The sequence below is a fragment of the Mesoplodon mirus genome (genome assembly GCF_964341445.2).
Source record: "Mesoplodon mirus genome assembly, chromosome: 4".
Lineage (NCBI taxonomy): Eukaryota > Metazoa > Chordata > Mammalia > Artiodactyla > Ziphiidae > Mesoplodon > Mesoplodon mirus.
The window spans coordinates 145,788,653-146,077,010 of record NC_138979.1 but is presented as its reverse complement, the minus strand read 5'-3'; the positions used below and the strand labels follow the sequence as shown (position 1 = coordinate 146,077,010).

General features: G+C 39.2%; 4 protein-coding genes and 1 long non-coding RNA gene across 17 annotated transcripts; 2 read left to right on the top strand and 3 right to left on the bottom strand.

Moving 5' to 3' along the window:
* Positions 1-54,575: 54,575 nt before the first annotated feature.
* DACT1 (dishevelled binding antagonist of beta catenin 1) lies at positions 54,576-65,124 on the bottom strand. Of its 2 annotated transcripts, none has more exons than XM_082617424.1 (4): positions 64,526-65,124; positions 62,186-62,318; positions 60,952-61,107; positions 54,576-57,638 (listed from the first exon to the last, which is right to left on the bottom strand). In XM_082617424.1, exons 1-4 carry the CDS (start codon positions 64,868-64,870, stop codon positions 55,732-55,734), a joined length of 2,541 nt encoding a protein of 846 aa, XP_082473550.1. In that variant the 5' UTR covers positions 64,871-65,124; the 3' UTR covers positions 54,576-55,731. The 2 variants fall into 2 exon arrangements, with proteins under 2 accessions (XP_082473550.1, XP_082473551.1); XM_082617425.1 differs by having other exon boundaries at positions 54,577-57,527; positions 64,526-65,122.
* A 455-nt stretch (positions 65,125-65,579) lies between these two features.
* Positions 65,580-83,415, top strand: LOC309802140. The gene is made up of 3 exons (XR_014293723.1): positions 65,580-65,941; positions 70,894-71,000; positions 81,720-83,415. It is a non-coding gene; the product is annotated as an uncharacterized lncRNA (long non-coding RNA).
* A 46,903-nt stretch (positions 83,416-130,318) lies between these two features.
* On the bottom strand, positions 130,319-251,370 carry KIAA0586. 12 transcript variants are annotated; one of them, XM_082616755.1, is made up of 32 exons: positions 250,514-251,349; positions 249,542-249,612; positions 246,589-246,658; positions 245,586-245,655; positions 239,776-239,950; positions 238,823-239,044; positions 236,346-236,499; positions 234,928-235,095; positions 233,795-233,918; positions 228,907-229,039; positions 228,081-228,298; positions 227,604-227,676; positions 225,933-226,160; positions 224,792-224,966; positions 213,426-213,620; positions 211,786-211,973; positions 209,416-209,529; positions 207,799-207,879; positions 200,311-200,504; positions 198,885-199,003; positions 194,392-194,591; positions 190,456-190,615; positions 189,821-190,040; positions 188,984-189,237; positions 187,795-187,871; positions 182,661-182,795; positions 177,447-177,624; positions 169,116-169,270; positions 165,446-165,554; positions 142,980-143,045; positions 136,258-136,416; positions 130,319-130,399 (listed from the first exon to the last, which is right to left on the bottom strand). In XM_082616755.1, exons 1-31 carry the CDS (start codon positions 250,767-250,769, stop codon positions 136,265-136,267), a joined length of 4,734 nt encoding a protein of 1,577 aa, XP_082472881.1. In that variant the 5' UTR covers positions 250,770-251,349; the 3' UTR covers positions 130,319-130,399; positions 136,258-136,264. The 12 variants fall into 12 exon arrangements, with proteins under 12 accessions (XP_082472881.1, XP_082472883.1, XP_082472877.1 ...); XM_082616757.1 differs by lacking the exon at positions 130,319-130,399 and having other exon boundaries at positions 136,075-136,416; positions 250,514-250,795; positions 251,338-251,370; XM_082616751.1 differs by lacking the exon at positions 130,319-130,399 and having other exon boundaries at positions 136,075-136,416; positions 250,514-250,795; positions 251,254-251,349.
* A 382-nt stretch (positions 251,371-251,752) lies between these two features.
* Positions 251,753-266,868, top strand: TIMM9 (translocase of inner mitochondrial membrane 9). Its single transcript, XM_082618651.1, has 5 exons — positions 251,753-252,032; positions 254,344-254,432; positions 264,682-264,746; positions 265,100-265,195; positions 266,194-266,868. Exons 3-5 carry the CDS (start codon positions 264,702-264,704, stop codon positions 266,326-266,328), a joined length of 276 nt encoding a protein of 91 aa, XP_082474777.1. The 5' UTR covers positions 251,753-252,032; positions 254,344-254,432; positions 264,682-264,701; the 3' UTR covers positions 266,329-266,868.
* TOMM20L (translocase of outer mitochondrial membrane 20 like) lies at positions 266,775-287,255 on the bottom strand (the record flags this gene model as incomplete). The annotated part of the gene is given in 7 exon segments (XM_082618782.1): positions 266,775-266,828; positions 267,816-267,947; positions 267,951-267,958; positions 271,114-271,195; positions 277,361-277,404; positions 277,612-278,056; positions 287,190-287,255. Coding segments are annotated over 7 exon segments (831 nt in total).
* Between the last annotated feature and the right edge of the window lie 1,103 nt (positions 287,256-288,358).

Here is a 288,358-nt window from a genome sequence, read left to right as displayed (position 1 = left end):
AAAAATTATCTTTCTTATATTGAGTCTTTCCAGATTTCAAAAGCTACCTGATAACCTCGTCTACACTGTTAATGTGGACGCTTTGTAAAAATGTGGGGTTTTTTTTTAGCTACAAAGTGCACAGTCCAACCATGTTATAACATCAGAGCAGAGGGGGAAAGGCAGCATGCAATACATGATAGGATTTCTGTTTCTACAGAGGGGCACCATGCATCCTGGAGTACTTGAAAAACAGAACTTCCTTCAGTCAGATTCATGACTCCATTGGGATTAATCAAATCCCTGGTTTGTGAAGGAGTTTATTGTACATTCCTTTGTTCCTAGCTTCTTTGATTTTTGCTTTTCAGCTTCCCCCCGGAGAGCATGATGCGTGCCATTTGGGATCAGGTGACAATTCCAAAGTGTGGCTCCAGACCATCCAATCACTCGTTATAAGTCCTTCCTTAAGCCCCTGCAATTTTGCCATTTACCAGGTGTGAAAGGAGGCCTCGTCCGCTTCAGCATGTACAGATAAGGCGGGGGGGGGGGGGGGGGGGAAGCAATTATCGGAGGAGTCAGGCTCTGAGCTGGGTTTTGAACTTCTCAAGCCTCAGCCAATACAGGAGTCAGAGGTTGAGCTCTGAATCCCTGGGCTTCCCACTCAGAATTCAGACTGCCAGTGATGGAGAGAAGAAGCATGAAACTGAAGTCAAGGGGCTACACGCACTGCAAACCGTCTGCACAGAAAAGGCCTAGTGCCAAGGAGACGCTGATCTGAATCACATTAAAGGTCAAAGAAAAGGATTGTTTTATTTCCTAGAAACCAATCACCAGAACCACACCCACCTCAAATCCCTTCCAAATCCCCTAAACTCAGCTAGAATCCAGCCCCTGATGGGGGGAGGGGACGGTGAGATTCCTCTGGCTTTAGAAGTGTGCTGTGACACTTAACCGCTTCCCTGCTGAGAACCTTTGCAGTCTCCAGAGCCCAACCAGTGTGTGCTGCTCAAGGCCCCCAAATGAACATCCGAACGTTTGCTTCCCGATGTGTGCTGGGATTGTTCCTCTGCCAGGCCTCCCCGCCCATCAGGGACCCGCAAACCTACAGCAGAGAAACCACCACACCCACTGACGTTTCCAGCATTGGCACACGTTGAGAGAACTGGAGGCCGCCTTCCGTGGGGCTACACGAAGGCTCCTCCTCCGGGTGTCTGGTTTCTTTTTAGAGGGCATGGAGGGGCTTAACTGGCTTTGGTCTCCCCAGGCCGCCTAAGCACGCTTAGAAAATGCTGCCAGAGAAACAAAGCTCCATTCCTTTCCTAGTTATGTTGGGCTCTGCGTTGAGGCTCTTTCAGCTCTAAAATTGGACAAATTTATCTATCAAAACCCTTTTCAGAAGCCAACAAATGCCATCTTGGCATTTCTTCCTACTCTGAATCCCCATAGCATGTCATACCTATATCATCTATATGGTCTTTTGTGGAGGCTTCCTGGCTTGGTCTCTAGGCTTATATGTCTTATCTCCCCCTCTGTTCTAAGTTCCTAGAAGGCACGTGGTATGATCTTAAACACAGTTAATGACTCATACAACTCAGTAACAAAAGAATAAACAACCCGATCAAAACATGGGCAGAAGACCTAAACAGACATTTCTCCAAACAAGATATACAGACGGCCAAGAGGCACGTGAAAAGATGCTCAACAGGGATACACCAGAAATACAGCTACACGTGGAACAACTCCTACAGAACACCTACTGAACGTTGGCAGAAGACCCCAGACCTCCCAAAAGGCAAGAAACTCCCCACATACCTGGGTAGGGCAAAGCGGAGAGATTCCCGCACAGAGGATCGGTGCCGAGCTGCACTCACCAGCCCGAGAGGCTTGTCTGCTCGCCCGCCGGGGCGGGCGGCGCTGGAAGCTGAGGCTCGGGCTTCGGTCAGAGCGCAGGGAGAGGACTGGGGCAGGCGGCGAGAACTCAGCCTGAAGGGGGCTAATGTGCCACAGCTAGCCGGGAGGGAGTCCGGGAAAACTCTGGAGCTGCCGAAGAGGCAAGAGATTTTTTCTTCCCTCTTGGTTTCCTGGTTCGCGAGGAGAGGGGATTAAGAGCGCTGCTTAAAGGGGCTCCACAGACGGGCGCAAGTCGCGGCTGAAAGCGCGGAGCCCAGTGACGGGCGTGGGACGCTGCGGCTGCTGCTGCCGCCGCCAAGAAGCCTGTGTGCGAGCGCAGGTCACTGTCCACACCGCCCTTCCGGGAGTCTGTGCAGCCTGCCACTGCCAGGGTCCCGGGATCCAGGGGCAGCTTCCCTGGGAGAACGCACGGCGCGCCTCGGGCTGGTGCAACGTCACGCCGGCCTCTGCCGCTGCAGGCTCGCCCCGCACTCCGTGCCCCTCCCCCCCCCCGGCCTGAGTGAGCCAGAGTCCCCGAAGAGGCTGCTCCTTTAACCCTGTCCAGTCTGAGCGAAGAACAGACGCCCTCCGGCGACCTACACGCAGAGGCGGGGCCAAATCCAAAGCTGAGACCCAGGAGCTGTGAGAACAAAGAAGAGAAAGGGAAACCTCTCCCAGCAGCCTCAGAAGCAGCGGATTAAAGCTCCACAATCAACTTGATGTACCCTGCATCTGTGGAATACATGAATAGACAACAAATCATCCCAAATTGAGGAGCCAGGAGTCAGTGCTGTGCCTCTGAGGTGGGAGAGCCAACTTCAGGACACTGGTCCACAAGAGACCTCCCAGCTCCACATAATATCAAAGGGCGAAAATCTTCCAGAGATCTCCATCTCAACACCAGCACCCAGCTTCACTCAACGACCAGCAAGCTACAGTGCTGGACACCCTATGCCAAACAACTAGCAAGACAGGAAAACAACGCCACCCATTAGCAGAGAGGTGGCCTAAAATCATAAAAAGTCCGCAGACACCCCAAAACACACCACCAGACGTGGACCTGCCCACCAGAAAGACAAGATCCAGCCTCATCCACCAGAACACAGGCACTAGTCCCCTCCACCAGGAAGCCTACACAACCCACTAAACCAACCTTAGCCACTGGGGACAGACACCAAAAACAACGGGAACTACGAACCTGCAGCCTGCAAAAAGGAGACCCCAAACACAGTAACATAAGCAAAATGAGAAGACAGAAAAACACACAGCAGGAGAAGGAGCAAGATAAAAACCCACCAGACCTAACAAATGAAGAGGTAATAGGCAGTCTACCTGAAAAAGAATTCAGAATAATGATGGTAAAGATGATCCAAGATTCTATTTCCAAGATCCAAAATCTTGGAAATAGAATAGACAAAATGCAAGAAACAGTTAACAAGGACCTAGAAGAACTAAAGATGAATCAAGCATCGATTAAAAACACAATAAATGAAATAAAAAATACTCTAGATGGGATCAATAGCAGAATAACTGAGGCAGAGGAACGGATAAGTGAGGTGGAAGATAAAATAGTGGAAATAACTGATGCAGAGCAAAATAAAGAAAAAAGAATGAAAAGAACAGAGGACAGTCTCAGAGACCTCTGGGACAACATTAAACGCACCAACATTCGAATTATAGGGGTTCCAGAAGAAGAAGAGAAAAAGAAAGGGACTGAGAAAATATTTGAAGAGATTATAGTTGAAAACTTCCCTAATATGGGAAAGGAAATAGTTAATCAAGTCCAGGAGGCACAGAGAGTCCCATACAGAATAAATCCAAGGAGAAATACGCCAAGACACATATTAATCAAACTGTCAAAAATTAAACACAAAGAAATCATATTAAAAGCAGCAAAGCAAAAACAACAAATAACACACAAGGGAATCCCCATCAGGATAACAGCTGATCTCTCAGCAGAAACTCTACAAGCCAGAAAGGAGTGGCAGGACATAATTAAAGTGATGAAGGAGAAAAACCTACAACCAAGATTACTCTACCCAGCAAGGATCTCATTCAGATTTGATGGAGAAATTAAAACGTTTACAGACAAGCAAAAGCTGAGAGAGTTCAGCACCACCAAACCAGCTTTACAATAAATGCTAAAGGAACTTCTCTAGGCAAGAAACACAACAGAAGGAAAAGACCTACAATAACGAACCCAAAACAATTAAGAAAACGGGAATAGGAACATACATATCGATAATTACTTTAAATGTAAATGGACTAAATGCTCCCACCAAAAGACACAGATTGGCTGAATGGATACAAAAACAAGACCCATATATATGCTGTCTACAAGAGACCCACTTCAGACCTAGAGACACATACAGACTGAAAGTAAGGGGATGGAAAAAGATATTCCATGCAAATGGAAACCAAAAGAAAGCTGGAGTAGCAATTCTCATATCAGACAAAATAGACTTTAAAATAAAGACTACTAGAAGAGACAAAGAAGGACACTACATAATGATCAAGGGATCGATCCAAGAAGAAAATATAACAATTGTAAATATTTATGCACCAAACATAGGAGCACCTCAATACATAAGGCAAATACTAACAGCCATAAAAGGAGAAATCGACAGTAACACACTCATAGTAGGGGACTTTAACACCCCACTTTCACCAATGGACAGATCATCCAAAATGAAAATAAATAAGGAAACACAAGCTTTAAATGATACATTAAACAAGATGGACTTAATTGATATTTATAGGACATTCCATCCAAAAACAACAGAATACACATTTTTCTCAAGTGCGCATGGAACATTCTCCAGGATAGATCATATCTTGGGTCACAAATCAAGCCTTGGTAAATTTAAGAAAATTGAAATTGTATCAAGTATCTTTTCCGACCACAATGCTATGAGACTAGATATCAATTACAGGAAAAGAGCTGTAAAAAATACAAACACATGGAGGCTAAACAATACACTACTTAATAACGAAGTGATCACTGAAGAAATCAAAGAAGAAATTTAAAAATACCTAGAAACAAATGAAAATGGAGACACGACGACCCAAAACCTATGGGATGCAGCAAAAGCAGTTCTAAGACAGAAGTTTTTAGCAATACAATCCCACCTTAAGAAACAGGAAACATCTCGAATAAACAACCTAACCTTGCACCTAAAGCAATTAGAGAAAGAAGAACAAAAACATCCCAAAGTTAGCAGAAAGAAAGAAATCATAAAGATCAGATCAGAAATAAATGAAAAAGAAATGAAGGAAACGATAGCAAAGATCAATAAAACTAAAAGCTGGTTCTTTGAGAAGATAAACAAAATTGATAAACCATTAGCCAGACTCATCAAGAAAAAAAGGGAGAAGACTCAAATCAATAGAATTAGAAACGAAAAAGGAGAAGTAACAACTGACACTGCAGAAATACAAAAGATCATGAGAGATTACTACAAGCAACTCTAGGCCAATAAAATGGACAACCTGGAAGAAATGGACAAATTCTTAGAAATGCACAACCTGCCAAGACTGAATCAGGAAGAAATAGAAAATATGAACAGACCAATCACAACACTGAAATTGAAACTGTGATAAAAAATCTTCCAACAAACAAAAGCCCAGGACCAGATGGCTTCACAGGCGAATTCTATCAAGCATTTAGAGAAGAGCTAACACCTATCCTTCTCAAACTCCTCCAAAATATAGCAGAGGGAGGAACACTCCCAAACTCATTCTACGAGGCCACCATCACCTTGATACCAAAACCAGACAAGGATGTCACAAAGAAAGAAAACTACAGGCCAATATCACTGATGAACATAGATGCAAAAATCCTCAACAAAATACTAGCAAACAGAATCCAACAGCACATTAAAAGGATCATACACCATGATCAAGTGGGGTTTATTCCAGGAATGCAAGGATTCTTCAATATACACAAATCAATCAACATGATACACCATATTAACAAACTGAAGGAGAAAAACCATATGATCATCTCAATAGATGCAGAGAAAGCTTTTGACAAAATTCAACACCGATTTATGATCAAAACCCTGCAGAAAGTAGGCATAGAGGGAACTTTCCTCAACATAATAAAGGCCATATATGACAAACCCACAGCCAGCATCGTCCTCAATGGTGAAAAACTGAAACCATTTCCACTAAGATCAGGAACAAGACAAGGTTGCCCACTCTCACCACTCTTATTCAACCTAGTTTTGGAAGTTTTAGCCACAGCAATCAGAGAAGAAAAGGAAATAAAAGAATCCAAATCGGAAAAGAAGAAGTAAAGCTGTCACTGTTTGCAGATGACATGATACTATACATAGAGAATCCTAAAGATGCTACCAGAAAACTACTAGAGCTAATCAATGAATTTGGTAACGTTGCAGGATACAAAATTAATGCACAGAAATCTCTGGCATTCCTATATACTAATGATGAAAAATCTGAAAGTGAAATCAAGAAAACACTCCCATTTACCATTGCAACAAAAAGAATAAAATATCTAGGAATAAACCTACCTAAGGAGACAAAAGACCTGTATGCAGAAAATTATAAGACACTGATGAAAGAAATTAAAGATGATACAAATAGATGGAGAGATGTACCATGTTCTTGGATTGGAAGAATCAACATTGTGAAAATGACTCTACTACCCAAAGCAATCTACAGATTCAACGCAATCCCTATCAAACTACCACTGGCATTTTTCACAGAACTAGAACAAAAAATTTCACAATTTGTATGGAAACACAAAAGACCCCGAATAGCCAAAGCAATCTTGAGAACGAAAAACGGAGCTGGAGGAATCAGGCTCCCTGACTTCAGACTATACTACAAAGCTACAGTAATCAAGACAGTATGGTACTGGCACAAAAACAGAAAGATAGATCAATGGAACAGGATAGAAAGCCCAGAGATAAACCCACGGACATATGGTCACCTTATCTTTGATAAAGGAGGCAGGAATGTACAGTGGAGAAAGGACAGCCTCTTCAATAAGTGGTGCTGGGAAAACTGGACAGGGACATGTAAAAGTACGAGATTAGATCACTCCCTAACACCATACACAAAAATAAGCTCAAAATGGATTAAAGACCTAAATGTAAGGCCAGACACTATCAAACTCTTAGAGGAATACATAGGCAGAACACTCTATGACATAAATCACAGCAAGATCCTTTTGGACCCACCTCCTAGAGAAATGGAAATAAAGACAAAAATAAACACATGGGACCTAATGAAACTTAAAAGCTTTTGCACAGCAAAGGAAACCATAAACAAGACCAAAAGACAACCCTCAGAATGGGAGAAAATATTTGCAAATGAAGCAACTGACAAAGGCTTAATCTCCAAAATTTATAAGCAGCTCATGCAGCTCAATAACAAAAAAACAAACAACCCAATCCAAAAATGGGCAGAAGACCTAAATAGACATTTCTCCACAGAAGATATACAGATTGCCAACAAACACATGAAAGGATGCTCAACATCTTTACTCATTAGAGAAATGCAAATCAAAACTACAATGAGATATCATCTCACACCAGTCAGAATGGCCATCATCAAAAAATCTAGAAACAATAAATGCTGGAGAGGGTGTGGAGAAAAGGGAACACTCTTGCACTGCTGGTGGGAATGTGAATTGGTACAGCCACTATGGAGAACGGTATGGAGGTTCCTTAAAAAACTACAAATAGAACTACCATATGACCCAGCTATCCCACTACTGGGCATATACCCTGAGAAAACCATAATTCAAAAAGAGACATGTACCAAAATGTTCATAGCAGCCCTATTTACAATAGCCCGGAGATGGAAACAACCTAAGTGTCCATCATCGGATGAATGGGTAAAGAAGTTGTGGCACATATATACAATGGAATATTACTCAGCCATAAAAAGAAATGAAATTGAGCTATTTGTAATGAGGTGGATAGACCTAGAGTCTGTCATACAGAGTGAAGTAAGTCAGAAAGAGAAAGACAAATACTGTATGCAGACACATATATATGGAATTTAAGAAAAAAAGGTGTCATGAAGAACATAGGGGTAAGACAGGAATAAAGACACAGACCTACTAGAGAATGGACTTGAGGATATGGGGAGGAGGAAGGGTAAGCTGTGACAAAGTGAAAGAGCGGCATGGACATATATACACTACCAAGCATAAGGTAGATAGCTAGTGGGAAGCAGCCGCATAGCACAGGGAGATCAGCTCGGTGCTTTGTGACCGCCTGGAGGGGTGGGATAGGGAGGGTGGGAGGGAGACGCAAAAGGGAGGGGATATGGGAACATATGTATATGTATAACTGATTAAATTTGTTATAAAGCAAAAAAAAAAGAAACTACTTCATACATATGAAGATGACTATTAAACAAAACAAAACAAAAAAGATGCTCAACATCACTAATTATTAGAGAAATGCATATCAAAACTACAATGAGATACCAACTCATACAGGAATGGCCATCATCAAAAACTCTACAAATAATAAATGCAGGAGAGGGTGTGGAGAAAAGGGAACCCTCCTACACTGTTGGTGGAAATGTAAATTGGTTCAGCCACTATGGAACACAGTACAGAGGTTCCTTTAAAAACTATAAATAGAGTTGCCATATGATCTAGCAATCCCACTCCTGGGCATATTTCTGGGGAAAACTCTAATTCAAAAAGATACATGTACCCCAATATTCATAGCAGCACTATTTACAATGGCTAAGACATGGAAGCAAGCTAAATGTTCATTGACAGAGGAAGATGTGAGTGTACATATATATATATATATATATATATATATATATATATATATATATATATATATATATAAAATATACAACGGACTACTACTCAGCCCTAAAAAAGAAGGAAAGAATGCCATGTGCAGCAACATGAATGGACCTAGAGATCATCATACTAAGTGAAGTAAGTCAGAAAGAGAAAGACAAATACAGGATGTGATATCACTCATATGTGGAATCTAAAATATGATACAAATGAACTTATTCACAAAACAGACTCACAGACATAGAAAACAAACTTATAGTTACCAAAAGGGAAAAGGGTGGGGGAGGGATAAATTAGGAGTTTGGGATTAGCAGATACAAGCTACTATATATAAAATAGATAAACAACAAGGTCTTCCTGTATAGCACAGAGAACTATATTCAATATCCTGTAATAAACCATAATGGAAAAGAATATGAAATACATATATGTAGTATAATACATATATATGTGTGTATGTATAACTGAATCACTTTGCTGTACACCAGAAGCTCACACACATTGTAAATCAACTATACTTCAGTAGAAATAAATAAGTAAATAAATAACATAGTTAATAAATCATCTTTAAATAATTAATGAAATCTTAAAGCAACACGTGTTTTCTATTTGGAGAACAGAAGAAGGAGTTGTTATTGTCTAAGAGATGAGCGGATCAATTTTATATTATACTTTAGGCCAAAGAAGATGACCAAAAATATTCCTGAGTCAGTCAGAGACACAATGGCTGCCCCTGTCTGCTACCCATATTCAGAAACAAACCTTGGTATCTAGGTCTCATGAGAACATGGACTGTCACTGTAACCAACACCAAACTTCTAATATTAGGAAAGAATATTCAACAGCACTGAAGTAACTTTATAATGTTTAGCAACAGCATACGTGATGGGAGATCTGGCATCCATGCAATTGCCTCCTTATTCAGAGGTAGAAAATGAGGAATAATAGGAAAATATTGGTTAAATAACTAAGGATAATAGAAGCTTGGAATAAAATATCCAGTTGTCAGTAGGATATGATTACACCCATAAGTGAATTTCTTTGAGGTTACTTGGTCTTCCGAGATTAGACTGCAGCTATGTCAAAGTCTCATTTTTCATGGCTCACTCCCTGGGCCCAACCCATCAGAAAGAAAATTAAAGTCAAATGGCTTTTTCACTGAACAATTTATCTCCCATTTCTAGGTTGTTCATTTAATAAGAGTTCATTGAATGCTAACTATGGATGTAACACAATCAACACTAGGCACCTGGGGTAGCTTGTCTCCAAAGACACCCCTCCAACCATGCCTCCTGGTGTTTACTCCCCTATGTAGCTCCTCCCCTTTAAGCAGGGCTCTCACTTTTGAGACTCTATGACTCCTTTTGATCAGCAGAATGTGGTTGAAGCGATGCTGCATGATTTCTAAGTCTACATCATAAGAAGCCTCGCAGCTTCCACCTTGATCTCTTTGCAGTATTTGCTCTGGGAGAAGCTAGCCAGACATCCAGCCCATCCTTCAGTCAAGCCTTCAGATGAGTCTAGTTTCTTCCATCTTCTGACTACAAGTGCAAGAGACCTCAACCAAGAACAGCCCAGCTAACACAACACACCAAAAATACAATACATGAGTGACAGTAATAAATTGATGTTGTAAACCTCAGAGTTTTGGGGTGGTTTGTTATATAGCAATAGATAATCAAACCAGTTCCAAAGAAATGTTTTGTATTTATTAAAAAGCAAAGGTCTTGCCTTTCGAGAACTTAGATTATAGATGAAGCAGCAACACACCCACAGAAAGCAACATATATACCCTACAACATAACTCATCCACAAATATAAAACCAATCTCCTCCAACTAGGGAACAGCTTTAGGAGGCCTGGAAGTGGGTTTGCAAAGGAAGAAAGTGGCACCAGCCTTGCAAAGGAGAGTAGCCAAACTAACCCTGGCAATCAGTGAGGGGACAGCTGTTATATCTACAAAAAGAGTCAAGACAGAGCCTAGAAGCACTGAGGAAATGTAGGGCAGAAAAGTGAGCAGAGAAAAATGGCAAACCACATTGTAAAAAAAATGTTCAAATGTTCACATTAAAAATATAACCAAAAGAAATACAAATTAAAGCAAGACACAGTGTTTCAACTATCAGATTGACAAAGATCTTTTTAAAATGATAATATTCAGGCTTTCAGAGTTCAGTGAAGCCTATGTGCCCTTCTGGCAGGAGTATACCATAAATGAATCTAATCTTTCTGCAGGGCAATAGGTAGAGAGTTCTTTAAAATAATCATGTCTTTGCACTGTTATTGAATTTCTAGAAATTTAACCAGAGGAAATTATCAGCCATTTATTCAAAAAATATATATTGTGTAAGGTTTTTAAAAATAGAGTTACTTATAATAGCATGAGTTAAATGCAACCTAAATGTCCAATGATAGGGAAAGTTAATTCTGTGATGGTATAACTATAGGTGGTATTCATAATATCTAATAACTGTTATGGCACAGGCACCAATCAATTATAATTATAACCAACACACCAACCAATCAAAACCAATAGACCAACCAATCATAACAGATTCACCAGCCACTTAGACTGAAGTTGTAAATAACCCTACCTCTAGCCACCATGTTACAGAACAGCTGGATATCAGCCTAGGGTCCCTCCATGTAACTGAAAGCCATACAATTGTTAAAAGTCATGTTTGTAAGTGATGTTTAATGATATCACAGTGGAAAGTTAGGTGGGAAAAAAAGAGAAAAGACCTTATATAATTTATAATCTCTACACATTTACAAACATATGCATGGAAAAAAGGGAAGGAAATATATCAAAAAACAGTGGTTGTCTGGACTGGTGGAATTATCAGTGACATTCATTTTCTTTCTTTGTACTTTTCTGTGTTTTCCAAATCTTCTATGATAAATATGCATTATTTTCATAAGTTATCAGAAAAAGTCACATTATATATAAGGAAGAAAATATAAGTAATCAGAGAGCTAGGGTCGGTTGAAGTGTATGAAGTTAGAGTTGGAGTGATAGCAGAGATGAAGGGAAGTTCTGTTTGGGGATGGAGTTAGGAAACTATAGGAACATGAAGATGAGAAAGGATGAAAGATGAACAGGAGGAATTCTAAGTGCTTGAATAAGGACAGTACGAGAGGAAAACAATGCTGGTTGAAGGTAATTCTAACTGCTAGGAGGAAACTGGTGGAGAGATAAGAGAAGGGGTGAATAGAGAAAGGCCTTCTACAGTATTCCTGGCAGCTAAAACAACATGCACAAGCATGCACATCCATGATTTACGTTTCTTTCTCCCTGTTAGCGTTTTGACTTTAGCAAAGTACATCTGCTCTTGTCATGCATCCTGAGTAATTCAACATCTATGTCATCACGAATGAGGCTTTGGCACCTTCTCCCAGTTAAGTGTCTGGGAAGAAAGAGGAAAACAGGAAAGAAGTAGCACACTAATATTTGTTCAAAGACACCAAAAAAGCAAGGTCAGAATTTTTACTTACCCCATGGCAAAAGAGCTTTGGATTAGAAAAATTTTTGGATCAGACATTTAAAGGCATCCCTTCCACTTTTTTGACTTTTTATTTGGAAATAATTTCAAACTTACAGAAAAATTGCAAGAATAAGAATAGAAAAAAGAACACTCCTATACCCTTTACCGAGATCCACCTACTATTAACATATCACCCACTGACTTTTTTTTCCATTTACTTTTTTATCATTTGTTCTCTTTCTCTCTCTTTCCCTTACTCCCTCTTTCTTTCATATATATACATCATCTATACAATATATACATAGAATTTTTAATCACTTAAGAGTAAATTGTGTGCATCATGTATATTTCCTAAAACTGTGATATTCTCTATGTAATCACACCACTGTTGTCAACTTCAGCAATTTTAATTTTGATGCAATAATTGTGTCTAATCTATTGTTCATATTCCAATTTTGTCAGTTGACCTAATAACGTCCTTTGTAGCATTTTTCTCCTCTAATAAAGGATCAGCCTAGGATCAGGTATTACATTTAATTGTCATGTCTCTTTGGTCTCCTTTTATTTGGAACACAGAAAAAAAAAGCAAAAAAGGGCATCTATTTTAATTCAGACAGCAGTTTCATTTAAATTACACATTTTCCAAATTAATTTTGCCAAGGAATCCCTGACAACCCATAGCCCCCAGATTTGCCCTCAATGGCACTCATCCTGTCTGATCCATTTTTCCAGGCAACACGATGTCTGTTTGAATGGTAGGTATAGTTATGTCCTCACAAGGCATTTCTTTTTCTTAGCCCTAAAAGGATTCATGGCTGCAAATTTCATTCTAAACAAATATGAACTGGTGATCATTTCTTTTTTTTTTTTTTTTTTTTTTTTTCTTTTTGCGGTATGCGGGCCTCTCACTGTTGTGGCCTCTCCCGTTGCGGAGCACAGGCTCCGGATGCGCAGGCCCAGCGGCCATGGCTCACGGGCCCAGCCGCTCCGCGGCATATGGGATCCTCCCAGACCGGGGCACGAACCCGTATCCCCTGCATCGGCAGGCGGACTCTCAACCACTGCGCCACCAGGGAGGCCCTGATCATTTCTTTTAAGAGATCATATGCTTCAATGCCTGACTGGCGAATGTAGAATAGACTCTTTTGTGGTGGTCAATTACCAAATCACTCCATTGTCTTAAATATTTTCTCAATCCCCTCCTCCACCTGTCTCCTTCTGAAGTACCATGACCTTTTGACAGCCAGCCTGACTGAGAGACCCCATTCCTCTTCAATTTCTCTGATAAATGTAAGAGCAGAGATGGCTGTGGTTGATAGGCACAAGCTAAACAAAGGCTCCAGATGAGAACTTCTGATGGCTATACTTTCCATCTGAGCCTAGTAGACAGGTATTACTCCATATAAATGCTGTAGTCAAACCATATGGGTGGGGGAAACTTGACTATTAGACTGAAATCACAGACACACTGCAAACTGAAAAGCTACACCTCTCCCGATGTCACAGTTTATTTGCACGCACTCCCCGCCAAATCAATATCGCCATCTTAATCAAGAGGGAATTACAGGCTTCAGCAGAGAGGTAACATTGTTAGTAATTACAGCCCAGCCATTTTCAGACACATTGCACGCTGAGCTGAAAGGTTTAAACAGAGATGGGAAGAAAAAGAAGAAAAAAATGAGAGAGCTGAGCACTGTTCGTGCTCAGAGTGGCATCACTGTGTTCACGTCCAAACCTTAGAATAGCAGTGCCGGCCAGGAACCTACGGGTCATGGAAAGAAAACACCGGTGGCGTTGTGGATGTGCACACCATGAGTGGAGGGGGTCTTAATCTATCCAGGTTCTCCTTTTTCTGTTAATCAAATTTTCACCATCTCTTGCATCTTTTAGGGGAAAATTCCCCGTGCAGTTGCCACGTGAGACATAGTGGGTCTGCAGCTTGCCAGAGATACAGTTTGGGAAGAGGAGTGCTCGGGCTGGCTGTGAACGGGGTCGAGGAAGCCCAGGGCACTGCGCCCAGCTCAGGTCTTCCAGCAGCAAATAGAAATTAAGGGAAGTGGGGACCGAGGGAGAACACATCAAATGATATTCATCTGTACTTAAATTTTGTAAATTCTTTTCATCCTTTTTTTTCTTCTCCTGCTTCCTAATTTGTATTCCAGTATTTGAGAAAGAGAATCTGCTTAAATTGAGAGAGTATGAAATGGTGTTCATGAATGAGGAAAAGTGATTTTCTTAATTTCAAGTGCAGGCAGCATCCAAGCAAGAAAGGTGTAGTGGAAGAGACATGGCTTTAGTTAAAGAAGAAAAATGACTTATGATTAACTCTGGGACAGCAGCTTGAGCCATGCTGGCCTCAGCCAGAAGGGGCTTTGTTTATGTGCAAATGATTTTTTCTAAAGCACTAGAAAACACTTCCTTTCCTGGAAGAAGTAAACATCTTCTTGATATTTTTGTCTGTTCTATTCACTGGCTTGTTGTTTTCCTCTTTTTTTCCCTAATATTTCTAAAGAAAACGTCAACTTTAGCTCCTACTAGGGATAATCACAGATTCCAAATTAATCTATTTTCCCTGGTCAAATATTGCCCCACACCTATGGTTTTACCATCATAACAATTTTGCGGTGGTGTCTTATTAACGAACTCAGCCAGGGTATTGACAGGATGGCAATGCTGGGATCCTCAGAGCTGGCTTGGCTGGCAGCAGCAGCGAGGCAGAGGAGATTCCATCTCTGTCCCTGGTCCTGGACATGTCTGTGGGGACAGAGCCCAGCCCAGATGGTCACAGAGCCACCCTCAGGATGGTTGGTGCATCCTGGGCATGGTGAAGGTGTGCTCAGGGTCCCCTTGACAGAGGGTTATCTGGAAAAGGAGAGAATGCCCTCTGCCAATCACCCTCCACCCCACGAAATAGAGCCTTAGCCCACCTAGCCTAGAAGGAGGAAGGTGAAATAAGGGGCTCTGATTTCTGAGGCACACCCATATGCATTTTGTATTATTTGTGTCATTATCAATTTCTGTCAGTGAAAGATGCTATTGGAATGTTGGCAACCAAACTCCCCCTCCATAGGACAATTATAATCCATCTGGCATTCACTGGCCTTTCCCTCTAGGGAAGCCTCCACCACTACCTCAAATATCCAGTCACCAAATACTGCCAATTTTACATCTTAAAGTTGTACATCTGCTTTGTCTGGTCCTCACATTCCCAATATACTTGTTAATTACCTGCCCAGTCATCTGACTACTGAAAGAACTGCTTATCTGGACTTCTGGCCTCTGACCACTAACCTTCAGCACAACAGTCATGCTGTCCAGAGAGAGAGAGGGAGAGATGGAGTCACACTACCCTGTGACCCAAAACCCTTCAGTGGTGTGTTAGTCCACTCGGGCAGCTATAACGAAGTACCAAAGACTGGGTGGCTTAAACAACAGAAACTTATTTTCTCATAGTTCTGGAGGCTGGAAGCCTAAGATCAAGGTGTGGGCAGGTTTGGTTTCTTCTGAGGCCTCTCTCCTTGGCTTGCAGACGGCCACCTTCTTGTGTCCTCTCATGGTTGCCCCTGTCTATGTGTGCACATGTTTGATGTCCCTCTCTGTGCTCTAACCTCTTCTTCTTATAAGGACACTAGTCATATTGGAATAAGACCCACCAAAATGACACAGTTTTCACTTAATTACCTCTTTAAAGACTCTGTCTCCAAATACACTTATTCTGAGGTACTAGGGATTAGGGCTTCAACATATGAATTTGGGGGGTAAGCAATTTGGTCCATAACACTGCTTGACCATTAGAATATGGTGGAAGTGATGCTGTGTCCATTTCTAGGCCCAAGCTTTAAGAAACTGGGAGCCTCCACTTCCTGTCTCTGTGACACTTGCCCTTGGAACCCAACAGTCATGCTGGGAAGAAGCCCAGACCACGTGGAGAGGCCATGTGTAGATGTTTGGCTGACCGCCCTGCTAAAGTCCCCTCAACACACCACATACATGGGTGAGAAACTTTCAAGATGACTACAATCCCAGCCACCCTCAGGCTACAAGTGCACGAAAGACCTGCCTGGAGAACCTCTCACTGAGCACAGTCAATTCCCAGAAGAATGCAAATTACTAAAATTATAGTTAAATTTTAAAACACTAAGATCCCCTGGTGGCTCAGTGGTTAGGAATCCACCTGCCAATGCAGGGGATACGGGTTCGAGCCCTGGTCCGGGAAGATCCCACATGCCGTGAAGCAGTTAAGCCTGTGCACCACAACTACTGACTGAGCCTGTGCTCTAGAGCCCGTGAGCCACAACTACTGAAGCCCACACGCCTAGAGCCCATGCTCCACAACAAGAGAAGCGACCACAATGAGAAGCCCACACACAGCAACAAAGAGTAGCCCCCGCTAGCTGCAACTAGAGAAAACCCATGTGCAGCAACGAAGACCCAACGCAGCCAAAAATAAATAAATAAATAAATAAATTTATTTATAAAAATAAATAAATCTTTTAAAAGTAAATAAATAAATAAATAAATAAAATAAACACTAAGTTTGGGGACAATTTCTCACACAGTAATAGACAAACAGAACAGGTATTTCTGTGTGAAATCCACCAACTATAGTACTGAAAATTAATATAAATTTAAGCCACAAAACAAAACACTGTTTCAGCCAAATACTACACTTCTGTAGGCTGCTGGTTTGTAACATCTGTTTGCTCTAGCAATTCCCTAATACTTTGAATATCTACTATCACCTGCTTTTTCATATCTTCATGGCTTTGCAAATGCTGCCTCAATCCAAACATCCCAACTGCTTAGTTTTCCTCAGAGTAAGAGCTGGTTAACTTTTGTTGAATAAATTGCCAGGTGACCAGAAAATTGAGGACTAACTATACTGAAGTCACCACCTGTCTTCCTTGATTCTCCTTGGAATCCTAATCATAACCCTGCTTTCACTTGTAGGCAGATCTGGCTCTGACCTCGCCACTTGCAACACAGTGGGTGTTGACAACTTATATACATTGTATTCTCCAGCTTCTCCCATTTGGGGGATCCCTAGTGACCTCTTTCCTGTTTCTCTAGATTGCCTTCTTATTCTCTTCTTTTATCTTTCCTCTGGCAATTCTGTTGTTTATCCACTCTTATCTTTTTTTTTTCTTTTTTTTTTTTTCCATTCTTATCTTTAACGGCTTTCAATTATTCAAGGAAGCGTGTCAAGTACCAGAGTCGACCCGGCACTGCACTCTGCAGTACAGAGGGTGCAGAGATGGACAAGTATACACTGTCCCTGAACAACTTGCCATGGCCTCCCAGCACCTTCCAGTGCATGGGAACCTCTCGCATTTCATACTAAAACCCACTTGCAATCCAAGATGATCTGTGGATATGTGGGTCTATCATGGTCCAGATCTAATCCTTTATTTTTCACAAGTAGTCAATCAAAGCGAAAACTTCATACTGGTAAATTCTTGGCTACCTGACTTTTCCTTCATCCCAACTGCTCAGTGACATTTAACTTGTTTCTTTGTCCTTAGATTTAAAAAAGAAAAAAAAATGTAATATTGTAACTAAAACTGTAACTAAATGTGTCCTAAATATTTTCCCTGGCTCTGGTCTCTCCACCACCGTGGTTCCTCCCACACAACAGTGAGAGATTAATCTTTGTAAAATGCCATCTAAACGCAATCGGCAGATGCTGTCCACGCACCAGGAAAAGCTCCAAATGACACAGCCTAGAACTCAAATGCATCTGAGGCCTGGCCCCAGGCCTGATGTCCCAAGTCCTCTCCTGTAACACGCTATGTGAACCCTGGCTCCAGGCAAACCCACTGCCTCCTTACGTTGTCCTTCAGAATGCTGGAACGCCTCCCCCAGCTCTAGCTTTCTCCCACTCTCCTAGTGCCACCTCACAACTTACCCCTCCTAGGTCCCTCCCTTGCTTGAGAGGCCCCTCAATCTCTCCCTTTCATGATGCCTTCTCTTAAGGCCCAGGGTCTCAGAAGCAGACCCTTCTCTGAATCCAGGTGACACAGCCTTCTACAGACTCAGATACACTCCCCCAGGTTGTTATCCCTCTGCAAGTAGGTTCCTCTTCTCCAGAGAGACAGTGAGACTTTCAAAGGCAGAAGTCACAAAGGCTTTGCACAACTTTATATCCCCAGGACCCAGCATGATGCTCAGCAAACGTCTGACAATCACACTCGATTGTATGTGTATCAGTTGTTTGCTTTGGTTATTGATTAGATACAACCCAAGTGACAGTTAAACATCTCACTTTGGTTACTGACCTTGACCTTCCTTCTGACCCTGTGATAATGTGCAAAACTTAGCAGGATTTACTGGCCACTCACTAGTGACTAGAAGTTATACACAGTAAACACCACCTAAAGAGATGTGAAATTCTGTTTCTAAGACAAACCATGCTTACCTTTAAAGCATGACACTTGATATCCCTGGGAAGTTACCAAAACAGTATCTGAGGAATGGACTAAAGGCACCAAAAAGGAAATCAAAATTATTTTGTTTCCTTTATCCCACAGGACCCTGGAATGAGCATCCACACTGAAACCATGTGAAAGTAGCAGATCAGCAAGTGTCGGGCTTTAAATATTCCAAAGCAAAATTAAAAAACAAGTCAATGGGTATAACTGAGAAAGCATTCATCTTGGGGGAGCTGAGCTCACGTCTCCCTTCTTCAGTGTAGAATGACTGGAGTCTAAAGACACTTGGCTGAATGCCAGTGAAGGGAAAAGGGGTGTAAACTTTAAGCAAATAGAGCCAGGTTGTCAAATCTATATGCAGTTAATGTAAGGATTAAGAGATAATAAGAGCCCTGGATTCTGGTTAGATCCTAGGTGGTGCTTAACAAGACTATTAAGACAGAAAAACCTGACCAAGAATAGGCAAGTTGGGACAAAGCTTTCCAAATCATTTTTAAAAAGCTAAATATAGTGTTTTATAGTTGTTTGTGACACAAAAAATACAGACAACACATTATGACTTTTACATAAATGTCACTGCTCAGACACATTTAATTGTTTCCAATGAAAACTCCCCATCTTACAGATGATTAAGAGCGAGGTCAGGAAGCATTAAGGGACTGACTCACAGTCATGCAGCCGTTCTAACCTAGAGGACAACAGCTTTCCATTGCACGCACTACCCCTTATTCACAATGGATAAAACCTCTGATGAGGTAGGGTCCAAAGATAAAGTGTCTGCATTAAGTGACTCTTAAATAGACAACATTAAAAGCATTTTACATTTATGGTTATGAAAAATTGGACTTCTTAAGTTGACCTCCTGGACCAAGGATGGCACATTGGATTTTCCTCATGAGCTAAACTGATCAATTATCTGGAGCCCCTTTTGGACAAATGTTCCAAGGCTACCTTTGGGTTTGGTAGGAAAAAAGCAATGCAGTAGATTAGTGATGTCTGCCATGGCAAGGAAAGGTGTGTGCTAGTAGCATGCATGTCACATGTTTACCATTCCTGACTTAGACACTTAGATGTTGAACTTACTGTGGATTTTCCCTGGCTCTGACTGGTACTTGGATTCAGTCCTCCCAATGCAAAAATAATTGCTTGGGTAGGTCAGCCACCTCAGAGAGGACTGATAGGGGAGCTGTGAACACCTTGCTTCAGGTAGAACCATCCCATCAGAAAGCTGAATCAGTGTGTCTGAATTATTTGCTTTATAGTAAATATATCTCAGAGAAAATGCACAGAATATGAAGATTCCATTCTCCCTTGAAGAAAAGCACATTGTTCATCTTGTTGGTGACTGGCAACTTACAGTGAAAAGACTGAGCATACGCTTTATAAATTGCCATATATGGGATAATATATTTTAAAATATTAACTGATTTTTTTTCTCCCATTATTTATCCCTTTTCCTTTTTCTTTTTTTTTTTTTTTGGAGGGGTTGTGGGGTTTTTTGGGTTTTTTTGGGGGGAGGGCATGTTTGGCCACACTATGCCGCTTGTGGGATCTTAGTTCCCTGACCAGGAATGTAACGCGTACCCTCGGCAGTGAAATCACCAAGTCCTAACCACTGGACCACCAGGGAATTCCCCCTTTTCCTTTTTCTACCTCTCTCCCCCACTCCCACTTCAAACTGAGAATCTATTTTCAGTGGAGGGATTTGACAAGACAATAAAACTTAAATCCCCTGTCACACACTTGGACATATTTTGTTTATCCATTTTGTTGAATATTTATTTTATTTCTATTATGAATAATGTCACTATGAACACTTGTATACAAATTTTTGTGTAAATATATGTTTTCATTTCTCTTAATGAAGCAACTCCTCTCTTGCTTCTGTTCCTTTGATCAGGGAATCCAAAGATTCACCAATATGCTTCCCCTTCGTTTCATTGGTCAGAGTTTAGTAACATGGTCACCTCTGTCTGTGAGACTGGGAAAAAGAATGTTTCTGGGGGCTTCCCTGGTAGCGCAGTGGTTGAGAGTCCGCCTGCCGATGCAGGGGATACTGGTTCGAGCCCTGGTCTGGGAGGATCCCACATGCCGCGGAGCAACTGGGCCCATGAGCCACAACTACTGAGCCTGCGCGTCTGGAGCTTGTGCTCTGCAACAAGAGAGGCTGTGATAGTGAGAGGCCCGCGCACCGCGATGAAGAGTGGCCCCCGCTTGCCGCAACTAGAGAAAGCCCTCGCACAGAAATGAAGACCCAAGACAGCAAAAATAAATTAATAAACTCCTACCCCCAACATCTTCTTAAAAAAAAAAAAAGAATGTTTCTGGTTTATTCTATCATAGGAGTTGAGAAAGGGAAGAGGGAGTTGGGAATGGCTATTGGGTTATCCAACTAACTGTTCTTCCAACGGACCTGTGCCTGCTGAATATCTCCACTTGTGTCAAAGGCACCTCAAAATCATCATGTCCAGCTCTCAACCCCGCATCTCCTTCTTGCCACCAAACCTGGTCCTTCTCCACCACAGCCTGGCTTCCTGGTCTCCTTTCTTTCCCTTACCCCTGGAGCTAATCAATCCCCAAGTCCTATTTTACCTCCTAAGCACGTCTCAAATCTGTTCATTTCCTTCCATCTCCTCCACACTATTTCAGGAACCTTCATCTCCTCCCTGCACTGACACAATCGCCTCCACTCTCTCCTCCCTCCAACCCATTCTCTACACCCTGCCCAGAACCACAGCTTCCAAATGCAAATTAGTTCATGTTCCTGTGAAACTTAAAATATTTCGAAGGCTCCTCATCGTAAAAGCGATGGTAAAGACTAACATCCATCAAGCCCCTTCATGACCTCTCCTGCTGCAGGCCTTTCCACAGGCTGCTCTTTCTGGCTTAAATGTTTCCCCCTATTCCTTTGTCTAATTTTATTTCCTACTCATCTTTCAAAGCTCAGCTCAAACATCCTTCACTCTAAAAATCTTCCTTGATTCCTCAAACCAGGGCAAGTCCTCTGCTCTTATAACATGCATTTTGCCTTTACGCATTTAACACATCCAATTAACTCAATATGTGATTACGTGCTTAACATCTGTCTCTCCAGCATGAAAGTAAGCTCCATGGGTCAAGAAGCGCAGCCTTGCTCTCTGCTGCTTCTCCCGTGCCTAGCACAGTACGTCACACATGGGAGGCGCTCGGATAGTTGTAGAACATAAACAAGAATAAATGAATTAGAAATAGATGGAAAGGGGCTTCCCTGGTGGCGCAGTGGTTGAGAGTCCACCTGCCGATGGAGGGGACACGGGTTCATGCCCCGGTCCGGGAAGATCCCACATGCCGCGGAGCAGCTAGGCCCGTGAGCCATGGCCGCTGAGCCTGTGCATCCGGAGCCTGTGCTCCGCAACAGGAGAGGCCACAACAGTGAGAGGCCCACGTACTGCAAAAAAAAAAAAAAAAAAAAAGAAATAGATGGAAAGTATTCAGAGCCAATTACTACCACAAAGAAAGCCACTGAAGCAACTCTGTAGCTGGGGCAAAGGGAGGAAGGGAAGTTTGAAGAGACTTGATTTCCTCCATGAAGTACAATATTGCTTTCTTTGCAGACAAAATCTTCAGGCAGTAGCAGCCTTTGGGCGCCTGATTACCAAAGCTTTCAATGGTATTTGCCCAGATATTATTTTCTGATCCTTTCTTGTCTCAAGTTCAAGTCTGTTGAAAGCTAGGATAGTTTCTGATAAAGTCCCTGAAGAGTACTAGCATGACATTTGGTACAAGACACAGATATCCAATAAATACTTTGAGTTTAATTGAATCCTGATATCACTGAATTTTAGTGTCAGTGGCTTCTGGTCTCCAGAAACATTGTAAGGGGAGAGAGAAAAGTTCTAAGTACCTTGAGGGCAAGGACAGTATATTATTATATAATCATCCCCTTGCCTGACACATAGAGGACCTAGAAATGCCCACTGCTTTTGTACCACGTATGGACCCCTCCATAGGTGCTGGCAATGAACAGCCTGTCTCACCAGCCCCACTCTCATTTTACCTCTTAAAACTCTCATGAAATCTCCACTTTACAGGGGAGAAAGTGCCCCATACACTTGTCTGAGGGAGTGATCTGCTTTAGAAGAACTCTTGCTTAAAAGTCAGATACAACCTAGAGGCAGGACAGGAATAAAGACGCAGACAAAGAGAATGGAATAGAGGACATGGGGAGGGGGAAGGGTAAGCTGGGACAAAGTGAGAGGGTGGCATGGACATATATACACTACCAAACGTAAAATAGACAGCTAGTGGGAAGCAGCCGCATAGCACAGGGAGATCAGCTCGGTGCTTTGTGACCACCTAGAGGGGTGGGATAGGGAGGGTGGGAGGGAGATGCAAGAGGGAGGGGATATGGGGATATATGTATATGTATAGCTGATTCACTTTGTTATAAAGCAGAAACAAACACAGCATTGTAAAGCAATTATACTCCAATAAAGATGTTAAAAAAAAAAAATCAGGGGCTTCCCTGGTGGCGCAGTGGTTGAGAGTCCGCCTGCCGATGCAGGGGACACAGGTTCATGCCCTGGTCTGGGAAGATCCCACATGACGTGGAGCAACTAGGCTCGTGAGCCACAACTACTGAGCCTGCGCGTCTGGAGCCTGTGCTCCTCAACAAGAGAGGCCGCAATAGTGAGAGGCCCGCGCACCGCTATGAAGAGTGGCCCCCAGTTGCCACGACTAGAGAAAGCCCTCGCACAGAAACGAAGACCCAACACAGCAAAAATAAATAAATTAATTAATAAACTCTCTTTAAAAAAAAAATCAGGGAGATCAGCTCAGTGCTTTGTGACCACCCAGAGGGGTGGGATAGGGAGGGTGGGAGGGAGGGAGACGCAAGAGGGAAGAGATATGGGAACATATGTATATGTATAACTGATTCACTTTGTTATAAAGCAGAAACTAACACACCATTGTAAAGCAATTATACTCCAATAAAGATGTAAAAAAAATAAAATTAAATTAAATTAAAAAACAAAAAGTCAGATACAGTGCCTCTAGGCCACCTCAAAAGGGATCACAACTTTCCTTCTCAATTTAAGGAAACAAAAGAAGGAGCTTTGGGGCTCAAGCCTACTGTCTTCGAAGTGACAAAAAAGCGATTTTCCCCTCAGTTGTTCAGAGCTTACCTGGTGATTTCCTTTTCGCCGGCACAGTATGCAATTGCATAATTCAGCCCAGTTCCATTGTCCCTAAGCCCTAATACTTTGGCTTTCTCTTAGAGCTAATGATCTCAGGGAAAAGAGCATTAGTGCTTAAAACGTACAAGCCTCTCCTTGAGTCCTATTCTTATTCTGCTCTGCTGCTCAGCACCAAATCATAAAGCAGGGCACCATTTCCTTCTGGGTATCTCCATCACACCTACTTAACGCTGAGCACTTAAATCACCCTGCCAAGTAGGAATATGCTCATTGTGCTGTGTCAGGAATCGGCGCCAGGCGACACCAACCAACTCCCCACAAATGCTCGCTGAAGAATTTCAAGGCCAGCAGAAACCTTTCCAAGAGAAACCTGGCAGCCTTTGAATCAAATTTCAAATAAACGTCTGCAAAGACAGCAATCTTATAAAGGATTTTTATTCCTTGACCTCTATCTTATGGTCTTTTGGTTTTAAAAAATATATTAAAAATTTACTCATCCAATCCTTTGCACCCAGGTATTCAAATCACTTGGCACAGGATAAAATGTCTAACCATACTTTATATTATTTTATAAACAACTTTAAAACTGGAGAAACTTGGACTTCCCTGGTGATGCAGTGGTTAAGAATCTGCCCGCCAATGCAGGGGACAGAGGTTCGAGCCTGTGAGCCACAGCTACTGAGCCAGTCTTCAAGACATGGTGATTTCTTCCTCCTCATCAGACCCCCTCCTCAAAGACCTGAGCCCTGGGTGTTACCCTCTTAGTGATCAGTTCTTTTAGTTCACATAAATAGCCACTTCCAAGTGAGCCAGCTGACCCCAGGAAGGCTGAGTGAGGAGGGGCTCCAGCATCTCTCTCCATATCACAATACCTAATCATTCATGCATGCGACTCAGGGGGGCCACACAAGTGATTCTGTTAAAGTATAAGGAAACCGTGTTTCAGAATTAGTTTCTGTCCTTGCCTGCATATGAAGCAGCTGGCAACTTCCTCTTCCTGAAGGAAGAGGAGGGGCGGGAACACAGAACTGTAATCTCTGGCTGCAAGCTCCTCTGGAAGAGCAAGCCCACCACACTCAGCAGAGCAGCTCTCCCCTCCCAGACCTTGTTGACAGGGAGCCATGCATTGAACATACCATTTCTTGAAAGCGCCATCGTTGTTGGTGACAGTTCACTGAGTCCTGAACAATCTTCATAGTGGCGTTGCGGTCCATAACGCTAAAACTGTTCTCCACGTTCTTTGGCAAGTTAACACAGCTCACGTCTCACAAAAGGAGAGTGAAGCACACTTCCATTCTATGCTTTGTATTTTTTCTGTAATTGAGAGGAAAGATCTTCAACTACAGGACCTTAGCTGTTCTTCTCTTGCAGAGTGAGTTCCTTTATTTAAAGAGAGATATCTGTCCTCTGAGTCCCAGGGCTTTTTCCCTCCAGATCAGCTGGACAAGTGCTGAGAGTACGCACAACTTAAAGAAGATGGAGAGCATTGTAACTGCCTCTCTTACATTACCCTTTGCTTCTGAAACTTCGGAATCAATTGCAACTTGTACAGTCGTATTTGAATCAGAATTCTTATTCCCGTTGGTAATTTTTCCACCCCCAAAGTTTAAAAGAGAAAATCAAAGACATACATATCTTTTTAAAACATCACTCTGTGTTCTCCTCCTAACTCTATTTTTTTCCCTCTGGCCTTAAGACTGTGCATTCCCTTTGGGCGACCTCGTTAATGAAGCCTCTGATATGAAATCTGCCCTTAGGCCACTTTATCAGGATGGAACTCACCCACCATCCCTGGCCTCAATTATTTTCATAAAGAACCAAAGATTCCTTATGCCAGTTTTTCTACTCCAGAACTATCACACGGTGCCCCAGGATTTTTCTACTATGTAAAATAGAAACTAAGTTGAAAACAATAATAGCAAAATATTTTATCCTGGTGATGAGTGATTCTTGAAGTAATTGGTAATTGCTTATAAAATTTGATTCTGTATTCAGCTCAATTTATGTGATCTCCCCTGAAATTGAAAATTAAAAGGGAGCAGTTTAACCTGTAACAACTTTCAACTTACAGATCAATTATAATCCAATTATTGTAGAATAATTCAACAAGAGAATACAACTGCAAGAAAGCCTATATAATCGGAAGGAAATCAGTAGATTTTTGCTCAACCTAAAAAGTGAAGATCGATATATGATTAATGATGGAGGGGAAGATGAGTCCAACAGCTTGGAATCCTTTCTGAATTGTTAGGCACTTATAAGTAAATAAATAATGAAATCAACATGGTACTGTTGGTTCTTTTGCCATCAGGACAAACATTAACAAACATTAGTGGTATGTGAACCTGTTCAGTGATTTACTGAACCAATCACTGCCTCTTAGATGCATTATCTTATACATTCCAGTTATATGCTAGTCACTGTGTGCTGTAGTGCCTCCTCAATCTACAAGGCACTATACGACACAGTGGTTAGGAATATGGACTTTGGAGTTAGACTACCTGGGTTCAAGTCCTAGCTCTGCTACTTACTGTGTGGTTTGTGCCAGATGGACCCTGCATCTCTGCTGTGTTGCTGGGCTGTATGGATGACATCAACAGGCTTCAGTAAACTTGAACTTCTGATGAAGTCTGCCTAAGTCTACCACTAAAGACTCCTGGCAGGAGCCCAGAGGGATGGAAAAGGGGTTAGGGTGTTTCTTCCCATGGCTCCTTCTCTGCAAGGCTGCCATGGGCTAACATTGCCCCTATCCCAGAGATCACTGCTCCCTGCAAGGTGCTGTTGGCTTCATGTACCTCTCTCCTCCAGAGTTTTACTGACTGTTCACTACCCTCATCCATTCAGACCTGGGGTAGTAACAGCCTGCTTGCTCCTAGTTCCATCAATTCCTCCCCAAAACCCACATTTATTTTATTTTATTTTATTTTATTTTTGTGGTACGCGGGCCTCTCACTGTTGTGGCCTCTCCCGTTGTGGAGCACAGGCTCCGGATGCGCAGGCTCAGCGGCCATGGCTCACGGGCCCAGCCGCTCCGCGGCATGTGGGATCCTCCCGGACCGGGGCACGAACCCGTGTCCCCTGCATCGGCAGGCGGACTCTCAACCACTGCGCCACCAGGGAAGCCCCCACATTTATAATTAGCCCATTTTGTAAATAAACCCTCCCAAGTTGACTATTTTTATGTATCATCTATGCTCTTTTTGGATGCTGACTGATAAACATTGTGATTCTGGATAAATTACATAACCTCTCCATGCCTCCATCTATAAAATGTAGAAAATAGCAATAACTTACTTCCTAGGCTTGTGAGGATTAAATGAGTTATTAATACATACGAAATACTTGGAGCATTGTCTGGCATATAGTAAGCATAACTAGTTTATTTTTCTTGGACCACCATTTTCATCATTGTTATCATTAGGCAACACTAATAAACAAAGGTGACATGTCCTCGAGGAGCTAACCATCTGGTTTCTAGCATGCTAAGTTGTTTGTGGAGAGCTATAATTTAAAGAAAGGACCCAGAGAAGTCTGACAATTACTACAGAAAGTAGCTTAAGGGAAAGCCAGTGGTGATTTAACAACACTGGGCAGTTAAGATCGATAGTAATTACTAGTGATCCCAAAGGATTTCTACATTCAGTTGCTTGCTCTGCTTTTTCTCAAAGCCCTTTTGATGTATCTTATCCTAGATTCATAGATGTTTAGCACCATAAAGGACTCTAACTAGAAACATAACCCCTCATTTAGCACTTTATTTAGAAAAGAAAACTGATTTAACCAAAATAAACTGTGGGCCATTTAGATGCAGACCCTACATAAGAAAAATAAGTGGGGAAAAAAATATTGGGGCCTTTTAGTCTTGCTCAAGGGACTCTCTGCTAACCATTTGGAGAGATTTATTTCTAACCAAAGTTTCCTAAATCCAAGAAAGAATATTATTGTATTCTCTCCCTAGAGAAGGGAAATGGATCTTAATAAAGGAAAAAGAAGAAGAAGAAGGAGGAGGAGGAGGAGAAGGGGGAGGAGGGGGAGAGGAGAAAGAAGAAAGAAAACAAAGAGAAAACGGAAGTCCCCCATCCATTCTGCAGACTGATTTATAATACCCATTAGGTTCAGCAGAATATGAATTGCTTTGTGTCCAAAGCATTTCACCAGGACTTATATTCAATTCCAAGAGTGATAGTAAATGGCAGGGGGTAGGAGATGGTTATTCCTCAAAAGAAGAGTGAAATTTACAGGATATTATGTGTGTCAAGTCAGGTTGTGAGGGTCTCATTCCCTTGAGATAATGTAGGGCTAGACCCATCGTTTCAAAAATCAGAATCTTTGCGGGAAAAGAAACTAGATCCCAACCCTAAATATTTCATTTCATCTCTCTGAGCCTCTATTTCCTGTAAAATGAGACGGCTGAACCAGATGGTCCCTGTGATTCCTTCTAGTCCTTTATATCTAAAATTCAGTGAATTTTAAATTGGATATTACGGATATCAAAGAACCCCGTTCCCAGCCTCAGATTCTATTACAAAGAAACAGATGAAGGCTACACTTCACTTGTGAAAGGATCAAAGTTGCTTTTTTCTTTCTTTCTTTCTTTTTCTTCCTTCTTTCCTTCCTTCCTTTCTTTCTTTCTTTCTTTTTTTTGACATCTCTGAGTGGATTTCTGATCCTTGAGTCCAAAAATTCATTTTAAACTCATCTAGTTGTTTCAAACTCCTGGTGACAAAAATTTAGTTAAAAGAAATGGATTTACAAGTAGCATGCCAAAAGCCACTTCATTAATATGTCCAATTAGGAAACCCACTTGGAAGAGTGAATTGAAATGAGAAGGATGAAAAGATACTTTGAGCAAGGTTAGAAAACAAGCCATCAACTGAGAGAAGATACTTGCATCACAGATAACCAGCAAAGTGCCAGTAGGTGAAGCTTGTAAAAACCTGCAAATTAATAAGAGAACAACAATCCAACAGAATAATGGGCAAAAGATTACAAACAGGAGAGAAATGGCCAATAAACATGAAAAGCCGCTCAGCCTCACTAATAATCAGGGAAATGCAGATAAAAACAACAAAGACCATTTCGCTCCTATCACTTAGGCAAAAATGTAAATGACTGATATTACCAAGGTTTGGTGAAGATGTGTAGACATAGGGACACACAAGGCTGGTAGTAGTATAAATAAAAATAAACATTTTAGAGAAAAGAACTAATGAAGTTAAAGACATGCATACACTGAGGCCTAGTATTCTTCCAAGTATATAATCCAGTGAAACTCTAACATAATAGTTCAAGCAGATAGCTTACAAGAACATGTTTATAACAGCAAAAATTGGGTACAGTCAAATGTCTATCAAGTAATAAAAAAATAAATAAATTTGGTGCAATCCTACAACAGGATATTATACAGCAGTTAAAATGAATGAGGTGTCAAGCCAAATGCACCAATAGGAACTTGTAAATGTCTAGTTATATATAGTCGCAACATTATTTCATTCATCTAGTATTATAAAATATGCCCCAAACTACATAATTTATGGATACACATACATGTAGTCAAAATATAAAGTCATGAATGGGAACATATACAGGGTTGATATGTCTGGCATCAGGAGAGTAAAAACATCTGATGAGGGAAACAAGGAAATGTGATTGAGAAAGTGTTCACAGGGCACAGGGGATTTCCATGATGTTTTGCTTATTTAGAAGAAGAAAAAAGAAAGATCTAGGGATGGAGTAGGGAAATGACAAGATGAGTCTGGAACACCTTGTGGTACCAGGAAGGAAGGAGGAACTCAAAAAGGATGGAGCGTGTAGAAAGTATGTAGGAGTCATCTTGAAAGAGCTATCAGTGGCTAAATCTAGGATATTTTGAATGACAAAATAATGATAGTAATGAATTATAGCTTATAAAACAAAGCAAACTCCATGAGTCCACTTTGATATAATAAAATATTAACTAAATAAATAAATGAGAGAAGTCATGATGGAAATAGAAAAAAATCACCATTTGGCAAACACCAAAGTAATCATTGTGGCAGACAAGAGCCTCCAATGGATGCTAAAGATATGATGAAAAACAGGATATTTGCATAGTCTCTGTGTATTTCTGCATAAGATACTCATTAATACTTACTAATTACAAAGGGGAAAAGAGTAAATTCTCTTCAGCCAAATGATCAAAGTGAACATCACCAGTAATGGAACATATCCACATTGAGAACACCCTGATGTGATGCACTGAAAAGGGCACAAAGTCACTTCTGTGGTGTTCTTGCTAAAAATGCATAACATGAATTCAAACATTAGAAAACACCAGACAAATCTAAATTGAGACACATTCCACCAAACAACTGGCCAGTATTTTTCACATGTCCAATCATAAAAGACAAAAGAATACAAGGAACTATCCTAGTGGCAACATAGGACGTTAGTGGGGAAAGTTGGTGACATCTGAATAAGGTCGGTAGGTTAGTTAAGAGTACTGTATCAATGTTATTTTCCCAGTTTCAGTCATTGTGCTATGGTTTTGTAAAGGGTTAACATTTGAGGACGCTAGATGAAGGGTATATGCAGACTATTATTTTTGCAATTTTTTAAGTCTAAAATTATTTCAAGATAAAATGTTTTACAAATAGCTGCAGCAAATATGACAAAATGGCAAAGTGACTAATGGTAGTGAAGGATCTGTTATCTATACTTCTCTGTATGTTTAAAATATTTCATAGTAGGAGGAAAGAAAAAAATGAAGGATGTGTAAATTTAAAATGTGAGTATAAGGAGTTATTCTAAAGAGATATTTTTATCACATAGCAGTTTTAAAACAATGAGTTACTGTGGTGTGGGCCCAGGCTTTGTATCTGCCAGTCAGGAGCCTTGATTGAAAACTAGAAAAACAAACACTGGCATATTGAGAAGTCCTGATCTTCTGACTCTATTCTAAGCAAAATACATGATGTTAATTTCCTGTCCCCCTGCCTGGTTTTCTCTTGAGGTTCATGCTGATTTCCCTTGGCCTACTACTACTCTAATATTCTTCCTGATTTGCTTTCCATGTAATTCCTCACTAGCCTAGCAGTCTAGGTCCAGTTCATTTTGCAGCTTTAGAAGTAATTGTCAATTTATAGGAAAAGCTATCTGAATGGAAATAGGGAAATCAAGTGTACAAACTAGCTTTGAGGAGATGATGAGTTTGACTTTGAAATGTAGAGTTTGATTGGCTTCATCACGACCTCCACGTGGAGATGCCTTGCCAATTGTTGGAAATGCGAGTCTGGAATTTGGGACTACAATGAGGATATGACCTAGTTTTGGGGGACAGAAGATGTGTGACTTGATAAAACCACCAAGGTTTGGGAACAGAACCTTGAAGAACAATTAAATGTAAGGAGCAGAAAGAAGAGAAACCAGCCTTTATCGGGAATGTAATAAACAATATTACCAGTAGTGTTAAATGATGTAATAAATTCAAGAAAGATGAGAACTGAGTTAAAACTAGTGAGTTTGGTTATTAGAATGTGGTCTTCAAGGCATCAGATGCTTCAGGATTGTATGGAGGAGGGGTGGACTGCAAGAAGCTAAGGCCAAAAGGAGGGGGAAGGGAATGGGGAGGCACAGACATGTGGTGGTGAGATGAGGAGGAAGAGAGAATGAGTGTTAGCCTTGAGGGAATAGCTGCACCAAGGGAAGGATTTTAGAAAACAAAGTGCAAGCTCACTGAGGGAAAGGAGAAGGGGCCAATAGAGAAGGAGAAAAATTATGCGTTAGAAGGGTAGAGCAAAGTCAGGGAGGGGAGAGAACACAGGTCACAGGCTGAGGGGTGCACCAGCATCAAGGGCTGAGCCTACCATCTTCAGTGCAGTCATGAAAGAAACACTGAAAGTGAGGATTTCGGAGTCAGAGAAGAGAGACACTGAGGAAGCCTCTGCCTAGAGCCTCAGGTCAAATTCACCTGTTGTATGAGGAGTATTAGGGGAGAGACTGAAGGAAAGTAAGGAGGTTCAGGGGGAAATTACAATTTTAAAATAGCATTAAGTGTAAATCCACTGCTATCTTATTTTCTCAACTGACTGTGGAGCAGCCCTAGAGTGGAAAAGTATCAATGCATACAGCATTTAATAAGGCTGCTTTTGCGTTTGATTTGTAACTTTATTCCAATAATCCTATGACATAACTGGAATGGATATTATTAACCCTGTTTTTATCAACAAGGAAATCAAGGCTCAGTAGTTAAATGCCTACCAAGATCGTACATCAATCAAATCAAGATTAGAACTCAGTTCTATTCACTTTGTTCCCTCGAAGCACTTTGGAAGAAAGGGCTATTTTATACAAACTATATTCAGCCAAGCAATTTTTTAAAAAGCTCCCAAGAAAAGCTGCCAATGCATGCACTGTCAACAGAATCATGCCTAATAATCTTATTAGTGGAAAAAGAGTCTTCATTAAACTTGTTACATGGTTAGATGAGGGTTGGTAACAGATGGTAGATATTGAAAGCAGCTCCTTACAGCTAAAAGCTGTTGGCAAGAGCATTTAGAATATACAATGATGGATGACATAGTATTCAATTTAGGGAAGGTGGTTGAGTCTAATACAGTGACCCAAGGGTCAAGCTCAGACTTACCGCTATTTAACATCTCTTAGGATTCTTGCAGCATGCATAACAACATGCTAATAGAGTCTGAAGACAGTCATAACTGATGGGTGATGGAAATACTAATAAGGCCGGGGAAAGAAAATAAAAAGGAACTTGATACAGTTTAAGGTTTAAAGTGAAGACATTTTTCACTAAAAAAGAAATGCAAATATACTGTAGTAGGGTTGAACCCCTACACTCTCGGAAGAGGATCAAGAAAAACCTAGAAGGTGATCAGAAGAGAAGTAACAGGTGATAATACAGACAGGATGATAGTGCAGCCAAAAGGTTCAACTTGAGTCTCGAGTTAAAATTGCAACTGACATGCTGTCACTTGCTTAACACAAAAGGGGGGGAAGGAATGGATTTATGTGTTTGTGAACCTATAAAAGGCACACACGCACACATACATACCCACGCAGAATATCTCTGAAAGGAAACAGAAGAAAATAATAACCTTGGTGGCCTCCTGTGAAACAAACCAGTGCCCCTCAAGCTAAATCCCACCTGCAAACTGTTATATTTGGCAGCACATTTTTAAAGCCCTGAGTATCTTTAGGCTTGGTGTAAATTCTCCAGTTTAGCATAAGCCTCATCATTCTCTCATTTCACATGTTTATGTTATCTGCCTGGCCCTTAGAGGGAATTGAGTTGGCATCACCACACATGTCCAGACACACAGACACAGTCACATATGGAAATAGATAAACATAGAAAAGGGCCTATACAGATATATTTTGAAAGGTTAACAACAATGATCTCAGAGCAGTTAGATTATGGGTGACTTCTTTTATCAACATTTCTAAATGTCCTCCTAAAGACAGCACATATATAACATAAATAGTAAATGCTGGCTGGTCTTAAATTCATGTTTAAATTAACATCAATTAGCAGTCTCTAGCCAAGTACAGGAAGATGTGGTGGGACAATTGTTCTGATAGATTTTGCTTTCTGTTCCTCCTTTTATTCCTGTGCCTACGTCTTTGTATGTGTCTTCAACTCAAGCCAAGGCAGGTGAATGGTTCAACCACGTGTAGTAACTGCATGGTATCCACATTTCAATAAAGGAAAATATTTAAAAGAATTTTTTTGTTTTTATTTTAATAGGTAATATTTTAATGGGTAGTGTTTAAATGATTAAATAATAACCCACTCTCCCAATCATCCAGTTCTCTTTCACAGAGGCAACCAAAGTTACCAGTTTGTTGCGTATTATTTCAGAGGTGGTCTATGCATATAAGTAATTACAAATATATCATCTTTGGGAAAATTTTGCCCAGAGCAAGTCTATTGTTTTTATCTGGGCATTATGAAGATGACTTGGAAATGTATTTTGTCTGGTGATGTGAACAGAGGTCACTTTCAAGTATTTGTGGAACATCACGGCATTTGCTATGAGAGGTACGTGTGTCATTGCAACGGTGGCCATGGAGCCCAACCGTTTTCTCACACTTCCAGCTGTAGGGAAAGCAAGAACGGCAGCCTAACCAAATATTTCAACCAAGCAAATTGACTTTGTCAGTACTTTTAATGGTATTCCTCTCATCTGATAATTATTATCCCACTTCTTCCCTGTTGCTGACAAAAAGCCTATAGAGAATAGCTAGTTTCAAAAGTGAAATGGGCCTGACTGTGAAAATATGCAACCTTATGATTTTCGTGACAATTTATCTTAGTCAGAGCTAAGCGAATTCAAATCCAGTCCATCATATCTCTACCTCCAAATCTCCTACACAATGCTGAAAAGACACAGTTGTGTCTGCTTCTCCTTAAGTCATTTATCATTTTTAAAGGGAGGGAGGAGAGAAAGTGGTTTCCTGCATAATTAAAAATCAAGAGTTCCCCACTGTGAAGGTTGGATTCTAACTGAGGCGGGTGTCTTAGCTGAGGGAGATAGAAGAGGGGCTGGGATGTGTGTGTGTGGATGACAGCCCAGGTGAGATAAACACCCCTTCTTTAATAACCCATGCAAACGCCACACTCAAGGGATTAGGGAGAGGCCTCCACTTATCGTCAGGATGTTTCCACATGACAGGTGACCTCTGTGACCTGGTCCTGATGGAGAGAAGAGAGTGTTTAGGAAACAGGGGCCAGCTCTCTTCTCTCTCCTGCCTCTTCCCTCCTGCAATCTAAATGGTGTGATTGAGGCGTGCTGAAAGGTGAGCCTGTCACACAAATCTCCTCTCCAACGGCCTGCCAGAATGTGGAGATGTGACAGGAAAGGTCATGACACCCAAACAGAAGGCTCCCTTGTGATTTTCAGCTGTCACTATACAGGGTAGCAAGGCTGTCTTCTCCTTATTCCAGAGCCTGGGGTAGAGACTTTCCTTGGATCCTCTTCTGGCAAATGCTTTCTCCCCAGCTCCAAATCAGGAGCACATGCTGTCAGCTACTTAGAACAAGAGGCCCTGCGGTTCTAAGAATCGGTCAGGCAGCAGGGGTCAATCCTCACAACCCTCGGTAATTCATTTTGCTTTGCCCTGGGCTGGCTGGTTCAGTCCTCACTTGCCCACACGTGGCCCCAAGTCCACTGCCCTTACCTTTAGGAACAAATCTTTAGCCTTCCTGAAGCCGTCTGACCCCATCCCCCTAACACCTTTTAACAAGACACTCTCTCCACCACTGTTCCCTCTCTCAAAGCTCAGCCATCTATCTTTAGCAAATCTAAAAACAGACGTCAGGAAGAGATTAAAGTTAAGCGTATCTACTTCAGGATTTTGCCAATCATCTTCCACTCACCCACCCCCATTCCTATCCCACTCTGTGCCCAAAGGGCTTAAAGCCCCCAGAGCTGACAAGAGACAGGAATAGCCCAGCACAGTTCCGTGGTGGGACTTGGGCACTGCCTACTCTCTGAGGAAAAGTGCTATTTCTATTTGTTGCAAAAATGTCTACAAAGTAGATTAATTGTCTTAGGGAGTTCTACTTTTAAATAGGGGAATAAATGCCATCTACAGTGTCATGTGGTGAGCCAGCTTTGTCTAAGTGAGACTGTATGCTTTTCCCTCACTGGATGTGGACTCATAACCCAATCAGTGTTGCTTTGAAAAGACCCTTATGCTTAGATGTGGGATGCCCATGCAACTGAAAGCAGAGTCTAAGCACGATTAGGGGGAGGGAGAGTATCTAGGCTGGCCTTGCACCCAAGGGCTGCAGGGCTGGACAAACACTGGAGGAGGGGCACTCAGTCTTTGCCTTGGGCTATTTACTGAAATAACATCTCTCTGGGATAAAGAATGTTATCATAAAGAAAAAGAAAAAAAAAAGAGAAACCTAATGGTTTCAAGACTAGTACCTGGGAGAATTAGGATGAAACACCCTGTCTAATGAGAATAGCAACATTTCTAAAAGGCCTTCAGGGAAAACTGGGGTGAAGGCCTTCGGGTGGACATTGCTTCTGCAGTAGCCAGGTCTCCAACACCCATATTAGTCATTCATCAAAAAAATGTCTGGGGCTTCCCTGGTGGCGCAGTGGTTGAGAGTCCGCCTGCCAAGATGCAGGGGACACGGGTTCGTGCCCTGGTCCGGGAGGATCCCACATGCCGCGGAGCGGCTGGACCCGTGAGCCATGGCCGCTGAGCCTGCACGTCCGGAGCCTGTGCTCCGCAACGGGAGAGGCCACAACAGTGAGAGGCCCGCGTACCGGAAAAAAAAAAAAAAAAAAAAAAAGTCTGAATTCCACTCTGCTGGCCTCACCAGGCCCTTGGCTCTTTCTCTGGCCTCTCACTGCCTGCCCCACCCCAAAGAGAAGCCACCTCTCAACACCCTGGGTTCCCACTGCACCCACAAGCCCTCTGCAGCAGCCCCTGCCTGTAAGCCTCCCCTGCCCCCTGTCATCTGGCCTTGGCAGCTATGGCTCAGGCCGCACTCTCTTCAAAGATACCTCACACCTGAGTGATGGGGGCTGTGGAAGGCTAGCACATCCCTCAACCCAGTTCTTTGTAATTTCACCCAAACTTGACAGAGAAATAAAACAAAACCACACTAAATATAACATTTGGGGCCGTAATAACTTAAGATTGATATGAAATTTCTATCATTAGGGACTATAATCTTGGGGAAGTTGGTAATATATGGGAGAAGGCATTATAGGGTGACTGAAACTGACATCCATCTGGAAGCAAAACACTCTATTACTGTCAAAATGTGTGCTGCATACAAATTCTGTGTGGAATTATCAAATACAGAAATAGTTTATTGTTATTCCAAGGCCTTATTTTTTGTGATAGCTTCGTATTATTAGAAAAGAGTGCTGTTCACCACTAAAACCACTTCCAGCTGGTCAGAGATACCACCAACCTAGAGCGGGACTTGCAGTTGAGGGCTGAATGCACCCGGGAAAGGAATCAAAATGTGAGGGTGAGTTTTATTCTAATGATTTTCTAGGCACTAAAAACCCCATAACAACACTCTTCCTGTTGTTATAATTTTTCTGTGCATTTAGCTGGGAAACGTCTGAAGCCATTTTCCTGATAAACGAAAGTTTCAACTGACTTTTTGCCATCATGTGGAGGTTTTTGTTTAGCATGTAAAACAGCCAACGTTTACAGCTGGTTTTAAGGATTTCATTACAAAATGTTACCCCACCTCTTCTCTCACACTGTGAGCCGAGCAGCTTTCAATTACTTGGATCACGTGTACCTGAATGAGATAACGGTTGAGTTTAAAGCAGTTAAGTGGAAAAAATAGTAATTATTTTTCTTTTGCATTTGAAGGGCACACATTATTTTTATTTGAAAAATCAAATCATGTGATTGAAAACAAAATAAATAAGCAGTTCAGGCTCATATCTGTGAAATAGCCTCTGGATGCTTTGAAGGCAAAAAGCAGCTTAGACACCATATTATTTAATCATTTTCTAAATAACCAGCGATACATATGTCCCCAAACTGCAAATCTAACATAAATGCACTTTGTCAGCTAGACAAACCTGCAAATCTAACATAAATGCATTTTTCTAAACAACCAGCAACAAATATGTCCCAAACTTGCACATCTAACATAAATGCACTTTGTCAACTTGAGACTAATGAACACAAGGGAGAAGATTATCTAATGGCACAATATGATTGTAAACCTGAGACAATACCAACGTGCATAAGAAGTCCCTTCAGACACTGATTTGCCGGGAAAAAATCGGTGCTTCTCTGACCCGACCAAATATCTGCCCCCCGGATTAAGAATGGCTGGCCAACCCATCCAGGTCATCACACAGCCTGAAGCCAGAACAAACATCATTCCAGAGAGACAAGAATCACCTGTTTCTCAAAGCAGCTACAGGAGAGGTTTCAGCTTTCCCCTGAAAGCCGTCAAGATGCCTCCAGTCTCCACTGCCATCACCCCCTATCATTCATCCAGCCTGAGTCCTCTTGGCTGTGATTGGAGTCTATCCCCTCTTGGTTTATCCTTAGTGAAGACAAAGAACATCGGTCACCACCTTCTTCCTAATAATCTGTCATATCCTTACGACTGCATTATGCCCAATAGCAGACTTTTTCTTGATGAATTATCCCTAGTCCTTCAGCATCTCCCCTCAGGGCTACATTTTTCTAGCTCTTTAATCTTTCCTATGTCTCTCCTTTGAACAGTCTTCATGTCCGTCCCCGCCCCCGCCAGGATGTGAAGTCCAGGCCAGGATGCCGTGTTCCAGCTGTGCACTGACAGTACTGATGAGAATGAGGTTACGCCTAACAGACCGAGCAGAGACACAGAGAGGAACCACGGCTAGAGACGCAAAGTCCCAACAGCCTTCCAGTCTTTGCTTTGAGTCTCTTACTAACGTTCCAAGCACCCCTGTCTCCTAATAATCACTTCCTTTTGTTTGCTTAGTTGGCTCCACTGTTTTCTGCTACTTACAAACTTTTTCTTACAAATACAACATCTGTGTTGAACAGTTGCTCCCAAATATAGCTGCTTTAAGATTGACAAGGCTCAGGTACAGAGCAAGACAGAAAGAAGCCCTTAACAGCAAAATGCCAAAGCTTGGCCATTTGACCCTGTCTGGAGACTGTGTCCTAGAAACTCGCTCTTCCACATTTGACCCACCACCACTTAAGCCTCATGACTCCGGCTTAGAAGACCAATTCACTATAATCTTAGGTAACAACCCTCAACTCAACCTGTGCAACTGCACAGCCCTAGCCCCCTTTCCAACACTCACTAGGGTCACAACCATCTATTCCAACACCATCATGTCACAGACGTGGAAACGGAGGCTGAGACAGACATAAAGTGACGGCATCTAAATGTACAGCGCTGAAACGTCCTTTCACCTGACTCCTGCCAATCAATCCATGACTTGCCCCAGAGGCACTGAACTCCTTAGCATTGTCTAAATGATGAGGGAATTTGCTATGTCAACTTTCAGCAATGTGATGTCCAGCAAAGTGTTTAATGGTTCTCTGGCTCTGTTTCCCCATCTGTTTCTCAGGGTATTTTGTTTCTCTGAACACCAGCTCCCATGGACACACAGCCCAATGCCAAGGGCCTTGACTACCAAATCACAAGGTTCCTTTTGTCTCTGACCTCAGTTTCCCTTTAAAAAAAAAAAAAAAAAAGCTACTTATTTTAACTCTATGACTATTACCAGGAAGAATAGTTTCCGGGCAACGTACCTCAAAAAGATTATCCCCTAGCAACATGAGGCATCTTTCTCACTATCTTTCCATTTCCCCTTATCAAAAAGGGTAAAAATGATCTTTTTAATATGCAGAATCCTACTTATTAATATGTGAATTCTTTTCAAACTCCTGCTCTCCTAGCTGAAAACCCCTTGTTTAGCCTTATGAAGTATTTTTATTTCCAGATAGAGATTGTATTTGTCATTATTTCCCTTCCTTCCTTTCTTGCCTTTTTCTTTCCTTCCTTCCTTCCTTCCTCTCCCATCCTCCTTCCCTCCTTTCTCTCTCCCTTCCTCTTTCTTTCTTTCTTTCTCTTCCTCAGGTTCACATCTCTGCATTCAACCCTTCTGAATTCTTCTGTTTTAATCTCTACTTACTTCCCCAGTTTCCTGCTTGTTATCTAGTCTGAGTCTCTGCTATTCTGGCTACTTTTACCCTTTCCAAATTCTAGATTTAAGGTCCTCTAAGAACTTAGTTAGATTTTATTTTCATTTAATTTCCCATCAATCATTAACACTGCTCCTGAGCATTTACCCTGTATTTTGTATTTTAATAATTGGTCATATCAGAGGAGAGCTAACTGGACTTTCTTGTGCAATTTTGTTGTACATATATTGAGTCCTATTCCATTTCTTGTCTCCTCTCTGGAGTCTACTCACATTTGCTGGGACATTATACATAATCCATTATCCAGAAAATGGAAATATAATACTAAGTGGCTTACTATAGCCCCCATTCCTTTCATAATGTCATAAAAATTTATAACACTTAAAAGCCAGTGATCCCCAAGGTCATTTATCCTCAAAAAAGAACAAGTTTAGGGCTTCCCTAGTGGCGCAGTGGTTGAGAGTCCGCCTGCCGACGCAGGGGACACGGGTCTGTGCCCCGGTCCGGGAAGATCCCACATGCCGCGGAGCGGCTGGGCCCGTGAGCCATGGCCGCTGAGCCTGCGCGTCCGGAGCCTGTGCTCCGCAGCGGGAGAGGCCACAACAGTGAGAGGCCCGCGTACTGAAAAAAAAAAAAAAAAAAAAAAAAGTTTATTCTTACGGAGCAGAATCTATATCAGATGTAGTTCTCACATTATAAGAAATGTGCCTTTAATGCACAACATCAGGGCAGCCTGTAAGTGCCTAGCATCCATTCAGTGTCCTGATGGTGCAAAGCTAATTAGACGGAGGCAGGTGGGCTCTTACCATTCAGAGGTAAGGACCGGTATCTCAGAAATTCACTTCAGCCTCCATATCAGATGTGGCTTCACAGAGAGATAATGATCCCCTTCAAACAATAGGAAATAACTGAGAAAGGTCATTATGTCACTGTTAAAAAATGTACGCGATAATCCTGCCCTAGCAGTTACCTAATCTGAGTTTTATTTCAAAAGGCTCCTGAGCGGGAAGGCTTATGCGCACATACCTACCTCATGAAGTAATTGCTTTCCATGGCCATCAGATAGTGGTAGCGGAATCTGAGCAACTGCCGAGTGAGGGGTGAGGTAACAGGAATGAGGTAGCAGCTAAAGAAGTTCTAAAAGGACACCCAGTTACACAGAGCTCTTGCTAACACCAGTTGAAGATAAGGCAAGGTCCTCATCCGGCAGATGAGCACTTTCCGAACACCAGCTGGCCTGAGGTGACTTCTCCAGAGCCATCTGCCTCCAAAGAGGCCCTCACCTGGGCTCCAGGCCGCTTCCTGGGGGAGCCCCAGGCTACAGGCGATACTGATCCCTGCCGACAGCCACCTCTCCAGACAGCGTCCTTCGGGAGACACCAGTTGTCCAGGTATTAGGTTCAGCCTCTCAGCCCTGGGCAACTGTGCAACTAACCTTTCCTGGTGACCTTCTTTCAAGCCTTCTGCTCCCCGTCAGGTCCTGTGAGTTAGCAGTTCTCCTACATTCCTGATGAAAAGAAGCACAGCGCACAGGCTTTTCAGATCACCGAAAATTGGTCCTTCCACATCCTCCCAATAAAATATTAGGCAGCCATTTGAAATGATGATGCAGTTACATCTACTGACCAAAAAAAGTCCACGCTAGATTATTAAATTTTCAGTTTAATAATAAAGATTAAAAAACATTAATCTGACAAGTTTTTTTTAAATAAATGTTTATGTGAATATATTTTTTAAAGGGGTTAAAATGTCTGTTAGGGCTTAACATCAAAATATGAACTGTGCAGAGAAAGACAAATATTAAAAGATATCACGTATAAATGGAATCTAAAAAATAATAAAAATGAATTTATTTATAAAAGAGAGACCCACAGACATAGAAAACAAACATATGACTACCAAAAAGGAAAGGGGTGGGGAGGGATAAATTAGGAGTATGGGATTAACAGATACACACTACTATATATAAAATAGATAAACAACAAGGACCTACTATATAGCACAGGGAACTATATTCAGTATCTTGTAATAATCTACAATGGAAAAGAATCTGAAAAAAAATATATATATATACATATAACTGAATCAATTTGTGGTACACCTGAAACTAACACAATACTGTAAATCAACTATCCTTCAGTTTTTTTTAAAAAATGAACTGTGGCCAACTCTGAAGAGTGGAAATTACAGATTATTTTTTTCTTTTTGCTCACCCCTGTTTTCTAATTCTTTGGTGAATGTGCACTATATGTGTGATTTAAAAAAAAAAAATAAGTTAAGAGAAGGAAATTCAGCCTGTAAATACATGGGGGAATTTTTTGTTCCGTTTTTTATATTGGGGACTTAGGAGACAGCAGTTATTGAACTGGGCCTGGTTGGGGGGTTGGGGGCAAAGGATTACGGTGCCTGACTCTGGGAGAAATCTCCACTGGCCACAAGGATTCCTTGAGCGCTCTGTGCCCCATAAAGGCACAGAAGAGCCTTATAAAGAAAATTGAGGCCTTGGAGAACCACTGATTAAACACAGAAGAACCACAGGAGGCTTGAAGGGGGAAGTCCAAGTAACATGGCTTTAAAGATTTGCTTAAAGGAAGTAAAAGTACCCCTTAAATAAAATATTGATTTTGAAACTGTATTACTACGACCTTTTCTTGATGATCAAAAGTAGATAGAATTTTATTCATCACCATCATGATTTTATTTTTATATTTTTACCACCTCTACCTAATATAAAACATCTGCTGCCCTTGAACTAGCTTCCAATTCTCCCTACCACCCTCTGTGTATCCAGTCCCACCCCTCAGCTATGATGCCATTCTTAACTATATTCTTTCAGTTGGTCTCTCTGTGCTTCATGTCATTTGTACCACTTGTTTGGTTTCAATAATATAAAAGCTTTATGTGGTAAATTAAAATTTAATGTGTGTATAGCTTCACCTCTTTAGAAGATTTAAGTTCACTACCAGAGATCCTGCTAGTTGTCCCCCAAATACATTCTTTCCCTCTTCCAGAGTAATAGAGCCCCTGATTTTACCTGGGGCACATAGCAACCCAAAACAAAGCCCACATTCCCTAGCTTCCTCGCCCTAGAATTGACAATGTGACTAAGTTCTGGCCAGTGTGACATAAGTAAAAGGGCTGTGTGAAATTTACAGGAAGGGCCTTTAAAGAGAGGGAGCGTGCTCTTCTTTTCTCCTTTTTCTTGGAAATGTTGATGTGATGGCTGGAGCTCAAGCAGTGAGTTGGGACCCTGAAGTAAAGCTCAGATGCCAAGGAATACAGAGCAATAAGACACAAGTAAACTGGGCCCTGATATTATGAACCTTCCTTAAACAGCCTGGACTGCTTTTCTCTAGATTTATTTTATGTAAGAAATAAACTTCTGTCTGGTTTAAGCCACTGTTGTTTTGGGGTTTCTGTCACTCACTGATGAACCAAATCCTAACTGATAAAAACAGTGACTGTATTTTCATTCATTCTGTAAACATTTCCTGAGCACCTACTGTGTGTCAGGCACTGAACATCCTGGCTCTGGAAATACAGCAGTGACCAAAGCAGGCAGAGTCCCTCTCCTGTCCTCCCCTCATGGAGCCTACATTCTAGCTCAGCCTCCACACAGCAAGGCATCTAGTAGGTGCTGAAATATTTGGTGAACAAGTCAACAAAGAGCCCTCCTGTTTATCTTTTGGTTTAAAACAGATTTTGTGTTCATGTCTGAGGATATTTGCACAAATAATGCTCAAGAAAAAAATCACAGCTGTTTTTTAAAAGAAATAAAATTACTTAATGAACCTTTTCTGTTGCCATACCTACCCCCCCAAATTAGGTAAAAACATTAACAAAGCCTATGGTTGCCTTTTAAATTATAGTAAACAAGGATGATGCCACAATGATAGCTCAAAATAATGCACTGTGGTGCTACACATACCCCTCTATGCCTCCATAATGGGGATTTGTATAAGACTGGTGTGAGAATTAAATGAGAATAACTCAGAAACAGTTATTAAATATTAGCTATATTCAGTTGACAATAAATATTAACAGCTTTAAAAATAGTCATAATTTTAAATTCAGTAAATCCATTTCTGGGATTCTATCCTAAGAAAATAATACTAAGTATGAGGGGAAATTTTATGAAAAAAATGCTCTCCCAGAGTCATTTATAATAGGCACAAACTAGAGATTCAGTGACCTTACCCTGCCACCCTGACTCGCATCCAATGGTGAGCTGAGGCCGAGCACTCTAGCCCAGGCCGAGAGCTATAAACCCGGGACTGGCTGGGAAGATGCAGACGGGGTTGGGAAGAAGCAGAGAAGAACGCAGAAGTTGAGTCCAACTTCCTGGCAAGGCAGACTTACAAGAAAGAAGAGTTCAAAAGATCAAGTCCATCAGGGTAGAGCAGAGGGAGAAAGCCAAAATGAGGCTTGACCCCTGAGATCAGGCTCCTTGAGGGAACATTCTAGAATGTGGATCTTGGAGAGATGCCCTGAGATCGGGAGGGGAACGGGAGGAAGAACCCTCCACAGAGCATCTCAGGCGCAGTTGGTGGGTGGGCCAGGAAACGCTGGGTCCTGAATAGGAACAAAATATATTTCCATCATGAGTGGAAGGGCTAAATAAATTATTGAATACCAGAATAAGATATTATGTAACCACTACCAAATCTGATTAGAAAGACTGTAGTAATCAGAGAAAAATGCTCAACTATTGCTAAGTATATACGTTTATGTACATATAGTATATATCATGTATATGTATATATTTATATACATATATTAAAAATATATCTAAGTACTATATGTATATGAAACTATATATATATACTTACACATATATATTCATGGTATGTACTTATATATAAGTATATATGTATATGTGTATATACATATGTATACATGTATATGATAGCAGCTATGGCATATGCATAGGAAAAATATTTGGAGGAACCATATCAAAATGCTAATAATTGAGTAGGAAGGTAATGATGATTTGCCTTTTTTCTCTATTTGTTAAATTTTATTTAATGTGCAGGTTTTAAACTTTTATGTTTAAAAACTTGGATGTGAGGACAAAAAGAAAATTAGGCACATTTATCTAAATGTTATAGTGCTACTCTTCCAGAAATTTGTTTCTTAAGAATAAAATATGTGTGTCTTAGGCAGCAAGCCATATTTTCAGCCTCCTAAATCCTTTCCTCTAAATATCAACTGATGAGATTCCAGAGGAAGAATGTTCCTTCCTTGAACTACTTTTGGCTCTTTGGGAATAATTGTAACTCTTTCCTGACATGGGATATCATTTAGGGGACAAAACTCAAAAACCTTGTTTATGGAATACACTCTAATGGTCAGCAATTACCTGGGTCCTTTCCAAAGGTTCTCACTTGTTCCCAAGGTAAACCTTACACACACATCATATAAAGCAATACAAAAGAAAGGGAAATGCTACAAATGTAAGTACTATTATACTTCTCCCATTATATATTTTCTCATTTTTATTAGGAACTTCTTGATGGAATGGGAGTCATTTTAGTTCCTCAATTCACCAGAGCACAAGTTGATCTTTGGTTTTGGAAATTCTAGAGCTATGATCAGAATCAATTAATATATATGCCAAATTGACCACATGATTATCAATACCAACTATCAGGCCAGCCAAAGACCTCCCATGAATTCTCTGAATCCAATCAATTCAGGCAAATATTTAGAATAACATCCTTAGTAATCAAAGATTGATTTTGAATTTAATTAAAAAATATTTTTTTAAGTTCCTCTAAACAGTTGGGGAAATATGAATGTGAACTAGATATTAGATAAGATGAAAATGCATTTACTGTACATGGAAAGGTGGAGATCCTTGACTTTAAAAATCAAGTGGCAAAATAGCAAGTAAGGTATAATCTCATTATAGGGACAAAAATATATATAAGCATAATTAGAAGGGAATCCAAAAGGATATACAATGATGGGTTGGCAGGAATCATCTCTGGATAATAAAAATAGTGTTTTATATTCTTATTTTTTGCTTCTTTGTATTTTTTATTTTTTAGGCCATGCCGCACAGCATGTGGAATCTTAGTTCCCAGACCAAGGATCCATCCCTTGCCCCCTGCATTGCGAGTGCAGAGTGGACTGGACTGCCAGGGAAGTTCCCTTATTTGTATTTAAAATTTTTTCTATAATACACATACACTGTGTTTGTAATAATAAAAGAATATTTTCAATTAAAAAAAAGCTCCCTTCTGTTTTAAAAATAGACCTCTGCATTTCCTGGTTTTGGCTACGTACAATATTCAGAATAAAATGTCAGACCCATAGAAAGCCAGAAATGTGGGAAGCATCCTCTTAAGTAAAGAACATAGGGCTTCCCTGGTGGTACAGTGGTTGAGAGTCCGCCTGCCAATGCAGGGGACACGGGTTCGTGCCCCGGTCCGGGAAGACCCCACATGCCGCGGAGCGACTGGGCCCGTGAGCCATGGTCGCTGAGCCTGTGCGTCCGGAGCCTGTGCTCCGCAATGGGAGAGGCCACAACAGTGAGAGGCCCGCGTACCGCAAAAACAAAACAAAACAAAACAAAACATAATTTTAAAAAGAAAATCTCATGGGAAAAAGTTGCTTTTGTAAGATTACCTGCCCAAGTTTGCCAGTTCAAAGCTTTAACACGTTTTGCATAATTTTTTGATAAATAAATAGGTTTTAGGGTTATTTACCAAAACCAGGTTGATACTCTGATCATTTTGATGTTACCCATCATTAGTCACACTTTCCCAACAAAATTCTCCAGGCTGCACCTCTACATCCTAGTATCTGTGTATAGCATTCCCTTTAAAATATAACAGCTAGATGAACTAGTGATAAGTTAAGACTTTTTTTTTTATATTTTGGTAACCTTGAAATATTCATCTGTTATAGTTAAAAATAAAGGTAAATTATTCATTGACCACTTCAGCTGTAATGATTCCAAAGCAGCTGTTATTTATCTGGGCAATGGTCCTCAAATTAAAATATTCTATGAATCAGCTCTGGGCTTCATGCTGCTACTCCTTATATTTCACAGATAGGTTGTAGCAGCTCCAAAAAACCACTGTGGGCCAAAGAGTAAATAACCATTTTCAAAAGTGTAATTATATACTGTATTTATATTATAGTCAGAGATATGATGATCAGGTAAATAATTAAAAGTGACAGGTCTGAAACTAAACAAAATGACTCTCAAGGAAACAAAAGGCACTTTTATACTACATTTCAAGCAGTATACCTATGTATAGAGAATGTTATCCTTTTTTCTTAGCCCCAAAAGAAAGAATCAAAGAAATAATTATATAGCTCCCCTCTATCCTCCAAATTAAAGGTCTACACCTAGAAAAAATTAAAATAAAATTGACTGTACCAATCCTAAATACCCCTTCTTGCACATTGATAAAGGATTTCCTTGCTTTTAATGACTCTTACTGTTTTATGAGATTTAAAAACCAGAACACAGAAAGCCTTGTGTGTTTTTCAGAGTTGGGTGGGGAATTTTGGGGAAGCACATGATCGGCTTTTCCTTCAGGACTCTTCTGCATCTTTGAATTCTACCCATATAAAAAATAAATGGGTCAGTGGATTCTGGATCTGCCATGGCAGCCTATTCCTCCTACTAATTACAGCTAAAAACTCTGACAAAAATATGTGGAGAAAAAACTACCTGAGGACTGTGAAAGTAAACAAAAGCAGATGGATTTGGGGGGATGGGTGTGTTTTCCATTTTTTTCTTTTCTCATGCATCTTTATCCTAAGAACAGATCCCAGTTTCAAAGCAGTGTGTGCCATAGGCAGGTAAACTTCCAATAGAAAACATGTCTTTCTAGACAGAGGAACAAGGAAATGATCACTCTGTAGGGTGGAGTGAGTGGGAGAAATCCCAGAGGGGAAAAAACTAGAGAAAGGGGTCCCCTAATTCTGTGTATGAATCCTTGTTTCAATCTAACATCTGAGCCAAGCATGCAAGGTACAGACTCAAACCAACACAGCAAAGGCGTTGAGAGTTTAAATGAGATATGAACCACCTACCTAAGTGTCAGACTAACCCCTGAACTATGCAGGTACAGGACAGACCCAAAGCAGTACAACAAAGGCTTATATGATTGAACTCAGAGTTAAACCACTGCCCACAAAGGTGAGAAGAACTTAGGGTCAGAGCCTAACCGGATTGATAGCCTGCTAAAGCAAAAACATCAACATTCTCCTGAGGATTATGAAAGGACTCAGAACATATGCAGTATTACATTGATATGTTCAGGATACAATCTGAAATTACCTGACAACCAAAGAAACAGGAAAATGTGACCCGTTCTCAAGGGAAAAACAATCAACAGATGCCAACCTCAAGATGACCTACATGTTGGACTTCCCTGGTGGTGCAGTGGTTGAGAGTCTGCCTGCTAATGCAGGGGACACGGGTTCGAGCCCTGGTCCGGGAAGATCCCACATGCCACGGAGCAACTAGGCCCGTGAGCCACAACTACTGAGCCTGTGCGTCTGGAGCCTGTGCTCTGAAACAAGAGAGGCCGCGATAATGAGAGGCCCGCACGCCGCGATGAAGAGTGGCCCCCGCTGCCCGCAACTAGAGAAAGCCCTCGCAAAGAAACAAAGACGCAACACAGCCAAAATTAATTAATTAATTAATTAATTAATTTTTAAAAAAAGAATAGCATAAAAAAAAAGATGACCTACATGTTGAAACTATCAAACAAAGACTTAAAGCAGCTACTATAACTATGCTCCATGAGGAAAACACATTTGAAGTGAATGAACAGATAGAAATTCTCAGTAGAGAAACAGAAAGTATACACACACACACACCAAAACAAAAACAAGCAAACAAAAAAAATCCAGCTAGAAATTTTAAGACTGGAAAATATAATATCTGAAATTTTTTTAAAAACTCACTAGATGGGCTCAATAGTAGAACATAGATAGCAAAGGAAAACGAAGATAGAGCAATAGAAGTTATCTAAACTGAATAGAAGAGAGAAAATATTGGAAAAAAGGTTTCCAGATCTTTAGGACAATATCAAAAACTCTAGGATTGGAATTCTACAAATCAATTACTAAAACTAATAAATGAATTTAGCAGAGTTTAATGTTAATATACAAAATCAACTGTATTCTTATATACCACTAGCAGACAACTAGAAAGTAAGATTTTCAAAACTTCTACTTAGAGTATCACCAAAAATCAAAAAATACATAGAATAAATCTAACAAAAAAATGACCAAGACCTTTCCACTAAAAACTATAAAACATTGCTGAAGAAAATTAAAGAATACCTAAATAAATGGAAAGATATGGCATACTCATGGATTGAAAGACTCACTATTTTTAAGATGGTAGTATCTCTATAGTGAACTATACTCCACGTGATACAAATAAAAGCTTCAGCAGGGTTTTGTTTTGTTTTGTTGTTTTGTAGAAATTGATAAGCTGATTCTAAAATTTACATAATAATGCAAAGGATCAAGAATAATCAAAGGAGTTAAGAAGAAGGAGAATGAGAAAGCAAAGTTGGAGGACTTGCCCTGCCCGATTTCAATAATTACTGTAAAGCTACAAAAATCAAGGCAGTTGGTATTGGTGAAAAAATAGGCAAATAGATAAATGAAAAAGAACAGAATCCAGAGGGGCTTCCCTGGTGGTGCAGTGCTGGGGCTTCCCTGGTGGCGCAGTGGTTAAGAATCCGCCTGCCAGTGCAGGGCACATGGGTTCAAGCCCTGGTCCGGGAAGATCCCACATGCCGCAGAGCAACTAAGCCAGTGCACCACAACTACTGAGCCTGTGCTCTACAGCCTGCGAGCCACAACTACTGAGCCTGAGTGCCACAACTACTGAAGCCCATGCTCCTAGAGCCCATGCTCCGCAACAAGAGAAGCCACTGCAATGAGAAGCTCACGCACTGCAACGAAGAGTAGCTCCCACTCGCCACAACTAGAGAAAGCCTGTGCACAGCAACGAAGACCCAATACAGCCAATAAATAAATAAATAAATAAATAAATTTATTAAAGAAGAGGAATAGAATCCAGAAATATATATATATTTCAATTTTTTTCTTTTTTTTTTACAAAGGTGCCAATTCAGAAGTGAAAGTCATTTCGGTGAATAGTGCTAGACCAAATGAATATCTGTTTGGAAAAATTGAACATCTGTCCTTACTTCTCATCATATCCCAAAATTAACTCAAAATAGGTCATTGACCTACATGTAAACCTAAAACCGTAATACTTCTAGAAGCAAGCATAGGAGAAGATCTCTGCAACCTTGGATTAGGCAAAGGTTTCTTAGATGGGACACCAAAATCACAAACTGTAAATGAAAAAATAGAAAACTGGACTTGATCAAAATAAAAGATGCTCGTTCTTCACAAGGCACCATTAAGAAAGTGAAAAGGCAAGCTACAGACTAGGAGAAAATACTCACAATATATACCAGAGGATTTTTACATGAAATTTAAAAAAAAACAAAAAACTCTTACAACGTAATAACAAGAAGCCCAACAACCCATGGACAAACTATGTGAACAGATACTTCACCAAAGAAGATAGACAGATGGCCAATAAGCACATGAAAAGATGTTCAACATCATTAGTCATCAAGGAAATTCAAATTAAAAACACAACAGGATACCATTATACATCCATTAAATTGGCTAAAACTAAAAAGACTGAGCATGCCAAATGATAGGGAGGATATGGAGCAACCAAAACTCTCATATGTTACTTGTAAAAATGTAAAATAGTACCACCCATTTGGAATATATCTTTGCTGTTAAACATACGCCTACCATAAGACCAACGTATTCCATTTACCCAAGGGAAACAAAGACATCTGTCCACACAAAGACCTGTGCGTGAATGTTCTTCACTGTTTTATTTGTAATAGCCCCAAACTGGAAATAACCCAAATGTCCATCAACAAGTAAATGGGATAAACAAATCATTATTTATCTGTACAGAAGAATACAACTCAGCAATAAAAAAGGAATGAACTATTGAGACATGAAGCAACACAGACAAACCTAAAAATCATTATGCAGAATGAAAATTCAGGCAAAAAAGAGTACACACTGTTTACTTCCATTTATATAGAATTCTATAAAATACATAGTAATCTATAGTGACAGAAAGCAGATCAGTGGTTTTCTGGGGAAAGGGGTGGAGGCAGAGATGGAGTATAAAGATCTCAAGGAAAGTTTTGAGAATGATGGAAATGTTCGTTATTATTGATTGTGGTGATTACACAGGTATATAAGTATATCAAAACTGATCCAATTGTGAAGTTCAAGTATGTGCATTTTATCATACTTCAGTTGTACCTCAATAATATTGTACCAAAAATAAGAGGGGGAAAGGAGAATCCAACTTACTGGCAAAGGCAATGGGTAGTGCTATGGTTTCTGTTTCCAGCCTTTTAATGGATAGACAACCTAATCATTTCACTGTAAAACACTTGGAAATGATGGGTAAACTATGAACAAACATCCTCGTTAAGTGTATATTGACTTCACTAGAAATGAACCCAAGTTTGGTCTACCTTTTTGGAGAGTAGAGGGAGAAGTTTCTGGTCCCTAAAGCAAGGCACACAAGGACAAGGACTTGGCTCTCCGAGGGTAGGATTTGGGACTGAGACTTCCCCATATTCCTACAGGCACAGAAGCACTATACCCTCAGTGAAGGGTTGGTCCAAGAAAAAAAAAATCCACTTCTTGGCCCAGGATGAAATTAAGGAAGCTCTTCCACCTTGGGAAAGGTCTCCTCTGAGAACATGTAACTTCCATGTGGATTTAGGATTTGAATTTATACTACCTCTGTAGTCAGGTAACCTCAAAGCAGAGAAATGAACTTAAAAGTGGTCCAGCCTGGAAATGTCCCTGAGGCATCTGACAGAAAAAAAGACAAAGCTCCTTGGTATGGCAAAAGCCTTAATCAAGCCTCACAGGATTCCCACGATAATACCCCACTGAAGTGGTCTCACAATACAAAATAACAAAATACACGAGAAAAACTAGAAAGGCAATATGTGTGCAAAAGTATAGCACTCAGGTAACACTTTTGTTGCTAAATATTAGAATTTTTCTAAGCAGAGCAAAAAAGTAGCCCCATAAAATCTGGTGCCTTTTTCCTCTGGTGCCTATTTTCCAAGGACATACTTGGAACCCCATTACAAAGAGAGAATTATATTCACAAAATGAAGGAAGCAAGTTACAGAATGATACATATAAACTGAGACTTGGTTTTGAAGAAAAAATATAAAGGTTATATATTTGTGCATATAACAGAGTATGGAAATATATACACCAACGTTACTGAAGAGTAGAATTTGAGGAGGATTGACAGAGAAGAGTGTAAACACCTGTGTATATATCTGATATCTTTTTCTTTTCTGACAAGAGTATTTGTAATTTATTTAAATAAAGGAAAATATTTTAAAGAGCCATTTTGTTTGAAACAACAATAGCAGGTATTTTGTCATTGAAAATAATGGACAAAACCCAATTTTCCAAGTGCAGTACAACTGCTAGCTACAGGGAAGTCAAGCAATAGACAGAGGTGGACAAACCCGAAGTTCTTTGAAAAATCCTGTTTTTCATGCTTCTCTTCCTTTGGCATTCTGTCACCTAACATGTAATTATTCAGAAGCTGTTTTTCAGGAAGCATCCCCTTCTGAGAATAATGCTTATTGAGAACAACTTGGACATGATTCAAGAACTGACTGCAGGTCCCAGTTGCCTTACACAATAAACTTTATAACTTGCCGCCAAAGAGATTGGATCACACCATTAGAAAACATGGAGAGATCATCCCCTTGTTTGTGCCTGGCTTAGATTTAATCAGGTAACCAAAGAAATTCTAGTCAAAGAAGAATGACTGCATATAAAAACATATGAATACGAAAAGACTAGCAACTCTACATTTTCAAAAATTGTCTGAGATGTCTTGTTAAAAAAAAGATGTCTTGTTGAAAAAAAAGTCTTATCTTTAAAAGATAAAGATGATACAGTTTTATAGAAGAAATAATTTGCTATAGTTTCAAAGTTAAAAGCCTTCTTAGAGATAAGAGGGATATAAAATATAGGAAAAGAGATCATTTCCAAGACAGAATAAAAAAATGGATAGTTAAGGGATTTTTGTTGCATTGCAGTTTAGCATGTAAAAAAATCATTTTAATGGAGTACATCTCATAATAAATATATGAATTATGAGACTGAGCTGATTCCAGAGTATCCTTTTAATGAAATGTATCCTCCCACTGGCCAAATTTGGGACATGTTGAGCATCAAAAAGAACAATAACCGTAAGTGATTGTAAAGAATCAAATGAATAAAAATCCATGAATCCATCATGATATTTTAAAAAGAGAAAGGGAAAAAAAAAACAAGGAAAGCTCTTTTTTGTAGAATGTCAGCTAGTAAAAGAAGAAAAGATACTTAGAAAACCATTTTGCATCCCCAAGGCAATAACTGATTCAGGCAAGGATCAGCAAAGTAAACTAAAACCAGTAAGTGGAAGGTTATGAAGAACAGGATATCCACACACACTACCAAAGAGTCACCCACAAACACTAACCATTTGCAAAGAGGTAAAACAAAACCTTTATAGTGGAGAAAATTCTGCTCACCGACTTGACTCTTAAGGGATCACTCTTAAATTCAGTAATAGTAGGGCAACCTGATATTCTGTTTCTTGATGTGAAGCAATAAAATACAATACACAAGATCACTAGTGAAACCTTCTTGCCAAGAAGGTTTAACCTGAATCCAATCAAGCCTTCACAGTTTACAGGAAATAGAGGGACTAGAAGATGTTAGAAGACAACATAAAGAAGCAACCAAATTCAGAATGTGGGCCCTTCTACAAGACAACTGCTCTGACTTTAAAAACCTAATGTCATTTGAAAAAAATATGGAGAGGCTATTCCAGACTTAAAAGACTAGGGATCTATAACCAAATGCAACGTATAACATTGACTGAATCCTGGTTGGGAGGAGCAGGGAAGCTGCTACTAAAAAATTCTTGAAACAAATTGGGAAATTTGAATAGAGATTAAATTTTTGATAATAAGAATTATTGTCAATTTTCCTTAAGTGTGATCATGGTGTTGTGATTATATAGGAGAATCTCCTTGTTTTTCGGAAATACATAAATTTTTAGAGATGAAATATCATGATGACTGAAATTTACTTTAAAATAATGTAGTAGGGCTTCCCTGGTGGCGCAGTGGTTGAGAGTCCGCCTGCCGATGCAGGGAACATGGGTTCGTGCCCCGGTCCGGGAAGATCCCACATGCCGCGAAGCGGCTGGGCCCGTGAGCCATGGCCGCTGAGCCTGCGCGTCCGGAGCCTGTGCTCCGCAACGGGAGAGGCCACAACAGTGAGAGGGCCGTGTACCGCAAAAAAAAAAAATAAATAAAAAATAAAAATAATAATAATAATGTAGTAGCGTGGTGGGGAGAGGGAGGATTGCCAAAATCTGTCCTTGACCCACAAAACCAGCAATATGGTTTAATCTAATATATATCAATACATAAAGAGTGTTAAAGCAAGCATGGCAAAATGTTAACTGTTGAATCTAGGTGGTGGCTGTACAGGTGTTTATTGTACTACCCTTTCAACTTTTCCATGTTGAAAAGTTTTCATACTTAGAAGTTGAGGGAGAGAGGGGAAGTCTTCTCAGAAATATTTTCCTTAGCAGAGATCAAATGTACCTTAGGGCTTCCCTGGTGGCGCAGTGGTTGAGAGTCCGCCTGCCGATGCAGGGGACACGGGTTTGTGCCCCGGTCCGGGAAGATCCCACATGCCGCGAAGCAGCTGGGCCCGTGAGCCATGGCCGCTGAGCCTGCGCGTCTGGAGCCTGTGCTCCGCAACGGGAGAGGCCACAGCAGTGAGAGGCCCGCGTACCGCAAAAAAAAAAAAAAAAAAAAAATGCACCTTAAATTTTAAAGAAGCACCTTAACCATTCTAAAGAAGTAGCTTGCTTTTCCTCATTTGTTTATTCATCATCCATTCCAATACTCCTAAAATCTGCCTTAATTATTATTGCAAATAATATTCTAATGCTAGAATAGGCCTAATATAAATCCCACAATAATCAGCACAAGATTTATAGGTGTAAACATCTGGTTTTATACCCAAATAACAAACTTAACAGCAGTAAAACAAATCGTTTATTACAGCATATAATGCGTTATATTAAATTTACACAAAGATATATAAAAACACATACTGTTTATATCATAGTCATTTAACATCAACAGGAATATCAAAACAAATACTACTCATGCACAAAACATGCATATACTGATATAAAAAAAGGAATTTTACACAATACTGTTTACCAAAAAAAAAATTTTTTTTTTTTTAAAAAGCCCTTCCAAACAGGGTCAGTGGTCCAATCTGGACTGGATTGCACTAATATGTTTGGGCTAATGCTTAGGTGGCACAGTGCTCCGGGAGAAGTTCTGAGCTTGGAGTCGTACCCAAGGGTTATTTCACTAGGAGTGAATTTCTCTGTACCCGATGACCAAAATGTTATCCCAAAGGCAAGACTCCAAGGGAGGAATGGTTGGATCTGCTGCAAATTACGGAGGAGAAAGGCATCAATGTTGGGTAAATGGCCCTAGAAGGGGTTACTGTAACCAGGGCCTAGGCACCAAGTGCGGCAAAGGTTTTAGTGAATCCTTTTAAGGTATTACCAGCCTCCCTATCCAGGTCACCTCTCTGGATGTAGAGTCTGGTCTTCAAGTTCTGGGTCCAGTAAACCAAAGAGTTCTGAGGAGAATACAGAATGGGAATACATCCGAGAAAAGAAGAGTATATAAAAAACTACAGAAAACCATGACTGCCCCTTGTATCTACCTCACACAATTGTATGTGATACCCCCAACAGGAAAACCCTCATGGAGACGCTGCCCTAAAGAACCAAAGAAGCAAATGTATGTCCTAAAATTCCATCCACCTGACCTCCAGATCAAAAGGCCTCATCCCATTAACACTTGAACATCAAAACCTGTGCCTTCACAGATGCTCACAAAACGTCAAATAAAAACCATCTGATACCACAAAAGTCACTATCACCACCATTAGAAACTCAATATTCACTTCTAACCAACAAAGACATTCTTTACCTTCCACTAAAGGCACTAGTGTCCATACTTGACGAAGATGAGACATAATTCACCTCGGTTTTATCTAAACCAAAGGAAAGCATTTCATGGGATTATTACACACAAAACAGTAAGACGCCGCCGTTTCTTCGGGAACTAGAAAAACCCCACTTTCTACACCAAGGACGTTACTCAAACGGTCGTCATCAGTTTCAAAGAGCCAGACCGAAAGCGCAGGATTTTCTTCTTGAGGTTGTGTGAAGCCTTGATTTTGACGAAGGTTTTGGTGGGGTTGTGGCGAAGGTCCGGGGCCGGGACCGGCTGCAGTGGGAGAGTCTGGACAAATTGGGACCAAATCAAGCCTCCGCTCTCCTCGGAGTCGCTGGTGCTGGTGCTGTCGCCCACGAACTCGCCCTCGCTCACACTGGACTCGCTGTCGCCGAAGCAGTTCGTGGTGTAGTTGCTGCGCTCGTCCTCGCTGGTGTCCAGCACGGTGGAGTGGAACAGGGACTCGCACTCGGCCGAGTACTCGGAGTCGCTGGCCGCGTAGGCGTAGGGGCTGGCGTAGGGCAGCGGCCCGGCCGCGAACAGCCCCGCGGGCTCCCGGCGGCCCCGCCGCGCGCGTCGCAGGGCCTCCTCGTAGGACACCTCGGCGGCCGACCTCCACCGCCGCGAGTCCGTGCGCTTGTGCTTGGGCTTGGCCACCACCGCCTCCCGGCCGTGGCCGTGGCCATGGCCATGCCCGCGGCTCCCGGCCCGGTGGCCCGCCCCCAGCGGCCGGCTGGGCGGTCCGGCGTCGGGCTGGCCGCCCCCGCCCCGCCGACCCTTGGCCGGGGCTCTCCGGAGTTTCTTATTTGTATCCGCGTCATCGGGGAACCGACACTTCTTGCCGGCCGCCCGGCCTTTCTCCCTCACGGCGGGCAGCGCGCTCTCCGGCCCGTGGACGGCCGGGGCCCGGGGCTTCAGGGCGGAGCCCCTCGGGGCGGCCGCAGGCCGCGTACCCCGGGGCGGCCTGACGCTGGGCGGCTGCGCCAGGGCCAGCGGCGCCTTCCCCAGAGGCCCTTCCTCCAGGCTCTGAGAAGAAGAGCCCTCGCTTCTGAAATCCAGGGCAGGCCGCTCTTCCACCGGGAAAGCGGGAGACAGCAGAGCCGAAGCGGCGGGAGGGGGCGCCGCCGTAGGGAGAGCCGGTGGGCTGTTTTTCTGTGGCACCTTTTTCAGTGGCTGGACCACCTTGTTCTCTTGCAGCGAGGCGGGGACCCTCCCAGGGCTGTCTTTTGGGGAGGCAGCTGGGATCTGCCCGCTTTCCTTAGGAGACTCCCCTGCCTCAGCAGGGGGACATCTAGCAAGTTCCTGGGAGGCTGGCTTGGCATTTTTGGGCAGATGCTTACCTGGAAGTTCAGTGGCAGCGCCTGGGGAGATGCCCTCAGGCGCGGGCAACCTCTTGCTTTCCAGTGGTTCTGGCTTTGATTCTTTTGACCACTGTTTCAGTGGGGACAACGTCCCATTGTCCAAAGAGGGGATCCCGCCAGAGGGCAGAGGCACCTGTTTAGAATTCTTAAGGTTCCCACCATTGCCCTGTGAGACGGCCGCAGTCACTCTGACACAAACGCTCCCATTCCTCAGAAGCCCCTTGGTGGGGTCAGCGTTCACACTGGTTCTCGGCTTGTTGGTCCTTACAGGGTGCGTTTTTTTCTGGACCAGGCTCAGAATGTAACCATCCATTTTCTTACTCGATGAAGGATGGGGAGCAGACCACAAACTGCTTGGAGAGGGTAAGGAAGTGTCCGTCTTGACGGCATCCAGCTCAGATCCAACACAAATGTCGTTGGCATGGCTACCGAGCCTCTCGTCTTCCCTCAGGGGATTGCCAGTCAGGCAGAGGAGAAACATTGGGCTCTGCACGGCCACAGCATGAAGCGGACTGGGGTAGCGATACACATCATTCCCGTTTTTAGACACCAGATCACACTGGTACTTGGGATTCACATCTGCAATGACACCAAGGGAATTAGACTGTGATGTGGAGGGGGAATGGCCAACTGCCCCTGAGGCCTGGTCTTCACAGTGGCCTTCTTTATATTCCAACCATCCTATGAGATCTGAAAAACATTTAAAGGTACACTCTGGAGAAATGAATTGGTCAGCACCATCTCGACTCTGGCCAGTTTCTACGAAGACAAATTCATGGCTAGAGGGAGAATGCCAAAGAATCAACAAATATTCCACAAGCTATTCTGCTATTTCACATACAGTTCACACTACTGGGTGACGGAAAAAATAATTAACAAAGGAATTTTTAACAAGCTATAACTGTGAAGGAAAAATATTCAGTCATTAAAAATGCTTTCAGGGGCTTCCCCAGTGGCACAGTGGTTGAGAATCCACCTGCCAATGCAGGGGACATGGGTTCGATCCCTGGTCCGGGAAGATCCCACATGCCGCGGAGCAGCTAAGCTCGTGTGCCACAACTACTGAGCCTGTGCTCCAGAGCCCATGAGCCACAGCTACTGAGCCAGCGTGCCGCAACTACTGAAGCCTGCGCGCCTAGAGCCCATGCTCCACAATGAGGGAAGCCACTGCAATGAGAAGCCCGCACACCACAACGAAGAGTAGCCCCTGCTCGCCACAACTAGAGAAAGCCCGCGTGCAGCAACGAAGACCTAACACAGCCAAAAAAAAAAAAAAAAAAAAAATGCTTTCAGGGCTTCCCTGGTGGTGCAGTGGTTGAGAGTGCACCTGCTGATGCAGGGGACACGGGTTCGTGCCCCGGTCCGGGAAGATCCCACATGCCGCGGAGCGGCTGGGCCCGTGAGCCATGGCTGCTGAGCCTGCGCTCCGCAGCAGGACAGGCCACAACAGTGAGAGGCCCGCATACCGAAAAAAAAAAAAAAAATGCTTTCAAACTATTGAATAATATGGGGAAAACACCTTAAAGCAGAGAGAAAATCATAATAACAGACTATTGATTACAGTTTTATTAAGACTGGATATATTCGAAGAAAAAAGTCTGAAATGAAGCACGCCAAGATGCTAATAGAGCACTAGCATCTCAATATGGTGGGAAAGCAAGTAATGTTTGCTTTCTTCTTTATTTTCTATTTTCTAAATTTTCAGTAAATACGTACTGCATTATTACTGGAAAAATAAATGTTTTTTGAGTCGTTCTTTCTCTAGGCCACTCTCCCTTCTGTGTTCTATTCCTGGTTTCCCTTTAAAATACTTCAGATAAACTATACTCTCTATGTGCTTCCTCCTCATTTTTAATTTTTTTTTTAGACCTAATTATTAATGACATGTGTTCTAGTATAACTGTCAATTGAAAGGTCAGGGTAGCTAATCAAATTTCAATAGACACTAATTAAATTTAAATAATAATCACCCTATGTTTTCAATAGTGACACTAAAAAATAAAGTACAATATTTTAGGAGGGAATTCTTGATGATGTTTTAAAAGACTGAGTAGTAGTATTAATGAATAAATTTCCCACATCTCAAAAATGTAGATGCCAAAATACAATGACATCAAGCTTTCTTGCTTAATTAAATGATTTTGCTCTCGTCTTGGCATACATTATAAATATCAAATCCCCTGAACGACCTTTAGTTAGAGAAAATCAAAGTTTTTGTCACTATTTAATTTGTTGTCCATTATAATTATATTTATTCACTCAAATATTGAAAACCCACTACATGCTAGGTTCTATGTTAATTGTTAATTTAAGGGAAAGCTCCATGAATTCCAATGATAATTAGCAGTTGGGTGGGGGCGGGGAAGGGGGGGAATACAGTCTAGACCCAGAAATGATATGATTCATTTGTAAACAAAAGGTTATTGTAAAATAAAAGTGCCATGTCCCCAATCCCACCTCCACTGCCAATAAATAGTTTGTTGTAAGAAGGGGAAACCTCTCTAGCTAATATCCTTGCCCACCCCTCCTCACTACCCCAAGGCCTATCCTTGTCTTACTTTAAGCCACATTTACCTACACATCTTTCATCTCTTTTTCCTCCATAAAGTTAAGGAACAAGACAGGCATCCCAGCCGGCAAGGGCCAGCCCAACTGTCTCAATTATGTGAAGATGTGGCATTTGGGATAGCAGGAGCCTGTCTTTAAGGAAAACCTATACCAAAGTACCTTTAATAGGTTTATAAAATTTCCCTCTGAAGCCAGATCTGCAGAGTGAAAGGGAGCAATTACCAATGAACTTGAGGCCCAGTTACTCTAGATAACACAGATTTGTGCTTCGCCAAACATTTGCTGCTAACAACACACACTGTACAAAGACATCAGCCAATTAGCAGCCTCAGTTGTTTAGTGTTATGTTTGCATTGCCTGGACCTCAGAAATTCAACCTTTTACCCAAGTGGACAACACATACAAACCAAGGGTGCAGTGACTTGTGCCAGGACCCACAGCTCCTCTAACTTCCATATTTTCTCTGATCTTCTGAGGAATCGTACTAAAGCATAACTAAGGAAGGTGTCCCGAGTTTCAGCAACAACTCTGCCATTCAGCAAATGAGAAGCCTCTGACAAAGGCATATAAAACCAAATTCCTCCTCTGTTCGTCGAGAAGGTTGAACACAACAATTTCTGGATTCCCTCGGTGTGGTGGAAAAACATGGACCTGGCAGATAGTCCTAAGCTTGAACCCTGCCTCTGTCACTTACTCTCTATATAACCTTGAGCAACTTACCTAACCTAACCTCAGCAGGCCCCATTTTTCTGATACATAAAATGGAGCTAACAACACATGCCCTGCAGAACTCTCGGGAGGATTCAAAGCACATAAACGTATGCAGAGCACACAGCAGTGTGTGACACATAGTGGAAATGCAGAAACTCTTCCTGTATCAACAATGGCATGATTCTCTCTAGAGGTCACTGCAAGAATAGCCCAAAATGGGCAACATGGTCTAGGGGATCTCGCCCTATCCACCTGCTAAAAGAAGAGCGCTGCCATCATGCAAGGCATTCTGGAGAACAAGGAGGGGCCACTGCTACCAGAAGTGCCAAGCAGCTCTTAGCCAGGCTGACAGATATATTTAACTTAATGTAAGCTTTAGCTTTAAATGATTAATAGAAGAAGAAAACAGATCCAAAGTAATTTTGAAAAGAAAATGCAAACAACTGGACAGCAAAAGCTCAAAAAACAGAGCTCAAGAACTATAATATTGGGACAGGATTTCTAAAAATAAGTTATCTTGCTATCATCAGAATATAAAGCCAGGTGATACCCAAAGAGGACTGGAATTGTGGTGATCTTGATTCTAGATGCAACTATGGCACTAAATGCAGAAAGCTGATGAAGTTCTCTGAGCCTTTGTTTTTCATCAGTAGAAGCTAGACAACCTTTAAAGACCTTTGACCCCTTCCAATTAAAAACGTCTATCAATTGTAAAAAGTCTTACCTGCAGATTTGGGGCAACCATCTGAGATAGTCAAGGTTGCCTCCAAGGGGCTGCAGAAACAGGTGCTGGAATGACAGCTGGATAAACACTCACTAAAGACGGAGTTCGAGGAATTGGAAAGGGATCCCGAAGCCCCATCACTCAGTTCATAAAACCCTACAAATAAAAAACACCATTTGGGATTAAGATCATACCAAGCAATAACACACATTTGTGCCTAAAAGGAAATGGGGTAATCATGTAGAAAAGGTAGGAAAGGGAGAATATGAGAGGGAGGGGCACCAATTTTGGTTCACGAGATTTAGTGTCCTGACTTTATGGTTTCATTTCCAGCAATCTTTGGAAAAAGGCAAAAAGCTCATAACTATGGGTATGTTTCAAAGCTAAGAGTACCCTCACTCTCAAACTGACCTAGACCCCACCTTTAAAGATGTGCAAGGAAAGAGACTTAGATCTGTCAAACTTCAACTTTTGCACGGACATTTCAGAAAGAATAACTTGAAGAGAAAAACAAATCTATTTAAGTAGCCAAATGGTTTAAAAGAAAAAAAGAACAAACTTTTGAAGTGGTCTCAGGAAGCTGAAGTGTGACTAATTTTCTAGCCCAGTTCTGACTTTCTCAAGTTTCAAAGGAGGAGCACTCTTCCAGAAATCTGAATAGAAGCTTTTATTTTTAAACTCAGGAGACTTCAGTCAGATCAATCTCATTATTATAAATTTTTGTTGTCTAACAAACTTATCTACAAAACAGAAACAGCCTCACAGACATAGAGAACAGACTTGTGGTTGCCAAGGGGGAGGGGAGTGGAGGAGGGATGGATTGGGAATTTGGGATTAGCAAATGCTAATTATATAGAGAATGGATAAACAATAAGGTCCTACTGGGAACTATAGCACAGGGAACTATATTCAATATCCTGTGATAAACCATAATGGAAAAGAATATGAAAAAGAATGTATATATACATATAACTGAATCACTTTGCTGTACAGTAGAAATTAACACGACATTGTAAATCAACTATACTTCAACAAAACAAATTTTTTTTTAAAATTTGTTTTCTGATTTTGTTTCCCTCTTATGCAACGGAATGGCAGACTTCTCTTGTTTTGTTTTATTCTCTCCACACTGGAAACGAACTCCACTGCCATTTGCAGGTCTGGGAACGCTAAGCACAGGGGGCCAAAGCAGAACTCATGACCGCAGAATTCCTCCTTGTGCTCCCACACTCACCTGAGCTGGGGCGGCTGTCTGTCTCCAGGTGCTCCTCAGATGTCTTTTCCACATCCAGTCTCAGGTCACTTATCTGCTTGTCGAGTTCCTGCAACTGGTTCAACAAACCAGCATCTCTTCTCCTCAAACAATTCTGATTAGGAAGAAAGGGAGAAAGGAAAAACAAACAAATTTTGGTGACAGAGAACCAGAAAGTCTGGCTCTAAGTATTCAAATTACCATCTGAAGAGTTCCCTACATCTTCCAAAACCAAAATTTTTACTGGATGACCTGAAATAAAGAAAAACTTCAAGAATATGTCCTACGTTGAATTCCACTTTCTCACATTTTGTGGTGATATAGTTTCTTCATAAAAACAAGACTTGCTTTTAGTTTCAACTAATATATATATATATATATATATATATATATATATATAAACTTACTTTTTATAGGTAGTATGAGAAAAACCCACTGAGATTTTTCAAAAACCCTCTGTGTACAGCCAGTTTTTTACAGAACAGTACTTCACTGTAGACTCTTTAATTTGTCAGAGTATAACAGATTTCCTACAATACACTATAATCTTACTTAGGTGAGATTTTCTGGCCAAATGTCCTGCAGAGTTTTGTTTTCTATTAGTTGCTTTGTGGGGTTTAATCAGTCTTAGGGTCTTTGAAAGTGAGAAACTAATACTAATAGCCAGTGCCAAGTATAATGTGAGCTGGCAGAATCCAAAACCCTCAAGGGAAGGTCCATCAAGATTTGAACTCAGCTCGGGTTTCCAAAGGTGACAGACCGTAGTGCTAACTCACACCGCCACCTAGTGCTTCCTATTGCTGGGGAAGCAAAAAAAACAAAACTCAAAAGGCATCTGGTTCAAATCACAAATGCCAAGTCTACAAATGAAAACAGTACCACAAACACTGAGTGGACGGGAATTCTCCTGACATGCTGCCTTGCTCCCCTCCAGGGGTCAACAGGAATGCGCCACTCACAGTTGTGAGATTCAGGAAGACAAGAAGGTGCTATTGTATAAGACAATGCACACAATGTCAATGACAGGCATAACCAGCAAGAATTGGCTCAAATCAGCGTCTGCTACTAAAAAACACAGCAAAATGCCAAAACAGAGGTATTGCACAAACCACCATACACATATTGTACATCCTTACAAAACAGATGCTTATGAATCTACCCCTCCTGTCTGTTCTTTGACTTAAAACGCTTGGAGACATAACATGCTTGTTTGTTAGAATGAGTTCAGAAAAAAATGAACCAAACAAGTCAAATCACTTTGATGCTCAAAAAAGAGACAAATTATCTGAAAAGAGATAATACAAGAAAACACTTGACAAATAACCACACAGCATCACTGTTGGTAATCGTAGTAGGGACATTATCTAGCGTGCGTCTAGTTTCAGATAGTATCACATGGTCAGATAAGGATTTTTTTTTCTCCTCTTTTCAAAACTACATTTTTGAGGTCACCGAAACAAAGCTGCCGCCATTACTCTGAGGCTGGGTCAAAAGCTGTTCATCAATACATTAAGCGCCGAAGTTCTTTTTCTTCCCCATTAATGAAGACGGCAGAGACTGTCTGAGACGCTGACACAAATCCAATGATAAATGCTCCCTGAGAGCAGGTTTTTCTCTTCGCCCACCTCCACCTCAAGTCACAGCGAGCAGTACATATAAAATATGAGGGAAGGGGGCACTTTCTCCAGCCAAATTTCCATCATTTGCATCGGTTTTAGCCGCCTTATACAACAGGGCTTCTATCTTAAATTAAGCAGCAGCCCCGGCAAAAGCTGGCAGGCTGGGGAAAGCCTTGGGAGGGGCAGGTTCCCCGCGGCCGCTTCCGAGTAATCGTAAAATTCGGCATTGGACAGTCAACCGCGCCACAAGCCCCCTCCTCGGCTTTTGTCCCCTCTCGGCGCGAGGACGTGAAGCCAAGAAGCTCCCCCAAAGAAATGCTATTTTAAATGAGGCTTTGCAAACCTTCGGGGAGAGGGCACGCTTTCGTCTAACTGGAGAGTTTGAAGGTAACAACCAGGAGACTCCAAGAATTCCAAAGGCAAAGCAGGAGGGGAGAGCGGCCACCCCCGCCCGGCCGTCCGCGCGGGGTTGCCAGCCCCTTACCTGACACAAAGCGGGCACACGCCGGGATCGCGTGGGCGTCGGCAGCCCACGCGCCGCGGGCGCCCTCGGGAACCCAGGTCGGGGGGGCACCGGGCGGCGGTCCCGGGAAGCCAAAGGATTTCCCCAGTCAGAGGCACCCCAGCGCCCACCGCAGGCCACCTGCCCGACCCCCGGCCCGTCTGCAGGGACAGCCGTGCCCCACCTCCGGGCACGACCTACCAATTGCTTCCTCAGCAGCAAGATGTTCTCCTCCAAGAACTTCTCCTCCAGGCGGCTGCGCTGCGCCGCCTCCCCCGGCAGCTCTCCGGCGCGGGCTGCAGCTGCCCCCGCGCCCCCAGAGCTGCGCAGGGCGCCCCGGACCAGCAGCTCCTGGCGCTGGCGCAGGTACTCCAGCTCCGCCAGCCCGGCCAGCGTGGCCTCCTGCCGCTCGCGGGTGCGCTGCCGCTCCGTGTCCGCCTCGCCCTTCTCCCGCCAGCGCCCCTCGGGCTCCGCCGTGCGCTGCTCGCCCCGGACCGGCGCCGGCGGCTCCAGCTCCCTCGCCGTCCCGGCCGGACTCGGTTTCATGGCCCCCAACCCTACAGCGCGCACCCGTCCCCGCAGCCGGGCCGCCCGGGCGGAGGAGCGGGCGCTAGGGCTGCGGCCGCGGACTCATGCCTCCCGGCGGCCGGGACGGAGACCCGGAGCGCTCGGAACCCGCGCGCGCGGCCGCTGCCTGCGGCCGTCCGGGACCGGGCGGCGCCGTCCGCTGTCGCCACGCGTCCCTCGCCGCGGCCCCGCAGCTGATAACGCCCTGCCCGGCGCTACGTCACGCGCGGCGGCCCGGCGAACCCCCCGCCCGGCGCCCGCCTCCCCGCGCCGGCCCCTCGGCTGCGAGGCCCGCTCCCCCCCGGCTTCCCCCTCTAGTGTCAGGGGCGCCGCTCGCGCTCGGCGCCGGCCTCCTCCTCGCCGGGCCCTCCCCGCTCCTCCCTCTCTCCTCCCCCGCTCTTCCCGCGGGCCTCCTCGCCCCCTTTTCGGGTTTACAGCACCCAGTTTTTGCCTCGCTCCTTATTGGTTCTTTTCCCTCGCACAAAGCAAGGGGCGAGCACCTCGAGCCCCAGCATCCTGTTACAGTCGGCCTCGCAGGCAGGGTCCGCGAAGGGACGCGGCAGTTGGGCTCCCCAGAGAACTTTCTGAAACTCGACCGAGTTGAAGCACACAACGTTAACCCTTTCCCCACCCGTCCACTGTTCGTACCCACTCAGGCTGATTTAGGTTTCTTTCACCTTACCCAGCAAGGTACTGCGAATGTATTCAAAGACCATTTCTTGGGTTTGGCTTTTTGGACTCCAAGTTGTAAAGGCAGGCACTACAAGGCACAGTGCAACGTTGTCCTAAAACAGTTTCACTCTTAGTTTTGTTGCTGTTGTTTTAATCTTTTCACGGAAGGCATTTATCAATAAAATTAGGCAGGAGGATGTCGCTCTATAGCAAGCGATTGCATCAGTTCTTTTGCAAGCGCCGGGTTGAGTCCGCGCGCCTGCGCCCTTTGATTTTTGAGTTTTTTATTGTTATTTAGTCTGCGAGCACAAGAACTCTGACTCTGAAACCAGACTGCCTGAATCTGAATCCCCTTTCCAGCCAAGACTAGCTGTGCAGGCAAGTAACTTCACCTCTCTGTGCCTCCGTTTCCCCAACGGCAAAATGGAGCTAACAGAAGGAGTCTGTTGTTAAGAATTATAATAATATACAGTATATAATATATATGGGAGTAGGGGTGTTTACAACGTGGCAGGCACATAGATAGTAAAGGTTATATGAGTTGTATCTTTTTTTTTCCTCCAGAGGGACTAATAAACTTTTCCCCTGCAGTAGCATTTGTGGTATGGTCATCTCTGCTTGGGACACTGGTCGCAGGGAATTTCAGTGGGATAGGGGTCTGGAAATGCCACTAGCTGGCTTGTCTAGGGAAAAGTACCATATCTCTTTTAAACAGCAGTACATCCAAGAGCCTCAGAAATCGAACCCAGCAAGTCGCAATTTGCTGAAGTTCAGGCAAAGTGTTGTGTGAAGGAGTGCATCCTATATCATTATTTCAGACTCTTACACCTTTACCCAGCTGCTTAGCCCTGCTAAGAATTCTCCATTTCTCCCCTCTGCCTAGTCCAACCTTCTTCCCTCCAAGATCAGTTCAGTTCTCTCCTCTGAACTCCTGTTAACTGCATGAATATTTGATTCTTACCAAATGCTATTTGTATGGTTATTTATATAGGTACGTACACTTACATCTATGTACGTAGGTGTTTATGTGTATCCCTTCTCTCCAATTACATTATTAAAGTTCCCTGAAGGCAGTGATTGTTTTAATATCCTCTTAGTATTACTGTACTCAGGACAATGCCTTTGCAAGCATTCAAGAAACTGCAGGTTGGTTGTAAATTGTTTTCTCATTAACATACTTTCCAGCTAACTTAATAGTACCCATTTAATCTCTGCAACAAATAGAGTCAAGTTGACCTGACTTGAGTCATGTCATAGAGTTTTGTTGACAATAGAGTCAACAAAACAAAAACCAGAGTTCTCTTGCCACCCTCCATTGACTTCCCCATTGCTGCCCCTCACAGACTAACTGGAACTATATCTACAACCATGATTCATAATTAACCAGATTGTATATCAGATCTAAAAACAGAGTTATGCTGAGGTGCTCATCAACATACAAAATTAATTCCATTCAGTTCACCTATGCTTTATGCCTACTGTGTGCCAGACACCATACTTGATAATACAGGAATGAAATTTCCCTCCCTAATTTTAGTAAGGCACTAAAGAATAATGATTAATCCTGTCTACCAAATGCCACTCACCCATGTCCTCTGTCATTGTCTCATGCTATTCATTTCTAGGCAAGCTTCTTGCTTTCTAGTTCTGAATTAGATTCCTTCTGGCCGGGTGGAATCTATTATTGTGGCCTGTGTTATGTCACACATAGACAACTATATTTATATAGTTGAGGGGGGGAAAAAGCTGAAACATGTTTTTACACACTACTAATAAATCTTGTTAAAGCAGACAAGTCGCTGTGTCTCCAAACCTCCCCACCTCCCAAGCCCCCTACCCACCAAATGCCACTTTGAGCTGGCTCATTAGTCCAAAGCAACCATTTGCCCTAACAGCTTGTACATCTCCATGAAAAAGCGTTCCCAGCAAGTTTCAATATTAAAAGTAATGTATTCAAATGGTTCCGCCAATAAAATGGTCGCAAATAGGAAAAAAGGTCATGCTTTCTAAAGTGTCCATTACACATTAATAAATAATGCTGCTCATTCACGCGCCAATTAAAACAAACTCAGGCTGTCAAGTGAAGTTAGAAGCAAGGAGCTCAATGCTGTAATTGTTTTTCCAGGAAAACTCCCAATGTTGTCAGATTAAGTGTGCCTGGTTGGGTTGCCCCTCTTCTCTTCTTAACCCAACAGCCAATTTTTCTCCTCTCCAATTTAGTCCTCTGGCTTTCTTTCCTCTTTGGTTCTTTGTTTTGGTTGCAGGTATTGGGGACGCAGTTGAAGGTAATCATCCACTGTTCACTGCTCCCTCCTATCAGAGACAGGATCTCACTTCCCCCTATTGTTGTTTTTTTTTTAATTTTTAATTTTTATTTATTTTTAAATTTATTTTTGGCTGCGTTGGCTCTTCACTGCTGCACGCAGGCTTTCTCTACTTGTAGCGAGCGGGGGCTACTCTTCGTTGCAGCGCGTGGGCTTCTCATTGCGGTGGCTACTCTTGTTGCGGAGCATGGGCTCTAGGTGCGCAGGCTTCAGTAGTTGTGGCACGCGGGTTCAGTAGTTGTGGCTTGTGGGCTCTAGAGCTCAGGCTCAGTAGTTGTGGCCCAGGGGCTTAGTTGCTCCGCGGCATGTGGGATCTTCCTGGACCAGGGATTGAACCCGTGTCCCCTGCATTGGCAGGCGGATTCTTAACCACTGCGCCACCAGGGAAGTGTCCCCCACCCCCACCCCCCGATTTGATTTTTCTTTCCCTTTCTTTTTAAAGCAAGTGCTGGTGCTTCTTCCTCCTCTAAAGCCACTTCATCTTCTTTGTAGTATCGCGCAGCTCTCCTTAGTTCTTTTGCTTTCCCTGGAGGCCTCTGTCTTCTCAGACAAGCTGCTAATCGACGCTCAGAAAGTGTGACATTAAAGACGGGGACGGGGTGGATCTGCTGCCCAGAAGATCTGGAGAGTAAGATAAAGTTGCCAGCATGAAAAAGAGTCTCGACTGAATATATCACAGTCGTGTAGCTTATGCTTAAAGATATTTCCTGGGCAGGGTCAGAAAGGGTCCCTCAGATCACACAGTCTGACGCTTTGCCCTTGGGCAGAACAACTCCCAACAGCACCCTCACAAAGTCTGAGCACCACTGTACAAATGCCTTATCCAGCAGTGAACATTCTTTTACAGCCAAGCAAAGTAAGAAGCATCAATTGCACGTTTTGCTATAGAGTAAAGCAACAAAATGATGCCTTGCAGCTTTTATGGCCAAACACAAATGATGTAATTGGGAAAAGCTGTCTCCAAATAGGAGGGAAAAAAATAAAGGGCAATCCTTTGAGTTGGGGGTGATGACCACCATTCGAGGGACTGGGATCAAAGCTCCAGCCAGACATCAAAGCCCATCTGAGTCTAATGCCAGAAGAGCCACAGTGAATTAAACTTCATATATAAACTAATTATAGCCTGACCCCACAATCAGGCTTCAGTGAGCACGTAGGGGAAAGAAAGCAGACATTGAAACAAAAGATCAAGAGAAAAGAAGGTTGGTAGCAAAACTGGGCAACATCATGGCCCTGACCACTTTACAAATCTTTTGAGGGCAGAGGGGAATCAGGGAATGGCAGCGGAAACAGCAAACTTTTGACAATGCTGGTCTTGTCTGCAAGGCTATGAAACAGCTTCTTCCACCCTCACTGACTCGTGCACAACCAGAGGCATCCTTATTCCTGGAAGAAAAGGTTTTCTTTTAGCTCTTTTTTAGCACTGTGAAAGAAGTTCCCCGGCACCAGATTTCTGTTGAAGGAGCGAGCACAAGGTGATTCCATGAAGTTTAGGTGTGGATTCCCAGCACATCTGTCTGGCAGTGCCTGGCGCTGCCCACACTCTCAATCACTGATGTCTCCACCAGCTTTGGACTTTAGTCCCTTAGCTCTGCCGTTTCAGCTGGTTATCTTTACAGATGGAAAGCGCAGCATAGCAACCGTGCAAATACCCTAGAACTACTTGCTCTGGTAACAACACCACGAAATAAGACTACTTCATCCCTAGGCAAAATTTAAAAGTGTTTCAATTACAAGTGGCCTCTTTAAACAATTATATTCAGTGGATTTTGCCCTTACTCTGATTTATTGGGACCAGTCACCAATTATTTGAAAGTCTCAACCCCATGAACTGGCAAACCATTGCACATCTGATTTGACAATCCAAAGAACATTTTCAGTCATTTTTTTTGTAGATAAGCGTTAGTGATTTCTTCAAATCACAAAGTCCAAGTGTATAACCTGAGTCTCTTAATTAAGAGAAAAAAATTTAAAGCAGGCATTCTTATAAGATAAAATCAAATATATACCATCATCATTACATTGCACCTCTTTGAGCGATTATTCATGTATTCAACAGATATTTGAGTACCTAATACATGTCTGGCGCTGGGGACAAAATGGTAAACAAATCAGACATAGTCCCTACCTTCATGGAGCTTAAGGTCTAGGAGGTAAACCGACACTAATTAAATAATTACACACATCTGTGATATATATATATATACACATATATATATACATATATATATATATATATTTCCAAATTGTGAAACTACCACAATTTGCAAAATAATATAGTGGGATGTGTAAATAATTTCATACTTTAAGAACAGAGAGGGGCTTCCCTGGTGGCGCAGTGGTTGAGAGTCCGCCTGCCGATGCAGGGGACATGGGTTCGTGCCCCGGTCCGGGAAGATCCCACATGCCGCGGAGCACTGGGCCCATGAGCCATGGCCGCTGAGCCTGTGCGTCTGGAGCCTGTGCTCCGCAACGGGAGAGGCCACAGCAGTGAGAGGCCCGCGTACCGCAAAAAAAAAAAAAAAAAAAAAAAGAACAGAGAGAAAGGCATCAATATAAATTATCCTTGGAGGCTAATATTTCTTTTAATCCTGTCTAATTGTGTCATCTTAACAAGTAAATATAATTATTGATATTGTATTAAAAAACGGCACCCACACTTCATTTTTCTTTTTTAAAATAATATTTTCAAAGCAGATATATTCTATGATTCTATCCAAAAAGTAATACTCAAGTGAAATCACACACACCCCTCAAAATTATTGACCTTTATAAAGGTTTTTTACAGAGAAGGGGATCTTATATTTAACTTTTTATTATCTTTTTAAAAAATATTTACTCTCCTTAGAGCTACATTTGAAAGGTCTATAGGGAGATACTTGATCTATAGCAAACTAACAAAATTTTCATCTAAATATCGTTTATTAAAAGGTAGTAACTAATATATGTAAGTAAACTTGAAGATAACTAATTTCCTTACAGATCTGTTTATTACCTTTTCCTCAGAATAATCTCAGAAAGGAGAAAGCTTCGCACCAGTGCATGGTACTCTGAGCGATTTCCAGTGTGGTTTCCCGATCAACATTTCTACACCAGCAAAGGGAAATGACCAGGTGATGCTTTGCTGAAGAGCTCTGGTTATTCAGGTGAAAGCAGAGGTTTCTGCTTTAGGATTTAGACAGTAGGTCCAGTTCTTTGATTTCCTTTGCTCCTATGAACCTAGACTCTCTGAGGCCAGGGAGAAACCGAACCAGAGCTCATAACGAGCTCCCACCCTGAGTTCTGGGCAGGTGTTTGCCTCCAAGACCCACTAAGCCACTTTAATTAAGATCCCTCGGGGGCCTCAGGACCCCTGTGGAAAAGTCCAGAATGCCATTATCGCCCCGAGAGCGCCTGAAAGCGCTGGCTGCCGCCTGAGGCTTAGGTGGCCTCGCCCCACAGGGAGCCGCTTCCTCTAATCCCGCTGCACCTCCGCGGCAGCGCCCGCCGTGTGAAGAGTAGCACGTCCACTTCAAACAGAAATCGGGCCTTGGGTCTGTTTGGGCGGAGGGGAAGGCAGGGGGTGGTGAAGAGCCGCAGATTCAAAGAGAAGTCAGCTGGGATGACAGGCAGCGGTTCCAGCCCCCAGAGACTGAAGCGGCTGACAGGAGGCCGAGGGGCTCCGCTTCCATCTCCCTCTGAGCCCCGGGGGTCTCTCCCTCCGGGGCCGGGACTCTTTGAAGTCAGGGAGGATGGTTTTGACAACAGATGGGACAATTCGCTTCTGTTCAGTTTGGTCCGTGAAGACTAAATCCAAACAGAGTGGGGGGAGTTTTGCCTCGTGATAAAGGAACGCTGCCATTTTGTCACACCCAACTCTTCCCCCTCCCAGGCCCCATGGAGGAATTTGCTTGACCCTCTCTAACCTTTAGTACATGCTGTTTCCACAGAAGAAAGAATCCGATTCTAACATTAGCACTCACTGTTGTGGTGAGAGGCTGTACACTGAGGGTCAGGCCAGGATGGATTTGAACCCCAGCTGCACCCCACTCCATGGCTCGGTAATGCCCACCATACACTGGTGTTGCCAACTTGGACCTCTCTCAGCCTCGTTTTACTCATCTGTGAAATGGGCCTTATACCTAACCTTAAAGAGAGGTTTTGAAATGTCTGGAAATAAATGTTGGTTACCCCAAAGTCCCCAATGTTACACGTGCTTGCACCCTCCCACACACAGAATGGACATTTAAGGACGTTCCTCTCAGATACAAATTATCATTAACCATTGCTTTGCCAGTTTTCATATATTGCTTCGAAATTTTTCCTAAAGCATACATGTCATATTGTTTTCAAAACATTTTATCTGGTTTTGAACTGTGATTTCACCCACTGGCACTTGAGGCTGCCAAGATGAAACACAGGGGTCCTGCCCTTAGAAACTATATGGACCCATAGAGCAATATGGTGTATTGGAAAGAGCATACATAAGCTTTGGCCAGCGTTCAACTCCTTAAAAAAGTCTTTTAATCTCTCTGAGCCTCAGTTGCCTTATTTGTAAAATGGGATCACAGTTAAGTCACAGACAGTATATGAAGGATCTGGCACATTATAAATGCTGAAGAACGGTTGACTTCCTTCTTTCTTCGCTTTCATCGTTTATCTGAGGTATTACTTAGGTTAATGAAGTTTATTTGGCCCCTTCCTTTTTTTTTGCATGGCCTTTGATTATGGAAAATTTCAAAACACAAAAGTAGAGAGAATGGTATGATGACTTCCCATGAAACCATCACCCAGGTTAACAATTAAAAACAGATTATGAACAGGGCACATTTAGAAATAAATATTTTGATAATTTGGGGCTCAACGGATATAGAGTTACAGATTAAAGCCGTATTCCCGTCTTTAGTTTAACGCCAGGCGTATAATAAGCATTCAATAAATGCTAGATATTACTATCATTGTTATCACTTATTTTTTTCTAAACATATCCAAAAACCTTTTACAGAGCTTATATAATACACCTTTCATCCAAAGGCGGCAAAGCGTTTCCCACAGTCCTTACAGTACATCATGAATGTGGGGAGATGAAGTTACCCTGAAGAAAAAGCTGTGGAGTGATTCTCACCACCTCTCAGGACAAGACCCCGGTTACTGGTCCCGTGGTTCTTGTTCTTGTGCACCAATGCCTTTTCCCCTCGTGCTCTGGCTCACCTGCTGAGCTTGGCAGTGAGCTCCTTGAGAACTGGATTCATGCCTGATGCAGCTTTACCTCTCCAGGGAAAGTGGCTGGGTGAGTGCTTAATGTTCAAAGTCATAGAGTCTGGAACAAAGTACTATTAGGAAAAGAACTAATGAAGCCAAATTAGCTTGAAAATTAGTTAAAGCATCCCCAGTGTCTAGACTGAGTTTCCTTCATTTGGGTTAGAGAGGTCTTTTTTCACGAACAACTAAATCTACTATGATACATAGATTAAAACTACTGGACCCTTTTGGCCATTATATATAGAAACACTGAAGCCAAGAATGTGAATTCAAAAACTCATAAGTAAATTCTTGGCTTAATCAGTGTTGCCTCTTATTCAATTTGACTTTAAACTCCTCAAGGGCAGGGACAAATCCTACTTTCTCTCTAACTCCCTCAGAACAAAGCCCGATACAAAGCAGATACTCACCAAATGCTTGTTTAATTCAATCACCTTTCAAGGTAGATTGAGATGGAATCCCGTCTCTGATGGACTGGCTTTGGAAAATTCTACAAATAGATCTTTAGAAACAAAATTGGGTACTTTTCCAGTCAGCTCCACTTTCAGAAACAACTTCTGTAAGTTTGTGTCTTTTAGGAAAATATTGAGGAAACAGGAAAAAGAGGAACCATTCCATTTCTGAATAGATAAGAATAAAGTCTGATAAAGACAAAAGGCATTTGGGGTCAGTAGAGTTAAAACAAACTCAGACTGCCCAGCCTGTTTGAAGTTGACAAGAAACAGAGAATGACCCACTGGTCCATTATGGAGCACAAAGCAACTTAATCAGCATTTCATCAATGAGACGACACCATGGGGTAGCCCAGCCAGGCCAACTGGCACTGTGTAAAAAGCCGTGGGTATTTTTACCCAAAGAGCATTTCTACCTGAGCACATCTGTGTGTGTTTGTGTGTGTGCTGAGTATAAGGATGAGGAATGGCAGGGGGTATCACTAATGTGGGATCCATGCTTTCTCATTGCTTCCCATAATGGAATTCCTATGAAGATTCTTAAAAAATGGTTTCATTTTCTTTTGTCATTAATTCAGGTTTACTCCTTCATGATAGTTTGTAGCACCTCACAGAGTCCTAAGCACCTACTAGGAGTTTAATAAAACGCTTGTTGTATTGGGTAGGTACAAGGGGTAGAAATCACTAATGTAATATTAAACAGATGCATTTCCACTGAAGACATACTTTGGTGAGGGCTCTTCTAACTGAAAATGTTTCCTTTCCTATGCTATCACTTATATGTGGAATCTAAAAAAATGATACAAATGAATTTATTTACAAAACAGAAATAGACTCCCAGACAAAGAAAACAAACTTATGGTGGTTACCAAAGGGCAGCGGGGTGGGGAGATGGGTGATAAATTAGGAGTTTGGGATTAAAATGTACACACTACTATACATAAAATAGATAACCACAAGGACCTACTATAGAGAACATGGAACTATACTCAATATCTTGTAATAACCGTTAATGTACGAGAATGTAAAAAAAGAATATATATAACTGAATCACTTTGATGTACACCTGAAACTAACACAACATTGTAAATCAAATATATTTCAATAAAATTTTTTTAAAGAATGGTTCATTTCCAAAGATGGATGCATGTGAGCCCACTTCTCTGAGCACAGAAAGTTTTACGTTAAAAACTGTTCCAACCTCAAGCCCTTCTTCCTAGTCAACCTGCACCTGGGAAAGACCCAAATATACTCTGACTGACACTGGGTTCTTCTCAGGATTTTTCCAGGAAGCCAGGATCTTACCTTGCCAACTGCTGTAGCTGCAGCTGCTTCAGTCAACTACAAAGGGAGGGAAATCTGGGGCTGCTGCATGACCGGTGTCCCTTCAAGCATCAGGCTGCCCTTTGCACCTGGGGGATTTCACTGGCTTAGGAAAAGCAACACAGAAAAAAAAGCCCAGAGCTTACAAATATACCTTTTCCTTCCCCTTTTAGCTCATTTCCACATCAAAGAATTAAGTTTCTCTATTTTCAAGAGAGCTGAGGCCATTTTAGAATTACAACGCATACCACTCTCTTAATCTGGACCAACTGTGTCTCCTGACACTGTCCAAACCACATCACCCTCTCTTTCCTCCCTCCTTTCTTTTTAAATATCCCCTCTCCTCTGAGGACCCTAAATAAGCATCTTGGCAATGGAAGGCAGTAGAAATTAAAGTGGATCTTTGGCATATCATATACTGTTGAAGAAACACAGAAAACTGAGAGCTGTTTAGCATGTGACCTAAGCGGGGACTTTGACCCTTAATAATCCAAGAAGGGAAGCATGCAGATATGTTGCTATGCATCACTAGGTAATTGCTTGAATTCTCGGTCTTTACAAAAAGTTTGTCATCCTGTCCAACTTGTCTTCTGAGAAAGAATGAAATTAGCTCTTTACCTTTCCCCCATCATCACAAAGAACAAAACCCCAAAGCTAGGTGATTATGTTTCAGGTCCCTGTATATCCCTCCCTTCTGCCCCATATGTTCTGACTGGGAGCCTATCAGAAGAATGTGAATAATGAGGCTACGTTTTCTTTTGACCCAGCTGTTTACAAACAAAGCTCTGCCTTCTAGGAAAGGCAACGAGATTTAAATTGCTGAAAATTATCAGCCTCAACTCATCAAAATTTCATTGCAGTGCTACTCATTCAGGAAATGGGAACCATGAGAAATTTCCCTTTTTTTAAATTGCCACCAGATGTGGCATACAAAGAATCTTTATTAAAATATCACACAGTAGCCAATGCCCTCCAATTTTTTCTTCTGACACTTTGGTCAGAAAATGAATAACAAACCACTGATCAGAGAAAAAGAGCTCTAGATGTTATCTGGGAAATTGCAAAGGCCTTCACCTGCCCCCAGAGCCTCCAGCCACCTTGCCCTGCCTTACCTTGTCTTTTTTCCATAGCACTTAACACATTATTACACTATATACTTATTATGTTCATTATTTATTGCCTGTCTCTCTTGCTAGAATGCATGTTCCATAAAAGTAGGGATCTTTGTTTTGTTCACTGATATATCCCAAGGGCCTAGAACGGTGCCTGGCACACTATACCTGCTCAAATATTTGTTGAGTGAATGAATCAATGAGTCAGTTTGTCCATTCTTATTTTTTTTTATTTTTGAAGTTTTTATTGGAGTATAGTTGATTTACAATGTTGTGTTTGTCAATTCTTATGGGGTCAAAATCTCTAGGCCTCACCTCGGAAGTGGCACTAATGCCACATATCCTATTCCACACAGGTATCATCAGAAGGATAATCCCAATCTTAATTCCAGATACACTTTGTCTCGCTCCCTTTACCCTGCTTCTCTCCCGAGAGTATCTATTTTTGTCAATGACAACACAATCTACTAGTCCTAACACTAAAATTCTTATTCTGTTACACTTCCCTCTTCCTCAGATCACTAAGTCATCAAATTCTTGAAGATGCACCCTTTCAAATGTCTCTCCGATTTGTCCCTTCCTCTCTATTCTCATTGCCCTTGTCTACACAATTATCACCTCAAATAGATTCCTAATTGATCCCTTAGCCTCTAGTCTCTCCCCCCTACAGGTTCTTTTGCATATCATAAGCATCGTTTTGAACACATCAATCCTCTTCCAAAGCCAGCTGTGATCTGGCCCACCTAGCAAACCTGACCTTCCTGAGTGGTCAAATGGTCAGGAGTTAAGTCTTGAAAAAATAGAAAGTGTTGCATAGGCAAATGAGTTATGATACGTAGGGGGAGGGGACAGGATCGCAACTGTTAGGCTAAGGAGCTTGAACTCCATCCTGGAGGCTGACTGGAGACAGAATTCATGGTCTATTGAAAGATATTTCTGACTATTAATTCAACAATTATCTACTGTGTATCCACTATATCTCTGGCAGTGTTGAAGGTGCTGGGGATACAGGAGGGAATCGTTTTTCTTGGGATTCTGGGACAGGTAGAGAGAAAACAGCAAAGACCAATAACAAGCCACCCACAGCCTCTGTCCTTGTGCTCACTTGTTCCCTTCTACTGGCCCCAGACACCCTCAGATTTAAAATAAGCACAGTTAGCCAGGCTAGTCATCACTTCACCTATTCTCTGGCTCAAAGCTGCTGCTGCTGAAGACTTGGGCCACAGGTTAGTTAGGAAAAAGAAAAGAAACGTTTCGTATAAGTCATGAGTCAACAAACTTTTTCTGTGAACAGCCAGACAGGAAATATTTTAGGCTGTGGACCTTACACTGACTATCACATTGACTCAACTGTAACACAAAAGCAGCCACAGATAACACTTAGACAAGTGGGCATGGCTGCATTCCAATAAAACTTTATTTACAAAATCAGGTAGTGGGCAGATTTGGTCAGTTAGTTCACTGACCTCTGCTCTAATATATTAGGATATTTCAAATCTAATGCTTTGCTTTAATTAGGGAAGGTAGCATGGAGGAATGTAAAGATAATGAGCTTTGGAGCTCGGAAAACTGGAAAAGAATTCCAACTTAACAACAAAACCTGGGGCATTAGGAAAATAAACTACAGCTTCCTAATATATAAAATGAGACGCAGCATAGCATGGTGGCCTGTAGAGTCAGTCTGCCTGGGTTCAAATCCCAGCTCTTCCACTTTCTACTTTTGTGATTTGGGGCAAGTTTCTTAATCACTCTGAGCTTCAGTCTCTTCAGCTATTTTCAGGGGGATGAAAAATTAAACCCTCTTCATTTTGAGGATTAAGTGAGCTCATGCATATTAAGCGCCTGGAACAGAGTGAGCACTTGATAGCTGTTAGATATTATTATTGTTATTATTACTGTAATATTACTGTGACTTTCCTAAGGAGTGGCTATTGAGCCATTACCAATACAAGTATTTGTTTTCTTCTTTCAGAGACTAAAAACAGACAGGAGTTGTTCTGTTCTTACACTTTGAATATTTTTCACACAATTACAGGAAGCTGAAGCCACCTTGTAAAGCAGCCCCTGCTTTTTTCAAATATTTGCCTATAAGTGGATTTCAAAGTCTGAAGATTATCATGCATAATATATTATGCTTATGTCAGCATTAAAATTTTTCCGTTGATTTTTCTCTTGCCCCCATCAAGGGTTTTGTTGGACATGACTTTGTCTCAAGAGGAGGCTGCTTTTGCTTATTCCGAATTGTGAGCACAAAGAATTTCTTTCAGGCTTAGTGTCTTTAAATCAACTTATGTGGTTTTTGTCTCCAATTACAACCAAGTTAAAATTCTCCAATACGCACTAAACGTCCCTTCCCAGGTTAGACAGACATAAGATTGTCCCAGTCCATTCAACACCATCAGGAGAAAACAGGACTGGATTTTGGGTGTCTCCACCCAGAGCACCCTGTCCTCCTGGCAACTGGTACCAAAACTGAGGAAAGAAAGTAGATTCATGAGTCTAAGGAAATCTTTTACTCCAGGGTGCTGTATCCAGAGTTTAATCATAATGGACGAGTAACCTTTCAAAGCACACACAGAAAAAGAGATATTATCTTTCACACTCTATAGCACACATCAAGAATAATACTGCTCCAAAGTACATTAAAGCAAAGATGGTCTTATTTGAGTGAGAATCTGTAGGATCACTTTTGTTGTCTGTTATGCTTTATAGAATGCATCTCAGAAATCTTAATGGCTCTTCACATAAAGATCCCTTGAGCCAGGAGTGTGGACTGTTCCCTTCTGGTCATGTCACCACTAGTAAGCACAGCAGCCTTCTCCTAGCCTGCTCAGAGAGTGGCAGGCTGCATTTCAGGTCGTCTCAGACAATCCAAGCCACTGTATACGTCTGCTCTTTGTTAGAAGTAATCAGCCCCAGGAGCAGAGGTGGTAAACAGTAATTAATATGCAAATTTGCAAGTAACTTGCCTCAGGGTGCTGAGCCTTCTTTGTTTGTTTGCACAGTCGTGGACAAACTGGGATTTGTCTTTGCCGTAATTAGCAGGATAAATATAAAATTATGACATTAATTGTTAGCTGGTTTTTTCAAAATGGTAGTATACCCCTGCTGTGCCTGAGATGCTGCAGCTCCGTAGGGGGTTCCTTCAAAAATGAATTTTAAAATGCCGAAGTACCCATTTTAATTAAAAGGCAAACACTGAAATGAGTTTGTCACTTCAAAAATCATAGTTACCGGGCAACAAATCATCAATGCATATATTAACAATTAGTATTTGTACATCAGTTGACCTTATCTCAATGCAAAAAAAAAAATCACTCTTTTATAATAATAATGAAGAGTAATATTTATTAAGTACTCTGCACCAGGCACTGTGTTAAGCACTTTTCTTGCATTATTTCAATGACTCCTAGTAGCAGACAGACTGGGTGGTGCTATTAATATCCGCATACGTGGAAGCCAATGCTTTAAGATAGGTTTTTCTGGGTCTGCTCTCTAACTGTTGTGTCTTCAAGATTATATGTGCAGCTCTCGTTTCTTTTCTTTTCGGGTTCTCTCTTCACTGAGAAGTTTTTACCATCTGGCTGCTTTCAATTAATGTTTCGCAGCATACTGATGATGGCCTAAACCTTATCTCTAGCTCCAACTTGTCTCCACTACATTTTAGTCCTCATCAGATTCTTGCTTCTGCTACCAGGTAAAGCCCATATTCCTTAGCCTGATATTGAAGGCTCTCCCCAGTCTGGCTGGCTAATTTCCATCTTTTATTTCCCATTTTATTCTTTCATGGTTCAACTCAGCTCCCATTATTTAGCGCTAATTGGCGAAGTCATTATATTTGTTCCTGGGGGTGGGATGGGAAATGGGAAAGTGAAATTTTAAAAAGCACCAGTTCTCAAGGAGGTTCTGGCGAGAATTCAAAGGAAGCAACGATCAACTTCTAAACTAAGACTTCTGATTGTCCTGATTATAGAGAAGTAGGAATAGGAACCCAGTGCCTCTCTCTTTTGGTAACACAGCCCAGTGCCTTAGGTAGGGCATGCGGCGTGATGCCACAAAGCCCTTGGCAGTGGTTTTCTTCCAACTTGATGTACATATCTCTGAAGTTCTTCCTTTCCTTCCAAGTCTCAGCTCTAGGTCGCCTCGCTCGGAAAGCCTTCCCTGCTTCTCCCTAGCACATGAGGCATCCTCTGTCCCGTTCCCACTGCAGCCTTCCTTTGACAATTACAATACGATATCACACCACGGTGTGATTTCGTGTTTACCTGGCTGTCTCCCCACTAAACTGTGAGCACCTTGAGGTTAGAAAAAGGATTTTCTCCCCTTTATGTCTCTCATGCCTAGAAGAGTGCTGGCACCTTATTGGCACTAGTTGCTCCTTGCAAGCAGCCAGACAGTGTCAGACCTGCTAACAAAGTCAGACAGTGCCTTCAGAGAGGAAATTAACAATTCAAAGCAGGGGCCAGTGAAAAGGAACCTGGAGGAGTAGCTGGGGAAAAGCTACCTCCAGGCTGGCCAGGGCAAGTGATCTCCAAACCTCCAGCTGATTACTGAGGGCTGGGAATGGGAGTGGCTGCAAAAGAAAGGCTTAGCAAAATGACTTTATAAACTGCTCCATTCCAGGACTTTCTGAAACAAAATACCCCAGGAACTGCCCTTTGAATCTCTGAATATGGCAACTTTGGGCAGGTTCCTTGGGAAGAGTAGGTGTAATATTTATTCTACTCTTTTAAGAGATGGTGAAATAATGGTGCCACTAGAAGGCAATTGCCTCGATACTGCCACAGTAGCCATTAGAAGTCTGTAAAACTTGACCTCAGTGGATGTTCAAAGGGATACACACCATCAGCCCAAGAGCTGTGAGGCCTCTTTCTGGCACCGTCTGTGGCTCCATCATGCAGGGCCAGAGATAGTCAAGGCAGGAGGCAAAAGAAGGAATGATGAGAAGAAGAAAAGCATCCCCGGGTTTTCAATGTACCTTCAACCTCCCACTCTTCCCCTTATAAGACCCTCTGCCATCAGTCACAGAAGAGCACCACAGCATCAGTTATTCTCAAAGGATGGGAGAGAGTCCCCCAAACACACACCATCGGGGTATAGACTGAAAATTCCTGAGTTATTCTGCTGGCACTAATACTACAACGTCTCTAACCTCCCAGGGCTGACCCAGACATGTCTGTTGTCCCATTTTCCGTACATCCACTCCAGCTCTTTCTAAAGCCTTGGTGCAGGGTGCCAGGTCTAACAGGGCGGGAACCGAGGAGGAGCACAGGCTCTTTGGAAGCAGGCATCTATGGATCAGCTCCTGCCATCCAGCGAGAACAATGGGAATTCCCCACCCTCCCCATTCTCTTCATCCTGAACAGGGCCACTTTTATTATTTTATTTTTTGGTACTCCACATGGAAGGTTCTAAAAAGAGGGAGGCTTGGGCTTCCCTGGTGGCGCAGTGATTGAGAGTCCGCCTGCCGATGCAGGGGACACGGGTTCGTACCTCGGTCCGGGAAGATCCCACATACCGCGGAGCGGCTGGGCCCGTGAGCCATGGCCGCTGAGCCTGCGCGTCCGGAGCCTGTGCTCCGCAGCGGGAGAGGCCACAACAGTGAGAGGCCCGCGTACTGCAAAAAAAAAAAAAAAAAAAAAAAAGTTCCAAAGCACCATCAAATATTATTCTAAAAATCTGTCATTCTTCTCTCAAATTACAGTATGCTGTTTCTCCATTACAACCCGTTGTATGTTTTATTACGAGTTTCACTCGAAGTTGATGAAGAAAAGGGGTGCTGACATGAAAACTGAAGTGCTCTTCTGAAGACTTTGAAAACCCGTGGACTTTGTGGGGCCACAGAAGGGATGCTCATCACTGCCGCCCCTCACCTGGGAAAGAAGCCAGTCTGTGGAACAGCACACTCAAGATTCATTACTGTCAGTTCAGTGAAATTACATGTATTAGCATTCAGATTAGATTGTTTACATAATGACAATTACTACAAGAGGGAAGATGGCACTGAAATGTGCCTGTGTGGTTGACACACGTGACTGGTGAAGAGCCCACACCACACACGGGGCACAGGCTGAGCCTCTCACCTGGCATCCACGAAGATGCTGAGGCAAGGTGCAAACCATGGCTGGTGGTGTGGCAAGCTTTAATGAACACGGGGCTAATGGAAGTCCCCGTCAGACAATCTCAGGTTACTTAGGCCCAGCAAAGAACCCAATCTCCAGTCTTCTCTTGTCACGAGCTAACTTGACCTGTGGGATTAAGGTAATGACTTACTCCAAGAAACCCTCAGATCATTTTTGAAACTCACACAGTTCTGCTCTGAGAGACGTGGGATGTTGGTCTTTCCTCTAAGGTATGGAACCTATGCCTAGCAGGACTTCAACGTATCGTAGACCCACTTAGCTCTTTAGAACAAAAAGCTACCTTCCTACCTGACACAATGTTGGCTTACCAGCTCCAAGGAAGGATTAGTGGTCCAAGTGGTTTATTCTCTGAACTCAGTGAGACGTTGTTTAGCATTTAAGCCTGGTCTAAACAGTTCTGACCTAGATTTCTTCCACATTTAGAGATTATCAGCCCTTTTTTAAAAAACAGATTCCAGTTATGTGCCCTGGAAGCCATTCTATTTGCTACCTGATGGCTTTCCAGCCTCTCTCTGAACCTCTTTCCATCTGCTCTGACTTGTGTCTAACACCTTTTGAACATTCATTCTTTCATTCAGTAAACTATCATTGTGCACCTATTGGGGGGCGTCCATTATGCATGCATTATGCCCTGCGTTGAAAAATACAGCCCCTGGGGCTTCCCTGGTGGTGCAGTGGTTGGGAGTCCGCCTGCCAATGCAGGGGACACGGGTTCGTGCCCCGGTCCAGAAGGATCCCACATGCCGCAGAGCGGCTGGGCCCGTGAGCCATGGCCGCTGAGCCTGCGCGTCCGGAGCCTGTGCTCCGCAATGGGAGGGGCCACAACAGTGAGAGGCCCGCGTACCAGGAAAAAATAAAAAATAAAAATAAAAAATACAGGGCCTCCCTGGTGGCGCAGTGGTTGGGAGTCCGCCTGCCGATGCAGGGGATGCGGGTTCGTGCCCCGGTCTGGGAGGATCCCATGTGCCGCGGAGCGGCTGGGCCCGTGAGCCATGGCCGCTGGGCCTGCGCGTCCGGAGCCTGTGCTCCGCAACGGGGGAGGCCGCAGCAGTGAAAGGCCCGCATACCGCAAAAAAAAAAAAATAAAAAATAAAAATAAAAATAAAAATAAAAATAAAAATAAAAAATACAGCCCCTGATGTCTCTCTGGTGGCCACTATCTCTGCTGCTGCTTCTTCCCTCACCTCAATCCATCTTGACATTAGTAGTCCAACCTTTACTTTATCTCCTCATTATTTTTATTATGTTAATAATATGTATTCACCACAAAACATATAAGAAATACAGATAAGAAGAAGGAAAAAAAGATAATTGAAACTTGAATTCATTTGATCATTACTTTTCCTTTCCAGGTAAGCAGATATCATAATACCAGATACAACATAAAAGGGGCAAATGTATTTTTGTTTCTTCATTTAACTTTTTATTTGAAAATAATTATAAACTCACAGGAAGTTGCAAAAATAGTACCCTTCACCTAGTTTCCCCCAGTCATCATCTTACATAGCTATAGTGTAATGAAACACACGTAAACAATTTACCAAAGAGTTCAGAACACTGGTAACTACAGTGTGATATCAAAACCAGGAAGTTGCACTGTGTGTGTGTGTGTGTGTGTGTGTGTGTGTGTAGTTCTATGAAATTTTATCACCTGTGTAGATTCATATAATCTCTACCACAAGACACAAGATACAAAACTGTTCCATCACCATCAAGGAACTCCCTCATGCTACTTCTTTTTAGTTGCACTCACCCCTGTCTCTAACCCTTGACTACCGTCAATATGTTCTACATAACTATAATTTTGTCCTTTTGAGAATATTACGGAAATAGAATCATGCTGTATGTGACCTATTGAGATTAGCTTTTTAAACTCAACATAATGCTCTTGAGATCCATCCAAGTTGTTACATGGATCAATATTTCATTCCTTTCTCTTGTGAGTACTATTCCATGGTAAGGATGTACCACAGCTTGTTTAACCATTGAAGGACACTGGGGTTGTTTCTGATTTTTATCTTTTGCAAATAAGGCTTCTATAAACATCCATGCACATGTCTTTGTTTGACCATAAGTTTTTATTTCTCTGGGATAAATGCCCAAGTACAATTGCTTTTATGGTAAATGCATTTTTAGTTTGATAAGAAACTGCTAAACTATTTTCCAGAATGGCTGTATCAGAAATCTAGTTTCTCCACATCCTCACCAGCACTTGGTACTGTCACTATTTTTATTTTAGCAGTTCTAAGTACAAGGCATTTTTAATAGTAACAGTATCTCAGAAAGCATGGAGATAAACACAATGAAACTTAACTTCCTAACTACTTTATAAAAAAAAACTAATAATTTTCACTTCTAATATGCAAGTTTTACTTGATGTTTATAACAGATTCTACCTCATTAAATATTACTTTAGCTTTTTTTAACATAAAAAAATAATAATAAAGGTCAGCCTGGCATGGAAAGTTAATTCATAAGGTCTCACATTATAATAACACTAATTGAGGATATTTTGACAAGTGTACAGGGTTTATGGGTAAATCCTAGAATACTGAAGAGCAGAGCTTACATTCTTCATCAGCGGGATGTCTCTATGTCTCATTTTGTTTGGGACAATCCTGGTTTATGCCTGTTGTCCAGTATCTCATGTGGTTTAGAATTTTTTCTCGATTTTTCATTTTTAAACAAAGTATAATTAGCAACTGTTGCATTAAGATAAGCTGGAGTATATTTAAGAGAACTCCATCAGAGCCAGAGAGATGCTGGGATCAATGAGAAACATGAGACATAGAGACACGCTACTGTAACATATGTGAGAGTCTAGAGATTAAGTTCTTACATGGTAGTTTAGCCATTTATTGTAAATCTACAACTGTTTATTTTGTTGATAACATGTTTATACTGCAATAAATCCTTTTGACCACAATGAATTCAATAAAAATGAAGGAGTATATTTAGTGGAAAATTAAGTACTAAACATCCAAGAAAGTTGATGATGAACATGTTTCTTGGACAAAACGTTTGTTGACGTTTATCATTCTCTATATGGGGGTCACAGTGATATCACTGACCACATGAGAGCCAGAAGACTAAATCTACTAAGGAAGCACCAATATCGATGCTTAATAGTTATTTTAAGAAGAATGCACTGGGAAAAATATTAACCACTAAAGCTTCGGAAGGTGCATTTATACTCACTGTGTGAAGCATGTGTTTAGATCGTGTTTAAATCAAATGACTGTTCTCCTAAACACATTCCAATATATTTTCAATTTCAAGTTTTCTTGTGTACATAGAAAAAGTAAAACAAGAAATGTTATGTGTTATCTCCATTAATATTAGAATCACAATTAAATGCCACCAGTTTTATGTTAGTGTCATCATTTACTTCAAAGAGAAAAATCTTTTAATTGCAATATTGGTTCATTGTTTTTCATCCAGTTCATGGAATCAAAGTAGAGGTTTTAGACGTTGATTCTTCCACATCTGATATTATTGTGAATGCTACTGAAAATTCCATTTAAAAGTTTGACACTTAAAATAAAAATTTTTTGTGATAATAATTCAAGTTTTGGTAGAGCAGACCGTCATGGTAAAGACAGTTTTCTCCAGTTATGTAACAGAAGTGTATAACAATTAGTGTAGTGCTCATATAATTTATACAGTAGTTATATCCACAGAAGATTCAAAATTAGGAAAATGGATAAATATAATTACCTACACATAGCATTACTGAATTACAAACCTGATATTAAAGACTTTAAATTATACCAGCATGGCACTACATGCTTTCTCTCCTTCCTGTCTGATATAAGATTTTAGAAATGCTTGAGTCTTGAAGAACTATTTACTATTTCAACTTAAGTGCCCGTCAATGGCACTGAACATTTTTATAAACAAGTTTTCTAAATTTGGCTCCATTTCATTCAAAATTAGCTGGAAATACTTAAAGTATTTATTGAATGGAATGCCAAACAGTTCAGCTTCTGAAGTTTAATGAAATCACAATTACTAAAAACAAAGCTTACAAATAAAAAGATATTGAAATGTATCCCTATACAAGCAAGAGAGAAAGTGAACCCAGAAAGGAGAGTTCGAATAATCCCCAAGTATGATTTGAAATTCTATGATTGTACCTGGGAATATCTCATCTTGTAGGAAGTATCTTTTGATAAAATTCCTGTATTTAACTGGATAAATTTATATTTTGTTTCAGAAAGAAATCTGAGAAGGTCTACAGTTTGGGGGCATTTAAATTTGGCAAAACAGTCAAAAGATTCATAAATGGTGAAAACTTTATTTAATGAGCTTTTGCTTATAAAAGTATTTGTTGAAATAGTTATCAAAAATAGAGACAAAAAGACAGTCTTTGTGAAATTATTTGGCTGAAATATTCAATTTGAAAATTCAAATTAAAAATTTAAATTGAAAATATATTTTACTTAGCAGAATTTGCTTGCTCTGAGCTTAACAAGTATCTCAGCATCTATAGAGAGTATTTTCTCAGACAAGAACCAATTTAAGGTGTTAACAATTTTAAAATTTACAGACCTTAAAATGTAATCTTTAAGATGATTGTGAGCATTTATATGTGAACATTTAACTTAATAACAACATATTGAAAAAATATCAGAAAAATACAATCGGCTTGATTATCAGACAGAACACTGTGCAACTGATTAAAGCACATTAATATATACTGAGACTAATTATTCAGATGATATCATTTCAAAGTTCAGATAATAGATATAAATAACTTAAAATTTTTTCTTCATGTACACTGTTCTATTATTTTTATTCTTGAAAAATAATTTCTTTTTTGAAAATAGTTTTTGAACAGAATTTATAGGTCCACCATTCTAATAAAACTAATTTGTTGGTTAATAAATGTACATTTTTTAAAACTATATAATTAAGTTTTTAGTACCCTTTCATTCTTAAAACCATCCAGATTTGGATGATAAGTTATATAATCACTCTGTTCATAAGGAGGCATTTTCATATTGAAATTTGGTCCAAAAAGTGGACTGCAGCATGTTCACATGTACCCAGCTTAAATACATAGATGGTTTGATGGCTCGGGTGGTTTTGAATTAGGTTATCCTAAGACTGAATAATGGACTGACCACAGTACATGGACCACACCAACAATACACAAAATATCTCCAAGGATGTCTGCCAAATATTGGAGGATTCTTCCTCCCTTGTGGAGACAGAGAAATTCAGTAACAGGAGTGGCTCTGACAGTCCCAAGAGGATAGCTATGTTTTTCACTGTACATAGAGCATAAAGGTAATAATGATGGTCTCCAATTCCATAAAGAGTTGAAGAAAGGGATCTTAACCAGTCCTTAAATCCCATATTGCCTAGGAAAGGAAGAGGGACATAGTCTAACCTTCCTCCATGACAGCCCTCTGGCTAACCTTGCTTCACATGATAATCCGACACCAATAGTCCAAACTGTTGGGTTCTAGTGGAACCACTGAAAGATTTATACCAGGCTGCACCTCCATAGAGATAGTCTTGGCACATTTGGGGGCTAATTTGTGATTTCTCAAAAACCTTTCCAGATTTAGAGAGCAGCAAGCTTAGTGGAAAGAATATAAAAGTTGAAGCTAGATATCATTTCTCCAGCTATGTTCTCTTGAGCATCAGAACACCTTACCTGTAAAATGAGAATGATAATAATAATATCTTGCACAAAAGAGAATAATATGAGCAGTGAGAATAAGAATAATTTGCTATTTAAAATACAACTATTCCTACTTCCATCCCTAGGGAAGGAGACAGTTTCTCTTAGGAGTAGGTCAAGTTTTTGCCCAGTAGAATGCTTTGATGAGCACCCACACTCAAACCCTGGGCATGGGCCATAGTTTAGAAAGATATTAGGAGAAAAAAGAGGAAGTTATAGGTAAACTAAATTTCAGTAGATATGGACAGAAATTTGAGGGAACCATTTAATCTGAAGTTCTCTGCTGTGAGCTGCTGTGATCCCTAGACCCAGTGCTCTCTACTATTACCCTAGGCACTTTAATAAATATGTAGTCCATCTGATTGCCTTGTAAGGAGTGGTATTTGGGGAAATTCTAGGACAGGGCTACCTTTGTGGGCACGTGACCTGTGCAGTCACACCCCCAAGCTTAGAAAGGCCACATTCTTGGTTTAATGTTCTCCTGTCACCATCTTGAAATTTTTAATTATTTTTGACAGAGGGTCTCCTTATTTTCCTCTTGCACTGGGCTCTACAAATTATGTAGCCAGTCCTGTTCCAGGAGCACAACCTGTATTCTTTTATGGGGTCCATGGGTCTGTGGGACAGACAAGGGAAAAGCTCCAAAGGCCAGATATTAATGAGAGTGAGAATGCAGTAGGAACATGAAATCAGAGCTAGCAGTGACCACCAGAATCTATCCCAATCTTGGTGAGAAACTTGGATTTCCACAGAAAGTTAGGACATTCAAACCAATTTTGTGTAAATTTCAAAGGTAGGGCAAGTCCAACATTATCTGTATTACATTAGCAATGTTGATAGATAGATGATAGATATATAGATAGACAGATAAGCAATATTATATGTAACACGGCTGAAACATGGTTATCCTCAATAAATGATTAGTATTGTTGTTATTTTAGGGTCATACCTGAGTAGCAATGAGAAAGTGTGAGAGGTGTGACTATACATGCATACATGTGCACACGTGTGATGTGGGTGTTCCTCTAATTCTCTCTTCCAAATAGTACATCTCCAAATGTACAAATTTTAGAATCTTAAATTCTACAAAATCTACTTACACACGTCACTTGTGCTGTGAATGATACTTTTTAGTCTGCTTGTAGCTTTACCAGGATTTCCAGGGCTAGACCTACAATGAAAAGAAGGTGTTAATGGGAAAGCAGAAGGGTACAGGTAATGAAAATTATACTACTTTAAAGTGTTTATGGAGAAACATTTTTAACACTAATAGAGCCATGGCCCAACCTTACTACGAATGTCATGACTGGAGCCATTTTCCCTTTGAGGACACTAGGGAACAGGAAGAACTCACTTTATTCCAAACACAGGAGAGGCTGAATACTTCCCTTGGACCTGTGGCCCTTACTGATCTTATCCTGAAACACCTTTGCTTTTCCACCTGAGGCAGAAGAAAATTTCTATAATAGATTCAGCTTTCTTTGTTCCTTGATATCCTCTGGAAAAGAACAATTAAACATCCAAAATGACCACACACACTTTTCACCTCCACTGGATCTATAGTCCTGTTAATGTCAAAGTTGCCCAATAAAGGAAAACCCTTAAACTCTCGAAACAGGGGTCTTTGACTTTAGGATATGATTCAATGATGTAAATAGGTGACATAAGACATTTTCTTGAGCATTAATCTACATTAAAGTGTGAATGCATGAGGGAGTGGCTACTGGGTGCTCACTAGCCTCATTTCTGTTCTTATTCAGAAAGAGAATGTGGTAGGAAGAATTTAAGATGATCCCCCCCAGTGACACCCCTGAGTGTCAGTGGGACCTGTAACTTGCTTCTAACCAGTGGAATATGGCAAAGGCAATGGGACATCACTCCCATGATTGTTATGTTACATGGCAAAAATGAAGAGATTTTTCAGATGTGATTAAGGTCTATAATCAGTTGACTTCGAATTAAAAGGAAATTATCCTGGGTGGGCCTGACCAAACCAGGTGAGCCCTTTAAAAGAGAGTCTAGAGTCCAGAGATGCTGGCTTTGAAGAAGCAAGCTGTCATGAATTCTACAGCTGCAAGAAAATGAACTGCCAACAACTATGTGAATTTGGAAGAGGACCCCAAGCCTCAGATGAGACCTTAACCCCAGATGGCACCTTAGTCTCAGCTTTGTGTGACTCTGAGCGGAGAAGCCAGCTAAGCAGTGCCCGTAAAATCCTAAATGTATGCTGTTTTAAGGCACTGAGTTTCTGGTAATTTGCTACACAACAATAGAAAACTTAATAGAGAGGGGTAGAAAATTAGGGGTGAGGGCCAAATAGGGAACCCAGCCTACCAAGGAAGTCATGAGCTAGATGATAATTAAAGCTAACTGAAGATGCTCAGCTGCTAAGAGCCCAGCATGGGACTGCCTACTTGACAGGGAAACGTAAGTGAGAAAGGCAGTAATAAATTGCTTTTTAGATCTGAAATAAAAGCCACCACTCACTTGATTATCATCTGAAGCACATCCATAATCATAGCTGGTTTAAACAAAACAAAAAAACCCAAAAAACAACAACAAAAAACCCAGAAACATACTCTTGAGGTTACTGATTATCCTCCAAAGTGCTTGTGTGAATTAGTCAGCGACTCTGGCTCTTTGCTATGTCTTTGAAAGAAAATAGTATTTAGACCCTACTGTGCTCTCATCCAGCTCTCCAATCAGCTAGAAAATCTGAAGGTATTTTTTCAAAGAGTAATAAAAGAAAGCAGTGTGTGATTTCTAGAATCACTAAAAAGTATTATCTGATGACTGATTTTCTATCATTCTGATACTCAATTTAGAAATGGAATGAAAGAGAACGGGAAGAGAATTGGGCTCCACTGATGTGTGAAAGCCTTGAAAAACCTTTAGTCATGTTTAGCACTGGAGCTTCTAGGTTAAAGGAAGCATATGAATATATATGAAAGAATTTACTTAAAGAGTGTTGCTTTCTTTATGCCTTCTTTCTTAAATGAATCAATTTTGTCATCAAATCTCACTTTAAATGCTCCAGGGAGCTCAGTATTTGAAGGGTTTCTATAGTAAGTCAAAGTAAAGCTTTTAGCGGTGTATATAATTAGGCAACCTAAGACTTCTGTTCTACTGATACATACTTTTGTATATCAAGACTTTTCATAGTGAAGAACTGATTTTACAAAACTACATTCAATTAACGTCCGTGAAGTGCAGTGCCCACTGAAACTGCAAACTAAAGAATGTTGCTCTCCATTTGGTCCTAAAAGGATGAGGTCACTAGCCACTGCAGTCCAGCCGCTGACTTTTAACACACTTTGAAAGGAGATCAGGAATGAGGCACTCTGTGCTTTGGGAAAAACTGACAGAACAGGCCTTCAGATAGGTATTTTCAGGAGGAAATTTTATGAACCCAATTTCTTGTACCTTCTTATGCCTAGAAAAGCACTAAAATCCTTAACGGAAACATCTGCTCCTCGTGACTAGCAGCAGCCTTCTACCAAGACGTGTGCTTGACTGCACTTTCCCCTTCACCAAAATCATACATAATACTGACCTTACCCCCTACCTCTGTGAAGCAGTCCCTCAGAGTTATCTGAGGGGTTGTCTCCTGGGCTATAGTCCTCAGTGACCCCAAATAAAACTGAACTCACAGCTCTTGGTTTGGGCGGGGTTTTTTTGTTTTTGTTTTGCCAGTTAACAAAACCTTGGCTGATGTGATGTGGTCCCAGATGGGCCTTGTTAAAAGATAGTAGAATGGGGCTTCCCTGGTGGCGCAGTGGTTGAGAGTCCGCCTGCTGATGCAGGGGAAACGGGTTCGTGCCCCAGTCCGGGAAGACCCCACATACCGCGGAGCGGCTGGGCCCGTGGGCCATGGCCGCTGAGCCTGTGCATCTGGAGTCTGTGCTCCGCGATGGGAGAGGCCGCAACAGTGAGAGGCCCGCGTACCGCAAAAAAAAAAAAAAAAGATAGTAGAATGAACACATTGACCTGGAACACTGACAAAGAGAAGGCTGATGGGGCCATTTAAAAGTGATGTCCAGGGCTTCCCTGGTGGCGCAGTGGTTGAGAGTCCGCCTGCCGATTCAGAGGACATGGGTTCATGCCCCGGTCCGGGAGGATACCACATGCCGCAGAGCAGCTGGGCCCGTGAGCCATGGCCGCTGAGCCTGTGCGTCTGGAGCCTGTGCGCGGCAACGGGAGAGGTCACGACGGTGAGAGGCCCGCGTACCGCAAAAAAAAAAAAAAAAAAAAAAAAAAAAGTGATGTCCATCAGGAAGGCTATAGACCTCAGAGGCTTCTAGATGAGACATGGCCAGACCTCCAAGCCAGGTGTTAAGGGAAGAAAGCTCAAGGTCTTAGGAGACAATGTCTTATATTTTGCAGTCTGACTCCGTGGATTCAAGTCCTGAAACCTCGGCATACTAGCTGTGTCACCAGTGGAAGCACTTAGCCACTCTGTGCCATCCCTTACCTATACAACGGAAATAATAAAATCCCAATCGCACAGGGCTACTGTGAGGTTTAAGTACAACACAATAAAGTACCCGGTGCTTAGTCAGTTTTTAGTCGTTGTTAACTCTTTCTATTTGGCACGAGAGAGTTGTGGAGGCTCCAATTACTTAAAAGACCAACTAAACCTGGGATGAAGAAAAAAAAAAAGATAGTGCCAAAGGAATTAACACGCCATAGGAAAAAATGCTAGTTTCTCCAGCAAGAGAATGCCTTGGGCATTTACAGTTCAATGACTAGGTACTATTTCTAATCATTATCTCATTTAGAATTATAATGAAGAATGTTGGGAATAATTAACCCCATGCTATAGTCCCAGGAGCCTGTCATTGCAGGTAGGAAGGATTAGGTACCAGCTCTGCCAGTCCTGGCATGTGAGCACATTTATTTCCCCCAGTGATACCAAGTCATCCTGCCCCTCTTTTCGGGGGCTCAGTAAATCCTCCCCACCTCCCCCCGCATAGTGGCAAGGAGCATTCGTCTCATGCTTGATAACACTTTTCTAGTCATAGAATAGCAGCAGCTCCTGAAACCTCCAGCCCCTTTAAAAGCTTAGGAATGACACTAGCCACAAGTGAGCATCTCTTTAGAGCCCGATGTGGTAAATCCTCTTTAGGCTGAGCTGCCAGCCTGGAAGCCCACTCCCTCCTTTGTCAGAAATTCTAGTCACAAAAACCTACAATAAAATGCTGCAGGCACATCAATAAAGCATATAATGAAATCAAATGAGTCTTGTTCCTTACATTTACATGCAAAGCATACCAAAGGAGCATCCAGTTTGTCCCTGAGACCAACACAATGGATTCTTTTGTGTGGGAGGAGAGGAGATATATGAAGCTGAATTAGGAAGCAATTCCAATTAAAAGGGCTGTGTTTAAGGCTCCAAAGACAATGCAGCCTTTGCTAGACACTTAGCTATTAGACGTGTCTGGCTACCCAGGTGGTTTTGTGGCAATTGAATGAGAGCTGGGTGGAGAGGAACACGGCAATACCACCACAGGGTCCCAGGCTCCAGGTCACACTGCCTCCCTTCCAACTCACTCCTGTGTGACCTCAGGGCCCAATAGGGTTGCTATGAGGATAAAATGATATAAACCATCTTGGGCAGTGCCAGGTGCATGCTAAGCCCATGTTTGCTATTATTTTTATGATTTCCCACTAGGCCCCACACAAGAGCTGGCAGGGGGGCTTCCCTGGTGGCACAGTGGTTAAGAATCCTCCTGCCAATGCAGGGGACACGGGTTCGAGCTCTGGTCCGGGAAGATCCCACATGCCGCGGAGCATCTGGGCCTGTGTGCCACAACTACTGAGCCTGCACTCTAGAGCCCGCAAGCCACAACTACTGAGCCCATGTGCCACAACTACTGAGCCCACGTGCCTAGAGCTGGTGCTCCACAACAAGAGAAGTCACTGCAATGAGAAGCCCGCGCACCGGAGCGAAGAGTGGCCCCCGCTCGCCGCACCTAGTGAAAGCCCGTGCAGCAACGAAGACCCAGCACAGCCAAAAAAAAAAAAAAAAAAGAGAGCTGGCAGGGGCCGGAATCACCCAGATGACAATGAATGGGACCTTGGAAGGGCCTGCCCTTGAAGGCCACCTGCTATGTGGTAAAGGGATAGTTGTCTGCTGGTACAAAGGCCTCTTAAACTCAGTACAATTTTCTTTCCTAGAGAAAGAGAGTCCGTTTTACAAATATTTGATAGCTCAGACATATGCTATTTGAATTAGCTCGACTGTTTTCCCACACACTTTTCATATATTGTAGCTTTAGAATCAGATACTTGGGAGTTGGCAACTTGGAGATAGATTATTCCCTGTGGCAGGTTGTCTGCAATTTTTCTCCAGAATCTCCATTCGTCTTAAATGGAAGTCACCTTCTTGAAAGCGAGTATGCAGGCTGCCTTGTGCAGCTCATATCTGAGGCTGAAACATTACAACCTATTCGTGTATGTGGAGGATCACACACGTAAGGGAATCAGGGGATTTAGCCTTTGGCTGTTTCCCCCTTGCTTGTTCACCAAAGTGCCTCTGGAGTTTCCTTTAGCGCAGAGGTCCCAGACATTCTTGGTTTTGTAACTTTAAGTGCCATTCTTCATCGACCTTATAAAAAGGGTAACGATTTTCAATGGGGAACGTGGGTTGGGGGAACTTTGAAGCATAAACAGAAAACTGGTGAAACTATGGAATATAAGAGAAATTAAAAACTGAAAGAAACCATGGGAGGTTCTGACAGACATGAGGTGCCTGAAGACCCTCATGTGCCCTGGAAACAAGAGACTAGCACAGCCCCCACTACAATGAGTCACACTACAAAGTGTAGATGCAGTTGTCACATACAAAGCACAGAATATGTATCTGGATGCTCATTTCAAATATGGGCTTTATTATTTTGAAGATATAAATGGGCTTAAATCACAGTGCCTCTCACATGAGAAAGCCCCGAGGAATAACACATGAAGCTGTCACTCTTGTAATGACATTTTTAAACCAGTCATGAGGAAGGGAGAGGCATTGGAAAGAGGAGGCTACAAAAGGAGCTTTCTTTCCATTTGTAATATTGAATTTCTGTAAGAAAAAGGACCTAAAGCAATTATGGCAACATGTAAATATTTGTTAAATCCATGTGGTGAGGCAGGTATTTGTTATGTCACTCTCTATACTTGGTTGTGTGTTTGGGGGAGGTGGGATGAACTGGGAGACTGGGATTGATGTGTGTGCGCTGCCATGTGTAAAACAGACAGCTAGTGGGAACCTGCTGTATAGCACAGGGAGCTCAGCTCGGTGCTCTGTGGTGACCTAGATGGATGGGATGGAGGGGGAGAGGTACAAGAGGGGGGGATATATGTATATGTACAGCTGATTCACTGCGTTGTACAACAGAAACTAACACAACATTGTAAAGCAACTATACCCCAATTAAAACAAAAGTACTGGGCATCCCTGGTGGCGCAGTGGTTGGGAATCCGCCTGCCAATGCAGGCGACACGGGTTCAATCCCTGGTCTGGGAAGATCTTACATGCTGCAGAGCAACTAAGCCTTGCGCTACAACTACTGAGCCTGAGTGCCAAAACTACTGAGCCTGAGTGCCAAAACTACTGAGCCTGTGTGCCACAACTACTGAGCCTGAGTGCCACAACTACTGAAGCCCGCGTACCTAGAGCCCATGTTCCACAACAAGAGAAGCCACCGCAACGAGAAACCTGTGCACCGCAACTAAGAGCAGCCCCCACTCATCACAAATAGAGAAACCCGCGTGCAGCAACAAAGACCCAATGCAGCCAAAAAATAAATTAATTAATTTTAAAAAAGGGCTTCCCTGGTGGCGCAGTGGTTGAGAGTCCGCCTGCCGATGCAGGGGACACGGGTTCGTGCCCCGGTCTGGGAAGATGCCACATGCCACAGAGCGGCTAGGCCCGTGAGCCATGGCCGCTGAGACTGCACGTCCGGAGCCTGTGCTCCGCAACGGGAGAGGCCACAACAGTGAGAGGCCCGCATACCACAAAAAAAAAAAAGTATTTTGAAATATTTTTAAATAATTGTGTAGATTTCGAAGGAAAAGCAGCAGAGTTTTTGGCAACTAAAAAGAGAGGAGTCTTGACTCATTAACAGCACAAGGAAAAGAAAATAAAGAAAGTGAGGAGTAGCTCAAAGCTTCCTTCCAGGTGGGTTTCAGAATGATGCTGGAAGGTGCAGCTTGTGCGAAGAAAAATCCACTCCCTTTGTTGCAGCCAAATCTGTTTTAAGTCAAAGGAGAAAAAAAGGGCTGGGCAGGTGGCCTGGGCAAAGGGGTGCTGCCCCTGAACTCACCAGCAGCGGCTCAACTCAAAGTGCTCTTCTTGTTTCTCTGACTTCAGTGAGGTATGAAATATAAATTTAAATAATCTAACAAAGAGGCAACAACAACAAGACAATAGTTTGGATACTAGTCAGTTTAGACAAAATGGTGATGAAATGCGAAGTAGTTTTGAAAACCCTCCTATCGAAAACATAGGCTGGCATAACCAAGAAAAGGTATCACCAGAATACAAATTCAGAATTGATCTGTTTTGTTTCCTCATGAAGAAAAAAAAAAAACCATCAAAACAAAGAGGAAAAACCCAGATAGGGTGAGTGAATTCAGTATTCAACCTAATCATGAAAGTGTCTCCCAAAGTGGGCTTACTTGCAAACGTCGAGACTAACCACTCTCTATGGTCAAGTGGAAGGCCCGATTGCAAATGCGTTCCCTGCACAGAAGAAGGTTGTTGTGAGGAAAATGAAATCTGAAAAGCCATAACGTGTTGATTGTGGGGAATATGAGTCATAGAAGATCTTTAGTTCATTTACCTGTGATAAAAATTTCAGGGTAAGTGTCAAGATAAACATCATGAATCCTCTTTGTTCATGAAAGAGTCCTTTGACCAGGATTTCTCTGACATAGTAAGAGAGACTGTCTCAAATCAGACTTTCCTTCTCCCCAAAACTGACCATATAATAAGAAATAGTTAAGTGAAACTCCCTCTAGTGTGGACCTGCACACGCATCAATTCCTAGTGTCTTTTCCACAGTCATGGCCCTAAGACACATTGTAAGCTGATGAAACATGTTGCTATTTCAACCCACAATTATATTTTAACCTAATTTTCAACATATTGTGACTCTGAGAAGACGAGACAAATTGCTGGGAGCCAAACCTCACATGCGTGTTTTCAGATTGTATAGACTAAACATGACTCATCCTTCCAAAATGACCAAAGGGAACCACAGAGGCCCGCTGCTGTTTTCTTTTTTTCCCCCCGATGATAAGTATTTTAAAAGATTATATTAAAACAAACATGGAGGTTGTGTTTGTTAGGACATTTGGGGTTACAAGTAACAGAAATCAAGGATACAGGGAGACTCCAAGGTCGAGAATACGTGAGGCCTCAGGAGTGGCTGACACTCATAACTGGATCACTCTGAGAAATGGCTTCATCTTCTTGGAAGAAGAGCTTTCTTTGCTACTCAGTCCCCATGATGAACAGGAAGTGGACACCAACAGCTTGCAAGCTTGCAAGTTTCAAAGTACCAGCCACTCCAGTTGCTGGCTTGTGCTGTCACTCCCTCCTCGTCACACACCCACTGTCATCTTGGGTTCCCTCACTTAACTCCAAATGTGTAGTTTAGGGATGCTTACTGGTTCAGCTTGAACCATGTATCTGTGGCCAGCACGGCAAAGTCTCACAGCTGCTGAGGGTGAAGCCAGTAGTCCAGAGAAGAGGATGTGGCAAATGACCTATGAATTTCACTACACATATGTTACAGAGCAGAATGCTTTCATGCAAAAATATTTCTTGCACACCTCCTCTGTGCTTGATACTTTCCTAGGTTCTGGGGAGACGACAGTGAACAAAAAAGACAAAGCTCCTCCTCTCAGGATGCTTACATTCCACTGACGGGGAAAACGATAAGGAAATACTCAATAAATACCTAATGTATCAGCTGGTTATAAGTGCAGTGACCAGTGGTAATGGTGTGTGGTAACATATTTAATGACCAGCTTTCCGGAAGGCATTCGATGATTTCCATAGTGTAAGTATCTTCACCACAGTCACTTTCAAGCTCCCAGTGTGATATCCCTGACCACGAAGCTGGGAGGAGATGAGCTGTAATGCACTCTTGCAGAGTAGCCCCACCACCTACAGACACAAGGGACATAAACAACCGCAAAGCACAGATGAGAGTAACACATAGTAAAAGAACTAGGAAGTTATGAGTTTTGAGGATATATTACTCTTGTTTTTAATATAATTCATTTCATTGTAAGTTGAATTATTTAATTTTTAATGATGGCTTTGTTCAATAACTGGCTCACAGAATTCCTGAAAATTTAACCACCTGCTCTCACGAGCCAGTATGAGCCAGATCCAGGACACCACTGGCGGTGAAGAAAATAAAGCCAGTTGAGGGTTGGTGTTCCAGTTATCTATTGCTGTGTAACAAACCACCTCAAGATTTAGTGGTTTGGGGGACTTCCCTGGTGGTCCAGTGGTAAAGAATCTGCCTTACAATGCAGGAGACATGGGTTCAATCCCCAGTCAGGGAACTAAGATCCCACATGCCACGGGGCAACTAGGCCAGCGGTGCCTCAACTACCGAGCTCACATGCCTCAATGAGAGAGCCCACGTGCCGCAAACTACAGAGCTCATGTGCCCTGGAGCCCCTGCACTACAACTACAGAGCCCACACGCCCTGGAGCCCGTGCGCCACAACTAGAGAGAGAAAACCCACAAGCCACAACGCAGAGAAACATCCCACATGCCTCAACAAAGATCCCGCGTGCCGCAGCTAAGACCTGACTCAGCCAAAAATAAATAATAAATATATCTTTTTTTAAAGAAAGACTTAGTGGTTTGGAATAAGAACTGTTCTATAATATTGCGTAATTCTGTGGGCCCGACATTCCCACAGGGCTCAGATAGGGAGTCCTTCTAGTCAGTGACAGCGACTGGCAGATGGACTAGTCTTGAGGGTCCAAGATGGCCTCGCTCATGTGTCTGGGGCCTCCAGGGGCATGACCAGAAGCCTGGGCTCAGCTGGAACTGTTGATTGAAGTGCCTATACATCACCACTGCAGCAGGGCGGTCTCAGGTAATCAAATCCAGGACTCCCAGAGAAACTGTTCTAAGAGGTAGGAAGTGGAAACTGCCAGTCTCCTAAGGCCTGGGCCTGGAAACTGTCCCAGCACCACATCTGCCATATTCTGTTGCTCAAAGCAACCGCTGAACCCGCCTACATGTAAGTGGACAGAGACCCTGTCTCTCCACAGGAGGAGGATCAAAGAACTTGTGGCCATCTCTAATCCACTACAGAGAGAGAATGGCAGGGGTGAAGGAGCTGTGTTATTTTAAATATGGTGGTTGGGGAAGACTTTTCTACTCAGGTGACTTTTTTTTCTCCCTGAAAACTGAGGCTTACGAATAAATAAAATGTGCATACAGTTTTTGAGTCCAGCTTTTGGCAGCCAATTCTGACTGCCACACCCTCAGACCCCACGCTGCCATAAGGATATCTCAGTGGGAATGTTTGACCTTCACCAATTAGAGCAACTTCTTACTCTCCAGGTGGAAGACACCAGAGTTCAAAGAACCCAGGCACCAAGCAAGGCCATGCCAGTAGGCAGCAGAACATGGCTCGCACCCAGCTCTTCTACCCAGAGCTCCTATTTAAAAGTTCAGTGCTTTTTCTACAACTCCATGTTTTTTCTTATTTTTACAAAACTCTTTCTAAAATCAGTGTTAGCACATGATTTAGCATTTGACACTTTCCTATTATAAAGTACACATATTTTGCATCAATAAGAATGTAAATTCCTTAAGGAGAGACTTACTTTTACACTTCTCCAGGGCTGCTGTGTACAACTGTGCAGTTTGTAAGCTGCCGAAGATATCTGACCAGGTTCAGGAAGGGGATGAAAGGAGCCTGCACTTCGCCTGCGAGGCTGTGTGCTGTGGGGCAGGATTGCACTGTCCCAGAGGAATGGGCATCTTTCTCCAGTACCTACAAAGGAGGGGCAAGTGGTAGCCCTGTACTTCTCTTACAAAGTGCACATTGTATAATACAGTGCTGGGCACACCTAGAAGGATCCTGGGGTGGGGTGGGGGATGGAAGTAGAGAGAATGGGATGTGCTGATTAACAGCATTCAGATTCCTCCAAAAGTGTCTCTTACGGACATGCTTTGATTATCTTTGCTGTGTAACAAACCACCCCAAACCTAGCAGACTAAAACAGCCATTTTAATGTGCTCACAGACGCTGTGGGTCAGGAATCCGGGTGGGGCAGAGCAGGGATGACTTGTCTCCGTTTCGTGATGCCTGGGGCCTCAGCTACAAAACCTGTGTGGGAGCTGGACTCATCTGGAGGCTTCATTACTCACAGGTCTGGTACCAAGCCTGAAATGACTCAAAGGCCAGCCTCCACTGGGACTGTCAACAGGAGCACACGTGTGCGGCCTTTCCATGTGACTTGGGTTTCCCACAGCATGGCGGCCAGCTCTGAGATAGAGCACCTCAGGAGGGATGTCCAGAAAGTAAGTCTTGTGAGAAAACCTGGAGGAAGCTGCATGGCCTTCCTGGCCTAACCTTGGAAGTCACCACCTCCATGCCACATTATTGGATGCAAGCGTGTCACTGTGGCCGGTTACGTTCAACGGCAGGGACAGAAGCCTCTGCCTCTTGACAGGAGCACTGCAGACGAGCATGTGGGATGAGGGATGTCGTCACAACCATCTTTGGAAAATGCAACCTGCCACAGGGCACATCTCTTCAACAACCCAGTACCACAAAAGAAAGAGAGCAGTAATTGAGGGGTTAAGCCTCCTAGACGCCCCCCAAGATGCTCATGGTGAAGGGCCCTCTGGGGCAGGGTGCAGATGTACTGCTTTCTGAGGCCAGCACCTGAGTCTTCAAAAGCCCCTCTCTTTTAAATCCACGGTCAGGAAGTAAGCTCAGCACAGGAAATGTGGGCAGCTGCACAAATGCCCCAGCTGCTTTTCACCCTTGAGCTTAGTAGTAATGCCACCAGGAAATTCCACAGACGAGGCTGACAGGTTGAGGGTTTGCCTTTTTTTCAATTTGTGGGCCACCAACTAACTGTCAAAGTTACCAGGGCTCAGGCCAGAGCCAGATGTTCTTAACAGATGTGCAAAGTAGGCAGTTCCCTTATTACATCTTTTTAAGCTGTCTGATGCTGTAAGATGCCTTTTTAGTCTAATGCAGGGTTGGACATCCCTGGCAAAGCAATTGTAGCCATTTCCTCTATTTTAGTCCACATGAAGTAACCCAGCCATGATCTCAAACCTTTTTTCTTTTTAACTAATTGGGTGGCCTTCTGCAGCTGGGCTATGGTAACCAAGGGAAGTTTCAAATTGAAGACATATATATATATATATATATACACACACACACACATATATACATATACATATATATATATATATATATATATATATATATATATATATATATATATAAAGTTGTGAAATGCATTCCTCCATCCCACCCCTTGCCACTATCCCTCTCCATTAATAAAGAAGAACTTATCTGGCTTATGTAAGAATGCAAGGAGAAGTCACCAGACATAATTGCAAGTACATCATAGTGATCTCTTTCTACCTCTATCCCATCGACTCTACCTGGACTTCATACCTGGAGGATTTGGGGGAAAGCATAGTAAAGCTACCATTTAGCTACAGAGTATCACCAAATAATAAATACCAAGTCCCCCCTCCCCCCTCCTTTCCTCTGACCTGGCTTTTCTCCAGTCGTGTTGTCTGCAAAATGAGCTGTCACCAGATCGGCCTCATTGGATCAGAAGTGGGGGGAGCTGCACACCCACAAAAGAAATGCCCCCGTGAACACAGGATTTCTTTCCTCTATCAAGAGTTATTTAAGTGCATATAAGCAAACTGCTTTTATTATTCAACTTAAACATAAAATGCCACTGTTTAAAGTCTGCATTTAGCTACATTGTGCAACAACATCTGTTACAATGAGAAAATGCGCTAATCCATCCCATTTCCCATGCCCCCAGCACCACCACCCCGCACCTGCCAACACGACAATGTACATTTAGGGTTACAAAGTGCTAAGACTGAAACCAGGTATGTGTAGGAGAAGAAATACTTATGAGAAGACATGAGAGTGACAATCAAATATTTGTAAGGAATGAGAATGAGGTCTTTGTAGAGCTTTGTTGAGCCCTGGCCTGTGCTGAGCCCCATGCTGGGAGAGTTCTGGGTGAGAGAGCTGACAGAACCCACTCGTGGGCCCCGACTAGGCCTATAGTGCTGAAAGTGAGCTTAGGCCTTAGGACTCAGTAAGAAATAAAACATGGAAGTAACTACGTTTTGTGACTAACACAGAGGCTCCAATCCCTGGTGACAAGGTGACCCCAGAGTGTCAAAGCATTCTTCCTACCCCTGAGCCTGAAAAGATGCAAAAGGCAACGAGCCAAGGCTCTGGGCTCTTCTGACCTGGCAAGTTCCTCCAGGGCTGGCAAATCCACTGAACTTCACATCCACTTCAATCCATTAGAAACAGAGGCACAGAGCAGCCATATCTGCTTGTATCTGTGATCATGTGTAATGGCTGACTTTGTGTATCAATCTTGCTGGGTCATGGTGCTCAGTCACACACCAGTCTAGAGGTTGCTGTCAAGGCATTTTTTAGATGTGATTAACATTTAACCCAGTAGACCTTGAGTAAAGCAGACTAGCCTCCATAATGTGGGTGGGTCCCATCCAATTAGATGAAGCCTTAGGAGAAGAGACTGAGGTCCCCCAAGAAAAAAGGATTCTTTCAGCAAACCAAAGAAATCCCTACATGATGATTTTTATTAGAGAGAAGTTAAGGAGGCAACTTTGGGTGTTGTACCCAAAGGGAGCAACAGCCAGTGCCCATTCACTATTCTCCCTTCTCTGGGGCGAGGTTGGAGACTTTGTGGTCTGGGCACTCCTCCTTCTGGGAGGGCGTGATGAAAGCATATCATTTAGGGCTCCCGGACCATGACTAACTGAGCTGGCCACCGGCCTCTCACCTGTTCCTGGGCAGTTTGGAGCAGTAGAGCTGGGTCTCAGGGCACTACCTGAAGAATATGAACGTGATGGTAACAGAGGCAGCCTGGGTCTGTGTCCAGAGTTCATATCTTTTTAGCGTCCCTATCTTCTCTCCACCCCTGTTATAGCCCCCTCTTCTAACTTTTCACTCATTCTTCTTCTCTGAGACTTCACCTTTAAAGCAGAAAGCTTATTTCTCATTGACTTCTTTTTTTTTAAGTTTTTTTTTTCTGGTTTGGTTTTTTATAAATTTATTTTATTTTTGGCTGCGTTGGGTCTTTGTTGCTGCACGCGGGCTTTCTCTATTGTGGTGAGCGAGGGCTACTCTTCATTGCAGTGCGCAGGCTTCGCAGTGGCTTCTCTTGTTGTGGAGCTTGGCTCTAGGTGCACAGGCTTCAGTAGTTGTGGCATGTTGGCTCAGTAGTTGTGGCTCACGGGCTCTAGAGCACAGGCTTAGTAGTTGTGGTGCATGGGCTTAGTTGCTCCATGGCACGTGGGATCTTCCCGGACCAGGGATTGAACCCGTGTCCCCTCATTGGCAGGCGGATTCTTAACCACTGCACCACCAGGGAAGCCCAACTTATTTCTTTTTAAAATTCAGTCAGAGTTGTGAGGGAGTCTGAACTGATGTTCGATTGCTGCATCTTATTCTGGGAACATGGGAAAAATTAATAAAGCAAGACACTCTTCTGGCCAGATGGATTTGACCAAAACAAGGTTTTTTGAGTTTTTTTTTTTTACATTCTGAGACAAAATATACTTTATACTTGAACACCAAAAATGTCAGAATGGCTTCTCTTTTAATTTTCCAAGGTGAGGAAAACTCAACAACACTAAATGGAAAAAATTCCTACAGACAGGCTGATACCTTCAGAGACTTTGCATTCCAGTCCTTTGGTTAGATAACACAAAAAGAATATTAGGAAAGGTCCTATAAAAAGACAGATTGCTGAGTTGGGAAGGAAGCTGCACATATGATCTTCTCTCACTGATATCCCAAGAAGGTTTTTCTGTTGAATTAGTGAGAGTTCTTGATTACGAACTATAGAAACTGACCTCAGAAAAGGAACTTATTGGAAAGGTATCTGGTGACTCACAGGATAATTTATAAGGCTGGAGAATCAGCCTAGGAAAATGGCCAGAACTCAAGGTGGCCAGTAGGACCCAAAGTCAAAGCCACATCATCACTGGAACAGATTCTGAGGATACCCCTGCTGGCTCTGCAGCCCCAGTCACCAGCCTCTAGACTCTGGATGCCACCAGCATGAACTTTAAATGGTTCTGTATGTTCACATCACCAGTTCAGGATTTAACGACTTGAGAAGGTGCATCTGATTGCTAAGTGACCAAGTGTCTGCACTCTAGTCTCAAGGCGCTTGGCAGAGAGAAATTTGACCCTTTGTCTTATTATCATTGAGTTATAAGAATTTTTTATATATACTGAGTATAAGTACTTTGTATACGTATTAGAATATCCAAGATGTCTGTTCACCATGTCATGTCTGCTAATGCTGGAATATCTAAGATGGCTTCTTCATTCACATGTCTGGAACCCAAGCTGGGAAGGCTGGAACAGCTGGGACTGGACAGGCGTCTCTCTCTTCATGCCCTCTCCATTGTGGCTAATAGCTTAGGCTTCCTCACAGCATGGTGATTTCAGATTACTTGGTTCTTCTTTTACATGCTGGTTGGATTCACCTAGAGTAAATGTTCCAGGAGACCAAGGTATAAGCTATAAGGCTTCTTATGATCTAGCCTTGGAAGTCAAAGAACACTACTTCTGCTGCATTCTATGGGTCAAAATTCAAGGTGAAGAGAATTAGACATCACCTCTCAATAGAAGATATAGCAAAGAATTTGTGGCCATCAAATCTCCCAGACCTGGTATAATTAGAGATCTCTACATTAGTGTAAGCTACTAACTTATTCTCAATTGCTCAAACTCACCGAAATCATTACATAGCACTTATTAGCAAAAATGATAGATTTTAAAGTGCTTGCATATATTTTCTCTTATGAACCCTCACAAGAACCTTTTGAGTTAAGCAGGTAGATATTAATATCCTCATCTTAATGACACTGCTGAAGCCCAGTGACACTGGTGCTTTGTTCAACAGAAAAAAGTCAGAACTAAAACCAAAGATCTTTGGCTTGTAGCGCAGTGTTTTCTCTTCTATGTCATGCTGTTTCTGCTTAGGTATACAAATCCTCCTAATTCAATAAGCCCCCTCTTTCCTAGGAAATCTAGGTTTGTGGTAGTCCCCAGTTACTAATGAATTATTTATTCATAAGTTATCAGGGAGGAAAAGCTGTCTATTTAAATAATTAGGTACTATTCAGTTAAATCTTAGAAGAACCAGAAGTTCTGTGGTTGTAAGGAATGTGAATGATGAGTTGACTTAAAACTGTACCTCTGTTTAATAGCATTATTATACATATGATTAAAAAATGAAGAAGCCAAAATTTTATTTACAGACACAGAAAGAAATAACAGTCCATTGTAAGTGAGAAAAGCAGGTTGCAAAGCATTATGTGAATACACACACACACAAGCACGTATACATACACATACACATATATTTTTTCACAAATACATTTGTTAGTACACATACAAAAAGTCATCTAAAAGCTTATGCTAATAGTGTTATATCTTAAGGATTCTAGACTGAATTTGAGTATATATTATTCTTCAAATAATAATTTAAAAGATTTTTAATCTTTTCAATCTTTTCAGAAATACATGATAATTATCTGATTTAAGCATCTTCACAATTTTCTAGTCCTAAGTAGGGTACAAGTATAAACAAATGTACAAACAAGCAAAACTACAGATGATATCATATTTAGGGCAGAAATTCTATATTTGTAAATTCATCCCCCAAACAGAAGTTACTGAGAAAGTGTCTTTTCAGTACTCAGCATTGGGAAATGTGTTTTTAAACAAAACAATACAAAAATATTCTTTGAGCTAAACGTAATTAGCTTTCAGAAACTCACTGGTTTGGAGCTCAAAAGAGATAGGTATTTCTTTCCAAACCAAGAAGTGATCGTCTTTCACAGATCTCAAAGGACAAATAAACAATCAAAGAAACAGCCAGCCAACTTGGACAAATATAGACCTGCACACATATTAAACCTCACCTAAAAAGCATTCCAGTTTACATTAAATTATTTAGAAATTCCAAACCAAAATGTGGCCCAACTATGTCATAAACCAGGCAAAGGAGAACCTAGGAAATTGGCAAAGCTAGCTGGGCTAAAATAGAGTGAAAACTTCTTTCCTATATGTCTTCAATTTGGGAATAAAGTAGAGGTCAAAGAGACAAAGGCCAGGGTCTGGATAGGAATGCCATCTGTGGGACAGGTGCTCCAGATAGAAGCAAAGTGGATCAAGCCAGGAGGAGTGTTATCCAAATTGGTTGGGATGTGAGTGGCCAGGATTGAGAGAGTCTGTGGGGAAACACCAAACACAAACCTGGTTAGAAGGACAGTGATAATGACCTGTCATTTGTTGAGGGACAGCCATGCTAGACCCTTTTCATACGTTATTCACAGCTCACAGTCTCCTTACCAACGGGGTCTTAGCTTTTTCAGATAACAACACAGACTTAGAAGGGTTACAGAGCATGCCCAAAGCCACAGTGCTAGTAAGTGACAGAACCAGAATTCAAGTCCAGATCTTTCTCATCTCAAAGTCTATATTCTTTCCAACAGGCTAAACTGTGGAAATCTAAAGGACTCAAGAGAAGTATATGAGAATAGTAAAGTCAGGGATCATAAGACTCAGAGGGGTGGGTCAAGGGGCCATTTCCATCAGGTCTCCCTGTTCTGGATTTCTCCTAGAAACACAGGCTATTCTGGTGTATTCCTTTCATATACCATCTGGATACATGCTGTCTAGTGGGTGCATCATCTTCACAGAGTCATGGGGCAGATAAAGTGAAATAAATGTGATGGTTCCACAGGCAGCCAGGTAGCTCTGCCAAGTGTCAGGTTTGATGTAAACAGTAGAGAGAAATGGAAGAGAGAGGATGCCAGAGTCAATGACTGAATAATCAAGCATTAGCCCCAGGCTCTGTCCAGATGCTCATGAGGCTCCCTTTCCCAAGAGGAGGATCACTCAGAAAGATGTAATGAGAAACCGTGGAGCCTGACAAAGCAGGAAAACCAAGTGAGAAATGCATTTTGAGAATATTGTTAGAGTATCAAGTGCAAAACAAGGATAAACTAGAGAACAACTGAGATAAAGCGGGGACTTGACCTTGAGAGGGGAGATTTGGGTACTTTGGGGGTGCAAGTCAAATGACAGTGACCTAAGGCAGGAGTGGAAGTGCTGAAATAAGTCTGACTTTGTCAAGAAGCATGATCATCAGGGACTTCCCTGGTAGCACAGTGGTTAAGAATCTGCCTGCCAATGCAGGGGACACGAGTTCGAGCCCTGGTCTGGGAAGATCCCACATGCTGCGGAGCAATTAAGCCTGTGTGCCACAACTACTGAGCCTGTGCTCTAGAGCCCAGGAGCCACAACTACTGAGCCTACGCACCACAACTGCTGAGGCCTGCGCACCTGGAGCCCGTGCTCCGCAAGAGGAGAAGCCACCGCAGTGAGAAGCCCTTGCACCACAAAGAAGAGTAGCCCCCGCTCAACACAACTAGAGAAAGCTCGCATGCAGCAACGAAGACCCAATGCAGCCAAAAATAAATAAATGAATTTATTTTAAAAAAAAAAGAAGCATGATCATCAGAAGTAGATGGTGAGCAAGTCAGAGGCAGGGCATCAGTCTTGGTTTAGAGAAATTGCAAAAGGAGTTATAGGTGAGGGAAGAAGAGGGAGGAAGAGATGATTCAAAGATGTAAGACAGAGGAATCAGTTGGTGGAGTGTGGTTCCAGATGAGTGGGGAGGGGTAGGATTCTGTACACTGAGAGAATTTTTCCTTAAAGGGGGTGGTGAGGGAGGGAAGTAAGACTGATGATAAAGCAGACATTTGAAGGGATTTTTAAGTATTTCTCACAGGTGGTAAATAGACTCAGTTTTTTACTATTCCAACACCATGAAGGACAGACTTGATTCAGCAAGAAAAAGGAACAGAATAGCAGACGTGAGTTCAAGTTCCTAGCTTTGCTTCTTACTATCTCTGTGACCCTGGACAAAATTTCTGAGCTTTGCTTTGCTCACCTTTAAATTAGGGTGATTATATGTGTCTTGACTCCAGTGGTGTCCTGGAACCAGACTGCATCAACTCTCCCAAGCTGATTGTTAAATATCCAAAAACTCAGACTTGTTAAGTCACTGGTAGTTTGGAACTGGCCATGGTGTCAGCATTTACACCATGGAAATAGGTAAATGTTACAAAGCAAGTCTTCCCTCTTCCTTCCCAGGGCTTGCCACTGCCTGCTTCCCTTATAATATTGTCAGGCTGAAATGAGACACTGGCTGTGGAAACCCTTTGCAAATAACCAAGCCCTATATAATGGAAAGAGCTTTTATTATTAATATTAACAGGTGTGGTAGCATGACTTTTTCACATATTAGAGTTTTATTTTCCATCACCTGCCCACCATTCCTAACAGGTGGCCTTTTGTATTTCCTTTTCTTAGCAATATTTGCAGGGCAGAAGGCAAAGATGATTGAAAGCAATGGCTCTTCCAATCTTACTTAAAGGACTATACTTGCCAAAGAGATAGCGTTAAGAGTAGGAAGGAAAATGGGAATATCAAAAAGGCTTCAAGAGGATATTCAGAATAAGAGGTTCCCAATGGTCTGAGAAGGGGAGAGGTCAGTGGATTTTACAGGAAGTTGAAGTGGCCCTGGCCTGGATGCCTAACAGCCCCCTGAGAGGCATGAGACCTCAGGAAATGGCTGCAGAGTGGATCTGAAAAACCTACCCGGGCAGGCAGCTTCTTAGACTCAACTCAGTATCCACATGCATAAGACCACAGTCAGCCACACTTGGATTCCGGATATAAGACAGGAAATCCTGCCAGCAGGGCAGCAGCAGTGTTCCTTTTCCCTGGGAGTGATCCATACAGCAATCCACATAGCCATCACGGGCTCTTTTCTTTGGCTTCCCAGGGTTCCAGTACAAGAAAATGAGACCACATGAGGTAGGTGTGGGATCCCCGCCCCCGTCTAGACCCTCGTGCTGTACAGGAGCCAATATCTTCAACAGGCATAGCTGCCCAGTGCCCTCAAGGGACTTGCCCAGTTTCAAGAGTCACTGCTTTCAGGTAAGCCCAAAGCTATGCTTCCCCTCAGGTTCTTAGTTCTGCCAGGGCAGATACAATTCACCACGAAGGGTCATTTTTGCCATAAGTTACTATACCTAGAAATAACACAGCTGCCACAGTACCTTTCTCAGGTTTTCAGAGGAAACAGAGAAAGTTAACAGAAAGTAAAAATCTCAAGTTGAAAGGGAAAGGGTGTTTTAAAACACTTTACCAATGGTGGGCCCAAGAAGGCAGGACCCCAGGCACAGGGACTCCCAGCCTCACCAGCGACGCCTGTGTCCCAAGTGTGGCCCAGAGGCAGAGACCCTGGACATAAAACATAAAGGTCATCCTGCTGGTGATTAAACAGAAGTCTTGTCTCCCAGACCATGACTATTCCATCCACTGTTAAATCAACCCCCATAAAAATTATAGTGAAAAAATCCCCTTGACCTCTCCCTATACCTCAGGTTACAACTGCAGTAAGAATTTATTCATATCACTCCTGAGAGTGAACCAGTTAACATTTGCAGAGTGCACAAAAGATGAAAGATACATTAATAACAGTACCAAGCATGCACTGGGGACTGCTCATCCTCTGGGCACTTAGCAATCACAAATCATTCAACCGCTGTTTGCAAAGTATTATCCGTCCATTCCCAGGGCAAACAACCTCCACTTTATAAGGGAATTCTAATCCTAAACTATCTTGTCATTTAAAAACATTACTTTTCAAGACCTGGCATTATGCTGAGTTGTTCTTTTAAAGGATTAATGAGAATCCTCGTAGTTTGAAATAACTAAATGCAAGAACCACTCTTAATAAGTATTATGTAAAGAATTTTTTCTTTTTAGAAAAAAATATTTTAATTTTAGAAGTAACACATTAGTACAGACTCATTATAAGAAAAATCCAAACAATACATTTAAAGTAAAAGTCTTCCTGGCCCTCTCCCCACCAAGCTTCCCTCGTTGGAGATGACCAGGATATCAGTTTGTGGTACATCCTTCCTTCCCTTTTGCTCTACATTTATAGTTAAGTTTTTGAATTATAAATGGCTCTCAGTAAAACTATTACAGTGTATGGTTTAGTCAGAGATTCCTTGTCTCCTCCTCTTTCTATAAGGGCTCTAATCCCATCACAAGGGCCCCACTTCATGCCCTGATCTAACCCTAATCATCTCCCCCAAACCCCACCATTTCCTAATACCATCCCCAGGGGGGTTAGGATTCAACATATGAATTATGCAGTCCATAACAGTATGGAACAGTATGGAACAGTAGGTTCCATATTTCCCTGGAAGACATTAGATATACAGAGAGCCCTTCAGAAAGTTTATCATCCCTTTCCACCATGTGAGGATACGAGAACTCTGCAACCAGGAGAGGGACCTCACTTGACTATGCTAGCACCCTGATCTTAGACTTCCAGCCTCCAAAACTAGAAGAAATAAATTTCTGCCGGCTATTAAAAAAAAAAAAAGCTTATCAACAGGAAATGTTAATAGTTTCAAAATTAGCTACACGCATGTTAGGGGAACCAAGAACTTGTTACTTTTCCCTTAAGAAACAAAAGATGTCTACAGAATAGGAAAGGAACGTGATCCAGCAGCTTCACTCTATAAACATTCCTAGCATCCAGCATCCCTGAGCAGTTCCAGCGCCCCAGAACCCTCCTGTGACAAGTCTGAAGAGAGCTAGCATTTCCAAGCCATGCAGTTCAAGCTCCAGAGCGTACAGAATGATGCACTCAGCTAAGTAGAAGCTGCGGGCACTGCTCCTGGGGCCCACCCTTTCCCCCTCTGAAGTTTCCATTACCCACGGGCTTTGATCTGGTAAACAGATCCGAGTCCAATCACATGGCAAAGGTTGCCTTTCTCTCACTCTCCTCTCTGTGCTTGGGAGAAATGAACAATTAACAAATAGAAAGTGTTCTGTGAAAGTTCATTATTTTGTACCTGATTTGAGAAGACTGAAAAACGGCCCTTTCAAACAGTCTCTTTTGCCAATTTCCTCCCTTCCTTTCCCCCAGAACCTAAGCCCTGGGATTCTCCCTAGGGATTTTATAGAAACCAGCCCATCTGGAATATTCTGCTGACAGAAAGTCAGTAATTGATGCCAGCCGGAGAAAGCACAACTTCTGCAACTGCTTTAATTCCAGAAAAGTCTTGCCTCCCTTGCAGTGTTCACTTCAGCCAGGCTTTGCCTCATCTGGCTGTGTAGCCTCAAGCACCTGAGAAAGTCTCCAGAACCCAGTGCCCAGTGGATGCTTGTCAAACTGAATTAATTGCATTGAAGTCATTTGATCTCTCTGAATCTCGTTTGAAAATGGGAATAACCGGGTTGCCCTGGTGGCGCAGTGGTTGAAAGTCCGCCTGTCAATGCAGGGGACACGGGTTCGTGCCCTGGTCTGGGAAGATCCCACATGACACGGAGCGGCTGGGCCCATGAGCCATGGCCGCTGAGCCTGTGCATCCGGAGCCTGTGCTCCGCAACGGGAGAGGCCACAACAGTTAGAGGCCTGCGTACCACAAAAAAAAAAAAAAGAAAAAAAGAAAAAAAAGAAAATGGGAATAACCATACATATTTCACAGTGTAAAGATTTATTTAATCATATTGTTTGGCTTCTCAAAAAATTCTGTGGGGTCCCTATTCCCTAAAGGATAAATGGGGTGCAGTTTCTTGCAGTTAAATGTCAGAGAGGCTTGGAGCTTACTAGATGAGTGCTGTTGAGTGGGTTATTTCATCTCTCTGAGTTTGTTTCTTCATTTGTAAAAATAGCAAAATAATATCTACTTTAGAGTGTTATTGTGAATACTAAATGAGAAGACACGTGAAGGTCATGACACAAGCATTGTCCATAGTAAGTGTTCTGTAAATGCTAACTGTTATTCTTATGTGCATAATCTGTACATTGTGGACACATGACCAGAAATCAATAAATGGTAAGTGAGTAAACAAATGAGAGAACACAGCTGTATCAGTTAGGAAAGTGTTGGGCTACACGTGATAGAAACCCTGCTATAGCGACTAAACCAAGTAGCTGGTTATTTCTCTCATGTAATACGAAGTCCAGAGGTAGGCACCCCAGAGCTGACAGAACTGCTCAAAGAAGTCATAAGGGACACAGGCCCTTTCTTAGCACATGGTCCTCATCCTCAGATTTGCTGTGTTCCATTCAGGAAAAAGTGGGGAAGGGTTTCAGTTGCCTCATCTGTAAAATGGGAATACGCTCACTGTCTTCCCAGTGAGCCATTCTATGATCCACCAACCAACTCAGTATCAAATAAACACTGCTCATCTGGGATAAAGGCTTTTGTGGCTAGATTGTTTCATGACCCAGAAATAAGCCATGTAGATCTCAATTCCACTCGCACTCATTGTTCATAATGATAATTCTGAAAATATTTGGCAATGTGAAGAAAAGTTTATAAAAATGTTAAATACAAGAGGGCTGTAACAGTTGGTCTAGGTACCAACAAGGAAAATTCTAAGCTATATTAAGTGAATAAAAGGAAGTCACAGACAACACTTGTAGATGATGTCATTTTTGAAAAAAAAACCCAAATTATAACAAAACAAAAACTGGTTGGAGAGAGGTAATAAAGACTTTCCCTGCTAGCTCTATAGAATTCTAGTTTTACATTTTTACAGCACATATATATTTATATATTATTTATCTAATAAAATTAATCTAAATTAATGATTGTAATTATGCAATAATGTAATTATATAAAATTATGTATGCATAGGGTAAAGCTTGGAGAGGATTCTAGGAAAATGAAAGTGGTAGCTGTGTCAGGCAGGTGAAATTATAGAAAAATTCCTTATTTGTGTTATTACTGATATGTTTCATGTACAATGAGTATGATTTCCCCCCACAAGTTGTTCACATGAGGCATAGGTAGATTTCTATAACAACCCAAGTGGGGCATTTTTTAAAAGGTAACTGTGGGTTTTGCTGATTGTGAGATCAGACCAGTGCAGCCTCAGCTGGGAGCAAAGTTTAGCAGAGATTATCTGAGATGCTTGAAGCCAAATTATTTTACCTGAACTTGGTGAAAAAAGCTGTCTCTCCAGTTTCATTTTTTTCTTTTACCTCTAGCACCAAAAGCCAAAACACAGGACAAGAACTAGGATGGCCACTACTTCCTCTCTTCCTGAGATCCTGTCCACGCCATGCTCAGATCGCAGAGCTAAGCTGGTCACTACTGCCTGGCAAGGAGGGTAGTCTGGGGAGGATGGAGCCTGCTGGACAGGGTGCTCAGCACCGCCCTGCAACTCGGCCATACCATTCCCAAATGGAAGGCCATCACCTGGATCATTAACCTTGACTCCTATACAAACCTAGTCACTCAAAGCAGCTCAAAATAAAGCAGTTGTTGTGGGAAGGCTCCAAGTAGGGTGTAGAAATGCTGGTCAGGAGGTCCCTGCTAGAACATTCAAAACTAGCTACCGCTCAATGACTAGGTGCCCAGCACTGGACTGTCCACTTACACTCAGGATCTCAGCTCATCCTCTTGATGACATTGCAAGGTAGACAGCACACACACACACACACGCACACGCACACGCACACACACTCCCCATTTCATAGAAAGTCTAAATGACTTACTCACTCAAGACCACGTAGCCCATCGAATGAAACAGCTGTAATTCAAACCCACCAATTTTGAGGACTACAGAATCCATACTTTTAACTGGTTCAACATTTTTCACATGCATCTGCACTTGAGCAGAGTTTTGGTCCTTTGAAACAAAGAACCAATGCAAATTTGAGGAGCGTGTCTTCAATGTCGGGCATGGGGGGCAGGAAACAAAAGTTCTCTGAACACACTCAACGCTGCAAACAGATTCCATGAAAAGGTAGCCGGGCTTAATTCTACCCAAGTGTGTACAACACAGCCTTTAGGCAGTTGGGTGTGTTTTCCCCCCAAGCAATATATCACCTGAGCCACAGTAGCCTGTAATGTATGGCTTTAATATATTACCAAAGGAAAATGTTCCAATGATTTACTGGGGTACAATATTATTGGAATTATGAGGCAGCATTAATCAAAGCTATGGAGTTGGCTTCTGAAAACCATTAGGTAAATCCCAAGCTCTAAACTTAATGTATTCATCTTGGACCACATTCTGGAAGGAATGAGAAGATCTCACTACTTTTGCTTTAAATCTGCCTTCCCATTGGTAAAATTAATGTGTGTATGTGTATGTGTGTGTGTGTGTGTGTGTGTGTGTGTGTGTGTGTGTACAAGTTACTCGAAATTTTTAAGGTGGATTTTAAGATGAACAACTGTTAAAAGGTCTCTCTACCATGAGTCTCCCTGAAGGAAGAAAGCCCAGTCCCCTAGTTATACATTCTGAGGAGGGAGGCCTGCCCTGAATTTCCCGTTTAGTTGCCAAACACAACAACCAAAATATAAAACCAGAAGTCATTCACTTTTTAAAAACAGTTTAACATCGCTTGTTGGAGGGATAGTTTATAAATACAAAGATCCTAAAAAGCAAACTCTGATGAAGGAAGTTATAGAATGGGGACCCACGGACACCAGATGAAGAACAGGGTTAAGGGTACATGCTCTGTTTCTCCTCTGTGAACAATATCCCCTACTATCTCCTTATGGACTATACCCTGCTTAACACACACACACACACACACACACACACACACACACACACACACACACACACACACACACTCCACAGTCTGTTTACTATTCTTGAAATGGAGAGTAGCCTGACAGAGTTGTCAGTGCTGACACGAAGAAGGGGCCCCAGGATAAGGAGTAAACCCTGGCGCTTTTCTGCATTTTATTTTCTCACTGTACCAAGCCGCCCTGATACAGTGTAAGAAGGCTTACATTTCTCTGCAACTTGAAGTATATTCTACCAGAAAAACTGACCAACCAAAATAAAAGGGATATTCACTAGAGGTCAGTTACCACTTCTGGATTTGCCACAAAGGGCCAGTGTCTCCTGAGTGTGTCCAAGCTGCCGCAGGCCTGTGTGTGCAGGAGCCCCTCGCCTGCACACCCCTCCACTACCCCCACCTGCAAGCCCTGAGAGAGACACGCGAAGGTGGGCAGCGTGTGTGGCCTAGTAGAGGGAGTTGTTGATGAGAGAGACAGTAGATGATGTCCTTCCCAGGAAAATACCCTTGACAATGAAAGAAAAAGAAAGTAAAGAGGCCAAATGATTGTAGGCCTGGGCAGCATTTTAAATCTGAGAGACATGGAGTTCTTGCTCTCAGGAAGCTAAGTGGATGAGCAGACATTCATCAAATAAGAACCTAAATAAAACGTTAATTATCAGACACTCTGCAGCCTTTGTACTAGTCACCATTTCCTTCCAAAGACTCCATAGACTGCATTGAGAAATGATGCTTTTCAAGAGTTTAGCAGTTTTGTTAGTCTCCTTCCTCCTCCTGCATGAACAAGTTTATCTTTATCTACAATTTATTTCACCAGTTTACATTCTTCAAGAGCCGATGTTGCACCTGACCTCAGAGAGCTGCGCTAGCCAGCAGAGTTTTGCTATTCTGAACTGATTACCTTGTCGTGCTCTGAAGAGCCCTACTTCAGAAACAGATTACCAACTGGATGTTTTAGAACTTAACACACCATTAAAAAAAACCTACAAGTGATCTCATCAAGTGTTGGTGGATGTTTAAAGTGAGACTTTATTAAAGTGGCCATGTGCCTGCCATCAATAGCTCTACACACAGTGTCTCTCCTACTGCATAAAAATGGTCCTATTAATTTTTATTTCCGGATTCTTACCCACTGGGAGGATGATCGCTATGAAACATGCCTGCATCCTGGACAAAGTAACATTTAACATAGTCTGTGAACCTTGAAGAGGCTGTGTATTCCCCTTCATTTTCATGGACACTAAATTCTTTAATGATGTTTTTAGCTGCTCCAGAAACCATTTATTTGATTGTCTATTTACCCAAAATGTACTTCAGGAGCATAAAATATCTATGTCAGGGTGAGGAAGAGGGTTGTGAAACATCTTCTTTTATAAAGTAATTTCTTTTTTTTTTTTGGCGGTATGCGGGCCTCTCACTGTTGTGGCCCCTCCCGCTGCGGAGCACAGGCTCTGGACCATGGCTCACGGGCCCAGCCGCTCCGCGGCATGTGGGATCTTCCCGGACCGGGGCACAAACCTGTGTCCCCTGCATCGGCAGGCGGACTCTCAACCACTGTGCCATCAGGGAAGCCCCATATAAAGTAATTTCCTAATTCTGCCTGGCATGCTGATTGAGCAGAACTGACTCATGCGCTGGTCAACCAGAACACACCTCTTTTCCTGTTCAAGTCCCATTCAAGTCCACTGTCTGAGGCTCATTGTTCCTTGACCCCCAGATGACACCTCATGTGGGTCCACAGCTTATCCACTCACTCTTATATGATAATAGCATAAAAGCATGATTAATTATTATATTACTATTAATTCTTAGATAATAAGTAAAATCACAAGTAATATAAGCAGGACTCACAGTTATCCACTCATTCCTAGTTAACAAAAAATCCTCTGATCACTGATAATGACAAAAAAAATACAAAAATCGAAATGCCCAGTGTTACTGTGAGAATTCTGAACTGCATTTAAAATCGAACCTTCTCCCCTCTCACAGACCAGGGCTCTGCAGCAGGAAGACCTGAGGTGGGGAAGATTCCTCTCTATTTGTTTTTCTGTTTCTCACACTTCTGCTCTCCCCAACTCACTAGGCTGCCCAGCCTCCTGAAAGGTTGTAGAATGGGGGAGGGGGAAGGGACATCGGCATAAAAGATCTTACTTGACTGACACCAGTATCACGTGGGGTGGATCTCCTCTTGCTGTATAGCTATCTTAAGCTGATGCTCCCTAAATTGGGTGAATGGTTCAAGCTGAACACCTTTCTCGTGGTGCATTTCTGAGTTCTTCAGAGATCACAGTGGGAACATTAGATTATAATTCTCTTCACGTGTGTAATGCATTTCCCTCTGGCTGTTTTTTTTATTTCTTCCTCTCAGCCCCAGGGAATTTCATTGTCCAATCCTGGTTGGGGTCACATCACCCCTCTAGTTTGTCCTTCTGGGAAGATGCAAAATGTCTCCAGCAGGGCTCTCTCCCTCATTGCCCACTTCTGGTCCAAGAAAAAACCACTCACATATCCCTGGACTTTCCCCCTCCCCCTTGGTGGGAAGTGTAGCTAGTTCCTGATACATCACAGTTGCTCTTGCTCTCTCTCCTCTGCTGCATCAGGGTAATAGCCACAGCATCTCACTTTTACATACCTGAGACGATAGTCCAGGGGGTTCCTCAAACTCCCAGGACACAATAAGGTCTCCTTGAAGCTTCCTGTGCTGGGCCCCATCAAACTCACCCCCACCCCCACTGGAACATTTTCACTTGCTAATATATTAAAGCCATACATTACAGGCTACTGTGGCTCAGGTGATATATTGCTTGGGGGGAAAACACACCCAACTGCCTAAGTTCTCTCTAATATCTAGCATCAGCCTTTTCTATCTCTGAGGTGGGTGTTGGGGTCAGGTTATCACCACTCCCTTTGCCGGTCCTCCATGAGGGTCTAGTACCTCACTGTAGAATGGAGGCATACTTACCACCCATTATCTAGCCTTGGATTGGGAAAAAGAGTTCATTTTATCTGCTTGTTACAGGGGATTCATTTATTCCACACAAAGCACCTTGGCTCTCCTAGATGCTATCAGTGCAGCTACCACACCAAACCTGAGTCCCAGAATGCCTTGCTCCACTGCCTGCTCCCTATTGGTTGAAAGTTGGGAATCACTTGGACCAAAGCAAACAAGATAAAAGGCATAACCTCCCAGCCTTCAGACAATACTACAAAGCTACAGTAACCAAAACAGTGTGGTATTGGCACAAAATCAGACATATGAATCAATGGAACAGAATACAGAGGCCAGAAATAAACCCACACACCTACAGTCAATTGATCTTCGACAAACAAGGCAAGAATATACAACGGAGAAAAGACAATCTCTTCAGCAAGTGGTGTTGGGAAAGTTAGACAGCCACATGTAAACCAATGAAGTTAAAATACACCCTCACACCAAACACAAAAATAAACTCAAAGTGGCTTAAAGACAAATATAAGACATGACACCATAAAACTCCTAGAAGAGAACAAAGGCAAAACATTCTCTGACATAAATCGTACCAATGTTTTCTTAGGTCAGTCTCCCAAGGCAATAGAAATAAAAGCAAAATTAAACAAATGGTACCTAGTCAAACTTATAAGCTTTTGCACAGCAAAGGAAACCATAAACAAAATGAAAAGACAACTTACAGATTGGGAGAAAATATTTACAAATGATGCAACCAACAAGGGCTTAATTTCCAAAATATACAAACAGCTCATACAACTCAATAACAAAAAAACAAGCAGCCCAATCAAAAAATGGGCAGAAGACCTAAACAGACATTTCTCTAAAGAAGACATACAGATGGCCAAGAGGCACATGAAAAGATGCTCAACATCACTAATTATTAGAGAAATGTAAATCAAAACTACAATGAGGTATTACCTCACATGAGTCAGAACGACCATCATTAAAAAGTCCACAAACAATAGATATTGGAGAGGGTGTGGAGAAAAGGGAACCCTCCTACACTGTTGGTGGCAATGTAAAGTGGTGCAGCCACTATGGAAAACATTACGGAGGTTCCTCAAAAAACTATAAATAGAGTTGCCATATGATCCAGCAATCCCACTCCTGGGCTTATATCCAGATAAAACTATAATTCAAAAAGATACATGCACCCCCATGTTCATAGTAGCACTATTTACAATAGCCAAGACATGGAACCAACCTAAATGTCGATTGACAGATGAATGGATAAGGAAGATGTGGTAGATATATACAATGGAATACTACTCAGCCTTAAAAAAGAATGAAATAATGCCCATTTGCAGCAACATGGATGGACCTAGAGATTATCATACTAAGTGAAGTAAGTCAGAAACAGAAAGACAAATACCATATGATATCTCTTATATGTGGAATCTAAAATATGACACAAATGAACTTATCTATGAAACAGAAACAGACTCATAGACATAGGGAACAGACTTATGGTTGCCAAGGGGGAGGGGTGGGGGAGGGGAGATGGGGAGTTGGGGATTAGCAGATGCAAACTATTATATATAGGATGGATAAACAACAAGGCCCTACTGTATAGCACAGGGAACAATATTTAATATCCTGTAATAAACCATAATGGAAAAGAATGTATAGAAGAACATATATGTATAACTGAGTCACTTTGCTGTACACCAGAAACTAACACAACATTGTAAATCAACTATACTTCAATAAAATAAATTTTTAAAAAATCACAGCACAACCCATTTTCTTTGGGAACAAGATTCACGTTGTTGATCTTTCTAAAGCAGCCTCCTAAAGATACCCCTGGATTGCCTTGAGAGGCTCACAAACCAAACATTCACACCAGCAGACCCCATCCACAGGGCTCACCCCTAAAAAAAACATGTAAAGAGGATCTCCCTGCTGTTCCTCTCTTAGGCTTCCTCCAGTTGGTTTAATGACTTTTATTTTGGTAGAACTGCTCTGTATCAATTAAATATGCCGCCAATATCCTGAGCCAATCTTGGCCACTGAGTGCCAATCATTAAGAGTTTAACTTTTATGGAAAGAAGACCTCTGAGGCCAGGTGAGTTTTAACTGCACTCTTTTGTTAGTTCAGAGCTTCATGTTATGCCAAGAAAGCATTAGCCTCATAACTTGTTTATACTAGAGAAGAATGAATGGGGGAAAATTGTTCCTTTCCCCCATTTCTAAATCACCCTTTTCTTAATAGGTTAAAGCTAACTTCTTATAAAACCTTAACAATGAAACATCATGCTTGAAAGAAAGTCTCAGGTTCTTGGCGCTGAGCATTGCCAGCCCTTCACGGTTAGATTTTCTTAGCTAGCTGTTCTTTTCCTTTCTGCAGGAATGCTTTCTGGTTTTTATAGCCAAATGGGATGAGAGAAGCAAAACAGCAAGAGGTATTCGTGTAGTCATGTTACATTAAATTTCTCTAACATACTGTTCCATTAGAGTTTCCTTTCTTACTTACAGAATACCATTGTGTATACATTAGGATTTCAGTCCTCCAAAGTAGGCCTGCTCACAAGAAATAGGAGATTAAAGAGCTGATGTCTCTATAGAAAGAGAAATAACATGTCAGTTGTGTTTATTTGTTGGGTTACATGATTTATGCTTTCTCATGTGAAGATGGAGCAGAGAAAAGAGGACACGTGACATTGTTTAGATAATCCCCAAAGAAAGTTGGAGTTCCTCCTTCAGGAAAAGGGTTGCCTTTCATTTAAAATATAAATGGTACTGACAGCTTATGGGGAAGAGAAAGACTTCTTATGTTCTAAGAAATGAATTCAAGATGCACCTAATTTAGTCTCCATAGAAGGAGGATATTTAGCATTCTAAGGGAGAAAGGAAAAAAGGGGAGAAGATTAAGGAAGAATCCCATAAAAACAAGGAATTTAGGGGCCCCTTCATAAACTTTATGTCCAAATAGATATGAAAAGGATCAATGCAATTTGAGTTTAAAGTATACATTTTAAATTCTTTGGTTGCCCAAAACACATTTTAATTCTTTTCCACTTCTCTTCCTCCTAATTAATTCTCTATTCCATGTGGATGATTAAATCAAATAAAACAATAATGTTGGGCAAAAACTTTAGAAAACTCTAACATGAGAAAGAAAATATGTTATATAAAATAAACAACAAGAACCTACTGTACAGCACATGGAACTATACTTAATATCTTGTAATAATTTATAATGGAAAAGAATCTGGAAAAGAATATATATATATATATATAACTGAATCACTTTGCTGTACACCTGAAACACTGTAAATCAATTATACTTCAATTAAAAAAAAAGAAAATATGTTGATAAAGTTTCTAAATAGATACTCTTTTACCTAGTTGTTTTTTCTATTGGAAAAATAGGTGGCAAAGAAGTACAATTTGAGCTCTGCTTACATAGTCCATGATTTCACAAGGCCCCAAATGGTGCATAAGATTATCATTAATAAGTATCAAAAAACTTTTGTATATTAAAGGACTACGGCTTTATGCTAGGTGTTATATTCATTTTTTCTTTAAAATCATCATTGCTGCTTCACAGGAAGTTACACTCCAAAAGAGAAAATCCAGATGTGAATGTGTAGCAAGAAAAAAGAGAACCAACTAAAAACAAAACTGGTTTATTGATTGTGTTTCAGAAGAGAAAAATCACAACACAAATACACACACACATTGATTAGTGTTACTGCAATAAACTTGCAGTAAAAGTGAAGATATAACAATGTACCTTCTAGGAATCTATTAGGGGACAACTTATACCATCTTTAGCACTTGGAGAATGGGAACCACATCTTTTTACCCCCAAGTAAGCCCTTTGGTGGATGGTCTCCCTGCCCTAAACCAAAGTCCTCCAATGTGGTCACAGAATGAGGCTATTAATTCATTGCAAATTGTCCCTTTTCTTATTGGGAAGCTTAAAGTCCCTGAAACTTGACGTATGTTCATCTTACAAGCAAGAGCTTTGTTTACAACAATTAATAGCAAGAGGGTCTTAGGTTGATGCCAAGAACCAGATTATTACCTCTCAAAAAATTATCCTCCCGAAGGAGAAAGATTCGTATTAAAAGGGGAGGATTTCAAAGTCGCTTTAGAGCTGTGCCTCTGGGTGTTATTTTTCAGGCATCATCAAGCATTTGTATTCAGCTGCTTTTTGATCCAAGTAAAACACTCCTAAAGATAAGTGAGGTTTGTTTCCTGAGTTAAGGATATCTTTAAGTGACAGACGCAGGACAATAAAAGGCCTTTTTCAGGAGCATATAAACTGGGACAAGGACAAACAAATTTCAAGACTGTTGAGAGACTGAGAAACCTAACAGGACACCTCACATTTAACACATTCTCAGTGGACTTCAGACTTCCTGGCTGTTCCTGAACTATTTCCCGTGAAGCGAGGCATCATATATCACTGTCAAAACACACTCTGGCTGCTACTTTCCACAGCACTCGGACAAACCCTCAAAAACTCAGTATACTGGAGACCAGGGCTTGGAAGAGCAGGCAGTTTTAACTTGTGGGAATGACCTCACCATCGCCCGTTGTGCATATGCATTCATTCACTCGTTCATTCAAGACACATCTGAGTCGTGCCTCTTCTAGTACTGGTTCCCAATCCTGACTAACCATCAGAATCACCTGGCCCTTCCACCCGCTGTTGATTTGGTGGGTGTGGAGTGGGGCCTGTGCATCTTGGTTTTTAAACTGTGCAGAGCCAGATTTGGAACCACTCTAGTGTTTTCAGGATAGCATTGATGAGAGGAGACTTACATGCAGAGGGAGATCATCTTTCTTCCCCAAATTCTTGAGCCACCCCTTCATGCCAATAGCCTATTCTGTTCTTTTCTTCTTACTGAGGTCCAGGGCCTTTCTAGGTGAGGGCCAGTGGTGGAAAGGCTGATGGCAGAGCGGGGAGACAGAAGGAAGGAGAAGGTGAAAACATGAAGGTCTGGCTACCTCTCACTCACCATTTTACTGCTGCTCCTATTCCAGTTTCTAGTAATGGTAAAGTATTTATAACAGACTAAGCCTCCTGTCAGTAACAATTACAAACTCTGGACAAAGTATAAAAACCAGTCATTTGAAGGCACTGGGGTGGAACCAAAAACAGGCAGGAACAAGGGAACATTCATACCTTGAAAGAAGGGAAACACACTTGTTGAGATCCACATTTATCCGGGGTACTTCCCAACGCGTGGAGGATACACTCAAGCAAAGGGGCAGTTTTGCTGGGCTTGGAAGTCAGGACCAGTGTTCAGGGCTCTCAGAAAGGCTGAATATTGGTCAGGGCAAGTCCATAAAGAAGAGAGCCACAGATGGGGGTTGTAATATTTTCATACAAACTCTCAAATCCTTAGCTGACTCCTGACATGTGCTGGGTGAAAATCCAAGGATCCAGTGGAGAGCAACAGCTGGAAGCATGAAAGAGCTGAGTAGAGACGTCAACAGTTGCCTAACACTGGAAAGACAGATTCCCTCCAATTGAGAGGAGCCCGGTAAACAATTTGAACATTCCACTGAAATCCTAGAAGGGCCATAGCTTAGGAATAAGAACCATATCCAAAGGCTAAGGGCTATGCTTATTAATACTGACCCTATTAAGATTCAGATCTATCCTTATAAACACCTGCCTAAATTACCCAAGACTTACTCAAACCTGAAGGATCTCGTATTCAAAGCCATTTTTTAAGAACATGGGCTAATTCTGCTGTACCAGTCCTTGCAATGCTCACATTGCTAATTGATAAACCTAATGGGAAATGCTACTGATTTAAGACCTCAGAGAAATCAAAAGAATTATGATTCTTAGATTCATCATATTCCTACCCAAATACTACCTTTTTCTCCATTCCCTCCACAAGTAATTATTTTATGGCAGTGGATATATGTGCAGCATTCTTTAGCAACCAGTAGTTAAGAAGAATTGGTTGCTTTCTTGCTTGAGGACTTGAGGGGCTTGAGGACTTGTGCAAATATCATGGGGCTTGAGGACTTATGGAATCACCCTCATATTTTTCTCAGTGTCCAAGTAAATTACCTTAATGATTCCATTTTCCCATGAGAATCCACTCTAATACAACAGGTAGATAATTTATTGCTGTATTCTCCTGATCCGAGTTGTTCACAGGAAGGTTTCAAATATCTCTTAATAAAATTGACTGAACAAAGACATAAAGCATCTAGAATAAAGTTAAAACTCTATGTAATTTTGGTCTACATAATTGAAAACTTGTAACTACATGATTACAAACTATAAAATATGAAACTACTTAATTTTGGTCATGATCTGTCTATAGGCAGACACTCTCTGTCCTCCTCCAAAATAAAAACTATTCCATTATATCCAAGCCCCTAAACTCAAAAACAACTGAGAGGATATTCAGGATTGCCCAAACAAGAGTATTAAAACATGAATCCAGAACCCTTCCCAAGGTAGAAGCTCCCCACAGCAACTCTATACTTTGCATGTCCCTAACTGTGCCAAACACTTCTAATCGTTCAGGGAAGACAAGGTTGCCTAATAGGTGTGTTAATTTAGTAGAGAGGTTCACACCAGGAGCCTGTTGCCTATCTGAACAACTCTTTTGATCTGGAGTCACAAACCACCCTCCCTGCCCGCATATGAGGGCAGCAGCATCTAATTGATCAAAAAGCTTATGCTCTAGGCTGATGAGCACTTAACTTCTGCACTAACTCTGCATTCCATGTGCTGTGCAATCCCTGATACTTATAGGCAACACTCAGCTTTTCTCTGTCAGCTGCTGTACAGCTTAGGAAATTCTTCACTGTGCACTTCACGTATCGCAGCTTAACATCATTCAAATTTTAATTCCACCACTCACTTCCCCTTCTAGATGAAGAGGAATCCATGACTGTTTAATGATATCTTGGGGATTAAGAATGCCTAAATCCTACTAAATATAAACATCTGCTTACCCTATTACCCAGAAAAATACCCAAGAGAAATTAGTGCATCTGTCCACGAGAATACAATAATATTCATAGCAGCTTTATTCAGAATTAAGAGTAGCAACAGCTCAAGTGTCCATCAATAGGAGAATAAATAAATTAATTGTGGAATATATATACAATGGAATGCCACATGACAATAAAAATAACAAACTATTGTTGTACTCAGAGACATTATACTGCACAAAAGCAGCCAAAAGGAAATGACTATCCACTGTATGATTCCACTTACACGAAATTCAAGAACAAGCAAAACTAACTGATGGTGGTAGAAGTCAGAATGGTGGTTACCTCTGGACAAGAAGGGGTATGTTTTGACTGGGAAGGGGGCACAAAGGAACCTTCTGAAGTGCTAGGAAATGTTCTATTTCCAGCTGGGAGGTAGTTACACAGGTATGTATACACGTGTGAAAATTCCCTGAGCTCTCCAGGATGAGCACTTTTCTGTGTAAATTATATACTTCAGGAAAAAGCAAAAACTATACACATAAGAATGCCCAGGTCAAATCTTAGTCAATTCTAATTTAAGTCTGTTTATAGATGGCTCTTATCTTAAAAAGGATAAAGGCACTTCCTGAGCAGGATACACTGTCACCACTGAACATGCAGCTACCAAAGCTGCTCCATTTTGCTAATGTTCAATCTGCCCATGTGAATGAACTGATTTCTCTGACTTGCACTCTGGCAAATGGAGAAATGGTAAACATTAAACAGATATATATGAATTTGGAATTGCTCATAACTTTGGGATGCTATGGAAAAGAAGGGGATTTTTGGTTTCTTAAGATACCTTAATGAAAATGGTAAAGACATTAATGATTCACTAAAAGCTATTCAATATTGAAAAACACCTGTCAGTTAAGGGAGATACTCATGGACAATACCTCCTTCCAGAAACCAATGAATACCCTTGCTAACTCACATTCTAACAAGCAGCTTTTATTACCCCAACTATGAGTTCTACCAAATTGACATGTATCCCCCCCCCAGACTTGGAAGGAAAACTGGCTCAATTTAGACTTGCTATAATTGGCTCATAACAGTCAACCCAAACTTCTGAAAAACAATATTGGCAATTACAGGGACATTTTCTCCATAAAGATGGGTTCTGAGAATCTCCTGACAACTGTTCAGGAGTACCACGATCCAATCAGTGGATGCTAATTAAATTTCCCATGATTTTCTAAATCAGGAACAAATCAAGTTCCACAGTAGATAAATAATGAAAAAATTTTCAAAATTTGACTAGGAAGTGGTAAAATTACATCTTACCTGTGCTAACATAACCCAGGTAAACCTGAGAGGGTCAAGACAAAATACAGAAACTCCTTCTCAAGGCCCTTTGAACATTTAGTAATGGATTTTATACAACCACCCAGGTCTCTAGGCTACATTTACTATCAATAGTCTGTAAGTTTTCAGGATGGAAAAAACCCATTCCTTGATGAAAAGCTACAGATGTTACAGCTGCTAGACTTTGTGTTCCTAGCATGGGGAATGCCTACTTTCCTACCCAGTGACTGTGGAACTCATTTCACTGTAACAATCATATAGGAACTCTGCAGGGTTTCTCTCCTAACATAAAAACTGTACTCCCCATGCAGGAAAGGTAGAAAGAATAAATGAGACACTGAAGATAAAACTGTCCCAATCAGGGGTTGGCAAACTACAGCCCATGGGACAAATCCGGCCTACAGACTCTTCATATGGTCCACAAGCTAAAAAATGTTTCTTACATATTTTAAAATTTTGTTTAAAAAAAAAGGAGGAAGAGAATATGGAATACATGACAGAGATTATATTTGGCCTTCAAAGCCTATATAAAATTTACTATCTGGCCCTTCACTGAGAAAAATTGCTGACTCCTAAACTATCAAAAATCCTTAATCTGCCTTAGTCTAATGTTTTGTCAGTATTGTTAATGGCCACATGATCACCTCCTCAGAGCTCATACAGATATTTTTCCATAGGACATTATTACAGGATGTCCTATGTGATTGGGAATAACGCCACCAATCACTCTATTTTGTTGCATGCAGATCTAGCTGAATACTGTAAGAAGTGAATCTAGTGTACTGTCTTATGCTCAACATGCACAAGCCACCTTTCCAAAAGAGACATCATCCACATCTTTGTATGGCTCCTAGGTCAGTGACCAGGTTCACCAGAAAAGGTATCAGTGTGTGTTTAATTGCAAAAATGGCCACAAATTCTTCCCATCCCATATGCATGCTCCTTTGTATGTGACTGCAGATCTTTCCATAAGGAGATGGAGACTATTTCTCTATTCTTTGAGTCTGGGCTTGGAAATGACTTGCTTTGGCCAACAAGGCATTAACAACATGACCCAAGCAGAGGTTTGAAAACTGCTCACACGTTGGAGTTTGCCCTCTCCTGCTGCTCTTAGGAACCCTCCACCAATATCACATGAATGAGCTCAGGCTAGCCTGCTAGGTGATGGGCCCAGTTACCTCCGTTGCCCCGCCAACAGCCAGCAACTGCCAGATGTGTGAATGAGGCCATCAACCATCAGCGGACTATAAATGCGTGTATACGGCCAGACAACACCATGAGGAGCAGAGCAGAGCGAAGCTATCCCAGCCGATCCCAGCCAAATTGCTCACCCACAGAATCATGAATAAATAAATGGTTGTTTTGAGCCACCTAGTTTTGGGGTGGCTTGTTTTGCAGAAAATACTAAGTGATATAGATGCAAAAATGCTTTAAATTACTGAAAGGAGCCATTTCAGGTCCTCTTGACAACAGCTAGAAGTCTACCCAGGGTGTAATATGTCATAATGAAAAGGAACTTCCAACTCAGACCAATGGACAGACTGCAAGTTGAGGCTAACCAAAGAAGCCTCCAGAAGCAGATGGCTTCAAGGCACAAACAGGTTATCGGAGACCTTTCTGATCAAGCAGACAACTTCAGAAGTGCAAATTCCACCCAAGACAATGAAACAAAACTAGAACTTTATTATATCCAATCAAACCTACTGCCTTCCTTGTAAGATTGTTAATATGTCACTATGGACTACTGATTTCCTTCTCTGTGTTTTCTATGACTCTACTTTTCTTCATTTTCCCCTCCCTTTTCTGAAACAAAATATATTACTTCCTCACCTTGTTTCTAAGAACGTTTCCTCACCTACTAACCTGACCTCTTGCTGGGGCTGTTACCCATTTCCAACTCCAGGGGTCACTCAAATCATAGGAATACCTCTGCTTAACACTAGCAAACAGCCCGTCAAGAATATGATCTGAACATCTCCTTTATACTTACAATGATTATCTCCCAACCCAGACATTCAGGCTGGTTGTTATAATTATATAGAATTACACACAGCTAATATTTTATCCAGAGAGAAAAATCAATCCAATCACCTTTTAAACTAATCCTGAGTGTCTATGGTACTTTCATAACCCATGCAATGAGGAAATAAAAATACTTACCAAGCTTACCAAGAAATCCCATTAAACTATCCCCATGGTAGAAATACCTCCTCACTTGATACTTATTCCTAATGTAACATCTCATGAAAAATAGAAAAGAAAAATATATCTTCATTCAGGAAAAGCAGGCTACAAAGTGTCAACTGAAATCGTTATCACTGTTTGTCATAATGATTCAGGGAAAAAGACATACACTTTCAACTCTTTACATATAGATCATATCAATTGTACAGCACCAGGCCTGTTCTTTATCTGTGACCTCTACGCATAACAAGGACTATTCCTGGGACTTCTTACCAGTTCCCTTCAAGATTTTAAATCCTGTTCAGTCTCACTATCTGGGTCTCTTCAGAGGTCTCATAGAAGCGACCTCCCAGAAGTTAGAGGAGTCTATTGATTTGCCTGAGGGTTTTTACCTAGGTTAGGGGTCCCTGAATTTAAGAGATGAGTCAGTAATTTATCCCTTACTTTGGTTGAAACTATTAAATGAGACCATTCACACTATAATAATCCAGCACAAGAGGTTTGATTTGTTTGCTTTCCATCACATAACTTTACAATATTTATTGGCCTCACCAGGGGGACATCTGCACTCTAGCTAATATTTCCGATTGTTTATAGGTAAACACTTCAGTACAAGAAGAAATAATACCTTTAAAAAGTATAGACACAGGAACTTCCCTGGTGGTCCAGTGGTAAAGAATCTGCCTTCTAATGCAGGAGACACAGGTTCGATCCCTGGTCGGGGAACTAAGATCCCACATGGCCGTGGGACAACTAAGCCTGCAGGCCACAACTAGAGAGCCCACATGCCACAAAACTACAGATCCCATGTGCTCTGGAGCCTGTGCACCACAACTAGAGAGAAGTCCGCACACCACAATGAAGAGCTCACACGCTGCCAACGAAAGATCCTGCATGCTGCAACAAAGATCTCGCATGCCGCAACTAAGACCCAACACAGCCCAAAATAAATAAAATTAATTAATTAATTTAAAAAAAAGTACGATTACTCTCAAAGGTTTGACAGTCTGAGACTTGGAATCTATTCTCCTGGCATGGGCTAGGTCAAGTAAAAAACTGGCCTCCTGAAATTTTCTGAACTGTAATGATGGGATTTCTCATTATAATATTCATTTTTTCCAATGCATCTGTAAGAGAGTTTTTAAAACTACTGTGTGATGTTAGGTGACCAAATGGTGATTCCATACTAGGAAGAGACAACTCCTTGGTCAACTTTCCTTCTCCAGGAGAGGCAGATGACCAAAGGGAGAGAATGATGAATCCTGAGATGGCTACTCAGCCTGGGCCATAAGTATCCACACCGCACTGTGTGCCCAACAGCCTTCAGAGTTAATTTTTGTTAAACAGATACATATATGGATGTATAGTAGAAAAGAATATTTCAGTGGGTTTCTTCTTAGCAACATCACAGAAGTTCAAGTTACTCATCTATAAGGAAATGATGGCTTCAGGACATTTTTTAAGGTTGTTTCAAAAAATGTTTCAACTACAGAATTATTCTTGGATCGGGGGCAGTAATCCACTACAAACTAAGAAATGCTATTTTATTTACTTTTTAGAAAAATGTTGAGCTTTTAACAGAAAAACTAAAAAACTTTTAAATATATGTATAATTTAAAAAAATTAATCAATTAATTAATTTATGGCTGTGTTGGGTCTTCGTTTCTGTGCGAGGGCTTTCTCTAGTTGCGGCGAGTGGGGGCCACTCTTCATCGCGGTGTGCGGGCCTCTCACTGTCGTGGCCTCTCCTGTTGAGGAGCACAGGCTCCAGACGCGCAGGCTCAGTAATTGTGGCTCACGGGCCTAGCCGCTCCGCAGCATGCGGGATCTTCCCAGACCAGGGCGCAAACCCTCGTCCCCTTTATTGGCAGGCAGACTCCCAACCACTGCGCCACCAGGGAAGCCCCTATATTTAATATTTTAAAAGAAAAATTAAGAGATCAGAAATATGCAAGTGATAAGAAATATACTGATGTAATCATCTTTTGAAAATAAAAACATTTTTTCAAGATTCTATTAAAATGCACAAAAAGCAAATTTATTTTAGGATTTAAACCAATGAAACATTTAAAATACCTGTTACCCTGGCATGTAAGCCCAACAATAGTAACAGCCTTGATCTTGATAGAGTCTACTTATTAACAGCATGTCTTTTAAATAGTTCATTCTGAAAGATAGAAATTATAAAATTAAAAATAAAATGAATGTTTTAAAGCTTGTAACATCAAAATTACCATTTACTTAAAAAAAAATTTTTTTTAAACCATTTACTTTTACATACATAATTTTATTCCAAAAAGTTTGAGGTGCTTGGCAGAATATATACAGATGGAAACTTGGCCAGAAATAATCCTATAAACAAACAAAATACTGATGAAAAGATACTAAACTTTTTTTTTTAAGAAAAGCTCAAGTACATACAGAGTGGAATAAATCAAAGATTATACTTCTACCTTAAACTAGAAAAGGCAGGTTTTCTGATTAGGGTGAAAAAACTACCAACACCTTTAAATAAAAAAATGCTTTTGCTAAAAAGCAGTTCTAAGAAGGAAGTTTATAGCGATATAAGATTACCTCAGGAAACAAGAAAAATATCAACCTAACCTTACACTAAAGGAACTAGAGAACGAACAACAAACAAACCTCAAAATTAGTAGAATGAAAGAAATAATAAAGATCAGAGAAGAAATAAATGAAATAGAGACTAAAAAACCCATAGAAAAGATCAATGAAACTAAAAGCTGGTTCTTTGAAAACATAAACAAAATTGCTAAATCTTTAGACAGACTCATCAAGAAAAAAAGGGAGAGGGCCCAAATCAATAAAGTTAGAAATGAAAAAGAAGTTACAGCCGACACCACAGAAACACAAAGGACCGTAAGAGACTGCTACAAGCAACTATACACCAATAAAATGGACAACCTAGAAGAAATGAACAAATTCTTAGAAAAGTACAATCTCCCAAAACTGAACCAGGAAGAAACAGAAAATATGAACAGACCAATTACCAGTACTGAAATTGAATCACTAATTTAAAAACTCCCAACAAACAAAAGTCCAGGACAAGATGGCTTCAAGGGTAATTTCTACCAAACATTTAGAAAAGAGTAAACACCTATCCTTCTGAAACTGTTCCAAATAATTATAGAGAAAGGAATACTTCTGAACTCATTCTATGAGATCACCAACACCCTGACATCAAAACCAGACAAAGGTATCACAAAAAAAGAAAATTACAGGCCAACATCACTGATGAACATGGATACAAAAATCCTCAACAAAATACTAGCAAACTGAATCCAACAATACATTAAAAGGATCATGTGCCATGATCAAATGGGATTTAATCCCAGGGATGCAAGTATTTTTCAATATCTGAAAATCAATCAATGTGATACATCAATTAACAAACTGAAGGATAAAAGTCATATGATCATCTCAATAGATGCAGAAAAAGCTTTTGATAAAATTCAACATCCATTTATGATAAAAACTCAAGAAAGTGGGCATAGAGGGAATATAACTCAACATAATAAAGGCCATATATGACAAACCCACAGTTAACATCATACTCAATGGTAAAAAGCTGAAAGCATTCCTTCTAAGATCAGGAACAAGACAAGAATGCTCACTCTTGTCATTTTCATTCAACATAGTTTTGGAAGTCCTAGCCACAGCAATCAGAGAAGAAAAAGAAATAAAAGAAATCCAAATTGGAAAGGAAGAAATAAAACTGTCACTGTTTGCAGATGACATGACATTATACATAGAAAATCCTAAAGATGCCACCAGAAAACTACTAGAGCTCATCAATGAATTTGGTAAAGTTTCAGGATACAAAATTAACATATAGAAATCTGCTGCATTCCTATACACTAACAACAAAATATCAGAAAGAGAAATTAAGGAAACAATCTCATTTACCATCACATCAAAAAGAATAAAATACCTAGTTCTTTTCTTTAGTTCTTAGCAGAACTAAAAGAAAAAAATTTTAATTTGTATGGAAACACAAAAGACCCCGAATAGCCAAAACAATCTGAAGAAAGAAGAATGGAGCTGGAGGAATCATACTCCTTGTCTTCAGACTATACTACAAAGCTGCAGTAATCAAAACAGTATGGTACTAGCACAAAAACAGACATATAAATCAATGGAACAGGAAAGAAAGCCTATGCACCTATGGTCAATTAATCTATGACAAAGGAGGCAAGAATATACAATGGAGAAAAGATAGTCTCTCCAATAAGTGGTGCTGAGGAAAACTGGACAGCTGCATGTAAATGAGTGAAATTAAAACATTCTCTAACACCATACACAAAAATAAACTCAAAATGGATTAATGACCTAAATGTAAGACTGGATACTATAAAACTCCTAGCGGAAAACATAGGCAGAACATTCTTTGACACAAATTGCAGCAACATCTTTTTGAATCCATCTCCTAAAATAATGGAAATAGAAACAAAAATAAACAAATGGGACCTAATTATACTTAAAAGACTTTGCACAGCAAAGTAAACCATAAACAAAACGAAAAGACAACCTACAGAATGGGAGAAAATATTTGCAAACAATGCGACCAACAAGGGATTAATTTCCAAAATATACAAACAACTCATGCAGCTCAATATCAAAAAAACAAACAACCCAATCAAAAAATAGGCAGGAGACCTAAATAGACATTTCTCCAAAGACATACAGATGGCCAATAGGCACATGAAAAAATGCTCAACATCGCTAATTACTAGAGAAATGCAAATCAAAACTACAATGAGGTATCATCTCACACCAGTCAGAATGGCCATCATCAAAATGTCTACAAATAATAAATGCTGGAGAGGGTGTGGAGAAAAGGGAAACATCCTACATTGTTAGTGGGAATGAAAATTGTTGCAGCCACTATGGAGAACAGCATGGAGGTTCCTTAAAAAACTAAAAATAGAGTTACCATATGATTCAGCAATCCAACTCCCAGACATGTATCTGGAAAAGATGAAAACTCTAATTCGAAAGATACAGGCATCCAAATGTTCATAGCAGCACTATTTGCAATAGCCAAGACAAGGAAGTAACCTAAATGTCCATCGACAGATGAATGGATAAAGAAGGTGTGGTATATACAATGGAATGTTACTCAGCCATAAAAAAGGATGAAATATTGACATTTGCAGCAACATGGATGGACCTAGAGATTATCATACTAAGTGAAGTAAGTCAGACAAAGACAAAATGATACCATTTATATGTGGAATCTAAAAAATGATATAAAATGAACTTATTTACAAAACAGAAATAGACTCAAAGACATAGAAAACAAACTTATGGTTACTAACAGGGAAAGTGAGTGGGGGAAGGGATAAATTAGGAGTTTGGGATTAACAGATACACACTACTATATATAAAATAGATAAGCAACAAGGACCTACTGTATAGCACACAGAACTATATTCAATATCTTATAATAACCTATAATGGAAAATAATTTGAAAAAGAATATAAAGTATATATATAAACTACATATATAGTATAACTGAATCACTTTGCTCTACACTTGAAACTAACACAACTTTGTAAATCAACTATACTTCAATTAAACAAAAAAGCAGGTGGAATAAAAATATTTTAATCACAATAATTAAAATCATTTAAAACGCTTTTGCTAAAATTAAGAAACATCTTTCCCAAACAGAAAAAGTCCTGAAAACCAGAAACTGGGGTGGGGGGTGGGTAATGTTTAAAACGAAGCAGCACTTAGAAACATTTCGGCAGCTTTCGTATATCAGAGACTTGTAAGTGAACATCAAAACCAAATTATGATCCACAGAACAGTATTTTTCTTCTTCTTGTTTAATGGGAACTATTACAAGCACACATGTGTAAAAGGCCACCGCAAAAAAAAAATAGGTTCTAAAGTGAAACCTAGAGCATTTCAGTAACCAAATATCTGAGTGAAGCTTGAGGAGCCGTGACATAAGAAGAAACATGTGTGGACACATTTCTGAGTTTCCACAGGTTCTTGAATCTTCTATCTTCAGTGAGAAAAAACACTCAGACTCTCTCTAAGTTTCCCCGACAATGGGACCTACTAGAAGTTTAAGGAATTCTAAATTGCTCTTCAGTAATTCTCAACCTTGAGTGCACATTAAAATCATCTGGGAAGATCTTTTTTCTTTTTTCATACCAATGCCTGGGTCCCACTCAGATCAATTAAATCAGAATCCCTGGATATGGAAACCAGGAATTTTTAAAGCTCCAAGAGGTTCTACTGTGCAGCCAGGGCTGAGACTCACCAGAAAAATGCTGAGAAAAGTCAAGGATGACTATAGTTACTGTGTTTGAATTTTAGTTGTCACAGAAAAAATTTTTCAGAGAGATAAATGTCTTTGCTAATGCTAGGCTGCCCTTCTTCTTATTTGCTTACTGTACAGTGTAGGATGCTTATTAAACCCCTCAAGATAATGACATCCACCATTAATTGAGCACTTATGTGGTGCCAGGCACCATGGTGGGTGCTACCCCCAACATAATTGATAATCCCCAGTATCCTGCAAACCAGGTATTAAACCCATTTACCTAGGCAGCTGTGAAGGAGGGGTTTATTTGCCCCATCACAGACCAAGGTGAAGAAACTGGAATTAGAACATACATGTGTCTGATTACAAAGCCATGTTTTATTTTCTTTTAATTTTATGTATTTACACTTTTAAAGTTAATCCAATCACATTTCAGAGGTTTATACACTATAAAGATTTATAAGGTGTACATGTAAGGTATATAAAAATCCACAGTAAATATAGTCATACCTAACTCCTATCACTCAACCTATCACCTAGCCACTCAATCTCCCTCCTTGGAGACCAAGTTAGCTGTTTTTTGTCTATCCTTCCAAAGATAGTTAATGGATACATAAGCAAATATGTGTATGTAAGCATATGTGTATGTACATGCCATATATTTGGATTCCTCCCCACCTCATTTTAAATGATGGTAGCATAAGTCATACACTATATTGCACATGGCCTTTTTTACTTTAACAATATATCTCAGATATGTGGTATATATATATATATATATAATGGAATATTACTCCACCATAAAAAAAAATGAAACACTGCCATTTGCAGTAACATGGACAGACCTAGAGATTATTATGCTTAATGAAATAAGTGAGACAAGACAAATACTGTATGACACCACTTATATGTGGAATCTAAAAAATAATACAAATGAATGTCTATATAAAAGAGAAACAGACTCACAGACATAGAAAACAAACTTGTGGTAACCAAAGGGGAGAGGGAAGGGAGGAGGGACAAATTAGGGGTTTGGGATTAACGGATACAAACTACTATATATAAAATAAATAAGCAACAAGGATTTACTGTATAGCACAGGGAATTATACCCAGTATCTTATAATAACCGATAATGGAATATAATCTGCAAAAATACTGAATCACTATCCTATGGACCTGAAACTGACATAATATTGTAAATCAACTATACTTCAATTTCAAAAAATCAATGAAAAAAGCCCCAATAGATCTCAGAGATAATTCTATATCAATACATAAACATTTTAAAATTCTTTTTTGTGCCACCTAATATTCAGTTGTACTATCACTTTTTTAATCAGTTCCTTACTGAGAGACATTAGATTGCTTCCAATTATTTGCTCTTATAAAAAATTTGGAATGAATAACCTTGAGCAACTTAATTTCATAACTAAGTACAGATAATTATATCCGTAGAATAAATTTTTGGATGCCAAAAGTTATGCCCTTTCCACTATTGTACACTGCCTCAGGATTCTAAGAAATAACACAGACTCATGATGATATCCATTTAAATTATTTTATTTAAAAATGTTACCTAAATACCCAAATTACACTTTTCATTTTAATAAAAAATTAAAAACTGTTTTTCTGAATATGTTGAAGGACAAAAATAGTCTGAGAGATAGTTTTATGCCAGAGAAAAATGACCTCAAAACCAGTAGCACAAATACTGTACTGGCTCTCACTTCACATTCAGAAGGTATCTGTTCCTGAGGACTCTGTGTCCCCCTGGACAGTGCTGATGCTCAGAGACTGAGAGCAGTCCTCCAGGTTCACTGAGGGTGGTGTCACAGAGATCTTGGCAGGTGATGTCTGCGAAGTGAAGAGTGGAACTGCTTTACCACCTGTAAAAAGGAGAAACTCCTTCAGCTAAACAAGTGTACCTGAGTATTTATGTGCCTTAAACTTTCCTACATAATACTGGGGATCAAAAAAGGATTGCATTTGCGATAATTTCTTTTCTCAAGGTGCTCAGAACTTGTCACAGAGGTAAAATACACCCTTCTTTCCACTCCCACCCCTGAACAATTAAGAGACAACATTTTCAAAGTATATGTTATGATCTGAATGTTTATGTCTCCCCAAAATTCATATGTTAAAATCCTAATGCCTAGTGTGGTGGTATTAAGAAGTGTGGCCTTTGGGAGGTGCTTAGGTCATTAGGATGCAGCCCTCATGAATGAGACTAGTGCCTTTATGAAAGAGGCCCCAGAGAGTTTGCTAGCCCCTTCGACCATGCTAGTCCTTCGACCATGTGAGGACACAGGAATCAGGAAGAGGTGCCTTGATCCTGGATGTCCAGCCTCCAGAACTGTGAGAAATAAATTTCTGTTGTTTAAAAGCCACTCAGTCTATAGCATTTTGTTATAGTAGCCTGAACAGACTAAGATGGTGGTATACAAGTGCCCAAAACTGTGGTACAGATGATAAATGCTAGGTAAGACCAAGTCAGGGAGGCAGTTTGAAATGAAGAATTCATTAATATGTTTTTAAAAACCCAGAGTTGACTACATATATATATCTATCTATCTGTATATACCCTAATTCACTCCTCTAAGTTTAAAAAGCACATTGCCTAAGAGCATAAAGAATGCCAACTTGGTACTATTTAAGACCACAAAAATCCTCATTTCAAATTTCATGTACTTACCATATATACATAATAATAAGCATCTTAAAAGTAAATTATCCTAAATAATCTTAAAGACAACTCTGAGTCAAGAGTCATAGTAATTTTTCTAAAACTCCTTTATACTTTTAAAATAGTTTCCACAGTAATAAAGTGAAATTTTCCATCAAGTTTTTATAGGGACCACAGTAAAAGTAGTCAGTTTTGGAGATTCAATGATGACTCAATCACAGCTGTTCAAGATGATCAAAATACTTGTAAAAGAAAAATTCGTTTCATATTAGGAAGTCTAACAAAGACTATTTTAATATACCATTCCTTTTTGTTACTTGTATCAATTTATTTTTAATAAAAGAGGAAAGGGAAATAAGATTTCATATAATTATAGCAGTACTACAAACTGTAATACAACAGCATAATCCTTAAGAAGAAAGCAATTATTTTATCAATTTAAATAGAACAAATATTTTAAATAGGAAAAGACTTGTTGAAATTTAGCTCTGTCAGGATATGATAAAAACTAAAATTAAGAAACTTATTGTTTATAAACTTATGGTTTATTCAGTACTTGTAGTCTCTGTGTCTGGAATGATGCCAAACACATTTTAAATGCTGAAAAAATATATATTAAATAAACATTCAAGGGACTTCCTTGGTGGGGCAGTGGTTAAGAATCTGCCTGCCAATTCAGGGGATGCAGGTTCGAGCCCTGGTCCGGGAAGATCCCACGTGCAGTGGAGCTACTAAGCCCGTGTGCCACCACTACTGAGCCTGTGCTCTAGAGCCCGCAAGCCACAACTGCTGAAGCCCGCGCACCTAGAGCCCGTGCTCTGCAACAAGAGAAGCCACCACACTGAGAATCCCGCACACCGCAACGAAGAGTAGCCCCCACTTGCTGCAACTAGAGAAAGCCTGAGCGCAGCAACAAAGACCCAACGCAGCCAAAAATAAAAATAAATTAAAAAAAGAAATAAATTTAAAAAAAGAAACAATAAGAACTTCTTTTAAAAAATCTTCATAGGACATTAGCATCATTTAAATATTCTGACATTTTACAAAACCGTGATGCAGAATATACAAAATAACCAAGAGAAGTATCCAAGATCAGAGCTTACCTCGTCAATAAAGTAAAAACCAACACAGGATATAACTAAGGCTTGAGAGCAAAATTAATTTTCAACCTGTAAAATTAAATGTTATTTTCCCCCGATTAAGAAGAATTCCATTCCTTGCATTACTTACATATCTGTCAAAAACTACACTGATGCCAGATATTCTTCTTTTCTTTGTTATCCAGTTTCACAAAACTGCTTTACATGTGCCTTTATTTTCTACTCTGCACATTAAATTACTGATTAAATTGTTCAGTGATGTAACAAGAGCTATAACTTTTTTTTGGACCTTGAAGAAGTTTCCAAGTCTCAAGGAACATATTAAATTCAATTATTGTAAAGTTATGCTATTTCTTATAGTTACTGCCTTAGATTTATACAGCAATTAAAATTTTGCAAAGATCTTTTGCCCATCATCTTATCTCATCCTAACAGTAATTCTGGGAGGCAGACAAGGTAAAGGTAACTGAGGCACAGAGATGTCAGAGTGGGCTTTTCCGAAAGCATATGGTCACTCACTAAACATCTATATAAGCCTACTGTATGTGTGGAGCTAAGATGGTGTTGAGAAGATGACACACAGGTGAAAAAGAAATAGTCCTCATCTTCAAGAAGCTTAAAACCTAGTAGTGTAGATAAACATGTAGAGGAATACTTGGTTTAAATTACGTGGAAGTAGCAGTTGAGCTAGGACTTAAAAGATGTGGAAGGCAATGAAGAAAAAGAGGACAACAAAATAAATGATGACAGAAATAAGAGAAGGACAAAGAAAGCTGAATAAAGAGAAAATAGAGGAACACAAAAGGGAAGTGTCAGATAAGTAGGAAGAGACCCAAGAATGAAGAGTCACACAAGGTAAGAGTCACACAAGGTTTTCAAAAGAGTCTAGTATAATTCATCTAATTCGTAATTGGTAGAGCTGAGACTACAACTCACTGCTTTTTGCCTGATACCAAATACCTTAATTATCCACATAAAAAATTAGTACTTTTAAAGGTTGTTGAGGGAAATTCCATTTTAGTAGTGGTATGTAATGGTAGGGGCAGCTAAGGAGAGGAGCAGTGATGAAGTTTCAAGCACAAGTCCCTTTATGATCAGTCAAGTCTGGGGTCCAAATGAGGTCTATTGTTCAGTCACCTGGGAATGGTCCCATCAAGACTGTCAGTGCGAGGTTTTCGTGTGGGAAGGAGTAAAAGAGGAAGGGGGAGGAACAGAGCATGGATTCCGTAATAGGGCAGTGCTAGGCTCATCCATTTGCTAACTCAATAAATATCAACTAAGCACCTATGTGCCAGGCACTGTTCTAGACTCTGGAGATCTCGGCAGTAAAGAAAACAAAGGCTCTAATCTCACTGACATCATATCCCAGCTGGATGTGAAAGGCAAATGACAAGTAAGGAAACAAACGTATATTATGTCAGGTGGTGATGAGTGCTATAATGAAAAATAGGTAAGGGGTACGAGGGAGAATGAGTGATAAGGGACTTTTGGAAAGTTACATAACTTCTCTAAACCCTCATTTCCTCTTCTACAAAATAAAGGTAAGAGTACCTACCTCAGAGGGTTTTATGCGGATTAAATGGGATAATGCATATAAAGTGTTTTGAATAGTGCTGGCAAATAAAAAGCACTTAAAACAGATTAGCACTTACTTTTATGGAACTGGAAATAAATTATCCTAAGAGGCAATGACTCTCAGAATGGGCTGCAAAAGGCAGTCGACTCAGGAGAGAGGGATAAGAATGTGTCACTGAAATACACTAAGAAAAAACCCCACAGCTTTAGAAGGCCTCCAAGTAATTATGCTACTTTTAACTCTAGTAACTTAGTTTTAATCAATGAGTTATATCAATAAAATGCATCACCTTATCTAAAGGTGTTTGTTAATGTACATTTTGGAAAGGTTTTTTGAAGCACTCATTTACACAAGCTAAACAGTCACAGTTTTAGAGCTTTAAAAGAGAACTTTTTAGACTGGAAACTTTTTTCAAAAGCATCACTGTTAACAGGCAAAAAGAGTGACATTCATATCCAGTTATGGTCCTCACAGAGTTTAATTTGTTTTTAAAGAAAAGACATAATATCTTAATAAATCATCTCTAAAGCAAACATAAAATTTCTACCTATATTAAATGTAGTTTGATGCTTTCAAAGTTTGACTTTTTAACTTTCCACAGTCATGTCATTACTCTATGATGTAATTGTTTCAACAGCTGTTTTCAGATTTGTTTTTAAAAAAGGGAGATTATTCCTTGATTCCGTGGGTAGGCAGTACGTCATTTAACCTGGCATGCATTTAAGCGGGAGATGTCACTGAGCAAGACCATGTATTTGAAGCATCATAAGTCGTATTTGTAAAACTCTTTAGGCATTTTAAATTCAATTTTTTTGCTTTAAAAATATTTAAAATTCATAAAGAAATTTTGTTTTCTGTTCTTTGATTGTAAGACTAAGGAACAGAAAATCTAAAACTAATTTATTCTAGGTAATAAAGTAATAATACAGGATTTTTTAGGTCCATTTAAGAATTTGCCTGTATATCACGTGTATTTTTAAAAATACATATACAAAACTTTCTAAAAGCTTTTTAGGTTTAGATAATCCATTTCATCAGCAGGTTTTAGATTCTGACTCTAATCTTCAAACAGTTGGTAACCCATTATTATGTCTCTGTTATTTGCAAACTGAGAGGAATCCAAACAAAGTATTCTCTCCTAAAACAACATGAGGCAAGCAGAGAAAAGAAGTAAAAAATTTCTCAGTAACTTCACAGAAGAATGCAGCACCGCACACTCCTCACTCAGATTCAGTAACTGCACATGGCATAAGCCACATAAACTTATGGGATTCTTCTATGAGTTGATGAATAGATAGTATAGTGACTTTAAATTGCCTGGATTTGGGTATTTCTACATGCAGATCAAGATGAGTTTCTTATATACTGCACATTTAAAAATAAAATTAAAAAGGAAACAAAGATAATAATTTTTAATCAAGTACCCGAAGGATCTGAATCCAGAGTCCATGGATGGGTGACCCGGGATCTATCTGTGAATACCCTGAAACCATATGCAAATTATTTTCATATAAGTACAGTTTGGAAGGGAGGCAGGTAGTCATAGCTATCAATGTCTCTAAGGGGTCTGCGGACCCTAAATACTCAAGAACATGTGCAGATGAATTACACTCTCTGAGTTGTTTTCCCAGCCGTAGTGGTGAAATACAGGGGTTCCTCTCCTGTTAACTGCGGATGCCTTATTCTCTGAAGGCAATGCTACTGCAGCACTTAGGAGACTGCACTGTAATTATTTATGTGTCTGTCACTTCCACTGGACAATATATTCCTTAAGAGCATGAACTGCGACTTACACTCATTGTCTTCCGAGTGACTAGCACAGTAGGTACACACTAAGTATCTGTGACCTTATCGTCTTGTATTACTGTTATTTGCTTGTGGGTCTGTTGCTCCTGTTAAATGTGCCCCATGAGGACAATGACTTTGTCTTGTTTACGTCTGCATTCTACAAAGTTGTAGCATAATGCTAGGTACACACTGGGCCTTAAAATGATTGCTGAACCAAACTGATTTGTTTCTACCTAGAGAGTCTGTGGTTCCTTATGGCTACCAGCTTGCTTAGACTCATGCTGACCAGATCCAGTCTTTAAAATCAACCCTGAGTTCCAGCAACACAGTTGCTTCCCAGCTGTCTATGAAAATGTTACAGTATTTCAGCTGTGTTTTACTGAGTTCTTGAAGCATTTTTTCCTGTCCACATTGGGTTCATCTACTCTTGCTTAAATTCCTTGTTTAAGCAGCTGCTAAACTATCCTGCTGTATTCAATTCTCCTCACATACTTAACCCAGCCCTACAGATTTTGCAACATCATAGCTTCAGTGCTTGAGAACAAATACTACAAGCCTTGATGAAGAAGATGCCTGGTCATTTGATGTTAAGTATATAGTATGTAAAATGAGATTTGCCTCCGCTTTACAGAATTAGTCAGTATTAAACATTTCTTTCCTTACTTTCATGTTTAAAAGACTGATTTAAAATGTTAATATAGTCTCATCCCAAAATGTGTTTTAGAAATATACACCCTATTACATTTTTTAAGTTTACTATTGCTTCTGTTTTTTAAGTGAGTTGACAAATGCTTATTTTAAAATTTATAATGTAACATAAAAATACAGCAGTTCCTATAGGAAGAATAAATGTATTGGCACCTGTAGAAACAAGTCCAAATCTTTTTTTCTCCAAAAAGCAATAGTTAATGTGAAAGATTTGTTTCTTCTTATGCCAGGTTCCAGCTGCTTCACTTTGTTTAAAACTGACTTCAAAGTTTAAACAGTGTCCTGTCCCAACAAATAACCTCCCCCAGATGGAATTATCTCGAGTACTAGCCTCAGTGCTCGAATACCACACCTGCAGCCTTTTAATTCAACATTTTATAAACTTTCCAAAAGGAAATGATAGATTTTTTTTTGTCTCCTAACTTTTGGAGAGTTGAGTTTAGTGCATGAAGGGAGTTCTATACCTGGGGTGAGTTTATAGATATTTTAAAAGAATAAAAAATTGGAATTATTTTCTCTACTGTGTTGATTATTATGAGAGAAAGCAAGAAGGAAATGAAAAAAATCTGAAACTTTTAAAGTAAAAAATCTTACCTGTAAATATGGATGCTAGGTACAGATTGGGCTCATTCTGTGTCCGATCCATATCACCTGGTGAAGCTACAGTTAAAAAGTTTTTTTTCATAAGAAAATCAGTTAAACATAGAAATAATCATGATTCATTCCTGCTATTAAAAAAAAAAAACAACCCACAAACCAAATGCACTCCCACAGTTACTTTCATAAAACCAGGCAAACAGAAGCCTGACCTTGTGGCCTTAATATAAAGAAGGAAGTTAAACAGCTGAATTTTAATGACCGCCAATAGAATAATACTTTACCTAATAGATTATTATCTTTATGCATCGAAGATTAGGGAAAGGGAGAAACCAAGGATCATGAAAGAATTTGCATAATTATTTGTATTTAATAAGAGAAACTCATGGGCCATTTCTTCCAAGGCTAAAAGTTTTCACAGATTCTCTTACTTAAGGATTTAATCATTATAAAAAGAAGTTTAGAATTTCCCTTCTCCCTAGGCCAGCCTGGGGCATATTGCCCAACACAATCCATGTGAAAAAACCAGTAAAGTTGTCAGGGAGCAAAGAAGAACACTACCCTGTTAAACCAAAGCCAAATTTTAATATTAAAATGAAATAGGCTGGGGAAAAACTTTTTTTTATAGCTAGAGAATTATAAAGCCAAGAAAAGTTAAATAACTGAAGAGAGAAACCTGTGGTACATATAGTTCTCAGGCCAAAAAGATACCCTGGGTGCCTAAGGCATATGCCCCAGTTGATGGCATGCTGTTAACCTATGCTCTGAAATATACTCAGTTACTGTTAATAACCACTGTTATTCAGAATGATTCAGAAAAAATTTACAGTATGGTATAATCAGTATTTTCTGATTTTCTCTAAGGTAAAAATCAATCATCTCTCAAGCTTCCTTTATTTCACGAAAATTTCAGGTGGATTTAAAAGAAGATAATTAAATGAAAGTGATTTTAAGCATTACATAGTTCACTAAGCCAAGCAATATATTCCCACTGGTGACAAACATTCATGTTAAACTATTGTAGCTACATTGTAGGAAACACATATTTAAATGTTAAAAAATTAAATGCATAACAATTTGTACCTCTTAATCCCCTACACCTATATTGCCCCTCCCCTCTCCCCAATGGTAACCACTAGTTTGTTCTCTGTATCTGTAAGTCTGTTTCTTTTTCGTTATATTCACAAGTTTATTGTATTTTTTAGATTCCACGTATAAGTCATTTCATACAGTATTTGTCTTTCTCTGTCTGACTTATTTCACTTAGCATAATACCCTCCAAGTCCATCCATGGCAAAATTTCATTCTTTTTTATGGCTGAATAGTTTTCCACTCTCTCTGTGTGTGTGTGTGTGTGTGTGTGTGTGTACACACATCTTTTTTATCCATTCATCTGCTGAGGTACAAACTATTATGTATAAAATAAGCTACAAGGGTATATTTTACAACACAAGGAATATAGCCAATATTTAATAATAACTATAAATACAGTATTACCTTTAAAAATTGTAAATCACTATATTGTACACCTGTAACATAATATTGTACATCAACTATACTTCAATAAAAAACTTAAGGCAATACATACAGATCAATGAAGAAAAATTAAAGCTTAAAAAGTATAGTTTTAGAAGAAAATATAATTTTACAAGGGTAAATTTGTAGGTGAATACAAATTACTTATACACCGATAATCTGAAAATTGACCTAAATTGGGCATCTGACTTTGATAGTTTCTAAAAAAAAAAAAATCTTTAAATACATTTTTTAAATCTTTAAAAGCATTAAAAGTGCTTACTATGATGTTACTATTAGACACTATCTACATTCAATTCCCCCTCTGCCTTTAAGTTTCTGAGTGTTAGCAGTGAGAGAAGTTACTGCTAGGCACCGTTCAGATTCTATATGGCACCTACAGTACAAACATGGAAGCAGAGGTATCAGTACCACCGCAGAGGCCCCCTCCACTGAAGAACCATTTGTTTGTAGCAAGCAAATTAAACGGCAGTCTTCTCTGAGGTGGTTGCCTGGAAGCCCAGAATTCAAACTAATCTATTGTATTATAGTAAGAAATAAGCAACATCATCCCTTTCAGACTAAACAAAACTGGGTGGAAACTAAGAAAAAGAAAAAGAAAACCTACCTTAGGTCTAGCTAGGGTTCAATTAAAAAATTTTTTAAAAATACCTTTTATGTGTCCATCATTATTATACTAGGTGCTGTGAAGGCCACAAAGAGTAAGACATTTTGTCTCAATCCTCTTTAACTGGGGGACTTCCCTGGTGGCACAGTGGTTAAGAATCCACCTGCCAATGCAGGGGACACAAGTTCAATCCCAGGTCCAGGAAGATCCCACATGCCATGGAGCAACTAAGCCTGTGTGCCACAACTACTGAGCCTGCACTCTAGAGCCCGCAAGCCACAACTGCTAAGCCCACGCACAGCAACTACTGAAATTCACATGCTCTAGGGCCCGTGTGCCGCAACTACTGAGCCTGAGTGCTGCAACTACTGAATCCCGTGCACTTAGAGCCTGTGCTCTGCAACAAGAGAAGCCACCGCAATGAGAAGCCTGCACACCACAACAAAGAGTAGCTCCCGCTCACCACAACTAGAGAACGTGTGCGTGCAGCAACGAAGACCCAACGCAGCCCCCCAAAAAATAAATAATTAATTAATAAAGAAGGTGCTAAATAGTGTACCTGGATACTTCGGAAAAAAGAGCTGTGATACCTTTTTTAAACCAGTGATTTTCAACAGAGGGTTGGGGTAGGAGAAGGGAAAGTCTGAATCACTTCTGGGGCTTTCTCAAACCAACAAGGGCTCCCTTCTATTCTGACAGGCTCACACTCCAAAGGGGATGTATCCCCCAAAGGGAGTTGCTGCTACAATGGAACACTCCTCTAAATTCATAATAACTAAATGGGAATTTTATACACTCCATTTTTTTTCAATAAAAAATGGAGAATGTTTTCTCTAATATTCAGGTCCTTTGCTTAATAAAAACATTTTCTTGAAACTTTCAAAAGCAGCTTATTTTTGCTTTATTAAAAAATGAATTTTAACTAAAAAAATAACAACTATTTCATTAGTCCAAACCAAGTAAATGTTAGTCATCTCTTTATAGCCAACAAAAAGCTACATTATTAGTAAAATTGTCTAAATTAAAATAACATACAAAATCTGTTATTTTTTAAAAGGAATGTTTCCAATAAGCCACTTCATAGGCTGAAGTAAAATTACTGCAATGCCAGATTTCCTTAAAGGACAAGAAAATAAATGGTTCCCTCCATTATCTTTCTTCATTTTCCCTAAGATGCCTACTTCAGTTCTTTGTATATAGTTGTTCAAGAAATATCCAGCTGACCAATGTTTCTGAAAACTTTATATGGAATGGATATAATACTCTATGATCTTTTATAGATCATTTTCTAGAAAAAATTGCTTTTTTCCCGTTCATTCTATACTGTGGTATGCAAGATAAAAAAATTGGGGGGGCAAGTAAATAACAACCAGACACTCTTATTAGAGAGACAGCTGTTAGCTCGAGGCTAAAAGCACAGACTTAGAAGCTAAGCTACCTGAATGCAAATCACAGTGCCAACCACTGTGAGACCTGGGAGAAATACCACACTCCGTGAAGTATCACCACTTTGTGCTTCTATTTCCTCTTCCAGCTCATAGGTTTCTTATGATCATTAACTGGAACGATATATGTAAATAACTTAGAGCAGTGCCTACAGAGGCACTCAATAAATGGTAGTTGTATTATTATTTAACCTATGATTATTTTCTAACTTTCGCAATTGACAAAAAATTGATCTCATTAAGGAAATCTTTTCAAAATATATTTTGACAGGGAGACTTTTGGTTTAAGATCACATATTACAGCAGTAGAACTATAAGGGATCTCAGAGATGATCTTACCCTTACTAATAAGGAAATCGTGATTCAGGAAGGTTCACTGACAAAGAAATCAATGTCACAAATTAGTAGTAGGAACTAAAAACCCATAGTAAACAGTTCTTTCCCCACCACCCAACATTTTCATACTCTTCTACCAAGATGTATCTTTAGATATTGAGACCTGTAAGAATAATCAGAACTTATCAGTTCTACTTTTTAAAAAAATGTCAAGGAAGGAAATATATAGTATGTTGAAGAGCATAGCCTTTGATTTCAGAATTGGACTTGGTTTGACTCCTAGCTCTATCATTTATTAGCTGTGTAACCTTGTGCAAAATATGTAACCTCTCTGAGTCTCAGGTTCCTCAAATATGAAATGAGACAACTATTACCTACCTAATTGGACTGATTAAGGATCTTAGCAGAGTGCATCACATAAAGGAAGTAAACAGATGGCATCTATTACATATTGTCATTGCTGTTATTATAACCATAAACAAAACTCTCCTGTACCAAAACTGGGGGAGAATCTTTATCTCTACAATGATTTCTCCTAATGGTTAAAAAAAAAGGCCACCATGTCAATATCAGAGTTGACTATTCTCATTTTTTCCTGTAGCTGCCTCATAATTGTCACTTGCTGGTGACAGGGTTTAAAGTGTGAATACTGTGCTCTGCAGGTGAGGATTAAGGTAGCAAACACAACTTACACCATGGCCAATGTGCTTTGAAAACTGCTTATCAAGTTTGTTGGTTCTTGCACTTCCTCATCCTGCTGTTCAAAATTGAGCAAACATAATACTCATTGGTATTTAAGTGAAAGAATGAGAAGAGAACATTTCTAAATATTTTATCTATAAATTTCTATTAACATTTCTGTGGAAATTCTGAGTGGATAATATTGACTAAAAATTGAGTCATAAATTACCTATGAATATAATTTATCCTTTTACCTTTACCACAAAAGGCAAACGTGTTAACCTTTATTTAAATGTTTAAAAGTACCACAAAATAAAAACAAACGATCTTAGATTTGGAAATAGAATCCAAGGCTGGGAAAGCAGGGATACTGCTGAAAAAGCTTTAAATGAGGGCACACCAACGGTACAGGGATTGTACCACTTGTACACTATGCTTCTTCCAAACATTCACCGTATTTCAGTACTTTAACTTATTTTAAATGGTCATTCAAAATCTTGTAGCTATATGGTGCCCATTTGAAAGTAACCATGTTGTATTTCAAAAAGTGGTATTTAAAAGGATCAGAACCTGGGCTTTATGTTCTACTCTTGTATTTAAAAAATTTTTATTTTTGATTGAAAATTTATCTTCTGCTCTGTAATACTATCTTTAGTAAGAGTTACTAGTATAGCAATACTTAAATCTGTAAATCATTATGTTATTGTTTTAAACAAATTCTTTATGTATTTAAGAAAACCATATAGTACTACAGGACTGTTAACTGCAAAACAAGGATATAAAGATGAAGGCCTCCAAAACATGAATTTTTTTAACCCTCAAGACAAGAGTTTTTAAATTAGTGTCATCCAGAATTTGAAACAAATCTAATAAGGAGAAATCTAAAATTAGTAACATTCAGAATAGCTGGTGCTTTTATACTAATTTGAGTTCACTGAAGGAACAAAAAAGGGAATATTATTAAAGTAGTTAAATATATATAGAAGAAGTTAACACTTTTGAAACAAATAAGTTACTCATTGGCTGCATATCTAATAGGTATACAACTCTTGTCAATAATAGGATTTTCAGAAATAGTATCTTGGCAGCATAAAAGCTTATATTCAAATGCCAGGAAACTGATTGGTAATTCAGAAAATAGATGACCCACCTAACCTGAATGCAGACCATGATTTATTTGAATAATGTACACTCAATTATTAAGGCTCATTAAAAACCATTTAAGTGCTTGAATGTATTGCTGTGTAGTGTAATGACAAAGAGAGTTCCTGCCTTTCAGGGGCAGGAATGTCTAGAGAGACATTCCAGCATTAAAATGTGGTTGAGAACGGAGAGACGATGTTTTAGTAGACAACTTTATCTACAAGGTGCTTCCTGTTGGTTGAACAGCCTATGACACAGCTACTAAAACAAATTCCTCTCAGATAATTCTTTATAAAAACATGCCATAATGGTTTGAAAACTAAAAGAATCTTAAAAATTACAATAGGTTTGCCTTGTGAAAGAAGCCATACATTCTGTATGATTTCATTTATTTAAAGTACAAAAACAAGAGAACTAATCTATGCTGTTAGAAGTGAGAATAGTGCTTATCCTTTTGGAGGTGAAAGCTGTGTCTGAAAGGGAAAGTGAGGGGCTTTGGGGGTGCTGGCAATATTCTGTTTCTTGAGCTATGTATGGGTTTTACAAGTGTGCTCAGTTTTTGAAAATTCTTTCAGCTGTACACTTATGTGTACTTTTCTGTATGTATATTATACTTCCAGAAAAACTTGAGGTTGAAAAAAACCCAATAGGTTAGTTTCATCAATTAAAAGATGATTCCCTTATAGTTTTAAACTGTTTTTCCAATGAATGAAAATGCCAAATAACTAACAGTACTAGGTAGGCTTTCACATCAAGTTAACATCAGCAGCAGGCCACACTGCTGACTAAAGACAAATTCCTTCCTATTTCTTTTCTTAAAATCTTGAAAAACCTGTAAGCTGAAATTATTCAGAAGCAGAAGGTGAGTTTTTGCTTTTGTTGCTGTTGCTTTAGTTTGACCCTCACAAGTCTAGTTTGACTTACTATTTAGGATGCTTGATGTTCACAACAATCACCCACTCAATTTAATTGAAAGCACAAACCAATCTCAGTTTAACTAATCTTGAAGGCATTTCTAAAAGCATTTCTAAAATATTAATACATTCTGGGACTTCCCTGGTGGTGCAGTGGATAAGACTCTGCGCTCCTAATGCAGGGGGCCCGGGTTCGATCCCTGGTCAGGGAACTAGGTCCCACATGTATGCCGCAGCTAAGAGTTCACATGCCACAACTAAGGAGCTGACAAGCCACAACTAAGGAGCCTGCCTGCTGCAACTAAGACCCGGTGCAACCAAATAAATGTTTTAAAAAATATTAATACATCCTGTAAAAGCCACTTAATTCCTTATTTTGGATACAAAAAAAATGCTTACTGCTTCAGTTTATGTCTATAAAGCAATGGTATCATAACTACATTTAAACTCAACTATAACTCTTACTCAATAGTAATTCATATAACTTTAATTACGTGAGGCCACAGATTGTTATAGAAGGTCACTATTATCACATTCTTATAAATGATATTTGATAGCTAACAAAGCTGAAGGCAAAGGAGGTCCCTAATATAGTTACTTAACAGTTTGAATCTAAGAGCTTCTATAATTTACACACAGAAAATCCATTTTCTGAGATAGAAATTCTAATATGAAAACCTCTCTCAAGTTCTGGCCTGTGACTATCGCTAAAAATACACTGTATTATTTGTGTAGTCTTTACGGTGGATTTTGCCTTATCTAGTCATTCCTAACTAAATTTGGAAACAAAAATTAAATGTGACATAGTGACCAGTTCACTTCCCTTAAGGCCAGACCTGGTAACTTTTGAAAAAGAATGAAAGAATGAAAAATGAGCTTTCAAATACAGGAAGCCACTAGAAAATAAGAACAACACTATTCCATATCCTAAAATTAGAGCTTTAAAGACTTTCTGTTGACTAGTAAGTTTCGGGGTGAGGGGGCAGGCAGGCAAGGGGGAATTTCTGCTCAGTGTACACACGACACCAATGGGAATAAGGGCCAGTCCAAGTTCTATGTTACCATTACTCTGGGTAATAGTTCCAAGCTGTGAGGCACAGCTGTATGGGCCCTGCCAGCAAGGCCATCGCAGCATGCTTTGATAGCATGGGGCCCTGAAGTGTCAGGATATAGAGAAGGCAGCAGTTGTTGGCTGTGAAAACAGTCTGATACAAACCAGATGGGAACTTACTAGATGGGCAACACAAAGGAAAACAATTGGCTCATTCAACAAAGTCAGGCCCCTGCCCCAGAGAATTCACAGAAGACAATAACAGTCACCCAGAGTTGATGCAAACAAGAAACGGCCATGTGGTTACAGTTTAAAGAATTGTTTTTCCTCAGACTAAAAGAAGTTTTGCTTTCTAATTCTTGTATTCATTAACTGTAGTTTGGTGTACAGGCCTTTTTGCCAAAGAAAAACATTTCATTTATACAATATATATTTTTGTGACACGAAGAGAAATATATGGCGACATAGAAATTTTATGCTGCTTCCTGTAAAGTGTTATGAACATAGGTTAAGCTATTTCAAGAAATTGGCAAATTTAGAAAATGATTTATCAGGCTGACACAGTAATTAGAAAATATCCAACACAATATCTCCATGACTTCCTAATTCCGATTTGTTTTAACATAGGCAGAATAACACGAAGGCAGTAATCACAGACTTTCGGAACTACATTTCTACCTATGTGATTTTTTTCTGACTTTATTAGATAGGACAGTATTATTGCAATTATATTCACAGGAAAAAAGTGCCAGTGTTCTCCATAACCTTACTACCTGAGTCTCATCACACTAAAAGGTACCTGTCCATCTTAAGCTGACAATATAACAGAGATTAACAATTAGATTTTAAGATAACTTTTGGCAATAACATTTCACTTAAAGACTTTGTAGGTATATATTCCACAACTGAGCTATTTGTTCTGCTATTTTAAAAGATAGTAAATAGCATTCTAGCTTAAAATGATTCACAGGTAACTGCATCTTTTTCCATTGGAAATCCCAGCACAACTTGGGCCTCTGCATTTACTACTAATTTAAAAACACACCCAAGGGACTTCCCTGGTGGTCCGGCAGTTAAGATTCTGCACTTCCAATGCAGGGGGCCTGGGTTTGATCCCTGGTCAGGGAACTCGATCCTGAATGCCACAACTAAGAGTCCGCATGCTGCAACTAAAACCTGGCATAGCCAAATAAATAAATAAATAAATAAATATTTAGGGGGGAACCCCCCCCCCAAGAAAACCTTATATTTGTAATCACTATTCTTAGGTGATGAATAAGGAGCCCATCAAAGAAACTCTGAAAATAAGAGCATTTTTCATGTACGTATTTGAACATATTTTATAATTAAGTAAACCTGTTTTGTTTCGTACTTTCATAATAAAAACATTGGTTTCTTTTTTTTTTTTTTTTTTTTTTTGCGGTACGCGGGCCTCTCACTGTTGTGGCCTCCCCCGTTGCGGAGCACAGGCTCCGGACGCGCAGGCCCAGCGGCCATGGCTCACGGGCCCAGCCGCTCCGCGGCATATGGGATCCTCCCAGACCGGGGCACGATCCCGTATCCCCTGCATCGGCAGGCGGACTCTCAACCACTGCGCCACCAGGGAGGCCCTAAAAACATTGGTTTCTTAAAAGAGAAGACATGTGTCTGTGGAATTGTGAAAATTACTGTGGTACTTGAGACACAACTCAGGTTTCCCAATTTGCATTTACTGCACTATCCAGATTATTTTCATTGACTCTTCCCACCCTAAAAACTGAGGCTGAACACGTGAACACATCCTTCCTCAGTCTTCCTAATCTTAATAAATGGCACTATCATTTGCCCAGTAAGTTTCAGACCAGAAATCTAGGAGTAATTAATCCTTGACTCTACTTTCAATTACATTCCACATTTAATCTGCTTTAATAAGTAATTTTTGAAATAACATTATTCCTCAGCTTTATCAGGTATATGCCATCAGTACATAGCCTGAACCTGACCACTGTGACACCTCCACTAGGGCACAAGCCACCATCACCTCTCATGTGTAATATTGCAACGGTCTTCCAGTTGATCTCCGTGCTTCCATGACTGTCCCCCTATGGTCTGTTCTCCACCTAGAAGCCAGAGGGAACCTTTTAAAAATGTAAATTAGAGTTTGTCATTCCCCATCTCAAATCCTCCATAGGCTTTTCATCACACTCAGAATGAAATCCAAATTCCTTCCCAGAGTCTGCAGGGCTCGACACGATCTGCCTACATCTCCTATCTCATTTTCTACCACAGCTCCCTTGCACACTCCCCTCCAGCCACACTGGCCTTCTTGCTGTTCCTTGGGCACAACAAGTTCATTCCCACCTTAAAACCTTCATTCTTCCTACTTTTTCTAGATGAAATACTCTTCCCCAAATGTTTGCAAGATTTCTCCTTCCCTTCATTCCATATGGAAATGCCATTCCTACAGAGAGGACTTCCCTAACCACATGATCTAAAGGAACAAACCACTTACTTTGCTTCCTTCACTATTCATCACCCTGCTTTATGTTCTTTTAAATTGATACTAGTAGAAATATTAATACAAATTGACACAGACATTATTTTTAAAATAAATAAAGCAATACCTTTTAAAAATGTTTCGCTTTTTATTTGGAAAGAATTTCATACTGGGAGAAAAATTACAAGAATAGTATAAAGAACACCTATATTTCACTTACCCAGATTCACAATTGTTAACTTCTTCCCCATGTTTTAGATTGGTGTGATATTTCCCCGTGACTACATTCAGGTTATGTGCTCAGATATCCCCTCCGGAGGCACACAGTATTCATTTGTTCCTCTATGGCGATACTAATTTTGATCATCCATTCTGGGTACTGTCCTATGTTTTCCCTTTCTACTTAATGAACCAATCTATGAGGAGATACTTTAAGACCATGCAAATATCCTGCTCTTTATTAAAATTTCCCTCTACACTGAGCATTCATTGATGACCTTTGCCCCATCTAATCTTTACTAGGATGGTTACAAAATGCTGACTTTCCAACATTAGTAGTCGCTCCACATTTGCCCATTGACACTTGGCATTCTTCTGTAAACCTTTTATGTTTTTTCACAACACTTAACATCATCTGAAATTGCTGTAAATTAATTTACTTTTTTCTATGATGTACACAAGTATGTAAGCTCTGTGAAAGCAAGGATTTCAACTGTTATGTTCACCACAGTAACCCCAAGTTTTGGAACAGTACTCAGCACATAGCAACTACTCAAGAATGAATAGAAAAAGGAAGAAAACTGTTAACAAGGCCCTTGCACTAAATGGGAGAATAAGACTACCTAATACACTTGATCCAATAAACATTTACCGGGAACCTACCACTTAGGGTGCTGTGCTAGAGAGCAGGTGGTGCAGAGATGAATGAAACAAGGCCATTGTCTCTAAGAAATTTACTTTCTAGAGAAGGAGAGGCTATAGGAAAATAATCCTACAAGGTATGATGTAAGGGCTAAAAGTGAAGTATATACCAAATAGTACGGGCCCTTCAGGGACACAAAGTGGACCAAGAATGTTTGTTTCTAGGATGGAAAGGTGGTGAAAGAGGGCAAGGGAGGGTACAGTTCCAAGTGAAGGCACTGAGAAAGGCATGGCAGAGGGGAGCTTAGGAGATACTGGTAAGTGTAGTAGGATGAGGGTTGAGAAGAAATAGAATTATGAAATGTGAGTGGCCACAACTGACCTGAAGAATCATCAAGCCCAGCCCTCATTCTGTAGATAAGAATGAATGATCCTGCTTATTCCAACCTCATTCCCCTGGCCCCCTGCTCTTTCCCCTTCTCCCCTTTCCCTTTCTCCTCTACTATCTCATGTAACCCCACCTTTTCCCTTCTTCCTATTCCCTCCCTTCCTTTCTCTGCACTTACTCTTTTCTTCTCTCGGGATTATATCTTTCTCCCTTTCCCTTTGTCAAGAGTAGAAATGAGATGGGATCAAGGCTGCAGGTGGAAGAGTTACCTTTAAGGAGGTTTTAAAAAGCACGGCTCTTTCTTTAACCCAAAAGGGGAAAAAAATGCAAGGATTAATGTAAAGCTGTAAGAAGTTGGAGCTAGAGTAGCTATAAATGAAAGAGTAGAACTTTTGAAACACACTTGAAAGAGTAGAACTTAGAAAAACAAAAGCATATATTAAAAGAGAATTGAGGGCTTCCCTGGTGGCGCAGTGGTTGAGAGTCCGCCTGCCGATGCAGGGGACACGGGTTCGTGCCCTGGTCTGGGAAGATCCCACGTGCTGCGGAGCAACTAAGCCCGTGCACCACAGCTGCTGAGCCTGCACTCTAGAGCCCGCGAGCCACAGCTACTGAAGCCCGCGCACCTAGAGCCCACGCTCCAAAACAAAGAGAAGCCACCACAATGAGAAGCCGGCGCACCGCAACTAGAGAAAGCCCGCGCGCAGCAACGAAGACCCAATGCAGCCAAAAATAAAATAAATAAATTTATATATAAAAAAAAAGAGAATTGAGGGGATAAAATTGGGATTAAGGGCTTGGGAAGAAGGGCTGGAATAGGTGCTATTTGGAAGCTAAAATCAGTATGAAATTAAAAGAATTACTGGGGAACTGGCCAAAGTCCAGTTCAAGCCACACAGCACAGTCTGCTAACAGGTTATAATTGCACATATCACATCATCATCCAGCAGGATTTCATGACCAGGGAAAAAAATCAGAGACCCCTGAAAGCAGGAGGAATCCAGAATGGGGATTAGCACAGATCAAAGAGACACGGAAGTCTTGGATGGTGATAAGACAGTATTTACATGGGTTAACCATATAGGTCAGGCAAAATATAGGGCCCAGGGAATAGCCAGTCAAGAAAAATAGGACTGAGTAAATGGAAGTCCCAGTACAGGTGGGAGAATGAATACATGACTGAAGTAGCTCCATTAACTGATGCACTAACTACCTCACAATATCTGCTTCCTGTGCCATTATCCAAACCAACCAGAATAGTTAGGGGAAGAAAGAGAAAATAAGTAGTAAGTTGTATAATGGATAAGACAACTATCGCTACATACTCCAAGGAGAACTCATTATTCCCCAACATATAGGTTCTTCCACAAATTGAGGTTTCTAAGGAGAAAAGAAAATCTAGAGAAGATGAAAGGCAATATAAAGCCATCTTAGAGGGCTTCCCTGGTGGCGCAGTGGTTGAGAGTCTGCCTGCCGATGCAGGGGACACGGGTTCGTGCCCCAGTCCGGGAAGATCCCACATGCCACGGAGTGGCTGGGCCCGTGAGCCATGGCCGCTGAGCCTGCGCGTCCGGAGCCTGTGCTCCGCAATGGGAGAGGCCACAACAGTGAGAGGCCCGCGTACCGCAAAAAAAAAAAAAAAAAAAAAAAAAAAATCCATCTTAGAAAACTTAGTTCCAGTTAACTAGTACCCTAATACTTCTGAACGACATCATGTAAGTCCAGGTCTTCATCTCTTCTATTCCTTAAAGGAGATGACTCTATGTACGAAAGGGAAATATGAGTCAATAACTTGAATTCTCCCTAGACCAGCAATGAGAACTGTTTAAAGACAATCCCCTTGGAATTTCTGCTTCTTAAAGGCATCATAAACACTGTTCAAAATCAATAAACATGCCTAGAAGACTTCATAGTCCTAAGCTTAAATTTTAATTTGTCCCTCCCATCTCTAAACAGTGTCTATGATTCTCATTTGTACTTGACTTCTAAATCACTACAAGTTTGCTTTGGTAGAACCTGTCTTCAAAAGCTGCCATTAGGCCTGAATTACATGTTTACATACGAATTACATGGTTAAAAATATGGCTTTTACTTCACCAATGTTATTTGTTTTTTTGTAGCCAAGGATGATCTTGGGAGACTTTTCCCACTTAAAAAAATGTTTTAATGATTCTGTAATAAAGCTAGTAGTATTAAGCCTACCCAGATGATGTTAGAACTTTGTTTGGAGTGGGGATAGGGAAAAGGCTGAGCCCAAAGGCAAAAACTGAGGACATTTTATATAAATAAAATCTTATTCTATATAACATCAATAATAGTAGTGATAATAGTGGTAAAAAGCAAAATTATTATGGATAAGAAACTTTAAATAAAGTATTAATTTAATAAAATAAAATATGTAAGTACAATAAAAAGGTGAAAAATGTTTGTCAGGGCTTCCCTGGTGGTGCAGTGGTTGAGAGTCCGCCTGCCGATGCAGGGGACATGGGTTCGTGCCCCGGTCCAGGAAGATCCCACGTGCCGTGGAGCGTCTGGGCCCGTGAGCCATGGCCGCTGAGGCTGCGCGTCCGGAGCCTGTGCTCCGCAACGGGAGAAGCCACAACAGTGAGAGGCCCATGTACCGCAAAAAAAAAAAAAAAAAAAAAAAAAAAAAGTTTGTCAAGAACACATGAGGAAGGTTACTAGGAATGACAATGCAATTATATCGCCTTTTGCCATTAGAGTTACAGGGTTTTTTCCCTAAGAAATTTAATCATTTTAATACCTTTATGTGTACCCAATACTGCCCCTAATTTTAATCCTTACTTTTAATCAGGATGCAACAGCTCATAAATGATTACTGAGCTCTTGAGTTATCAGTTTCTCTCTTGGATTAAAAAATGAGAGAACTGCTGACAGAATGCAATTCACCAAAACAGTCACTTGCCAGTAGATAGGATTATAGATTGGAAATCATCCTGGTTAATAAGCTTCACTATATTTAATTGTCCAACATGCAAATCAATTTAAAAATTCTGTAAAAGAATTCTAGGTTTTGTTTGTTTGTTTGTTTTTTTAACATCTTTATTGGAGTATAATTGCTTTCCATTGTTGTGTCAGTTTCTGCTGTATAACACAGTGAATCAGCTATACATATACTTCTATCCCCATATCCCCTCCCTCTTGCATCTCCCTCCCACCCTCCCTATCCCACTCCTCTAGGTGGTCACAAAGCACCGAGCTGATCTCCCTGTGCTATGCGGCTGCTTCCCACTAGCTATCTATTTTATATTTGGTAGTGTATATATGTCAATGTCACTCTTTCACTTTGTGCCAGCTTACCCTTCTCCCTCCCCATGTCCTTAAGTCCTCAAGGTTTAATAAATATAAATTATCTTAAATATATTCACTGAAGAGTAAAAAAATTTGTTGAAAGTCACTTTATCTCCCTAACACTATATGGAACATGTACCATCTCTAGCATTTTCTCACAAACGTCCTTAAAGCTCAGAACCAACATAGATTAAACGACTACCTGTTAAAGAAGAGCTGATTACAACATGAGTATTCAAAAAAGAGGTGTCCTGGAGACAGTCATGCTAATAATAGCTAATATTTTCACAGCTCTTAATATGTGTCAAGTCCTATTCTAAGTACACTACTACCTGTCTTCCACTAGGATATCAACCTTCTGGAATAGATACTATATTACAGATGAGAAAAGCACAGAAAGGTTAAGTATCTTGCCCAAGGTCACCAGCTAGTGAATAACTAGCAGAGTTAGGATTTGAACCCAGGCAATCTGACCCCAGAGTACAAACTGTATGCTGTAGTGCTTCAAATTCTACAGTAGAACAGACATCAACATGAACATCTGGAGTCATTAAGCAATGCTTCACAAAGGGTGGTCCTTCTTCTTCTGCATCAGAATGACCAGGGGTGCTAGTTTAACATTCAGATTCCCAGGCCCCACCTCAGGCAACCCGATCAGTCTCATGGTAAAGCTGGGGATCTGCATTTTAAATTAGAAATGCAAGAGATTCTTAAGTCAAAGTTTGAGAGACAATGTATTAGAGACTAACAAACAATCCAGGAGTAGTGCATCCTACAAGTATAAAAATATTACTTCTCTGTTCTAATTCATTCTGAATTGAAATAATCCAGCTTCTCTTTTATTTAGGGTAGAGCTGGGTTAGTAGAATAATCCATTGTTATCGTGGTTGAAATAGTCTATCTAATTTGTATTTTATTTATATAAAACTAAAATCACAAAAATTTAAATGATTATTCTGTTGATTGGAAGAAAAGCATCTGTAATACACTAACTTGTCAATGTTGTTAGTTTTACTTGGAGGAAGGCAGTGTAGTATAATAGAAGTACTACTACACTAGGAGTAAGAAGATCAGATGCTACCACTAATCAGAATTATGACCTTTGGTTCTTGGGAGCAGGGGCATCATCCCCAGTTCAACAGAACCAAAAGTCATAATTCTGATTAGTGGTAGCATCTGATCTTCTTACTGCTAGTTCAGTATTTCACTGATATTAAAATATAAAGATATTATCAAATCTACACTTACCTCCGTGATTATTTAGGAAGGTTAAATTTTGCTTAGTGGCTGTTGAATAAAAAGGCTACTAAGTTTAATGAATAGTTTAAATCATGTTTTACATCAATTTGGTTTCTAAAAAAAACACAGCATAAAAACTTTAAAGTCAGGTTTCAGGAGATCTGGCTAAGAACAATGAAAGGGTTGCAGAGGTTTCTGGAATACTGGTGAGTCTTCAGAACAATCCTGGTATATGTATTTGGTGAGATAGGTTTAATATCAAAGACTTGAGAAAAATCTACGTGCTCCATACACAGTGTATAATTAATTCTACAACAATAAGAAAATTAAATAATTTCCACAATTAAAATACTCTTATACAGAAAAAGAAATCACCTTAGCACCAACAAGTGAAAATGTTATGGAAATCCTTGAATAATTTTCAGTGTCTTTTCAAATAGATTTTCCCTATCAATCCTCTTTTCATTTTGCTTATTTTTAGGGAATAGCCTTAGTTAAGCACATTTATCTCCTAGTTTATATATATATATATATATATGTGTGTGTGTGTGTGTGTGTGTGTGTATTTCTATTTTTTAAATCAAAGGTGTAAATCCTTTCTTGTAGGAACAAACAGTTGAAATAACAATCTATGATAAAAATTCATTAATGTGCCAGAAGAGTCTTTTCTCATATGGTTTATGCTCCCACCTCCATCCATTAAGAAAATATAAGAAATGTATATACATAAAGACAATCAGCAAGTTGACCTAACACACTTGCTGCCATGTGTTTATTTTTTCAGCACTATAAGAAAAAAGTGACAATTTGACAGTATGATTACCTAAAGATGTTTGTCTTTTTGAATTTTATAGTATTCTAAGAAATTATTTCTGAGATTCAGTGTTTTAAAGAAATTATTCTTCTCAAACTAGCCCCTTTCTTCTTCTTATCCCTTGAGAGCAGATGTTTTGTCTTATCCATCTCTCTAGCTCCAAAGCACCTTCTACAGTCCTTTACACAAAAAGGATGCTAAAAACACTGACCTAAAAATAAATGTACAATGGAACATTATTGAGCCATAAACAGGAATGAAGTAATGACATCTGCTACATGAATGAACCCTGAAAACATGTTAAGTTGAAGAAGCAAGACACAAAAACCACATATTGTATGATTCCATTTACATAAAATGTGCTGAATAGGTAAATCCATAGACATAGAAAGTAGACTAGCAGTTGACAGGAACTGGGGGGAGGGGAGAATAGAGAATGAATACTAATGAATATGGGATTTCTTTTTAGGGCAAAGAAAATTTTCTGGAATTTCCATAACTTTTTAAAAATATTAAAAACCACTGAATTGTACACTATAAAAGGGAAAATTGGGCTTCCCTGGTGGCGCAGTGGTTGAGAGTCCGCCTGCTGATGCAGGGGACACGGGTTCGTGCCCCGGTCTGGGAAGATCCCACATGCCACAGAGCAGCTGGCCCCATGAGCCATGGCCGCTGAGCCTACGCGTCCGGAGCCTGTGCTCCGCCACGGGAGAGGCCACAACAGTGAGAGGCCCGCGTACCGCAAAAAAAAAAAAAAAAAAAAAAAAAAAGGAAAATTTTCCGATATCTCAATTAAAAAAAAAAGAATGAGTGAATGAATGCTCACACTATTTCTCTTTCATTTAGAGTTAAAAAATACTGCCCACTGACTAACATGTAACCCGATTTAACTTTCTCTACCCTTGAGCATATGCTTGGTTGCCCCTTCCCCTTGCTTAACTAATACGTCCTCAAAGAACAAAAAATTTTTATACTACAAAAGAAATCATAAAAACTTTTACAAAAGTAAAAATGACTTTACATTATTCCACCGTGGCTGTCTGTACCATGTCTACATTCAAAAGTTTCAACTGAAAAATGATTATAAGGAACTATTCTCATTTTTCACCTTTTCTTCTTCCTTGTATCTTTTTACTAAATAACAGCATTAAACGTTGTTTGGTGTCAAAAGCAAATGATGGAATGAATTATCAAATTCAATTCAATGAACACATTGATCACTGACTGTATTTAAGCACAGTGCTATGTTGGGAAACAAGGTCTATTAAATAAATAGGAAAACCTATCTTAATAAATAAACCACAAAACTATCCCATATATCACTTTCTCTGAAATTTTAAATAATCAGTCTGGAGAATACAGCGATGGTAAAGGCAGTTCTTGCCACAAACTGTTAAGTTACACAAATATTTATTAAGTGCTTACTCAATAAAATGGTATAAAACAAGGAAAAGAGAATCAGCTTTGCCCTCAAGTAGATATGGGCTTGAATTCCACACCTTCATTTGCTAAACTGTGTGCATTGGGAAAATTAGTTAACCTTCATGAATCTTACCCTTTCTCATATAAATGCCACACTACCTGCATGGCATGGTATTATGAGGAATAAATGAGATAGCATAGAGTGCCTAGCAAGGCTTCAGTAAATGGAAACTATTGTTAAGATTATGATTATGTTCCTGGCACCAAAGATCTGGAGGGTGGGGTTAAGGATGAATAAGCCATGTTCAATTGGAGGTTCAGTAAGGACTCAGGAAAATGCAGCTGAATGTTCAAGTATAAGAAGTTTCAATTCAATTTGGTAATATTTTGTAGAGGAATTTTCTGTCTATGTTCATGAGAGATATTGGTTTATAATCTTCTTTTCCTGTAATGTCTTTGCCTGGTTTTGGTATCAGGGTTATGCTGGAAAGAATTCAGTCCTTCTGGCAGTGGCGGCCACTCTCCTCTTCCAGGCCTGCACCAGTGAAGAAGAATCTCTCCAGTCTCCTAATCTTTCTTTTTTTAGAGGTCTGTGGAGAAGAGACTGCAAGTGGGAGTGAACCACTTTTGTATCAGTAGCTACCAATGGCTCTATGCTTGGCCTTTAGCAATTCATTAAAGAAAAGTCTAGTCAAATACATCTTATCTGCTTGTATGGTGCCTGGTGTCTCTTCCTGTGACTGTGCTCTGGCACAGTGACAGGGTTCTTGTGTCTCATCTCTCGGGAGGAGTCTGTCTTTCCGTGGACTTCAGGCTACTTAGTTGCTCTACATCATAAGCTGTCTGATGGGTTCAAGAAATGTTATGATTTTAGAGTTTATCTGACATTTTATTACAGTTAGGAGAAGAGACACTCTCTATTTTCCTCCTCCTAGGTGGAAACAGAACGCCCACATTCAGCAACATTTTAAAGTGAATTTCTATTTTATTAATCAATAATAGCGTGGATTTGTGAAAGACACATTTATTCAGATTACACCTTTGGATTCATGGATTTTGGGCAGATTTATTACTCTGTGCCCCATCCTTTCCCTATCAGAGACCTACACACACGCCTTTTAAATCACTGTCATGCTTTATGAGAAAAAAAATCAATTTAAAAAACTTTTAACTGTGATTTTAAAATTACTAAAATCAATTGTAATTTTGAGCTATTATAATTTAGTTATATTTCAAATACAAAGGCAAAACTTTTCATTTGCACATACGGTTAGAAATGGCTTCTAAATATATATAAGCTTTGAATTTCCTAATTCTCACATATCTGAAGTCACAATCACTGTATGTTAAGGTATAAAAGGTGCTACAATGGCTAGGAATTAAACTCAGGACATAATGTCAAAAAAAACCTATTGTGATTTCCCACAAAAATGTAACCTGCTTTTGATAAATTAGTGCAATTACATTAGTAATTACTTTTAGCACTTTGATACATATTTTCTGAGCAACATATTTCATCTACAAATAAGAAAACTGAAGAATGCTGTGATTTTCAAACAACTTTGACAACTAATCTGTCCTAGCATTCAACCATACAACATATGTTCTAATTTTTCCCCATTGATTATAGTATAGGCTTTTTGACTTTCTAATTATTCTTTATTATGCAGTTCTTAAAATTTAAAGAGAAAAACTAAAGAAGAAAAATATTTTTAAAAGTGAACTATTTTAATACATCACTTTACAGAATTTAATTGTTATTGGGTTCATAACAAGTAAATGGATTGAAAACTAGTCTCTCATTTGTATTGAAGAAAGTTAACTGCACAGTGAAAGGGAAAAAAAATTTAATGATTTACTAAATTACTTAAAAAGGTGCTTTCACTATAAAACTGTTAGACACATTAATCAGGACTTAGAATCAGATAAGTGGTATCATGTGCTCAAAAATATACCCAATGAATTAAATACCAAAAGAAACGGATATTATCTTTCAGAATTCAATTCAATTTCTCTCTTTTGTATTAAAATCTGAAAGTAATAATCAAGCGGAGGGGAAGGAGACAAGTACTTTACAGATCTCCCAGAAGCACAGTGCTAGAACCTATGTCCTACCATATCTTCAGTCAATTTTTAATGGATGATCACTAAACTACTGCTACTGCTAGTAAACGGCTTGATTTCTTTATATACATACATTAAACTACTATGCATTTCAAAGTGAAATACATAATACTTCTTCCTGAAACAGCCATAATTTGGGCTTCAAGTATTCTTAGAGGCATTTATCTTCCAGAAAAGATGTGGTTTTGACTCCCTTGTGATAAGGTGAATTTCCTTCATTATCTTCAAGCCCTTTGTGTATGATAGGATTGAATTCCTTCAAGGTCACTCAAAGTTGTGAAAGCCCTAGAGGATTATTTTGGCACTCTGACTCTCTTATTCTTTGAAACATTTGGCAGTGTATCAGAGCTTCATCAGAGAAAAAAATTAAATCCACAAAATTTATAGGGGAGAAAGTCATAACTGACTATATTTGCCAAGGGAATTATATTCATTCAAAAAATATTTAGTATGGAGATATGTATCAATTATAGAGTGAAACACTTGGCTCCTATTTAAAATGTTTTATCTATAGCCCACTGGGTATTTATTTATCTTGGTTAAAACTGACATAGGCTTGCAGCTCTCCTAACTTCTGTATTGCATGTAAAATTAAATGAAAATAATTTTTACACATATTAAATCCAAGTGTTCTAGATTCTTTCTAAATAAAACTTCCTCCTACTAGCTAACACATTGGTTTTTTTTATTTTTCTTATGATTTTTATTGATGTTAAATGTTAACTGCACACTATTATTTAATGACATTGTTGTAAGTCAACAAAAATTTAAATATTGCCATCTTGTGGTCAGACATTCATATATGTGAAACTGTAAACAATGTCACTTTCCTAAAGAGAGGTATTTACCCTTAAAATCTTACCAAAGATATTTTCCTATCAGGTGAGAAAAATGATCATTTTATTATATACAACATTCTCCAAGGAGACAAAATTCATTTATAATTTTAAGGAATTATAATTTTTTAAAAAAACTAAATTAAATATACAGTCATTGACCATGAATAGTAACAGAATTCAGTAGAAGGACATCAAGTCAGTCCTGATATTATCTTAGAAATATTCATTTGCTCATATCTATATACTGTCATGACTAATTTTTAAACACAATGAGGAAAGTGTTATAGGTAATTTTCCATAGGTTTCTAAAATATAATACTAACACTACTGTACCACTGTTAGGTTTTAAAAAGTGCTCAGGAGGGCAAAGTTCTGAAAAGTTGGAGCAAGAACAGAAAACAAGCAGAAAAGTAAAAACCTAAACCTCATATAATATATAATCTTAAGCACTTCCTCATTTAGGTCCTCCCCAGACTGCCAAACAGTTACATTTGTAATTATATTGGCATTCAATATATGAGATAAAAAACACAATTACAAAAGTGAAGAAAAACATTCTACTGCTCAAAATACTCCTAATACTTCTACCTGGACTGTAGACAGAAAGTTTTTAAATAGAAGACATCTTAATTTCTACTGCCAAATTTCAGAATTTAGGTTATATAAAATTTAATGACAAAGAAGCAAGAAGGCAAACTAAGCACAAGGCCAACAGCTTTGCAGAAACATAAAGACAACATCAAAATGCTGTGATGCTGACTGTAGAATCATTTAGCCACACAATTTTGGTAATCAAGCAGTACAGAAAAGTTCATTCATATGATAGCATCTAACATGAGTTCTTTGTTTTTTAAGTTGTACCTGTTGATCAAATCGCCGCACAACATAAATAGCCTTTACAAAGCTCCTTAACAACCATAACCATTGCCTTTATATTATAATTTAAAACAGACAACTATGATACAGATACAGACTTATACATAGATGAAAAGACATTGACATTCAATTGTACAAGAACCAAAAGGTAAGATTAAAATAAAAATACTACCTAAGAGTTTTTAAAATCCATTAGAAATAGTGTTTATTGGTAAAAAGAACTAACAAATATACACTCAAATACAATACCAGATTCTTTATCCCAAAGGGCTAAATCAAAGAAAACAAAAAAACCACTAGAGAATAAGAATAAAACTTACATAAAAGAATTCTCATTATATATGTGTTCAATTCACAACATATATCAAACTCATATTATTACAAGGAAACAAATCTTACCTTGTTGCTGTGAAAGTGAAATATCACATTTATTTCTTACACGTATTAAACGACTTTGAACTGGCTTGTGTTCAACTTGCTTAACATCTTGGTCTTGTTTTTGTTGGTACTGAAGAATTTAAGACATGAAGTCATAATATTATTTTTTAAGTTACTTTAAAAAGATCTGAGCAATTAAATTATTTAGGTGTTTATTATATAAAATTTGAATATCATGCACGCTTTCTAACTACCAAATGGGTGATGGAGTACATATTACTAAAGAAAGATATTGCAAATAAAATCTTTCAAAAGATTTGGGTAATATACACAGATTTCAGATATTCAAATCATTTCTATTTTTCCTAGAGAATTCAGAGCTACTTATAAATCAACTATTCTAGATACATATATGATGGATTTAGACAGGATAAAAACTTAATTTGACTGTAAGCACTTCCATATAACCATTTTTGCATAAAATGAAAATCTGCATAATGTACTGCAATTTTCAAAGAGCTTTTATATATAGTAACATCACTGAATTCTCACAAGTGTTGAGTAGGTATTGTTATCCTCCTTTGCCATTCAAGAAAAGTACACTCTACCATAAGCCCCATCATCTCTCTTCCTTACTACCACCTAACGAAATTTGAAATTTACAGCTGGTCACAAATTCCTTCACAGTCACACATTACAAATTGTGATGACGTTAGCCATTTTCTTTCTTCCCTTTCCTGTTTTATGAGCCTAATTATGAATGAGTCTCTGAAAACAACTGTCAGATATAATTTGACAGGAACCTAAAAAGGTATCTCTGAACTCTTAACAACAGATACAAGCAGAGGAGAATCTGAAACACCTGTCCACATGGACTCAAATGTAACCACTCCAGCTCTGGCAGGTACTTATTTATCTACAGGTAAAAATGAGTAGCTTTAGACTGCAATAACAACAACTAGCCTCACCTCTGGTCTTCTAAGTTTAGAGCCATTAGTCATATAGGTTTCTTCCCTGAAGGAAATATTATTTGGGTGTGTATTTCTAAGATGGGTACTATGACTCTTTTGTGCTGCTTCAATTTAGAACCTTCCTACTGGCTCCCTTCCTTAACCACAGGGATTAAGAGCTGAGTATTGTGGAGCTAAACTGCTTGTGTTCAAGTTTGGCTAAGTCATTATGTAGCTTTGACCTTGCGTAAGTTACTTAACCCCCCAATACCTCAATTTTCTCATTCATCAAATGGGGGTGATAATAATAATAACTACCTCAGTAGGTTGTTAGAAGGATTAAATGAGTTAATACATAATGAACTTAGAACAGCCTCTGGCAGAGTAAGCACTATAAACAAGTGTGTGCTAGTATTAGTACTAGCCATATGTCTCTGTTAATAAAGGAAATCTAACAAATGAATTTACTTGAAGCCATTCTTCTGGTAACACTTTGCAGTTTTATTTTAAAACAGGCCAATAATTAAAGGAGAGCAATCTTTCTTTTATTTTTTAGAATATCTTTATTGAGGTATAACTGATAGACAATAATCTGCATGTATTTAAAGTGTATCATTCATTTTGACATATGTATATACCCATGAAGACATCATCACAGTCAAGATAATATGATGAACATATCCACCAAGCTCAAAATAACCTGAATTCCCTCCTATAACTATATATTAGTTTGCTTTTTCTAGAATGTCATGTAAGTGGAATCATAAGGTATGCACTATTTTGGGGGGGTGGGGGTTCTGGCTTTTCCCCCTCAACACAACTTTTGTGAGAATCGTCCATGTAACTGTACGTATCAGTAGTCCATGGCCTTTTTTTTTTTAAATAAACTTATTTATTTATTTTTGGCTGCGTTGGGTCTTTGCCGCTGTGCGTGGGCTTTCTCTAGTTGCATTGAGCGGGGGCTACTCTTCGTTGCGGTGCATGGGCTTCTCATTGCAGTGGCTTCTCTTGTTGCGGGGCACTGGCTCTAAGCACACGGGCTTCAGTAGTTGTGGCACAAGGGCTCAGTAGTTGTGGCCCGTGGGCTCTAGAGCGCAGGCTCAGTAGTTGTGGTGCACGGGCTTAGTTGCTCCGTGGCACGTGGGATCTTCCCGAACCAGGGCTCAAACCTGTGCCCCCTGCATTGGCAGGCAGATTCTTAACCACTGTGCAACCAGGGAAGTCCGTCCATGGCTTTTTATTGTTAAGTAGTATTCCATCTTATAGATATGCCACAACTTGTACATTCAGCAATTGATGAATATTTATGTTGTTTCCAGTTTGGGGCTACTACCAATAAAGTTGCTATGAACATTCACGTGCAAGCCTTTGCTTAGACATATGTGGTAGTTTCTCTTGGGTAAATAAATACCTAGGAGTGAAATGTCTGGGTCATATGGTAGGTGTACATTTTATCAATACTTTTTTAAGAAATTGCCAAACTGTTTTCCAAAGTGGTTGAATCATTTTACATTCCCAACCAGCAGCATATGAGAGTTTAAGTGCTCCACACCCTTGCTAAAACTTGGCATGTTAGTCTTTTTAATTTGAGATGTTCTAATGCGTGTGTAGTGGTATTTCATTGTGGCTTTAATTAGCATTTTCCTAACGATTACTGATGTTGAGAATCTTTTTATGTGCTCACTTGCCATCAGTAGATCTTCTTTGGGTAAGGTATCTGTCCAAAGATTTTATCCATTTTTTAATTGGATTGTTTGTTTTCTTAATATTGCATTCTGTGAGTTCCTTATATATCCTGCATATAAGCCTTTTACCAGATAAGTGATTTGCAAATATCTTCTCCCAATCTGTAGCTTGTCTTTTCATTCTCTTAACAGTGTGTTTTGAAAAGCAGATGTTCTTGTTTTTGATAAGACCAGTTTATTAATTTTTTTTCTTTCATGGATAGTGTTTTTGGTGTCATTTTTGCCTAACCCAAGGTCACAAACAATTTTTCTTTTATTACAGAATTAATTAACAGGTATTTATTCATTACTAGTTTTTTCCTGATCTTTGCTTGGTCACAGGTTATTAATACTGAACCCTACATAATAGTGTGTTCCATAAGCAATCTTTATTTTATATACTTTTGGCTTTCACCCTCAACACCATGCAATGCAACACAATACCATACCATGATGACTATTTATTGAATAAATTAATCTACAGTGAGATTACACAGATTAAAAAACTGTATTTAATTTAATATGAGCATTTTTTTTAATACCTTGGAGAGTAATTATCCTATTTTTTCAGTACACAAGATTGCATGGGCCATTGGCTTAACTCAGTATGAAATATCTCATGCTTTCACGGTAACACACTTCACAAATTTTAATAGAATAAATATTTATTGAGTATCTATTATGCACAAACTACTAAACTAGATATTGCAGGGGAATATAGAGGTGTAAATGATAATAGCTATCTAACTCGGTAATAGGCATTTTTACATACATTATTTTAATCTTTAATTTAAAGATGAGGAAATAAAGGCTTAGAAAAAGGCTAAGTATGTATTCAAGGTCACAGCTAGAGATTGGATGAGCTAAGATCTATAGCCAGGCTTGAGTTAGTGAAAAAAGGAGGCATGATTTGAGGCTGTCTGACGCCAAAGACTGTGCTCTTGACAGTGTTCTATGCTAAGGCAATATTGTCACCATTCTGATTTAAGTAAAGTACAAGTGCTATTAATCGGGTACCTGAGGAAAATCTTCAGCTGCTACTGATAATTTAACATCATCTTCTTGTGCTGTCAGAAGTTTTGTGGGAAGGGCAAGGTGAGGATCTGGCTGCAACGCCAATTCTCCCAAACTCACTGGACCATGACTAGCACATAAATCTTCATAAATATCATCTGTTATCAAGTATGTAAACAAAAAGTTAAAATAAATTATTTCTTAGAAAAAGAAAAATTGGCTAAAATTACCAATATTTCTTACCTGCTGAATTAGAAGTACTTCAACAGAAAATACGTGTCACCAAGCCTTCACTGCAATTAAAACCAAAGCTCATAGAGAATGCAAAAAGTACCTACGTTTAAACAAATCTATGGACTATTCTAAGGTTCTATTCAGCAAGCTGTTCACGCAGTCCACACCCAACACTCACTCCTACACACCAACTCCTAACACTCCAGATTACTTTTTCTATCAATAAGAGTCAATAGAATACTTTCCATCTAAAATGTAATCTTAAATCAAGGGGCAATTTCCTGACTAGAAAATGTTGGTATTGCTTAGTTCTGTTCTGGTATGTTTCTTCAAAAGATCAAGCTCCTCTTTTCCTCATCCAAATGACATCTCAATCAAATCAATAAAAAGAAGACAATAAGAGCAGAGATAAATATTTATCTAATAATATCACTGTACATTTACATTACATTTTATACTCCAAGCACTTTCACATATATTATCTCATTTAACTTGAATCTCACAATCATTCTGTGAGGCAGGAGGATCCGATAGTTTTATAACTGTCTTTCACTGTAAGGTTCAGGGAAGTTAACTGTCAAAATATCAGAGCTAAGAGGTGAAAAGGAACTAAAATCCTCATCTTTCAACTCCTAGTCACTGTTCCTTATTTCACATTCTTGCTAAATTATTTCTAAGAAAATTGTTTTTCCTAATTAATGGTCACCTTTTAAATACAGCACAATGCAGTCTCATTTTAATCAGTAGAAATAGACCTGAAGCACTATACATAAATTGTTTTAAATTAAATGATATTTTAAAGACCCCACAGGTATTTTCCATTTAAAGGCAGTATGTTGACAATTTTTCTTAGGTTTAGCAAATAATCACTCTCTGATTTTTTTATGTTAATCTATATTTTTAGGTGGGTTTTACATAAAGCAGAATACATACACTGACTTTTAAGTTTTACCTTTCCAGAATTTGATCTACACAAAACAATTTCTCAAAATTATTACCTGTTTCATTCTCATTTTACTTATAAGATTAATTTAAATAACTGTAATAACATGCATCATTTAGAGCAACCATTGTTCCAAGCCTCATATTGGCCTTTTTATATTCTGATATGGCTTTTTCTATTCCTATCTCACTTTTCCTACATTTTCTTAAGACTGGCAAATGAATTAAGATAAAAGAATTCATACATACATAAAAACTTTTTGTACCGATTATATGATTATATACCTAGAAAGCCCTAGAGTCCCTAGTGAGGAAAAAGAATTTTATTAGAATTAATAAGACAATTTGGTACTATGACTGGATACTAAAAAAATATACGAAAGTCATTGGTTTCTTTCTATATTATGCAATATGCACTTAGAAATAGAAAAATAACCTTTTACTATAGTGACCAGAACTGTAAAATAATTAAGAAAGGTATAGAAGAAGAAAATGAAGAAAATTATGAAATCTTATTGAACAGCACAAAACAAGATCTGGACAAATAGTAAAATACATAAAATGTATTTTTATACATACATATAAAAATGTCAATTCTTCCAATATTAATACATAAATTAGCACAATCCCAATCAGGGTGATTTTTAATTGAAAAACATAATTTTAGAGTTTATATGGAAGAATAAATGCCTGAGAATTGTCAAGAAAAGCAGGAAAATTTATTTTAAAAAGTAAACTTGCCCTATCAGATAACAGAATGTACCATAAAGACACAGTAGTCCACTGTGTTTTAGATCCTAAGGAATCTAGAATACTTAGAATAAAGAATCGAGAAAAAAGAAATTCCTACATCTATGAGAATTTAATATACAAATTGGTTGATATTTCAATTCAGTAGGAAAAAGATACATAATAATTGGCACAACTGACTACTTATCTGGAAGAAAATCAAATTGAACTTCTACCTTACACCACTTGCAAAAATAAATTCCAGATAGACTTAAATATAAATATATATTAAATAATGAACTTGCAAAAAGAATCTGAGACTACAGGTATAAGCTTGTATTGGGGGAAACCTAACCACGTGATGAAAACACAGGAAGTCTAAAAGATGTAAATAACTCTACATTTTTTAAATTATATGGAAAAGAATATAAATAATGTCAATGAACAAAGTACAAATTTGGGAAAAGACATTTGCAATACAGATGATAGAAAATATCTAAAATACAGAAATAGGTCTTACAAAGTTACAAGAAAAACTTAGAACCTAACAGACAGGGGAAAAACTTAAGTAGGTAATTCACAGAAGAGCAAATACAAATAGCCAACAAACATAAACTCAGCAGTAGTCAGCCATATCTTTATACTTTAACTGACAAAAATAAAAATAGTAGTAAACACAATTTCTGGAAGGGATATAGGGGGAAGGTTGTAATATATTACTAATAAAAATAAATTAGTTAAAAATTTTAAGACAGCAACTTGGTGTATCTATTTAAAATTTTTAAATATATTTTCCCTTGGGCCCAGTAACTACTTCTGGGAAACTATCCCCTAAATATAAAATGCAGCAATATGTTAGGATACACACATGTGAATATTTACTTTAGCACTGTTTATAGTAGGGGCGAAATGATAATAAAGTAAATATTCATCAACAGAGCAATGACTGAATACATTATTGGAAATCCATACTAAAAGTGGATAAAAAGTCAATAAAGAGATAAATTTAAGCACTACTACTTGACATGGAGTAATTTCTGCAGGGTTTACTGGGTGAAAACAAAATGCAGGCGAGTGTGCATGACACAATCTCAACTTGTAAAATAACAACAAATACACACACATCATATGTACCAATCATGTATACTGTATGTGTGTGTGTATAATTATTATATCTGCATAAGGAAAAAAACCCAGGAAGGTTACATACCAGAATCTTAACACGAGTTAAGGCATAAAGTGGGACAGGAGAAAATGTGAGGAGGAGGGGTAGATGAAGAGCACTCAAAAAAAGAGTCTATAAGTTAAAGTAATATATGATACAATCGTATTTTATTTTTATGTAAAATGATATGTGGCTGATGTATGGGTGTAAAGAAAAAAATTAATTAAAAAAGACACAAGGTAGATTGTGATAAAAGAAGAAAAAAATTAAATATAGAAACAAAGAAAGTGTTTAATCAAACATCTCCCAAAGGCATTCAAAGTGCATAATAGCTTTCAGCTCATATAACACCCTAACACTTAACCTATATTTACTGACTATGCTACATACTCTGCTAGATGACAGGGCTATGACAGTGGACAAGATAAAGTCTCCATTTTCAAGCGAGATTACAAATCAGTGTGATAAGAGCAACATTAGGCAGGCGACATCAGAGGAGGACACAGAGAGCATATTTGACGGTACCTAACCCAGTGATAAGGGATCAGGAAAGGATTCCATGACAGCAATCACAGCAATGTTGAACTTGCTGTGTCACTTCTAAAAAGTATGCTCATTGAGTGTAATGTACGTTAGTTAGCATTCAAGACAAATTTAATTAATCATAATTTAAAATCCCTAATTTTATTTTTCTAGAATCTTACTGCTTTGAAAAAGCAACCATGGTAGACTTTCAGAGAAGACTAAGTCTGCTTGAATTGCCAGTGCCAGCAGCAGCTTTGGTTCTTGCCTGTCTAATAAATTATTCCATTCGTATGGAACCCAAAGGTACCTCAAATTCCACATAAGTGAAACCCCACTCATTCTTATTTCCTCCTAATTCTGTCTTTCCTCCAGAATCCCTCCCTCCCTCAGTGAATGGAAATACCATCTATCCAATCATTCTAGCCAAAAACCTGGAGTCATCTTAGACCCTCCCTTCTTTTGCACCTCTCATATTCAACTAAGTCTTGTCCACTCTCCTCCTCAAATGTCTCTCAAGTCTCCCTTTTCATATTTCTTCGCTGCTGAATAATGTCTCACCAGGTTTACTTTAATAACTGTCTAAGCCAGAGGCTCCTTGCCTCCAGTCTTAATCCTCTGCAATCTATCCATCACACTGCACCTCACATGATCTTGCTAAATAAAAGGCAAATATGATCATGTCACTCATTTACATACAATCTTTAATGGATCTGTGAATATCACAAAACATTCAGAATTGACAGAAATTCAAGACTGAATTTTCCATGGGCATAAATATAAAGTAAGATTGGAACTACTTTCCGTTTTGCACACAAACGAATCTCTACTGTCTTAGAGTAAATCGAAAAACCACTTGATATAATTATCTATATCCACCTGGTTTCTGCTACTGTTCCAATCCCATTGCATCCTAAACTCTAATTCACTGATAAAGTACTTACATTTCCCCATTTAAGTTTCACTGTTTTTTTTTTTTGTTTTGTTTTTTTTTTTTTACTTTATCCCCTTGTCTCATTGCATATTCTGCCTTGGAGGTTTCTTACACTTACTACACAGCAAACATCTACTCATCATTAAGAACTCATTTCAAGTTAGCTCCTCACACATGAAGTCTTTCCTGATTGCCCTCCCCAGTTACAACTGACCTGTACCCCCATCCTATATGGACTGCTTCACAATAACTACAGTAATTTATTGCGTGTTTTTGCCTTCTCTCTACTACCTCTACTAGAGAAAAAATTCATTATGGATAAGGCCTTACCAGGTTTTATATTCCTACCACCTAGAATATGCTTAGAGCAGAGCAAGCACTCAAAAAATATTTTCTGAATAAGTAAATGAATAAACTGGAACGTGCTTATCACACATCATCATCTGGCTAATTCCTCTAAGATTCAGTTTCACATTGGCTCTTGTGGGAAACCTTCTCTGAGCTCTCATGTGTGGGCTGTTCCTCCTCTGCGCTCCCAAAGCAGTCTGTGTTGTTGCATTAATCACACAGTATTAAAATTGCTGTCTCATATTCTTCTACACGAGTTTGTAAACTTCCTTGGGAGCAGATGTCTATTACCTCTGCATCTCAAGACCCTAATATTGTACTAATATATTGGTACCGAGTACACAGTAGGTACTCAATACAAGTTTTCTGAGTAAATGAAGAGCTATAATTGGTAGTAAGTCCCAGAGTCCTCACAGTTTGTTCAAAATACCAGTTTACACTTTAGGGTTCTCGAGACAATTCTTCAAACCTTATTTAGCATCTTTTTATTACTCAACCCAACCTGAAAGCCTCAGAATTAGAAAGAGTGATAGGGGACTATAGGTTGCAAATAGGATGCTTTCTGAAAACGAGCAGGGGTGGGGACAGGCAAGGTAAGAACAGCTGAGCCTCTGTAAACAAAGTTACTAAAAATCAACATGAAAGGCATGAGATTAGCCAGTAGCAGAAATAGTGATACACTGGGACTCATTCTTCTACAGTAAACATAATGTAACAAAATACTTAAAGCAAGAGGAACAAACTAGCTCTCTATAGGCACCTTCCTTTTAAGCAACTGTGGATAGTTTCTGGTTCCATTAAATACATTTGAGAAGGTATTGATATTTTTACATTCTCCAAGCATTATTAAAGATAGTAACAGTTACCTTGTGCCAAGCACAGTGCTAACTACTTTATGTGCATTGTCACCTACTACCCACCCCTAATAACCTTAGGAGGTAGATATTGTTTGTGGTAAGCAGGCTCCACTATGGTCCCCTAACATCTGGGTCCTGGTATTCACACCTTTCTGTAGTCCCCTACAATATTATTCCAGGATTGGTCTGTGTTATCAACAGAATGTGGCAGAAGTAATGGCATGCCACTTCTGAGACTAGGTTATAAAAGACATCGTGGTTTCCATCTTGGTTGTTCACTTTCTCTCAGATCATCCACTCTGGGAAAAGCCAGCTGCCATGTCATGACAGCTCTATAGAAAGGTTCCAGTAATGAGGAACCGAGGCGTCTTGCCAGCAGCCATGTGAGTGAGCTTGGAAAATAGATCCTCCAACCCTAGCTGAAGCCCTCATATGACTGCAGCTCTAGCCAACAGCTTGACTACACCTTCTTGAGAGATCCTGAGAACCATGCAGCTAAGCCATTCCCAGATTCATAACTTTCACAACTGTGTGAGATAATAAATGTTTGCTGTCTTCATTTGCTAAATTTTGGGGTAATCTGTTACATAGCAATAGGTAACTAATACATTAATATTGTCCCCACTTGATAAATGAAGAAACTTGGGCTCAGAAAGATTGTTACTTGCCCAAAATTACAGAGCTGGAATTCAAACTGATTTCTGAAACTCCAAAAGCTCAAACTCTTAGCCACTCTGTCATACTGACCCATCTATATGCTCAATCTTATGCCACATTACTTATTATTTTTTCCAATTAAATTAAATAAATATCTATAGCGTGCCTACAATTAAAAATGAACTGTACTATAGGTAATCTGCTAGATGATACCAGGGTATAAGGAGGGGCTAAACAGGATATATCCTCATGGATTTTATTCTATAACATTTATTATTTATTTATTTTTATTTTCTGTAACAATTTAACAAGTACCTCTTTGTTCACCAAGTACCAAGCAGCTCTCAAGTGATCTGCGAGAGCCATCTAGTGTCAATTCTATTTAATTGCACTCTGCACGGTTAGCTGGATACAAATATAGAAGTCATATTTTAATGCCACTTTGAATACTAATTTTTAAAAATGTAAAAAAATTAATACTCTATGTGCATAAAATAAATAATTAAAATATTAATTTACACTCATTCCCACAGAAAATTCAGGCTTGAATGTCTCTCAGTTCTGAATGATAAGGTGTCCACTCATACTCTGTGCCAATGTTTTTCTAACTTCCAGCATCTCCTCTTCTAACTTCTGGCAAATCTGCATACCTCCAGAACTTCTTTTCATTTAAGAGAATGCAGCAATGGGCATGAGAAAATCAATAAATGAGAATATAGTTGATCCTCATTAATTTGAAGATTCCATTTCTGCAAATTCACCTATCTGATAAAATTTATTTGTAACCCTGAAATCAATACTCACAGCACGTTCGCAGTCATTTGTGGACATGTGTAGAGCAGCAGAAACCTGAATCACCCTACACACACTTCAGCAGATGAGGCTGAACACGGTGCTGCTCTGCTTTCTTATCAGCTCTTACGCCGTGAACAAGTGTTCTTTTTCACTGTCTATTTAGTGACACATTTTTCACATTTTTGAACGCTTTGTTGGTGATTTTGTCGGTGTTTAAAATGGCCCCCAAACATAGTGCAGAAGTGCTCTCTAGTGTACCTAAGTGCAAGAAGGCTGTGATGGGCCTTACAGAAAAAATATATGTGTTAGATAAGTTTCATTCAGGAATGAGTTAAGTGCTGCTGGCCATGAGATTCAATGTTAATGAATCAACAATATATATTAAATAAGTGTCCTTAAATAGAAACACACATAAAACAAAGTTATGTATTGATCAACTATCAAAAATGTTATAATCAGAGGCTCACAGGAACCTAACCTTGTATTTCCCCTAGAAGCAGTGGCTCAGTATTTGCTAATTCAATGTTTCTGGTGACTCTATAGGACATAAGTACTATAGATAATGAAAATCAACTACATATGCTAGAAATTGGTATTCTCTATTCTACTCTTATTCCCAAAGTGTTACAGCAGAAAGTTTAGTTAATAAAATTCCAAAATAGTCCTGAGTACACTGAGCACTGAGTCAGAAGAGTGAACTTCTACAGTACTACCTAATTTAACATTGTCCTACGCAAGATCTGTTATGTCACAGTTTTGATGTGCTGGTTACATTTTTCCAGTATATATTAAAATAAATACATCACTATTAAAAATTTTTAGGTGGACACATGCATATTACCAGAATTATCTCATGCCCCATCCAGTGATTCACGTACCAACACTTTGGGGAAATACTGCTATAAATACCATAGAAAAAGTGTTCATTATCAAACTTTTCAATTATGAATATCCCTTTTGATAAGGAAATTTTGTAAGCCCCTACGTGAAAATAGTTATGCTTTTCTTAATTCAGATTAGGAACACTACTGTAGATTATAATACAAAACAGAATACAGCATTCAACATGGAAACACTCAAAAAAGTATGATGGGATTCGAAGTGAATATTCTAACAGACAATACATCAAGAAGCAATATTTTGGTGTATACCTGTAACTGTGTCACACTGCTGAGATAATGGCTTAGGAGCACATCTTTGATCTGAAGACTCTGCGTTAGTTACACACTGCTGCATATAGGCGAAATGTCCCATCAAGATGTTCTCTGCTGCTGCTGTCAGCCTGGGCCTTTGTCCTTCACTAAGTTCACCTACACTGTTTTCCAAGTCCTGTAAAAAGCAGAAACCATTGTTACAAACATTACATTAAAATCAAGTCAAAACAAGAAATATTTGTCAAATGTATCATGATGCAGACCACATGACTGCTTGAAAGCTATTTTAGGAAGTCCTTATTATGCCACATACACGCTACAGGAAAGTTAGCTTAATAAGATATCTAAGTGCAGGCTTTGTTTTTCATATCTTATTTCTTATGAAGTTAAATACCCATTATCTGTTTTCTCCAACCTCCAAATTAGACAACAATAAAACACACCGGAAAAATGTTATTATTTAAAACACTAAATGCTGTCACACATTATACATTGTTCATACAGCTTAATTAGAAGAATAGAAAATTCACCTCTTGTTCCTTATGAATGAAAATTGGCTAAAGTTGTTAGTGTGAACTTTATAATAAAACAACTGATGAAAATGTACAAAAAGTATGAATATGTTTCTTTATCAAATATAAGAAATAAATAAAAACTAAAAAAATGATGACTTCTATTTTCTTTTGGTATTAAAAATAATATGCCCTGGGCTTCCCTGGTGGCGCAGTGGTTGAGAGTCCACCTGCCGATGCAGGGGACACGGGTTCATGCCCGGGTCCGGGAAGATCCCACATGCCGCGGAGCGACTGGGCCCGTGAGCCATGGCTGCTGAGCCTGCGCGTTCGGAGCCTGTGCTCCGCAACGGGAGAGGCCACAACAGTGAGAGGCCCGCGTACTGCAAAAAAAAAAAAAAAAAAAAGCCCTAATCACTAGCACATCTTGTGACTTGGAGATATTCTAATAAATGAGTTAACTAATCAAGAACTGAATAAAAATTCCAGCATATGAAAGTTCTCATGTTTTTTATTAAAAGGAGTTTAATTTCAACCAAGTAGAGTTTTTTTTACTAGAATATATGAAGAAATCACTGCTGAAACATCTTTGATGACTCTGTTGATTACAAAATAAAATCTAACTGTTTAGCTCATCATTCAAGATTTTCTACAATTTGCCCTAATTATCCTCTACAGATTTGTAGCTCCCCTTATCCTGTAATCTGACTTTTCTTTAAGAATATCAGTTGCTCAACACCCTTTAAAAAGAAAAAGATTGCTTTGCAATTAATATAAAACCCTTGGAGATTCTCGTGCAAAGTTTAGAATGACAGCAGATATATTTTCCTTAGAAATTAATTAGAAATATTTCACAGTGCCTATATTACTCTGCCACTACCATATAAATGTTGTGCAATATATAGTACCTTCTCTGTTGTGAACCAATTTTTTAAGGTACTTGTAACTGCTGAACTACTTAACACCTTAATACTCTATGACCCTACTGAAGATTTAGCTTCCCTATTCACAAAATGCTCTCGTACTCATAAGCAGTTATCATTTTTATATTATACTCGAAGCTCAGACTCATGTCAATTCTAAGTTAGGCTACCTATGATCTCTAGTAGTACACCTGGCCCATCCACATAAATGTATAAATTGCAGTTTTGTCATCAGACTACTCTCACTGACCTGATGCTCCCTCTGGGCAAAGAGTTTTTTAAGCACAAAGAATGGTTACTATTTTCTTACCAAAGCAATACTTTAACTTACAAAGGTATCATTACTACTAGTTCTTATTACAAACAAAACAAATGTTTGATAGTTCTGTAAATGTAGGATAATGCACTAAATGTTGCTGTTAATCAGACTGGCAAAAATTTAAGATAAAAATATCATATGTGGGCTTCCCTGGTGGCGCAGTGGTCGAGAGTCCGGCTGCCGATGCAGGGGACACGGGTTCGTGCCCCGGTCCAGGAAGATCCCACATGCTGCAGAGCGGCTGGGCCCGTGAGCCGTGGCCGCTGAGCCTGTGCGTCCAGAGCCTGTGCTCCGCAACAGGAGACGCCACAACAGTGAGAGGCCCGCACACCGCAAAATAAATAAATAAATCATATGTGGTGTTGGAAAGGAATCTCATATAGTTGAAAAGCAATTTATTAGTGTCTATTTAAATTATAAATGCTCATGCCTTTTGAGTAATTCCACTCCTCATTATCTTCTATAGAAAGGCAATTCCTCATAATGTAAAAAGGATTTTATTCTTATTACAGCTTGGAGAGAAAAAAAATTGGAACCAATCTAAAAATCCTTCAACAGTAGAATAATTAAACTAGGGTATACTACATGGTAGATAAAAAGGATATGGTGGATCTTTAGGATTTATAGTTAAATTTTAAGAATCAGATGGCAGAAAAACACATACACATACCTCAAAATTATCCACACATGACCACACACAAACACACACAACCACACAAATGCAAATGCTTAGATGCTTCGAAAAAGATCTGGAAAGGATAAACTTCCAACTTTGGGGCTTCTGGTCTAGCCAAGATGGCACACTAACAAAGGCTGCCAGCTCCCTGTCCCCAAAACAATGTTGTAGTAACTACATAAGTGGGAAGAAACCAGGATTCTGAGAACTAAGTAAAAGTTGTGAAAAACCACTAAGAAAGACTGACGACTAGCTTGACTTGGTGTGTGTGGGAAGAAAGGGGCTGCATACTGAGGAGGAGGGTCGCTAGAGGAGGTTTAGTGAGAAGAAAGATTGGTACAAAGTGCTGCTGTCATTCCCTTTTTCCTTCATTAACGTGAGATCATCACTGCTTGTCCCTTAACCATAAAGATCTTGGCAACAATCTGGGCTGCAGATACTAGTACCCCAGAGTAACATCAGGGAGCATGAAGGCCCAGCTGAGGTAAAAAGTTATAGGTGACATCTGACCAGGAACCCATAACCATTCATTCCTTCACTCCCTCCCTTCTTCACTCCAGGACAGGAATACAAAACTTCCCAAAGAAACTTCTTCCTAAGGGTTTTAAAGACACAACAACCATCAGAAACACTGAACGGTAGAGTACCAGCAAACAGCAGTGGCCACGATCAATAGTGGTTCTGTGCTGCCTGAGACACCCATCCCTGGGGCTCATCTCCTCCTCTCTTCTTATATTCACAGGAACAGACTATGGCCTGATTTTAGTCCTTACGCAATACAATTTCTCACAGAATAGCTTAGTCCCACCACTGCCACCGCCCCCCCCCAGCCCTGGAACATGAGTTCGTATACCAAAAGAAACAGATACTCTTATAAAGCAGAAACTAACACATCATTGTAAAGCAATTATACACCAGTAAAGATGTTAAAAAAAGAAAAAAGAAAAAAAGAAACAGATACTCGAGGAATCAATTAGTGTTTAAAAAAAAAGTGAAAAACATTAATCATGCACACATACACACAAGGAATAAAGAAAGATATTAACAGTGTGAAACAAAAAATCATTAAAAAAAAAGAACCAAGTAAGACTATCAGATATGAAAAATATAATAAGTCAGATAAATAGTAGGCTAAAGAACAACTTAGTGGTTGGCAGATCAGACTGAAGAACTCTCCCAGAAGAGAGTAGGAAAGAATGAAGACATAGAAAGTCTAAGAGATAAAACAAACAGAAGCAGAAGTGTTAACATCTGGAAATAACAGTTCTAGCCAGAGGGGGAAAAAAATGAGAGGAAGAAAAAAATTGAAAAAGTAGTGAGAGAAATTTCCCAGCATTAAAAAGATGGAAAAGTCTGAGCATCGAATGAATAAATGAACCAATATTACTGATTTCCAAAATGAAGGAAAGAGGGATTAGTTAGTGGAACTTTTAAACTACACTGACATTTCTACTATTTTCTACCATTTTTTGTGCCATTTGTTTGTCTCATTTTCTCTCTCCTCTTTCTCTCTCAGCCTACTGGTTTCTATACTAAGCAACATGGTTCCTACAGCTAAGAGAGTACTTTCTTGAGTTTAGCAACAGCAATCACAACTAGTATCTTTCCAGTGAAATCAATTTTTGGTCAATAGCTAAGTAAAGTTGCAGAAAACTTAGTCATTTTTCAATAAGAAGGAGTAAGTTAAATTTCCATTTTTTCCATTACTAAGTTCCATATCTTTTTTCTTCTACCTATCTTAAGAATTAAAAATTTTAAGATAAAAATTAATAGAAAATAAAGCCAGCCATCTCCTTGGATTCTGTATAGTCTTCAGATCTTCAGCTCATCTAAAGCCAGTTTCACACCTGTTCAAGCAAAGACAACCAAATACAATGGAAAGAATACTAAATAGAATCAAGAATCCTAGTCCCACCTCTATCATTAACCAGCCTGAGCAACTACACTGTACATTTCCACCTGGAATTTCCTTAAGCACCTTAAACTTAATGTTTCAAATCAAATTTATTACCTTCCCCACAATACTTGGCACTCTTCTCTCTGCTTTTCTAAGTCAACAGCTACACAACCACAACTTCCCTTAACCAGTGACCAATTACTGCCAATCAGTACTCTTAAATTTAAATCTCTCCTCCTTTCTATTTCTACTTAACTGCCTTTGTTCATGTTCTCATTCTGGACTACTCCAGTGGTGTTCTGACAAACCTCTATCTTTCCCTCACTTGTCCACGGCTCCACATGTTTTCCTAAATACCTTAGCCTGTGACTCCCTTACCCAAAAATATCTTAAGGGGCTCCATAGTGTCCAAGCCTTACCATGGCCTACAAGGTTCTTTACTATCATATTGTTCAATCTACTTCTCCAGCTATTTGATCAGTTACTGCATGGTAGAGTAATTGTTTAAGCTCTTTTCTCCCTACAGGACTGTAAAGGTAGGGACCCTGCCTCATTCATCTTTGTACCTTTTTGAAGGTTGTGTCTGGCATATAGTAGATACTCAGTAAATGGTTGCAGAAAGAAAGAAAAGAATGAACGATTCTCACAAATCATTTAAAAGGGCTTCAGCTTTTTTCATCTGTAGAATAAGAGAGTTGGAACAGATGGCCTAAATTCTTTTCAGCTGTAAAACTCATAACTATGGTTCTAGGTTAAAGTTACTGAAAGGATGATCCCTGAGTAAGCTGAAGTATTAGAGTGCTTTAACTAAAAGTAGGAATATTTTTGTTATCTTTTTCCTGTATTTAGATCTAACAGAAAAAAAAAATAAGGTTAAAAAATACCTCTGAATGATAGACCATTTGCTGTGAAACTAACAATTCCTGGTTTTGTTTAGCAAGAAGAGGAAGAATTGCATCAGCATGAATTTCTTTATGGGGCATCCTAATCACTTGTCCTTCGCTGGGAGGATCATCTTCCTAAGTAAAATATAAAGACAATACAATAAAAAAACAAAAATTAATCCATCAATTACATTTTTCATAATTTATGATTAATAAAACTTAACAGTCATCATGAACATGGTCATATTAGCACTTTACAGAAAGAAGATGGACTCTATTATCATTTAGATCTCACTTCCATTCAACTATACTAAAAACCCTTTATTTTTGCCTCAAATGTAAATAACAGTATAAAATAATTGGGTTACATTTAAACTAGAGATTTACTATAAAAGCATATGAAAGTTGGACCCTTTGTCCCATGTGATTGAGTTACAATGATTCATAAACGTTTTATACAGTGTCATCAAGTTTTTGGCTCACACGGTTTCCTGCTTCATGTTGATGCAGCACACAAAGCTACGCCCCCAGTGTGGCAATGGGGGCAAAGCACCGTAGCAGTGGTGCAACCTGGATCACAGGCAGAAATGAAAAACTGCAGAAATATGCTGAGGCACCTATAGACCTTTGATTGTCCATTTGCCTTTGCGCTGACCTCCAGTACTCGCTAGGGAGCAGGTACTGAAAGCCCTAGTTGGAAGACCCAGCTTAGACTTCTTGGTGCCTCAAAATAGACCAGTCCTGAAAATGAAGGACAGTGTGGGCCACAGAGTCAGAAAACTGGATTCCCTTGTAAATACAAGGATTAACATGATTTTAAACTCCACTAATAGTATTTTTTTTTACTTAAGTATCTTACATTTAATGAAATAAAGTTTAACTCTGCAGTACAAGTCTTTATCCCCCAGGTGTACACAGATAAATACCTACTGGTACATAACTGCAAAGTTAGTCTTTTTCAAGATTGTACTTCTGCATGTGACTTTATCATGAATTTGTAGCATATCTGATTTAGGCTTAGTAAAAATATCAAAATTAAAGTTTAGTTTCAAATGTATAAAAAGAAAGATGTTATAATTTAGTCCTGGTTCAGTTCAGCTATTTAAACAAACTTAAATGTGCTTTGGCACCATGATAAAGTTCTAAGAATGGATAAAAATGCCCTAATGACATATTAAGTAAGCCAAATGTTAATGTAATGCTTCTCTGAAAATAAAGACTTCTCCTTTATGCTTCCCCCCCATATTATTTTATAAAAGTGATTTCCACTCTCTTCAGAACAGACTCAATTACTTGTAATAAATAATTACTGTTAAAAAAGTAACTGCCCTATTAAAATCTTATCAAAACTCTCCTTCATTAATTATTTAATACTCCTACATATAGTAAAGCAAATTGTTTTAAAACATTTTATTACTTGAATATATGAATCTCCAGATTTGGCATCTTTACCCTATTGTGTCTTTAATAGTGTAAATATGCTACATGGCATCTTTTGCTTTTTGTTTGTTGGACTTGATAAAACACCGGACACACACACCCAGCTGCTTGCAACTCAAGCTTTAGGATTCAGATAGCTCCTATTAGAACTCAAAATTTACAGTTTTTAGCTTAAGTTGATAGCTTAAGATGAAAGGCAAATTATCCTGTATCCATATAAAAAGAGTTGTGGATCTATCACTATATAGCTATGTGGCACAAACAAGTGATTTAACCTCATTCAACGCAAAGTAAAATGAGTAGTTACTATTTTTAACAAAGGATGAGCATCATCTTTTGGGATGCTTTTTAAAAATATACAGGTTTAGGGCCTCCCTGGTGGCGCAGTGGTTGAGAGTCCGCCTGCCGATGCAGGGGATACAGTTCGTGCCCCGGTCTGGGAGGATCCCATATGCCGCGGAGCGGCTGGGCCCGTGAGCCATGGCCGCTGAGCCTGTGCGTCCGGAGCCTGTGCTCCGCAACGGGAGAGGCCACAACAGTGAGAGGCCCGCGTACAGAAAAAAAAAAAAAAAAAAAAAAAAAAAATATACAGGTTTAGGCTTCTAACAGCCACACACATGCATGCATACCATATAACCCTCATGACCTACCGAATCAACATATCAGAGGGTGGGGGCAGGATGCAGATTTTTAAAAGCTCCACTGGTGAATTTAATATACAATCCTAGTTTACATCACTTGAATAGGCCGCTTTAAAGAAATTTCTAGGGAGTTCCCCGGTGACCTAGTGGTTAGAATTCTGGGCTTTCATTGCTATGGCCCAGGTTCAATCCCTGGTCATGGAACTGAGATCCCGCAAGCTGCGTGGCATGGCCAAAAAGAAAGAAAGAAAGGAAAGAAATTTCTAGCATTATGATTGTAAGGGGATAGAAGGGCATGATGTTTCAAAAGTACACCAGTCTCTTTCTTTTTTCATCATGATCCTATATAATGATACAAATGGAAAGATAAAAATGCAACTAGACTTCTAAAACTTCCAGTCAAGGTGGAATAATAAGGACCAGATACATCCACCCCCTAAAAAATGGACAAAGTATGTGAAAAACTGCATTTCAAGACATGGAACATCAGGTAACAAAAGACAGTGATCCCTGAGAAATGAAAAATAAGTCAGAGGAACCCTATGACTGCTCCAGCTTACCATCTGTGAGTTTCCAGGCTGTGGCACAGGAGCCTAAGCTAAGAAGATGGAGCTGAAACTCCGAGGCGGCCAAGACAGCTAGAGTTCATAAGACGGACTGCTAGAAAAGTGAAAGCTGCAGAGGGAGAAAACTCTGGAAATCTGCAGAAGATCCCCTTTGAGTATTAAGTTGAGTACTACTCAGCAGATGCTTTGGAGACAATTACATGAGGCTGGAGGAATGAGCACCTGAGAAGGGATTGGATATAACACTGCCTGACGCTCACACAGGGCTTGGATAATGGTTGTTCCCACTAGCCAGGCTGGAAAACCTCATTAATGAGGCACTGGGTGGAGTACATAGAAGTGTCTTCTCTCCATAGTGGGGGATAAATAGCCCTAGATTGAGTACTGTTCTGGTACTGCCTAACAAATCTTAAAAGCAAGACTCAAAAGGGTAAAACTGTCTCTAAGTACTTAACCATGTCCTGAGCAAAGCTCAAAAATATTTATAGTAATATAAAACATAGAAGGAAAAAGTCTACACAAAATTTTGGCAGATCAAATTAAACAGCTTTTCTTTTTTTTAAAATTTATTTATTTTTGGCTGCATTGGGTCTTCATTGCTGAGCACAGGCTTTCTCTAGTTGCAGTGAGGGGGGGCTACTCTTCGCTGCGGTGCGTGGGCTTCTTGTTGCGGTGGCTTCTCTTGTTGCGGAGCACGGGCTCTAGACACGTGGGCTTCAGTAGTTGTGGCTCACGGGCTCTAGAGCACAGGCTCAGTAATTGTGGCACGTGGGCTTAGTTGCTCCACGGCATGTGGGATCTTCCTGGACCAGGGCTCAAACCCGTGTCCCCTGCATTGGCAGGTGGATTCTTAACCACTGAGCCACCAGGGAAGCCCTAAACAGCTTTTCTTAAAGATTAAGATATAACTACCATATTATCCATCCATTCTACCCCTAGATATTTGCCAGAGAGAAATGAAAGCAGCTTTATTTGTAATAGCCCCCAACTGGAAATGAACCCAAACGTCCATCAACAGGTGAACAGGCAAACTGTGGCACATCCATACAATAGAGCACTGCTCAGCAATAATAAGGAATGAACTATGATACAAATGCAAACTAATCTATAGTTACAGAAAGTAGATCAGTGGTTACTGGAAGAGGTATAGAGAATGAGAGGAATGATGAGAGATGAGAAGGAGGGATTACAAAAGGGCCTGAGGAAAGATTTGGGAGTGATGGATGATGAATATGTTCATTACATTAACTGTGGTAATGGCTTTATAGATATACACGTATGTCAAAAATTATCAAATAAGTTTTTTTTTAAAGAGCAAAAATAATAGCAATGCTTAGCAGAGGCTATGGATCAATGTAGATGAAAGTTGAGCACAACTATCCTTACTTGCTTAGGTTGTTTGAAAAACATGAAAAGTAAAGATTTCTATTCCTGAATAATTTTCAAAAGAAAATCCCTATTATCATTTCTTTTTTTTTTTTTTTTTTTGCTGTACGCGGGCCTCTCACTGCTGTGGCCTCTCCCGTCGCGGAGCACAGGCCCCGGACACACAGGCTCCGCGGCCATGGCTCGCGGGCCCAGCCGCTCCGCGGCACGTGGGATCCTCCGGGATCGGGGCACGAACCCGTGTCCCCTGCATCGGCAGGCGGACTCCCAACCACTGCGCCACCAGGGAAGCCCCCTATTATCATTTCTGTATGGTATTTTTATATATATTATACACGTTGATATATATGTTAAGATATATATTTTTAAATGCGAATTTTCCTTCCATAAAGCTAGATAATAACTAGGAGAGTTAGTACCCTTGGGTCCTATTTCAGTATGTTTTTTAATTACTTTTTTAAATCTTTACTTATTTATTTATTTTGGCTGCACCAGGTCTTAGTTGCAGCACGTGGACTTCTTAGTTGCGGCATGAAGACTCTTAGTTGCAGCACGCATGTGGGATCTAGTTCCCTGACCCCACAGTTCCCCAGAGATCAAACCCGGGCCCCCTGTATTGGGAGCACGGAGTCTTACCCACTGGACCACCAGGGAATTCCCAGTATTTCTTTTTAAAGCCACTAAATTCAATTATTTTTTAGCATAAAGAATTATAATCACGATTAGGGAAAAATTACAAACGTATTATAAGAGAGTTGGTTTCCACAGCTAAGGTCCTGCCTGAAACACTGTAAAGGCAACATATCTAGGTGACAATGTGCCTTGAGTTAGATTTTCATTACCTAATTACATTAACTGCATTTTTCAACTACCGGAGCCACAGAGGTTAACAACAATTTTCTATTCATTCTCACAATTATGATAATGAAATGTGTAAATATGATAATGACATGTGTAAGAAACCTTAAATTCCTTCATGGATATTTTATTAAATTTTATGACTATAACTCAAATATTTGAGAAAAAACCCTGATCAGTAGCAACAAGTTCATCAAGATATTCTTCATCTCAGAATTCAATGTGGAGTCAATCACTTCTTACCATTTCGAGGGCATCATGCAGAGTACTGGATAAGCTATCATTTAGGTTTGTCAGATACAGTCCTTCATCTCCTAAAACTAGAAATTAAAATGCAAAAATTTGGAAAAAAGAAGAAACATAAATTTAGTAAATAATCTCACCATAAAGCCATAGAATATTACACTTAAAACTTACACAATAAAAATACTGGCAAAGTTCATAAATCATAATTCACAAGCTATTCAATCTCACTAGCTCTTTGAAAAGCACATTTTATAACAAAGATGAGATTTTTGTTTCACTTACCAGCTTGTCAGAAATTAAAAAGAGCTATTAAACATCAACTGTAACCATGAAATTAAAAAAAGGCACTCCTATATACTACTGATATAATTAAAAACTGATTAAAATTAAAAACCAATTCACCTTTCTGGAGAGCATGTTGGCAATGTATTGCTATTTAATTTTATTTTTTTGGCCACGCCGTGTGGCTTGTGGGGTTTTTTAGTTCCCCAAACAGGGACTGAACCCACGCCCCTGGCAGTGAGAGCATGGAGTCCTAACCACTGGACCGCCAGAGAATTCCCTATGTATTGCTATTTTAAAGGTGCATACTCTGACTCAGCAATTCCACTTCTAGGCATGTATTCTAAGGAAGTTATCAGTTATGGAAGTTCACAAAGATAAATAAATATATGTGCAAGGATGGTCAGTGGAGAGTTATGTATAGTATGAAAACACTGAAAACAATCTAAATGCCCACAACTATGGCACTGTTTTAGCAGACTACCCAGCCACTAAAAAAAAGAGGTAGGGCTATATGTATTAATATAGAAAAATGTCTATAACATATTTAAGGTTAAAAAATTCAGATTTCAAAACAATATGTATAATATGACCCTACTTAAAAGGTAAAAATATATATACATACAAATGTATTTAGGTGTCTATATATGCAAAGAAAAAAAAAGACTGGAAGGGTATACCCCAAACTTTCAACAGTGATATTATTTCTGGAGGGTGGGATTTATGAGGGAGATTTTACATTCTGAGGTTAAGGTGTAGAAAAGTTAACTTGCAGAGGCCATATTCTTTCTACTATACCCTGTTAAATCTTGAAAATTAAGTAAAAACACTTTAGACAGAAAAGTATTACTTAGGAATTATCATAAGCTAACCAGTGAAATCAATTGATGCAAAATTAACTTACTCTTACGAGCCACCTTTTGACCACAATTAAATAAAATCTCTCCTTCAGAGATGGGTCTATCTAAGGTTTCAGTTTCAGTGGCAGTAACGCTCAAGGTACTCTCCGTTGTTGATGAATCTGAACTTGGCATCTGTATGGGGGAAGGGGCCTTGGTGCCAGCAGGAAGCGGCATAAGGGGAACTGGCTCTGGAGGTGCAGGCTGAGCAGGGAAGTCCATGCTCTCAGGTTCTTCATCCTTGGCCACAGACATTACACTAAGAAGAAAGAGACATAGTTTGAATGTATTACATCGGTGAAGGCCTATATTAATTTTTATATAAAAAATAGATTCAAAAGTACTGTGTCTTCTTTAGACATATTTCTATATCAATAAATAGATATATCTATATATTTCTATAATCTGCACTACTATAATTAACCAACAAGATTTATTTTTCCAAAATCATCTTCATGCTTTAATCACAGACCATCTTGAAAGTTCTACCATCTCTAAAATAAATCTACATAGGGATATATGGTAATATAAAAGTTAACTGATCACAGTAAATGAAGATTCACACTGGGGAAAAATCTTCTATTTTATTAACAATATTATAGATATCTTTATTTTAATCTGTTTCCCCAGAAATTTTGTTTTAAAAGAAGAGAACTGAAAGTATAAATAAATCTGGTAAAAATTTTAAAAACATAAAATTTATGAAATTTCTTCCTACTAAAGTATAGATTAGCTTGTGGTTTATCAACCTTCATTTATCATTTCTGATGTTTTCAATGGGTCACCTAAGTCAACATAAGATGAAATGTATAGTTACTAAAACTAAATATACTGTCATTTACATAGCTCTCGGGTGAAGTTCTTCTTGAAGAGAGTTGGGATTCTCTTCTTCCAGTGGCAGGTCTCCATTACTCCATGGCTTGGGAAGCTCTGGGCTTGACATCTTCAATTTATCAATAGAAGTCTCTGACAAAGTTGGGGTAAGAGCTGCTGCGGGAGGAGGTGTAGTTGCAGGGGTAACGGTTGGAGTATTAACAAGTGTGATGGGAGGCATATTATTTCCTAAAGGTTTTTTGTAAAAGCAAAAAAAAGTCAATAAGAATTCCACAGGAAGGCAAGATATACTGTTTAACATTTTGGCATACAAATAAATGGCAACAAGAATTAATAATAATAATGATGGCCATTAATGGGAAGAGCTCCAAATTAATTTAGTAAAGTACAAAAAATAACCTTGAGAAGACATCACTTTCAACATCACCATGAACTTAAAATAGTCTAAATGTCTACTAGATTATATACTTTAAAAAGTGGTAACCAACCCCTTAGTTTCTTTGTAAGAAAAAATGACTTACTAGAACCTAGTAAGCAACAGGTATGTGTATGCTAATCTATAAAGACTCTTATAAAACAAACCATGCTATTTTATTTAATAGTTGCTAAAATTAAAACTGAGTTATAGAAATAAGGTTTCTACCTTCTTCAGCAAATATTTCTTTCATGGGAAAAGCTACATCATGATCTGAAACACAGGGAGAAGAATCTGGAGTTTTTACCAACACACGCTCCTCAGGAGGTGATGAAGGTGAGAGAGGAGGAGTTGGCTGTGGGGTAGCCACTGGGGTACACACTCTTGCCTAAAATAAATAAAACAAGATAAGTGGTGCTCACAATCCCCAAATAAGTGTAATTTGAAAAATAAAATGATCTCATTCAGAGTTACATAAAATTTAAATGGATAGGGGGGAAAATGGAGTCCTCTGTATCTTAGCTCTTGAACTTCTAGCTATTAGTTTCAAGACCGGCCTACAGAAAGCCTCCAGCAACTGAAACAGCTCCGCCTCTGAACTAGGCCCCCTTATCTAATATAGAGAGGAAGATTAAACAGACAGTTGAAGATCAAACCCAAACACAAGCTGGGTAGACCATGTAACAGAAAGAGAGTATTTTAACTAATTGACGAGATATCAAAAATCACCTTTCAGTACAAAAGAACAAAGCTTATGAAAAGCAATGGAAGGATAAGAAAAAGTAGGGGGGATAAAAGGAAGACAATGTGGAGATGGAAAGTCCTGGGGAAGAAAAAAGCACACATTTTAAAATCAGTTTGTTAAACAGGTAATTCAAACGATTCAAACTTCAAAAGGATGATGGTGAAAATTAAGTCTCCTTTCCTACCCATGTCCTATCTACTTAGTTCCTTTCCTCAGAATTATCAAATATAATCTTAAGTCATTTTTTTATGTCCAGAATACTCTTTTTCAAAATTTTTATACAATTTTTAAAGGTTACATTAGGTTTTCAGTTATTACAAAATACTGGCTATATTCCTACTTTAAAAAAATTTTATTGAAGTATAGTTGATTTACAATGTTGTGTTAGTTTCAGGTATACAGCAAAGTGATTCAGTTATATATATCCATACATATATATAGATATATATTCTTTTTCAGATTCTTTTCCACTATAGGTTATCACAAGATATTGAATATAGTTCCCTGTACTATCAGTAGGTCCTTGTTATTTATCTATTTTATATATAGTAGTTTATATAAGTTACTAATTTGCTAATCCCAAACTCCTAATTTATCCCTTCCCTACCTCTCCCCTAGGTAACCATAAGTTTATTTTCTATGTTTGTGAGTCTTTCTGTTTGGTAAATAAGTTCATTTGTATCATTTTTTTAGAATCCACATATAAATCCTATTGTATGATGTTAGTCTTTCTCTGTCTGCCTTAGATAATCTCTAGGTCCATCCATGTTGCTGCAAATGGCAAAATTTCATTCTTTTTTATGGCTCAGTAGTGTTCCATTGTGTGTGTGTGTGTGTGTATACACCACATCTTCTTTATCCATTCATCTGCTGATGGACACTTAGGTTGCTCCTATAACCTGGCAATTGTAAGTAACGCTGCTATGAACGTTGGGGTGCATGTATCTTTTCAAATTAGTGTCTTTGGTTTTTTTGGATATATACCCAGGAGTGGGATTGCTGGGTCATATGGTAATTCTATTTTTAGTTATTTGAGACTTAAGTCATTTCATATGTGTATAGATTTTCTATAGAATAAATTCCCAGAAGTGAGACTGCTTGGTTAAAGGGCTAATTGCATTCTTAATTTGAATACATATTGCCAAATTTCCCTCTATACGGTTATATTATTTTATCAATGCAATAACACCAGAAGGTATGAGAATTCCCATTTCCCAAAGGTTTCCTGAACAATGGTGTTAATCAAACTTTTAGAGTGTTACCAATTTGATCAGTAAAAATGGATTCAATGATTTTTTTTTTCTCACTATCAGTGAGACTGACCATCTTTTTGTATGTATGTGGGCCATTTGTATTTCCTTTTTGTGTGTGAACTGTCTGGACATGTCTTTTCCCCATTTTTCTATTTGTCCTTTTTTTCTCTTTCTAAAACGTATTTTTATAGTGGGGTGACTGGCCTTTATTCTGTATTATGAGTTGCAAAGAGATATACAATTTAAAAATTATGAAGCATATTAGAAATTCTATAGCATATTCTTAGCTTTGTTTTTTAAGTGACAGAAATATACTATGTTTTATCCTTCTTGACAGCATAAACCTATAGCCTAAGACTGCTGTTTTCAAATATAATGCTACTGACTCATCATCATGAGAGGATTTAAAGGTATCCTACTAGTCTTGGTAATGGGTAATAATGATAAACAATTAGTTACTGAGTATTTACCAAGTTCCAGGACCTAGATTAAGCTCTTTCATATATCATCTTATTGAATCTTCCACAAAATCTTCTATGATGGCTCACAAGATACAGTATCATAAAGATGTCAATTCTCCTCAAATTAAACCAGTCAAAATTGAATTAATTCCCCCCAAAATCCCAACAAAATATTTTACAGAACTTGAAAATTAATTTTAAAACATATATCGAAGATGAAAAGGCCAAAAAAAGCCATGGCAATTTTGAAGAAAAGGAACAATGTGGCAATGGGGGAGGGGAACCTGGCCTCCTTAATATTTGGAAAGCAGATTTTGGTAAAGCCGTCATCATTTAAACTCTGAGTATTTTATCTCTAGTATACAGACAAGACTAAAGTAACAGAGCTGAGGGTTCAAATTCAGAACTTCCCAACTCCAGAGTCCATGCTCTTAACAATTACATTTATTTCCTATTTATACTGATTTTTCTATATTTTCTCATTAAATCACCCTTATGAAAATATCTGAAATATATGGGCAGAAGACAAACCAAAGTTAATTAGCATAGAGATAACCACAACTCTGATATTGGCATGCATTACCAATGAGCTAATAAAGCACAGAACAAAAGTATGTACCAAATCTCTGGCACACTAATCACACTACACCAATTACATTACACCAATCTCCATAAAATTCAAATATGTAACTTTATGTTTATACCTCCAGTGAGTCAGTTTAAATGTTTCACTTATATAAAATGATGTTTTTACGATCGACAGGATCAGAATTGACCATGAGGTTTTAAACAATTGGTAATACAGAGTACATTCTGGTTTTGTATAATTTCTTTTTCTTTTTAGTTCTTTAAAATTTTCATACAATTTTTAAAGGTTACATTCCATTTACAGTTATTACAAAATATTGGCTCTACTCCCTGTGTTGTACAGTACATCCTTGAGCCTATCTTACAGCCAAAAGTTTGCACTTTCCACTGCCCCACCCCTATATTGCTCCTCCCACCCTCCACTGGTAGTGGTTTTGTATAATTTCATGTTGCATAATAAATTAGAAACTCTATTTAACAGAGAGGCTGATTAAACAAACAATAACAAAAATGCCTGAAATATACTTTCTTTTAAAGATTAAAAATATCACTTTATATAAGAACCAAAAGCAGTACATGTGATTTTTAGCTATATCTTGAATTTTAAAAGAATTAGCTATAAGGATATTCTTGGAACAACTGGGGAAATTCAAACATAGACTCTATATTATATAGTATTAACATATCAATGTTAAATATGGGGAGCATAATAATGGTATTTTGGTTATGTAATAAAGAATCTTGTTCTTAGGAGATACTACTGATGCTTTTAGAAGTGTCATGATATCTGCAACTTTCAAATGAGTTTTAAAGCATATATAATAAACAACATATAAAGACAGATAAAGAAAATGTGTCAAAATGTTATCAACTGGTAAATGTAGGTAAAGCTTACACAGATGTTCATTGTATCATACTTTCAACTTTCTATAGATTTTAAAGTTTTTAAAATAAAATGCTGGAGGAACTGTTATTGTAATCAAAGCCACAGGAAACCAATCTCCACCACAAACTATGATCTTATGACCCAATTTAAAATCTGTCCATTTTACTGTTCTTTAACAAAAGTATCAAAAATTCCCCAGGACTCCAAGTCATGAAGGAGAGTCACACTTACCGGCAAGTGTGTTTTGCTAATTGAAACATCCCCAGAAACACTTGTAACAACAGGACCTGGCTTCTTTGCTTCTCTGTCACCCAGCAAGATGGCAATGGTTTCAGCAAGAGCTTCATTCACAAAATGCCTAATAATGTCTGAATTCACAGGAACCCCGGCATCAACAAAAAGCTGGAGGGCACCACTGCTTGTTCCTTCCACTAAAAAATGAAAGAATTTCAGAGTAAGTGTGCAAGAAACATGCTTGCATTCTAAGCCTTAATTCTTAAAATTTTAGAGATGTGAACATGTGTATGAGATGGTGTGAGGAGGAATAAAATGAAAATACAAAATCTACTTATTGTGACAGAGAATAAGATGGTTAACTCACATAATGAACATCCTCTCTAAACAAACTAAAAAGGGGAGGAAAACATCCAGATGAAAATTTACTTATTTGGCCTCTTCCCTACCACTACAAAATTTAGTGATAAAAAGGATTTGCAGGGACTTCCTTGGTGGTCCAGTGGTTAAGATTCCATGCTCCCACTGCAGGGGGCACGGGTTCAATCCCTGGTCAGGGAACTAAAATCCTGCATGCCGCTCAGCACGCCCCACCCCTGCAAAAAAAAAGATTTGTATCCACATTAAATGTTTTCATCTGAAAACAATCCACATTTCCAAGAGTAGGGCACCAGGAAAGCACACACACATGCTTTTAAAGAAAAGGGAACAGGATCTAAATACCCTCTGTATTAGACCATCTTTCCTTAAGGCTACAAAGCCTGAATTAGTCTCACTGAAACCACCACCTGACCCCTGTGAAGGACTGGTAAGGGGTCTATCACTAGCCCTGATCTGCACTAGCAGGAGAGACTGGTGGAGAATCCAAACACTCCAAAATATGCCATCGAGGTGTATGACCTAGCAATGAAGAAAAAAGCATCTGGCAGTTTGGACAGTATCCATCATAAACCAGACAAATCTTTGGAGACACTTGTTTGTTTTCCTAGACTGGACTCCTTGTCTTGGGACTGCTGAATACCATCTCCACAACCAGAATTTTGACCAAAAGCTACAGAAGTCCGATTATCTGTTTCTCCAAGGCATATTTCATGGTCCTTTGCCTTCTCTTTAGCTTCCAGTTCTTTTTTATTCCAGTTTCACTTGGTATTTTCCATCTGTTCCTTTTTCAACAGATTTTGAAATAGTCTCAGAGCAATTATTTGGATGAACTGGTTTTGGTTTTCTTTTGGATTTGTACTCCTAGATGTCTTCTCCTGAAAAAGTATCTTCTAACATGACAAAATGATTTTATCATTAAAGAAGTACTAATCTTAAGTAAAAAAAATTTCCTCATAACTGTTGGTCATTTTATTCCTCCCTTCAAAAAATGAGAAGATGAAAGAAAACCTGGGATAGTAGCCGTGGAAGAGGCATTTGAGTTATACTAAATAGGAAGAATTAATCAAATATAAGAATAAATTGCATGGAGCCAGGACATAGGCCGTGGCTGGGTGTGGACTGAAGGAAGACCAAAGAAAACAAAGTAGAGCAAGCGATACTCCAAGGCTTTGGAAACTGGGCGCTTGGAAAATAGTGGTATCATTAACAGAAAGAGAAACAAAGGAGGAATAAAGTTGGTTAGAAAAATGAGATGCATTCTGGACACACCAAGTTTGGTATGCCAGTGGAGCATCAAGTAAAATATTCATCAACAGGCAAAACTGCAAGTTTACAGCCTAAATGTGTTAGCTTAGGGGTCATCAACTGACACGGGATAACTATCACCAAGAAGAGACTAGAAAAACAGAAAAGAAAGAGGGCAGGGGACAGAAGCTTGGGGGAAATTTTTTATTCAAGTAGAAAAAGGAAAAAAAGAAAAAAGATGAGTAAATGAGGTCCGAAAGAAATTAAAAAGATAAGGGGAAGAACAACAGAATGAATTCTAAGAAACCAAAACCAGTAGAACATTTTAATAATTAGAGGTAGTCAACAATGCCCATACTAGAGCCTTCTAGGAGAATAAGGATTTGAAGAAAGGTTATCTCTGAGAACCAAATGCTGTAAGAGAGGAATTTAATTAAGAAGAAGAAGAAAGCCAGCTCATAAAAACTAAAGAGAAAGTGAGCAATGAGAAAGTAAAGCAGTAAATACAGACTCTAATGTCTAGGATTTAGGCAGTTAAGGGGTAGTTTAAGAAGGAGGAAGAGGAGGTTATTCTGGACTGGAAAGAAGTGGAAAAAAATAGAGGTAACGATATATAGGAATGTTAAAAAAAAAAAGAGCTAGAAAGCTGGAGAACTTATACCATCCAATTTCAAGACTTATTTTTAAATTACAATAATCAAGAAGTGCGGTATTGATGTAAAGACAGACTTGTAGATCAATGGGACCAAACAGCAGGTCCAGAAACAGATCCAAACATATATAATAGCCAGATGATTTCCAACAAAGGTGTCAAGGCAATTCAGCAGGAGAAAGGATAATCTTTTCAACAAATAATGCTAGAAAAATTGGATATCCATACACACAAAAAAAATCTTGATCTTTACTTCACACCACATATAAAAATTAACTCAAAACATACCATAGACCTAAAGTTATAATCTGAAACCATAAGGCTTCTAGAAGAAAACATAGGAGAAAATCTTAATGATGTTGGGCAAAGATTTCTTAAACCCCAAAAATCACAAGCTATAAAAGAAAAATTGATAAATTAAACTTCATCAAAATTAATCTTTGGCCTTCAAAAGACAATGCCGAGAAAGCAAAAGGTAAGATAAAAACTAGGATAACACATCTGCAGAACATATGCAATAAAGGACTTGTATCCAGAATGAAGAACTCAATAATAGTAAGACACAGACCCCAGTTAAAAACTGAGCAAAAGAGTTTTAAAGATAATTCATCAAAGTAAATATACAAATGGCAAATTAGCATATGAAAAATTGTACAACATCATTAGTTACTGGGGAAATGCAAATAAAACCCACAATGAGGTATCTCCACATGCTTAGTGAATGGCTATAATTAAAAACATTGACAACAAGCATTAGTAAGGATGTGGAGCAGCTGGAACTCTCATTCACTGATGGATGGAATGCAAAATAGAACAGCCACTTTGGAAACATTTAGCAGTTTCCTATAAAGTTAGATATCTACTTACCATATGACCAAGAGAAATTAAAAGATGTGTATAAAAGATTTGTTTGCAAATATACATAGCACAGCTGTATTTATAATAGCCAAAAACTAAGACTACAAATGTCCATCAACTGGTAAGTGGATTAACAAATTATGGTACATACATGGTGTGTAATATTTATTACTATATGCAACAACATGACTGCCAAAGCATTATGCTAAATAAAAGAAGCCAGACACAAAAGACTAAATACTGTATGATTACATATATATGAAATTCTAGAAAAGGCAAAATTCAATGATAGAAAGTAGATCAGTGGTTGTTAGGGTCTAGTAGGCATGGGAGGGGGTTAGGGATTGACTGCAAAGTGGCATGAGGGGACAGTTGGGGATGATGGAAATGTTTTTTTATAACATGATTGTGTGGCTAACATGTGGCTGTGTTTGTTTAACAAAACTTGTCAAACAGTACACTTAGAATTGGTGAATTTTATGGCAAGTAAATTATGCCTCAAAAAGCTAATGAAGAAAGAGGGGGAAGAAGAGGGAAGGAGAGGAGGATGAAAAGGAGGAAGAAGGAGGGAGAGAAGAGGAAGAGGAAGGAGGACGGAGGAAGAAGAGGTGAATGGTGTGGGCTCCCTAAAGAAAGAGGCTCTACCCATTCAGGGAATGCTTAAACTCTTCTTAGGTGTCAGTCAAGGCCTAGGCTCTAAAGGAGAATCACGCTTACTTGATCACGCTTATAGTGAGTAATTTATAGTAATTTATAGTAATTTATAACTCAGTTTAATTTATAGTGAGACAGATATGCAAGCCTATCATAATACAGTTTGACGGTTACTATAACAAAGATACACAGGGGCTTCCCTGGTGGCACAGTGGTTGAGAGTCCGCCTGCCGATGCAGGGGACACAGGTTCGTGCCCCCGTCCAGGAAGATCCCACATGCCGCAGAGCGGCTGGGCCCATGAGCCATGGCCGCTGAGCCTGCGCATCCGGAGCCTGTGCTCCGCAACGGGAGAGGCCACAACAGTGAGAGGCCCACGTACCGCAAAAAAAAAAAAAAAAAAAAAAAAGATACACAGACACACAAACAAACACACACAAAGTGCTATGGGAAATAATGGAGAGATTGGGGGTAGGAGGGATGGACACTGATAGCATAATCTGAATGCTGCAGTATGTAACAAGGGAGTGAGGGAGAAATAAATTCCACTACAGAAAACTGGGAAGTGACATTGAAAAGAAGAGGACTTTTATCTTTTGTCAACCAAGGACTATGTGACCTCTAGAATATATAAATCCATAACAACCTGAAGGTTTTGTCTTATAATAACAAAAAAAGCTAAAAGATTCCATTTCACTTACCAATGTCAGAAGCCAATGGCTCACTGGCCTCACTGTCTGAGACACTGATGTCAGCTGTGGCCTGCTGTTGGACTGGAACAAGCCCAGAGATCATTCTTGACATGATTTCTTGTTCCACCCTGGGGGAAAAAAGTTAAGGATTCCTAAATTTAGTTGAAATGTATAGATGGTTAGAAATAACACCCTTAAAAATAACTGGTGCCCATGGACACAAACATTTAAATGTGAAAGCAGTCATTCTGAAAGTTGAATCTGGAAAGAAGAACAAATTCAAATATATCTCCTAGAAAAACAAACCGAATCTCTGCGTGGGAGGCAGTTTATCAAATTAAAATCTTTCTGATCAGTCTAATGAAAACTTTAACAGCCCTCATAAATTCAAATTAAGGTTTAGGTCAGTGATTACCTGGCATATCATGCACCTAAAATGTTGGGTTCCCTACTCTGAAAGCACATATAGGTCAAAGCTAGAAAAGAAGTCCAGCTGCCCTCTCTTCAAGGAAATAAATATATAGACTGCAACACAGGTAGTTTTCCTCTAAAAAGGGAAAGAAAATTTACTTTCACGGTCATTTTTAGGAAGGGAAGTAGGAGAGGAAAAGGAAGGGAAACACAATAAGGACTGATTTTGTACATTTCTTTAGAGAAGCTAACAGGCATCTTAATTATTATTATACAAGTAATAGATGTTCATTGTAAAAATCGGAGAACACATAAAAGTTAAAAAAAAAAGATAAGGCTCACTCACGATCCCAGATTCAAGAATAAACAAAGTTAGTTAACAATTTGGTATTGTTTTTCAGTATTTCTCCCAGGCACATTTATTTTTGAGTGAGCTCTTCTAAACTGTGGTTGCATCATGAGTATCCTGCTTCATTTATGCACCAGTGTTATTACTATCTTTCTACATCATTAAGTATTTTTCTAAACCCAATCTTGATCCCGGTATGAATATGCAGTTGTTCAGTTTACTCCATAACTTCCTTACGGTTTCCCACAGGTAAACATGGTATAAAAGTAGAGTTTACGAGTTTATATAAGTAACAAACAAAACAGCGCCTTGTGTGTAGTAAGCACTGTAAGTGCTGAGTATTCTATGGCCTAGTAGCAGAACTGATTATTTCCTCAGGATAAATTTCTGTTAATAAACCACGGGATTAAGGAACTTGTACATTTTTAATGCTCTGTTACTCAGCAATAGCCTCTTTTGTCATAACAGACAGCCTCAGTACAAAGATTCAAGGACAGAAACAATACTTGCAACAGTTAAACCCTCAGCCTCATGTCAGATAGTGCCCAGTGACTACAGCAAAGGAAAAATTTAATAAACAAAAGGAGACAAGGAGGATTTTCAACCAAAATTTCATACATTCTATTTATACTTGCTACTATAATTCTGTTCATCCCAACACCACTGTAAACTCACCACTGAATTAAGCTATTTTCCAATGTTTCTTTTCTCTGAATTACTTTATCCAGAACATCAGTAGTGGGCTGAAAAGTAGAAGCAACTGGTGGAAACGGGGGGCCATTATATTTTGTAGAAACAACTTTAACACTTCTGTTAAACTCCAGAATTGGTTCAGAGTATTCCAGAATTTCATCACATTTTTCCCCTTCCTGGTAATAATAAAAACAAAACTATTATATTCGTGTATCTGTTCAACACTTACTGAGTGCCAAGTAGAGACAACTTAGGTAGGTGAATTAACCAACACTTCTAAATTAATCAATAGCATTTTCTAATTGGTGGTATCACATTATTTATAGTATACACACTTGTCATATAAATCACACTGAAGAAACTTAATTACACAATTATATTGTGTTTTTAAAGCCCAATATTCAGGGACTTCCCTGGTGGTCCAGCGGCTAAGACTCCACGCTCCCAGTGCAGGGGGCCTGGGTTTCAACCCTGGTCAGGGAACTAGATCCCACATGCCGCAACTAAAAATCCTGCATGCCACAACTAAAAGATACCGCACATCACAACGAAGGTCCCACGTACCACAACTAAGACCTGGCGCAGCCAAATAAATAAATAAATATTTTAAAATATATATATTCATTTTAAACAATCATAAAACAAACTAGAAAACTTGGTTATTCCTACATAAAACATTATTAACATTTCCCTCTATAAATTTATTATCATAGTAAAACTAACACTTCCAAATATTACTGCTTACTCTTACAGAACATATAATTTACATTTAAATATGCAGTTAGGTCATCTTACACATTATTTGTACCATCACATCATGATCAAAAGAGTTACTTCTGGAATTTTAAAACTTTTTATTATGAAAAATATACATGTTTAAAAGTGAACAAAATAGTGCTCATGTACTATATCTGTTATATATAAATAATAAGAATCCCACTTACCTGTTCCCCAGCTTTAACAATCATCAACTCATAATGAACTCTGTGTCATCTATACTTCCCCCATCCACTTTCCCCTTTGCACACCATTTTGAAGTAAACCACAGATACCATATAATTTTATCTGTAAATAATGCAATATGTATCTCAAAAAAGTTAGGGCTCTTTAAAAAATATAACTCAATAATATTGTCCCATTGAAAAATGAAGTCCACAGCTATTAAGTGGCAGAGCAAGGATAGAAACACTTGTCTTTGAAGTCCAAATTCTTTGCTATTTCTACAATGTTCCTTTCACTTATATATTGAACAGTTATCTAATGTCTTTGCTATATTCTTACCTTCAAAACATTCATGTCGAGCTCACATGAGAAGACACACTGGTGAGAAAGTAACATTAATGTAGTGCATATCTCTTAATGTTTAAAATGGATTTTTTTTTTTTTTTCAGTACGCGGGTCCCTCACTGTTATGGCCTCTCCCGTTGCAGAGCACAGGCTCCAGACGCGCAGGCTCAGCAGCCATGGCTCACGGGCCCAGCCGCCCTGCGGCATGTGGGATCTTCCCGGACTGGGGCACAAACCCGTGTCCCCTGCATCGGCAGGTGGACTCTCAACCACTGCGCCACCAGGGAAGCCCTAAAATAGGATTTTATTTTATGATTGACAAAACTAGTCTTGGTTCTGAAAGTCTAAGAAATATGAACAAATGTCTTCTTTAAAGTACATTGACACATCATTATTCAAGTAGTCTCTATGTTCTATGATCTTTTCTCCCATCCTTTATATTTTACTTCCAGCTACTTTTCCCCTCCTTCTATTTAACCATTTCTATCATTTCTATATCTCTTCCTGCTATATGGGCTCTTCCCTTGGATTTTAGACCCCTCACAACTTTTTTCCTCAATGTGAACTAACTGGCGAACTTGCCAATAATCCAGAAATGAAAACAGACAAATGTAATAGAATGAAGAAAGGACAGACTGGAGAGAGGGAAACCAAAGGAAACGAAAAGAAGGAAGTAGGAAGCAGGAGAGAGGAGATGCAGGTGGGAAACAGCTAACAATCATTAAGTTTCATGGAGGTAGCTAGGTGATATAGAAGATAATACTGTTTTACAGAATAACAACCTTACAATTTTAAAACAAAAATATATTTAACTGCAAAGTAAAAGGAAGTTTCTCAAAGCTCTATTACATAATACTGATGGTCAAAAGATATTCAACCATCAGAAACAAGGCAAGGATGTTCCCTCTCACCACTCCTTTTCAACATTGTACTATAAGTCCTTGCTAATATAATTAGACAAGAAAAGAAAATTAAAGGTATACAGATTGAGAGGGAAGAAATAAAACTATCTTTGCATATGACATGATCATCTATGTAGAAAAGCTGAAAAAGTCAACAAAAAGACTCCTGGAATTAATTAGCAATTATGGCAAATTTGTAGGATACAAGGTTAACATACAAAAGTCCATCACTTTCCTATATGCCAACAATGAACAAGCAGCATTTGAAATTAAAAACACAATACCATTTACATTAGCACCCCCCCCAAATGAAATACTTAGGTATAAATCTAACAAAACAAGTACAAGATCTATATGAGGGCAACTACGTAATTCTAATGAATGAAATCAAGAACTAGATAAGTGGAGAGATATTCCACGTTCATGGAGAGGAAGACTCAATAACGTTAAGATGTCAGTTCTTCCCAAATTGATCTATAGAGTCAATGTAATTCCAATAAAAATCTCAACAAGTTATTGTGGAGATATCAACAAACTTACTCTAAAAGTTATATGAAGAGGCAAAAGACCCAGAATAGCTAATATGATATTGAAGGAGAAGTACAAAGTTGGAGGACTGACAGTATCCAACTTGAAGACTTACAATAATCAAGACAGTGTGGTACTGGTGAAAGAACAGACAAATAAATCAATGGAACACAACAAAGAACCCAGAAATAGATCCACATAAATATAGTCAACTGATCTTTGGCAAAGGAGCAAAGGCAATACAATGGAGCAAAGATAATCTTTTCAACAAATGGTGCTGGAACAAATGGACATTCACAGGCAAAAAAAAAAAATTGACACAGAGATTACACCCTTCACAAAAATTAACTCAAAATGGATTACAGGGCTTCCCTGGTGGCACAGTGGTTGGGAGTCCACCTGTCGATGCAGGGGACACGGGTTCGTGCCTGGGTCCAGGAAGATCCCACATGCCGCAGAGCAGCTGGGCCCGTGAGCCATGGCCACTGAGCCTGCGCATCCAGAGCCTGTGCTCCGCAATGGGAGAGGCCACAACAGTGAGAGGCCCATGTACCACAAAAAAAAAATGGATTACAGACCTAAATGTAAAATGCTAAACTATAAAACTCCTAGAGATAACATAGGAGAAAACATAGATGACTGTGGGGATGGCAATGACTTTTTAAATTTAAGACCAAAGGGACAACCCATGAAAGAACTAATTGATAAGCTGGACTTCATTCAAATTAAAAACTTTGGCTCTGTGAAAACGAATGTCAAGAGAATTAGAAGATAAGCTACAGACTGGGAGAAAATATTTGCAAAAGACACATTCTGATAAAAACTGTTATCCAAAATATACCAAAAAACCGTCTTAAAACTCAATAATAAGAAAACAACCCAATTTTCAAAATGGGCCAAAGACCTTAATGGACACCTCACCAAAGGTGATGTACCAATGGCAAACAAGCATTTGAAAAGATGCTCCACATCATATAACAGCAAAATGTGAATTTTTTGATTAGTTTTTATTCAAGTATAGTTGATTTACAATGTTGTGCTAGTTTCTGCTGTACAGCAAAGTGAATCAGTTATACTTATACATATATCCACTCTTTTTTAGATTCTATTTCCATACAGGTCATTACAGAGTATTGAGTAGAGTTCCTTGTGCTATACAGTTGGTTCTTATTACTTATGTATTTTATATATAGTAGTGTGTATATGTTAATCCCAATCTCCCCATTTATCCCTCCCTGCTCTTTTCCCCCTTGGTAACCGTAAGTTTGTTTTCTACACCTGTGACTCTATTTCTGTTTTGTAAATAGGTTCATTTGTATCATTTTTTTAGATTCCACATATAAGCAATGTCATACGATATTTGTCTTTGTCTGATTTCACTCAGTATGAGAATCTCTAGGTCCCCCCGTGTTGCTGCAAAAGGCATTATTTTGTTCTTTTTTATGGCTGAGTAATATTCCATTGTATATATGTACTACATCTTCTTTATCCATTCCTCCATTGATGGACATTTAGGTTACTTCCGTGTCCTGGCTGTTGTAAATAGTGCTGCAGTGAACACGGGGTACATGTATCTTTTTAAATTGTGGTTTTCTCCAGATATGTGCCCAGGAGTGAGATTACTGGATCATATGTTAGCTCTATTTTCAGTTTTTTAAGGAAACTCCATAATGTTCTTCATAGTAGCTGTACCAATTTACATTCCCACCAACACTGTAGGAGGGTTCCCTTTTCTCCACAACCTCTCCAGCATTTATTGTTTGTAGATTTTTTGATGATGGCCATTCTGACCAGTGTGAGGTGATACCTCATTGTAGTTTTGATTTGCATTTCTCTAATAATTAGTGACATTGAGCATCTTTTCGTGTGCCTGTTGGCCATCTGTATGTCTTCTTTGGAGAAATATCTATTTAGATCTTCCACCCATTTTTTGATTGAGCTGTTTGTTTTTTTGATATTGAGCTATGTGAGTTATTTGTACATTTTGGAGATTACTCCCTTGCCAGTCACTTCATTTGCAAATACTTTCTCCCACTCTGTGGGTTGTCTTTTCGTTTTGTTTATGGTTTCCTTTGCTGTGCAAAAGCTTTTAAGTTTCATTAGGTCCCATTTGCTTATTTTTGTTTTTATTTTCATTACTCTAGGAGGGGGATCAAAAAAGATCTTGCTGCAATTTATGTCAGAGAGCATTCTGTGTTTTTCTCTAAGATTTTTATAGTCCCTGGTCTTACATTTAGGTCTTTGACCCATTTTGAGTTTATTTTTGTGTATGGTGTTAGGGAATCTTCTAATTTCATTCTTTTACATGTAGCTGTCCAGTTTTCGCAGCACCACTTATTGAAGAGGCTGTCTTTTCTCCACTGTATGTTCTTGACTCCTTTGTCATAGATTAGGTAACCATAGGTGTGTGGGTTTATCTCTGGACTTTCTATCCTGTTCCATTGAGCTATATTTCTGTTTTTGTGCCAGTACAATACTGTTTTGATTACTATAGCTTTATAGTATAGTATGAAGTCAGGGAGCCTGATTACTCCAGCTCCGTTTTTCTTTCTCAAGGTTGCTTTGCCTATTTGGGGTCTTTTGTGTTTCCATACAAATTGTGAAATTTTTTGTTCTAATTCTGTGAAAAATGCTATTGGTAATTTGATAGGGATTGCACTGAATCTGTAGATTACTTTGGGTAGGATAGTCATTTTAACAATATTGATTCTTCCAATTCAAGAACATGGTATATCTCTCCATCTGTTTGTCTCGTCTTTGATTTCTTTCATCAGCATCTTATAGCTTTCTGAGTACAGGTCTTTTGCCTCCTAAGTAGGTTTATTCTTAGGTATTTCATTCTTTCTGATGCACTGGTAAATGGGATTGTTTCCTTAATTTCTCTTTCTGATCTTTCATTGTTAGTGCATAGGAATCCAAGAGATTTCGGTGTATTAATTTTGTACCCTGCAACTTTACCAAATTCATTGGTGAGCTCTAGTAGTTTTCTTTTTTAAATTAATTACTTTATTTATTTATTTATTATTTATTTTTGGCTGCATTGGGTCTTTGTTGCTGCATGCAGGCTTTCTCTAGTTGCGGCAAGTGGGGGCTACTCTTTGTTGCAGTGCGTGGGCTTCTCATTGCGGTGGCTTCTCTTGTTGCAGAGCACAGGCTCTAGGCACATGGGCTTCAGTAGTTGTGTCATGTGGGCTCAGTAGTTGTGGCTCACGGGCTCTAGAGTGCAGGCTCAGTAGTTGTGGCGCGTGGGCTTCGTTGCTCCGTGGCATGTGGGATCTTCCCGAACCAGGGCTCGAACCTGTGTCCCCTGCATTGGCAAGCAGATTCTCAACCACTGCGTCACCAGGGAAGTCCCTCTAATAGTTTTCTGGTAGCATCTTTAAGATTTTTACAGATAGTATCATGTCACCTGCAAACAGTAACAGTTTTACTTCTTCTTTTCCAGTTTGGATCCTTTTACTTCTTTTTCTTCTCTGACTGCCATGGCTAGGACTTCCAAAACTATGCTGAATAAAACTGGAGAGAGTGGATATCTTTGTCTTGTTCCTGATCTTAGAGGAAATGCTTTCAGTTTTTCACTGTTGAGAATGATGCTTGCTGTGGGCTTGTTGTATATGGCCTTTATCATGTTGAGGTAGAGAAATGTAGATTAAAACAACAAGATACCATTACACACCTATGAGAATGGCCAAACTCTGGAATGCTGACAACACCAAATGCTGGCAAGGATATGAAACAGCGGAAACTATCATTCATTGCTGGTGAGAATGCAAAATGGTACAGCAACTTTGGAAGACAGTTCAGCGGTTTCTTACAAATCTAAAGATACTTTTACCATATAAGTCAGCAATTGTGCTCCTTGATATTTACTCAAAAGAGTTAAAAACTTATGTCCACAGAAAAAAAAAGATGTTTGGTTTGGTTTTGTTTTGTTTTCATTTGTTTGGTTTTTTTTGGCTGCACAGCGTGGCTTGCGGGATCTTACTTCTCCGACCAGGGACTGAACCCGGGCTCCTGACAGTGAAAGCACAGTACCCTAACCACTGGACCACCAGGGAATTCCCTCAGATTTTTATAGCAGCTTTATTCATAATTACCAAAACTTGTAAACAACCAAAATGTCATTTAGTAGGTGAATGGATAAATAAACTGTGGTCCATCCAGACAATGGAATATTATTTAGTGCTAAAAAGAAATGAGCTATCAAGCCATGAAAAGATATGGAAGAAACTTAAGTGCATTTTACTAAGTGAAAGAAGCCAATCTGAGAAAGCTGCATACTATATGACTCCAACTAGACTGCATTCTGGAAAAGACAAAACTATGAAGACAGTAAGAAGATCAGTGGTTGCCAGGGACTGGGGTGGGTAGGGGGGACAGATGAATAGTCAGAACAGAGAGGATTTTAGGGCAGAGAAAATACTCTGTATAATAGCATAATGATGAACACATTTTTCCAAATCCATAGAATGTACAACATAAAGAGGGAACCCTGAGGTCATCCCTGGACTTTGAGTGATTATGATGTGTCAGTTTTAACAAGTCAAAATTGTTGGGGTATGTTGATAATGCGGGAGACCATGCATGTGTGGGGATAGGGAACATATAGAAAATTTCTGTACCTTCCTCTCAATTTTGCTGTGAACCTAAACTGCTGTAAAAATAATAAAGCCTTTAAAAAAAAGATAATCAAATCACGTAAAAAATGCTAGTAGAAAAATAAATTCACATGATTGCTAATAAGCTTTGTTACCTGTATGATATCGATTACTTCATCGAAGTTAGTTCCTGGAAACTTCACCTCTTCTTCATCTGCCTTTGTAAATTCTGGAGTCTAAGAAAGCATTTTCAGAAAGTTTTGGTTGTGTTTAATGTCTTTTAAATTTATACCTAATTTATCACAATACCATAGCATAAGCTTATAATTACATGCCCCTATTTTTTATTTTGATATCCTGCTCAGACTTGATTTAACTAGTAAATGAAATCCAAGCTAGTCTCCAAGTCACCATTTCAATAGCTATAAAAAACTAGGTATCAGTTTTTCTATCAAGGACTCTACCAACAGTGCAACTTAAGTCAATTGATCAAGTTGATATAATTGTGATTTCTCTCCTAGAATTAAGATAAAGAAATGTGTTTGTATGTATAGATATATAAGTTTACACATATACAAACTCACAAAAAGACAGATACAGAATCAAATAATTTAGAAAGACAAACAAAATAATTATTTTACAAATTTAGCCTCTAGGCCTCACTATATATAATCTAGTCACCAAAAACCACAATAGACAATTCCTGAGAGCAGAATGATGAACAGTCCAAAAAATTATTTGTAATCATATATGTTTTAATAAACTTCTGGTTGAAAAAATTATTGATGAAAAATAAAATTAGGCACAAGAGCCATTCAGGGCCAGTTCTATTTTACTATTTCTGATTGTGAAAAATTGATGTTCTTCCTTTCCTTAAAACTGTATCCTCAATGAGCAAATTTGCTTACCATAGATGAAACCTGGGAAAATGTTACAGTGCTATTTTGCTGTGTAGTAAAGTCATAATTTTGTCATTCAATCACAAGCAGCAAATAAATATTAGAAAGAAATGCATATTTTTGCATCGTGTCAATAGTATGATGACAAAGTAACATCCCAAAACATAAACTCCAATTGTCACTATAAAATTCACATTCAGGAGAACTATAATTTAATTCCCATTTAAATCAAGATTCTTCTTCAAAGAGACAGAAATTCTTCCTTCACATATGAGTCTTACAACTTAAGTTACCAAAAAGTTACACGAAGGATTATCATTTTCAGAACATTTATAAATGTAAGGATATTAAACAAACTTTCTTTTTCGAGTTCATGAGCAACTTCAGGGACTTCCCTGGTGGAGCAGTGGTTAAGAATCTGCCTGCCAGTGCAGGGGACAACAGTTTGATCCCTGGTCTGGGAAGATCCCACATGCTGTGGAGCAACTAAGCCCGTGCACCACAACTACTGAGCCTGTGCTCTAGAGCCTGCGTGCCACAACTACTGAGCCCATGTGCCACAACTATTGAAGCCTAGAGCCCGCGCTCTGCAACGAGAAGCCACTGCAATGAGAAGCCTACGCACCGCAATGAAGAGTAGCCCCCACTCGATGGAACTAGAGAAAGCCCATGCGCAGCAACAAAGACCCACGCAACCAAAAATAAATTGATTGATTAATTAAAAAAAAGCAATTTCACATTTGTTTTGAATCTTTTCCTTAAAACCAAAATTATTAAAATAGATTATAATGGAAGACTTTGCATGGAATAACATTAGTTAAAAATCCATAGTCAGACATTGCTCAAAGATATAGAATACATTTCTGAACATACCTGTATCCAGGTTTTCAGAGGAGGAGGAGGAGATGCTTCTTTGGGACTAGACGGAGATAGACCAACATCAGCACTACCATTTGAAATGCTGTCAATATCTACATTGGGTAATACCTAAAACAGAATACAACATCCAGCTTTCAGTTCATCATTTTGACTCAAATATTTGTGAATCTATGTATCAATAACATATTTAACTTTTTATTGCAAAGTCAATGGATAACAAATTTAAATATGAAAGCATATTTTACAAAATTTGGAAAATAAAAGGGAAACACAAAGAATCCTATTATCTTAAGACAACATCATTTTCACTATTCCCTTTATGTTTTTACTATCAACTTATGCATAGCTAAATTCTAAAACAGTTTCATTCCTGATTTTCCATTGTAATTAGGTCATAAACACCTTACTATACTTCCATATAGACTTCATAATAGTATTTTAAATGACTGTATAGTATTTCAAGAAAAAACATGCCTTATTTAATCATTTCCTGTTGGTAAACATTTAGGATATTCCTTATATATTCACTATTAGATAGATAGATAGATATCACTCCAAAAAACTTCATATATACATAGGGTTTTTTTCTCTGAACTTTGAATTATTTCATTATGCTAGATAGCCAGATATTAGGCTAACTTCTTGAGCCAAAAAGCATAAATATTTAAGATTCTTGGTAATTACTGCCAAAATGCAATGAAGAGCTCTATTTCCATCATCAAAAACATAACTAGGGCCTCCCTGGTGGCGCAGTGGTTGAGAGTCCGCCTGCCGATGCAGGGGATACGGGTTCGTGCCCCGGTCTGGGAGGATCCCATATGCCGCGGAGCGGCTGGGCCCGTGAGCCATGGCCGCTGAGCCTGTGCGTCCGGAGCCTGTGCTCCGCAAGGGGAGAGGCCACAACAGTGAGAGGCCCGCGTACAGCAAAAAAAAAAAAAAAAAAAAAAAAACATAACTAATTATGTTTTACCCAACCTTCACCCAAATTAGATAATAGAAGTGTTTCAGCAAGAACAGTTTTTAAATGGAGGTATATTATTGTTATTTTAATTTGCATTACCTTGGTAACTAGCAAGATTTAAATTACTCAATCTGACTGCTTATAACTTCCTCTTCTGTAGAGTCTTATACATGTTCTTTGAACATTTCTGGATTTGCTCTTATGTTTTCTTATTAATTTATGGAGGTTTTTATCTTTAAAAATTAAAACTTTCTATCATATTCCTTTCATATGTTCTCACTGTATGTTGTTTTCCTTTTCATTTAGGAATCTTTTACATATATAAGTTTTAGATTTTATAGATTCAAATCTATTTTCTATCATAACTATCCTCTATATCCAGACTTAACTTCATTTTTGATAAGGACTACATGCAATTATCTTCTAATTCTTCTATGTTTTTATATCTTGTAGTTATACTTTAGCCTATTGCCTATTTGGAACTCACTTGCTACACAGTAAAAGTTTAGAGTCTAAAACCAATCTATTTTCCACACTGCTAACTAATTATAACATACATTATTTCATTTAAAATAATCTTATTTCCCACTGACTAATGAACTATCTATCACATATTACAGTCTTTTTAAATAACCAAGGCTATTTCTGAAATAGGACCAGTATCAAAACACTTCAACTTTTCTAAACGTTTGTTCTTTCAAATGTCAAAATGATCCTAAAGTTCAAGTTTTAAAAAAATCATGGCTTTTTTTAAATACAATTTCACTTAAATTATACATTAACTTAGGAAGAATTGTCATCTTGAATATTTAAGCTTCACATTATAAGTTCTCTCTCCATTCATTCAAGTCCTCTTATATATGTTTGTATAAAGATTAAAGTATTAATTATATAAGACAAACACATTAAGCCTTTTAAAATTAATTATTACATACTATTGAATTGTTCCCTTTGGAATATCATCAAGTCACCTGGATATGAGTTATCAGCTTAGAAAAGGTAGCTTAAATCATGCAGAATGAGGATAGCAATATCACATTAATATCATAGTTTTAAAGAAGGAAAGACCCATCATGAAAGCACAGTTTTCATGAAGCAATATAATAGATTTTAAGTGCTAAAGTTAAGCCAAATATTTTTTTTTTTTTTTTTTTTTTTTTGCGGTACGCGGGCCTCTCACTGCCGTGGCCTCTCCCATTGCGGGGCACAGGCTCCGGATGCGCAGGTTCAGCGGCCATGGCTCACGGGCCCAGCCGCTCCGCGGCATGTGGGATCTTCCCAGACCGGGGCACGAACCCGTGTCCCCTGCATCGGCAGGCGGACTCTCAACCACTGCGCCACCAGGGAAGCCCCAAGCCAAATATTTTTTTTCTTAAATTTTTCTGTTCATGCACACTGAATACCTGCACAGTAAGCTGAGGAGGATCCTTTTTTTCTGACTTCATTCCTACAACTGCTATGTTAGGTTTCTTTACTCCAGTTTCTGTTTTTCGAGATGATGGTGGAATAGAAGTAGTCACTGTTACAGGGTGTGGCTTGTTTACAATTACTCCAGCAGGTGGCATGGAATCACTATTACTTTGGGTTTGTCCTAAAAAATTTGGGGGGAAAAGGAGTCAACCATTTCAGAAGTAAAGAGAAAATTCTAATATAAAACCTAGATCTTTATGCCTAAATTCTCATAGGAAAGGAAAGCACTATCTGCAATCACCTTTTCCTCTATCATCACCACCGCCATCATACCCACCATGTCATCCTTTTAGCAGCGACTAACATTAGGTGCTCATATGTACTAAACACTTCACATACACTATCTAATTTAAATAAGCTTATGGAGTATTAATATTATCCACATTTTACATTTGAGGGAACAGAGGTTTAGAGACATAACTTAATTTTTCAAAGGTTATGATAGTAAGTGGCAAAGCCAAAACTAAAGTGTATTGCATTGTGTTGTATTATTTTTATTCTCAAATCTTCATAGAGCAGCAACAGACAAAAATAAAACTAGTGTTTGACTACCAATAAATAGCACGTAGGCCAACTATCTGCTAACTATCATAGCTGTCAAAATTTTGTTACCTTTCACTTCAAAAGTTCCATTTGTTTCCTAAATTTCAAAGTAAAGAGGGACAGTGCAGTGCATTCATTAAAAACACAGACTCTAAAGTCACACTGCCTGGGGTTTGAATCTTGGCTCCACTCTAGCTATGTGGCCTTTGACAAATTACTGAACTCTTCTGTGCCTCAGTTTCTTCATTTATAAAATTGGTACATTACCATGCGTTTTATACAGTGGATTAAATAAGTTAATATATATAAAGTGCTTAGATCTGTCCCTGGCACACAGTAAGAACTTTATAAGTATCAGCTATTATTTTAGTAGAAGACATGTTTGAACAGACAGCTACCAAGTTGACATGCTATTAACCCATAATATCAAAAATAAAAAATTCTCTTATGTTGAAAAATTCACATTTAAATAATTCATCAAAATTAAGAATCGCAGTGATATTGAAAGAATAAAATAGCTAACAAAATTTGAAGAGCTAGTGTGAGAACAAAAATTATTTGCTCAACTTTTACAATGATGGATCTGAGAGACCTCAAATAAGTTAATAACAAATTATTAGCTTAGAACACACAACTACATAATTTTTACTTCTCATGGCCTAGTCCAAAAGTATATAAAAGGTAATTCGAAATACTTCTCCTAAGACATAACGATATTAAACCAATCAAAATCCTCAAGTTCTTTAATTATTATGAATGTCTATGACATGTCTAAACATTATTTAAATTTCATTTCATCTACAGAAATATACTATAAAATACCAAAAGAATGTTTCCTGTAAGTGAAAATATAGCATCATTTCAGAGACTGCTACTACACAAAGTAAGACACATTCTGAGGCCCTACTCACAAATACAAACAACACATAAAGGAAAAGGTAGGTGACTACTATGTCAGTATCACTTTGTAATTTCTGCTGTTGCTGATTAGAATTCTAAAATTTACCCCATATATTTTGTTGTGTCTTACCTAAAAGAACTGCCATAGGAATTAGATGACCTTCCAGTGTACCTGAAAAAGTAGGCATTTCCCGGCTTGGGCTGAACAAATACTGCTGCTCACCAGGAGACAGTGTAGTTATGGTATGTTGCAGTTTAGAATCTGTCTTTGTAGGTTTTGTTGCATAAAAGTCAGTTTGTGTTCTTATTGACTTTACTTTAGTGCCTATAATAATGACCAATGGCAGATATTTTAAAATATTGTTTGAACATCTACTATGCAGTCATCTACAAATATAGCAACCCTTCCTCACAGAAAGATCTCATTCTATATAAGGTTACAGGGCCCCAAAATATAAGTAAACCAGGGGTTGGCAAACTTTTTCTTAATTGGTCAGATAGTAAATATTTTAGCCTCATTGGCTGTGTGGTCTCAGTGGCAACATCTCAACTCTGCTGCTGTAGCATGAAAGCACTCATAGACAATACTTAAATGAATGAGAATAGCTATGTTCCAACAGAGCTTTATTTATAAAAATAGGCAGCTGACCTGCAGGTCATGGTTTTTCAACCTCTGAATAGATGTAACAACTTGTGCAACTACTATGATAGAAAAGATACAATAACTAGAAAAAAATGTTGAATAAAGATTCAAAAGAATATTCAGAACGTATTACTTAACTCGTTATGTTTTTTCCTATGAGTATAAGAAAGTTAATGATCATTTTTGGAATTGAAAATTTTTTCATCCTCTCATTATTCTGTATAACCAGGCTTTATCCTTTGAAATTACGTACAGATAATCAAATTCTATAATTATTAAAACCTTGAAGAATAACATTATACATTTTTAAATCACTATTTAGTAAACCTATATAGATATTAAATCCTGAATTCTTAAATAATTAGAAATTTTTCTGATTATCTGTCTCCCTGGAGAAGAACATAAATTTCTGTGGAACCTGGGAAAAGTGAAGAAAACTAAAAGTGTAAAGGAAAAGAAACTAAAATATTTTTTATTGATAAATAAATACCTGACATTTCTACATTTTTACTTTTAATATAAGAGCAGTTTTATAAATCTACTTTTAAATATAGTTTTATGATCCGAGGAAGAAAAATTTTAGTACCACATCTATATTTTTTTCATCATGTTCTCAAGTATTCATTCATTCAACTGAAGGAATATTTTTCTTGAATGTTTATTTATTTATTTTTGATAAATTTATTTATTTATTTTTGGCTGCGTTGGGTCTTTGTTGTTGCGTGTGGGCTTCCTCTAGTTGTGGCGAGCGGGGGCTACCCTTCGTCGTGGTGCATGGGCTTCTCGTTGCAGTGGCTTCTCTTGTTGCGGAGCATGGGCTCTAGGAGCATGGACTTCAGTAGTTGCAGCACAAGGGCTCAGTAGTTGTGGTGCATGGGCTTAGTTGCTCCATGGCATGTGGGATCTTCCTGGAACAGGGATCGAACTCATGTCCCCCTGTGTTGGCAGGCGGATTCTTAACCACTGTGCCACCAGGGAAGTCCTCCAGTTTAAGAGGATTAAGACAATGTCTTACTCTTTGTGGCCTTCACAATACCTAGTATAATAATGATGGACAGATAAAGGTATTGTAAAAAACTTTTTAACTGAACCCTAGTTAGACCTAAGGTAGATTTTCTTTTTCTTTTTCTTAGTTTCCACCCAGTTCTGTTTAGTCTGAAAGGGATGATGTTGCTTATTTCTTACTATAATACAATAGATTAGTTTGAATTCTGGGCTTCCAGGCAACCACCTCAGAGAAGACTGCCGTTTAATTTGCTTGCTACAAACAAATGGTTCTTCAGTGGAGGGGGCCTCTGCGGTGGTACTGATACCTCTGCTTCCATGTTTGTACTGTAGGTGCCATATAGAATCTGAACGGTGCCTAGCAGTAACTTCTCTCACTGCTAACGCTCAGAAACTTAAAGGCAGAGGGGGAATTGAATGTAGATAGTGTCTAATAGTAACATCATAGTAAGCACTTTTAATGCTTTTAAAGATTTAAAAAATGTATTTAAAGATTTTTTAGAAACAATATCAAAGTCAGATGTACACGGGCTTAGTTGCTTAGTTGCTCCACGGCATGTGGGATCTTCCCGGACCAGGGTTTGAACCCATGTCCCCTGCACTGGCAGCTGGATTCTTAACCACAGCACTACCAGGGAAGCCCCTTGAATGTTTATTTAAAATATATTTTTTCAGCATTTAGAATGTGTTTGGCATCATTCCAGACACAGGGACTACAAGTACTGAATAAACCAACTGTATTCATGTAGCTTACACTCTAGTAAGGAAAAAAATTGATAAATAAAAGTATAATGTCAGATGGTGAAAAGTGCTATGAGGAACAAGAGGCAGAGCAAGGGAATGGAGAGGGTTAGATGGTAATATTTTGGATAGGATGGTCAACATAGACTTCTCTGAGGAGCTAACAGCTAAGAGCAGAGATTGAAAGAACTGAGTGAGCCATGCAAGGGTCTGAGGGAAAAGCCCTCCAGGCAGAGGGAATAACAGGCACCAAGGCCCCAGGAGGAGCCTGGGTCCACAGGTTCTCAATCACTTCTACCATCAAAAGGGTTACTTCATAAAGTGATTTTTGGATTTAAAAGTATTTTAAAACCTTAACTTATTTTTTGCAAAGGCTTTCCAAACCCCAAATATAAGTTAATAGCAAGCTCTAAGAAACAAGGAGGTACCCCGGAGGAAGATGGCTGAAGAGTAAGACGCGGAGATCACCTTCCTCCCCACAGATACATCAGAAATTCATCTACACGTGGAACAACTCCTACAGAACACCTACTGAACGCTGACAGAAGACCTCAGACCCCTCAAAAGGCAAGAAACTCCCCCATATACCTGGGTAGGACAAAAGAAAAAAGAATAAACAGAGACAAAAGGATAGGGACGGGACCTGCACCAGTGGGAGGGAGCCGTGAAGGAGGGAAGGTTTCTACACACTACAAGCCCCTTCGCGGGCGGAGACTGCAGGTGGCGGAGGGGGAAAGCTTCGGAGTAGCGGAGGAGAGCACAGCAACGGGGTGTGGAGGGCAAAGCGGAGAGATTCCGCCACAGAGGATCGGTGCCCTCAGGCACTCACCAGCCCGAGAGGCTTGTCTGCTCGGCCGCCGTGGCGGGGGGGGTGCTGGGAGCTGAGGCTCGGGTATCGGCTTTCAGTCAGAGCGCAGGGAGAGGACTGGGGCTGGCGGCAGGAAGAGAGCCTGAAGGGGTTAGTGCACCACGGCTAGCCCGGAGGGAGTCCGGGGAAAGGGTCTGGAGCTGCCGAAGAGGCAAGAGAGTTTTTTCCCTTTTGTTTCCTGGTGCGCGAGGAGAGGGCATTAAGAAGGCTGCTTAGGGAAGCTCCGGAGACAGGCGCGAGCCGCGGGTAAGGCGCGGACCTCGGAGACGGGCGTGGGCGGCCGCCGCCGCTGCCGCCGCCGCCGCCCGCGGCCCGCCGCCGCCGTCGCCGCGGCCCGCTGCCGACGCCGCCGCCCGCCGCCGACGCCGCTGCCGACGCGGCCCGCCGCCGACGCCGCCGACGCCGCCGACGCCGCCGACGCCGCGGCCCGCCGCCAACGCCCGCCGCCGACGCCGCTGCCGACGCGGCCCGCCGCCGACGCCGACGCGGCCCGCCGCCGACGCCGACGCGGCCCGCCGCCGCCGCGGCCCGCCGCCGACGCCCGCCGCCGACGCCGCTGCCGACGCGGCCCGCCGCCGACGCCGCTGCGGCCCGCCGCCGACGCCGCCGACGCCGCCGCCCGCCGACGCCGCCGCCGACGCCGCGGCCCGCCGCCGACGCCCGCCGCCGCGGGGCCTGTGTGCGGGCGCGGGTCGCTGTCCGCCCCGCCTTCCGGGGGGCCTGTGCACCCCGCCACTGCCGGGGTCCCGAGACCCGGGGACGGCTTTCCCGGTAAAGCGCACGGAGCGCCACGGGCTGCTGCAACGTCACGCCGACCTCTGCCGCCGCAGGCCCGCCCCACACTGCGCGCCCCTCCCTCCCCTCTGCCTGAGTGAGCCAGAGCCCCCGAATCAGCGGCTCCTTTAAACCCGTCCTGTCTGAGCGAAGAACGGACGCCCTCCGGCGACCTACGCACAGAGGCGGGGCCGGGTCCAAGGCTGAGACCCGGGAGCTGTGAGAGCAGAGACAGGGGAATCTCTCTGTGCAGTCTCGGAGGCAGCGGATTAAAGCTCCACGGTCCATTTGATGTGCCCTGCGTCTGTGGAGTGCATGAATGGACAGCGAATCATCCCAAATTGAGGAAGTGGACTTTGAGGACAAGATTTAAGACTTTCCCCCCTTTTCCTCTTTTTACAACGAATTATTCCAAATTGAGGAGGTGGACTTGGAGAGCAAGATTTTTGATTTTTCCCCCTCCTGCTCTCTTTTTGTGAATGTGTATGTGTAATCTTCTGTGTAAGATTATCTCTGTATAGCTTTGCTTCCACCATATGTCCCAGGGTTCTATCGGTCCGTTTTTTTTTTTTTTTTTCAATAATTACTTTCTGATTTTAATAACGCTACTATATTTCATACTTTATTCTAATTTACTTTACCTGCTCTTTCTTTTTTTCCTACCTTCCCTTCCTCCCTCCCTCCGCTCCTCCTTTCCTTCTTTCCTCCCTCCCTCCCTCCCACCCTTCTTCTTTCCACTTTCTTTTTCTTTCCTTCCTCCCTCCCTCCCTCCTGTCTTTCTTTCTTTCTTTCCTTCCTCCCTCCCTCCCTCCCTTCTTCCATTCACTCTTCCTTTTGCTTTCATTCCTCCCTCCCTTCCTCCTTTCTTTCCTTCTTTCTTTCCATCCATCCTCCCTCCCTCCTTTCTTTCTTCCTTCCTTCTTTCCTTTCTTCCCTTCTTCCTTTCTTTCCCTCTCTCTTTCTTTCTTCTACTAATTCTTTCTCTCTACCTTTTCTCCCTGTTATTCTGAGCCGGGTGGATGAAAGGCTCTTGGTGCTGCAGCCAGGAGCCAGTGCTGTGCCTCTGAAGTGGGAGAGCCAACTTCAGGACACGGGTCCACAAGAGACCTCCCAGCTCCACATAATATCAAGCAGCGAAAATCTCCCAGAGATCTCCATCCCAACACCAGCACCCAGCTTCAGTCAACGACCAGCAAGCTACAGTGCTGGTCACCCTATGCAAAGCAACTAGCAAGGCAGGAACACAACCCCACCCATTAGCAGAGAGGCTACCTAAAAACATAATAAGGCAATAGGCACCCCAAAACACACCACCAGACGTGGACCTGTCCCCCAGAAAGACAAGATCGAGCCTCAACCACCAGAACACAGGCTCTAGTACCCCCCACCAGGAAGCCTACACAACCTACTGAAACAACCTTAGCCACTGGGGTCAGACACCAAAAACAACGGGAACTACGAATCTACAGCCTGCAAAAAGGAGACCCCAAACACAGTAACATAAGCAAAATGAGAAGACAGAAAAACACACAGCAGGTGAAGGAGCAAGATAAAAACCTCCCAGACCTAACAAATGAAGAGGTAATAGGCAGTCTACCTGAAAAAGAATTCAGAATAATGATAGTAAAGCTGATCCAAGATTCTATTTCCAAGATCCATAATCTTGGAAATAGAATAGACAAAATGCAAGAAACAGTTAACAAGGACCTAGAAGAACTAAAGATGAATCAAGCATCGATTAAAAACACAATAAATGAAATGAAAAATACTCTAGATGGGATCAATAGCAGAATAACTGAGGCAGAAGAACGGATAAGTGAGGTGGAAGATAAAATAGTGGAAATAACTGATGCAGAGCAAAATAAAGAAAAAAGAATGAAAAGAACAGAGGACAGTCTCAGAGACCTCTGGGACAACATTAAACGCACCAACATTCGAATTATAGGGGTTCCAGAAGAAGAAGAGAAAAAGAAAGGGACTGAGAAAATATTTGAAGAGATTATAGTTGAAAACTTCCCCAATATGGGAAAGGAAATAGTTAATCAAGTCCAGGAGGCACAGAGAGTCCCATACAGAATAAATCCAAGGAGAAATACACCAAGACACATATTAATCAAACTGTCAAAAATTAAACACAAAGAAATCATATTAAAAGCAGCAAGGCAAAAACAACAAATAACACACAAGCGAATCCCCATCAGGATAACAGCTGATCTCTCAGCAGAAACTCTACAAGCCAGAAGGGAGTGGCAGGACATAATTAAAGTGATGAAGGAGAGAAACCTGCAACCAAGATTACTCTACCCAGCAAGGATCTCATTCAGATTTGATGGAGAAATTAAAACGTTTACAGACAAGCAAAAGCTGAGAGAGTTCAGCACCACCAAACCAGCTCTACAACAAATGCTAAAGGAACTTCTCTAGGCAAGAAGCACAACAGAAGGAATATACCTACAATAACAACCCAAAGCAATTAAGGAAATGGGAATAGGAACATACATATCAATAATTACCTTAAATGTAAATGGACTAAATGCTCCCACCAAAAGACACAGATTGGCTGAATGGATACAAAAACAAGACCCATATATATGCTGTCTACAAGAGACCCACTTCAGACCTCGAGACACATACAGATTGAAAGTAAGGGGATGGAAAAAGATATTCCATGCAAATGGAAATCAAAAGAAAGCTGGAGTAGCAATTCTCATATCAGACAAAATAGACTTTAAAATAAAGACTATTAGAAGAGACAAAGAAGGACACTACATAACGATAAAGGGATCGATCCAAGAAGAAGATATAACAATTGTAAATATTTATGCACCCAACATAGGAGCACCTCAATACATACGGCAAATACTAACAGCCATAAAAGGGGAAATCGACAGTAACACAATCATAGTAGGGGACTTTAACACCCCACTTTCACCAATGGACAGATCATCCAAAATGAAAATAAATAAGGAAACACAAGCTTTAAATGATACATTAAACAAGATGGACTTAGTTGATATTTATAGGACATTCCATCCAAAAACAACAGAATACACATTTTTCTCAAGTGCTCATGGAACATTCTCCAGGATAGATCATATCTTGGGTCACAAATCAAGCCTTGGTAAATTTAGGAAAATTGAAATTGTATCAAGTATCTTTTCCGACCACAATGCTATGAGACTAGACATCAATTACAGGAAAAGATCTGTAAAAAATACAAACACATGGAGGCTAAACAATACACTACTCAATAACGAAGTGATCACTGAAGAAATCAAAGAGGAAATTAAAAAATACCTAGAAACAAATGACAATGGAGACACGACGACCCAAAACCTATGGGACGCAGCAAAAGCAGTTCTAAGGGGGAAGTTTATAGCAATACAATCCCACCTTAAGAAACAGGAAACATTTCGAGTAAACAACCTGATCCTGCACCTAAAGCAATTAGAGAAAGAAGAACAAAAAACCCCCAAAGCTAGCAGAAGGAAAGAAATCATAAAGATCAGATCAGAAATAAATGAAAAAGAAATGAAGGAAACGATAGCAAAGATCAACCAAACTAAAAGCTGGTTCTTTGAGAAGATAAACAAAATTGACAAACCATTAGCCAGACTCATCAAGAAAAGAAGGGAGAAGACTCAAATCAATAGAATTAGAAATGAAAAAGGAGAAGTAACAACTGACACTGCAGAAATACAAAAGATCATGAGAGATTACTATAAGCAACTCTATGCCAATAAAATGGACAACCTGGAAGAAATGGACAAATTCTTAGAAATGCACAACCTGCCAAGACTGACTCAGGAAGAAATAGAAAATATGAATAGACCAATCACAAGCACTGAAATTGAAACTGTGATTAAAAATCTTCCATCAAACAAAAGCCCAGGACCAGATGGCTTCACAGGCGAATTCTATCAAACATTTAGAGAAGAGCTAACACCTATCCTTCTCAAACTCTTCCAAACAATATCAGAGGAAGGAACACTCCCAAACTCATTCTACGAGGCCACCATCACCTTGATACCAAAACCAGGCAAGGATGTCACAAAGAAAGAAAACTACAGGCCAATATCACTGATGAACATAGATGCAAAAATCCTCAATAAAATACTAGCAAACAGAATCCAACAGCATATTAAAAGGATCATACACCATGATCAAGTGGGGTTTATTCCAGGAATGCAAGGATTCTTCAATATACGCAAATCAATCAATGTGATACACCATATTAACAAGTTGAAGGAGAAAAACCATATGATCATCTCAATAGATGCAGAGAAAGCTTTCGACAAAATTCAACACCCATTTATGATAAAAACCCTGCAGAAAGTAGGCATAGAGGGATCTTTCCTCAACATAATAAAGGCCATATATGACAAACCCACAGCCAACATTGTCCTCAATGGTGAAAAACTGAAACCATTTCCACTAAGATCAGGAACAAGACAAGGTTGCCCACTCTCACCACTCTTATTCAACATAGTTTTGGAAGTTTTAGCCACAGCAATCAGAGAAGAAAAGGAAATAAAAGGAATCCAAATCGGAAAAGAAGAAGTAAAGCTGTCACTGTTTGCAGATGACATGATACTATACATAGAGAATCCTAAAGATGCTACCGAAAAACTACTAGAGCTAATCAATGAATTTGGTAAAGTAGCAGGATACAAAATTAATGTACAGAAATCTCTGGCATTCCTGTACACTAATGATGAAAAATCTGAAAATGAAATCAAGAAAACACTCCCATTTACCATTGCAACAAAAAGAATAAAATATCTAGGAATAAACCTACCTAAGGAGACAAAAGACCTGTATGCAGAAAATTATAAGACACTGATGAAAGAAATTAAAGAAGATACAAATAGATGGAGAGATATACCATGCTCCTGGATTGGAAGAATCAATATTGTGAAAATGACTGTACTACCCAAAGCAATCTACAGATTCAATGCAATCCCTATCAAACTACCACTGGCATTTTTCACAGAACTAGAACAAAAAATTTCAAAATTTGTTTGGAAAACCAAAAGACCCCGAATAGCCAAAGCAATCTTGAGAACGAAAAACGGAGCTGGAGGAATCAGGCTCCCTGACTTCAGACTATACTACAAAGCTACAGTAATTAAGACAGTGTGGTACTGGCATAAAAACAGAAAGATAGATCAGTGGATCAGGATAGAAAGCCCAGAGATAAACCCATGCACATATGGCCAACTTATCTTTGATAAAGGAGGCAGGAATGTACAGTGGAGAAAGGACAGCCTCTTCAATAAGTGGTGCTGGGAAAACTGGACAAGGACATGTAAAAGTCTGAGATTAGATCATTCCCTAACACCATACACAAAAATAAGCTCAAAATGGATTAAAGACTTAAATGTAAGGCCAGAAACTATCAAACTCTTAGAGGAAAACATAGGTAGAACACTCTATGACATAAATCACAGCAAGATCCTTTTGGACCCACCTCCTAGAGAAATGGAAATAAAAACAAAGATAAACAAATGGGACCTAATGAAACTTCAAAGCTTTTGCACAGCAAAGGAAACCATAAACAAGACCAAAAGACAACCCTCAGAATGGGAGAAAATATTTGCAAATGAAGCAACTGACAAAGGATTAATCTCCAAAATTTATAAACAGCTCATGCAGCTCAATAGCAAAAAAACAAACAACCCAATCCAAAAATGGGCAGAAGACTTAAATAGGCATTTCTCCAAAGAAGATATACAGACTGCCAACAAACACATGAAAGAATGCTCAACATCATTAATCATCAGAGAAATGCAAATCAAAACTACAATGAGATATCATCTCACACCAGTCAGAATGGCCATCATCAAGAAATCTAGAAACAATAAATGCTGGAGAGGGTGTGGAGAAAAGGGAACACTCTTGCACTGCTGGTGGGAATGTGAATTGGTACAGCCACTATGGAGAACTGTATGGAGGTTCCTTAAAAAACTACAAACAGAACTACCATATGACCCAGCAATCCCACTACTAGGCATATACCCTGAGAAAACCATAATTCAAAAAGAGACATGTACCAAAATGTTCATTGCAGCTCTATTCACAATAGCCCGGAGCTGGAAACAACCTAAGTGTCCATCATCGGATGAATGGATAAAGAAGATGTGGCACATATATACAATGGAATATTACTCAGCCATAAAAAGAAACGAAACTGAGCTATTTGTAATGAGGTGGCTAGACCTAGAGTCTGTCATACAGAGTGAAGTAAGTCAGAAAGAGAAAGACAAATACCGTATGCTAACACACATATACGGAATTTAAAAAAAAAAAATGGCATGAAGAACCTAGGGGTAAAACGGGAATAAAGACACAGACCTACTTGAGAATGGACTTGAGGATATGGGGAGGGGGAAGGGTAAGCTGTGACAAAGCGAAAGAGAGGCATGGACATATATACACTACCAAACGTGGGGTAGATAGATGGTGGGAAGCGGCCGCATGGCACAGGGAGATCAGCTCGGTGCTTTGTGACCGCCTGGAGGGGTGGGATGGGGAGGGTGGGAGGGAGGGAGATGCATGAGGGAAGGGATGTGGGAACAGATGTATGTGTATGACTGATTCACTTTGTTATAAAGCAGAAACTAATAAAAAATTAAAAAAAAAAAAAAAAAAAAAAGAAACAAGGAAACATTAGGGTAAATATCATCCACAAGCCTAGTAAAATAAAATCTATAGGATTTCTAGATAAACTGACACCCTATATGATCAACTAACTTTTGGAAAGGAAAGGAAGGAAAAATAAAGCAACCGCCACAGCTCCAACTTCCAGAAAGGATCAGAAAGGAAAATGAGCTGGGATCCACGAGTGACGGCATGTTGTCAAAGTGCCTTACAGACTGCTAAAGCACAAGTTGAGAAACTTCAAAATGTAACCAAGGTCAACGGACTCAATATTTAACTAAGAGTTATATGTAAATATACTAGTGAAATGATAGGTGTGAGTCAAAACATATAGTGATAAATAAAGATATTTTTAGTTGTGTACTAAAGTAACAAAAAAATTTTTCCCCTTTGCTAACTAAGGCTCTCTGAGGACAAACCAAACTGCAAAAGTGCCCATAAGCACTTTTATGATAATGTACAGCATATGGCTTATCTTTCTGTTCATAAAGAATGTGATGGAGTAAGCTTTGCAAGGAAATGTCTACGTTCCCTAGATTATAATTTAAATTGCTTAAAAGTCATCATCTCAAAAATTTTTATCATGCTTTATCTGAAGATACCATCTAATCCTATTTTTTCCCCACTGATCCTATCTTGAATCTGGTCTATTTTTCCCTACTTTCCTAAAAGGAAATGTTTCCATCCCTAAGCATTACATAATTTGAACAGTATTTATAAGTAATAAAAAGCAAAAATTAAACTTTACATATTAAACCAATACCACAAAAAATGAGTTTTATCACCAAAAAATGAGGTTCCTTACCTTTAACTCGTTCTATTACTTTTGGTCTCTGTGGTCTGGATTTAGGAGATGGAGAATTAAATCTGAGATATGGTCCTTTTTTAAGAGTGCTGCGATGACCCTGATAAACTGGTTTTCCATAGATTTGTAACATATAATCCTTGTCTTGTACCACTGTGGTTGCTTTCAAAAACCCCTAAGTATACAAAGTTATTCAACTCACCAGCAAAATAGTCATCAAACACTTATCTCATTTTTCTAAAAACTCCTTTTGCCAGCTTAAGTACTATATTAAGAACGATCAGGTCAGGAAAGTCCTCTATGTTGAATGGCTCTTAAATTCTGGAGATAGTTCTCAAACTACAGTTGTTAAGTTTTCCAAAGCATGAAAATTAAATACAAAAATCATCCACCCAAAAAACATGAAGGTTCTTACACTACTAAGCATATTTTCAGCACCAAAAAGTAAGTTTAAACACATTTTACATATGAAAGTAATAACTGTCAAGTACAGTAAAATAACATAAACCAAGTCTTTAAATAATTTCCTACATTCCTGATCTCACCTTCAATCATAATCTAAATGCCACAGAAAGGTAGCATTTATTGAGCATCTACTAAGTACTAAGTACTGAATTAATCAGATGCTTTATGAATCTGCCCAACAATCCATGTTTGGCATTAACAAAGTTACAGCTTAGTTAGAACAGCCAAAAAATTCCCTCTAGGATCTAGTACCATGCCTCCCAATCACTAGGCACTAAACAGACATTTGTTAAACTGAAAAATAAACAAACTAAAATTTATACACACATACACACACACACTCATATACAACATACAAAGATGAAATGCAATTTTGAATACCATGAACTAGAGGATCTAATTTTTGGACTAGATGATCTCTAGATATACCTGCTGTAACTGAAATACTGTGATTGTAAGTGTGAGATGTCAGAAGGAAGGAACTGCATACTTTGTGCAGTGATTTCTACATTATGGATATCCAAAACTCTAAATATCACTAGTTTAAAGATGGTTTACATTTGTATAGTCATTCATATTTTTAAAACATTTTCATAGTCATTTCATTATTTATGTCTTTAAAAAATGATCAATTATAATGCAACGTTTACATCACAAAACCAGATCAGGATCTTACCTCTTTTCTCTCTTTCTGTAAGCTTGAAGCAGGCATGCTCCTTGTAGGTGGATTTCTAATTTGCTCCTCTTTTTGTTTTTGAGAATGTTTTCTTGGAATTACAGAGTTGTTTACCGTTTTGTCTTGTGTGTTGGTTTTAATATCTTTACTCATGTTCTGAACTCTCTTGGTCCTTTGGTTCTTCTGATCAAATCTCTTTTGTTCATAATCTTTTCTTGCCAGTTCATCCTTAACATAACCAAAATTAAAATTACTTAAAATCTATCCAAGTAGTAACGCTTTCACATCAAAAGTACTAGAATTTATTTTCTGCTGCTATAGAAATATAATTTAGCAGTTGTAAAGGCTTTATAAGTAAATGACATTGGTTTACATATGAATAAAAATTCTTTTTTAGAATAAACAAAAGATTAAAAAGACTGGTGTTTTATGGAGCAGAGGGGATGAGAAATAGTAGATGATGATCAGGGATAAGAGGGCAACTTTTCATTATAAAGCTTTTTACACTTCTTGATGTTTAAACCATATGAATATAGTAACTGTTCCAAAAATTAACTTAAAAAATATGTTTCCAAAAAGTAAGCAATTTTGTAATAAAACACTGAGATTTATTTATAAAGTTACTTGTAGGTTTAAACAAGCATATTTTGCATGAAATCCACAGTTATAGAGTGACATATATTGCTAGTCGTCTGCAGAACCAGATATGAACTCCAAGTCTTCTGACTCTTAGCCCACGTTTTTTCTGGCGCATTACATAGCAGCTAATATAAATTCTTTATAACCACTTTAGAGGTATATATTCTTAAAACAACAGTGTTTAAAACTGTATATTAGGGAATCCCCTGGCGGTCCAGTGGTTCAGACTCTGTGCTTTCACTGCTGAGGGCCCAGGTTCGATCCCACAAGCTACATAGTGAGGCCAAAAAAACCCAAAACAACCCAAAAAACAAGAAAGAAACAAAAAAAAAAATCCCCCAAACCAAAAAAACCTAACACTTCATCTTCTACCACTGTGAGTACGCAGATACACACATCTTACAGTCAGGAAAAAACATTTTGCATCCCAAGGTAAAAATGAGTTACCCTGTCTAGTTTTGCTTCTTCAAATACATAAAATTTTAAGAATTTCCTTTAAATTACTGACCCCTTGATAAAAACAACTGTCGTGGATTTTTGCAATGCTAATGTCTGAAGATACACCATGAGCTTTGTGGAGGTGAGAAAGTGGCAGTTTTTCCAGCTGGAACTGACTTCTCTAAACTTAGTAACCTTAAAAATCTTGTGGAGTATTTTCCTTTTAAGTAACTTTGATGTTTTTACTTTGGTAAGCCAATGCTTCTAAATCTGCTTTTTTTTTTAAGGATCCTTTTTTTGTAAGTATACTTCTTCCTTTTCTAAATGCTTTTGCTAAATTTTCTTTCAAATCACTCATATTTTAGTTATTATCCACAATTTTCCAGTTAACAGCCATAATATAATTTACAAGACAAAGCACATGTTAAGTAAAATGAAACTTATTACTAAGTAAGTATAAAGGGTGACAGAGTGAAATTAAGAATTATCAGTGGACTTAAAAGGACTATTTTGAGAATATGTATGATACTTGTAAACTGTAATAAATGTTATCTCCTAAGAATTCAATTAATTCTGTTTTCCTCCAATACTTACTTGAATTTCTCCAGAAATAGTTTTAATCCAGTTATCTACTGCCTTTCTGATCCGAATCTTCTCTGACATCTCTCTACAAAACAGAAAAAAGAATTTTCTTAAATTAACATTAAAGGTCCTAAGAATAGATCTCTTACCTAGTTTTGAATCTATTGTGTAGCCCAATATCCTTCATCTGAAAATGAAAAACCAATGTTATTAGTTTCATCGAATGTTTGAAAAGCACATGTAGATCCCAGAAGAAATGTACCAAGGAGAGAAAAAAACAGGGAAAATTAACATCTGTGAAAAATAATAGCAACATGTACATACCCAAATTCCAACTTTATAATAAGTCCACATGTCAAAGGCAATGAAGAACATTTTCTAAACATTAAAACACACTAAAACAAAATGAAGCACTTAGAAAAAAAATTATGAGAGCCTGTAAACTGGCAGTTTCATAAAAAACCTTGGGATGCCAACATCCTGTCCTACCTGTTGGTAGATAGAGCATTGATAAATGAATACATGGCAGCTCCATCCTTTGCACGAATAATAGCTTCCAGGTTTTCTTCAAGTACTTTTTTATGGTTTTGTACTCCTCTCAAAATCTTCTCAGCATCTTTCAATACGGATCTCGTATTGGTTATTTGAAGCTTAATGGAATTCTGTGGAAGATCAGCAACCTCTGACACAATCTGAGATTCTTTTGGCTTAAAAGATAAAAAAGCAAGAATGTTAATATGTAAAACTCATATTAATATTTTAATCCAAATAAGAGCTATTACTATAGTTTGGGACATATACTATGCCAATATGGTCTAAGGAATCAATTTGTCAAATTGAAGAGCTATAAAAGAATACTTGGTAACTAAAGTTTCTTTCCATTTAGAAGCACTAATGTGAATGTTCAGTGAAATGGGGCTGGCAAGCCCACAGCAGTTCGGTGGCCAAAAAAAGCTCTATCTGGTGAAGAAAGCTAAAACAAAATAAGAGCAAGTTGGCTCTAGGTAGGCAGAGCAGACAATGTGAACTGGATAAACGAGGGCCATTCACAGTTCTCCTTCCACCTTCCTTCCTCTCCAACAGAAGCTGGAGAGCTACAGGTTGCCATGTGGCTCAGTCTTAGCCAAGGAGCAGTTAAGTAGAAATCACTTGATGAGGGCTTTTGGAAAAGTTTTGTAAGGGGAACAGGCTGGGCTGACATGTCTTTCCATGCTTTGTCTTCATCCTTCCTCTTGCTTTCTGTCTTGATAACTTTATTTCTTCATAATTTTTACCTTTACTAATCATTAATTTTAGTATCTTGTTCCCACCTTACCTGGAGTATGCCATTTGTTTCGTTCCTCTTTTGGCCAAGATCATGAAGAATATCATCAGACTTCTGCACAGTCACTTTAGCTGTTCCTAGTTCTTCATAGGAAGGAAATTTCTGAGTGGATAGAGGGTCAATGCTGTAAAAGATTTAAAATTAAAGTTTTCTAAATTGTCATAAATTCAGTAAACAGTTGATTATATAAATCTTTGATACATCCTTAGTGATATGAATTCTAAATGAGTCTTATTAAAATTGTGCAGCAGAATTAATCAGTTATGTGATTAAACATATGAAACACCAAAAATTACAAGAAACAAGATTACTCTGGCCAGACTGGTTTAGGGATAGTAGAAAAAGAGCAGGAAACCGTTTTGCTTTGAAAAAGTTAACGTGCAGAAGCACTTCTGGAATGGTGGAGTAAGGATCTCTAAAAATCTACTCCTGTTAAGAGTAAAGAGAACACTAGCAAAAATGGTCAAATCAGCTTTTGCAGAACACTGGAAATTAAACAAAAGCTTGCAACAACCCAAGGAATATTTAAGTAAGAAAATGGCTGACAAGAACAGCAAGCTCTATGGCATTTTTAACTCGCCCTATTCCCAGAGCCCTTTCCCCAACTCTGTGGTAGCTTTGAAAATCAACAGACTCAAGAATTCCCTGGTGGACCAGTGGGTAAGACTCTGTGTTCCCAATGCAGGGGGCCCAGGTTTGATCTCACATGCATGCCACAGCTAAGAAGTCTGCATGCTGCAACTAAGAAGCCCGCATACAGCAACTAAAAAGGCCACAACAAAGATCCTGCGTGCCACTACTAAGACCCAGCACAGCCAAAATAAATAAATAAAACATTAAAAAAAAAAAAAAAAGAGGGCTTCCCTGGTGGCACAGTGGTTAAGAGTCTGCCTGCCGATGCAGGGGACATGGGTTCGTGCCCCGGTCCGGGAAGATCCCACATGCCGCGGAGCAGCTAGGCCCATGAGCCATGGCTGCTGAGCCTGCATGTCCGGAGCCTGTGCTCCGCAACGGGAGAGGCCACAACAGTGAGAGACCCGCGTACCACAAAAAAAAAAAAAAAAAAAAAAAAGAAAGAAAGAAAACCAACAGCCTCACAACCACTAAAAAGTCAGAACGAGTTTGGAGCCCCTCAAAAAGTCCCATTCTCAGGGTTTCTCCTTAGACCTGACTCAGAGTTATCTCAGTGAGAAATCCCATCCCCAGGTCATTCTTCGAAAACAGTGCCAATTGTTCAACATCTTAGCTGCCTGAGGGGGTCATGCCAGTTGAGGCAAACAAGAGGGTAAACAATAAACCAAAAATTTGGGGAATGAGATGTCCATGATGGAGTTCTGAAAAGCTCCAACACATTACTGGATCTAGAAGGTCATGTGCATGTACATGCAAAAGAATGACCTAAAAAGGGCCTAATCTTTCACATCTGACTGACCGTGGGCTCTGTGCGAGTAGGAAGCTAAGGTTAAGACAGACTTATAATCTGCTGGAGCACTGAAGGTGTGCCCCAACATGTACACACACACACACACACACACACACACACACACACACACACAGCCCCTTGCAAAGACAGGGAGACTTATTCATTCAAAGCAGATAAGAAAATCTCATTCCAATCATTAGCAGACATAGCTAACCAAATAGAGACTTGCTACACATGATAAAGAATTAACATTATAGAATTAGTCCAGGAAAATCACTTAACAAACAGCAACAACATGAACAACAACAAAAATCAGCAATACCAACAAATGCTGGTTGGGGGTGGCAGTTGTTGGAAGAATCTGATTTCCAGAACTGGCACATTAAAATGTCTAATTTTCAACAAAAATGTTGTGAGACACAAAGAAACAGGAAAGTATAACTCAGACACACAAAAAGCATAGTCAGTAGAAACTGTCCTTGAGGAGCCCCAAATATTGGACTTACTAGAGAAAGAACATAAATGACCTACTACAATTAAAAGAAAGTATAAGAATGAAGTCTCAGGAACTCCCTGGTGGTACACTGGTTAGGACTCCGCGCTTTCACTGCCGAGGGCCTGGGTTCAACCCCTGGTCAGGGAACTAAGATCCTGCAAGCTGCACAACATGGCCAAAAAGAAACCTAAAAGAATGAAGTCTCACCAAAGAATATCAATAAAGATAAAAACTATTTTTTAAAAAATAGAAATTCTGAGAGTTGAAAAATACAATAACTGAAATGTAAAATTCACTAGACGTTACTGGGCATATACCCTGAGAAAACCATAATTCAAAAAGAGTCTTGTACCAAAATGTTCATTGCAGCCCTATTTACAATAGCCAGGACACGGAAACAACTTAAGTGTCCATCATCGGACGAATGGATAAAGAAGATGTGGCGCATATATACAATGGAATATTACTCAGCCATAAAAAGAAACGAAATTGAGCTATTTGTAATGAGGTGGATAGACCTAGAGTCTGTCATACAGAGTGAAGTAAGTCAGAAAGAGAAAGACAAATACCGTATGCTAACACATATATATGGAATTTAAGAAGAAAAAAAATGTCATGAAGAACCTAGGGGTAAAACGGGAATAAAGACACAGACCTACTTGAGAATGGACTTGAGGATATGGGGAGGGGGAAGGGTAAGCTGTGACAAAGTGAAAGAGTGGCATGGACATATATACACTACCAAACGTAAGGTAGATAGCTAGCTGCAGCAGCCGCATAGCACAGGGAGATCAAGCTCGGTGCTTTGTGACCGCCTGGAGGAGTGGGATAGGGAGGGTGGGAGGGAGATGCAAGAGGGAGGGGATATGGGAAAAACAACAACAACAAAAATTCACTAGACGGGCTAAACAGCATATTCAAATTGGCAAAAGAAAGAATCAGCAAATTTAAAGATAGATTAATTGAAATTATCCAGTTTGAGGAACAGAAGAAAAAAAGAATGAAAAAAATTAAAAGCCTCAGAGACCTGTGGAACATCATCAAGTATACCAACATACAACATAGCCCTAGGAGAGAAAAAAAAGGTCATGTGCACTATTTAACTGTGTAAAGAAGAAATAATGGCCAAAAACTTCCCCAATTTAATGAATATTAATCCACTCATTCAAGAAGATCAACAAAATCTAAGGAGGATAAACTCAAAGAGATCCACACTTAGCTACATCATAGTCAAATTGTCAAAAGCCTAAGACACAGGGAGAATCCTGAAAGCAGCAAGAGAAAAATAACTAATTATATACAGTTTCCTCAGGAAGATTAACAGCTTACTTCTCATCAGAAATCACGAGGTCTAGAGGCAGTGAGATGACATATTCAAAGCACTAAAAGAAAAAGTGTCAACCAAAAATTCCACATCTGGCAAAACTACCCTTCAAAGGTAGAAATTAAGACATTCCTAGATAAACAAAACTGAGAGAATTCATCACCAGCAGACCTACTCTACAGTAAATACTAAAAAGAGTCCCTCAGAGTGAAATAAAAGGACACCACAAACTAACTCATATCCATGTGAAGAAACAAAGAGTACTGGTAAAAGTTAACTACATAGGTAAATATAAAAGACAGTATTAAATTATTTTTGTTTATAACTCTTTTCTTCTATCGGATTTAAAAGACAACTACATAAAGCAATAATTATCAAGCTGTATAGACAAACTTATAATGCAAGAAGACATAATTTGTATGACAATAATAGCAGAAAGAAAGGGGGAGGGAATCAATCTATATCAGAGCAAAGTTTTTGAATCCTATAGAAATTAAATTGGTCTTAATCCTAACTAGATCATTTTAAATTAAGATGTTAATTGTAATTCCTAGGGCAACCACTGAGAAAATAACTCAAAAAATATAGTAAAAGAAGCAACAAGGGAATTAAAATCTTATACTAGAATATATATATTTAATTTAAAAAAAGACATTATGTAGGAATAGTGGAATAAAAAAAGACCTAAGATATAAAAAAACATATAACAACATGACAGACATAAATCTTACTGTATCAGTAATTACATTAAATGTAATGGACTAAAATTGTAATGTCTTCTTATGAGATTACGCAAAATGTGACACATTTAGTTTTTATTATTGTAGTTTTCATGACATTCAAAAAAAATTATAGTGGCTTAGATTTGACTTTTTAAAAACTCTTTAAAATGTAAAGTTTCAAACATACACAAAAGTAGAAAGAATAGTATAATGACCTCTATATACCTTTATTTAACTACAAAAATGACTAACTTATGGCTATTCTCATTTCATTTATACTTCCAACCCAGTTTTCCCCACCCTGCAATGGATTTTTTTTAATTAATTAATTTTATTATTTTTTTTTTTTTTTGGCTGTGTTGGGTCTTCGTTGCTGTATGCGGGCTTTCTCTAGTTGCGGTGAGCAGGGGCTACTCTTCGTTGCGGTGCACCGGCTTCTCATTGTGGTGGCTTCTCTTGCTGCAGAGCACGGGCTCTAGGTGCACAGGCTTCAGTAGTTGTGACTTGCAGGTTCTAGAGCGCAGGCTCAGTAGTTGTGGTGCACGGGCTTAGTTGCTCCACGGCATGTGGGACCTTCCTGGACCAGGGCTCGAACCCATGTCCCCTGTGTTGGCAGGTGGATTCTTAACCACTGTGCCACCAGGGAAGCCCCTGCAATGGATTATTATTGAAGCAAATCCCAGATATCATTTCATCAGAAATGAATAGTAAATAATCCAGTTTGAGAAAATTAGATGTATTCATAATTATATTATAGAAAAGAGGAAAGATCTATTAGCAGAAGAAAACAGTAACTAAATCTAAGACAATTTTTAAAAGCAATGTTTTAAATTCACTAAAATTTCTAAAGAAATTTTAAAAGTATAAACAAAGCTCTTTTCAATGTAGCTTTTATTCCAATCTCTTGTTTTTACCTGTTTCTCCTCTCAGGATTCCATCCTATTTTTGATCTAGTTAGTAAGTTTTTGTCTGAAGATTCACTTATTCTTGTCAAAGAATCATAGTTATTCAAAATTTGTTCCAAGAGTCCTACATTTTCTACAATAGAAGAAATACAGTATCATTTTTCAAGTACTAATTCATTTCTCTTTTATATACTATCTCACATATATGTGTACTAAATTAGTTTCATGTGGTGATTTAAAAATCATGTGGTGATTTTACAATTTACAATGTACATTCATCAATAAAACTAAATATTTATAACTCAAGGAAACTATACCAGTAAAATTTTAGGCCTGAATTTATTTCCATCACAGAAAAAAGGAATTTGAATGAGAAGTAACATCATCACAAAGCCCAGTAAACTGAACTATTTTTATAAACAGTAAAAGGGAGATTTAACTATTTCTTCACAACAACTATTGGTTGAATCTTCCTTTTAGCCTCATCTTTAATGAGACTACATAACAAAAAAATTTTTTTTTTGGTGAGGTTAGTTTATTAATTAAAGATTTTATTATCTTTTAAATTCCTTAAGATTCTTTAAATGTGTCCAAAACAAGACTGGAATGCATTTAAATGACTCCAAAAATGAAAGCTTATATTTAACATTTTTACTTACTTTTACTAGAAAGGCTATATTTTAAGTGTCTATAACAAATTATTATTTCCTGTCACTTATAAAGGTTATTAGCACTTTTTCCAATTGAACACAATAATAAATGTTAAATTTCTCTGAGTTTTAGTATTTTAAATTCACACTTAAAAACAATATAAGTAAACATGATAATCAACCTTACCTTCTATAAAGCATTATTTTTTATTTATTAATAACAAATTTTTTTCATTAAAGGTTTAAGTAATAACATGTTGAAGACAGTCAGAATAATTATAAAGGTATATCTCCAACTCCTTCTACAAAGAATCTAAAGAAGCTTGATTTGCCCAGAAAGTATCATTTAAATACAAATATTAAAAATAGAGATCCCACTTCAGTTACTACAAGGCACATTAGAGAATTATAAATCATGAGTGTGGAAATCTGTTCCTAATTTGAGATGGGTCTAATAAAAGTAGTGGGTGCTAATTATAATTGCTTTATTACCTGTATGACGTGACATCTCCATATTTTCTTTTTTATCTGTAGGATTTTCCCTCTTTGATATTTTATCATACTTTGAAACAGGTACAGGAGCAAATCTGCGAGGTGCTGGTGTCTCCAAAGGAGATTTCTGTTTATCAAAATTGGTATCTTCAACCTCTACTGAAGGTGCTTCAATAGAAAATAAAGAAAATAATAAATTTAACTTACTTTTTAAAAACATTTAAATTGTAATATTACTCTTCCCCATATTTTAAAAATAAAACCAAAATTATATAGGATACTCAAATTATTAACAAATATATAGAAATAAGTTCATCCTCACTAAAACCAGAAGAATACAGACTATAAATACTTTATACTTATACCTAATAAATAAGAAAAAAATATGACAATATTCAGTGCTATTCAAGTTGTGGTGAAAAATGGCATAGCCAGACACTGCTCATGGCAATGAAAACTGGTAAGACCATGTGGTGCTAAGTATAGCAAGTCTTAAAATTTTTATATACTTTGATCTAGAGAGATCCCACTTTAGTGAGTACAAGATACATTAGACAACTATAAACGGTGAGCGCGGAAACCTGAGTTCTGGCTGTAGCTCTGACACTTTCACTCTCAAGCCAGGTGACCTTGAGCAGGCAGTCATAACCTTTCTGGGCTTCATCTTCCTCCCTTTACAACTTAAAAACTGACTCACATTACTTCACAAAAGTATTGTAAGACCCACTCATTTGGGGGAAACGTAAAGCACCTTGCAAGTATAAGGAACCTTTAAAATGTCTGTAATCCAACAATGTTTTAACAAATCAAATGTTGGCAATATTGTACTACATGGATCTGTATATCATTAAAGGGATAGGCCCTTGATTTTCATTAGTTCATTATTCAAATATCAATAATTTGGAGATACATTTATTGATATAGTTTAAATTCCAAAGGTTTAACACAAATAAGCTATGTATTCCTTTGTTTTTATAAAGAGATTTTTTAAATTCCATTAAAATAGACTTGCATTACTAATTCTTTGAAAATATTTAGAAATAGTTTCTAATTGTACTCAGATGGTTTCTCCCGACAGAATCAAGAAAACAGTAAATAGCCAGTTTGTCAGAAAATTGGTGAATTGATGACATGCATTTTTGATGCTAGATAAGTAAAATTTTTCTAAATTTATATAGAAGTGCTTCTAAGAATTTATGAAAGTTATTAATTAAAACCATTAAGTAGAACATGATCCATAACTTGACTGAACAAGTTTCAAAATAATCTAAAACTTAGCTGACCTAAAAAAAAAACACCCTAATTTTATAAAACAAAGACTTAGTCTCTCACAACCTTGTAAGTAAGTTTTCAGCTTATATACTGCAAAGAACATTCATAGCTGGCATTTTTTATTCATAGAAACTACATATTTTTACCTTGTTTGGAAGCAAAGGTGTTATGTGAAGACAGATTACTGCTACCAAAATTCAAATGGTCTGGTTTTACAGAATACTTTTCCACTGCTCTAGAAGGGGGCACAGTAACAGGCTGAAAACTACTAGTCTTGAGTGCAGCATTAATGAAGTGAGTCTAGAAAACAAAAATTACTTTGTTAATTTCAAATATCATTTGAAAGAGTTAGAGGACAAAATACCTTGAAATTTATTAGAAGACTTGAAAACAATCTATTAGATTTAATAAACAATGAAAATACATACATTACATGCAACTATCCACTGCAGCAGCAATGCCACTGGAAGCATATAATAGCACTTGGGTTAAGTCTGGCTCTGCAGTGTGGCCCTGATCATTTAATTTATTCTAAACCTCAGTTTCTTCCTTTTCACCTCAGAGATGGCTCAAGAGACACTGAAGCAGGGTAGGAGAGGACCAGGAAGAAGGGACCCTAGCCCTAGACCTCTACTTAAACCAGAGAATTTAAAACCAAAGCATCTCATCTTTTATATCCTGGATGGTAAGACTTTATTTTAATTAAAGGTTTAAAAACTATTGATAGAAAGCACTCAAATAAAACAGTAGCTGCGCATAGTAGCAGCAGTAATTTATGCATTTACATATAAATGGAAACTATAGTGACAACACAGTTTTAACACTATTAAAACATCTGAAATGTGTAAGTATCTTAACTAATAAAACTGATTTTAAAAGAGTTTTATGCTAGGCAGAGAAAAACCAAAAAGATTTATCGAGATCACTCTTCAAAAAGAATTTCATTTCATTAAGCCTTAACTGAACTACTAAAATACTCATTGAAAGTTCAATTTTCTCTGCAGTTATAGGCTTTATAAATAAGATGTCTGAATTAGCAAAGATTCCATTCTTCCAAAATCAGAAAGTTAATAAATTATGCATTTATTTATGGAAGGATAAATGAATGGCACGCACCTAGAACTACCTTAAAAAAACTCAATGTGCTTTTCAAATGTGTCATCTCATTCTATCCTGAACCAAAAATGTTTTCTAGGTAAAGAAATCAAGGCTCAGAGAAGCAAAGTTATCTGTAGACTGGGGACCAGCACTCTGATAGGCCCACTCCTAGTCTCTCCGGAAAACGTGCTGCACACTCAATTTTAGCAATGTATGGAGTACTTACTAAAACTTTATTTTATATGCCCATAATCATTCCAATAAAAATAATACCTTAATCCCATGAAAGTTTCAAGACAAGCTCTATTAGGAAGTCTTGAAAATAATAGGACATTAGTGTTCACTCTGTGATCTTATATTGAGCTATGATAAGCTTATTTTTATATATTCTTCTGAATGTTATATTTTAATTTTATTTTTAAAAGTTTTAAAACTGCATACTAAGTAGGGAAAAAAAGTAAATTAAAATCAATGCAGGGCTTCCTTGGTGGTGCAGTGGTTAAGAATCCGCCTGCCAATGCAGGGGACACGGGTTTGAGCCCTGGTCCACGAAGATCCCACATGCCATGGAGCAACTAAGCCCATGCGCCACAACTACTGAGCCTGCACTCTAGAGCCCACGTGCCCCAACTACTGAGCCCACGTGCCCCAACTACTGAAGCCCACGTGCCTAGAGCCTGTGCTCCGCAACAAGAGAAGCCGCCGCAATGAGAAGCCCGTGCACCGCAACGGAGAGTAGCCCCCGCTCGCTGCAACTAGAGAAAGCTCGCACCCAGCAACGAAGACCCAACACAGCCAAAAATAAATAAATAAAATAAATAAATTTATTTAAAAAAAACCAAAGCATTTACGATGCTGGTCATTCACTCATTCAGAAATAAAGTATACTGAGTACCTGAGTGCTGGGTAGTATCCCAGGACTTAGAAATTCCAAAATAAACAAGAAACTATACTATCAGCTCTCTGTGAGGATAACTCTTCTTTTTATAATAGCCCAGTGCCTCATATTCAAAAGGCATAAGAATGTTCATTCTTTTTAATTAAGTAAATGTAGAAGCAAATAAGTATACTAGGTGGTTCTCATCCAGGGGTGTGCAACAGAATCATTAGAGAGCCTTCAAGGATTCCCAGACCCCACCTGAGACCTGCTATCTCAGACTTTCTGAGAGGTACAAGCACGTGTATATTTATAAAGCTCTCCAAATGAGTCTGATGCACATTCCCAGGCTAAGAGCCACTGATGTAAACAAAAAAGTGCAATGCAATAAATGCCCTTTAAAAACGCCGTGAACGGAAATACCACAAAAGAAGGAAAAGCCAACTATAAGGAGAGGTCTCACAGAGCTAGACGTCTGAACTAGAACATGCAGAGTTACCCCACAGAGGAAAAGAATTCTGAACAAAAGCAAATCATTATTTAAGAACTAAAACTGTTACAATCTCCTGAGCTATTGCAATAATCAATGAATATTAGCTTAGAGATCCACGTGATAAAAGGTCATGGAATGTGTGATCCCTTTATTACCTGAATATCTATTTGTTGTTGCTGCAGTTTTTCAAGATGCCTAATGTACTGCTCCATAAACACATTCATTTGCTTTCCATGATCACGGCAGTGTAGTTTCTCATGTTTATTCTGAATGGTTGTCTGCTGCTCTGTAACGCGTTGTAGCTGTTTATCAGTCTCCTGTAACTTATTGAGTAATTCTGTAACAGTATTGACCTTTGCTTCCAACTCACTCTGCACCTAAAACAGTAAAAATATCCAAAGATATCAAAAATATGCTCAATTACTAGAAAGATTATATAAAATATTGGTATTGAGAAATTATCAAACCAGAGCTTTTACCCTCTAAATTTCTGATGATTTTATGCCTTTATTTTTAGAATCACAGAAATAAAAGGCAGCAGATAGTTATCCTTAAGTAGATCTTTTCTCTCATAAAAAATAACAAATTTGTCACATACAATTTTTATTTCTTAAGTGGAAATTAAATACTTAATGGAAATTTAAAATACTTAAATGGAAATTAAAAAGAAGGAAATAGCAAAACAAAGTAGCTTTCAATACTTCACTAATCTGAGGCTGAGTTAGGTCAGCAGTCTTGGCTCTCCCCCTATTAGCTCTAAGACCTTATTGCTGACTCTGACCTGTTTCTCATTTTTCCCATTTACAAACTGAGGGGTTTGGCATAGATGGTCTGTATGGTCCCTTCTAGCTCTAAAATGAGGATGACCAACCATCCCATATACCCAGGACTGAGGGGTTCCCAAGATGAGATTTTTCAGCGCTAAAGCTAAGAAAGTCCAGGATTTTCTAGAACTGACACAGGGATGAGAGTCTGGGAAATAATTCACAACTACAGACAGCCATATCCCTAGCCAACGGCTGGACACAACAATCACAGACTCAGTTTCTAATAAACATTTTTACATTTTACACAGCAGTAATGACTATCTGCGAAGAAACAGATATACTTTTAGCAGTGGAGCTGCTGCTGCAATGGCGGCAGCAGTTGCTGCAGCCACAGTTGCAGCTGAATCAATTCCACTGGGTGAAGTTCTATTCTCCTGAATAATAGGGTCCTTTTCTGCGCTGGCATCTTCTAAAAGCTGTACCTTTACCTCCTTAAAGACAGGCATGCTTTGAGCTCTGTAAATAAAAAAGGAATAAAATCTATTCAGTAACCTCTACTGAACCATTAGAAGAAATACCTACAAGTGGTAATCTGCTGCAGGTGAGTTTTCTTGTTTTTTTAAAAAAGTTAAATCCCCATTTTTCACTATCAGCATCTTATCAGTCATTTGGTTAATGAAATCTATTAAGGCTCAGGTCACTACACACTGAAGAAATAAAAAGGTAATTCCTTGGAAGGCACTGATATTTCAGAAAATATGACTTATGCATGTGGAAAAGACATGGGCACAATTAAAATGATTTATAGTCAAGAAGTACAAATTTAAAACATGCAGAAAAGGCTCTAAGAATTTAGGTATCAAGTTTTACACCCAAAGTAAGACAACCCAAGAGGGATTGTTAAAACTGCTGAAAAGAATTTTTTAAATTCTAACTCATTTAGATTTAATAAATGTCACCTAGTTTATTAAAATGGGCACAAAATACACTACTAAGCAGTCTGGATTAAAAATGAGTCCAGAGGGCTTCCCTGGTGGCGCCGAGGTTGAGAGTCTGCCTGCCGATGCAGGGAACACGGGTTCGTGCCCTGGTCTGGGAAGATCCCACATGCCACGGAGCGGCTGGGCCCGTAAACCATGGCCGCTGAGCCTGCGCGTCCGGAGCCTGTGCTCCGCAACGGGAGAAGCCACAACAGTGTGGGGCCCGCGTACCACAAAAAAAAAAAAAAAAAAAAAAAAAAGAGTCCAGAAAATAGATGCATATTCACTGTAAGGGATTTAACTAAACACCTAAAAAAAAAAAAAAAAGACTGGTCAATTTTGTGCTGTATTTGGCCTAAAAGAAATCAATGAAAGAAAACACTGACAAAACTGAAGAGTCCCTAAGGTAAGTCTAAGTAAAATCAATAGGAATGAGCTCCATCTCCAGCTGCTGAATTTCCACCCTTTGATTTTTTTTTTTTTTTTTTTTTTTGCAGTACGCGGGCCTCTCACTGTTGCGGCCTCTCCCATTGCGGAGCACAGGCTCCGGACGCGCAGGCTCAGCGGCCAATGGCTCACAGGCCTAGCCGCTCCGCGGCATGTGGGATCTTCCCGGACCGGGGCACGAACCCGTGTCCCCTGCATCGGCAGGTGGACTCTCAACCACTGCGCCACCAGGGAAGCCCCCCACCCTTTGATTTTTGAAGAAGGCCACAGAGCTCTTAAACTTACTCCTCATTGATGTTGCCTCATTTCTATTAAGAGCATCATTTTTCTCTCATTCTCAAAATTTTGAAGTTAACTTCTCTATCCTCCGTTTACCTTCTCATGCCCAACTGAGTCATCAGGTTTTGTCAATTATTTCATCACAATTGCAGGACTAGTGTCATGGAATTATGGAGGTAGGGGGAACCCAGTAGCCCATCCTTCCTAATTTTCACATCAAGAAACTGAGGTCCATAGAGGTAACGGGATTTACTTGATCACGTCACAGAACTAGTAAGTAGCTGAGTTAGGACCAGTTCCCAGAGATCATCCCATGACACCAAGCTTTCTCTCTCAAACAGCACTTCTCCCTTCAGACTTCTGCTCTAGTACAAAACCGTCATCTCTGGCCAACTATTTCATTCTTCCCGTTTCTAATTGCTTAAAAACTTTCCACACACATTTTCCCACCATTCAAAAATCTAAAATCATTCCTTATAGACAACTGAATAGGCTACTTTCCCGTTTGGCCTTCCACACACTCCATCCTCTGGCCCTGTCCTATACATACTGCACTTTTCCTCCCAAAACCACCTCTTCCTGAGTCACACTGCTCTCACTGACTACACCATGCCACTCCCACAGCTGACTCCATGCTTTTTCTCACTCTCTCAACCTTCTTCACCCAACTTACTCTATCCTTTTCCTCAAGATACAACAAAAGCCTTACCTTTTTCAATAAGCCTGCTCTCATAACACTTCCTCTTGATCTCTCCATTCATTAATTACTTTTGCATTTACTTCCTATACCACACAACTGAGGCTTGATAGTCAGCCATCCTATGGTTTAAATGTCTGTACAGAACAGTTTAACAGTGTATTGAATGTTTCCTCTCGCAGCTCTAATCATGCATTCCTCCATATATCTGCCTATTCTCTCCCCAACCAAGCTCTAAGCAAGCTGGGGTGGGGGTCCGGGGACTTCTTTTATACCAAACAGCAACTAAGAAAGAGCACACAGTACGTGCTCAATATACATTTAGCTGACTGAGTGGTGTACTAAGAAAATGTAATTGAGATAATCCATATCTTTTAGAATTTCTGTCTGAAGTCTGAATGTGACTTACCCTTTAAGATCTTTCATTCTACATTAATACATTAAATTGACCAACAAGGAAAATAACATTATAAGGCTAGACATCAACTTCTTTATAGGCTTTAAAGTTTTATTTTTTCCAATTATCAAATTAATAAATGCTCAATGTAGCAAATGAGCTTCTAAGTGTAAAGAACTAGAAAAAAATGCACATAACTCTCCCATTCAGAAGAAACTGTTTCCTTCTAGTCTTTTTCTAGAACTTTCTTCTTTACTCCTAAATCCTCTGAATCTGGCATCTATCCCAATGCTATACAGAAACTGCTCTTACCGAGGCCATTAATACCTCGTCTTGCTCAATTCAATGGACACTTTTCAGTCCTTATCTTTCTTTACCTCTGAGCAGCTATCAAACTTAGAACCTCATTTCCCTTGGTTTTGTTAAGACCATACTCTCTTACACCTCTGGATAAACTTTCTGAGTAGCATTTAGAAGCCACATTGCTTTCTTTGCACATCTCTTAAAGGTTTGGTTTTCTCAGAGCCCTACCCTATGCCATCTCTTTTCACTCTCACACTCCCACCGAGTCACTTCAATCACTTCCAGAGCTTAGACTACTATCTACATACAGATGACTTATGGATTTCTAGCTTAGACCCCTTTTGTGAATTTGACCTTTATATTCAATTTCCTATTGGACATTTTTCACCTGGATGTCTCATAGGTACCTCAAACCCCTGCTTACGTCTAAAATGAAATTTATTCCCCAAAGGCTTCCCTTTCTTAATGAATACTACTACTGACTATGCATTTATACAAGCCAAAAATCTAGGATCCATCCTTAGCTCCTTCCTCACTCTCACATTTAAGCAGCAATTCCTGTCAATTCTATCTCCAGGTCATCTTCCAAACCTGTGTACTCCTCTCCAGCCCAGCAAGATTCCCACCCTCACATTCCACCACTCCCCAATGTACTCAGGACCAATCTAATTCATCTCTTTAAAAGATTCCTGAAAAATTCATAGTCAACTGGTTTCCTGGACTCCAGTCCAGTCCTCTTCCAATCCATTTTTTCATAACTACCTGAGTGAGCCTTTTAAGAAAAATATATCATACTTTAAAACTTTTAAATGATTTGCCGTTTCTCTTTAAGTCCAAACTTCTTTAAAGTAGTTTATAACCTCACCCCTTGCTTACCTCTCCAGCCACATGTAAGGACATTCTATCCTTGTTCTAGACACTCTGGACAGACTCTTCATTCCTCAAAGGCTCCAGCTGATTACCTTTTATCACAGCTTTACAGCATATTATAGTAGCAAATAGGGCAGATTTTCCATCATTCCATTTCTGTTTCTCCAAAATTAGCTATTCTCAACTGTGTGCATTCTACATGTATGTATTCTTTTTTTTTTTTTTTTTTTTTTTTTCTTTTTTTTTTTGCGGTATGCGGGCCTCTCACTGTTGTGGCCTCTCCCGTTGCGGACCACAGGCTCCGGACGCGCAGGCCCAGCGGCCATGGCTCACGGGCCCAGCCGCTCCGCGGCATATGGGATCCTCCCAGACCGGGGCACGAACCCGTATCCCCTGCATCGGCAGGCGGACTCTCAACCACTGCGCCACCAGGGAGGCCCTGTGTATGTATTCTTAACAGTATGTGTATATATTCTCAACTTGTGTGTCCTTCCAAGTAAATTTTAGAATCACTTTGCCAAATTCCATCCACCATTCTCAAAAAAAAAAAAAAAAAAATTCAAGTGACACTAACTACAGCAAAATCTCTCTTAACCCAGTATGAGTCATTTTATACTTCTGACTCAATTATTATTCTCTACATTGCAATAACCTTCTCAGAGGCCCTTCCTAGTTTTTTTGTTTTTTGCTTTTTAAAAAAAATTCTGTTCCTGAAATGGGGAGAGATCTACTGTGAAAAGATAAAAGGAGTAGTGTTCACAGTTACCTCTCACTGTCCACTTGTATATAAACAACTTCTCCCTCTCAGATCTGAGAGTTCTGACTTGAAGGCAAGTTGATAAAGTCCCTATTACGGTTGCAAGCAGCCACTTCCACCTGGGGTCAGCTGGATGGAAATGGTAATCACTTTCTCTCCAAATGAGCCAGATGTAGTCTGCAATTTTTAGTTCAAGTATAGAATTTGGGGGGCTGCACTACTCCCTCATGCCCTTACTTTTGCCTTTTCTTATATATTTACAAATCCCAGAATGCAATTTACCATCCAAATTCTCCTCCTAACCACCATGTCACATATTGGGAACTGGAGGCTGATCAAATGTAAAAAGGAAAAGCACCATTAAGCAAAACAACCAGTTGTGAAACTCTGGCTGGCTCAGATCACACCCTTGTAGTTTGGAGGTAATATTTATTTCGTTAGTGTTTCCCAGAGTATAATATGTATACCATGGATAACTATAGGTGAAAAAAAATAAACTTTATTTTAATAGTTGTATACTTATTTTCATTGTATTATTAGAAATACCAACTTTCCACTTACAGAAGTAATCTAAAATTTCCTTTTTGAATAAAATGAGAGTTCAAAAGTAAGTAAAAGATTTTCCTATTTTCTAAGGGGCGTCCCAGGCCACTCTGGTTTAGGAGTAGAATACATTTAGCCTAAGAATATGTATCTCATTCCACTGTCACTAATGATAAAAAAAAATTCCTCCAGTGATATATTCTTTCATGTTTAGCATGGTGCTGTTGTCAGGGTTGGTTCTGTATTTCACTGGCATTAAAGATAAAGTTGGGAGGAAGCATTTGAATAGAGTAGTAGCCACATTCCCCTTCACTCCATCCAGATGCTAAGCTTGCCCCTTTCTCAAATCTTAACCAGAAAAAGTCTAAATTGTCCTTTGATAGTAAGTAGTAAGTATTATATATTTGGAACTACTTGACTACTGCTATAAGCAGTATAGTGAGGTGACTAAGAGAGGACTCTGAAGACAGACTACCTGGGTTTGAATCCCAGCCCAGTGAATACTTGCTAAATGACTTTGGGAAAATCAATCCCTCTCTACCTCAGTTTCCTTATCTATAAAATGGGGATTCTGTAAAATTGGGATAGTAATGGAATCTATTTCATTGGATTTTGAGAGAATTCAATGAGTTAATGCACATAAAGTGCTTAGAACAATACATCTTCAATAATAATAATAATAATTGTTAACAGCCACTGAGTATTTTACACATGCCCAGCACCATGAAAAATGCTTTATACATATTATCACATATATATATTTCACACATTGAAAAAAACAACTTTTTCCTAGGTGCAAAGTATAAATAAAGCTGATTTTAGAGAACCATATAGAAACATAAGAAATGGCCCACCTATTTTCTGTAAATGAAACTTACTTTTGTTTTAAAACTGCTCTTAGAGCATCTTTCTGTCCCATAGTGTACTGAGAAATAAAGATGTCATTTGCTGCAAAATCAAAACACAAAGATATACTTTAGATTCCTGAAAATTTATTAAATTTTGATAAGCTACTCAAAGAAAAACCTTTTTAACTAAAAAAAATGTTTGAGGATTCAGCAATATGACCTTTCAATTTAAAAAGGTAAGGAACAAATTAAATGACTGAGTAATAATAGTTATAACCCTAGACAGTAGGAAAAAAATTGTGTAAAAACACCTGGGGCCAAATTAGAGACATTTGTTCAAACTCTAACAATAAAACTGCTTAGATGAAAATAAAACCAACTACTTTTAAAATGTCATTAAATAAATTTTTTCAATGCATATTTTAATCTATTATCTTACCAAAGACTAATAAAACTTGAATTCAGCATGTATAAACAGGTATCAAATACCAAACCTATGCAATATGTTGGCAATAATAAAAGTATCCTTACCATTACAAACCATTTTCTGGACTTTAGAGTTTCCATTAGTAGCTTAATTTGGAAGGAAGAACTAATTAAAATGAAAATAATAAGAAAAAACTATAAGGCTGTTTAATGACTATCTAAAAAAAAAATCAATGAATGTCTAAAAATCTAAAATTCTATCCTTACCAAGGAAATTCTTACATGTTACAACATAAATGAACCATGAAGACATGCTAAGTGAAATAAGTCAGTCACCAAAGGGCAAAAACTGTATGATTCCATATATATGAGGTATAGTGGAATTTATAGAGACAGAAAGTAGAATGGTGAGAGGGGGAATAGAGTTAGTATTTGATGAGTACAGAGTTTCAGTTGGGGAAGATGAAAAGTTCTGGAGATGGACGGTGGTGATGGCTGCACAATATGAATATACCTAATGCTACAGGACAGTACACTTAAAAATGGTAAAAATGGTAAATTTTATGTTATGTATGTTTTACCAAAATAATCAAATCTATCCTTTTACCTTTTTGTCTGTTGTTCTCTTCTGTTTTATCCAAAGGTAACACATGCACTGCAACATCTTTAGAAAAATCCTTTAAGATATGAAAGGAAGAAATGAAAGGCTAAATAAACTTTATGATTTATTATTTATCAATTACCATTTACTAGCCATGTGACTACTGTGCCCTGGGAGGACAGGACTGTGTGTTTTATATGCTTAATTCCCAGCACCACCATAATGCTTAGGTACCTTGAAGCTACTCAAAGGTTTGTTGAATGAGTAATGAGCTGTCATCAAGTGAACGAATGGGTAAGTGAACAAGCAAGCAACTGTGATCTTGAAATTCAGATTCAAATCCTGATTTGGTACTCTCAGCAGAGCAACTTATGTAACATATCAGTGGCTATAGTTAAATGTGAAAATGTGATTTACTGTGAGTCAAATGAAGTTCATAAGGATGGTCAACGCATGGCACAATATCACAAATTAATCACAGTATTCTTTGTCACTAAGCTATAATGTGGTCTCAGAAGACTTCACTATATAAGTGACACCTACTGGCAAATAGCTTTCTGCTCACATGTGTAACCCTAGACTTCGCTTCTAAGATTCTATTCAGTGCTAAGACACCATGACTTTTTAAGTATTAGGTTCAGTCGACATTGCTTCATCTTTCTTACACACACATTTTTTCCCTGCTAAATCATTAAAGGGAAAAGAGAAAATCATAAAAGAAAACTGATCCAAGCTATCTGCTGATAACAGGTGTTAACTTCCTAAAAATAGCCAATGAGGCTAACAATACAGTAAAATGTATCTGGGAAATTAATGTAAAGAACTCCCACAAATCAGTTAGAAAAAGCACAGCACATAAATATGTAATTCACAAAAGAGTAAATACAGGTGGCAATATAAATGAACAAAATTTCCCCTCCACTAATAATAAAAGAAATAGAAAATAAAACAATGAGATGCCTTTTTCACCTATCAAAATGGCAGGGGTTTTTTTGGTTTAATTTTAACGCTTCGTATAAATAAAGACGGGGGGAAATAACTCCACTAATTCTTACTCATGACCTTGCTAGAGAATATATACTGATACAGTTTTTCTGAAGGCAATTTAGAAACACTGCAAAAAATGTGCATAATCTTTTATCTAATAACTTTACACCTAGAAATTAATACAAGGAAATGAGCTAGGATATATACCAGAATGTTCATCACCTGGTTGTTTATATTATAAAAAACAGGGAAAAAAACCTTAATGTCAAATGACAGGAATATGAACAAATAAACTTTGGTACATACATACACTGAAATTCTGTGAAGCCATTAAAAGTTCCTAGGAAAAAAATCAGTGGCATGCAACGATAACCTTAATACTATTAAATTATAAAACAGTATGGTCTCACTTCATAAAATATATATACACATAGAAAAGAAACTCAAAATGTTAACAGTTGTTGATTTTAGTTGTGGAATTTCTTTTTTTTCCTTCTTCTCTTTGTATTTTCTATAGTGATTTTTTTTAAGTTTTTGTTTTCTTTCTGAACATGTGTAAGGATTTGTCCCAAGTAGGAAAAGGTATATTTCATCTTCTAATAGTAGGGAGAAACAGGTATGAATAGGAACAAATCCAAAGAAGCTTAAAATTGTGAGCATATCAGACACAAACTAATTTTCTCATTAAAATAGCAGGGTCAAGTCAATACACACTGTAATCTTACTACTCATTCATGAAATAAAAACGTAATGCAAAGAGATTGCAGTTTATGTTCATGGTAAAATGATAAAGAACTAGGTTTGCTTTGCAGGTATATTTTATATTAGGCAAATCTACACAAAACAAGCTGTGAGCCCGTATTAAATCTAATAGAATCCTGCCTTATGATCTTCCAAAGATCACCCTTTTATGTTTAATTATACAATAATGGCATATCCATACATCTGGGAAATTATTTAAATAATGGAATTCAAATACCATTAATCATTAAATAAAGCCTGCTCAAAAAAGAAACAAAAAACACCAACCCAAAACTACGCATTTATTCAGGGACGAAGTACAGCACATAATTATACATTTTTATTGTGAGTTTTTGACAAAGTTCATAAGTAAACAGCTTCGATATCATTCTTAGTTTACTAGTTAAATTGACAATATATAGGTCAACATTATGACAAGTGGTCGAAGTATAATTAAATTGCATGACCAAACACTATAATCAAATATTTTCAGCATTATAAAAAAAAATGTTATGATGAGAATTTCATGTTATTATTTCTTAAAGACCTCTCAAAAAAAAAAAAAGTACGGGCTTCCCTGGTGGCGCAGTGGTTGGGAGTCCGCCTGCCGATGCAGGGGACGCGGGTTCGTTCCCCGGTCCGGGAGGATCCCGCATGCCGCGGGGCGGCTGGGCCCGTGAGCCATGGCCGCTGAGCCTGCGCGTCCGGAGCCTGTGATCTGCGGTGGGAGAGGCCGCAGCGGTGAGAGGCCCGCGTACCGCAAAAAAAAAAAAAAAAAAAAAGTACACAGAAGGCTTCAGAATAGTTTGAATGATATATAATTCACACCTCACTTTTTTTTTTTTTTCCTGCGGTACGCGGGCCTCTCACTGCTGTGGCCCCTCCCGTTGTGGAGCACAGGCTCCGGACGCGCAGGCTCAGCGGCCATGGCTCACGGGCCCAGCTGCTCCGCGGCATGTGGGATCCTCCCAGAGCGGGGCACGAACCCTCATCCCCTGCATCAGCAGGCGGACTCGCAACCACTGTGCCACCAGGGAAGCCCCCTCACTTTTTTTTTATTATGTTGTTACGGCTGCTTTACCTTTACCTTACAGTTTGTAAAAACATTTCTTTGGTAAATGAAATTTAAATAAAAACAAGGTCTGTTGCTAATCAAACAAAATTTTTAAAAGCATTATTTGCCAATACTTAAAATTTTAACATGAGCATAATTAAGAATTCTTTTGCTTACACTTTCTGACACAGTGGGATTTTCTAATGGAGGCTGCTGATAATTTCTGGCAGAAGTTAAGTCTGATGAACCTAACAAAATAAAGGAATCAATTTTAGTGATTTTTAAATCAGAATGTTACCTTTTGAAACTGTACAAACATAATTCAAGAACTATAAACTCCATATTAATGCAATTAATTAAATTGGAAGCCACTCTTCGTGCAAAAATCTTAAAATGTACTTAAACATATCCTGATGAAGGTTTTTACATCTGATATTTTGGAAAATAAGGGCTCAGAGCTGACAATCAAATGAGATAAGTATAAAATGTTATAAAATATATCATTACACTATTGGATTTGAACAAACTATGGGTACAATCATTTGCCAGGAATAAAACATGCACATGATATAAAAGCCTGACTTAACAGCAGGCCTATGTTATGCTGTACCCCTCAAAAGCAGCACTATAAAAGCTGCTTTATTTATTCTTTTGTTTTTTGCGCTTATATTCATTAATTTGATTACCAGTGAAGTGGGTAAAGCGTATGCTATCTTCACTTTCAGGGAGCTCCAGACAAGTGAATTGGGACATGGAAGCCATCAAAAGGCAGAAATTGTGCTTTTCTACTATCCAAACAGAAAGTAAAAAACCAGCACTACTGGTGAAAAGTAAGCACATTACACTAGTTGAGTGTGTCCATCACAGATGTGGACAAGAATAGTGTGCCAAAAACACGCAAAGAAAAAACAAAATACGAAATGTTTTATTCATTCTATCTATTCAGTATTATTCGATGTAGACTGTCAGTGCCTGTCCATTTTCCCAGGAAAAGGGGTCACTTTTCAAACGCCTGTACAAACTAGACATATATTTAGGAATTTAAACATTAAAAGTCCTCTAAATTTTGAAACACAAAAAACGAAATGAAAATAAAGACTAAAGATTTACAGAAGTGAAAACTGGTTGAAACTATTCGGAATCACATACCACGTAACGTTCCATTCAAGCTCTTCCCAGTTCTAACAGGAAGACGTTTATTTGCAGACAACGCTGGAGGAACACGGGACAACTCATCTTTCAGCAAAGGCAAATTATCTCCCTGATTTGGAGAAACTACCTCACGAAGTCTCCTCGCTGGTATTTTAACCTTTTTTTTCTTTTCCGGGCTAAACTCAGAGCCTTTCATATTACTGGTAACAAAACTAGTCCCACAATTATGAACAGAATTTTCTTCTGGGTCCATAAAACTTCAGAACAAAGTTTTCACCGCTTTGAGGATTTCGGGGGGGCAGGGGTAGGGGAGAAAAAATAAAGTGGGAGTATGATAAAGAAAACGTGAATTTCAAGTGATTTTGAAACATGCAGTCATCAACTTTTAAATAAAACGTCTAAACAGACTATGCACAAAGCTAGAAATTTCAATTTGGTATTTAATCTAGGATTAGAGACGACTAGAACATATTTACCCATTAATCCCACTCAGTCTATTAATGCACCATGCCAATTATTTGAAAGTGAGGATGACAAGAGAATGGCCTCATAAGCAATAATAACAATAACACAGAGCACTCCCCAACCGGAGAGATGGCAGTGCAAAACCAACCAGATGTGGAGGCGGAATTAAAATTTGAGAAGAGGGAGTCAAGCAGGTAAAACCGAAATGCTATTTTTTTCAAAATCACCCACATAAGCTTAATAGCTTTCTTCAGCCAAAGAGTCTTACACACCCCTCCAGAAGCAACCATCAAACACCTAAATTCACCCCTCTGCGTCTTCCGAACCCTCGGCAACAGCAGAGTCACGGATCTAACCTGACGACAGCTTCAGTTAGCCGCGGGTCAACACCTACTTCCCTTTAAACCCGCCCTTCAGACACAACACGCATGCGCGCTATGAAATCGTCCCAAATATCCAACCAAAAAGCTAAACGCTATCCGGTGCTCTTCCATCCCTCTCCGGGTGGAAACAAACTCCCAACATAAAAGGCTTAAAACGGGTGAGAATTTTTTTTTTATTAAAGGCAGTACATTGCCCCACAAGACTTAAAACATTGAATAACAACTCGGGAGTTTCATCCAAGACCTGAAGAGCTCCCAACATAGATGATAATACCAATCTTGTTTATTAGGGACTGTTTACAGGGTAGCTCCTGAAGACCGTTAGGGACGCGAAATTAAGTAAATTAGTTTTACAAAAAGTTTCGACAGATTCGTGTTGATATTGAAGAGAAAGAAATAGCTTTGTCTAAGCAGACAATCAAAAAAATCAATTCTCAGGGGATGTAAAAATTCGTTTATGATATCGGCTTTTTCCTCTAGAGTTTCCGGCGTTATAACGAATCGGTGAAGTAGGGTATAAGAGCTATTTGACATCGCCATTCCCACGTGTCCTCGTTCATCCAGAGGCTGCGGCGCCGGCCCTGACCCAGATCCTCCGCCCCCAGACTCGACTGGCAGCGGAGCCCCGCAGCCTCCTACTGGTGTCGGATGCGAGAGTCTCTCCTTAAGTATGGTCTCTTTTCTCTGTCCATAGAATCGCGGGTTTCCAGGCGGGGGGACTGCAAGCTATGCTCGGGAAAGGTGGCAGGGTCTCAGAAGGAGGCCGCCGCGGTTACCTGGGGCTATGGGGGGCTGTGGAGCCGGGCAACGCGTCCCCAGATCGGGTTTGGGACCTGCCTCGGAACAGTGTCATCACTGTGGCGAGGGTCGAATACGAGGCTCTGAGCCATCTTCAACCCAAGTTTGGGGAGTCGGGGTCTTGTTTTGGGACAGTGAGTTAGACTGTAAGGCATCCACCCTGTGACCTTGAGCTGAACCCTTCTTTAACTGAAAAATTCTCTCTAGACAGAAGACCAGGGCCAACACACCTTATCTGATTTGCTAATTTTCGAGGATGCATTACTTAAACGTTTCCCTTTACGCATTACTAAAAGATTAATCAAAGCAAAAAATGTAATCTGATGTAAACGTTAAATAACAAATTTTTATTTATTTTTACATCTCAGCTGTCTACTTTGATAGAAGAAATCCTAGAATTAAAAGAGACCTTAAGGGCTCAGCTTTAGAGAACTTTTAAATCTTGATGAGTTTCTGTATTTCAGTTACATTTCCTTCATTACCAGGCTTTTAGGTAGTATCTGTTCACAATTTGTTTTATAATTTATGTAAATTAAAAGATATAATGACAGTGTCAGAGCTGTAAGAGACTTTTGAGATGATTTATCTCTTATTTTCTAGGTGAAACTTAGATGTAAAAGAAAAAGTGACCTTTCCCCTCTAAGGTGTGCTCCTAGGTGTAGAAACTCATTAAAAATGTGACTTGTTTTGGATCTTACAACCCTTTAATCAGAGCTGGGATCAAAACCCAAGTAATCTTGCCCCCATCTAGTCCAGTGCTCATAGGCTCATCCTTTAAGGCCTTGAAGCCATCCTTTAAACCCAAAAGGAGCATGCAGTGATCTTTCAAAAGAATGTTTTGCTCTGATTAAGTTAGGGTTGCCAGTTAATCAGGCACAATTTCCTAAAGCTGCTGCAAATGATCTAAAGTAAAGGGACATGTGGTAGAGTCCTATTTTATGTCAATCTAGCAAGTTAGCTCAGATCAGTTTAGACATCTCACCTATCAAATAAAGAAAAGATAGCCCGGGAACAAAAAACATGGCTCACAAGATTGTTCTTTCATTTCTTTTTTGTTGTTAACACTTTTACTTATTTGCTTTCTCTTTCCCATTCTCATATCTCTCTATATACATATATAGAGAGATATACAGGGTTTTTTTTGCTGAACCACTTACAAGTTGCAGACATCATGACCTTTAACTCTTATTTCTTCAGCATGTATCTCCTTAAGAACATACTATTACATAGCCACAATATGACTATCACACCTAAGATAACATATTCAGATTTCTCCAATTATCCCAAAAAGTCTTTATTTTTAAAACTCAAAAATGGTTTTGAGTTCCAAAGTTCACAACTGTTTAGTTATCTTAATTCTTTAGTCTCATATTATAGAACAGCCCTTTCTACCCCTTTCCTTTAAGACTTTTTTAGAAAAGACCAGTCTAGTCATTCTACACATAGTCCCAAATTGTGGCTGTTCCTAATTATTCCCTCATAATCAATCACATAAAACATTTTTGGCAAGAATAGCACATAGGTGGTACCACACCGGTTAAGGTGGTGACTGGCAGATCTTCCCAATGTAAAGGGACAGTTTTCTTTTTGTGATAAGTAACCTGTGGAGATGCTTTGATACAATGCATATATCCTGTTCCCCAACCTATCACCCAGAAGTTTTATCATCCATTCATGATCCTTGCCTGAATCACAAGATTACCAATTACCAGTACCAGCCATGCTGAGGCCAGGATCAGTTATAGTGATAGTGGCCAAGGACATCAGAAGAATCACTTATTGTAAACTAAGTTTGAACAGAATTAGAAATTTGGCTCCAGACCTGGCAGAAATCTGCATATGATTCTAAAGACTAAATGAAGGGTATCTTCCCACCACATCCTGATTAGTTTATTATTATTTTTTTATACTCAGAAATTTCTGGGAATTGTTTATCCTTGTGTGTTCACCTGAACATACATATTACCTGGCAAAATAGGATATTAAGTATTTTTTAATACATAATAACACATATGCTAAATAACTGTAACCTCAGAACAGATTGAGGAAACTAATTTCACTTATTGAAAAGGAAAAGGCTTTTCAAAAAATGACTTAGCCAGCAGAAGTTTAGATTTCATCAAACAGACTTAGAGCTTGAAGGGGCCTCAGCAGTCATACTGTAATCCCCTCATTTTCCAGGTGAGAAAGCAGGCCTCACTGGAGACATTCAAGCAAAGGCTGGACAACTACTTTTCCAGAACAGAAAAGAAACTCATGCATCAGAAAAGGTTTGAGCTTGATGACTAACAATTCTCTTAAGTTCCCTGGTTTTATGATATATTTTGTTTGACACAAAAATTACTTAGCATTGCTGTAATCATTCCTAAGGCTCAAGCCAGAGATGCTAGAACTCTCTATCCCTTCCCTCCCTCTTCAGGTTTCAGGGATATAACCAGAAGGTATCCCCTGATTGAATATTTGCCTCTACAGTAACAAACATTTGCTTGTAATATCTGGTAATTAGGACCAAATAAAAGGGCAGCCACATTGCTTCTACCACTTCTCACTATCAGGTGGTTTGTATGGCTGTTGGACTTTGTCAGTCAACATAACTAATGATTAAATAACTGCAAGATAGAATGCTGGAAGACTCAGAAGACACAAACTAGCAAGTAAATTTGAAAATCATCTATTCACTCAACCATCTACAGTATTTTCTAGGAACAACTGCCTTCAGTTAGGTATACCATAATCTTAATATTGGTGACTACAGAGAAGAGCTTTGGAGATCTAGGCAGACTTAAGAAAATTGCTGACTGTTAGCTTTTTTTAAAAAATAAATTTATTTTTATTTATTTATTTTTGGCTGCACTGGGTCTTCTTTTCTGTGTGCAGGCTTCTCATCGCAGTGGCTTCTCTTGCTGCGGAGCACAGGCTCTAGGCGCATGGGCTTCAGTAGTTGTGGCTTGCAGGCTCAAAGCATGTGGGATCTTCCCGGACCAGGGCTCAAACCCGTGTCCCCTGCACTGGCAGGCGGATTCCTAACCACTGCACCACCAGGGAAGTCCCCTGACTGTTAGCTCCTGAGTTCAGTTGTGGGTCTGGAAAGATATTTGAAAAAATAAAATATATAATTGAATGATTCTAGAGAAAGGGAAATCATAATGTTAACACAGTGGTCTTTGAGTAGTAGAAATATTTTTTATTTTCCAAATTCTTAAGAAATAGGTTATATTACTCTTATAATATGATAAACTTTATTTCATTTAAAGGAGGAGATATACTGTTAAGGAGTGTATATTAAAAGACAATATCGGGCTTCCCTGGTAGTGCAGTGGTTGAGAGTCCGCCTGCCGATGCAGGGGACACGGGTTCGTGCCCCAGTCTGGGAAGATCTCACATGCCGCGAGTGGCTGGGCCCGTGAGCCATGGCCATTAAGCCTGCACGTCCGGAGCCTGTGGTCCGCAACGGGAGAGGCCACAACAGTGAGAGGCCCACATACCGCAAAAAAAAAGACAATATCAAGAAAATTCATATAAACAACATTTGGGGGTGCTCCTCATCTATATCTCTTCAAAGACTTCCCAATAACAATCATCATTTGTCACTATGAGCTGTATACCAAGAGGGAAGTGACGTAGAGTCAGCAGTGTTAAACAACATTTAAAGATTTCATACTTTCTGCCTCTCTGACCTCTGCTTGAAAAAGTCATATTATATATGAATTTTAACCTGAAGAAATACTAGGATAGGAACAGGAAAAAGAAGCTGATTTTGGCATTATAATTAGCGAACATGAAGAGGTCTTTGGATAACCTTTTGTGCTTTGAGCTAGAGGCCTGCTGGTAAACCAGGTTCCTTTAATTCTTGTTTTATTGCTCTTGTATTTTTTTTTTAAGTTCCCACAAAACAAAGTTTTCATTTAACACCTAACCACAAAAGTTATCTTACCAGTTCTTGGATCTTTTCAGGCTGTTTTCTGAGTAGGAAGCCAAAAGAACTCTAGTTCTGAACATTTACTGACATTTACCACAATGCACACTGTACCTTGTTCTTTGGCAGGGATTAGAAAGCTGGGCAACCTCAAATTTTTTGAGATTATTGTAGATTCACATGCAGTTGTAAGAAAAAATAGAGCTCCCTGTGTCATTTACCCAGCTTTCCACAATGGTAACATCTTACAAAACTAGTACAGTATCACAACCAGGATATTGATGTTGATACAGTCAAAGTACAGGACATTTCCATTTCAAAAGTCTCATGTTGCCTTTTTATAGTAACACCTACTTTCCTCCTCTCCCACCCGCTCCTCGACCCCTGGCAACCACTACTAAGTTCCCCATTTCTGTAACTTTGTCATTACAAGAATGGTATATAAATGGAATCATATAGTATATAACCTTGTGGGATTGGCTTTTCACTCAGCATAATCCTCTAGAGTTTCATCCAGGCTGTTGTGTGTATCAGTACCTCATTCCTTTTTATTGCTGAGTACTATTCTATGGTGTGGGTGTACTGGTTTGTTTAATCATTCACCTGTTGAAGAACATCTGGATTGCTTCCAGTTTTTGACTATTATGAATAAAGTGTATATAAACATTCATGTACAGGTTTTTGTGTGAACATAAGTTTTCATTTTTCTGTGAAAAATGCCCAGGAATGCAATTGCTGCGTGATATGATAGTTGTGCATTTAGGTTTTTAACATAGTGCCAAACTGTTTACCACAGTTGCTGTATGATTTCACATTACCACTAGGGAATATCTGAGTGATCCAGTTTTTCCTCATTTTCACCAGCATTTGGTGTTGTCACTGTACTTTTTTAATTCAACCATTCTGACAGGTGTGTAATGCTATATATCGTGGTTTTAATTTGTTTCCCTAGTGGCTAACGATGTTGAGTATCTTTTCATGTGCCTATTCGCCATCTATATCTTTTTGGTGAGGTGTCTTTTGCCCATTTTCTAATTGGATTATTTGTGTTTTTACTACAGAGTTTGCAGACTTCTTTATATTGTCTAGTTATTAGTTCTTTATCAGATATGTAGTTTGCTTTTGATGTGAAGTCTAAGAATTCTTTGCCCTAAAGCCCGAAGACTTTCTCCTATTTTTCTAAACGTTTTAATGGGCTTTACATTCTATATTTAAGTCCCAGATCCATTTTGAGAGAATTTTTGTAGAAAGTGAAAGACTTACTTTGAGGTTAACTTTTTTGCCTATGGATGTACAGTGGTACGAGCACCACTTGTTGAAAAGGCTGTCTTCACTTGACTGCTTTCGCATCTTTACCAAAAATCACTTGGGCATATTTGTGTTACTACTTCTGGGTTCTCTATCCTGTTTCATGGATCTGTGTGTCGGCTTTTCCACCAAAATCACACAATATTGATTACTGTAGCTATGTAATAAGTCTTGAAATCAGGTAGACTGATTCCTCCCACTTAATTATTCTTTTTTTGAATTTGTTCAAGTCCATTTGCTTTCCATATAAATTTAAAAATAATCTTGTCTATATTTATAATAAATGTTACTGGGACCTTGATAGGAATCGCATTAAGCCTGTATATCAATTTTGGGAAAATTTACATCATTACTATGCTGAGTTTTACAATCCATGAACACAATGTGTCCTTCCATTTATTTAAGACTTTGATTTCTTTTATCAGCATTTTGTAGTTTTCAGCATGCCTTGTTAGATTTACCTGTACATGCCTTGTTAGATTTACCCATAAATCTTTTTTTTTGAGTGATTATAAACGGTATTGTATTTTTAATTTCAGTAACACTGAAAATTACAGTTTTTACAATTGATTTTTGCCCTGTTTATCTTGTATACTGTGATCTTGCTGACTTGCTGAACTATCTTGTTCTAGGGTTTCTTTGTAGATTCTTTGGGATTTTCTATGTTCACAATCATGTCATCTTCAAAGAAGGACAGTTTTATTTTCTTCCTTTACAATTTATATGTCTTATTTCTTTCTCTTGAGTTACTGCACTGGGTAGAACTTCCAGCAGTATATTCAGTAAGAGTAGTAAGGGCAGACATCTGGCTTTGCTCACTATCTTAGGGGAAAGTATTCAGTCTTTCACCATTAACTATGTAGTACAGGGTGTAGGATTTTTTTGTAGGTGTACATTACCAAGTTGAAGAAGTTCTCCTCTCTTCCTAATTTTCAGTTTTTAACATGAATGGGTACTGACTTTGTCAAATGCTTTTTCTGCATCAATTGATATGATCATGACTTATCTATTAATATGGTGGATCACATTTATTGATTTTTAAATATTGAATTAGCCTTGCATCTCTAGAATAAACCCTACTTATTAGAGGTGTATATTTCTTTTTATATATTACTGAATTGTATTTGCTATTACTTTGTTAAGGATTTTTATGTCTATTTTATGAAGATATTTTTCTGTAGTTTTCTTGTATGTATCTTCTTTGTCTGGTTTGATATCAGGATAATAGTAAATTCATGAGTAAGTTGTTAGATTTATGTATATAGAGTTGTTCATAGTTCTGTTATCCTTTTGATATCTGCAGGGTCTATGGTACTATACCTTGTTTTATTCCTGATAATGATAATATGTGACTTTTTTTCTTTGTTAGTCTTGCTAGAGGTTTGTCTGTTATAGTCTTTTCAAAGAACCAGCTCTTTATTTCACTGATTTTTGTCTGTTGCTTTTCTGTTTTCATTTTGGTTGATTTCTGTTATTATTTTCTTCCTTCTACATGCTTTGTGGGTTTATTTTGCTCTTTTTCTAGGTTCTTGAGGTAAAAAGAAAAAAAATAGATTGTTGATTTGAGGCATTTCCTCTTTAATATATGCATTTAGTACTATAAAATTTTCCTCTTGGCACTTGATTTAGCTGTGTCACACAAATTTTAATATGCTGTATTTTCAGTTTCATTCAGTCCAGTGACTTTTTTAAAAAGTTCCTTGAGACTTCCTCTTTGATTCATGGATTATTTAGAAGTATTATTTATTTTCCAGATGTTCAGAGATTTTCCTGTTATCTGTTACTGGTTTCTAGTTTGATTCCATTGTGGTCTAAGAACAGACTCTGTATTATTTCAATTCTTTTAAATTTATTAAGGCTACTTTGTGGTCCCAGATATGGTTTATCTTGGTATGTGTTCCATGGGCACTTAATAAAAAATGTGTATTCTGTGGTATTGGGTGAAATGTTCTATAAATGTAGATTGTATCCTGTTGGTTAATGATGTTGAGTTTTTCTGTATCCTTGTGGATTTTCTGTTGAGTTGTTCTATCAATTGTTGGGAGAGGGATGTTTAAGTCTGCAACTATACTTGTCTTTTTCTCCTTTCAGTTCTCTCTACATATTTTGCAGCTCTGTTGCTTGGGGCACACACATTTAGGAGTACTATGTCTTCTTGGTGGATTGACCCTTAATGTCCTTTTGTGTCTCTGGTAAATTCCTTTGCTGTGAAGTCTACTTAACCTGATGTTAATATATCCACTATTTTCTTTGTATTAATGCTTGCATGATAAATCATTTTCCATCCTTTTGTATTCACTCTGTCTGTATCACTGTATTTTTTTTTTAATTAATTAATTAATTTTTGCTGTCTTGGTTCTTCGTTTCTGTGCGAGGGCTTTCTCCAGTTGCGGCAAGTGGGGGCCACTCTTCATTGCGGTGCGCAGGCCTCTCACGATCGTGGCCTCTCCCGCCGCGGAGCACAGGCTCCAGACGCGCAGGCTCAGTAGCCGTGGCTCACGGGCCCAGCTGCTCTGCGGCATGTGGGATCCTCCCAGACCAGGGCTCACGGGCCTAGTTGCTCTGCGGCATGTGGGATCCTCCCAGACCAGGGCTCGAACCCGTGTCCCCTGCATTAGCAGGCAGACTCTCAACCACTGCGCCACCAGGGAAGCCCCTGTATTTGAAGTTAGTTTCTTATAGACAACATATACTTGGTCATTTCTTTAATGCACTCTGCCAATCTGTCTTTTTTTTTTTTGCGGTACACGGGCCTCTCACTGTTGTGGCCTCTCCCGTTGTGGAGCACAGGCTCCGGACGTGCAGGCTCAGCGGCCATGGCTCACGGGTCCAGCCACTCCGTGGCATGTGGGATCTTCCGGGACCAGGGCACGAACCCACGTCCCCTGCACCGGCAGGCGGACTCTCAACCACTGCGCCACCAGGGAAGCCCCCAATCTGTCTTTTAATTGATTCTTTAGACCACTTACATTTAATGTAATTGCTTATTAAGGCTTAAATGTGCTATTTTATTTTTTATTTTGTTTGTTCTGGTTTTGTTTCTCTTTTCTTGCCTTCCTGTGGATTATTTGAATATTTTTTGTAATTTATTTTGATTAATCTATAATGTTTTTGAGTGTATCTCCTTATGTTCTTTTTTAGTGGTTGCTCTAGGTATTACATGACATATACAAAGCTTATCACAGTCTAATGGTGTCAGCATATTACCAGTTTCAGTGAAGTGAGAAAGCCTTACCTCCCTTTACCTTCTCCATTTAAAATATACATTTAGGGAGGGAGGGAGACGCAAGAGGGAAGGGATATGGGAACAGATGTATATGTATAACTGATTCACTTCGTTATAAAGCAGAAACTAATACACCATTGTGAAGCAATTACACTCCAATAAAGTTGTAAAAAAAAAGAGTAGATGATAAGAAGCATTCAGATTTATTAAAACTAATTAAGAATAAAAAAAATAAAATATACATTTAGAACCATGTTAGACAGTTTTATAATTTTTGCTTCAACTGTCAAATATAATTTAGGAAACTCAAGAAGAAAAGGAAAGGGTACTGTACCTATTCCTATTTTTATTACTATGTTGTTCCTCCTTGATGTTCCAAGTCTCCTTTTATCATTTTCTTTCTGCTCAGAACTTTAATCCTTTTCAGGCAGGTCTGCTGGCACCAAATTCTTAGTTTTCCTTCATTTGAGAATGTCTTAATTTCACCTTCATTCCTGAAGGATATTTTTGCTAGATACAGGTTTCTGGGTTGACTGATGAGAAATCTGCTATCATCCTAATTGTTTTTCCCCTATAGAAGATGTCGCTTTTCTCTTGCAGCTTTCAAATTTTTTTGTCTTTAGTTTTTAAATGTTTGACTATGATGTATCTTGATGTGGATTTCTTTGTGTTTATGCTTTTTGGAATGCAATTCAGTTCTTGAATGTGTAAGCTTCTCTTCTTTTGCCACATTTGGGAAGTTTTCAGCCATTACTTTAGTACTTTAACAGCCCTGCCGTCTTTCTCTTCTTCCAGGACTCTAATAAAACAAATGTCAGTTCTTTTGTCACAGTCACACAGATTCCTGGTACCCTGTCATTTTTTTAATTCTATTTTTCTATTATTCATATTGGATAATTCTATCTTCCTCCTTCCTTCACAGATTCCTTTTTCTATCCCCTCCGATCTGCTGTTGATTCTGTCTGTTTAGCTTCTTTTGGTTTTTTCTATTTTTCACTTCTTAAAATTTCCATTTGGTTCTTGATATCTTATATTTCTTTGCTGATTTTTATATTTTTTAAATTTGTTTCAGACATTCTTAATTATTCATTGAAGCATTTTTTATAATAGCTATTTTAAGATCTTTGTCAGATAATTCTAACATCTCTCATCAGTGTTTGACATCTTTTTTTTTTTTAAGATCTTAGTTCTTGGAATGAGTTTTGTTTGTTTCTGTTCTTTTGTAACCTAGACATTTTGCATCTTGTGTTATGAGACTCTAGATCTTGTTTAAACCTTCTCCTCTAGCTGACTGCTTTTGACACTGCTTCATGGTTGGGGGGGGCACCTTATTACTGCCAGGTGAGGGTAGAAGTCCAAGTTCCTCACTCTGTCACTAGAGAGGGTGGGTGGGGTGTGTGTGTGTGTATGTGTGTGTCAGGGGGTGGGGGTGATGTTCCTCATTTCTGCTGGCTAAGCATAGGAGTTACGGCTCTCCACTAGGCCTTCATTGGTGTCTCCCTGGCTGAGGACTGGAGTGCCTCATTACTACTCCCCACGTGGCCTCCACTGACACCATAGGAGGGCATGTGGCCTGATTACCATGGGGCAGTATGTAGGTCCTGAATCTCAACGAGGCGTCCTGTGATACCACCCGAGAGGGGAGGGAGAAAGGTACTTCATCACTGACAACGGAGGTGGAAGTCTAGGCTCCCCATGCAGTTTCCACTGACACTTGGGGGAGGGGTCCTTATTAATGCCCAGCAAGAATTAAAGTCCCTGCTCCCTAATCACCCTTCTCTGACACTACTCTGGTGTGGGAGTTGGAGTGTCTCGTTACAACCTAGTGAGGGTGGAAGTCTATCTGGCTTATGCTGATGTGGGTGGGGATGAGAACCAAAGTTTTTTCTGTGTTGGCCTGGAGTACAGCAGTTATTGTTTAAAAGATTTCTGTTTTATAGGCTTCCCCTTTCCTAGCCTTTTGGCTAGAGAAGGCAGACTTTTGGCTGGGGGTACGGAGGGGCTTTTTGACTACCCCAACTGGCATCTGCAGATTGCCAGCTTTTTCAGCTCCATATTTGTGATATATGAGACCCCAGACAAGGGAGAGAATTCACTGCTGTGATGTTTCTCGGGTCCCAAGGGCCCTAGCTAATATACTTCCTCCTCTCTACTTTTTAGTCTTATGTTTGTTTTATGTGTAATGTCCAGGGGTTTTAGTTGTACTTAGTGAGAAGAATAGGGAAAAGCACATCTACCCCACCTTCCCAAAAGCACAAATCCTAAACCTCACTGTATGATATACTTACAGGATTCTCTGTTTCTTGGCTGGTTAATGATAAAATTTTATAGCAGCTATAAAGATGCATCTTACCTCAGAAGCATGGCTGGTTTCATAACTAGCACAGTACTTGGTACATTAAATAAATGTTTACTGAATGAATATCTACCCATATCTATCTAGCAAAATAGTAACTGCTGAGATCTCAAACTGTAAATAAGTTTGAAGTTGATATTAGAAAACAATGGAATAATTAGGTTTGTATTTCTATGCAGTACCATAGTTGGAGGGTGTGGAATCAGTGTTTCATGACTTAAGTAAGCAAAGAGTAACTATAATGGAAGTATCTTACCTGGGACATATCAATGATGATAGTCACAGCAATACCTGAAAACTTGTGACCTTCAGTTAATTCCTGGTATTTTTCAGGTAGTTTATGTGGTTAAAATATATATATTATTTATAAAGCTGTGAAGTAAAATAGGAATAAAGAGCATTCTTGGTAACTTTTTAGGTGTTTATGGCACACTAGCTGCCTGAATGTTGGGCTAATCTGAAACCTCTACTGCATTGTTTGTAGCAGATATCGAAGAATTTTAATAGAAAAGATAGTTTATAACTGTTACTACTAAACCAGAGATTCCCTGAAGTATAGACAGTCAGAATTTTGGAATGAGACTAGGATAGCAAATAGAAAAGAACTGGTGCTTTCCCTTGCATGTGGAAAAAATAACTTTTTAAAAATGGCAGTAATACTTGTGAACTTACAGGATAAGGACAAAAGAGGAGGGAAGAATAAATGCAAAAGAGGTAAAGTTTTACACATGGTTGGGAATGCTGGAGTGGAATTACCATTGATTGTATTTGTTAATCAAGATGAGAATTTTCTTTCATGATAGTAGCATACGCTCTGCCCTAAGCTTGAATTTCCTACTTAATCTCCATGTGAGCTTCATGAAAATTTCGTGCTTTTCACAGCCACTTTAAATAATTGATGAGCTAGTAAGAATGACATACACATCCAGTTTATGAGATTTCATCTGTTTTAGAACTAGCCAGGATAGAATAAGTAAATAACGTGATACATTCTTCTTACATCATAATTAACTGATCCTGGGTCCTCCATTTAAGATATGTGAAAATCCCAGTAATTCAGAAACACTCTTTGACTTCCTTATCTTCACTTCTCTGTTGCCCCCAAGTTAGATCAGAAGTGTCATATTTTCAGAAGTTTCTGGTAAGTCTCTGTGATTACCCTTTTTGAACTGTAGAATGTACAACTCCTGTAACTTTCTCTTAGAGTCTTTTAGAACTCCCTTTCATGAGTGTTGTTGATTAATAAGTGGATGGTGTTTGTTAATTAATAGAACCTTTGCATTTACATAGAGATAGTAAAAGGATCTTTAGTAGCACAGATCTAAGTTGTATTAGGAACCAGGGGGATAGTTAAGTACTTATAGGAAGACACCAGAGAGCTCTTTCCCATAAAACCCTACTACGCATGGGACTTTAATACGTAGCTTTGCAAGGTAACAGAGCAAACTGTCTTAAAACTGGAGATTTAGATAGGGCCTTTGGTTCTCATAGCTAGCATTAAGAAAATTGAGTTCTAAACTGTAAGGTTCTTATTAATGACCTGGGAGATTGGGGGGGCATATAATTACATAATCAGAAATTTATAAAATATGAACAGTAGTTTCAGGTAGACTTGTTTCAATGCTATTTCAAAATCTATGCTTGTTTTGATTACCTTCAACTAGCCTAAAGACATTTGTATACAGACTGACAAACTTTTTACTTTTAAATCAGGTGACTAATAAACGTACCAAATGAATATGGCTGCACAAATACCAGAATCTGATCAGATAAAACAGGTAAGGTATTATAATTAAGGAAAAGAATTTTTCAAAAAATTAAGGCACTACTGGATATAACCATGTCAGTCAGTGATCTCACAAAATAACTATTTATATTTCATTTCCACAGATGGATGTTAAATGATATGAAGCATATTCATTTTTCAAATAATTTGAAAGATAATCCAGGAAATAATAAATATTCAACTATAAAATCTGACTATATTTTGTAGATCATATTATACCCATTTAAGGTAGCAAAAGAACCTTTGATTTCAAGTATTACAGGGTATTTTGCCTAAATACATCAGTATTTAAAACATCTTTGTTTTAAAAACCAAATATTAAAGAACCTTCTGATTTGTTTGTAGTTTAAGGAATTTCTTGGAACCTACAATAAACTTACAGAAACCTGCTTTTTGGACTGTGTTAAAGACTTCACAACAAGAGAAGTAAAACCTGAAGAGGTATGAAAAGTGTTGCCCACTAAAAATTCTCTAAGCTCATCATAAACAATATAAATGGGATCCCCCTAAGCATTTTGCTTGTTCCTAGTTATTACAGGAATTTAGGCTACCTTTTATATGTTCCATTGCTCAGAGGAACTTGAAGCAGCCAGACCCGTGGCATTGAGTTTAACGATGCCAAATTTAATATCACAGCCACACTGAACTACGGCAGACTTTTTTAGAGAAGATGCCTGGGACTTGCTGAATACATTGTTCCAAAGCAAAGATTCTTAATAATTAGCTTTCAGTCAAGATGGCCAGGCTAGAGAAACTTGACATGGCTTTCCTATCTGACCTTGAGAACTCAGGTTAATTTTGGAAAAAGTAGAGCTTGAATTTGGTGGCTCATACTGCCTAATCCTATTAGAAGTCTTAACTTTTAATATCCTCTTCAAAACATTTATATATTGGCTAAAAGAGACATAAAATTCCTCCAGTGGAATATGTTGATAAATATTCATGCCAAGAACTTAACATATAACCAGCAATCAATAAGTGTTTGTTAAATAAATGACGAAGTTTGAGAGATGCTAAGTACAATATCTTATTAAAAAGTAAAAAGTTGAAAATTAAGAATGTTGAGAATGGAGTTTCTCATTAAAAAGAACAAACCTGATACTGGGCCTACATTTTAACAATCAGAATAAGAGATGGGAATGTGGGATTTCAGTTAATATTGAAACATACCTGCAGAAAATCTAGTCCAGAAGGCAGGGACTTACTTACCATTGTTTTTAGTACCTCCAAACTGGTAAGCATTCAGTATATATTAATTTTTGTAACTGGATGAAAGTATTAACAATTGAAAGCTGTGATCACTTGCTACTCATTAATACCATTTAATTCTCAGATATATTCAAAGAAAAGAAAAGTACCCACTGGTTATTTTTTTAGAATAGATACAATTTCTTTTAATTAATATTTTTGTGTTGCCTCTTGGATCTTTTTATTTCTAGACCACCTGTTCAGAGCATTGCTTACAGAAATATTTAAAAATGACTCAACGAATATCTATGAGATTTCAGGAATATCATATTCAGCAGAATGAAGCCCTGGCTGCCAAAGCAGGACTCCTTGGCCAACCACGATAGAGAAGTCCTAATGCATGGACTTTTGATGAAAGATTGCCAACACCTGTTGCACTGGAAATGAGGATTCACCTGACAGAATCCCATGAAAGCAGTAGCCACCATGTTAAACCATCTGTCATGACTGTTTGGCAAACGGAAACCACTGGGGAAACAAAGTTGCTGTTTACCAGAATAATCAAAATAGGTCTTATTGTTCAATGAAAATAATAAGATGCAACACTTGTTGAGGCCTTAAGATTCAGCAGCTTGGTCACTTGATTAGAGAAATAAACCATGGTTTCTTCAATTATGACTGTTAATTTTAAAGCAAAATATGTGTTCAATCATGTATGAGATAGAAAAAAAATTTATTACTAAAAGGAAAATAAATGGAAATATCACTGAGCAGTTTATACTATATAGCACCATAGCATTCTGACTGGATTGTGGATACATTGAAATGTTTTTCAATCAGGATCATCCTCCAAGTATTCCTGTTCATTCATGTCTGCCTGAAATTGCTGGTAAATACATAAAATAGTTACTTGCTAATCAATTTAATGCACGATCCTTTTCTTGCCTCCCTTCTTGTGTCAGGGTGGGCACTACACATTCTTATCCTAGCTACATTTTCATGTATCTTCAGGAAACATCCCATCTGAGACTAGCTTGCAAATGTTTAAGAATTGATTATTGTGCTTTAGTGGAGACTATATTGCTTTGTGTTTTATTCAAAAGCTGAGAATCCAACATGAATGATTCCAAGTCAGACCAACAATATACAGTGTACTCTCAGCTACTGCATGTGATCAATGTAATAAAAAGTAAACCAAAGTTAAAGTAGTGTCTTAGAGCTAAATGAATCCTAAAACAAATCCAAGCACTGCAGGAAACTCTAGTTGATGCATAAGTACACCCAGCAGTTTGGTATCAAATGATAACCATTCATGAGCCAATTTATTATTAGGTATCAGTCTGCTTACACTTACCAATATAAACTTGTACTCAAGAGAACACTAACTAGCCTATATATGTTTAAATTTACCAAAGTGATTTCTATGATCTGTCATATTATTGGAAAGTAGAAGTATTATTCTGCTTTGATAATTTACAGTTTTCTGTATTACATCTAATTTTTAAGCCATTAGGTCATTTAGCTAACAATACCATTTAACTTATAGACCTCTGTTGACATTGCAGTCAGTCCACAATTGTGATGTCTTTGAAAGTACAAAGATAAACAGTGTTAACAATGTTAACTTTAAAGTTGAAATGTTGAAACATGTATAATACTCAACAAAATATACAATTCATTATAGTCAAAGGAACATGAAAGAATAAGCTTGTTTCATCTGAAGACAAGAAAAGCAAACAAAAATTCAGATCTTACTCATTTAAAACTTTGGGCCATTCACACACATATCAATACTTCACTGTTTCTGTATAATTAAGCCCAACATGGTTATTTACAGTGTTCATTTCACAAAGATAATTAAGTATGTGCTTACCTGGCAAATAAGGGGAATTTTGCTCAGTAGCATCTCAAATACCTTGGGAGGAAGTGTGTGTTTGAAAACTTTCAGAAGTTCCTGTGGTTGCTCACACACCAAAAGGGCATTGCTGAGATGTTCAACCCCCATTCAGTGCTCCCCTGAAACAGATTTGTAAGTTTAGAGCAGAATTTTAAAGTTCTTCAAAATATACATTCTACAAATTACCAAGAAAGCACGAAGCATTGAAACTAAAAAAGCACATCAAACTAAAGACTATTTAGGGGACTTTCCTTGTGGTCCAATGGTTAAGAATCCACCTTCCAATGCAGGGGACGCAGGTTCAGTCCCTGGTCGGGGAACTAAGATCTCACATGCTGTGGGGCAACTAAACCCACATGCTCTGGAGCCCACGCACTGCAACTACTGAGCCCGTGTGCTCTGGAGCCCGTGCACCAGAACTAGAGAGAAGCCACCCACCACGACGAAGAGCCCACATGCCGCAATGAAAGATCCCGCATGCCGCAACAAAAGATCCCACATGCCGCAACTAAGACCCGATGCAACCAAACAAATAAATATTAAAAAATAAAGACTATCTGAACAAGCCGCAAAAAGAGTAAAGAGTATAAAGGGGAAAATGTTGAGTTGCCACTTAAACAACTTTCTGACCAAAATTACTATTTAAAAGTGCACTCTTGGCTTCCCTGGTGGCGCAGTGGTTGAGAGTCCGCCTGCCAATGCAGGGGACACGGGTTCGTGCCCCGGTCCGGGAAGATCCCACATGCTGCGGAGCCGCTAGGCCCGTGAGCCATGGCCGCTGAGCCTGCGCGTCCGGAGCCTGTGCTCCGCGATGGGAGGGGCCACAACAGTGAGAGGCCCGCATACCGCAAAAAAAATAAAAATAAAAAAATAAATAAAAATTAAAAAAATAAATAAAAGTGCACTCTTGAATTAGAAATATTCACGTTCTGCTATTTGGGTATGCAAGAGGGAGGTACTGAGTTTTTTAAAAAGGTTGGGGTCTGCCGTTACTGATACGAGTTATCTTTAACTCTACATATGTGATCGCTGAAGTATTACAGGTGAAACATCTTGATGTTCTAGCTAAATAAGACTTTTAAAACATAGATTGTATTATCAAAGAGCTGAAACAAGATTTAGTGTAACATGAATTACATATCCAGGGGAAGAGAAGAGATTTATGAACTTTGATTTCTAGGTGGTTTTAAAATGAGTTTTAGGATGATTGGCTGTAAAGTACTAAGAATGAAAATTTGTGAAGAATGGAAATTAATGATAGAGTCTCTCTTTAAGTTAAAACATGTAATCACTTAGTCTCACTACCTCGTTTTAGGAAACAGGCAAAGATCAGTGAAATAATTTAAGGTTTCAAAGCTAATTAATGCCAGAATTAGTAACAGAACCTAATTTTCTGAACCTTGAGACTACAGTATGCTGCCTGTCTTCAGGTGTTATGTAATAACAGAAGTTGACATTTTGACATATTTAATATAATTAAGTAGGAAATAAACACTTTGTATCAAACCTTTTAAAGAAAGAAAAAGATATAATAGTGCCTCTCAAGTTGATGGAGCTAATGTAACCTAAAAACAATAATCAGTTTGGTTAATTAGATCAACCAACCAATAAATCCAATCAAATCAGCTAATCAGAAATTTCTCTTAAAACTTTTGGCTCTATGGTCCCTCTGGTTATATAGATATAAACACAACTGAGATGGCTACAGAACTACCTGGCAGCAAAGTAGTAAAAACGGGGTGGTGGCAGGAGGGAGTGGAGAAAACTGAGATTACAGAAAACTGGGTGAAAAATTATTGCATTAGAACACTGGTTCTCAACCAGTGTACTGTAATAACCTAGGGAGGTTTAAAGAATACTGACGCCTATATATCTGGAGAAAACTATAATTTTAAAAGATACATGCACCGCAATGTTCACTGAAGCACTATTTACAATAGCCAAGACATGGAAGCAACCTAAATGTCCGTCGACAGAGGAATGGATAAAGAAGTTGTGGTACATACATGCATTGGAATATTATCAGCCATAAAAAAGAATGAAATAATGCCATTTGCAGCAACATGGATGGACCTAGAAATTATCATACTAAGTGAAGTTAAGTCAAAGACAAATATCATATGATATCACTAATATATGGAATCTAAAAAATTGACAGAAATGAACTTATTTACAAAACAGAAATAGACTCAGAGAAGACAAACTTATGGTAACCAAAGGGGAGAGGGGGATGGATAAATTAGGAGTTTGGGATTAACATATACACACTACTTAATACAAAATAGATAACCAACAAGGACCTACTATATAGCACAGGGAACTATAATCAATATCTTGTAATAATCTATAAGGGAAAAGAATCTGAAAAAGAACAGATGTAGATAAATATATGTATAACTCGATCACTTTGCTGTACACCTGAAAGTAACACAACACTGTAAGCCAACTATACTTCAATAAAAAAAAAGAAAAAAGAAAAAAAAATTCTGATGCCTGGGTCCCACCCCAGAGATTCTTATGTAATTGGTTTTGGGTTTGGTGGGGGATTTAAAGAATAAGCAACCAAGTGAGAATTTCAGAAGTAAAATATAGTACAAGTATATAACCCTAAAAGTGCTAATTAATTTAGGGGCTCATAGAAATAATGTTAATCACTTTTGAGAGAGAAAAATTTAAAAACTCAAGTTTGCAATTTTTGTTTTCATCATCTCAATATTTGTAACATTCACCTCTAAATCTAAACTATTACATGATAGCTCTTAAACATAAAGTAAGTAAAAATAAAATGTAATAAAATAATTGTTATTTTTCTTTTGATTTATAACTCATAATTTTCCTCTCCATATTTATACTATCCCAGCTCAAAAAATGTTAAAGCTGAAAGGGTCTTTGTATTTTAATTGCCCCTATATCCAGGGAGTATCCTTAAGCAGTTAAAATTTTTTTAAGTCTTGATTCATACAACATTTAGTCATTTGGAAAACCCATTTACTTAGAATTTTATCTGACAGTAAATAAGGTGTTCTTGTATTTGGCTTTGCTTCTCCAACTGCCCACTTCCAAGACTGCAACCAAAACTAACACTAACTATAACATCGTGGAGCTGGAACTGTAATAAAGTGAAAATGCTGGGACAGTTTCTCTTAAACTGAAGCAAGTTGGTTAACACGCCTAGTTAGTTAAGTTATCTGACATACAAATACCAATCCATAAATATTTCTCAAATATAAATTATCATAAATAACTGCTTACAAAAGAATGTTTACATTCTTACCTCTGGATAACCAAAGTTCTCCCATTCGTACCTCTTGCAGAAAAAGTTGTTGTAGTTTTTCATTCTTTGCTGGATCCCACAACTAAAAGAGTCACAGAATATTTAACAATAAGTAACGAATGTAAGGTATATGGTTACTCGTCAAACTTATTTAACTTTTATTTATTTATTTTGTTGCACTGGGTGTTACTTGTGGCAGGCGGGCTCCTTAGTTGTGGCATGCGAACTCTTAGTTGCGGCATGCATGTGGGATCTAGTTCCCCGATCAGGGATTGAACCCGGGCCCCCTGCATTGGGAACACAGAGTCTTACCCAACCAGGGACCACCAGGGAAGTCCCTTAACTTTTATTTTAAAAGCACATCTTGAATCTAGTCTCTAAATCCAAGCATGACAAGTGCAGTTGTTCTTTATATTTAAGACAATTTCTTGAAATGGAGTTATAATTTCAGGCGACAAAAAAAAAAAAAAAAAAAAATACACAGCAGGCAATGGCTGTGACTTGTCACCGTGCACATTTGATGGCCTCCCTAGATGGTACCTTGTTAAACCAGCACGTCCAGCGTCTGCCAGGCTGCAGCCTGGCCAGTTTTATTCTTCCGCTTCTCTAATCCCTTGACACCTGGAACCCTGATTACCATTTTATATCAGCTCTTGTACTTTTCAATATACTTTCATGAGTTATATTGTCATTTAGATCTAACAACTCTGAGAAATAAAGTCAGAAGACTAGGGTAATTTCTTAAATTTAGCTCGTTATAATTAAAAAAAAAGTTGAAGCTCCCTCCTAAAACAAACAAATGAAAAAAATGGCATATTCAAGTTTGGTTGAGATGTTTGTAATAACTTCATATTTTACCCAGCTTGCTAAGTACACATAGGAGAAATCACACTGTAATCAACTATAACAAAGGTAGTTTTCTTTGTATGTTGCAAACCTATTTTCTTGCCTAGGGTATTAACCGTGCTCGTTGATTTAGCAAAGGGCATGGCGGGGGCTGGCCGGGCAGCTGGTGATATTCAGAAGGATGCTGTGGTTTGCTGCAGGCTGGTTCATGAAGGTGACGAGGTTCACAAGATGGTCTCATCACTGGTACCGTGCCAAGGGCTGGTCTTTAAAGCTAAAGTGGGCAATCCCTAGCCCAAAGTATCAACTCCACTGCCAACACTTCAGCTTCAGTCTTTTATATCCAGAGAGTTTTTGTTTATTTTCCCCAAGAATTCTCTTTTTTAAATGGTATAAACCTGCAGATGAGATCATATTTTAAGCTTTCATCAGCAAACATGCTGATGATCAGTAACAACCACAGGTTTCATTCAACAGATACTTAGTGAGCCAAGAGCAGGACCCTCTAAGGAGAGCTGGAAGGGGAAGGAGATCAAGACTCCTGTGCCCATCCCCATGGAGTCCAGAGTCTAACCAAGAGAAAAGACAAGTAGGCTTGAGATCAATAACACATTAACAACAAAGTCCAATGTCTCTGGGGCTCATAGTACGTTCCATCTGGTTGGAAGATCAGGGTAAGTTTCTCAGAAAAGATAGCATTTGAGATGTGGAGAAGCTCAGTGAAAGTCTGAGGAAGAACAAGTGATGCCAAACTGCAGGGGAAAATATCAAGTGAGCTTATGTAGCTGGATTATGATAGGGTGAATGGAGCAACAATAATAATAATTACCAATTACTGAAGGCCAGCTATGGCCTGAAAACTTTCCATGTATTATTTCTAATCCTTAGGAAAATAAGGCTGTCAATACAGAAGGCACCCATGGTGCCAAGTCCTTGGTGCCAAGCTGAGAGGGTTCGTCTTTCATCTGCAGAGTAGGGAGCTAATGCAAAGCGTTACATATACACAGCTGCGGTTTAGAAGAATGTACTCTGAGAGCATAAGAAAAGAGGCAGTGAGACAGTTAAGAAATTATTACAGTATCCTGGGTAAAAGGTGATAAAAGCCTGAGGTAGTATAGGAGCAATGGAAATAGAAAGGGAATAGGGTATGAGATAGAGAACAGAAAAATAAGGGGATTGATTGTGGAAGATGAGGTTGATATTTAAGCAGGATGAGTTGGGTCACAGCAGGGAGCCTAGGGCTATCAGAAGCATCACAAGGAAACAGAGGAGGAGGAACAGTGGCAAGGGATGAGATGATGAATATACTTCTGAACACACAAAGCTGAGGTGCCAACAGATCATCTAGGCTACAGAGTCTGGCAGGCAGGCAAAATTTGGGGCCCCAGGTCTAGAGCAGTACATCTGATATCACTTACGGAGAAAGGAAGGAGCTTCCAGGGAGATGAGAGATTATGCAGAATCTGAGAGCACTGTTTCACGAAGGATGGGTTGAAGGAGCTATTAAAACTGCAGTTTTTGGGGCTTCCCTGGTGGCGCAGTGGTTGGGAGTCCGCCTGCCGATGCAGGGGACATGGGTTCGTGCCCCGGTCCAGGGGGATACCACATGCCGCGGAGCGGCTGGGCCTGTGAGCAATGGCCGCTGGGCCTGCGCGTCCGGAGCCTGTGCTCCGCAACGGGAGAGGCCACAACAGTGAGAGGCCCACATACCGCAAAAAAAAAAAAAAAAAAAAAAAAACTGCAGTTTTCTTGGGCTCCACCCAGACCTAGCAAATCAGTCTCTCTAAGTAGAGCCCAGGAATGTGCATTTTTAATGAGCTCCTCAGAAGATTCTTATAAATTCTGAAGTCTGAGCATCACTGCCCCCATAACCACTGGGCTACCCCTCACCTCCTAAATCAGAATGGCTGGTGCTTGGGTCAAATAATCTACATTTTGACAAATGCCCCAGGTAAATCTAATGCAGACTGACCACAGACCATACTTTGGGAAACAAAAAGGGCTTGGCGTGAGGAGGAAGAGAGATCCTGGAAGTAGGAAGAGACATCTCTCTGTGCCTTCGTTTATTCATCTATAAAACTAGAAGAACAGAGCTTCCCTGGTGGCGCAGTGGTTGAGAGTCCGCCTGCCGATGCAAGGGACACGGGTTCGTGCCCAGGTCTGGGAAGATCCCACATGCCGTGGGGCAGCTGGGCCCCTGAGCCATGGCCGCTGAGCCTGCGCGTCCGGAGCCTGTGCTCCGCAACGGGAGAGGCCACAACAGTGAGAGGCCCGCATACCACAAAAAAAAAAAAAAAAAACTAGAAGAACAGAGTGGTTATGAGGATTATATAAAAGAACATTTGAAAAATCCTGCTTCTGCCTCTTCTTCATTGGAAATAATCCAGATCTTCATCATTTCCCACCTAGACTGCCACGGATGTTTCTGCCTTTGACTTCCCTCCTCCACCCCATACTCCAAAAAAAAAAAAAAAAATTGCATCCATTCTCTGAAATAAAATCACCATCACTGGTTATCCGCCACGACAGAAAAATATCAAAACTTTTTGGTTTGGCATTCAAAGCCCTCGACAATAAGATACCAAACTACCACTCAGCTATCTCTTGGCCACAACACTTTAAATATTGCAATTTTGTAGTCTGTGCCTCTGCACAAGCTGTTTCTCTCTGCCTACAATAAACAATATTCAACAAATATTTGCTGGGCGCCTACAATGTACCGGACACTGTTCTAGGCACTGGAGAGACAATGGAGAGTAAAAACACAGACAAGGTCTGCCCTCATGGAGCTGATTCTAATAAATAGAAAGCATTAATCAAATAATCACACAAACAAATGGTGTAACTTCAACCATGGATAAGGGCAATGAAGAAGAGGGACATGGAGCTGACCCAGGCTCTGCCCCAGGGAAAGCATCTCTCTCATGCCCAGCCATGGATACTCCCTGTCCTGCTTTTTTTGTGTGTGTGGTACACGGGCCTCTCACTGTTGTGGCCTCTCCCGTTGCGGAGCACAGGCTCCGGACGCGCAGGCTCAGCGGCCCTGGCTCACGGGCCCAGCCGCTCTGCAGCACGTGGGATCCTCCCGGACCGGGGCACGAACCCGTGTCCCCTGCATTGGCAGGCGGACTCCCAACCACTGCACCACCAGGGAAGCCCTGCCCTGCTTTCTTAACTCTGTCAATTGCACCTTTTTCTCTAAGAGACTCCATCTTGAAACCTCAGAAATCTCTGACTCCTGCTCTCCATGACCCTTTCATCAGTCAGCAAGAACTATCTATTCTTCCTGGAAAATTTATCTCACATCTCTCATCACTGGTTGCCACCGACACCACCGCAGTTCAGGATTTTGATTACCTCTCACCTGTACTACTGCAATAACTTTCTTTTCCTCCACTCTATCTAACATACTCCTGCCTGGTGTAACCTAAAAGAGTTTTTTTCTTTCCTTCTTTTTTAAAAAATTGCTGCTCAGAAATCTTCAGTAATTCCCCCATTGAATCTGAATTCCTTAACCTGGCCTTCAAAGCCTTCTCCCATGCAGCCCCTACTTAGCTCTCCAACCTCACCTCCCACTATCCCCCACTGGGACTCCTTTGTCAAACTGATTTACTGAATAGGCCTGGCAGATCCCCCGTTTTACACCTTTATGTACATTCAGTTCCCTTCATCCTGAATGCTGTCTCCCCTGAAACCAGGGCCCAAATTTAACACATCCTTCCACACTCATTTGATGCCACCTCTTTTCCAAAGTCTTCTGTGAAGAACTGCATGTTCCAAAAACAGCCACAGCAATATTCCTAGAGCTAGAGGCTATTTCCTCTCCCCCTGAAATTGAGTGGGCCTCAATGCGGTAGAAGTGGCACCACCTGGCACGTGCCCACATGTTCTCTCTCACAAATATATGTATAAATACATATATACAGTTGACCCTTGAACAATACGGGTTTTAACTGTCCAGATCCACATATACACGGATTTTTTTCAATAACTAGGCACTACAGTTGAATTGCTGTTGGTTGAATTCTCAGATTTGGAACCACCAATACACAGGGCCAACTGTAAAGTTATATTCAGATTTTTGACTGAGGGAAGGGTCGTTGCCCCAACCACTGTGTTGTTCAAGGGTCAACTGTGTGTATCAACACACACACACACACACACAAATATATCACACACTTGCTTGCCCGGTGGGACCCATCAACCATACTGGGAGGAAGACCATGCCACATGGAGAGGATATGTGCAGGTGTTCTGTGCAATAGACCCAGCTAAGTGGCCAGCCAGCATTAACTGCCCAACGTGTGAGGCAGTGAGCCTTCAGATGACCCAGCACCTAGCCCTGGGGTCAACCTGGCTGAAGCTGAGCGGAGCAGAAAGGTGTGATTCCCACCCAGCCCTACTCAAATTGCAGATTCAGGAGCAAAATAAGATAATGTTTTAAGCCACTAAGGTTAAAGGAGCAGTAGATCAATAGAACACCTGCATGATAACCCTGCCTGGAAAGTGATCCTCTACCTCCTCTGTGCTCCTGTTGCGTGGGGGATAGTCTCCCCCCGCCCGCCATTGCTAACCTCTGCCACACCTAGAACAACGACTCACACGTAGGAGGTGCTCAACCGACTGAATGAATGAAAATTCATAGAAGGACCTAAGAACCCTCTGTTTGAGAGATGATGTGAGTTAGTTAAGTTGGACCGATCGCTAAGATGATTGTGATTATCTTTAAAAACAACTAATCGGGCTTCCCTGGTGGCGCAGTGGTTGAGAGTCCGCCTGCCGATGCAGGGGACACGGGTTCGTGCCCCGGTCCGGGAAGATCCCATATGCCGCGGAGCGGCTGGGCCCGTGAGCCATGGCCGCTGAGCCTGCGCGTCCGGAGCCTGTGGTCCGCAACGGGAGAAGCCACAACAGTGAGAGGCCCGCCTACCGCAAAAAAAAAAACAAAAAAACAACAACAACTAATCAAATTCCATTTTGGAGAAAAACACGGTATGTTCTGCTTTTGAGCAAGAAGAAAGACCCAGTAGGACAGGAGTGGGCGGTGCAGCACTGTCACCAGGCCGTGGCCCGGCGTGGGTTTCTAAGTGTTTGGTGCTGCTCAGGAAGGGCAAAGGCTTCTCTTTCTTTTTTATAAACTAAACGGAGCGCCTTTTCCTACCACGTTTACTGTATAGCTGCCCTTTCACAACCCCAAATGGTTCTTCCTTCGTTCCTTTCCTTTCGTAGCGGACAATAAAAAATAAACGTAAGTTGAGCGGAAACGGGGTGCGGGCAGGCAGAGCGGTGCTTCGAAACGGCTGCTCAGGAGGCGGCCTGGGACCCTGAGGACAAGCCGGGATCTGCATCAGTGGGAGGTTCCTCACTGTAACGCCACCTCGGCGTCGCTAAAGTACTTCCCCTGGGCGCCCCGTCCCTCAGCCTTTTGCTGCTGGGCTCTTCTTTCTGCAAACAAAAGGTGGCACGTGCTGGTCGGGGGCCGTCCCCACCCCGGCTTGCGTCCCGCGGGCCTTTCTGCGGCGGCGGCGGCGCCGGCGCCCGCGGCCTGGCCTCGCTCCGTGGGCCCAGTCAGCCCCTCCGACACCGGCCCGGTCAGCGCGTCCGCCGCCCGCCCAGCCCGGCCTGCCGCGCCTCCGCCGCCGTCGCACTCACTTTCCCACAGGCGGCGCTTAAACGCGGGGTCGCCACGCCGCTTCCAGTCGAAACACACGCAGTAGCTGAGGAAGGCGACGGCGCCACAGGCCGCCAGGGCTGCCAGGAGGCCGAGGACTGAGGACGTAGGGCATCCAGCCGCAGGCGTCCCAGGAGTCGAGCGTTGGGCGTGGCTCCGCCAGCGCGGGAAGTCCGGCCGGCCGGCAGGGGGCGTCGGCGTGGCGCCTCTCCCAGCCTCGGGGCTTCCCGTGCGCCGGGCCGCGGGCGTGAAAAGGTGAGCGTCGACGCCTCGCACCTCGGCCGGCGGATAGAGGAGGAAACTCAGGGTCCTAGAGGACGCGTGTGGGAGTCTCACAACCACCGAGTAGGAGAGCTCTGTTCGAACCCAGGTCGGTCGCACTCCAAATTCCGAACCCCTTACCCAAACGCACCCCAGTCCCTCTGCCTACGACGCCCATTCAGGCAATATGTTGGGAATCTGGTTAGCTGAGGTACTGATCCTTCTTAGGCCTCTGTTCCCTCAACTGAAACTTTGAGTCATAACTCTGGTCATCTCCTAGTTCACAGTACTGCCCACGGAGCACCTGGACACTAGTCCATATTCCCCAACCTGGTATGCTTTGTCACCTGCAAGAACCCAGCAGGCCAAAGTCCCCAACCACCTTAGCTCGATAGCAGGAGGTAGGAGGCATGTTGAAGTAATAATAATAGTAACAACAATAATAATTTAGCCTAGAAAAAAACGTTAATTTGCTGGTCTGGGCCGGGCCTGACAGCCGAAGGTCCCAGAGGAAAATCAACTCCAAGAGACCCATGACACTTACTAGCCTAGGTGCTTTTCTAATACCTGCCTTATTCAGCAGACATAGAAGAAAGGAAGTAAGACGCTCTAGAGCCATGAGCCACAACTACTGAGCCCTCGTCCTGCAACTACTGAAGCCTGTGTGTGCCTAGAGCCTGTGCTCCTCAACAAGAAAATCCACCACAATGAGAAGCCTGGGCACCGCAAGGAAGAGTAGCTCCTGCTCACTGCAACTAGAGAGGAAGCCTGCACACAGCAATGAAGACCCAATGCAGTCAAAAAACAAAGAATTCCAGTAAAGCTTTTTCAAAATTGAGATAGCATAAATAATTGTTCTATGATGGATGATAGCTCTCTTTCTTTTAAACAGCGTTATTGAGGTTATAATTGGTATACAGTAAATTCCATATATTTAAAGTGCACAATTTGGGACTTCCCTGGTGGCCCAGTGGCTAAGACTCTGCACTCCCAATGCAGGGGGCCTGGGTTCGATCCCTAGTCCAGGAACTAGATCCCACGTGCCACAACTAAGAGTTCCCAAGCCACAACTAAAGATCCCACATGCCGCAACTGAAGATCCCGCGTGCTGCAACTAAGACCCAGCACAGCCAAATAAATAAATATTAAAAAAATAAAATGTACAATTTGATGCATTTTGACATATGTATACATCCATTCAACCATCACCAAAATCAAAATAATAATCATATCCATCATCCCCAAAAGTTTCCTTGGCCCCTTTTTTTAATCTGTTCTTCCGCTCAACCTTCCCTGCCTCTCCCACCATCCTCTGCTTTCTCACTATAGTTTGCATTTTCTAGATTATTATATACAGTTGACCCTTGAACAAAGTGGGGGTTAGGAGTGCCAATTCTCTGCGCAGTCAAAAATTGTATAACTTACAGTCTGCCCTCTGTATGCGTAGTTTCACATCCTCAGGTTCAACCAACCTCAGATTGTGTAGTACTATAGCATCTACTATTGAGAAAAATACGTGTAAGTGGACCCAGGCAGTTCAAACCCATGTTTTTCCAGAATCGACTCTAAATGGAATCATACAATGTGTACTGTTTTATTGTCTGGCTTCTTTCAATCAGCATAATGATTATCCATGTTGTTTTATCAGTAGTTCATTTTTATTGGTAAATAGTTTTGATTTTATGGATATACTACAATTTGTTTAACCATTCATCTGTTGATGGACATTTGGATTATTTCCAGTTTTGGGCTATTACAAATAAAGCTGAGGGAGTTCCCTGGTTGTCTAGTGGTTAGGATTCCGGGCTTTCACTGCCGTGGCCCAGGTTTAATCTCTGGTCAGGGAACTGAGATCCTGCAAGCTGCGCGATGTGGCCAAAATTTAAAAAGAGAAGAAAAGAAAAAAAGACTAGCACTTACAAAAATAAAATTAAAAGGATTAAGAAAACAAAACAAATAAAGCTGCTATAAGCAATTGTATACAAGTCTTTATATGACACATCTTTCCTGTTCTCTTAAGTAAATACCTAAAGGTGAAATGCCTGGATTGTACGGTAGGAGTCTGTTTAATTTTTTAAGAAACTGCCAAACATTTTTCCAAAATGGCTACACCAGTATCTGAGAGTTCCAGTTCCTCCATATTGTTGCCAGCAGTTGGTATGGTCAACCTTTTTAAATTTTAACATAATAGGCAGGTAGTGGATTCTCACTGTGGTTTTATCTTGTATTTCCCTAGTGCCTAATGATATTGAACACTTTTTAAAAATAGACTTTATTTAGAGAAGTTTTAGATTCACAGGAAAATTGATTGAAAAGTACAGAGGGTTCCCATATACCCCCTGAACCCACACAAGCACAAACTGCTCCCTCCCACATTAGAGTGGCACATTAGTTATAATCAATGAACCTACATGCACATCATTATCACCCAAAGTCTACAGTTTACATTACGGTTCACCCTTGGTGTTGTACAAATGTATAATGATTTGACAAAGGTATAACAACATGTATCCATCCTTGTAGTGTCATGCAGAATAGTTTCACTGCCCTAAAATCCTCTTCACTCCACCTGTTCATCCCTCTCTCTCCCCAACCCCTGGCAAGCATTAATTTTTTTTTACTGTCTCCATAGTTTTGCCTTTTACAGAATGTCATATACTTAGAACCGTATAGTACTTAGCCTTTTCCATGTCTTTTCATGGCTTGATAGCTCATTTCTGTTAGTGCTGAATGATACTCCATTGTCTGGATGTACCAGTTCATTCATTCACCTACTAAAGGACTTGGAAGCCTCCAAGTTTTGGCAATTATGAATAAAGCTGCTATTAACATCTGGGCAGGTTTTTGTGTGGACATGTTTTCAACCCATTTCAGTATATACCAAGGAGCAGGATTGCTGGATCATGTGTAGGAGTATGTTTAGCTTTGTAAGAAACTGCCAAACTGTCTTCCAAAGAGGCTGTACCATTTTGCATTCCCACCAGCAATGAATGAGGGTTCCTCTTGTTCCACATTCTTGTCAACACTTGGTATTGTCAGCGTTTTGAATTTTTGCATTCTAATTAGATGTGTAGTGATATATCTCATTATTTTAATTTGCATTTCCATGATGACATAATGTGGAGCATCTTTTCATGTGCTTATTTGCCATCTGTTTATTTTCTTCAATGATTGTGTCTGTTAAGGGCCTCGGCACATTTTCAAATCTGGTTGTTCGTTTTCTTATTGTTCAGTTTTAAGAATTCTTTGTTTATTTTGGATAAGTCTGCTATGACTTGAATGTTTGTGTCCACCCAAAATTCTTATGTTAAAATCCTAATCCCTAATGATGGTATTAGGAGGTGGGGCTTTTGGGAGGTGATTAGGTCATGAGGATGGAGCTCTCAAGATTGGGATTAGTGCCCTTATAAAAGAGGCCCCACAGAACAACCCATCCCTTTCTACTCCAGAAGGCCCTCACTGGACCATGCTGGCACCTTGATCTTAGAATCCCTAGGCTCTGGAACTATAGGAAATAATTTATTTGTTTATAAGCCACCCAGTTTATGATATTTTTGTTATAGCAGTCCAAACAGACTAAGACATAGTCCTTTATCAAGTATGTCTTTTGCAAATATTTTCTCCAGTCTATAGCTTGCCTTCTCATTCTCTTGATGAACACCATTTGTATGTACTTCTTTGACATTCATGTATCTTCTTTGGAGAAGTGTGTGTTCAAATATTTAGTCTTTTTTTTTTAAATTGCATTGTTTGCTCTTTACTGTTGAGTTTTTAGAGTTCTTTACATAGTCTGGATACAAGTCCCTTATCTGATAAATGCTTTGCAAATATTTTCTCCCAGCTTGTTTCTTGTCTTTTTATTCTTTTAACAATGTCTTTTCAAGAGCCAAAGTTTTAAAATTTAATGAAGTCAAATTTATCAAATTATTCCTTTATGGATTGTGCTTTTGGTGTTGTATCTGAGAAGTCTTTACCTAACCCAGTTACGCACAAGGTCACAAAGATTTTCTCCTGATTTCTTTTTTAAAGTGTTATGGTTTTAGGTTTTGTAATCCATTCTGAGTTTTTGTATATGGTGTGAGGTATGGCTCCAAGTTCATTTTTTCTGCGTATGGATGTCCAATTGTTCCAGCACCATTTCTTTAAGAAGACCGTCCTTTCTTCATTATATTGTCTTTGCACCTTTATGAAAAATCAATTGTCCATACATGGGAGGCTTATTTCTGGACTCTCTTTTCTGTTCCATGAGTCTAGACTCTCTATTCTGTTCTATGGGTCTGGACTCCCTGTTTTGTTCCAAAACATTCTGATTACTATAGCTTTATAATAATTATTGAAATCAGGTAGCATTAGGCCTCCAGCTTAGTTCTTATTCGAGATGATTTGGCTATTCTAGGTCTTTTGCATTTCCACATAAATTTAGTAATTAGCTTTATCAATTTCTACAAAAAAGCCTCCTGGTGTTTTGATTGGGATTACATTAAATTTGAGAAGCAAAAAAATTCCTAACAATATTAGGTTTTATGACCCATGAACAAGGTACATGTCCTCATAGATTGTCTCTATTTTATCTCAGCAATTCTTTGTAGTTTTCAGTTTAGGTCTTTCCATCCTTTGTCAGATTCATTGTAACATGTTTTTATGCTATTGTACATGATATTTTTAAAATGTCAATTTCTGATTATTTATTGCTAATACATAGAAATACAATTGATTTTTATAATCTTGCATCCTACATTCTTGCTAAACTCACGAGTTTGAACGCCTCTGATTTCTTTTTTCTTGAATGCTTTAGAACCTCCAATACAGTGTTAAATAGAAGTAGTGAGAGTGGCTTTCCCTGTCTTACTCCTAATCTTGGGGAAAATAATTCAGTTTTTCATCAAGTATGATGTTAACTATAGATTTTTCATAGATGTCCTTTATCGGGTTTAGGAAGTTGCCTTCTCTTCCCAGTTTGTTGAGCTTTTTTTTCAGGAACCGATGTTGGGTTTTTTCAAATGCCTTTTCTGCATCTGATGATGGTTTTTCTTTTTTAATTTGTTAATAAGCTGAATTATATTGATTTTTGAATATCAAACCAACCCTACATTCCTGAGATAAACCCTACTTGGCCCATGTTGTATTAACTGCTTAATATGTTGTTGGATTTTATATGCTAAAATTTTGTTTAGAATTTTTGCATACATATTCATTAAGGATATTGGTCTTTAGTTTTCCTTCCTTGAAATGTCTGGTTTTGGTGTCAGAGTAAAGCTGGCCTCATAGAGTGAATTGGCAGCATTCCTTCATCTTCAATTTTTTGGAAGAGTTTGAAGAATTAGTATTATGTCTTCCTTAAATTAGTATTAGTATTATGTATTCCTTAAATGTTTGGTAGAATTAACGGTGAAGCTGGACCTTGAGTTTACTTTGTGGGAAGGTTTTTTAACATTAATTCCATTTGATAACAGATATAGGGTTAATCAGGTTATATATTTATTCTTGAGTAAATTTAGGAAATTTGTGTCTTTCAATGAATTTTTCTATTTCATCTGAGTTGTTGAATTTATTAGCATAGAGATGTTCATAGTATTCCTTTATTATCCCTATAATAGCTATAGATACAATCTGCAGTGATGCCACCTTTCTCATTCCTGACATTGGTAATTTGTGTCTTCTCTATTTCCTTTCCTAATCAGCCTGGCTAGAGGCTTATCAATTTTAAAGATGGTTCTTTATTTTTGAAGTCTATTATTGGCAAATTGAGTCCATTGTGCTAAAATCCTGCTCTACCAGAGCAGTACATGGTATGAAAGCACTCTACTGATCCAATGAATGAAAAAAAAAAAAAAAAACCCACTGATTTCTGCATGTAAAGTCCTTTTAATATTATTACTCTCTTTTAGACATTAACCATTTCCTTATCTCTTATGTCAATTATTTAGGACTAGTAAGATATAAATCAGAAAAATTGCCAGAGGCCAGGTTAAATGCTTGAGGATGTGCTCCAAGAGAAGACTAAAGGGAGGTGAGGCAGGTGACTGGCACTGAGGAGAGAAGGAACCTTGAAACAATGAAGAAAACAGATGGAGGCTGAAGACACAGTGAATCAGAGAAAGTATAATAAAACTATAAGGCAGGAATCTTGGGATATTAAACTAGCAATTTAAACAGGATGAAACAGTATAAACTCTAGTAACAAGAAATGAAGGTCATAAAATCTAATTCAAGAGTGACTACTCAAAGTCATTACAGTAAAATATTCAATTTAATAGCATCAGTGTTTCAAAAAGATATTTGAGAAATGTTCAGAAATTAGAGGAAAAGGTTACATAAATTAGTTTCGGTAAATTATAAAAAATAGGATTTCTATTTATACTCAACACTGAAAAATAATATACTGGGTCTATTTTATCTATGTTAGCAGGAAGGTCTTAAGATTTCTGGTCAGATGAAGGAACCTCAAAAGGGTCATAACATATGTAGGTGGGGAAAAAGCACAAATCTCTCGCTTTCCCCAGGCTAAAAAAAAAATCACTGACTTGATTAAACTTGAGTTTTGTACTAGCCAACCACAGTGACTTTGGGTTTGCTTGTTCCCTATGCTTTTTTGTTTTAGAAGATTGTTTTCCTTTACATTCAATCTGCACACATTTAAAGTACACCTTTCATTAATTTTCATAAATGTGTACACCCATGAAACCATCATCACAACAACCAAAATAATGAACACAACCGTCACCCCCAGATGTTTCCTTGGCCCCTGTGTAATCTCTTCCTCCCAGGCCACCCAAACCACGACCCCCACCAACTTTCCAAGAACCCAATGACTTGCTTTCTGTTGCTCTAATGTGTATTTTCTATAATTTTATATAAATGCAGCCAAAGTGTGTACTCTTTTTTGACTGGCTTCTTTCACTTAGCATAATTATTTTGAGATTCATCAAATTTGTTGCCTGTATCATCTGTTCCTTTTTACTGTTGGGTTGTATTCCACTGTATGGATATGCAATAACTTATTAATCCATTCACCAGTGGATGGGCATTTGGGTTGTTTTAAGTATTTCTTATGAATAAAGTTGCTATATGTGGACATGCTTTCATTTCTCTTGGCTAAATATCTAGGAGTGGAATGGCTAGGTCATATGATTAAATTTTTAACAAATTGCCAAATTTTTCCAAAGTATTTGTACCATTTTGTATTCTCACCAGCTGGGTAAGAGAGTTCTTGTTCTTCTGCATCCTCCCCAACACTTGGTATGGTTAAGGAGAACTTACAGGGTCTGGGATTCTGCTCAGTAGGATTTATAAGCAGTCATTTATAACTTAGCTAACTGTTTGAACATGGGCAAATCACTTGACCCTTCTAAATATCACAACTATTAGAACTGCTAAAAAACAAAAATGTCTGACAATATCCAGTGCTGACAAGGACGTAGTGCAGCTGGAACTCTTGTGTGTTGCTGGTGGGGAGGCAAAATGGTACGGTCATACAAAAGTTACTCCTAAGTGTTTACCCAAGAAATGAATATTTACAGTGGTTCTATTCATAATTATTAAATGTCTTGTCATAGAGAAGTTTTTAATTTTAATGCAGTCAGATTTAGTTTAGGTTTTTATTTAAGAGTAGGTTTGGATAAGGATCAAAGAGAATTTCTGAGAGCAGTTAGCAACTGGTGGGAAAGGTGCCCCATCAAAGGAACACTACCAGTAAAATCTGTGTTCACAACTATCTTGTTAAAGCTTAGCTATTATAGGGCCAATTGTGGAGATAATGACTGCATCCCAGAAATGGTTAATTCTAGGAATCACTTATGGACTTCCCAGGACCATTCATCGTTGGAAACCAAGGGAAACTTCAGCAGTTTATTATCCTCCATCAGAGACCAAGGTTCTCTAGAGGATAACATGTACTGGAATATAACAGTACAGGAACTAGTTGTGGGATTTGCAGATAAAATATAGGATGCCCAGTTAAATTTGAATTTCAGATAAATAACAATTTTTACATGAGACATACTTATACTAAAATATTATTTGTTGTTTGACTAAAATTCAAATTTAACTGGATATCCTGTATTTTTATTTGCTAAATCTGGCAACCCTAAACTGGTGAGACTCTTGAATCAGATTGTCTTGTTTAATGTAACTTAGCCTTGAGAAGAAATCCAATTACCTGTGCAGAGTAATCATTTCTTATATTTACATGGAAGTTCCTTAAGTTTTTCAAAAGTAGAACTTTGATTTTGCATGGTATAGCTTACAAAATGAAGATGGCTTCATAATTATGCTAACTACAAATTCCAAAATTATAAAAACTGCCCTTCTTATTCTGTTTAAAAAGATATAATGGGTCTCTATGAATAAAAAAGGTTTTGTTGTCCTTCTCAACATGGAAAACATCATTTGATTTTGTTAATAAATGTGAAGGACTAAAAAAATATTTATATGCTGAAAACACCAAGTATGTATTTGTTAGAAATTCCCTATTAGTGCAAACTCCATTTTAAGAGTCATTCAACCTTCACTAACGACGAATGCTATCACATACTGTAGTCTTCCTGTAATGGAACAAAAGTCTGTCTGTAACTGCATGACAGTAATGGAAGAGGGAAGGGAAGAAGAAACAAGGAGAGGAGGAAAAAGAACTCATCAGCTTAAGAATAGTTTAAGTTGGGGATTAGACTGTTAAACAAGTTTTACATTTTTCAAATGATACTTTTAAATCACTTTATGAAAAGAACACCAACGACAACTTTTAAATGTCGGACTTTGTGCATAAAGATCACTGGTAAACATACAATGGCAATGCAAAAGTAATTTTTCTCAATTTAAGTAAACATAGCTTTTGACCATCTTACTATACGTTAGATGCCGGACCAGGCACTTTGTGGAATACCCCTGTGACTGAGGAGTACTTAGGGAACTAAACATCTAGTAGGGTAGAAAGACACAGGCATAAGTAAATGCAATATATTCAATACAAGGTGAGTTGTCAAGTAAAATAATACAGATTGAAATGCTATCAGAGCATAAAAGAGTGTGATATTCTGGGGGGTGGTAAGAAGTCAGCAAAAGCTTCCTGGAAAAGTGGCTCTTGAAATGGCCCTGGATAAGTAGGGATGAGATGGGGTGGGGGGACAGAAGGAGCCAGAGGCCAAGGTGGGCAGGTGTAAGATTTAGGCAATACCTGAATAACTCTGCTTTACCTGGCTCCTGCTTCTCCTGCCTCAGGTCTGTTCTCTTACCACCGATTTCTCCTCCTCAATATGCCTGAGCATTTTACTCACCATATCTCTCCTCCCATTTGTCTAACCAATTTATAATCCCCACTGGGGCCCAGTTTTACTGTTGCTTTCTCTGCAAAGTCTTCGCAGATCATCTTTGCCTTGAAACTAGTTGGGTTCTGTGTCGTTTTCTTGTGGCACACCATAACTTCATCTGCTTATCACACCTGCAGTTTAGAATTACATGGGGGCTTCCCTGGTGGTGCAGTGGTTAAGAAACCGCCTGCCAATGCAGGGGACACAGGTTCGAGCCCTGGTCCAGGAAGATCCCATGTGCCGTGGAGCAACTAAGCCCGTGTGCCACAACTACTTAGCCTGCGCTCTAGAGCCCGTGAGCCACAACTACTGAGCCTGCGTGCCACAACTACTGAAGCCCGTGCGCCTAGAGCCCATGCTTTGCAACAAGAGAAGCCACCACAAGAAGCCTATGCACGGCAACAAAGAGTAGCCCCTGCTTACCGCAAATAGAGAAAGCCTGCATGCAGCAATGAAGACCCAATGCAGCCAAAAGTTAATTAATTAATTAATTAATTAATAAAAGAATTACATGGGATAATTGTTTAACATATAACTCTTTAGATTATGCAGTCCACAAATACAGGGACTTTTTTCTGTCATGTTCACTGTTAGGTCTCCTGAGCCTTAGCACAATGCCTGGCACATCAAAGATACCCAATAAATTTTTTATGTTCAAAAATTCATAAATTTTTGATGACTGAATTCTAAAATGTGTGGTTGAATATAGCTTCAAATGCTTTCACAATGTTAATAGCTATGTTGTACTACAGGGCGTATAAGAAAGGTATATAAGCAAATTAATAGCATGATGCATAAAGATTTCCAATTAAAAGCAATTTCGTAGAAGACATAACATATATGTGCTAAATACAAACATCTTTCTTAGTGAAGGGCAGGAAAACTAGAAATTTAACATAAACAATAATAAAAGCACACATGGAATATTAAAACAGAAATCTCCATAATCTTCAAATAACTTGATTTTATAGATAGCACCTTCCATTTTAGATATTAAAGAGTATATTTTTATTTTTTTAGTCATATGCAAGAGCTATCTACTCAAAATTTAGCTAATCTCAAAATATGGTCAATATTTGAATTTAATACCTAGTCAATATTCTTACAAAATTCAGTAACTTTCATAATCCTTTCCAGCCCCCCAAAATACAAGGATTTTAAG

What these genes read in the sequence shown, in the direction of transcription:
- TIMM9 (XM_082618651.1), top strand. Translation starts at nt 264,702, where the DNA reads ATGAATATGGCTGCACAAATACCAGAATCTGATCAGATAAAACAG. An exon ending in AATCTGATCAGATAAAACAG is followed by an intron (nt 264,747 to 265,099) that starts GTAAGGTATTAT and finishes ATTTGTTTGTAG; the next exon opens with TTTAAGGAATTTCTTGGAAC. An exon ending in GAGAAGTAAAACCTGAAGAG is followed by an intron (nt 265,196 to 266,193) that starts GTATGAAAAGTG and finishes TTTTATTTCTAG; the next exon opens with ACCACCTGTTCAGAGCATTG.
- DACT1 (XM_082617424.1), bottom strand. Translation starts at nt 64,870, where the DNA reads ATGAAACCGAGTCCGGCCGGGACGGCGAGGGAGCTGGAGCCGCCGGCG. An exon ending in TGCTGCTGAGGAAGCAATTG is followed by an intron (nt 62,319 to 64,525) that starts GTAGGTCGTGCC and finishes CTTCCTAATCAG; the next exon opens with AATTGTTTGAGGAGAAGAGA. An exon ending in AGACAGCCGCCCCAGCTCAG is followed by an intron (nt 61,108 to 62,185) that starts GTGAGTGTGGGA and finishes TTTTATTTGTAG; the next exon opens with GGTTTTATGAACTGAGTGAT.
- KIAA0586 (XM_082616757.1), bottom strand. Translation starts at nt 250,769, where the DNA reads ATGGACCCAGAAGAAAATTCTGTTCATAATTGTGGGACTAGTTTTGTT. An exon ending in CTTGAATGGAACGTTACGTG is followed by an intron (nt 249,613 to 250,513) that starts GTATGTGATTCC and finishes TTATTTTGTTAG; the next exon opens with GTTCATCAGACTTAACTTCT. An exon ending in AGAGAACAACAGACAAAAAG is followed by an intron (nt 245,656 to 246,588) that starts GTAAAAGGATAG and finishes TTGATTTTGCAG; the next exon opens with CAAATGACATCTTTATTTCT.